Raw genomic sequence first — 288,358 nt, forward strand, 5'->3', positions numbered from 1 at the left:
TACAAACAAGATTTGGATGGGGAAGAGAAAGACCAGGTGGAGGCTTCATATAGATCTCTTCATGTAAGTCTCCATGGAGAAAAACATTGTCAACATCCAACTGATGAATAAACCAATCACTAGCAGTGGCCAAGGTTAAAAGGATGCAGACAATAGTAACAGGAGAGAAAGTTTCGAAATAATCAATCCCTTCGGTTTGAGTAAAATCTTTAGCACCAACCGTGTTTTAAATCTATCGACTGTGCCATCTGGTTTATGTTTGAGTTTGTAAACCCAGCGGCAACCAATTGGCTTGATGTCAGAAGGAGAAAGAACTAAAGTCCAAGTCTGGTTTATGTCAAGAGCATGTAACTCAACATCCATAGTCTGTTTCCAGCAATCATGTTGAGCAGCTTCTTTACAGGGGAAAGGTTCAGCTTGAGCAGACATATTATGAAAAAAAGAAAAGCAGTATGGTCAAAAGAACAATTATCATAAGAAACAAAAGAATGCATTGGATAAGGTGTGGAAAAAGTAGAGCATGAAGTGGAAGCAGCACCACAATAATATTGATCTAAGTATCGAGACCTGTTTTTCACTTTATGAGATGTTCTAAGATCAAGATCAGTAACTTCGGCATTATTAGAAACAATCCTAGTAACAAGGTCCGTAGTAAGGTCAGTGGCATGTGAAACAGGTAAAGTTGAAAAATCATACATGCTAATATCACAATTATGAGAATCATCAATTGAAGCAATAGAGTTATCAGAAGTCAAAGAGGATGAGTAAAGAAAAATATTTTCACGAAAGATAACATTCTTAGTCACAAAAATAGACTTGGAGTGAAGATCATACAAAACATATCCTTTTGTTCCATATTTATAACCAAGAAAAACACATTTTAAGCTTCGAGAATCCAATTTAGTTCTTCCAGTATTAGCAGAACTAGCGTAAGCCAGAGATGATCAAAGCATGGGTTAAGGTGCACAGGATTTGGGGGAGAACTAGAGGATGATGTAGTATTGGCCATGACAGGAAATCAACAAGAAAGGAAAAAAATGTGGAAGGCGATTTAAATCTGATACCATGTTAGATGTGTATAGCCATGAGAGAAAGAAGAAAGGATGCGTACAAAAAACGCACAAGAAAAGTTTGGGTGAAAAACAACTCAAAGAGAGCTTGCTTGCTTATTGATTCATTAAAACCTTTGTTCAATATATAAAGTACAATGTCCTATCATATAGAGGGAAAAGTAAAAACCAAATAAAATAAAATATTTGATAATAATAAAAGAGAATCAAATATATAATATCTCCATCAATATAAATAAAAGCAGGAGATATACTTTATCACTTCTTTCAAATTATCAAATTATCTTTCTTAGACTCAAACATGCTCTCTTTTAATTTGAGTTTAAATGTATGAAAGCATACGTAATTAATAAGTAATACAAATTTAAAATGGTTATCTATTTATAATTTTTAAATAAATTATAATCAATATAATTATTTATAACCAATGTAAATTAAATATTTAAGAAAAAATTTCAAATTAGAATGCACTGATTGCATTCTATAATGTTTTGGGGGGGAAAAATTAAAGTACCACACTAATAGTCTTTGAAATATAAGGTTGCTCTTTGTATAGGTTTTGTTAGTTTCTAGCTTTTTTATTATTTTGTTTCATTTTATTAGTAGTATATTAGCCAAGTAATGCTTTTAGTAGTTTGTAATACTTTTTGAAACATTATTTTTTAAAATAATGTTTATTCAAAAGATGCATCTGATTTCATCTTTATTAACAGATGGCACTATTTATAAGTATTGATTGAATGTATTTACATGATAGATTAGTAGGAGATAAATTAATGTTATAAAATTTAATAACAAGAATTAAATGAACAAAAGCATAGTTGATACCAAAATTTGTTGATATAAGTGGTGTGACATTTATAACTCTTAATTTCCTTTTTGGGTTAAGTTATGGAGCACACGTATTATTTTATCTCAAAATATTAATTCACTAATAAATTTAGATGAGTCATATAAAACAAGAGAACTAAATTATAGGTAACTAAATATGGAGAGAACTACTAATTAATTCTTAGCTAATCCTTAACAACTTGGTTATATCAAATTCTTAGCAAATTAGTTGTACAAAATCCCTAACTAATACCTACCAAAATATTTGTATCAAATTCCTAACTAATTCCTAGTAAAATATTTGTAGCAAATTCCTAGCAACCTAGTTGTAGCAAATTCCTAGCAAACGGTTTACAGTAAATCTCTTACGGAGTCGTAGCAAAATTTATGTAACAAATCTCTAGTTAATCCCTAACAAGATGATTGTAGCAAATCTCTCGTTAATCCCTCACAAAATAATTATAGCAAATTCATTGCTAATCCATGACAAGCTAATCCCTAACTAAACCATAACTAATCTCTCACCAATTATAATATATTTTATCTCCTGGTAATCCCTAATCAAAATTATATGCCAACATATATTTCAGGCTTTTATTATTTTTTATCTTATAAAATGCATTTGATTACCAATATTACGTATTAAAATACATTTAATTGTAGCAAATTGCATTTTTTTTTTGAGAAAAAAAGTTTTGTATCACACAAAAGTCTATCAAATACTTAATTACTTTTTATTCAAAATAAAATATTAAAATATAGAATACAATAACTGCATTTTAATTTTAACATATTTATCTAATATTTAATTTATGTTGAAAATTTTCAAACTTCATAATTTAATTTATTCAAGTGTAATAAATATAACGGGAAATGCGACTAGATTGTCAAATTTAACTGTTCCATACATTTGATGTATAATTAAATATTTGTGTTGTAATAAATTTGTATAAGTATTTTTTTAATATGAAGAAACATTAATTTTGAGAATAATGGAAAAAAATGTAAATGTTCACAAAATAACGATACTTCTTTAATTGCTTTTATCTTCAAACTATTGTATAATTTATAATTGTTAATAATTTAAAACATATTTGTTATTAATAATTAAGTTATCTTATTAAACAATTCCCCACATATTAAATTATTACTGTTTTCTATATTGTTAATTTTTTAAATATATTCTTATTTATAACTATGGATAGTTAATATATATATATATATATATATATTATAAATTAATATTTTTGTTATTTCATATTACTTTATTCTTTAGATTTAGTTAATTGGCACAATGAAATTGTAATGTATAACCAAAATTAAGTTATTTAATTTATTTTAAATTCAATTGAAAATATTATATATATATATATATATATATATATATATATATATATATATATATTATGTAAAATATTAAGAGTAGAATATTCAAATACGAAAGATTATAATAATCGAAAGAAACAAAACAAATAATTCATTAGCAAATAACAATTACAAGGGCTTACATTTTATTCAAAACAAGTTTATAAATTCTTCCAAATAATTTTTTATCTATAAAGTTATAATTTATATAAAATACAGAAGAAACATATGCATTTCTAATATTTTACCATTTCAACTACTTAAAAAAAATAGTTTTATTAAATACCTATAATTTAATATGTTATGTTAACCACTTTTATGTTTTAAACCGGCTTTACTGACTTCAACTAACTTGTTTTAGAGAATTAAGCTTAACGTATGTAAATCCTAAACATGGTTGGTTTAAAAAAATACACGTGTTCCAACTTCAAATTTAGCGAGATAATATTGTTAGCATTAGTGTATTGATCCTAAAAATACAATAATTGAGTGGGTGCATGAAGAAATTGTAAGGGAGCAGAAGTAAAAGCCTTCTTCAACAGTATGGAATTTGGCCTTTGTTCGACTTTTGGGTCCACCAAAGTTTATATTAGGCTACTCCTATTCACACCCCCTATATTTCGACATATATACTCTCTTTTTTTAATTAAAATATCATATTTACCTTCTTTGTAAAGATTTGTAAAGATTTTTAACCCGTTGTAAAGAACTTAATATACATGAAAGAGAAAAAATATATGCTACAAAAATTTAAATGTGCGTAGTATGTAACAAACTAGTATATTGTAACTATAATATATAATATTGTCATACTGAGTTTGATATTTGACTGGTACTTTGATATTTTACTTAACATTATGTAAATTACATAATAATCAATGATTGTGTAGTTTAGAATTTTGATATATTTAAAGTTTAGAATTTGATATGAATATAATCACCAGTGCAGGAAGGGCCTTTGGCAGCGGTTGTTTTTAATATTCTGTACCGGTTCGGGAACCGAAGCATATTGGGGCGAGGCCTAAAACTACTTTTGGCACCGGTTACTGGCTCAACCGAGGCCTATCAGTCAAAGCGAGAATGGCATTTTTGAAATTCTGGGCATCCTTTTTGGCTTCGGGCCTTCTTAACCGAGGCCTATAACAGGCTTTTGGCAGCGGGTTTTTTACAACCGAGGCCTATAACAGGTTTTGGCAGCGGGTGGTTGTTGAACCGAGGCATAAAAGTTGCCTATAATTGCAAAATTGCTACCGCGCCATTATAGGCTTCGGTTCCTGGCCAACCGAGGCCTATAAGGCGAGGTAGAAATCCAATTCTGCACTAGTGAATATATATTACTTAGGGGTTGGAGCAATAAAGTAATGAGATTATATAGAAAATAGAATAAATACATATTAAACACCTTAACATGCTATGAAAGTAAATATGGTAAAATGTTGTGTTAAGATTGAGACTCTTAATTGGGTTAATAGTTTTGATATTATGTCACATCATATAATTAAGCCCATTTAAACGATTTGGCAAAAGTATTAGGAAGGTCCATGCATATAAAAGAAAGGGTTAAATATCTTTTTATCCCTTAAGTTTCAGTTAAATTTGAAATTAGTCGTTCTTTGAAATTTTATACCAATTTAGTTATTTATCTTTAAAAATGCGTGAATTTAGTCTTTTTAACCAAATTTTGTTAAGTTTTTTTGACGTTTCAAACGCATTTCATGATAGTATTTGAATTGTTTATACCGTTTGTCACATTTTCGCTTAAATGTTAACTCAAATATTATCATAAAATGCGTTTAAAATGTCAAATAAATTTAACAAAAATTGGTAAAAAGAACTAAATCCACACATTTCTAAAGATGAAGGACTAAATTGGTATAAAGTTTCGTAAAAAGACTAATTCCAAAATTTACTTAAATTTTAAGGACAAAAACATATTTAACCTTAAAAAAAAACATTTATACATGAACCAAATGGTGCCAACAGAAACCACAATGAAAAAGAAAGAAACTAAATTAACTAGATTGAGTAAGCTATGCAATGAATTGGATTATGATATTTTTGACAATTTTTTTAGTACATATTAAATATATATTTTTAAGTTACATCAAATATCTTTTTCATTTAAAAATATCGTTAAAAATTTCTCAACAAATTTTTTTATTCGAATGAATTATTGCAAGTGCAGGAGATAACCAGCCATATAAATATCAGAGGACTATGAAATGAACAACATCATTAATAATGTTCTGTTCCAAATAGATATTTTAACTTTACTAAATAAAATAACATAAAATAAGAGTTTTTTTTTTCGTGGCTAGTGATTGCCGGGGTGGGTTCATTACTGAAAACGATGACAGTGGTGAAGAGATGAGTCAGGCAGGAATCAAATCAGCAGTAGGGATATGTCGCATCTTTTGAAATAAAAAATATTAAAAAGATATAATAATAATAAAATATGAGTTCAATATGAAAAGTTATTAATACGGATAATCTGGTATCATCTCACTCGACTCATCACGAATTAATGAGTTAATACAACTCAATTCATTTATTAATGAACCAAATAACTTTTAACTCGACTCGATCCATCGCGAGTTGGTGGGTTAAACAAATTAGTTCACGGGTTCACTTAATTAAAAAAATATATTTTTTTATATATTTTGAGTCAAAACTATATTATAATTCTAATTAAAATCTAAATAAACTTTAATACAATCTAAATACAAACTAAACTCACAAAAATATAAATGATCTATGTGTTAGCTAAAAAATACAAGCTAACATGAGCCAAATACAAAGTCCAACTTAACAAAAAAAAATCTTGTGTGACTCTTTATTTATGGGTTGGTGAGCCAACCCGGCTCACTATGGGTTCAATCCAGATGAGCCGAATTCTAGATGAGTCGGGTAAAAAATTAATCCTATTGAAATTCATAAAAAAATTTCAACTCAATCCAGCCCAAACCCGTAGTGAGTTGTGTTGACTCGCGAGTTTCAATTCATTTTGATAATCAATACATATATAAAGAATTAACATAATTTTTAATTCAAAATTTTAAATAATAAATTTAGGTATTTTAATAAAATTTTTAACAAGATAATATACTTTGCTGGAAATTTTTCTTGTTTTTCTGTTTTTCTATTTAAAAAAAATTAATATTATTTTTCTTCACTCTTTGAATTTAGTTCTACCCTTCTAAAAGTTCTTAATCTAATGGATTTTTATTTTCTTTTAAAAGAAAGTAAATATAATTTGTTGTGTACGTTGCAGAAAATGAGAGATGTCGTTGTTATACACGTAAGATCCAGAGATGTGGGTGCCAACCACCTGAGACATCACTCAATGTCCCTAGAAAGAGAATCACGGGATGAGGAGTGCACAAAAAGCTGAAAATATTCTGGTATGATATCAACAAAACAAAATGATTTTATTTAATTATAATAAATTCATATTTTAATTATATTTCCTTTTACTTTTTAATTTAAAATACCAATATATTATAATATTATTACAATGAGTTGTGAAGTAAATATTCTTTTTAAATTGTGTTTTTGTTTTGAAATAAAAGCAAGCTTTGAATTTAATTCAATGGATTTAAATAGTGGTAACTTCGATCCATTATTTTTGGAGTTGTATCGTTTTTTGGTATTTTATTTTTCATTTTCTTTGTTCTATTCTTATTTGCCCTCAATTATTGGTATCCCCGTCAATTCTTGATTTGAAATAAACGAAGGGAGTTGCATTTCTTTATGTGGTAAAATATTAGGTTCCTTGATTTTAATATATATATATATATATATATATATATATATATATATAAGATTTTTTTATTTTAATATATTTAATATATTTGATATCTTTAAATTTTTTATATGTACAGAAAAAATTAACATCCTAAAATATTTTCTGAGGATTCATCACTATCAAGTTGGCGACGGGTTAAAAACTTAGACCATTTTCATTAAATTACTTAACTAACTTTTATAATTTTGTTGTCTTTCATTTTCATTGTATATTTAATCAAAAACGAAATTGATTATATTCAATTAAGAATGACTTTAAAATATTTGTTAGGTATTGTTTAAATCTATTCTGATTTAGAAGGAAAATATCCCTATGTTTGATATGGAGTGATGGAGCTTTAAATTTTACAAAATTTTATATATATATATATATATATATATATATATATATATATATATATATATATATATATATATATATATATATATATGTGGCGTCTTCAAATTTATATAAACCTATAAAAATACAATTTGGCATTTGGCATCCAAAATAATTTTGAAAGATTCATCACACTTGGTATAAGTATAACATTTTTAAAATCTAAGTATAAGAAAGTGATTTGTATGTACATATATGTCTCGTTTTACATATAGTTTTATATATAAAGGTGACAAAATTGGTCAATTTGACTTGTGTTTGCCTATTCCATTCTTAGTTCGTCAAAAAACAGGTTAGACCGAGTAGGTCTACCATTAAAAAATGGAATAGCAACTATAACCTGTCTTGTTATAAGACCGGTGGGTCGTCCGTCATTTTTTTCTTCTTAATTTGAGATTTTTTATTTTTTTCAAAAAATTTAAATATTTATTTATAAAATTTGTTTATATATATATATATATATATATATATATATATATATTTAAAACATATTTAAACATATAAATAACTTTTATTTGATTAATTAATATATTTAATTGAATAAATTAAAATAATTATTATATTTACATGTTAAATTACTCTATTATAATTAATAATTAAAATTTAAATTATAAGTGTCAATAATTTAAATTATAATAATATTGTATATTTACATTTATTAAATATTATCATAGTTATTTATTATTAATTAGGAGATATTTTCTTTGTATTGCAGTGCCATATATCATCCCATCAACTTCTTGTGAAGATACTCCCTCACCAACCACCTCACTTATATCACAATAATATCTCAATAATTTTTTTTTTCATGTCACATAATTTTTCATCGTATCTTTCAACTATTATTTAATGTTTACAAAATTCATTCACATCCCTGAAGTATATCCTTAGGATGTCAAAAAAAATTTGTATCTATAGATATATGTAGATAAAATCCGTAACGAGTAAAAATGAATATTATAAATGGATATCTATAGATAATAGGTACGAGTATTTTTTATACCCACATGTTAATGGAGCAGGTACATGTATTATAGTATTCGTACCCGCTATACTCTAATATAAATTAAAAAAAAAGTAAAAAAACATGATTAAAACATTAACACTTTGATTTTGAATGAGTTATTTTTTATTAATTTTTGTTTTAAAAAAAATCATTTATTTGTAAATTGTCATTTAACACTATTTAAATGGATTATTTACACTATTAAAATTTTCTTTTATAAATATCCACGAATATTAAAAAAATATGTAGATACTAGTATAATGGACATCTACACATATATAGATACAACGAAATATATATTTATTTAGCGGTTATGATAGGAAAAACTAATACCCATATCCTATCCACTTTGTTATCCATGTACATTTCCTCTCATAATGACCTTGATTGTTCAAATGACATTATATTTCACCAAAAATAAAAATCAGTTTCATTACATAAAATAGTTTAATGCACACATTTGATTATTTAATTATATTTTAGTATTTTTATTATTTATTTATTTCACATATATCATATATTTATTATATTTTTAAGAATTATTGTACACTTCTCAATATTAATATATCGTGTATGTATCACGTATCGTATCTTATTATTTTCAAAATAAATATATCAAATACGTGTCATATTCGATGCATGCATCATATACGTGCATCACATGAAATAATTTAATTAATATTAGAAGAGACAAATGTAAATATACTGTTATGGATATGAGATGAAGATAAGACACATCTTTCATAATTATTTAAAGTACACAAAAATTTCATTATTTCCATCCTTATATTTATATAAATGTTTTATAAACTTTTGATTTTTTAATTAATGTATTTAATTAAATTAATTAAAATAATTATTAATTTTATATAATAAATCACTTATTTATTATTAATAGTTAAAAATGAATTTCGTACTAACGATTAACGTTATAATAATTGAATATTTATATTTTTAAATAATATGGTTTAGAAATTTATTTTTTGAGTTATTTTTTATTTTAATTTTTATTGAAAGAAAACATGTTGAGAAATTCAACTTGTCAAATTTGTGGGTGTTGTGCTGTGCCACCTACTGATTATCTAACCTAATGTAATCAAGAAGAAGGAGGTCTCTTTTCATAAGCACACGAGAGAGAATTGAGGGAGAAAACATGGTTATATTATTTAACAAATTAGTGGTACGTGTGGTACTTGAACAGTAATGATGTATTATCATTTCTCTAGAAAGGTAAGATCTCCTTTTCGTAATATATAATATATTAGAGAGAGATGAAAATAAAAAAATATTAATTTATTGATAATAATATTTTAATTTATATTTTTTTATCAATTTTTAATTTATTATATCAATTATCCTTTAATTATCTATTTAACTTTTTCTATTAATATAATATAATAATTAAAAATAATCAAAATAATAAATAAAAAATAAAAAAAAAGAATCAAAATATTATTATCATAATTCAATTCAATCATGTATGGTCCTACAATACGATTTCATTTTCGTTAACATTAAGGAAGAAATTGATTTGTGATTTTGTGAATTGATTTAAAACAAATCTCAGCAAAGATTTGATCTCTTTTTCGTCGAGACCCTTTTATTATATACAAATAAATAAACATATATGCCTTTTTTAATTGATTAAAACAAATCTCAACAAAGATTTGATCTTTTTTGGTTGAGACCCTTTTTCTATATACAGATAAACATATATGAGGAGGTCAATGGTCTGAAAATAATTATTTACGACCATTTACTAGGTTATACCAATGCATGCATATGTATATTTTTGGTATAGCATCATCAGTGAAGGTGGTATTGAGCTTAAGGAGAAACAATAGTTAGGTAACTAATGTTTTTGTCATTGTGGGTCCAAGAGTCTGCGATTGAAGACTATAGCCGCATCCTTATCTCCACGCCCACTACAGTTCACAACCACTTTAGTACCATCGCAGAGTGTGGGAGCCAATTTTTCTAAGATACCCAATGCATGTGCTGCCTCCAGGGATGGAAATATGCCCTCTAATCTGCATACTTTTTCGTAAGCTGCACATTATGTCACTGGATTAGTAATTCGTATAATGTTTTTCATAACTCAAATGGTAACAAATGTTTTTGGCGAAAGTAGTACCATCAAGAGCTTCTTCGTCAGTTGCAGCACAAAATTCAGCTCTCCCACTTTCTTTAAGAAAGCTTAACTCTGGACCAACTCCTGGATATTCCATCCTGCAAGTTCATATCAAATGTGGGTTAGTAAGCTTTTAAGGTTAATGTTTGTGACGTGGGAAAGATATCAAATACTAAATAACCCTAATATTTTAATCACTGACCCAGCGGCAATGGAATGTGGATGGATAATTTGGCCATGTTGGTCCTGTAGTAAATAGCTGATGGCCCCATGGTAGACACCCACTTCTCCTTTGCTCAACGTTGAAGAATGTTTGCCACTCTCAAGTCCCAAACCCCCACCTTCGACTCCAATCAACCTTACATCTTCATCATCAACAAACTCATGAAACAGACCCAAAGCGTTTGACCCTGTCCCCACGCAAGCCACCAGAACATCTGGCTTCCCTCCCCACTTTTCCAACGCCTGCGTCCTCGTTTCTTTCCCTATCACCGACTGAAACTCCCGAACCATGCTCGGGCATGGGTGTGGTCCCACTGCCGAACCCGTCAAATGGTATTTATTTTCCAAATCCCCCACCCAACACCGAAACGCATCCGATGCTGCATCTCTGAACCCTCCATCAACTGCTTCAACCTATGCATCCACAAATCATCCATTACTAATTGCTTCTTTTCAACGCACATGTTTGGTAAAGAACAGAGAAAATGGTTTATACCTGAGCTCCTAGCAGCTTCATCAACCGCACGTTTGAATACTGTCTTTCGATGTCTTTGGCTGCCATGAAAACCGTGCACTCCAAAGCGAGTTTTGCGCATGCTGCTGCCGTTGCAAGGCCATGGTGTCCAGAGCCAGTGGCGGTGACCACGCTTTTGCATCCCATGCGTTTAGCAATCATGGCTTGCGCAAGAGCGTTGTTCATCTTGTGAGAGCCACCGTGGTTGAGATCCTCCCTCTTTAAGTATATATCAGGCCCTGTCCCGTTGTTCCTGCTCTTATAATACTCCGACAATCGTTTGGCGTGATACAGAGGTGTCTCTCTGCCAGCATAGTCTCTTAACGCCTCCGCCAGCTCTGCCTGTGGGGACCCCCATAAAGGTTAAATTAAAGGCTTTCAATTGTTCTATTTATATATAAACATTAAGCTATTAGTATAAGAGTGAATTTGATGAATTTGGGTAATTAATTAACCTGAAAAGCATCGTCGGCCATGGCTTTTTTGAACTCAGCTTCAAGCTGGCTCAAACAGGCTATAATAGTTTCAGGTACAAATTTGCCTCCAAACCTACCGAACTTTCCCGAAGTAGAAATGGGAAGTTCCTTCTTCTGGGGAGTTTGGAAAGGTTTATTGTCCATTGAGGGTGTTGGAGGGGGGACGTAGGTAACGTTCAACTGAGGGAGCTTAGTTTGGTGAGTGACGAGAGCTTGAGCCACCACAGAAGCAGCGCGCTCTTTCTGATCTATGAACTTGCTACTTCTGGAATGGCACCTTATGAGTGTTCCTTGCAGTTTACAAGCCATGAGAATTGTATGGTGTTTCTGTGTGAGTCAGGAATGAGATAGAGAATTGTGTTTGCTTGCAACAATGTCTCTTCACAGGCTATATTTATACTGTGCCTGGGTTTATGTCACCGCGTTCACGTTCTTCAAAACAAAATCTTTGGACCCTTAAATATTTAAAACGTGTTTCGAGACAATAATTGCTTTTTTTTTTTTTTTTTCACATTATTCACTCACGGAAACAGGTTCAAATCTCAGCTCCACCAAACACTTATCCTCATCCACATCCTACGGTTACCGTAAGTTTGTACTAATTAATTGCTATATTTAGCATCTTTTCGCAGAGAACCTCTTTGTGAGGAAAATACATTAACTAAAAAAACATTAAACTTTTTTAATTGCTGAAGAAATAAAAATAAAATAAAATAACGAGTGTAAAGTGATTATAGAAAAGAAAACCATGTAAATTTTATTTTAAGAAAATTATATTTTAACATTGGGATACTAACTAATAATATATATGTAAAAGATACTTTTAATAAAAAATACATGTAAATGAATTCTGAGTAAAATAAGTACTAAAATATTTTTTATTTAAGACTAGTAACGCAATATTTTTTTTCAATAAAAGATTATAGATAAAATTGTTTTGAGTCTCGTAATATAATTACCCTTTATGTTAATTTAATACATTTAACTTTTTCTTCTTTCCGATGATCTTCTGAGACTCAGAATATATGCTCTTTTTATTTGAGTTGAAAAGTATGAAAGCTTACGTAATTAATAATTATTAATAATTAATACAAATTTAAAGTTGTTGTCTATTTATGTTTTTTTTAATAAACTTTTATCTGTATAGAATCCACTGAATGTTAAATATAAATTTAATATTTCATATATGATTATTTAAATTATATTTTAGTATAAAGTGGAGGTGTATTAGGATGAACCAAATCCATTTTTTTAATCAACACCTTTTCATTATGTCTGTACAACATTAATTATGCTTAAAATTTAGTAACATTGTGCAGGTTCTTGTTGTTAACGATCATGATTTACCATCTTCTATTAATCTATGAACTATATGGGTAGGAACCGATTGATTTGATATTCCACGCCATGCTTTTACTTCAATGTCACACTTATGACGCGCCTATTGCCTTTTAAACGTGTGTGTGTGTAAAACTCCGAAGGAAAAAATATAGTTTGGCACGTCTTTTAAAGTGAATAAAAGTCACTTCATTAATAACTTATGTTAATGACATAATATTTCAAGTTATAAAACAAAAAATGTAATTAAAATGATATTATTTTAAATTGGACGTTTTTAATTCTGAAATATTGGCACCAAAAAATAGAAAGGTAGTTAAATTACATGAGAGTGACATTTGGGATGAGAATTGTCTTAAGTGACAACGCTTCTTTCTCGATCTTTCTTTTCTTTATGCATCTTTATATTTTTAAAAACTTTAATTTAATTTTAAATTCTTCAATCTTTCTTTTCTTTATGCATCTTTATAATATTTAAAATTTTTAATTTAATTTTAAATTCTGAAATGTATAATTTATAGATATTTTAAATTGTACAACCTGAAATAGAAATATAAAATAAAAAATACATTTTAAATTAAAAATGGTCTTTTCGTTTGATCTATGAAGGTGAACGAGTAGAAAGAAATTATGGAGGTACAAAAAGAAGAGCCAACCAATGGATTATGTCTTCCACTTCAAGTCCTACCGATTTTTTTTATTTTAAAACAAAGGCCCAAATGTTTTTTCAAGTTTTGATTGGACTTGTTAATTAGATAAACTCATGGCTTTAACTTTCTACGCCCCCATAAAATATCTTCCATCACCTCATCATTTTGGATTTTATTTTTCGAAACGCATTAAATCACTTTCAGAAACATGTTTTCGAAAGATACTCACTCACTTTTCTGGAAAACACTCACTTATTCCTATTCCAATTTTTTTTTTTCAGAAGCTTTAATGGGGTAAAATAAGAAAATTGATAGGGTGCCGAAAGTAACACCCTGAACTGATTTGGTTCGACTGGCCTTATTTTTGTAAACCTTTGGGCCGAATTTGGGTAGTCCAGAGTTTGCCAAAACAGTGTCAGCCATTAGTAGAAAGTATCAAAATAACTTACCAAACCACTATGCTGGTTTTAGATTTTTTTTTTCTTAAATCACAACCAATCATATTTTAGTGTTATTCTACTTTTACAATAACTTATTATTCTTCTCTGTCGAATTTATATATGGTGCTCTAAAAAAAAAAAATAGAAAAGTATGTCCGATCTAAAAGAACCACAAAAATGGCAACACTTTTTACTTTGTCGAAAGAAGATCTTCCACGTCTCTAAATCTATACTTGCAAAATGTTATCAAAAAATTCACATTTTTTTTTCGTTTTATTTTTTTTATTCTCCACCATTTACACAAAAATTCGATATGATTGTAAAAAATATGGAAGATCGTTCCAATAAATTAGAGAAATAAATTTAAAGTGAAAAAACATATTTAAAGGAAATAAGAAAAAGGCACGGTGTTACAATACGCCCAAAAAGATGAGAATATCGACTAGATAACATATTTTATCAATTAACTATATCATTTCATAATTATATCAATACAACATAAAATAAAATCTATTTATAATATACTATATTAAAAAAATTGTATAATTAAAAAATTCAGAGGACAAGGTCCCCCCAGCCCCACCCTATAAACTAGATCCTTCACGGGCTGGACCAATGTGGCTGTTCATCATCATGCTCAACTTCACCTTCAGTGGGCCTTTTACGAATTTACTGTATCTATTGGGTTTGAATTTGGATTTAACTCCCTCTCACTCACTTTCATTCTATTTAATTTTTTTTTATCATTTATATTTCTAATAATATGAGTAGGTTCGGTGGGTTAGGAAAAGAATAGACTAGTAAACGAAGAAGAACACAATTTTTAAACAACTTCTATGAGTTTCATTTGTAGGGATCACGGAACAGAAAACGTGTGTTTTGTTTTTATTAAAATCACTCATTTCAACGACACCTTTAACCTAGCGCTTTTTTCAACATAGGCTCGTTTTCTCTTTCCTACTTAGCTTCAATTCATGTATAATAAGCCCACAATAATATTTGATTTTTCATTCAAGTGAGAGAGAGACATATAATAATCATATGTTTTTGTATGATATCGTGTAACATGTTTTTTTTTATCATATGTATGGAGACATAACATGCTAATGTTATGGAATATTTATTAGATTGCATTTCATACCATAATTTCAATGCTTTAAACGTTTATGTTAGTATCTAATTAATCATTCATTTTGAAAAACAAATAAAATAAAAAAAGACCCGAATAATTAAGAAAGAGGTAGCTTTCATTAATTAATGAAAATTCTATAATACACATTCACAAACAAAAGCTAACCGGTTAGAACAGTGTAATGGAAGATTCATATTCCAGCTCTAATTTTGAGAAGGGTACTTGATGCAGAATCATCATGCTTCATGTACCTTCACTTCTATGGCAGCATTTAAAAATGAACTTCACCCGCCAGAAAGAGAGAGGAAAAAAAAACAGTGAGCACCTAGTTCCTAGCTAACCTAAAAAAGTGAATTAAGTGTTGTGTTTTATGTATTCATAGATTCTGATTCCTTCCTATAGTTCCTTCTTTTGTCTGATGAAATTAATAATAACCCTACGGCTTCTGCCACCTTCAACTACGCCTCTGCATCAGTGTTCTTGAGCAGAAGTCGGTGATGGAGCTCCAAAAATGACGTCGCTCTCTGCTCTTGATTCTTAATTTCCGGCCACAACGATATAAATGAGCAACTGATTTTTTTCTCAGTTTTCCAGTGCTTATCATCTTCCTTCTTATTAACTGCATATACATATAATGCAATTTCATTTGTGCTAGCGCTGCTGCATCATGTATATAGGTATGTACCTTCTGCACATTCTGCAAAACTTTTAATCTACTCTTCCACCAATTAACTGTTACGCCAGACCATTCAATTTCGAACTATAACTGCGCTAAATCCCCACCCAAATCTCCTTCACACTCCATCGGTTCTAATCCATTATACGGTATATATTACTTTTAACAGTATTGTGAAGCAACGTAGTGAATAGGTATGTGGGTAATAATTATTACGTATACGTAATCTTCGCTTCGCTTAGGTATGACAGTATATAATTACGAGGCTCTGTAGTGTACTGTAACCGCAGATTGGCTGCGGCAAGGAGACATACGATAACGAAGACGAAGAAGAAGGTACACGCCGGCCGGTAAGAGGGTAAGAGAGTAAGACATAATTGGTTAGAAAATATCAAAGTTTTTTATAATTAAAGAAGGAAAATAACTAAATAATTAATATAAAGTGGTTATATATATGAGATTGTCATTACTAAAAGATAAATTTTAATTTTAATTTAATTTTATAAAATTGGTTTTTAATAATTTTACAATAATTTATATATTATAAATTAATCTGGTATCCAATTAATAAGAGACTTCTAATCTATTCTCTCATACTTGTAATATTAAACATTAATGATCGATAATATGAGTAAAATAATAAACTCAATATATAAAAAAAAAATTATTTAGACTAAACTATAATTCATGATTATGATAATGATAATGAGTTTTCAATCTAATTCAATTTTAAAAATTTACATTGTAAGATGAAATTTTTACTATGAATTAATCTTATATCTAATTAATATAAGTCTCGGAACAAAATTAAATATAAAGTAATTAATCTATCTTATTAATTGGAAGGGTCAATTTTTGAGTATTGCTGAGAGATTATCTGAATGGAAAATGAGATGGTTTGGTATAATGGAAATATATTAAAATCAAAGTATTAACTTTTTATGTATTGAATTTGTTTGTTTGAACTAAATAATGTTATTTTTTTTGGAAAGCTAAAACTATTATTCATATATATTTTAAAATATAAATATTTTTTTTAAAAATTAATTAAAAAATAAAATGAAGTATTTTTCAACGAATATTATTTATTAATTGACAATAATAATTTAAAAAAAAATAGAAAATGAAATAAATAAATGAAAACAAAATAATCATTCACGCCGTATCCATGAATTCCCAACTTCTCTCAATTTCACACAATGTTTTTGCCTTCAAAATTTCTTCACACATATCTACTAACATCCGTACCAAATACTCAAAATTCTGACCAATGGACTCATCTTTCCTTATGAATATTAAATTTACCATACCAAACACACCATTATAATAGTAATATTTTGTGTATAGTCAATACTTGAAAATATTTTGGGACTACATGTCCAAACCATTCAAAACTATAATGAAAATTTAACATCTGGTAATAAAATATTATATATATATATATATATATATATTTCAAACTAATTAATAAGGCATATTTTTTATAATTTGTTTTATAAACGATAACTAATATATAAATAAAAAGTGAGAACATTAGGAATGTCTATAATATATCAGTAAAGACAAAGAATATCAGAAATTAAAATTTATGAATATTATATCTCATTTTCAACATGCAAAATTCATAAATAACACTTAAACTCTCAGAAGACAAAATATAAATAAAATGCATTTTTGTATAGACCCAAAATATTAAAAAAAAAAATCTAAACATACAATTGTATCGAAGATATAATATATTTGCAAAAGCCTGAAGTCCAATTTATTAAAAGAGTATTGATTAAGATTTTTTCTAATTTATAACATTAGTAAATAAGTATCACTCGTAACCCATTTATAACTAATACTTTTTTATCAATTATAAAAATGCCTTTAAAAAATACTTTATGAAATATATTGTTAAAATGGACGAATTTTATAGTGGTAGGAGTTTGTTTAACCCCCACCAGAACTTTAGGCGTAGAATCATTTTCATGCCCCACACCTCTTTAAAAAAAAGCACCTACTTAAGGACCTCTGAATGCTCTTGTTTATAACAACATTCAATGGTTTCACCAACTCTTGTTCAATTTTTTATGTCTTTACATATTTGGGGTTTTAAGTTTTCTGTTGCACAGTAATTTTGTTCTACCAAACATAGAAAATAAGTTGTCTTATTTTTCTTAGAAAGCATTTTAACTTATTACATAGGGATATTAATGTTTATTATTTATGCCATAAAAATTATAATAATAAATAATACTTTCTTATCATGAAAATTATATTTTATTAAATTTATAATACATACTTTTTTTAAAGTGAAGTATATTTTAAATGCTAAAAGAACAATTTAAATAGTGGAGAGTACAAGTTTTCTTAATTTTATATATATATATATATATATATATATATATATATTAATAATAATTTACTTTTAAAATTATTGCAATATTTGTTTCTGAATAGAGATAGGGGATAGGGGAGTACTGGAAGTGAAAAGTGGTTAATAAATGAAATATAAAGATGACAGTTTGAAATGGTTGAGTGAGAATTTTTTTTAGGTTTGAAATGATGTATGAAATGTAAAACAAAATGAGAAAAGAGAAGAGAAAATAAAATACTGAAAATCTCAAACTTGTAGAAGATAAAATTGGAATCTTTATTTTTCTTATTGAGTATTGCATAGTAACAGAACTAGGGTTCTTATTTTTTTGCATAGCATTTCAAAATTATTTAATATCCAAACTTTCAAACAAATGCAAATATTTTTGAACACGACGACAGCAAGAATTACAATCTTAATATTTTTCTTATATGAAAACATGTTTATGTGGCATTAAGTATGTTATAAAATTTTGTTTAATGCACAGAAGAATAATATATTATAAAGCACTTGTATTTGAAGAACAATTCATAACAAATTACACAAAAGAATATCAATTTAAGGAGCACAAAAAATATCTTAAAAATAAGTTCTATATTTTCCATAAAACAAGATTTACTTACAAATACAGTTTCATTTAATTATGCTTTAATGAATGGATTAATATTAACTTAAAATTCAAATTATATCTAAACAAAAATCTATAAAGTATGATCATTCAAGCAAATTCATATATATATATATATATATATATATATATATATATATATATATATATATATATATATATATATATATATATAACTTGATACGGTGTGAAATTGTGTGAACTACTACACGTACGGTTTCCATATAAACAAGAACTGGTAACATAAATTACAATAACATCTAAATAATTATTAACTTTTAAAATTAATAAACTGTGAAAGAAATTCCTCTAATGTCAAATTATTATTATCTTAGTTTTAATATTAACACGTGGAATTGTAACAATCCACATAATAAATCGAGTGTCCATTTCTTGGTGTCATTTAGTAGTCAACCATTTACCATTTTTGCATCTCACCAAGGCTTAACTTGAAATATATTTAAAAAAAAAAATCAATAGCATCATCAGTAAAATTTGCTAAAAGTAATCAATATTGATAGCCGGTAGAATATTTTATCCCAACTTAATTTATAACCAAAATCAGACTCTTATTTTATACAGTAAATTCAAATATAATAATCTATGACAAAAGAAGTTTAATTTTTTTCCGAATAAATAATTAATTTAGTACCGTGAATTTATTATAGTTAATATATATATATATATATATATATATATATATATATATATATATATATATATATATATATTTTAAGAAGTTGATAATCATGTCTAAATAAATTAAATTTCATTATAACTTATTAGGCGCATTACTGATATTTTTAATCAAATAATTTAGTCATATTAAGTAATATCTTTGAAAAAAACTCATGGTTGAATGGTAACATGATTATTCATATTAATTAAAACATATGATTCATTTTATTGATTTTCATTCATATATATTTTTATACAGATCATTTAATCTTATAACATGTTATTCTTACAAATCATAGTTAAATCAAAGGAATTCTAATTATACAATATCTTGTATAGTTATATAAACCTATAATTTAATTAATAAAATATCTTCATCTCAATAATATAGTCAAAATTTTAAAAAATTTAATCATTTTAATAAATAATGATCAACCTATATTAGTTCCATGATAAAAAAAATACCCCAAAAGAGATCAATCATTTGAGAGAAAAATAGTAGTAATGAAAATCATTATTTTAGAGTTTAATTTTTATATGTTGCTGATATAAAAAAAATTATATTATCAATCAATGAACAATTAATAATAAATATGATTTTAAAAGTAGTTATAAGAATAGACAAAAAAATCAATTTATGTTTATATATATAAAAAAACACTAATAAAAAAAACGTACTAAAAATCACCAGTCAAATTAAAAATCGATCATCACAAAATAGGAGAATAATTCACCCAGAGATATGATTAGAAAACCATTTAATACTATAAAATACGTTTAGTTTGGTTTACGTTAAAATAATTATTTCTAAGGCCATAATATTAGCCCATACCATAAACAACAACAAAAAATCTCAACACAAGAATTATTCAAAGTGATATTGGTTCTTTGAAATTTTTTTCACAACCAATCATACATAATTATAATGTTCAGAAAGGAAATTAAAACTATTTTACTCAAACAATTACACTGGCAAAAAAACTGGTATCCTCTTAAATTCATGACTATAGGTTAGTAGGATATGCAATATAGAGAATTGAGTTATATAAGGTACCAACTATTGCCATCTAACGTTTAATTACCTCAACCGTGAAAGACATTTTACCCTAATTTAGGTAGGGTTCGGAAAATTTCAAGTCAATGAATGCATCATACTTGCAAATAATTATCCACTGAAAGAATTTTCAGATATTGATAGTTTCTTTAATAATTCATGAGAATGTTTTTCATCAACATATCTTAGATGATTCCCTATACCTACCTCATGATTGAAATTTTGAACCATATTGACTAGTTATAATAAGTTTATAGTAGAACGGATAGGGTAAAACTGCGATGATCAACATACACATACTCGGCAACTTTAAAAGAACACTTGAAAAATAGACGAAAATTTGCTTTAGTTTACAATACAATAGAAAAAGCTAACATAACCCACTTCAGCAAAGTTTGCTTAGGCCTACAAATACTGCACTAAAAATAAATAGGGAACATGAAAATTTGCTGTTATTCTAAGTTAAAATCTTAAAAGCTGGATGGAACTATTTTAGTTTTCATCAGTGAAAGTCAATACCCGAACCTAAGATTCTCCAAAGTTCTACCATTGAAGTGATTCTCCGAGGTGCGTTCATTGACTTCTTTCCCTCTTTTGAAAACGAAATAGACACCACTCTGAGCTTGTTACTTTCACCTCTACTACCCTTGTTATAACACTGCAGAAAGGAAAACAGTATTATCAGAAAGGTTTGCTTGTTTTTACTACGCCATTAAGGAAACAAAACCTCTATCTCCTGGAGATTCATTCTGCATAAGCACTTCAATGATTCATGCAAAATCAACATCACCCTTTAAATAGTAAAATTTGATTACCATGTGAAGGTTCTGAGATTAGGTGTTGTCACGTATCACTGCGACCTTGATCCTTTCAACTGTGCACTTAATTAGACTGTTAACAGTTGCCACTGAACCCAAAGATAGTTTTGCTGTTGGGGCTGAATCAACCAAGATCTGGAAGGCAACTGTGAGTAGAGAACCTCCTGATCCAACATCAAGTATTGACCCACCGTTTATTCCAGGTCCATCAGGAAGAATAGCAAAGCCTGAGGGAAGCAAGGCAACATAATCTGGATCCCCTCCACCCAACACTACATTCATAGCTACAATATCCACAGGAGCATAAACTACATATGATCCAGTAGAATCAGTGCAACTCTCTTGAAGTATCAGCATATTACTTTGGCTTGAATTTGTACTCTGCAGCATATACATGAGAAATATTGATAAGTTATATGATATGTATCATGAAATGGATGTTATAGCAGCAACTTACATTGACTCTAAGTAGGGAGACACAGTTGCCAGGATCACGGCCATTTGCTATGTGTGCCAATTCTTGAACTAGACCCCCATTAGAGAGAATGTCCCACTGTGAATGTATTGAATTGAATGTATCAGCTTCAGGTATGAATTGCTGATTTCTTATAAACATGGATATAAAAGATGTAAGTACTGAAATATTATGCACACCTCATTTCTTGAGTTTTCATCGCGTAGGAAATCAAAAACCCTCTTTGGAGGAACTGGGAGCCAGAAAGAAGTGGCAGCACTGAGCACTATACCGGGTGGTCTGCCAGGTTCGTCAGTGCTCTTTCTAGTCATGACCCTTACGTCATCACATCCAGTTGCAGACAGTGTTGTCCAAGCATGTGCAGTAGAAGCACCTACACCAGTGCAGTAGCTAATAACCATTCTCTCTGCCAGCTTCAGCATACTTTTTCTTCCCTCAGCACTGGTTATCACTGCATTTTTTGAGGATATTGGAAACAAGATCACACGCTGCTACTCATCTATTTGAGTATATGCACATCTTATATTAACAAACAAAATTTATAATACTATCTTAAAATTGAAGGAGCTTGAAAAACTAAGTTGATAAACATACCACAGAGGTTCCCAGCTGGTATGTTGTTGGCCATTGAACTGGCAAGACGTTCGCATTGTCTGTCTAATGTAGCCACCCAGCGTTTAGCTCCAAAGGCGAGACCGGAATTGACTAGGGTTTTATATATGCTATGCACCGCCCTATCATCCACTTCTACATGTTCGATCCATGTAACCTGATACATAAGAAGAAGAAGGCACCAACAGATTAAATTATAATTCTGTTTTCTTGGAATGTTGCCTTCATATTATAAACCGTGGAAATGTAAAGCTAGAAAGTGTGTTTTTTTTTTCTACCTTGGAGTAACCATTTGGCAATTCTTGAATTAAACATCCAGAGGGTCTTCTTCGGCTTCTTGAGATCGTACTGGGTCGCAGATTATCCAAAGAAACATCCACCACCGCCCATATCCCATCCGGTTGCTGCTTACAGTACCTTACGAAATAGTTCTCACGAGTAGGAACAAGCGGTGAAGGGACTTGGAACTCTGCAGACATCTGAAACATTAAAGAAAAAACACATTGTTAGAGCAAATGATGGGTACTCCTCGATGGTATCAACAAATCTTGTAAGAGGTTAGAGAAGTAGAAGAAAGATATATGTTTTTTTATGAATCAATGTATGTGCTGCTTCAGGAGAAATAAGGTTGTTTGTCAACTATACAAGTAGATGATACAGAAGAAAGATAGAAAGATGAGTACCACTTGCAAGGCTCCATTGTAGTTTCCTGCTACTCCAGTTGAAAGGACTTCAAGGGTCAATGCTCTCGAGACAATACCGCAAAACATAGTTGACCATTGGTTCTGAAACCGGTAACAATGAATGTCATTCTCAAAATTATAATACATATGACCGTAGCACAGATTGTAAAGAGCTTTGTCTGATTATCACTCACCACATCCATAAGGATATCGATGAGGTTAATGTGATTCATGATGACCACCACAGATTCCCTTGAAGCTTCAGATCTCAAGCCCAGAGGTTTGGGACCTAAACCTCTGCTAGGGAAAGTCCTCAAATAGTCTTCTTCATTCAGAATCTCACAGTGGTGGTTCCCGGGGACCCATAACGAGTCTCCAGCCTGAGCTAGTCTTGTGAGTTCCTCCATCGCTGCAACAGCAAGCTCCACGATCATGGGCTTGTCAGCATCAGCTGGAGCTGGGAGTGACCTGAAAAGGTCACTACCACCATACATTTCTCCTACAGTGCCTGACTGTGCTCCATAGTTCCCGACAGGCATGTGATTGTTGTTGAGTGATGAAAGGTTGGAGTACGAAGATGTCACGGGTTTTCCAACGTACTTGGCCGCAATTCCTGAAATCCTATCAATCTAAAGATTTTTTTTTCCATGCAAAAGAAGCTTGGTTATACGCTGAAGAAGAAAAGAAACATTGAATAATAATCTTTTACACTATATATGCACAGGACCCGACGTACCTCTTCTCTTAACCGAGCGTTCTCAATCCTCAAGTGCTGTTCGTCGAAGGACATTTCGCCAAGGGCAGCTGGTCCTCCACAGTTGGGGCATGTAGCATTGGTTAGGGCCTCCTTGTACCTGTTGTTCTCAGCGCGAAGCTTTTCGTTTTCGGCCTTCAGAATAGAATTTTCATGTCGTTCATGCTGAGTCTACACCGCCAACATAATTTAAGAAGAGTGAATCTCATTTAAAGAAAAAACAAATTAACTATACTGCAGAGGTTCATAAATTTATATATACAACCAATGTAAAGGTATATGTTGTTTAGAGTCTCTCTTTTACTTACCTTCATCTGGGTGCGCTTGTTTTGGAACCAAAACTTGACTTGCAAAGGCTCTAACCCCAAATCCCGGCTCAGTTCTTTTCTTTGCTTGTCGTCTGGGTGAGGACACTGCTTGAAGAAGCTGATGAAAACAAAAACACCAAGTAAGCAAACATATATATATATATATATATGACGTTATCATGAGATATAATAATAAAGAGTCATAAATATAAGGGTGAGTGATTACGCTTCCATTTCTTCTATCTGGCGCTGTGTGTGGCGACGGTAACCCTTCTTTCTGGGTCTTGGGTTGGGGTCTTGGTCGTCGCCGGAAGGAGCGTCCAAGTCAGTGCCAGACTTGGTTTCATATTCATCATCTCTGGGCTTTCCCGGGTCAGCTTCAGAGAAAGTAGTTTTGTGTGGTGACATATCAAGCATGTGAGAGTGAGAATCAAACATGTTTGTGTGAAACATTGAGTTAAATCCTCAAGTTAAGGAGCCACGAGCTTCTTCTGTTCTTCTCTTCTTTTCTGGTCTGTCAACACAGGAATTCAAAAACATTTAACACGAGCAAAGATGCGGAGAGGAAGAAGTAGCACATATATATTGTGTACGCGTGCCCGTAAGAATATATTTTATAAGGTTTAATATGATGAGTACGTTAAAAGTTTAATACATTAAATGTTCATAACTAGGTAAGGTAAATATTTAATATTTTTGGTATAATAAATGAGCAATGCTATTTCTTTCAAAATATAATAAATAAAATATATTAAAAAAATAAAGGCATTAATACCATAAATTAAAAAAATACAAATACCAATTTGTCAGTTGTCCATATATGACACCAAAATTATTAGTAGAGTTAATAACACAAAAATACAAAAATTGTTTATTAATGCTCTTATTTATTTTATATTTTCTTATTATTTTTGAAAGTTTAATGATTATGAAATAAAAATTAAACTATCAATTTATAGAAAAGCCTTATTATTATTTTTTTATAAATATTAACTTATTAGTGACCATTAGGATAAGAGGAAAAAAAACACACACATCATTCAAAATGGATAAACTCAAAAAATGAAGCAATTGTAAATAATTTCTGATTAAACCTGTTCTCTAAAAGATATTTTGCTAACATTTGATCTACTTTCGTTATCCAAAAACGTTCATTAATTAACTGTTAATGGTGGAATTAAAAAAATATTATTCATTGATATTATACAACAAACGGACCAAAGAAAATAAAAAGCCATCGAGATATGTGGTTTAAAAATATTGATAAAAGGGAGTAATAAGTATCTTCATTTGTAATAAAGGACACAATTGTTAACATTTACTATTTTACTTGTTAAAATCTAATAAATTTATTACATTTATATTTTTTAGGTGACCGCAACCATTTAAGTAAATGTTCATTTAATGTTGTTTAAATAAACCAATAAAAAACAGTTTTAACAAAATACGACGTATAAATACGTCTTTAGAAGAAAAAAAAACCCAGCTCAATACGATTTTTGTTACATGGGAGAATTTGAATACTTTATATCGGATCTTAATGTTTATCGAATACAAATACAAGGAATAATTTAAAATTTCTTACAATACCTTCTTAAAAAATTTCATATAGTTGATAAAATGAAAATGTTTTGTATTCCTTTATTTGTTTATTTATTTTAATAAATTTTTATAGTATGACAAATAATTTATGGATTTTGGAATGTCAAACATAATTGAAATGTGAAAGCTTATAGTGATACCAAACATAATTTTATTTGAATAAAATAAAAATGTAGTGACTATTTTGAAATTTAAAAAAAATATAAAATGAATTGAATTTTCTTTTGATGCTTTCATTTAAGTATAGCAGAGCATCACAGTGAATAAGTGCGTAAAAAGAGTTGCTTGTTTTAATTTTAAGCATATTAACATGTTAGATTTAAGCACCTTACATATAATTTAAACCAATACTAGCTTAATTTTAAAGTCTTGTATTTAATCTTACACTATAGTTAAAGCATTTTATCTTTTACTTCCTTATATAAAATAATTTCTAGTTTGATAATATTGTTTAACTTTAAACAACTTTTTCACTAATGAGATAGTCTAAAGCTTTTGTACACGTCAAACTAAAATTCTAGCATATAATTATTAAAAAGAAAACTTATCCTTTCTGTTTGAATTGGTTAATTAGAGTGTAGAACTATAATTTTAAGTTGATATGAAATTCATTTTTACTCATAATGGGTTGGACTATATCAAATTTAAATGAAAATATGTGCTGTTGTTAATAATTATTATAGTAATATAATATTAATGATAATAATAATAATATTATTATTATAATTATAGAAGTGATGCCAATGATAAAAGTAAGAAAATAGTAACTAAGACAATGATAACAAGAGTTCCCAATCACAACACTATTTTAACTATTTTTTTTATAATAAATAATATATATTATTAAGACTCCTTTTTATAACAAGTTTAAGATAGAAGAATGAAGGAGCAACGTAAACGTAAAAAGGGTAGTAACTATGCAATGTATCATTATTATGACTTCATTAAAATTCCAAATTTAAGTGTTATTAGTTCATAGTTTTAATTGCCATGCTAATTTCATAGGTCAATAAAGGCTTTAAAGATTAACGTGGAGAAATTTTGTTTGAAGATACAGCATTACTCAAATTCAATCTACAGTCAAAGACCTACAAAATTACAATAAAGGTTGACAAAGAAGGTACCAATTTGGAAGTGCTAAAAAATTATGGTTAAGGAAGAGAAGTAAAAATAAAAAAGATAAAGATATTAATATCAATAAATAGTGAACTTTTAATAAAAATAATTTGTACGAAGATATAATTGTTATATTTTTTTTAAATAACAATGTTATATCTTCGTACAAATTATTTTTCTTAAAATACTTAATATATATACAATTCATTTAATACTTCCATACAAAAAGAAAGTAGCATTATTTCTAAGAGGGTTAGAATTATTCACTCAAAAGTTAGAAATTTTTTTGTAACACAAAATAAACGAGAATAAGAAAGAGATAATCTTCTCTAACTATTTAGGTGAATGAAAGTAAATAAATAAATAAACAATATACAACTTTTTGCAATAACCACCTTAAATAAAGTTATTTAATTATTTTTAAGAAAATCATGTTACAAAAAATATTTACTTTTAAAAATTAAAAAACGAGGAGTAACGGGTCATTTGAGCCCGGCCCATTTCATGCCAAAGATGGGAGAAGAGTTTTTTATTTTTTCTTCTTCTGACATCACATAAGAAACTTTCTCTCCCATTATATTTCTCACAAATAAATACTAAAAATTGATTTTTTTTATTCAATATCTTCATCCCTTCTACTTAAGTTCATTAAAGCAAAAAATGAGTAATAGAAGGGAATTATAATCCATTAAAAGAATGATAATAAAAATACAACGTATTCATATTTTAACATTACTAATTAACTATTAAGATAAATAAAACCTGAAAATTTCTCTAGGCCGGAATTAAATTCTTCTGACATCAACAATTAATTAATAAAACCTTTTCCCTTAATTTTAACATCACGAAGAATAAGAAAATGTTAAAATTTTCCACTATTCAAATTGCAGTTCAAGTAAAAACATGCAAAATCTATCTAAGTTAGAATTAGTTTTGTCCCCCATAAAGAGTAAGAGAATGTTTTAAGTTTTGAATTTGTTCTTAGTGTTTAACCAGGAGAGAAAATAAGAAATTAAGTGATGACCTGTTGGATTAACCCTGAAGATGATTGCAATGAACGAAGTGTTCCACTCTCTGATAAAAACATTCGTCGTCTAACGCATGTCGCTGTCTCTGCATCACTTCATGCCCCTATCATTTCAGATTAAGATGCAGGATTAGGTGATTCTTATAAGTAAAGGTTGGCACCCAAAATGAAACGAAAATGAAACAGAAAATAGAATAATAATATTGGTAGAGTTGAATGAATAAAGTATTTGAATGTGACTCAGAAGTGAACCTTAGTTTTTGTTATGTGTCGATGAGAACTGAGACGGTTGTGGTTGTGGTTGTAAGAAAAGTGTGTGTGGGAGGAGTGGTGAGTGAGAGGCTGACAATGGCGTTTAAGAGAAATGCTTGTGTGGGCCAAAGTGAAAAGAGAGAGAGAGAGAGAGAAGAAGAAAAAAGAAGAGATGAAATGAATAAATAGAAGGTTAGGGGTTGTGAAAGTGAAGAACAATTGGAGAGGTTTGGCAGCATGGAGTTAATGCAGAGCAGAGTGTGTAAAAGCATTTATGAAGTAGATAGATAGTTGATAGATGGTTAGATATCCATACTCAGAGAGACAAAGTTACTCCTCTCATATCCGCTATCTCAAACCCTAATTCTACCTCCAATAATTTTATGAAGACAAAAATAAAGTAGGAAAATGATTTTTTTATTATTAAATTTTGACAATTTTTTCTTATAATTTTAAGTGTCATTTTTTAAATAATTTTTTATTTTTTTATTTTCAATATTTTAAAACTAATTAGAAAATGACACATTATGTTATAAGAAAAAATTATCAAAATTTACTAATCAAAATATTATTGTTCAATAAAATATTCACGGATAAAATCTATTTCGAATAGTTAGTATTCAAGAAAAAAAAATATTTAATATTTATTTATAAATGAATCAAGTACAAATGTCATATTTTATATATATATATATATATATATATATATATATATATATTATTTGTAAAAATTAAAACTTAATTTATTTTTAAATTAAATTAAATTTAATTAAAGTTAAATTTATTTTATATTTTTTGGTAATTTTATTTTAAAAATGTATAATTTTTTTAAAATATTCACCGGTATTTACGGATGTGCATAAAGTTACACTACAAAAAATTTTAATTTTAGTTAGTAGAAACATGGTTAGGTAACTATAAAGACTGATATAACCATCAATCTGTAAATCTATTTGTGTAACGATAGATTCAAATTAAGGCAGTCATTGTATTCATTACAGCCTACAGGTAAGCTATTCAGAGTATTTTCAAAACTTTTCTTATATATTGTCATTAAATTGTGTGACTAATAGTTATTGAATATAATATGACTGATTATTGAATTAAAGTTAAATATGTTTTTGCTTTTATATTATTTTTAAAAATTATATTCTGGTTTTAAGTTAAAATTATATATTTATTGTGCTTTTGTATTTCATAAAATATAAAATTTATGTAGAACATTATTTCAATAATAAACATCAAAATGTTATATTATAGATATAGTTATTGTAAAACTTCGTTATCATATAAAAAATATTTAACATTTGTTAAGAATGATCTTTTAACATGAATTAAAAAATGAATTTAGAAAATGATTTTAAAAGAAAAGAGAGGTAACATTGAGGAAAAAATATGAGAAATAAAAAATGAGAAAAAAAATTATGAAAGTTTATGAATGATACTATTGATTTAATGGATTAAGAAATATTTTATTATTATTATTTATATACAATAGATCAAGAAAAAAAATTATTATTATTATATTTCCTTCCTTTCCAACTATTTCCACTTGTAACAAAAAAATTTGCATCCCTTTTTTATTTTGTTTTTCGTGATTTTAATCTCATTTTACACATTTTCAGCACTTTTCTATCTTGAAATAAAAAAACAAGGTCAGGTAGCTTTTACAAAATACATGAACATAGCAAATATATAAGTTAATTTAAAAAGGAGATTCAATTCTTTAAAATAGTTTGAAAAATAAAAACTTGTTTAGTCCTTTTAATTATGGTTTTCTCTGGTTGAATTCAGTATCAGGGACGAAAAAGTAGAAGGCTATGGTCATCCAAATTTTGTTTTAACTGTTACATTACATGGTTACGTTTTTATACCATTTTTTCATAAGAGAGTAGCGGAGTAGCGATGCAACGAAAGAGGAGAGACAGAGAGGTTATAACAACGCTGCACACATAACATAAACCTGTCTAATGGAACTGTTCTTAACAATAGCATCTTGTTACAGCACATGACTGAATATAAAAGCTAAAGCGAAAAGCAAAAGTTGGTACGCTAAATCTACAACAACATTAGGTTGGTTTCCACTTTTGAGAGGGATTCGGGTAGGAAGGGAACACTCTTCACCGTTAAAAATGACCTTGGAAGGGAACCCATCTCCTTCTGCAACTTCGATATTTGGTGAATACTTCTTCGTAAAGGAAATAACGGATTGTTGTTTTCCGGGAACATGTGGGTTTGATTTATTGTCCAAACCTATGAGATAGTTTGCTCCTATAAATCCTTGCAAGAAAATAGTATGGTTCAGCGTTGGAATGGTGGTTGCATTAAAAGAATACGCTGCTTGGTAGCCGCGAGGAGTCTTCTTGAATTGGAGCGCGGTGAACCAATTCTCAAACTGGGAATGCATCCAGTTGAACAGAGTGATTCGAGCACTCCACCCACCTTTGTAGTCGGAAACCACGTGCCAGTTTATGCTCACTCCGCAGTTGTCACCACAGGGTAATCTTTTGGGGATCGTAAAATGCTTCATTTTGGCCCAAGCAACCGTCTTTGTAGACCTGTTTTCATGGGGTACAAGGAGAGCTTCCGGAGGGAGAAGCATTGCCGGAGATTTGGGATTGCATTTATGGGTCTTTGTGGTGTCACAGCCACAGGCACATGTGTTGCAAGGGATTACGGAGTCGTTGTAATAAGAGGAGAAAGAAACACAACACCGAGTGCTCCTTTTGGTTGGCTTAGTGATATTGCAGACTATTTGCCAACTTGCGAAGGCAATAACCTCTGCTTCGAGTCCCCTTGAGTCTGGGAATCGAGCAGGCTCCACTCTTCTGGGTAACCCACATTGGTAATTCGGGTTGAGAATGCCCGTTATTTGCCATTTCTCCGGTGGGTAAATTGCCGTTTTGTTTGAATCCGGTGGGATTTTGTACACTAGCATTGTGAAAGCAGCCTTGGATTTGCTGGGGTCCATGAGGACGGGTAAAAGATTTCCGTTTTTGCAACAGTTAGGTATCTTTCCAAGTTCACTGTCGTTGTATTTCTCTGAAGGCAAGTCACTCACTACAGGATTCTTCTGACAGTTAAGCACTTTAGAGAAATCCAAGCCGCCGTAATACTTTCCTGCCTCACCATTGACGCAACCTAGGGACTCTATCTCACGAGTGAATGCACCTTTCATAGAGTATATAAATTCCCCTCTTGTCCACTCCCACGTCAAGTTCCAATGATCCAACCGTCCCAAAAAGTGTTCATTATCTATCACCACCTGAACCATGTAATTAGTGTCAAACACTTGAGTAACGTCATAGGATATCAGAAGATCCCCTTTTTGCCGTGCCATGAATTTTGTCTTCTTAGCAGGTGTTTTCTTCGCTTTAGGGTCCTTTTTGCAGCACGCATACATGGAACTCTCTGTGGACCATCGTATCACTAGTTAGTTAAGTTTTACAACTCAAACATGTCATCTGCTACTGTCGGCAACAGTTTTCAAAACAAACTACTTTCTATAGACAAAAGCTTATTATAAATCATTAAAATTGGAGAATCATGAGCAAGAAGAAGAGTAGTACTACTCACTGTGGGTAGTTGGTTTGGGGCATTTGTAACCATCGTTTACCAACTTGATGGTTTTGGGCATAGGAACCGTAGGGGGTTTTACTCCAAACATGGTACCACTAAGCTCGATGATGGCTTGCATTTGGTTTAAATCTTGAGCTGTGTTGATTGCGCTGTCCAAGTCTGGCTGAGAAGCTCCGACAAAGGTAGTGCCATTTCCTACCGAAGCGGGGAACTCAGTTGCCTCTTCTAGACTGCCTCCACCGACGGAGACTAGAATCTCGTCATGTTGAAACTCTATGAACAACTTCCACGCCTTAACAACTTCTTTGCCTGTGTTCAGAACTGATGCGGTGGAACTGAAGGCCCACGACTGCGCCGTCACATTCTTCACTTTAGGGAATTCCTTGGTTCGAGTCAGAAAGTCATAGGTAATGAAAATCCCGTCACAAGTTTCCCCTGCTGGAGGCAAAGCCTTGGGTTGTTGGGTCTGTCCCTCGCACTCGTGAATTAATATTCCACATGAAACCAACACTAGTACTACTATTGCTGCCACTGATGATAATGATGGTGATAGATATGGCAATGATGTGCTCGCCATGTCCTCTTGTTTGCAACGATTATGGTGAAAGGTGAGAAAAAGGATGCATGGTGGTTGCTAGAGAATATTTGGAAGGTCGAAGAAGAGAAGAGAGATGCATGGGGTGATATAGAGAGTGAGAAGTAGTGTAGTGAAGTGCATGGAAACTCCAAATATGGGTGAAGAATAAGTCAAACGACAACATCAGCCTTAAGTGTGCGATGTATTTGGCGGAGATAACGACTAACTAACGCCCATTTTCAAATCTCTATTTTCGCACTGATTTCAAATCATACTATGCTATAAAAAAAATATTATTCTTTATTATATGTACGCCTAATTTCAAATATTAATTATTTATTTGAAGATAAAAGGAGTTTATTTTATACATATTAATTATTTTATTCTATACATTAGAAAGCCAGTGAAAACTTTGTATAAACAGAATCTCCAAAGCTCTGTTTTATTTGATATTGGCATTAGATACATATAAGCACATAGGCAACATTATTTATAGACCTTCAATGAAGTTGACCCCAGTGTTCTTCAACCAAACATCACCTTGGATGAGGTTTTTTACTGTGAACTGGTTAGCCACGGCTGCAGATTTGATGATGTGGTAACCAGTCCAATTCACTCTTTGACTGGTACCAGCACCTGGTCCTCTGTTCATGTACTCTCCATAATACAGGGTTTCCAAATAGTCTTTATGTTGGTTATCCCATTCGGCCCATCCCTTTGGGTCAATATGCCTGTCCAGATAGGATTGCATAACGACAGTCCTCGAGAAGTTCTTCCACGGGCGGCCCAAAAAGGTTTGGAAAGAGTCTATGACGGGCGTAAGATCCTCACTGGGGGTGAGGTTACACTGTTGAATCGAAGTTCCTGTGTTTTGGTTTGGATCTGTTCGTCCTTGGGCTGTCACCATGTTTTTCTGATTTTTCATGGGCTTTCGGGCCTCTAGCGTACAGTTCTGGAAGACAGCAGCTGCGTTTCCGAAGATGAAGTCAATGGTGCCTGTAACCAAGGTGTCGCGGTAGAACTGTCTGTTGGAATGGGCGTAGAGCGTGTCTTGATATGCGTCCACGCGGCAACGATTTATCACGGATAAATCAGCGCCCACGCGGAGAGCCACTGCCTGGTGCTTTTCTGGGCCTGCTGAATTTTGAAACCAAATGTCTTGGGCTATGAACCCATCCCCAACCGCCGCTGCATACACCCATTATTACCAGGTTAAGTTTCAATAGGCCCAATACGTGTACAAAATTAAAAAAAAAAAAAAAAAAGAGGAAGGCCCTTACCAACAGTAGCAGTCTGGAAAGTGCCCGTTCCGTCGATGTAGTTCAGGCTTCCGGTGATGATGGTTGTATCCATGCTGTCACCCACCAGCATCACGTTCTTCTTTCTCTTACCGATTTCAACTTTCTCTTCATACGTTCCCTTCTTCACATGAATAACATACCTCGTCTTGCTTTTATCGGGTACCGACGCCACAGCTTCGGCAACAGTCGTAAAGTCACCACTCCCGTCCTTAGCCACCACAACGTTCGGCTTGATCTCTCCGGCGGAAGACTCTAACAGCCTCCGATCCTTGCTTCCCACCCACGAGGGAAACTTCCCATTTAGCGGCACGACTTCAAGCTCTGGATTTGGAGGCAAAACAGCAACAAACATGGCTAAAGAGGTTCTTGCTCTCGAGACCAAGTCCTGAAGCTCTGCCTCCATTACCGTTCGAGCTCGCCCCTCCAATCCGTCCAAGCAAGTTACATGATTAGTGAGCACGCTGCTTAGCCAAGTGTGTGCATCTCGCGCCGAATCGGTGGTCCCTTTGGTTAGGCTAACCTTCGAGTCCCAAACTCTGTCCATGGATAACTCCATCAGCTCCACGCAATCCCGCAAGGCAGCTTCTTCTCTTGGATCGTTCATCCTCACCCTCATGGCGTTGGTTGCCCCCATCACTCTCTCAATGTGTGAGGTGGATTTCATTAAAAAGGATTGGAGCAAGCCGAATTTGTGGTTTTGCGTGGCACTAAAGATCGGATCTTGTACCACTTCTAAGACATGTGTTAAGCAGGCTGAAGGATCAACCGCGTGATCACAAACACGGTGAGAGATGGTGTTGTTGAATAAGAGGGTGGGTTTTGTGAGATAAGAAGCAATAAGAGCTGATGAAGTTAGCACAACGGCTACCGAGAAGATGAAGCAGATAGTTTTGGAAACGGATTTTCTAGGGTTGTCTAACAGAGATTGGTGTGTTGCCATGGTTTTCAGTGTGTCGGCTCTTGCTTATCTGTTTTGCTTCACTGTTCTTATATAGTTGGATGAATTCAACCACTCGTTCTGAACGAGGATACCATGTGACTTGCTCTCTGAATTATATATTCTGGATTTAGCTTTACAGTGATGGAAGTATGGACTCTTTTTGTATTTCACTGCAAAGGACATTCACATGCATAATATACGACAATATGAATAAAATTCAAAGTTTTTCTTCTTTTTTTTTTTACTTCACCTTATACATACTTTAGTCGGATTGAAGAGCAAATTGTAATCACATGTTGTGCACAAGAAATCTCACTTGCAGGCCCAGTTTGCAAAATGTCGACAATATCTTACTCTTTTTGTTCACCCAGCTCATTATTTATTTGTTGATGGTAACCATTCGGTCAATAGTTGCTGCAAAGTTCATGATGAGAGGATAACAAAAGATTCGAAGGAAGAAGACACTACAACTACTAAGTGGTAAAATATTAGATTTTTAATCAAATGGGATTAAACAAATTTCAAATTTCAATGCCTTATTAATATTTGTGATGGTAATTTCTGTGACTGAATGATTGTGTTTTTTATGAGATGAACAAAAACTATATATTTTTTTTTATTAGTTTGATTGGTAAAGCAGCATGAAACATATTAGGTGTACAAATCCAAATCTTACGATACTCTTCGTTCAGCCTTTTGTTTTGGACTTTCTCCAACTTTTACCTCAATAATGAATTCTTTTTTAGACAAAATAACTTAAATAAAAACATTTAATCACTAACGTTGTTGAAAATCTTAACTAAAATTTTCTTCCAGGTGTAGACTTTACTGCAGGTTTGCGAGGGGAGATGCATGTGATGCCTTACGAGGAAAACTGCATTATTATTAATTAAGCTTTTAAAAAAAGTTAGACAGCATGTGTTAAAAACATTCATTGACGGGTCCTTCACTTAATTTCACCTTAATTTACCCATCGTACGTTGGGTTCTTCGGTTCTTTCCGATATTCACGGCTTTCTGCCATCATTGTGTCACCACTCATGACCTCACTTGCATCCAATTTCGCAATATATGCACATTTTTCTTTTGTTTCTTGTCGTTTTTAAATTATTGCTCTACATCAAATCAATTTTAAATTATTGCTCTACATTAAATCAACTCATGTTCAAAGTACATTATTTTTTTATTTATGGATTAAAAATTGTTTTTATTTAAAGCTTTAATAAATTTTGGAATTAATTTTTTTTCTAAATTTTATATCAATTTAATTCTTATATTTAGAAATATGTAAATTTAGTCTTTCTTACCAAATTTTATTAAGTTTATTTGATATTTTGAACACATTTTATGATAATATTTGAGTTAACATTAAAGCAAAAATGTGTCAAATGGGATAAACAATTTAAATACTATCATAAAATATACTTGAAACGTTAGATCAACTTAACAAAATTTAGTTACAAGAACTAAATTCATGCATTTTTAAAGATGAATGATTAAATTGATCAAATTTTTTTGAAGAATAACTAATTTCAAATTTAACTAAAACTTGAAAGACCAAAAATATATTTAACCCTTTATTTATTTATAAAGTTTGAATGTCAAATATTTTAAATTGAAATTATCATTGAAAACTGTAGAAACAATTAACAAACTTGTTTCATCTAAATTTTGTATTTATTTCATGTGCACTAACATGTTTAAAATTAAAGACTCAAATTTACCAACAAACTAGGAGAGAAAACTCAACTGCATAAGATGAACTTAGATTTTAATGTAAAGAAGAGTTAAATTTAAAAAAATAATTAGATAAAAATAATAAACATTTTTATACATAAAAAAAAAAAAAACCCCTTTTATTAATCACGGTGTCTAAAAAGCAAAAGTATGGATCCCAGAAAAATTATACAAGAACAAAAGTATAACTTTTTTTTTTAAATAATAAAACTAATTATGAAAAATCGAAAATAATAATAATAATAATAATAATAATAATAATAATAATAATAATAATTATTATTATTATTATTATTATTATTATTATTATTATTATTATTATTATTATTATTGCAGCATGAAAGCTACCTTTGCACTCGTGACTTTGCAAAAAAAAGAAAAAATCTCTATTATTGAACATATGGTAGCTTAGTGGAGCACCATGATTTCAAATCCAGTAAAGTTGAGCACCACTTTAAAAAGATGTGAAAAGCCTTTAAAATGATAAACAATCATATCGGTAAATTTTATTATATATATATATATATATATATATATATATATATATATATATATAATATTATAACATTCTACATTTTATAAATTTTTTTAAATATAATTTTTTTTAAATAATAACTAATTTTAATAACAAAAAATAATAAATTATTATAATAATAAATTTAGACACTAATTTATAAAATAAAAATTATTTATAATTAAAATAACTTTTAATATAAATAATTGGTTTTTGAATTGATAATTAAAATTATTTCTAAATTAATTACTAATAATATTTACAAAACTTTTTACTAATATTAATAAATAATTTAGAAACTGATTCATAATATATTATTTTAATTATCAATTTACGAATCAATTATTCATAATAAAAATTCTTTTAACTACCGATAAAGATTGAATTCATGTTACCTAATTTTATAATTTGTATCTGTCCACTTTGTCTTAGCTTTAATAAGTTTTGATTACTGTCGGTTATAAGTATTTTATCCATGTATAAATACTTTCTTTTTACTTTTGTGCAACAGTAACACAATTAGTAAAGTTTTTCTTCTCGCAGCTTCTTATTGCCTTTTTTTTCCCTATTCTCTGTTTTGCTTCTGTATTCACACATTTCCTCTCCCGAGACATCAATTGTTGATCATTACCATGAAGATGAAATTCTGATATGGTATCAGAGCTCTTCGTAGGAAGAGCTCTGCTGCGCCATCTCTGATTGATTCTTTCTCTTCTGGATTCTTCGTCTTTTTCTTCGATTCTTGCCCTAGATTCTTGTCGAAGAGCTTTGCTTCTCCTTTATCTTCTTTCATCGATGGCAGAAGAAAAGATTCAAGCCACATCTGTGGATAGTTGCTTGTACATTCACGCTAGCGAAAATCCAGCCACTTGTCTCGTTTCTCCAGTTCTTGATGGTAACAATTACCATTCTTGGAGCAGAGCGATGGAGACTGCGTTAAGCGCAAAGAATAAGCTGGAGTTTGTGGACGGGACATTGTCTGAACCAAAAAGGGAAGATAAAGATTATGCTTCTTGGAGAAGATGCAACAAGATGGTGGTTTCTTGGATTATTCACTCGGTTTCTGAACAAATTCGTCAAAGTGTGTTGTGGATGGAAAATGCGGAGGACATCTGGAATGATTTAAGGTCCAGATACTTCCAAGGAAATTTGTTTCGCATCTCTGAATTGAAGGCTAACGCTGCTGCCCTTAAACAGGGCGACCTTACTATCACAGAGTACTTTACCAAGCTACGTATCATGTGGGACGAGTTGGACAATTTTCGCCCCGACCCTGTGTGTTCCTGCAAGGAGAAGTGTCCATGTGGAGTTCTTTCCCTAATTTGTCAACGAAAGAGAGAGGACCAGGCTATGCAGTTTCTGAACGGGTTGAATGATCAATACTCTAATGTGAAGTCTCATGTTCTGTTAATGGAGCCCATACCTACCATAGCCAAGATTTTCTCTTATGTGTTGCAGCAGGAGAGGCAACTCAATGGAGACGCTGTCCAGAATGAGTCCAAAGTTAACAATGTTAGCTCCATAAATTCTGTCAATTCCAATGCTTGTCATTTTTGTGGGCGTCCAGGACACGCAGAGGCTGTATGCTATAGAAAACATGGGTTTCCTGGTCAAGAAAACAAAAATAAGGGCAAGAAGATGTGTGTGCATTGTGGAAGAACAGGTCATACTGTGGATAATTGTTACAGGAAACACGGGTTTCCTCCTGGGTTCAAATCCAATAATTCAAGGGTAGCTGTTGGGAATAGTGCGAATAACATTGAAGCTGTACGAGAAAATGCCAATGAGAATGCAGGAAATGGTTTTGGAGTGCCACACAATTCTGACAGTACTGGTGATCTGAAACTTTCACAACAACAATATCGAACCCTTTTGAAGATGATACAGAAGTCTGAGACTGATGGTAACATTGAACCCACAAATAATCAAGTTAGCTCCATCAACACTTGTGTGAACGGTAAGCTTGGAGGTAAAGTCTTTACGGTTAACAGCTTTAATAGAGATAAAAGTTGTTGGATCCTTGACTCTGGTGCAACAGATCATGTATCCTGTTGCATAGATAATTTTCTGTCTTACTATCCTGTCATTCCTGTCATGGTTAAACTGCCTAATGGAAGGAATGTTAGGGCTACTCACAAAGGAGTTGTTAAAATTAGTGAAAAACTTTTTCTTCAAGATGTTTTATACATTCCAGACTTTAACTACAACCTTATTTCTGTATCACGGTTGGTTTCCAACCACAATTTTGAACTAATTTTCTTTTCAAAATATTGTATAATTCAGGACATAAAGACCAAAGAGAGGATTGGTATAGTTGATGTTGACGCTGGATTATATGTTGTTAGTTTGGAAAATACTGATTCTTGCTGCCTGAATGTTACTTCTCTTCATGATGATGCTGATATATGGCATTTAAGGATGGGACATTTGTCTGCTGGCAGACTTGAAATAATGAAGAGGCAATATCGTTTTATTAGTAGTAGAAATGATTTTGTTTGTAACACTTGCCATCTGGCAAAACAGAGAAAACTTCCCTTTGTTAATAGCAAATCTAGGGCTGAGTGCCAATTTGACTTGATTCATGTGGATATATGGGGACCTTGTCCCAGTGTTTCAATGAATGGAAATAGGTATTTTTTGACCATTGTTGACGACTACACACGTTATACTTGGGTAATTCTCTTGAAAAATAAATCTGAAGCTAGGAATTGCTTGATTAATTTTATCGAACTTGTGATGACTCAATTTGAGAAAGTAGTTAAATGCATAAGATCTGATAACGGTATGGAATTTAAAATGGATAGTTTTTATGCTTCCCGTGGCATCATTCATCAAACCACTTGTGTTGAGACACCCGAGCAAAATGCCATAGCTGAAAGAAAGCATCAACACATTCTTAATGTGGCTAGATCTTTACTCTTTCAAGGAAACTTATGTGAACAGTTTTGGTGTTTTGCTGTGAAACATGCTGTTTATCTCATAAATAGAATTCCCACTCCATATCTTAATAATGTTTCACCTTATGAAAAATTATATGATAAGTTGAGTGACATTTCTGATATTAAAGTGTTTGGTTGTTTATGTTATACCGGTACTCTTACTGCACAGAGGAAGAAACTTGATCCTAGAGCCAGTCCTGGATTGTTTTTGGGATATAAGCCCAACACAAAGGGATATTTAGTTTTTAATTTGAAAAATCACAGTGTCACTATATCCAGAAATGTGCTTTTCTGTGAAACTGTTTTTCCCTATAGGAAACGTGATGATGACAATGAGGATAGACAACAACTTCCCTTACCTATGTACAACAGTTTTGATTACTGTGGTGACAGTGAAGCTCCTTTGTCAGATGGAGACCAATCAGCTGCTGATAAAGATCCAAGCACCAGTTCAGACTTTATTCAGGAAGACACTCACACCACACGGGTTAGAAATCTGCCTTCCTATCTTAAGGATTATGAGGTAACTATCAACTCTGCTAGCAATAAAAACGTTTTAAGTAGCAAGTATCCTATCTCCTCTTTCATGCGTTATGACAAACTGTCTTTGAGTTTTAAAAATGTTGTTAATTCCATTGATGCTGACCGTGAACCAGGAAGCTATAATGAAGCCTGTAAACATTCTTATTGGATAGAAGCCATGCATAATGAGATTAGTGCTTTAGAAAGTAATAATACCTGGACTGTCACTACTTTGCCACAAAGTAAGATTGCTATAGGGTGTAGGTGGGTTTATAAAATCAAAAGGAAGGCTGATGGGAGCATAGATAGATACAAGGCTAGGCTTGTTGCTAAGGGTTATACCCAGTTAGAGGGTCTAGATTTTCTTGACACCTTTTCCCCTGTAGCCAAACTTACCACTATTAGACTTTTACTTTCTATTGCTGCTGTGAATGACTGGCACCTTAAGCAGTTAGATGTGAATAATGCATTCTTGCATGGAGAATTGCATGAGGAAATTTATATGCAGGTTCCACCAGGTATGGACAGCAGTGCTGGACAGGTTTGCAAATTAAATAAGTCTCTTTATGGGCTAAGACAAGCCAGCAGACAATGGTATGAAAAACTGTCTTCTTTCCTTATCTTGCAAGGTTATGCTAGATCTAATGCTGATCACTCATTGTTTCTTAGACGTACTGACAATAGTATAACTATTGCATTAGTTTATGTGGATGACATAATTTTGGCTGGAAATGATGCAGTTGAGATAGAAAAGCTGACACACCTCCTTAATGAAACTTTCAAAATTAAAAACCTTGGAGATTTAACATATTTTCTTGGATTAGAGGTTGCTAGAAATAAAACAGGAATTCATTTGTGTCAATGAAAATATGTTTTAGATCTTCTTGAAGATGCAGGAATGATGAACTGCGCTCCAGCCATCACTCCTATGAATCACAAGCTTGCTGCTGATATGGGAGACATCCTTCCTGATCCTTCTTCTTATAGAAGACTGATAGGGAAGCTTATATACCTGACAAATACACGACCCGATATCACCCATGCTGTCCAACATCTAAGCCAATTTGTTTCTGCACCAACTAGTATACATCAACAAGCTGCCATGAGAATCCTAAGGTATTTGAAGAAAACTCCAGGAAATGGTATCTTCCTTGCTGCCAACAGTGAAGCTCAATTGAAGGGGTATAGTGACTCAGACTGGGCTGGATGTGTAGAGACAAGAAAGTCTGTGACAGGTTACATTATATACTTTGGGAATTCTCCTGTTTCATGGCGTTCAAAGAAGCAGCCTACTGTTTCTAGAAGTTCAACTGAGGCTGAATATAGGGCCCTTGCTGCCACAACTTGTGAGATTCAATGGTTAAAATACCTACTTGATGATATTGGAATTAATCATAGGAGTCCTGCTGTCCTTTACTGCGATAATCAATCGGCTATCCAAATTGCATCTAATCAAGTCATGCACGAGAGAACTAAGCACATAGAAATAGATTTTCATATTGTGAGGGAAAAGATAAACAATGGATTGCTGAAGCTTCTGCCTGTGTCAAGCAAATCACAACTTGCTGACATTCTTACTAAGCCTTTGCCTCCTGTTGATTTCAATAGTATATGTTTCAAGCTGGGAATGTTAAACTTGTACTCCCAGCTTGAGGGGGGCTCTTAGCTTTAATAAGTTTTGATTACTGTCGGTTATAAGTATTTTATCCATGTATAAATACTTTCTTTTTACTTTTGTGCAACAGTAACACAATTAGTAAAGTTTTTCTTCTCGCAGCTTCTCATTGCCTTTTTTTTCCCTATTCTCTGTTTTGCTTCTGTATTCACACATTTCCTCTTCCGAGACATCAATTGTTGATCATTACCATGAAGATGAAATTCTGATACTTTGTTAATTTTTTATAATTTCTTTACAAAAGCTTAAAAAAGATCTCAAATGTAATATATATATATATATATATATATATATATATTAATGAACTAACAAAAGAAATTTGATTTGAAATTATTTTTCATTAGTAAATGTGCTTAAATATTTTTGTTCAAAGTTTTTTTATTCATATAATTTATCTATGTTTTATTAAGTGTAATTTCTTTTATCTTATATTTGATATAGTCTTCATGCTTTGTATTTCAAATGATCGGTGAATATTTTGAATTTTAAAATAGCACAATATTTTTGGACCTTTTATTTTATTTTAAATGACTCTCATATATTTTAAAAATCTATTATTTAAAAGTTTATTATTTAATATTGAATTTTATATGACTTCTTTAATTTTATTTATATTTTATTTTTTGTAATTTAATTATTATTATTTTTTCAAATTTAAAATGTTATGTAATATCCAAATATTAAGTTTAAGACTGTATGGTCTTACATCAACTTATCCTAATTAAAATTTCCCACAAATTCTAGATATTAAATTAAAAAACAAACTCAACAAACCATGTTCAAATAAAGGGGCCAATTACTACAACTTTCATTTGACAGTTCCAAGCCTGACCAGAAAAAAATAAATGTATAACAGAATAACACTTACATATCCAAAAGATAAAACTCCACATTTGTTCTTCAATCATCTAACATTTAAGAGACTTCTCAATTTTGGATTTTTTTTCTTCTTCTGTTTTCACTTGTGAATTATAAAAGTACTATACTGTTTTTACCTTCATGGTTTTTCAAAATAGAAATAGAAAAAAAAAATGGCTTTTCGATATCAATAAATTATATTTTTCATTTTGTTCTTGAAATATTTATTAAATGTTCGTTAAATGCTTTTTATAAGATTGAATTTATTGTATTTTATTTTTATTCTTTCTCTTATTATTTTTACCTTTAAATTACACTTTCTTATTCTTGCCCTTTTATCATATAACACATGGATAATATCCAAGTATTAAGTTTAAGACTTTATGATCTCACATCAACCATTCTAATTAAAAAAAATCATAAACTCTTCTAAGATATCAAATTAAAAAACAAACTCAACCAACCATGTTCTAATAAAGGAACCAATTACTACGACTTTCATTTAACAGTTCCTGTAGCTCCAACTAATAAATGTATAACTGAATGCCACTTACGTCCAAAAGACAAAACTCCACATTTCTAAAGTTCTCATCATCTAAGAGACTTCTAAAGGTTGGCTTGAGAGAATATTTTTATTTTATTTTTTCTCTTCTGTTTTCACATGTTAATTATAGAAGTACTATACTGTTTTTACTTCCATTTTTTAAAAATAGAAATAGAAAATAAAAAAAATGTTTTATTTTCTTATATAAATAATTTAATAAATGAAAAAAATATATAACATATAACATATATAACATATAATATTTATAAATGAAAATAAATCGTGTATGTTAAGATTAACAATAGAATATATAATATTAAAAGTAATAACTAAATTAATAAAATTAAAGAACGTAGAATTAAGTAATATTATAAGTTATGTAAAATACAATAATTAAAAGACATTATATTTATGTTATTTATGTCATCCTGTGTTAATAAGTTGATGTAATAACAAATTATTGGAAATATTTACTATTTAATATTTTTATTTTTATTTATCGGTGATTCTTTGGTGTTCTTCGTTAATTTACCTTCAACCATTTATGTTATGGAGAAGGGAAGGCAAGATAAGGAAAGAGAAGGGAAAGGAAAGGAAAAAAAAGGAAAAAGAAGGAGGGAAGATTAGAGTTCGATATTTATTATTAACAATTTAAAAGGGAGGGATACTATAGATCATGGGTTCAAGTTTTCCCCTAAAAAACTAACAATTAACGGTTGCTGTTAAAAAAATTAAACGTTTACAAAGAAAACAAAAAGTCATCTCATATGAATTAAAAATGAAAAAGTAAAATATTATATAAAAATAAAAACTCATAAATTTATTGTTTTAATGTTTTTGATTAAAAATATTATCCATGTTTTATACATTGAAATCGGATCTCGTTAATATTGTATTTTTCCCTTAAGCCTATCTGTAATTTTTTTTTCATTTTTAAGATGTTGAATTGTGGGGATAAAGATATCCGTAAGAGGATAAACATGCAACAACAAACAAGGAAAGCACAGTGGAAGTCCCAGTGGAAGTCCCAGACAGAGAAGTTTATTTTAGATGAGACATTATGAAACATTACATCACAGGGTGGGTACAAGGCCAAGGCCATACACAGAAACTTCGTACCATCCCAGATGTCTAAACCTTAGCCGTGTCCCATACACTAAAGATTGCATTTTAGAGGCCTTCAATGTAGTTCACCCCAGTGTTCTTCAGCCAAACATTTCCTTGGATAAGCTGTGTTACGGTGAATTTGCTGGCTTCTGCTGCACTTGTGATCACACGGAAACCAGGCCAATTCACTCTCTTGCTGGTTCCAGCACCTGCTCCTTTGTTCATGTACTCTCCATAATACAACGTTTGCAAAAAGTCCTTACTCTGGGCATCCCACTCTGCCCATCCTGTTGGGTCAACATGGCTGTCTATCGTCGACTGCATCACAACAGTTCTCGAGTACTTCTTCCACGGTCGACCCAGATAAGTTTTGATGGAACCCACAACAGGCTTCAGATCCGAACTTGGTATTATGTTACATTGTTGAATCGAAGTTCCTGTGTTCTGGTTTGGATCTTCTCGTCCCTGGGCTGTCACCATGTTCTTCTGGTTACTCATGGGTTTTCGGGCCGCCAGGTTGCACTTTTGAAACACAACGGCTGCGTTTCCGAATATGAAATCAACGGTGCCGGTGACAAAGGAGTCTCTGTAAAACTGTCTGTTGGAGTGGGCATAGAGAGTGTCTTGGTAAGCATCAATCCGGCATCGGTTTATGACCGATCGATCCGCACCTACTCGAAGAGCCACTGCTTGGTGCTTCTGTGGACCTGCACTGTTCTGGAACCATATGTCTTGACCTATAAATCCATCCCCCACAGCAGCTGCAAAACCATGTTACCACAACTAGTTACTTTCGATTCTTACAAGTATTGGAAAATAACAGAGTAATGAGAAAAACATATATAATGAAATGGGAAAGATGCATACCCACAGTGGCAGACTTAAACGTGGTCGTTCCGTCAACATAATTCAAACTCCCGGTAATTACAGTTACATCCTTACCATCTCCGACCAGCATCACGTTCGTCTTCTTACTACTGATTTCGACATTCTCTTTATATATTCCTTTTTTCACGTAAATAACATACCTTGTGTTACCGTTATCAGGTGCAGATGCCACAGCCTGAGCCACAGTCTTAAACTTGCCACTCCCATCCTTGGCCACCACAACATTGGCATTGATGTTCAAAGCACTGGACTCCAAGAGCTTCCTGTCCTTGCTGCTCAACCATGATGGAAACTCCCCGTTCAGTGGTTCATCAATGATCGGTTCAACCCTCTGAGGTAAAACAGCAACGAACATGGCCAGAGTGGTTTTCGCTCTGGATATCAAACCCTCGAGTTCGGCCTTCATAAGGGCTCGAGCTGTCCCCTCTAACCCATCCAAACAAGTTGCATGGTTAGTGAGCACGCTACTTAGCCATGTGTGTGCATCTTGCTGTGACTCAACGGTTTCTTTTGTTAGAGTCACCATTGAGTCCCAGACTCTGTTGATGGATAAGTCCATCAGCTCCACGCAGTCGTTCAAAGCTGCTTCCTCTCTGGGATTGTTAATCCTAAGTTTGATGGAACTGGCTGTGTTCATAGTTCTCTGAATGTTTGAGGTGGATTTCATTAAGAAAGCGTGGAGCAAATTCAGTTTGTAGTCTTCTGTTGTGGCCAAGATGGGATCTTGAACCACTTCTGACACATGTGCTAAGCATGATGCTTTATCAAGTGAATGGCGACAGAGATGTTGAAGAGAGGATTGGTTAAGGAAGGAACTGGATTTGATGAGATAAGAACCGACGAAAGCTGATGAACATATGACAGCAGCTACAGAAAAGACTAAACAGATAGTTTTGAAAACAGAATTTTTAGGGTTCTCTAGCAGAGATTGTTGGATAGCCATACTTCTGAGTATACCACTCTGGCTTGTTTTGGCTATGCATCATTGCCCTTGTATATATAGGCCAAAAGACTTGATGAGATAAAATGTGTGGTTATAAATTGATGCTGTAATTTTTGTAAGATATTTTTAAAAATACTCATTTCAGAATTTAAAACAATAATATTTTTATTGTATTTATTTTACTTTCTAACTTGAAATTATATTATATATTATTATATTTGTTAAATATTTCATGTTGATTAAGTTAAGTTGTAGTGTGCATTAAGTATAAATTATTTAAAGTTTTCATTAACTTAGAATATATTAAAGTAATCGAAGTTAAAGATCGAAAGAAAGAGAGTAATGACATTTTAACACTGTAATAAGTTTATATAATAAAATGATATTCACTATTTTCTTTTACTTTTTCTTTCTTACGACAAAAAAAAAATTATTCTTTTCATCACCTTTAAAAGATTAGGTCTTTCAATAACAAAGCGATGATAGTTTGAAGTACCTTAATTTGTTTTTTATCAACTTAATATTAACATAATTTGGTTAAAATAATTAAAATTTAAAAAATTAAATTGATTTAAAATTTTGAAATAAATTAATTCTAAAATTTGAAAATTAAAAGATAAAAATATATTTAACCTAAAAAGATAATTTACATATTTAAATCTTATTTTCTATACTATTGAAGAGTGCGTGTGGTTCAAAAGTTACATATTTTTAACAGCTTTTGGTACTTTCAATAAAAAAAACTCTCCAAATAATTATTTTAATTAAACATATTTATATTAATTTATTATAAGCGGCCGACAATTCCATGTGCAGTTTGTACTTTTCACCTTACATTATTATGTTACTATTATGTTACTAGGAAAACTATGGGAAGTGCAATCACGTGTATGTATTTCGTTTTCCATTATTTCCACGAGTCATAATTAGAATTGCACCTTAGTTTATGCACTTGTTCATTTGACCCACTTTCGCCGTAACTTTATTATTATCATGATTATTTAAATAAATTTAACTACTGTTTTGTTACATATATTTTGGATTTTTCTATTAAATACATGTTAACACGGAATCACATGTTAATAAAAAAGTTTAATAAGTAGTTTATTCTTTATATTTTTCTTTCTGACTTAATTGACTCTCTCCTAAAACTCTTTGCAGTTAAGGTTACATATAATTTCTAAAAAAGTTTAAATTACTATCATTAACTGTTAAAAAGTCCCACAAAATACTAACAACGCATTTCCTTGCAAATACTTTTTTTATCATTTTTCTTTTCATAAGTTATTTTTTTAAGTAATGCATTTTAATAATTCTAGTCACGACTGGGCCCTGACAAATAGGGTAGTGTCCAAAATTGCAAATAATAAAAGTTGATTAAGGATTAATATAAATATTTAGAAATTAATTTGTAATTTACAAAATGTTAAGAGCTTATAAATCAAATCAATTTTAAATTGACCTTAACCTATTTTATTGGAAAATTTAGGATTTATTTTTTCAATTTGTTAGTTTGATGAGTTAATTAAAAAAATTATTTTGAAAATAAGTTGAAATTGATCCGTGAATTATAAGTCGAATTAACAACTTTAAGTGAGTCATATGTATATGAAAGTATTTAGGATTTCACTGTATAACTTTTTTTTGGAAGACACTGATAATAATTTATTATTGTTAAATATAATTTTGTTTCTTGGTTTCATATGCTTTAAATAATGGTCATCCTCATACACAGTGCCTTCCTTTTCTATTAAGCCCCAAAAGTTGAAAGTGTATCTTATATCTAGCATGATTTCGATCTACTGTGTCTCTTCAGTGATATCATACTAAATAAAATGTTTCTTAATTACTTTATGCATTTAATAAATTCATTTCAAGGATATATGCTTTGCCTTTACCTTGTATGAGTTTCAGGTTTAAGTTTAAGACGAACTTCACATACATCAAGGGAAAATTTTTAAAATAAAAAATTTTCGGTATTTAATTAGTAACCTATTTATTTAAGAAGCGTTAAATATGTTTTTGGTCCCTCAAGTTTCAGTGAATTTTGGAATTAGTCCATCTTTGAAACTTTATACCAATTTAGTCATTCATCTTTAGAAATGCGTGAATTTAGTCATTCTTATTAAATTTTATGAAGTTTATTTGACATTTTAAACGCATTTTATGATAATATTTGAGTTAACATTGGAGCAAAAATGTGTCAAACGGTGTAAATAATTCAAATACTATCATGAAATGCGCTTGAAACGTCAGATAAACTTAACAAAATTTGGTAAAAAAGACTAAATTCACGCATTTTTTAAAGATAAAGGACTAAATTGGTCAAAAATTTTGATGAGGGACTAATTTCAAATTTTGCTGAATCTTGAGGGACCAAAAGATATTTAACCCATTTAAGAATAAGGTGTTTACCTATATGTGATGATGTGAGGACATTCTATGTCCGGTGTTGAAAATTCTTCGTGTTCTCAAACAATTACCTATTTTTTTAGTGAACCAAATGAAAGTATGTCTAATGAAAATTGAATCTGATTTCTACGTTAAGTTTTTTTTATTGTTATTTGCTCAGCATTACAAACATATTATTTTAATACTTTACAACTAATTTTAATATATTTTAAAATTAATAATCATCGCTATATTTTAAAATCATAATAGAAAAATAATAGAAAAAAATCAATAAAAAATTCAAATTCATGAAAATGACCTGAGTTACACTAATACTTTTTTTTATTTTTACAATTATGTTACGATTTTCATGACTTTATTTTTGATTATCTGATATGATTTATTGTAAATTATTGATTAATATATTATTATTTTTCTTTTCTTAAAAAATTAATGATCTAATTCAACTAAACCAGCCAAGGGAATAGAATATGAGAGCAAAAAAATGATTCCAAAGTATAATTTTTCTTCTTTTTTTCGTTTTAGCAGTTTCTTTATTACATTTTTCAAACACGTGTCAGCAGTAGAGAAAACCATGGTAAACATCCTTTTATTTTATTTCCTCCGAAAACCACACTCATGAGAGACATCATGAGAGACAGATAGATGCATAGATATAAACATTTAAAGACCTTCAATGAAGTTGACCCCAGTGTTCCTCAACCAAACATTTCCTTGGATGAGTTGTGTTACTGTGAACTTGCTGGCCTCTGTTGCACTTGTGATGACATGGTAACCAGGCCACTTCACTCTCTTGCTGGTTCCAGCACCTGCTCCACTGTTCATGTACTCTCCGTAATACAACGTTTGCAAAAAGTCCTTGCTCTGGGCATCCCACTCTGCCCATCCCGTTGGGTCAACATGGCTCTCTATCGACGACTGCATCACAACAGTTCTCGAGTACTTCTTCCAAGGTCGACCCAGATAAGTTTTAATGGAACCCACGACAGGCTTCAGATCCGAACTCGGTGTTAGGTTACATTGTTGAATCGAAGTTCCTGTGTTTTGGTTTGGATCCTCTCTTCCTTGAGCCGTCACCATGTTGTTCTGGTTACTCATGGGCTTTCGGGCCACCAAGTTGCACTTTTGGAACACAACAGCGGCATTTCCAAAAATGAAGTCAATGGTGCCAGTGATGACAGAGTCTCTGTAGAATTGCCTGTTCGAGTGTGCGTAGAGAGTGTCTTGAAAGGCATCTATGCGACAACGGTTTATCACAGATTGGTCGGCGCCTACGCGAAGAGCCACCGCTTGGTGTTTCGCCGCCCCCGCTGTGTTCTGAAACCATATGTCTTGACCTATAAACCCATCACCCACAGCAGCTGCAAACCCATATAACTACGTCGTTAATGTTCCAAAAACTTCGAAATGTTTGTGTCATATTGTGTTTCAGATCTTTAACCATTCAATCAAAATGGTAACCTCATTTATTACAGGTAATCAAACGTACCAACGGTGGCGCTGTTGAAGGTTGTCGTTCCGTCGATGAAATTCAAGCTTCCGGTGATTATAGTTGCACCCATTCCGTCACCGACGAGCATGACGTTTGTCTTCTTCTTACCAATTTCAACATGTTCTTTATATGTTCCCTTCTTCACATAAATAACGTACCTTGTCTTGCCGTTGTCCGGTGCGGATGCGACAGCCTCAGTGACGGTCTTAAACTTGCCACTCCCATCCTGAGCCACCACGACATTGGCCTTGACGTCCCCAACCCCACTCTCCAACAGCCTCCGATCCCTGCTGCTAACCCACGACGGAAAGCCCCCATGTAAGGGTTCGTCAGTTATCTGTTCAACCTTTGGAGGCAAAACCGTCTCAACAAGAATGGCAAGAGAGGTTCTTGCCGTAGATTTCAAGTCCTCAAGTTCATCCTCCATAACACTGCGAGCCGCACCCTCTAATCCATCCAAGCAAGTTGCATGATTGGTTAGCACGCTACTTAGCCACGTGTGTGCATCTTGTTGCGACTCAGTGGTTTGTTTTGTGAGTGCTAACATGGAGTTCCAAACTCTGTCCAAGGATAACTCCATCAGATCCACACAATCCTTCAAAGCTGCTTCCTCTCTCGGATTGTTGACCCTGAGTTTCATAGCATTGGTTGTGCCCATGACTTTCTCAATATGTGAGGTGTGTTTTATGAGGAATGATTTGAGCAAATTGAATTCGTGGTGTTTTGTTGTGGCCGACGTGTGAGTTTGGGTTACTTCTGAGATATGTGCTAAGCAGGATGTAGTATCAAGTGCGTGATCACAGACATGGTTAAGGGATGGTTTGAAGACATAAGAAGCAATAAAAGCTGATGAGCTTAATACTGCGATTACAGAAAGGAGTAAGCAGATAGTTTTGGAAACGGGCTTTTTCGGCTTCTCTAACAGAGATTTTTGGGTAGCCATACTTAGATTTGGTGATCCCTTAGTATACCTCCTTCTCCTTTATATAGCCCAAAAATTCTTGCACGAGGATATATTCAATAATAAGAAATTAATATGTTATCGTGATAAAAAGAGTTTGTTTGGTAAAAGTTCTTTTTACCGGTTTGTAAGGGAAGAATCGTACCGGTGGGATAAGAAATTAGTCGGTGACTCGTTACTGAGTGGATCAAAATGTTCAAGAAAGTTTGTTATGATAGATTCTATCTTAATTTTGATATTATGTTAGAAGTGAACTTTAAACCTAATTCAACCCCATAAAACCGGTTTATAAAGTAAAACTTGTACCCACTTATATATTATGAATTGGCCTTATTCTCTAGTCGAGTGGGATTCCAACGATAATCAAATTATATGATGTAATTTTTTTTGTTAAATGAAAACACTTCTGCATTTCAATTTATTCCTCGTGGTAAAATTTATAGGGGTACGATAGAATTAATTTCCTATTTAAGTAGTAACTTTATATTTATTTTTCCAGTGATGGGAATTATTTTTCTTGAAAGGAAGATTCAGAGAAGGGATCTAACTAGGCATAATTTTTTTCAAAATTTTTTGTCTGTAATCACGTCATTATTTATATTACACGTGGTTGTAATTGTATTTTAGCTAAAAATAATGTCACCGGTTCCTTTCTCTTTCTACTCATGCTGGATTCCACAAGGCATTTTTTTTATAAACAATACTCGTTTTAATAATTCTGCAAGGTATAGGAGATGAATCCAAGGATTGAAATTATTTGATTAATGCTTTCCATTAATTTAATGATACTTCTAACTTTCTGAATTGCATAGATAGATATTTTTTAAGATTAATATGAAAATAACATCGCAATTTTATATGTAACTTTGAATAAGCTCCCAATTATGGCATGTGCAATTGCGCTTTCCGCCTTACAATAATATTTTTCAAAAGAAAAGCATGGCAAGTGGAACCACTTGTATATATTTTGTTTTGCTGTTTGCACGAGACATAATAAGCGGCAATGAATGGTTTTGGATAATGAAAAAAAAAATACAGTAGAAGACATTATTGAGCAGAGGGTGATATTTAAATGCATCTTAGTAAGTCCTTGTTCATTGTACCCGACCTTAGGATTATTTGAAACTTTATTTAAACAATCGCAACTCAAATATGTTTGCATAACAAATGTGCAAGAGTCATCCTTAACCCAAAAATAAAATCAAATAATTCAGGTCATTAGAAATAAGTAATTCAATTAAAAATTTTAAGAGAATAATTTTTTTTTCATAGAATTCTTGATTTTTTTTTATTTCTAGTAAATCTCAAACTTAGCATGATGTCACGTGCACAGTCTCTTCCATAAGGCAACAACATTGATTCTGTTTGGCATCTTATCCATTTGTATTGGGTAAAGTGTAATGGTATGTTGGTCATCTTCATTTTCATTCTCATTCATAACCGTGACAAAAGAAAGCCTTGTTTTTCGCTACTTCATCGTGATGGCCATTAATGTACATGATAGATTAATTAAGTGCGTTTTTATAAAACAACTTGCATTATAGTCACCATTCCTTTTCTTTTTTACTATATTAATAAAGCGTCATCAAAGTTACTCAATTCAGTTTACAGAGACACACTCATCATAAGTTAAGTTATAAAATAGTAAGTTCAACTTGATTCACTTTTTGGTAAGTCATAATTTTTGTTACTCAACTCATATTGGTGATTAATGAATTGACTTACTTAAATATTTTATTTCTAAAAATTATTTATACATTTATTATAGTACAATAAAAATGGATTGACTCGATTCATTTTCGTAGTGGAATCAAAGTATTTATCTAATTCTTCATATATTATCATATATTATTATAAGGATGGAAGTTAAAAACTAAAATATCAACGTCTATAACTTGACAAATAATTAAAATAAACATTTAAACTATTCAAATATTATTTAATAATATTTTAGTATTTAAAAGATCAAATTGGGAACCTATAATTAGAAATAGTAAATAATTTTAATAAAAAAATTATAAAAATATAGTGAATAATGTGTATAAAATATAGTTATTATATTCATTGAATGAGTAGTTAGATTTAAAGATTGTTGGAAGTCTTAATAAAATCAATTTATAGTATATAAATAGATGTAAACCTTATCTTATAAACCTTTATAAGGTTGAGTTATGTTTTTTTAACATGACATCAGTTACATGAGGTAGAGTTTATCTTAACAAAATTTGTTATCGGTTAGGACTATTGTTTCATCCGCTATTGGACATAAGGAAGTGTGTTGACAGTTCTACAATGACTAGTTCTGAAGCCAATTTATAACTATATAATCTTAGCTGAGTTTGTTACCTATTGGCTTTATTGTTTCAGTATTATCAGGGGTGAGAAAAGTGTCTTGAAAGTATCATTTAGATCAGTGATAAAATCAATTTATAATATATAAATGGATGATAAATAAATTAAAAGCGGGTTAATGATTTACGCATGAGATTAGGCGGGATGAGAAAACTCCTATATCTAAGCACACCGATGCTCTTTTCTTTTGGGAGTAAGCATTCGCACGCGGGATTTATAGTGATAGAGAGAGTACATATATACTCATTTAAAACCAGAACGGAGGGCCACATAATCATGATATATGAGTATTATATGGATATAATATTACGCGTGGCTAGCATTTGTTGTATAATGATGGTAGATAGTAGTGGAAAAGCTTTAGATCTTATGATGGTGCCAAGCCTTCGTGAGAAATAATGAAGTACGAGGAGAAAGGGCTTTTGAATTAGAAGTTATAGGTTGTCGGTGAAGGTAAATGCAAATTATATGTTTATAAAACCATGAAGATGGTTCATAGATTTTATAGTTGCCCACCGGTGAGTAAGTGTGGATAAAAAATCTAATTTTTGATCCAATCTATTTTTCTTTGATCTAATTTATTTAAATTTCATTTTATTAAAAATCTAATCTATTTTAATGGATTTAGATTTTTATTTAATCTACATTTTATATATTTTATGGATTGAATATTTATTTTCTAAATCAAGATTTTCAAATATGGATAGTTCAAAAAATCCAATCCAAATATTCAATTTAAATTTTTAGTTGGGCCCGACAACCCGAACAAGTCGGGCAGGCCCGATAATCCAAACGGGCCAGATGAGCCCGAAGACCTGGACGGATTGTGTCGGTCTGACGACTCTGATGGGTTGTGCGGGCCCAACGATCCGGATAGGTTGTGCTCCACGACTTGTACAGATTGGGCAAGCCCGATGCCAATGACGAGTTCGACGACTCGGTCGTGTTAGGTCGGGCCAGGACGACGACTTGATCGTGTCGGGCCAACATGACGAGTTAGACAGACCAGATCGACCCGACGACCTAGACAGGTGACTTGGCCTAACTTGAAGACTTGGACAATGTAAAGTTTAATAATATATTTTTCATGTTTAAGAACAAAGTCCATGGACGGGCCTTGACCCACAGGATTTTTGTATGATTTTTTGTCGTGTGGGCTTCTTTAATGGGTTTCTTTTCATGTGGATCAAGGCCTGCGTGGACCAGAACATAGTCTTATGGATTGGGTCAAATTGACAATTCTAACCAAATTAAATTGTGTCGGTCTTAAACACACATATTTTAAAAAATTTAATTTAAATTTATTTTATAAAATAGATTCTGAATTTTGAATTTGATCTAAATATGATTTTAAAAAAATTCAAATTAATTTTACTTAAAAATAAATTTGAATAAAAAATCTAATATAATTATTTAAATTTAAAATGAGTGGAGATCGGATCATTAAAAACCAATCCTATTGATATAAGCATAGGTTGTGCCGAGGCCACAAATAAAGTATACCCGAAAAGAGAAGCAGAGGAGAAAAGAAGTAACCATGTGCAACAGTACGAGGATTTTAGCATACTTCACCAGTAGAAATTTAAGGGAATGTAACATATGTTAATGTCGTATATTCATATTGTGTAAACATTTGTAACAACAGTGGAATAAAACATCATGCTGGTGTAAAAGGACAGGGTAATAGATTGCAGAGACTTAGCCCACTTGCCATTGCAACTTCTCCTACGGCCTAAACTAGGAAAAAATATTATTTAATACCAATAATTAGTGTTTGGAAATGTAAAATGATTCCGACAAAATAAATTTTTATATTTTTGTAAAGAAAAAAATAAAGAAATAAAGATAATATCAAATAAATATTAAAAAATAAAAAATTAAATGTTGTTTTGATTTTTTTAATTTTCAATAAAAACTAAAATTAATCCATCCTTAAAATGTTAGTTCAAATTAATTCTTAATTTAAAAAAAAAATGTGTGATGTTTGATACATCAAAATAATTTAACAAAATTTAATTAAAACATTAAATTTATATATTTCTAAAATTAAAAAGCTAAATTGATTTAAAATTTTGAAAAAAATTCATTAAAAGATAAAAGAACAAAAACATATTCATCCAAAAATAAAAAAATTGTAATGTGAAAATATCATTGTCTCTAATAATATATCTTTTTAAAACAAATAATTTTTACAAATATATTTTATTTTTATTTTTTCAATTCGTGATTATTTAAAAAGATTAAAACAGACTCTTGGTTTAGTAAAAGGTATTAGAATTTCCGGTTTATAATTTAAAATCTGATAAAATTTAAATAAATAGTTTTTTAGGTGAAATTTAAATAACATGACTTTTATAAACTTCAGAAAATAGATATAAAATCTTAAAAAGCAGTATGACGTAATAAAACTAAAAATAAATAAATTAAAATGGTATCCTAACAAACTAAGTCCAATAATACATTCTTTGAAGGAAAAATATCCAAAAACCAGACCGCCAATGCAAGATTTTATATTTCAACGTCATGATTCTAGAAGCTACGCTCTTCCTTACACACGTCGCAGTGTCATTGGCCAAGAGGTAACGCTCTCTTTGTTTTCGTACCCAACTTCATCACCGCCTCATCATGTTTTTCCTATATAACACACCCCAACCCCCTTATCATTTCCATCCCCAATTCAATCTCATATTTTTCGTTTCTGTTCAATCCAATCCTTCAAGGTATGTTTCTCTTCTCCACCTGTTTTTTCAATTCAATATTGTCTCTGGAAAATCTGTTAGGTTTTTAATTTTACGGTAATTGGTGTATGGTTCTGCGAACATGAAGTGTATCAATGTCGTTGTAGGCTTTTCGCTGCTGCCTTTAAAACCTGATAATGAAAATCTTGTGGACGTTCTTGAAATTTCAGGCTTCGATTTTTCAGTTTTGAATGTTTCAATTATTCTGAGTAAGATTCTCAGTTTTGATTTCTTTGTTTGGGGACCATGATTTTTATCTGGAGTTGAACCCTAAATTTGGTCAATTATTCTAATTAAGATTCTTATGTGTTTGTGCGTGTTTATTTGGTTTGATTTCGATTTTGATTCATCTGTTGGTTGGATATGACGGTGCAGATGCAAATCTTCGTCAAGACCTTGACCGGTAAGACCATAACTCTCGAGGTGGAGAGTTCCGACACCATCGACAACGTGAAGGCCAAGATTCAGGACAAGGAAGGGATCCCACCAGACCAGCAGCGTTTGATCTTCGCCGGGAAGCAACTGGAGGATGGTCGCACCCTGGCTGATTACAACATCCAGAAGGAGTCCACCCTCCATCTGGTCCTCCGTCTCCGTGGAGGAATGCAGATATTCGTTAAGACCCTCACCGGAAAGACAATCACCCTTGAGGTGGAGAGCTCAGACACCATTGACAACGTGAAGGCTAAGATTCAGGACAAGGAGGGGATTCCCCCAGACCAGCAGAGGTTGATTTTTGCTGGGAAACAGCTTGAGGATGGTCGCACCCTTGCTGACTACAACATCCAGAAGGAGTCAACCCTTCACCTTGTCCTCCGACTCAGGGGTGGCATGCAGATTTTTGTGAAGACCTTGACTGGGAAGACCATCACTCTGGAGGTTGAGAGTTCTGACACCATTGACAATGTGAAGGCGAAAATTCAGGACAAGGAGGGAATTCCCCCGGACCAGCAGAGGCTGATCTTCGCAGGGAAGCAGTTGGAAGATGGGAGGACCCTTGCTGACTACAATATCCAGAAGGAGTCCACCCTTCACCTTGTCCTGCGTCTTCGTGGTGGTTTGTAAGTGCCATAACTCCTTCTGTGGTGTTGTCTGCAAATTTGAGAACTTGCTGTGTATGGATCTATGTTGGCCCGATCAATAAATTTGGTTTATTTTAATTGCTGTCAACAACTTTGTAATCCATTAATATCAACTTCATCCGCATTGAAATTTATTATTTTTCATGCTTTGCCGCGATGTCACCATTCTGTGCCTTAGCAGTGACCATGGTATTGTAGTGTTTAAAAGAGGGATATAAATTAGATTTGGGATTTTGTCCCTAAACCCTAAACGGAGTAATTTGGTCCTTTATATTTAAGGAATAATCCTCTAAGTGAGTTCATGTTTCAGTTTCACATTTTGGGATTGCTTTGTCCCCCTAATAAGCGAAATTACCCAATTTCTTATACTTTTATTTGGATTAATACGTCCTCGTTTTGAAAGGCGAAATTACTCCCCATGTGCAGCAGCACTACAGGGGTACAAGGCTTTGGGGACCTTTAAATATCAGGCTTGCCGGAATGCTGATTTGGTGATGTTTGTTCCTTTATTTAGTCGAGTAATTTGAAGAGGTGAGGGAGTAGTAATTTGGTACGGTGGAACTTCCATAGAAAGTATAAAATTTATAAAATTTGTTAAGTTTATTTGTTGTTAAATTTATTTTACGTATTAAATATGTTATTTGAGTATGTATTTTCATTTAAATTTGAAATTTATGTATTTTCATTTAAATTTTCTAAAACATGTTTAAAATTTAGAAAAAGGTAACAACATTTTATTCAAATGAATTGGGAGAGTAATTGATTTAAGAATTTTTAATTTTAGTTTTTATTAAATATATTTAACTTCATTAAAAATTGATGTTTTCTTTATAGCTTATATAAGGCTTAATTTTATTTGAGTAAAGATAATTTTACAGTATTTCGATCCATATATAAATCACTTTATCTCGAAATAAATAAGATAAAAATTACTACAAGTCCTGTAGAGGAAGTACAAACACACAGAAAAGAATAATGAATAATAACAAAGAAAGGTAGACAAAAGCACGAATCATGCAAAAAATGAAAATGTGAGAAAGATATAAAAAAATAACGATAATATTGATATTTTCAGTTATTTATTATTTATTTATTACGTATCAAAGAAGATACTATAAGAAAATACTACTAATGTTATATTATTTAGTATTATATTATTTTTTGTTATTTAAAATTTTGGTACAAAAGAATTAAAATTGTTATATTATCCATTTTCTTTTCTTGATATTATCATAAAAATCCTACAAATAATTATATTTTTTGTTATTTTAAAATTTTGGTACAAAATAATTTGAATTCAAATCTTATAAAAGTTAATTTATTTTTATTTTTTCATTTACTTATAATTTTAACTATAATATTAATATTAATTATAAATAATAATAATATTATTATTTATAATAATATTGTTATTTGTAATTATATTAATTATAAATAATAATATTACTTCTAATATTTTTATAAATATAAATAGTTTTAATTATTGATAATATTATTATTATAAATAGTATTTATAATGATAGTATAAAATTATAATAAATATTAATACTATAATAATAATAACATTGTTATTATAATATATTATTATATGTTATTATTATATATTATTATTATTAGTATTATTAAGTAGTAAAGTTATTATTTTTATTATTATTATTATACATTTTTGTTATTAATTACGTCTCAATTTTTATTAGGATATGATAAATTATTTTTTTGTCTTAAACTTAAAAAATAGGTATATATTGATAAATATATGATTAGTTTAAAATTTCATTCCAACATTTCATTAATGATGTTCATATTTATTCAAATATATTGAATTATGTCAATCTTTGATAAAAACAAACAAATTAAAAATATTTTACTTGATTAATTGTTTAATTTATTTTATTTAACTCTTAATGTTTCATTTTCTACAATGAAGATTATTAAAACAAAATTCGGAATAAAATGAAAGATGAATTTCTTGAACATAATATGGTTATTTATATTCAAAAAGGAATAACCGGAGATTTTTATTCCGAATAAATTATTGATGAGTTCAAAACTTTTTACTATAAATTATTTTGGTTCTTCTAAAATTATTGGTCGAGATCCGTCACGAGTTATTATTATTAACTATAATTAATAATCATTACTACTATCAATTATAAATATTATTATTATTGTTTTTATTATTATTGTTAGATACACATTTTACTTTGACTACTATGTAGGAATCATGTTTCAATTATTTATCATTTTTATTTGTTATGTTGTTCATTTATCTTTCCATTTGAACAATTATTTTAATTTAAAAAAATAATTACTAAAATAATAAAAATTAAAAATAGTTTGTTTATTATAAATAATTATTTAAATTTAAAATATAATAACTAAGAGGATAAAATTGATAAAATAAAAAGAACACAAAAAATGTTTATCTCTTTATATACGTAGTTGTATTAATATTAATATTAATATTAATATTATTATTATTATTGTTATCACTACGCGATATTATTTTAGTGTTATTATTATTATCTATTATCTATTATTGTTGTTATTATTATTATTATTGTTAAACACACATTTTACATTTATTTACTATGGGGTCATATATCAATTATTTGTACTTTTTATTTATTTTGTTGTTCATTTTTTTATATCTGTGTAATTATTTGAATTAAAAAAATAGTTACTAAAATTATTAAAATGATAAAATGGACAAATAATTTTTATTATGAGTAATTAATTTAATTTAACAAATAATAATTAAGAGGATAAAATTGTATAAACAACAGAGGACACAACAAATGTATATCTCTTTATTTATGTAGCTATTGTATTATTATTATTTTTATAACTACAAGATATTATTATAATGGTATTATTATTATTATTATTATTATTATTATTATTATTATTATTATTATTATTATTATTATAGTTAGACACACATCTTAAATTAATTTACTATGAGATTGTATTTTAATTATTTGTTATTTTTATTTGTTTTGTTGTTAATGTATATATTTATATATAATTATAGATTATTATAGTTGACATTAACCTTAGTGTTAGCATTAATATTAATATTTATAGCATAAATTTTATTATTATTGGTATCGTTATTATTTTTATTGTTATTATTATTATTCATAATGGTGTTATTATTATAAGTGTGCTTTTTTAATTATAGAAAACGTTATTATACTAAATACTTTTGCTAAATAGAGTTTTAATCTTTTAAAATTTTTATAATTTATAATTTATATTAATATTATTATTAGTATTTTTAATGGTTAAATAAATATAATAACAATTATATTATTATTCTAAAAAAATTAAAATAAAAAAAACAAAAAAAATATTTGCACGAATCATAAACTATTATAATTATTTCTTAAAATCAATTAACTATATTATATTGTGATATCAATTCTATTTATTATATTTAAAACTGAAATTATTATTGCATCACTTAGAATTATTATTTTATTACTTTAATAACAACATTTACAACAATATAACTTAATTTTCATAATATTTTATTACATAATATTCTTATTATTTTATTATTTTAATATATAAAATAAAATAAATGGACCCTTGCGTACGCATCGATCACTATACTAGTTAATCGCTGGAACGTTATACCATAAAGTATAAATTTCAGTTCCATCCATCCTATTATTCTCATTGTGTTGTCCACTAACAATTATTTACCGTAAACACTTACACATACTTTTATGTTGTTTAACCACGCAAATCAAATTTTCATCTTTTCTGTTAATAACGAGTTATGTGTAAAGAGTTAGCTTTAAAAAATAATTGGGATATTTATTTTTATTAACTTTTAAGTAATAAAAATACAGAATAATATACATATATAATAACAAAGGATATTTATAAAGGAGCTACAATTTTGCAGTCCAATCTACTACTAAAGATGGTTTCAATACCTCTGAAAGAAAAGTAATTGGAACAAAAAATTCTCTTGGATCAAATAAGCATTCAATCTGACAGGAAAACAGAACATATGGAATGATAATGAGATACCTTAGTTGCAAGAACAAACGTGTGTTGTTGTCATGAACTTTTTTTATCATAATCTAACATAAACTAAATTTCAAAAGGTGAAAGAATTATATTAAATTCTATTTATAATTTTTATAAGTGTAAAAAATATATTTAATTAAACTTTAGAAATAAAAGTAAATAAACATTTAATATATTTTGAAATTTGATATCTATTTTCTTTATAAATTATTAGTAAATATACACAATATTGAAACTTTGTTGGGCACTGATGTGAGGGAACACATATAACTTCAAGCAATTCCCTTAGATTTCACTATATCAGTGTCCGATTTGTAATCGATGTGTGGAACAGTTCAACTATCATTGTCCATGAATATCTAACTGTTGTGCTATAAATTTCTTATGGTTAATTTCTTTTATTTTCAGTTATAAATTAATTTAATTTATATACATAAAGTTTTTTGTGGGTATTCTGGTCTTATGACCTTTTTAACAGGGTTTTCTTTATTGCGACTAAAACTTGTAGTGTGGGTCAAATGTTTCTAGATATCATTTTAAGTTGTGTGACTCAGCACATACGAACTTAGATGATATAGTGTCCATGTTCATGGTGGATAGGTATCGTTATAACAAAGGTATAAATGTGTGGTTAAAGAGTTGTTTCAGGGTCATGTGGTTGTGAATGTATCTTCCACAATGTTAGATGCAATATAATATATTTTAATTTTAGTTTTTAACCCTTCACCTAAAAAAAACTATTTACATATTTATTTTAAAATCTTAATATACTTGTTTGAATTATTAAGTTTTTTAGAAATTCAATCTTTAAAAGTGTTTTAATTTTTAATTATACCTCCAGTATAATAATTTGTTTTTGGAACTTTTATTACTAAATTTCATTTAGTTATTTCATTTATTTATAATTAAAATAAAAGTATTATTTTAAATATCAATCTATTAAAAATCAAATTCGAATAAGCTGTACATAGTACTTAACCATAAGAATTTCTACGGCTGTATTCTTTTGTAAGATAGATTTGAAATAGACTGGGAAGATAAATTTGTGTAAATTTAAGTAAATGAATATGTTTATTTAATTTTTAGTAGATTTAAAGGATAAGGTCGGTGAATTTGAAAATAAATTTTATAAAGGTTAGTAAGTGATTTGAGTGATGTGATAAATTAAAAAAATGTTTTAATAGATAAAATTTGAAAATTACCAAAATAATCTTGATGATAAAAATAAAATAATTATTAAATGAGATAAAATATTAAAATTTAACAATATTTTAATTATTATACATATTTATATTTATATTTATTATTATTAATTATTACATAAATAATATATATATATATATATATATATATATAAATACAAATTATATATATATATATATATTATGAAATAAATAAGATCAAAATATTAAATTTTAAAATTTTTTATTTAATAAATTTTAATAAAAAATTATATTAATAATAATAATTTAAAAATATAATTAATAATTTATATATTTATTATATATATATATATATTAATTTTATTATTTATTATCATATTTAATTACTATATATCATTCATTATATATATATATATATATATATATTAATAATAATAACAATTATTATACATATATTATTAATTATTATATTATATATATTATTAATAATTATTATAAATACATATTATTAATTTTAATAATTATTATATGTAAATATATTATTATTATTATTTTATTATATATATTCAGTAACCGGTTACATAATTAATATATATATATATATATATATATATATATATATATATAATAAAATAATAATGATTTATATATAAATATATAAAGTACTGTAAAAAGAAAAGAAAATATCTATTATTATAAATATCTGATGCACCATGAGAAAAATAAAAAGTGTAAGGTTAATGAGATTAAATTTGTAAAAGTCTTTTATATTACTGTAAATCTTTGTGAAAGATGAAATTTTAATGCAATTTCGCAAATTTGTTAGCTTATTTATTTTTAAATTGTTAAAAAAGTATATGAAAAGTATGGACAATTTTTTCCTTTTTTAAAAAAAAAAAAAATGAAATCGTCATCACGAAAGTCGGTTTCTGTGAGTGAAAAAGAGAAGTTGTCCTATACAATTTTTGTGGTCATACACGCATGCAGTGTAGTTTGACTAATAAGAGATTACGTGACAATTGGATACACGGGTCTTCGTGAATTTTCTTTGATAAATGATTTTTTCAGTATTAAATTTTCTTTATAAATTTAGGCTTTCCACCCTTAATTCATTCTCATTTTGATTGTTTCCATTCATTGAAACCCTTGAAGCCATGTCTTTCTTGATCAACTTCCTCCATTACTTCCACGCAGCCCTCCTAGGCGTTCATTTTGCAAAGTTTTTCTCATTCATGTACAAGAAATACCGCCATTAGGTTTTTATCAATGTCGCAGGGAGGACCCTCCACCTCCTCCTCCGTCTTCAAATTTAGCAACATGCTGTGTATGGGTCTCTGTTGGGCCCGTAAATAAGTTTGCTTTACTTTTATCACTATCAACTTCATCCGCTTTCAAATTTAATAGTATCTGCTATTTGGTTTATCATGCTTTGCCGGGATCTCACTATTCTTCCTTTGTTACCCTAAATCCATGTTTTATTCCATTTATTTATTGTTAAGGTTATTTTTCTATACAACACGCTATTAGGATCTCACCATTCTTCTTAGTAGTGACCATAGTTGGGATTTTGTCCCTAAACCCTAAATGGAGTAATTTGGTCGTTTATATTTGAAGAACATAATCGGTGAAAATCTAAACGAAAATCTTTTTCTAACACTATATTTAACACTTTACAATCCCTTCTTTAAAGCATTTTGGTTATTAAAAAAAAGTTAACCTTTATATTTATAAAGCAAAATTATAAAAAAAAACATTGTGTTTTTGTAAATATTTACTGGATGTTAAAATGATATTAACCATTCTTAAATATCAATTTGCATAAGGAGTAATCCTCTTTCTGTTTCACATTTTTGGATTACTTTCTCCCTCTAATAAGCGAAACTATCCCATTTCTTTTACTATTGTTTGGATTTCAATCCATACATAAATCACCTTATCTCGTAAAAAATAAGTACATTGGCAAGATAAGTCCTGTAATAACTCATAAATTGAAGTACAAACACAAAGAAAATAACAACGAATAACAAGAAAAGGTAGACAAAAGCATGACAAGAGTAAGAATGTGAGAAAGATGAAGGAGAGAAATAACATTAATATTGATATTTTCAGTTATTAACCACTAGAAATTTGCACCATAAAAATATAAATTTCAATTAATAATTTCAGTTTCATCCGATCATATTCTCCTTATTGTTGTCCACTAACAATTACTTACCGTAAACACTTACATAATACTTTTATGTTATCTAGTCCTTTAAAATTTAGCAAAGCAAATTCTCATCTTTTTCTGTCAATAAGAAAAGTAAAATTCATGAAAATATCTGGATGAAAATAAAATTCAAATATTGTTGGTTCGAAGTCATACTAATATGAATGAGTGACTAATAGAAAAGTACTATCAAATTAAAGTTGAAATTATCACCACAAGTCGGCAGATTTTTTAGGTACATGAGAAACTTTATAAGTTTGTTCAGGAACAGTGTACTAGAAAATTTTACAATTTTCGTAAAAAAATTACACGATAAAGGTTTTCAATTTCATCTAGAAAAAATTATATAAAAATTTGTAATTTATATCAAAAAATTTATATATTTAGTAATAATATTTGTGTTAAATATTTGTAGATACAAATTTTGAGATGCCAAATCACGACAGATAAATTTATTGCATATTTTTATTTATATTTATGTTTTAATTTATGGGTTAGCTTCCACTTGAAGAGAATCTTCCGTGATTTCCAACAATTATAAAATACAAAATAAACTTCACATATCAAACACAGAAATGTAAAGGATATTGGGAGAACACTTTTCTCGTAAAATTATTGTATATTAACTTTTAAGTAATAAAAATATAGAATAATACAAATAAACTTAACGGATTGAACAAACTGAATGAAAAGTAATTGAAACAAAAAAAAAAAAATCTCTTGAATCAAAACAAGCATTCAATATTTGATATATATCTGTCTGGAAAACAAAACATGGAATGAAAATGAGACATCTTTGTCCAAAGTATGACAAACTATATGCACAAGGAAACTCGGTCGGAAAAACACTTGCCATTATCCACAACACAATGGAGGGAAGTCCAAATGATATGTACACTGTGAATGGCATGAGTGTTGATATGCTCACATCCGCGGCCAAACATGACCGTACACATCTTTATTTTTATATTGTCGGTCCCAAGACCAGGGGACATCTGCAGAGGGAATTTTAATATTAATTAGAAGACAAGTTAAACGTTACAACAACAATCAAGTCACTTAAACATGCCAGGAACAGCTGTGATTAACCTTGGGAAGAATAAGGCAGAGGAGGGAGCTCGTAAGGCAAAGGTAAACGGATAATAACATCAGATGGTGAATCCATACTCTCCTTTTTCTGTCCAGTAAGGGTTACTAGTTTTGTTTTCTTCATTTCAGAAGATTCTTGAGCTGGACACTTACCCTGCAATTCTTAGTTTGTTAGCATTAGTCTTCCTCACCACTTGCAGTTAAATCATGCCAATCACAAAGAACATCAAAGATCAAAGATTTGCTACCTCAGGTAGTGCAACATTACAGGTACAGGAAAATACAGATCCTCGTCGTTTGAATGATGATGGTAAAAATAGCACTCCCAGCTAAAACGAAATGAATTTAAATATTTTTTAGTACAACCTCTGGAGAAAAATATGAAATGTATTTTGACTGCAAATGCCAAAGTACAATAACAAACAAATAATCAGATAAAACACTCTTTTTGGAATCTTCAGATCAATGTATGTCATTAGATAAGGTTTGGCTGAGCTAGCCGATTCTTGGGTCTGAGCAGCCAGATAAGAACACCATCGGTCAGATAACATGACATACCTCGTACGAACGAATCATCAACTGAGTGTTATTTTTCTGAAGAGCTCCCCAGGCAGCTTTGCTAAGATTTGCCGAAGTTAACAAGAACCAACTATTTGGAAAGAGGGTATTTCCACAGTTAACTATCCATAGCATGACTTTAGCAGTGCAATGCGTGACCAAAAAATTCAACAAACATAAAAACTAAAGTGCATATAATAGGCCTGACGGAGGTCTTACGCAAGATTCTGATTATTATAACGAGCGAAAGTCTTTATATGGGGCATAGCACGGCTGAAACATAGAACACATAGACATAATTGGTGAGAAAAACTAACATTTGTGCCCAATAAAAATTTGAGGAAAATTTGCATGTAATTTCCAATCAAAATTTGTGACGCATATTCAAAATAGCAAAGGCGAGTGCCAAGTTTTCGCCCACGGAACTCTTAGATAAATCAGACTCCAATGAGGCTAGAAGACGATTATGACGTGATGATAATCCTTTCCCTTCCCAGCGACAAGTTAGGAAAGGGGTGAGATGAGGTAATACTTTCCATGAAGATTATGCCACAAACCGCAAAGAAAAATACCTCATAGAAACAGTCAAATTTCTTTAGTCAAATTCAATCAATGGGCTGCAAAAAATATTGCATGACTGGTATAATTCCAAGAAAACGTGAAAACAGTAAATGCTTAAATTTTAAAATAATCGTTAAACTAAAGGGATAGCATTCATTGTACAATGAGATACACTTACCCGCGGCCAGTATGGTCTGCTTTCCATTTTGTCCAATACTTCTTTAAAAAGGCTTTCTCCACATTCTTCAGAGGACTTGGAACTGCACTTCCAGCCGCATAACCCTACAGAACAAATAGAGGCAAAACTTGTCAACAAAGTTGCACTTAGAAATTCAGTAACGAACAGAATTACACGAAAAAAGAAATAAGATGAAACAAAAAGCTGACACCAACAAGCATGAGAGTAGATTGGAACTAAGGAGAGTAGTCATACTATAAGTTTAAATAATCATTTTAGCCAACGAACTATTTTGATACCCCAGAAACACTTGCAATATTTATGTCAGTTATAACTGTTGAATTGTGTTTGACATAGTCGTAAGTGTTCCATCGAACAATAATCACTAATTCAAGTAAAAAAGGAAAAGCATTGGTCTCAGAACCAACAACTCAAGTACATCATCAATATCAACAAGGGTCTGGACTTTATGTTATACACCCTGGTCATACTCATGCCATACCTATATTCGAATAGACCTTTTATATACAATAATTACTACTCCATCCATTCCTTGTCAAATATCATTTAAGGTTCTTTTGGAGAAATGAAAAATGCAAAAAAATTTCTTGACTCTAACAAAATATTTACAAGATTTTCCATTTTACCCTTTTCTTCTACGTCACAGTAAATGTATATATGCAAACTAGTTAACAATTGGGTGAAAGACAAGGGTATAAATGACAAAATAGCAATTAATGTTGTCTTAAACTTAAAAGATAACAATTTAAATAGAAACAAAAAGATTTAAAAAATGCGAGTGCAAAACGGAGGGAGTATTATTTTAAAAACGTTGTCAATTTCCAATATAGTACCATAATTCCTAATAATGATAACTTTTGAACTCTTCTCTGACTTTTCATGTAAAACGGCAAACTAAAATATTTTCAGTCTTTTAACTTGTATACAAAGGAACTGACTCAACTGAGTAAATGGGACCATGTTTAACTATTCGGGAATTAAACGGGCGAATGATGGGGCTACTACTACTCTTCTACTACATATAACGTGCAGCCTAAGCTCTGGGTAATAGGTACCTGCCCCAATACCTATTGTCATTACTAAGTGAAACAAATATAGAAATGATCCAGACTTATTTTCAAAAGTATAAAAGAGAATTTTTAAGCATGTATCGCAAAATAAAAAATGGCCGCTGAACTGATAAAAATAGACCAGGCACGTGCCATATCAACAGATATTTGATTATGCTCCAAAATAATTTTTAAGTTGAACATTAAATGCAAATCAGAGGCAGTTTTCCTTTTTTATCTCAGAAAGTAAAAAATGCATACCGAACATCTAAATGTTTTACCTCTAAAGAGCATCTGACATCTTCTACAGTAGGCCATACTATTTGGGGCTCCGCCATACCAAGGGGTGTTTTATCTTTAGAGAGGCCTGCTGACATTGATGATGCTAGCTCAGTCATCCATTTTTCATCTAAAGAACCAAGGGAGGAGAACTGCAGTAGATATAAGCCAAGATCATCAAAAAAATAGTAAATGATAGATATTGCAATCTCTAAAATCTGTCATGAAGTGCTACATTATAGTCAAAAACATGAGTTGAAATGAGAGAAAATATAACAATAGTGAAATACTTTAACATTAACTCTTTTCCATATAATACTAGAGTTATAAGATTAACATGAACCAACTGCGCCAAAACAAGAGTATAATGCAACCTAGCCTTGAGCCAAACTGTACCTGATAAACAAGTGGAGATTTCTTAAACTCTTCATCAAAAGTACACTCCTGGAGAAGAGAACGCAGCTTCATATGTCCCCACTTTTTCAAACTAGAACCAGAATGATATCCAGGTACAGATGCGATTAATCTAACCTGATTATAATACAAAGAGCATTATGTATCCTGATGTATAGTGTATCTGACAATGTGACAAATTTTTAAACATTTCAATAAAAGAAAGGACATAATTTAATAACAATAAGTGGAAAAGTACCCTTGCATCACTATAATCAAACTTCCTGAAGAAAGATGGACATATACTGACGCTTCCAAGAGATGGAAGTTTAACTGAGAACTCCGGCCACTGAATCATCAAATAAATAATTTTATGCGTAAGATGCATAGTGCCAATAAAAAATGCCTAATATGGACAGTTATCGTAGCATCACTAATGATAATATCCAGTCAATCAATAACATCAATATCAATATCTGTTGGAAACTATTTAGCCTTCATGGGCCGTATAAGTACTTTGACTAGCAACAAGTTTTTATTATAACATGTTAAAAGCTTTTAACAAGTGAATTTTCTACAATAATCTAACTGTCTAGTAACTTTGGACAGGTTACTTAAACTAGGTTTTTCGATCACTATTCAGCATTAGTTTTATCTAATCAACTTGAGATTGTTTATTCGTCTCTCAATATAAATGAAAATTTTCAATCATTACCTTCAGCATACTGAGATATTCAACCAGGTCATTCTCAAATCCAGATCCATTGCTTGGACTATTTTGATCTTTCCATGGAAAATCTTGCATCCATAAACCTTGGCTTTTATTGTTCCAATCTACATAAATTAAGTTCGCGGTATGCACAATGACTCTCACTCCTTGAGGATATATAAGCAGCATGGCCTTTGAATGGTGTGTCCCGAATGAAATTGGCAATGATGGTTTGTGCAGAATCCACTTCGCAGGTTTGCTTCTCTAACAATCACAGAAGTAGCATAGCAAGTCAATATCTTTCAACCATTTTTACGTAATCAATCTTGCAAATAACTAACCAAATATATCAGATCTGAGACAAACCTTTATGCATTTCACCCTGCCATCACTTTCTCCGTGAATGACTAGCACATGGGGCACTTTTGAAAGTGCAGGACATGCTATCCCAGGGAAATATTGAAAGGGAGAAATAGAATGAGATCAACAATTTGAGAAACTCAATCAAAACTGTTCACGCAAGCACAAATTTCAGAGCACAAGACATGCCAGCAGCCTATGGTTGTGAATAATTGAGAAATAGATGGTCGGGTTGCCCCTTTCGGATATGCAAATATGTAAAGTAATGACTCTATAAGAAAGACATAGTGTGCACTATTTCAGCAGGAGCAAGAGGAGCTGGAAAAAAAATAATTAACATAACAAAAAACAAATGTTCCCAGCAATTTGAAAATATGACAACGAATGTCAGAATAATTTAAAATTAGTACAGAATCTCAGTAGTCCCAAGGACAAAAACGATTGTCAGACTACAAACAGGTAAAATTTTGGGGAGTAGAGAGGCAAAAGCAAGGAGAAACTGGAATATCATAACAAAAGACTCACCGGGAATCAACCAGTCAATGTCTACCATGTAGTTTGATAGAATAGCAACTAGAATATCCCCCTATCAGTGAGAAGAATTAAAATAAAATCAATGAGGAGTTCCATTATTTTCTAGCTAAAATACTTGTGCTGTGCAGCTCGAGTTGTCTTTTGTGCAAAATTATTAAATTTATCCAGTTATTGAAGTAGAAAATATTACTTTTGAGCTTTGTAGGATTGCACGTTTATTCTCGACCATAGTTGAAAATTGAAAACAGTCAATCAAGTGCTACCATGAAGGACAAAAACAGATGCTTCATAGTTCAAAATTACCATTCAAGAGGGCAAGGCAAGAACAAGTTAAAATTGGAATAAAATTATCCCTACTAACCTGAATGACATCACCTATAGAAACACAAGAAGTATTTGCCCACGGTGGTAACCCTTGCACGCGCAAAAGTCGAAAAGTGGAAGGTATTTGGTCATTAGGGACATGGAAATTACGAATGGCCTCCACACTACTGTCTTCACCCGACTGTGAATGCACAAACTTCCTGGCGTCTGCATTCCTACCTTGTTTCTGGCTGCATGTTTCAACTTTATCCTGCAGAGGTACACCCAACGCAACAATTCATTTTACAAACAAAAAAACGAGAAAAATCATCTTAATGCACGCACATTCAAGTGGCTATGACACGAACACAGATGCAAAATGTAGGATCATGACGTAAGCAGTTGAATACCCGTGAAGTCCTGCCTGAAGCTTTATTTCTGAACGATGATTGAGCTTCATTGTTTCTACCACTAGAAGAGTGTATGTCACTCCCCAACACCTGATATTTAAAAAGATGGTGACCGGGAATGAGCTCGATTACGTCACCATTACAAATGGTGGCTTCTTCTTTGTGATTCAGTTTCCTTCTCTTATTCCCGGAATTAACAACGATTGGGTTCACCCCCTCCTAGCATTAACAAAGCGAAACGAAATCACGAATTGAAAAAAAAAAAAAAAAAAAAAAAGAATTCAAGAAAGTGAAGGAGTGAGTCGTAAAGGTCAATACGACGAGCAAATTAGCGAAGCCATCGCGAGAAGCGGTTAACGTGAGGTGCTTGCGGCTTAGCCTCTTGTCCGGAACAGGAATGTTGTTCCGCCCAATAACGTTTGTGCCGTCTGTGATAGGTAACTTCGGAACTGAACCTTCTTCCTCTAAACTTTGGTTCACCGGAATCAGGTATCCCACCTCCGACAAAGACATTTAAATCAATGCCTCGCGACGAAACACACTCACGATCTTTCACAGCCCTCACAAAGGCTTCCTTCTTCTTGCATCTCAAACTCTGAACACCCAAACACAGACCAACAACGTTACGCTGGACCTTCATTCAAAAGCCCAAGGCCTTCCTTCAAAAGCCCAGATTCTTCTGGACGGTTCATGGCCCATTCTTTTCTTAAACGGATTTGGCGAACCCACTCATGGAGGACACTGGTATGGTATCCATGGGTGTTCTCTGTGCAGACCGGTTAAATTTTGAAAAATAAAAAGTCCTTCCAACAGAATGTATAAATAATAATGGAAAATGATACGTTAATAAAGTTTTTTCTTACAAACTTTGAGAAACTACTAATTTGAGTAAAAAAATATTATTTTATTATTTTATTTTAAGTAGAAAATAAAAAAGAATAAAATATTTAATTTTATTTAGGGAAAGTTTGTCGACTTTGTCAAAATATTTTTTGTCAAAAGATTATTTTCCAATAATAATACTCCGATTGATTTTTAATGTAATTGATTTCAATCAAAGCAAATCAAGATTCAATTATTCGATCAGAATCGACTAGAAGGATTGTTCATTTATTTTTAGACAGCTTAGAAAAAGAAATCATAACGAACAAAATAAATTTATACGATCTCAAATCGAATAAGTTGAACCATGATCACTATGTATAACAAAAAGCAATATTATCTCTCAAAACTTCATTTTATTTTCTAACGTGGCATTAAGTTTTTAAAAAATAGTATTGATAAAATATAGTCATAAAAAAGTAAAAATAATAATAATCAAATTGAGTTTATCAAATTTTAATTGCTGTCAACAACTTTGTAATCCATTAATATCAACTTCATCCGCATTGAAATTTATTATTTTTCATGCTTTGCCGCGATGTCACCATTTGACCATGGTATTGTAGTGTTTAAAAGAGGGATATAAATTAGATTTGGGATTTTGTCCCTAAACCCTAAACGGAGTAATTTGGTCGTTTATATTTAAGGAATAATCCTCTAAGTGAGTTCATGTTTCAGTTTCACATTTTGGGATTGCTTTGTCCCCCTAATAAGGGAAATTACCCAATTTCTTATACTTTTATTTGGATTAATACGTCCTCGTTTTGAAAGGCGAAATTACTCCCCATGTGCAGCAGCACTACAGGGGTACAAGGCTTTGGGGACCTTTTAATATCAGGCTTGCCGGAATGCTGATTTGGTGATGTTTGTTCCTTTATTTAGTCGAGTAGTTTGAAGAGGTGAGGGAGTAGTAATTTGGTACGGTGGAACTTCCATAGAAAGTATAAAATTTATAAAATTTGTTAAGTTTATTTGTTATTAAATTGACGTATTAAATATGTTATTTGAGTATGTATTTTCATTTAAATTTGAAATTTATGTATTTTCATTTAAATTTTCTAAAACATGTTTAAAATTTAGAAAAAGGTAACAACATTTTATTCAAATGAATCGGGAGAGTAATTGATTTAAGAATTTTTAATTTTAGTTTTTATTAAATACTAAGAGATAAAAATATATTTAACTTCATTAAAAATTGATGTTTTCTTTATAGCTTATATAAGGCTTAATTTTTATTTGAGTAAAGATAATTTTACAGTATTTCGATCCATATTTAAATCACCTTATCTCGAAATAAATAAGATAAAAATTACTACAAGTCCTGTAGAGGAAGTACAAACACACAGAAAAGAATAATGAATAACAAAGAAAGATAGACAAAAGCACGAATCATGCAAAAAATGAAAATGTGAGAAAGATATAGAAAAATAACGATAATGTTGATATTTTCAGTTATTTATTACTTATTTATTACGTATCAAAGAAGATACTATAAGAAAATACTACTAATGTTATATTATTTAGTATTATATTATTTTTTGTTATTTAAAATTTTGGTACAAAAGAATTAAAATTGTTATATTATCCATTCTCTTTTCTTGATATTATCATAAAAATCCTACAAATAACTATATTTTTTTGTCATTTTAAAATTTTGGTACAAAAGAATCTGAATTCAAATCTTATAAAAGTTAATTTATTTTTATTTTTTCATTTATTTATAATTTTAACTATAATATTAATATTAATTATAAATAATATTATTATTTGTAATAATATTGTTATTTGTAATTATATTAATTAAAAATAATAATATTACTTCTAATATTTTTATAAATATAAATAGTTTTAATTATTGATAATATTATTATTATAAATAGTATTTATAATGATAGTATAAAATTATAATAAATATTAATATTATAATAATAATAATAACATTGTTATTATAATATATTATTATATGTTATTATTATATATTATTATTATTAGTATTATTAAGTAGTAAAGTTATTACTTTTATTATTATTATTATACATTTTTGTTATTAATTACGTCTTAATTTTTATTAGGATATGATAAATTATTTTTTTGTCTTAAACTTAAAAAATAAGTATATATTGATAAATATATGATTAGTTTAAAATTTCATTCTAACATTTCATTAATGATGTTCATATCCATTCAAATATATTGAATTATGTCAATCTTTGATAAAAATAAACAAATTAAAAATATTTTACTTGATTAATTGTTTAATTTGTTTTATTTAACTCTTAATGTTTCATTTTCTACAATGAAGATTATTAAAACAAAATTCAGAATAAAATGAAAGATGAATTTCTTGAACATAATATGGTTATTTATATTCAAAAAGGAATAACCGAAGATTTTTATTCCGAATAAATTATTGATGAGTTCAAAACTTTTTACTATAAATTATTTTGGCTCTTCTAAAATTATTGGTCGAGATCCGTCACGAGTTATTATTATTAACTATAATTAATAATCATTACTACTATCAATTATAAATATTATTATTATTGTTTTTATTATTATTGTTAGATACACATTTTACTTTGACTACTATGTAGGAATTATGTTTCAATTATTTATCATTTTTATTTGTTTTGTTGTTCATTTATCTTTAACAATTATTTTAATTTAAAAAAATAATTACTAAAATTAGTAAAATAATAAAAATTAAAAATAGTTTGTTTATTATAAATAATTATTTAAATTTAAAATATAATAACTAAGAGGATAAAATTGATAAAATAAAAAGAACACAAAAAATGTTTATCTCTTTATATACGTAGTTGTATTAATATTAATATTAATATTAATATTATTATTATTATTGTTATCACTACGCGATATTATTTTAGTGTTATTATTATTATCTATTATCTATTATTGTTGTTATTATTATTATTATTGTTAAACACACATTTTACATTTATTTACTATGGGGTCATATATCAATTATTTGTACTTTTTATTTATTTTGTTGTTCATTTTTTTATATCTGTGTAATTATTTGAATTAAAAAAATAGTTACTAAAATTATTAAAATGATAAAATGGACAAATAATTTTTATTATGAGTAATTAATTTAATTTAACAAATAATAATTAAGAGGATAAAATTGTATAAACAACAGAGGACACAACAAATGTATATCTCTTTATTTATGTAGCTATTGTATTATTATTATTTTTATAACTACAAGATATTATTATAATGGTATTATTATTATTATTATTATTATTATTATTATTATTATTATTATTATTATTATTATTATAGTTAGACACACATCTTAAATTAATTTACTATGAGATTGTATTTTAATTATTTGTTATTTTTATTTGTTTTGTTGTTAATGTATATATTTATATATAATTATAGATTATTATAGTTGACATTAACCTTAGTGTTAGCATTAATATTAATATTTATAGCATAAATTTTATTATTATTGGTATCGTTATTATTTTTATTGTTATTATTATTATTCATAATGGTGTTATTATTATAAGTGTGCTTTTTTAATTATAGAAAACGTTATTATACTAAATACTTTTGCTAAATAGAGTTTTAATCTTTTAAAATTTTTATAATTTATAATTTATATTAATATTATTATTAGTATTTTTAATGGTTAAATAAATATAATAACAATTATATTATTATTCTAAAAAAATTAAAATAAAAAAAACAAAAAAAATATTTGCACGAATCATAAACTATTATAATTATTTCTTAAAATCAATTAACTATATTATATTGTGATATCAATTCTATTTATTATATTTAAAACTGAAATTATTATTGCATCACTTAGAATTATTATTTTATTACTTTAATAACAACATTTACAACAATATAACTTAATTTTCATAATATTTTATTACATAATATTCTTATTATTTTATTATTTTAATATATAAAATAAAATAAATGGACCCTTGCGTACGCATCGATCACTATACTAGTTAATCGCTGGAACGTTATACCATAAAGTATAAATTTCAGTTCCATCCATCCTATTATTCTCATTGTGTTGTCCACTAACAATTATTTACCGTAAACACTTACACATACTTTTATGTTGTTTAACCACGCAAATCAAATTTTCATCTTTTCTGTTAATAACGAGTTATGTGTAAAGAGTTAGCTTTAAAAAATAATTGGGATATTTATTTTTATTAACTTTTAAGTAATAAAAATACAGAATAATATACATATATAATAACAAAGGATATTTATAAAGGAGCTACAATTTTGCAGTCCAATCTACTACTAAAGATGGTTTCAATACCTCTGAAAGAAAAGTAATTGGAACAAAAAATTCTCTTGGATCAAATAAGCATTCAATCTGACAGGAAAACAGAACATATGGAATGATAATGAGATACCTTAGTTGCAAGAACAAACGTGTGTTGTTGTCATGAACTTTTTTTATCATAATCTAACATAAACTAAATTTCAAAAGGTGAAAGAATTATATTAAATTCTATTTATAATTTTTATAAGTGTAAAAAATATATTTAATTAAACTTTAGAAATAAAAGTAAATAAACATTTAATATATTTTGAAATTTGATATCTATTTTCTTTATAAATTATTAGTAAATATACACAATATTGAAACTTTGTTGGGCACTGATGTGAGGGAACACATATAACTTCAAGCAATTCCCTTAGATTTCACTATATCAGTGTCCGATTTGTAATCGATGTGTGGAACAGTTCAACTATCATTGTCCATGAATATCTAACTGTTGTGCTATAAATTTCTTATGGTTAATTTCTTTTATTTTCAGTTATAAATTAATTTAATTTATATACATAAAGTTTTTTGTGGGTATTCTGGTCTTATGACCTTTTTAACAGGGTTTTCTTTATTGCGACTAAAACTTGTAGTGTGGGTCAAATGTTTCTAGATATCATTTTAAGTTGTGTGACTCAGCACATACGAACTTAGATGATATAGTGTCCATGTTCATGGTGGATAGGTATCGTTATAACAAAGGTATAAATGTGTGGTTAAAGAGTTGTTTCAGGGTCATGTGGTTGTGAATGTATCTTCCACAATGTTAGATGCAATATAATATATTTTAATTTTAGTTTTTAACCCTTCACCTAAAAAAAACTATTTACATATTTATTTTAAAATCTTAATATACTTGTTTGAATTATTAAGTTTTTTAGAAATTCAATCTTTAAAAGTGTTTTAATTTTTAATTATACCTCCAGTATAATAATTTGTTTTTGGAACTTTTATTACTAAATTTCATTTAGTTATTTCATTTATTTATAATTAAAATAAAAGTATTATTTTAAATATCAATCTATTAAAAATCAAATTCGAATAAGCTGTACATAGTACTTAACCATAAGAATTTCTACGGCTGTATTCTTTTGTAAGATAGATTTGAAATAGACTGGGAAGATAAATTTGTGTAAATTTAAGTAAATGAATATGTTTATTTAATTTTTAGTAGATTTAAAGGATAAGGTCGGTGAATTTGAAAATAAATTTTATAAAGGTTAGTAAGTGATTTGAGTGATGTGATAAATTAAAAAAATGTTTTAATAGATAAAATTTGAAAATTACCAAAATAATCTTGATGATAAAAATAAAATAATTATTAAATGAGATAAAATATTAAAATTTAACAATATTTTAATTATTATACATATTTATATTTATATTTATTATTATTAATTATTACATAAATAATATATATATATATATATATATATATATAAATACAAATTATATATATATATATATATTATGAAATAAATAAGATCAAAATATTAAATTTTAAAATTTTTTATTTAATAAATTTTAATAAAAAATTATATTAATAATAATAATTTAAAAATATAATTAATAATTTATATATTTATTATATATATATATATATTAATTTTATTATTTATTATCATATTTAATTACTATATATCATTCATTATATATATATATATATATATATATTAATAATAATAACAATTATTATACATATATTATTAATTATTATATTATATATATTATTAATAATTATTATAAATACATATTATTAATTTTAATAATTATTATATGTAAATATATTATTATTATTATTTTATTATATATATTCAGTAACCGGTTACATAATTAATATATATATATATATATATATATATATATAATAAAATAATAATGATTTATATATAAATATATAAAGTACTGTAAAAAGAAAAGAAAATATCTATTATTATAAATATCTGATGCACCATGAGAAAAATAAAAAGTGTAAGGTTAATGAGATTAAATTTGTAAAAGTCTTTTATATTACTGTAAATCTTTGTGAAAGATGAAATTTTAATGCAATTTCGCAAATTTGTTAGCTTATTTATTTTTAAATTGTTAAAAAAGTATATGAAAAGTATGGACAATTTTTTCCTTTTTTAAAAAAAAAAAAAATGAAATCGTCATCACGAAAGTCGGTTTCTGTGAGTGAAAAAGAGAAGTTGTCCTATACAATTTTTGTGGTCATACACGCATGCAGTGTAGTTTGACTAATAAGAGATTACGTGACAATTGGATACACGGGTCTTCGTGAATTTTCTTTGATAAATGATTTTTTCAGTATTAAATTTTCTTTATAAATTTAGGCTTTCCACCCTTAATTCATTCTCATTTTGATTGTTTCCATTCATTGAAACCCTTGAAGCCATGTCTTTCTTGATCAACTTCCTCCATTACTTCCACGCAGCCCTCCTAGGCGTTCATTTTGCAAAGTTTTTCTCATTCATGTACAAGAAATACCGCCATTAGGTTTTTATCAATGTCGCAGGGAGGACCCTCCACCTCCTCCTCCGTCTTCAAATTTAGCAACATGCTGTGTATGGGTCTCTGTTGGGCCCGTAAATAAGTTTGCTTTACTTTTATCACTATCAACTTCATCCGCTTTCAAATTTAATAGTATCTGCTATTTGGTTTATCATGCTTTGCCGGGATCTCACTATTCTTCCTTTGTTACCCTAAATCCATGTTTTATTCCATTTATTTATTGTTAAGGTTATTTTTCTATACAACACGCTATTAGGATCTCACCATTCTTCTTAGTAGTGACCATAGTTGGGATTTTGTCCCTAAACCCTAAATGGAGTAATTTGGTCGTTTATATTTGAAGAACATAATCGGTGAAAATCTAAACGAAAATCTTTTTCTAACACTATATTTAACACTTTACAATCCCTTCTTTAAAGCATTTTGGTTATTAAAAAAAAGTTAACCTTTATATTTATAAAGCAAAATTATAAAAAAAAACATTGTGTTTTTGTAAATATTTACTGGATGTTAAAATGATATTAACCATTCTTAAATATCAATTTGCATAAGGAGTAATCCTCTTTCTGTTTCACATTTTTGGATTACTTTCTCCCTCTAATAAGCGAAACTATCCCATTTCTTTTACTATTGTTTGGATTTCAATCCATACATAAATCACCTTATCTCGTAAAAAATAAGTACATTGGCAAGATAAGTCCTGTAATAACTCATAAATTGAAGTACAAACACAAAGAAAATAACAACGAATAACAAGAAAAGGTAGACAAAAGCATGACAAGAGTAAGAATGTGAGAAAGATGAAGGAGAGAAATAACATTAATATTGATATTTTCAGTTATTAACCACTAGAAATTTGCACCATAAAAATATAAATTTCAATTAATAATTTCAGTTTCATCCGATCATATTCTCCTTATTGTTGTCCACTAACAATTACTTACCCTAAACACTTACATAATACTTTTATGTTATCTAGTCCTTTAAAATTTAGCAAAGCAAATTCTCATCTTTTTCTGTCAATAAGAAAAGTAAAATTCATGAAAATATCTGGATGAAAATAAAATTCAAATATTGTTGGTTCGAAGTCATACTAATATGAATGAGTGACTAATAGAAAAGTACTATCAAATTAAAGTTGAAATTATCACCACAAGTCGGCAGATTTTTTAGGTACATGAGAAACTTTATAAGTTTGTTCAGGAACAGTGTACTAGAAAATTTTACAATTTTCGTAAAAAAATTACACGATAAAGGTTTTCAATTTCATCTAGAAAAAATTATATAAAAATTTGTAATTTATATCAAAAAATTTATATATTTAGTAATAATATTTGTGTTAAATATTTGTAGATACAAATTTTGAGATGCCAAATCACGACAGATAAATTTATTGCATATTTTTATTTATATTTATGTTTTAATTTATGGGTTAGCTTCCACTTGAAGAGAATCTTCCGTGATTTCCAACAATTATAAAATACAAAATAAACTTCACATATCAAACACAGAAATGTAAAGGATATTGGGAGAACACTTTTCTCGTAAAATTATTGTATATTAACTTTTAAGTAATAAAAATATAGAATAATACAAATAAACTTAACGGATTGAACAAACTGAATGAAAAGTAATTGAAACAAAAAAAAAAAAATCTCTTGAATCAAAACAAGCATTCAATATTTGATATATATCTGTCTGGAAAACAAAACATGGAATGAAAATGAGACATCTTTGTCCAAAGTATGACAAACTATATGCACAAGGAAACTCGGTCGGAAAAACACTTGCCATTATCCACAACACAATGGAGGGAAGTCCAAATGATATGTACACTGTGAATGGCATGAGTGTTGATATGCTCACATCCGCGGCCAAACATGACCGTACACATCTTTATTTTTATATTGTCGGTCCCAAGACCAGGGGACATCTGCAGAGGGAATTTTAATATTAATTAGAAGACAAGTTAAACGTTACAACAACAATCAAGTCACTTAAACATGCCAGGAACAGCTGTGATTAACCTTGGGAAGAATAAGGCAGAGGAGGGAGCTCGTAAGGCAAAGGTAAACGGATAATAACATCAGATGGTGAATCCATACTCTCCTTTTTCTGTCCAGTAAGGGTTACTAGTTTTGTTTTCTTCATTTCAGAAGATTCTTGGGCTGGCCACTTACCCTGCAATTCTTAGTTTGTTAGCATGAGTCTTCCTCACCACTTGCAGTTAAATCATTCCAATCACAAAGAACATCAAAGATCAAAGATTTGCTACCTCAGGTAGTGCAACATTACAGGTACAGGAAAACACAGATCCTCGTCGTTTGAATGATGATGGTAAAAATAGCACTCCCAGCTAAAACGAAATGAATTTAAATGTTTTTTAGTGCAACCTCTGGAGAACAACATGAAATGTATTTTGACTGCAAATGCCAAAGTACAATAAGAAACAAATAATCAGATAAAACGCTCTTTTTGGCATCTTCAGATCACTGTATGTCCTTAGATAAGGTTTGGCTGAGCTAGCCAATTCTTGGGTCTGAGCAGTTAGATAAGAACACCATCGGTCAGATAACATGACATACCTCGTAGGAACGAATCATCAACTGAGTGTTATTCTTCTGAAGAGCTCCCCAGGCAGCTTTGCTAAGATTTGCCGAAGTTAACAAGAACCAACTATTTGGAAAGAGGGTATTTCCACAGTTAACTATCTATAGCATGACTTTAGCTGTGCAATACGTGACCAAAAAATTCAACAAACATAAAAACTAAAGTGCATATAATAGGTCTGACGGAGGTCTTACGCAAGATTCTGATTATTATAACGAGCGAAAGTCTTTATATGGGGCATAGCACGGCTGAAACATAGAACACATAGACATAATTGGTGAGAAAAACTAACATTTGTGCCCAATAAAAATTTGAGGAAAATTTGCTTGTAATTTCCAATCAAAATTTGTGACGCATATTCAAAATAGCAAAGGCGAGTGCCAAGTTTTCGCCCACAAAACTCTTTGATAAATCGAACCCGTCTGTGTTGTCTACCATGTCCGGGTTATTCGGCCCGTCTTGGTCGTCAGGCTCATCTTGCTCGTCGGGTCTGTCCTTGTCATCGGGCCCGTCCTGGTCATTGGGCTCGTACGGGTCGTCAAGTCCGTCCGGGTCATCGGGCCCGTTCGGGTCGTTCAACTTAATCTTTGACTCTGGCTTAATGTAGTATTATTTAGGGGGTAACCCACCTTAGCCCTAGCCCTAACCCACTAGAGAGGGGACTTTGGGGGCTGGGGCTTTTTTTTGGCCCCCTCATTTGGGGGCCCCCTAAAAGGGGGCTTTTTGAAGAGTGGGCCAGGGCTGACCCATGGGCTAGGGGCCAAATTGACACCTCTACCAATGAGGCTAGAAGACGATTATGACTTGATGATAATCTTTTCCCTTCCCAGCGACAAGTTAGGAAAGGGGTGAGATGAGGGTGGTCTAAGTAATACTTTCCATGAAGATTATGCCACAAACCGCAAAGAAAAATTCCTCATAGAAACAGTCAAATTTCTTTATTCAAATTCAATCAATGGGCTGCAAAAAATATTGCATGACTGGTATAATTCCAAGAAAACGTGAAAACATTAAATGCTTAAATTTTTAAATAATCGTTAAACTAAAGGGATAGCATTCATTGTACAAAGAGATACACTTACCCGCGGCCAGTATGGTCTGCTTTCCATTTTGCCCAATACTTCTTTAAAAAGGCTTTCTCCACATTCTTCAGAGGACTTGGAACTGCACTTCCAGCCGCATAACCCTATAGAACAAATAGAGGCAAAAGTTGTCAACAAAGTTGAACTTAGAAATTCAGTAACGAACAGAACTACATGAAAAAAGAAATAAGATGAAACAAAAGCTGACACTAACAAGCATGAGAGCAGATTGGAACTAAGGAGAGTAGTCATACTATAAGTTTAAATAATCATTCTAGCCAACGAACTATTTTGATACCCCAGAAACACTTGCAATATTTATGTCAGTTATAACTGTTGAATTGTGTTTGACATAGTCGTAAGTGTTCCATCGAACAATAATCACTAATTCAAGTAAAAAAGGAAAAGCATTGGTCTCAGAACCAACAACTCAAGTACATCATCAAGATATCAACAAGGGCCTGGACTTTATGTTATACACCCTGTTCATACTCATCCCATACCTATATTCGAATAGACCTTTTATATACAATAATTACTACTCCATCCATTCCTTTTCAAATATCATTTAAGGTTCTTTTGGAGAAATAAAAAATGCAATAAAATTTCTTGACTCTAACAAAATATTTACAAGATTTTCCATTTTACCCTTTTTATTTCTACGTCACAATAGCAATTAATGTTGTCTTAAACTTAAAAGATAACAATTTAAATAGAAACAAAAAGATTTAAAAAATGCGAGTGCAAAACGGAGGGAGTATTATTTTAAAAACATTGTCAATTTCCAATATAGTACCATAATTCCTAATAATGATAACTTTTGAACTCTTCTCTATGACTTTTCATGTAAAAAGCCAAACTAAAATATTTTCAGTCTTTTAACTTGTATACAAAGGAACTGACTCAATTGAGTAAATGGGCCCATGTTTAACTATTCAGGAATTAAACGGGCGAATGACGGGGCTACTACTACTCTTCTACTACATATAACGTGCAGCCTAAGCTCTGGGTAATAGGTACCTGCCCCAATACCTATTGTCATTACTAAGTGAAACAAAGATAGAAATGATCCAGACTAATTTTCAAAAGTATAAGAGAGAATTTTTAAGCATGTATCGCAAAATAAAAAATGGTCGCTGACCTGATAAAAATAGACCAGGCACGTGCCATATCCACAGATATTTGATTATGCTCCAAAATAATTTTTAAGTTGAACATGAAATGCAAATCAGAGGCAGTTTTCCTTTTTTATCTCAAAGTAAAAAACACATCCCAAACATCTAAATGTTTTACCTCTAAAGAGCATCTGACATCTTCTACAGTAGGCCATATTATTTGGGGCTCCCCCATACCAAGGGGTGTTTTATCTTTAGAGAGGCCTGCTGACATTGATGATGCTAGCTCAGTCATCCATTTTTCATCTAAAGAACCAAGGGAGGAGAACTGCAGTAGATATAAGCCAAGATCATCAAAAAAATAGTAAATGATAGATATTGCAATCTCTAAAATCTGTTATGAAGTGCTACATTATAGTCAAAAACATGAGTTGAAATGAGAGAAAATATAACAATAGTGAAACTGTGAAATACTTTAACATTAACTCTTTTCCATATAATATTAGAGTTATAAGATTAACATGAACCAACTGCGCCAAAACAAGAGTATAATGCAACCTAGCCTTGAGCCAAACTGTACCTGATAAACAAGTGGAGATTTCTTAAACTCTTCATCAAAAGTACACTCCTGGAGAAGAGAACGCAGCTTCATATGTCCCCACCTTTTCAAACTAGAACCAGAATGATATCCAGGTACAGATGCGATTAATCTAACCTGATTATAATACAAACAGCATTATGTATCCTGATGTACAGTGTATCTGACAATGGGACAAATTTTTAAACATTTCAATAAAAGAAAGGACATAATTTAATAACAATAAGTGGAAACGTACCCTTGCATCACTATAATCAAACTTCCTGAAGAAAGATGGACATATACTGACGCTTCCAAGAGATGGAAGTTTGACTGAGAACTCCGGCCACTGAGTCATCAAATAAATAATTTTATGCGTAAGATGCATAGTGCCAATAAAAAATGCCTAATATGGACAGTTATCATAGCATCACTAATGATAATATCCAGTCAATCAATAACATCAATATCAATATCTGTTGGAAACTATTTAGCCTTCATGGGCCGTATAAGTACTTTGACTAGCAACAAGTTTTTATTATAACATGTTAAAAGCTTTTAACAAGTGAATTTTCTACAATAATCTAACTGTCTAGTAATTTGGGACAGGTTACTTAAACTAGGTTTTTCGATCACTATTCAGCATTAGTTTTATCTAATCAACTTGAGATTGTTTATTCGTCTCTCAATATAAATGAAAATTTTCAATCATTACCTTCAGCATACTGAGATATTCAACCAGGTCATTCTCAAATCCAGATCCATTGCTTGGACTATTTTGATCTTTCCATGGAAAATCTTGCATCCATAAACCTTGGCTTTTATTGTTCCAATCTACATAAATTAAGTTCGCGGTATGCACAATGACTCTCACTCCTTGAGGATATATAAGCAGCATGGCCTTTGAATGGTGTGTCCCGAATGAAATTGGCAATGATGGTTTGTGCAGAATCCACTTCGCAGGTTTGCTTCTCTAACAATCACAGAAGTAGCATAGCAAGTCAATATCTTTCAACCATTTTTACGTAATCAATCTTGCAAATAACTAACCAAATATATCAGATCTGAGACAAACCTTTATGCATTCCACCCTGCCATCACTTTCTCCGTGAATGACTAGCACATGGGGCACTTTTGAAAGTGCAGGACATGCTATCCCAGGGAAATATTGAAAGGGAGAAATACAAATGAGATCAACAATTTGAGAAACTCAATCAAAACTGTTCACGTAAGCACAAATTTCAGAGCACAAGACATGCCAGCAGCCTATGGTTGTGCATAATTGAGAAATAGATGGTCGGGTTGCCCCTTTCGGATATGCAAATATGTAAAGTAATGACTCTATAAGAAAGACATAGTGTGCACTATTTCAGCAGGAGCAAGAGGAGCTGGAAAAAAAATAATTAACATAACAAAAAACAAATGTTCCCAGCAATTTGAAAATATGACAACGAATGTCAGAATAATTTAAAATTAGTACAGAATCTCAGTAGTCTCAAGGACAAAAACGATTGTCAGACTACAAACAGGTAAAATTTTGGGGAGTAGAGAGGCAAAGGCAAGGAGGAACTGGAATATCATAACAAAAGACTCACCGGGAATCAACCAGTCAATGTCTACCATGTAGTTTGATAGAATAGCAACTAGAATATCCCCCTATCAGTGAGAAGAATTAAAATAAAATCAATGAGGAGTTCCATTATTTTCTAGCTAAAATACTTGTGCTGTGCAGCTCGAGTTGTCTTTAGTGCAAATTATTAAATTTAACCAGTTATTGAAGTAGAAAATATTTCTTTTGAGCTTTGTAGGATTGCACATTTATTCTCGACCATAGTTGAAAATTGAAAACAGTCAATCAAGTGCTACCATGAAGGACAAAAACAGATGCTTCATAGTTCAAGGCAAGAACAAATTAAAATTGGAATAAAATTATCCCTACTAACCTGAATGACATCACCTATAGAAACACAAGAAGTATTTGCCCACGGTGGTAACCCTTGCACGCGCAAAAGTCGAAAAGTGGAAGGTATTTGGTCATTAGGGACATGGAAATTACGAATGGCCTCCACACTACTGTCTTCACCCGACTGTGAATGCACAAACTTCCTTGCGTCTGCATTCCTACCTTGTTTCTGGCTGCATGTTTCAACTTTATCCTGCAGAGTTACACCCAACGCAACAATTCATTTTACAAACAAAAAAACGAGAAAAATCATCTTAACGCACGCACATTCAAGTGGCTATGACACGAACACAGATGGAAAATGTAGGATCATGACGTAAGCAGTTGAATACCCGTGAAGACCTGCCTGAAGCTTTATTTCTGAACGATGATTGAGCTTCATTGTTTCTACCACTAGAAGAGCTTATGCCACTCCCCAACACCTGATATTTAAAAAGATGGTGACCGGGAATGAGCTCGATTACGTCACCATTACAAATGGTGGCTTCTTCTTTATGATTCAGTTTCCTTCTCTTATTCCCGGAATTAACAACGATTGGGTTCGCCCCCTCCTAGGATTAACAAAGCGAAATGAAATCACGAAATGAAAAAAGAAAAAAAAAAAAAGAATTCAAGAAAGTGAAGAAGGAGTGAGTCGTAAAGGCCAATACGACGAGCAAATTAGCGGAGCCATCGCGAGAAGCGGTTAAGGTGAGGTGCTTGCGGCTTAGCCTCTTGTCCGAAACAGGAATGCTGTTCCGCCCAATAACGTTTGTGCCGTCTGTGATAGGTAACTTCGGAACTGAACCTTCTTCCTCTAAACTTTGGTTCACCGGAATCAGGTATCCCACCTCCGACAAAGACATTTAAATCAATGCCTCGCGACGAAACACACTCACGATCTTTCACAGCCCTCACAAACGCTTCCTTCTTCTTGCATCTCAAACTCTGAACACCCAAACACAGCCCAACAACGTTACGCTGGACCTTCATTCAAAAGCCCAAGGCCTTCCTTCAAAAGCCCAGATTCTTCTGGACGGTTCATGGCCCATTCTTTTCTTAAACGGATTTGGCGAACCCACTCATGGAGGACACTGGTATGGTATCCATGGGTGTTCTCTGTGCAGACCGGTTAAATTTTGAAAAATAAAAAGTCCTTCCAACAGAATGTATAAATAATAATGGAAAATGATACGTTAATAAAGTTTTTTCTTACAAACTTTGAGAAACTACTAATTTGAGTAAAAAAATATTATTTTATTATTTTATTTTAACTAGAAAATAAAAAAGAATAAAATATTTAATTTTATTTAGGGAAAGTTTGTCGACTTTGTCAAAAGATTATTTTCCAATAATAATACTCCGATTGATTTTTAATGTAATTGATTTCAATCAAAGCAAATCAAGATTCAATTATTCGATCAGAATCGACTAGAAGGATTGTTCATTTATTTTTAGACAGCTTAGAAAAAGAAATCATAACGAACAAAATAAATTTATACGATCTCAAATCGAATAAGTTGAACCATGATCACTATGTATAACAAAAAGCAATATTATCTCTCAAAACTTCATTTTATTTTCTAACGTGGCATTAAGTTTTTAAAAAATAGTATTGATAAAATATAGTCATAAAAAAGTAAAAATAATAATAATCAAATTGAGTTTATCAAATTTTGTATATAAATAAATAATTCATTTATTACTGAGTATCTAACTTGATTTTTTTTCTTTGGGTACACTATAAAAAAGATGTTGTAATTATAAGATTTAGTAGTCGAGACAGTCAAAAATCTTACATTCATTAAAAATAAAATAATTTTATAATATATTAGTGTCCTTATTTTATTATTATTATTAATTAGTTTTATGAAATTGAATTAAATTTAACTTTAATTTCTAATAAAGACTTATCAAATATTTTTAAAAATATATAAAAATAATAATTTATATTAGACGCTATATAATGTTTTTATTTCCATTCTTGGATTCTACATATTATTTTATTTTCATAATTAGAGATTTTGTTGTGTTTGCATGTTATTTATGGTAGGAGTGTTTTGTTGCTCAATTTAGTCTAATTGTTCACAGTTACCTAATTAAGCATAAAAATCAAAGTTTGATTTGGTTTTACTTTAAAATAAAATTCAAATAAGATAAAGCTAATGTTTTGTGGATTTCGTTGGAAAAATTATCGTGATTTATGTTACTTTAAAATTGCAAACATTTTATGGTGAAAAATATCAAATAGATAAACATCTTGTATAATTTTCTTTATTATATTCATAAATTAGTTTTAATTGATTTTAAATTTTTTTTAGGGAAACACTCTACTCTGTAGATTGAAAATGTATTTTTTTGTCAATAATTGATTTGATATTTTAGAAGATTAAATTAAAATATTGAATAATAAAGTGGTAGGGTTGGAATGATTTTTCTAGAGAATAGATTTTTATTGTAAATAGCATGTTTGATGATGTAAATTGACCACACTAATAAGGAAAGAGAGAGGGAAAACAGTGATCGGGGATAATCATTGCCGACTTCTATACATACAAACTTAGATCAATAAACCAATGTACGACATCACTTTTCTTTTTTCCTTTTCTGAATACGACACTCTTATGTTACATCACTATAAATACAAAACAAAATACTCATACAAATACTAATTATTGAAATGAACCAATAACTTTATTTATGTGAAACCAAAAATTGAGGTTCTTGATTTTATTTTTTTAATGTGTGTTATGTTTCAATCGATTTTAACATAAAGACTTGAATACTTTTTTCGTTCTTATTTTTGTAGTGTTTGTTGGGGATGATCCTCATTTTCACCAGATATTTAAAATAGTTTTTATTTTTGTAGTGTTTGTTGCGGATAGTTCTCATTTTTATCAAATGTTTAAAATGGTCCTCATTTTCGCAATTTGTGTTTAATTTAGTCCTTTTTTGTGACGCCGTTTAAATCAGTAATGGAACATTGTACATCTAATTACTACACTTGTACAGTACATATAATACACCCTAGTACAATGTAATACAAAACAGTGTCCACTTGTACAGTGTTTTGTTACTGATTTAAACGGCGTCACAGAAAATGACTAAATTAAACACGAATTGCGAAGATGCGGACCATTTTAAACATTTGATAAAAATGAGGATCATCCGCAACAAATATTATGAAAATGAGAACCATTTTAAACATTTAGTAAAAATGATGATCATCCAAAATAAATACTATAAAAATAAGAACGAAAAAGATATTTAAGTATTAATATAAACTAACTAACAGTAAGCAACTATAATGTGTTTCTTACAGTATATTTCACTCTTTTCTTTTCTTTTGGTAATTACCTATAATATCTATAACTACTGTAAGTAAAAGTAATGTCTAGTATTCTTTTTCCACATTTATTTTATAAGTTTGGCACTTAGCAAAACATCATAATTACATTACTATATTATATTTTAAGTGCATATAAAAAAGTAGCCATCTAACTGCATAAACAGCCCATTTCGAAATAATTGTACAAAATATCATTTCTTATTTAACTTCAATCATTGTTTTGAACATTAACTAATTGAGTTTTTCTCTAGTCACCGATAACTAATTAAATATAATTTGCTGATAAAAGAAAAACTAATTAAATGTAAAAGTATTGATTTTTGAGTGAACAGATGAAATAATCTTTTAATACTCAAATTGATTTTTAAATATCAGCTAATATTCATATCACTTTCTAATTCACAAAATTCACATCGATTTTTTTAGTTAATTTCTAAAAAATAACTTTAAAAGGTTGATTTAAACTAAAGTAAATTGAAGTGGGGTATCTATTATTAATGTTTTATTAGGAGACAAAGGTTCATTGTAGAGTTGTCAAAACAGGTAATCTGATCCGATCTGACTCAATCCATCATAGGTTGATTATTTAGTGAATCAACCCAACTCAATTCACTTATTAGCGAGCCAGAAAAATTTTAACTCGATTCGGTTCATCACGGATTTGTGGGTTAAACAGGTTGACTCACGGGTTCACTTAATTAAAAAAAATACCAATTTTTTTAATTTTTTTGTGAGTCAAAACTAAATTATAATCATAATTAAAATCTAAATAAATTTTAATACAATCTAAATACAAATCAAAATCACAAAAATACAAATTATCTTTGTGTTGGTTAAAAAAATAACATAACATGACCCAAATGCAAAGTTTAACGTAATAAAAAAAAAATACTTATATGACCATTTATTTGTAGGTTGGTGAGACAATCCGGCTCACCATGGGTTCTAGATGAGTCGGTCAAAAACCAACCCGTATTAAAATTTGTAAAAGAATTTTAACCCAACTTGACATTAATCCATAATGAGTCTGTTTGGTTTGTGAATTTTAATCTATTTTAATATCTCTAATTATAGTAGGATCAGTTGGAGGATAAAGATAGGAATAAGATGAGATATAAATATTTATAGGTGGTTAATTCAAATATAATTATTTTGATTAATGTTTTGATCACACATTTTTTTAATGGGTTTATTTTTGTGTTCCGTGAAAGGGATGATTAAGGAAGAAAAGTGAGTGAAAGAATTTGAAATTGAGAGGAAGGAGAAGCACCAACAAAGCACATGAAAGAATCGGAAAAGTGTGTGGCAGAACTCAACATTGCTGAATTATATGTGGTGGGGTATCACACATTCGTTCATATTAAATCTCGAAAGTGAAATCATTGTTATTTAAGGCCTCATAATCATTGAGGACCTGCAAGAGGCCCAATGCTTACGTCACTCCCAAAATCGCCTACTTATTTCATTAGAAAATTAAATTGAATTAACTCGGAAAAGAAATACTTATTATGATTTTAAATAAACTTAAGCTTACAATATTTTACTTTTATTTTATTTTTAAACTCCTAAATATATTCACACAAAGTTTAAAAAGATAATTTAAATATTTCAGCAAATTTTTCTTATAATTCAATTTTGGTCAAACACTTTCGAATTCTTATTCTAGCTCCAATCACTTTATACCACTATTTCCATGCATCGTGAGATTTTTTTAGCCATTTAAAATGAAAAAAAAAACATGTAATTGTTTTTAACTTTCTTTTATCAATGAGGAAGTAATACTTTCAAATTCTTATCTTTTAAGTTAATTTTATAACTTTGAAGTTCTAGTATAGAGAGTTGAAATCACAACATTGTTTCTCTCCCTTCAAACTTTATCACCATTTTATCATTCACTTTTTTTTAACTTAATGTTTGGATTTTATTAATTTTAGTAGTACATGAAATCATAATTAAAGAAATTAACTTATTTCAATAACTCGTGGTAGTATGACTTTTTCTTAATAAATTATTTATCAGAAAAGGTGATAAAACAATGAAAAAACGGTTAAACATTAAAAAAATGAATTTCTTAGATTGCATTAAGGTTTAGAAAAAGAATATGTGGGTATTCATTCAATTAGAATGAAGTTATTTCCTTAAGAGTTTTTTATTTTAAAAAATATTTGACATTTGACTCAACCTTTTCTTTTTGTAAAAGACAAACAAAAACAAATTTAGGTTAATCTTTCTGTTAATGTCATTGAGAGATTAAGAGTCCTTTGTTAAAAGAAAAAAAAAAGTGAGAAAGGAAAGAAAAATGGTCACATGATGGTTTGACAGAAATGAAGGAAGAAAAAATTGTGAAAAACGATATAATAGTGCGTGAATATTCTCTACTCGTAAAATCAAGAAGAAATACACAAAAACAACAAGACGAAATAATCACTCATGTCAAGCCAGGAAAGAAAATATTTATAATCGAATATAGATTTTTTTATGGTTATAATGAATTATGGTTTCTAATATACAATAAACGTATTTTTGTATTACAATAATTAATAATATAATAAATAAATAAATTAACCTTCTTTCTATACTCACCTATTTTAACTAAACCTGTTTTTTCCATCTTGTTTGCATTTTTTTTTTTGTGTGTTTTAGTCTTATTACTTTCTTCTTTTAAAATCTTTAAGAGAAACTCTTAAAAACTAAAAGAAAACAATAAATGAATTTATGTAAGAAAGAAGGCTGATTACTAAATAACTAAAATAAATTTATTTAAAAGGAAAAAATATTTAAATAATGATGGATCACAAGAAATAAACTTGAGATTAATATAGTAGTACGGGTACGGCCTATAATTTTCTCATAATTGAATTCTAATAGTTCCTTTGGATCCTTTGGATCATTATCTGTATTCAATTATTTATTTCATTTTTTTAATTTAATAAAAAATAAACATATTCTCTATTTTTGGTGTATAACAAGGATCAAACTCACAGAACATTTTCTTCTACTTCTCTATTTTCTCAAATGATGGAAAATGTATTCTCGTTCTCGTTTTTTTTTTTCAAAATGTATAAAAAGAAAGTACTCTTCCTACATGTTGTGCATAAAATTGGTTGATTTTATGAAAAATATTTTAGAAATTATATGGATAATATTAAAAAAAAATGTTGAAGAAGGTGGATGGGCACCACATGGTTTGTGCATTTAATTAAGATTGTTGTTCTAATACAAAAATACACATGTCGGTATACATACATACACACACACATATATATATATATATATATATATATATATATATATATATATATATATATATATATAGTCTGGAAGGGTCTTTTGTTGTGGTTGAGAACAGAACCACTTGCACTTTCCAACATCATACACAATCACCATCACAAAACACAACTATTTATCAAACACCAACTTCATTAATCATTCTCATACATACATTCGTATAGTCATAGTTCTGTCCCTTCACTTGAATATAGTTGTGTGAGAAGAATATGAATTCGGGTAGTTATGGCCTATTCTATCAACCATTAATCATTACATATAATAAATAGGGTCTCATATGTGTGGCTATGGATCAAATTCAATACATCAAAACCAAACATACATGATTCTTTGTACTCTTGATTTACTACCACCTCATAGATTTAAAACATTTGATATATATATATATATATATATATATATGTGTGTATGTATGCAAAACTTATATTATGAATCAATGAATATGTTCGTTTTTACCGGTAATTATATGTTTATCTGAGAGGGTACGTAGGGTCTGGATGGAGGGTGGGTCCTGTGGGGAAATATTATTTAAGTTCCCGAGGAAACGTGAGTAACCAATTGCAGTCATGTTTGTGAGGAAGCAAAAGGTGTGGTTTCTCCATAAAAAAAAATGAAACATATACCTGGTCATTGTCGATGGAGATAAAGGTATAGAGGCAGTTATACTGTATGATGAAAAGCGATTAAAAAGATATTTTGATGTTTGGGAGGAGGTGAGGCATGAAGCAATGAACATGCACATGCCCTTGCCTCAAACTCTGTTGTGTGCCGACATGAATTTTGTGTAAATTATTCTGTAATTTTCATGCAATAATATTTTATTATACAAAATTAAAATTACTATAGGATCTTAAGATTTATAATTTTCATATGTTATAATTACACATTCATGTTTATAAATTATAATAGAATACTAACTTTGATTTATGAGAGATTTAATAATAATGCGTTTTTTTATTTTTGTTTTCCAAATTCTTTTTTTCAATCTATGTTTTTGTCTTTGTTATTCCTCTCATACTTTATTTCTTGATGACTTATTGTGAGAGAATATTATGATCAGATAAAGAACCCTAATATCCTTTTATAAGCTAACATCCATCAAGTTGAACTGAACTTTATTTTATTTTATTACGACTTTTCATAATAATCAATAAATCTTTATATTTTATTAAATTATGATTGAACCATCATAATATTTTAAATAAGTCACATAATAAAATTAATTCCTCAGGTAATTCTATCTTGAAAATAGGAGTAGTTCCGAGATGCGCCGTTCTGTCAGTTCATTTTCTTTGCTTAACTTTTACACCCAATCAAAAATCCCGCAAACTCCATTTCAGACAGTAAAAATCAAACACACCGAAATATGAATAGAGTATGGTTCTCATTCCTCCGAGTCTCTCATTTTCCATCTCTATTCTCCTATTACATCAAAGAGAGACAATTCATGATTAAGGAATAGACAAATGGCTTCATTTTCAAACAAATTGACAACATCTAATCATCTATCACACCAGATACACAGGTTATATATAGTAAAAAAAAAAAACACCTAAAAATTATAAAAGATCTAAGCCAAATAGTTAGAGAATAATGAAACACTGTTGACTTCTCATTGATTTTAAAAATCAGTTTGGCTCTGGGAACAAGGTTAACAATAAATAAATAAAAAAGAAAAAAACTGTAAATTACTTTAGCCATAGAATTTAGAAGTGAAATGTTTGCTTATGGCATATACTAAACAAAATTGATTGTTCAAGAAAACTCGAGAAAATGATTTATATATATATATATATATATATATATATATATATATATAAGTAAATACAAAAAAAATGATAGATATAATAAGGGGGTATTTGGGTGGCCCGACCAGATATAAATGTTGTCTATATACTTACAAGATGCAAAAGGTTGAATCGCATAAATTCAACGCTATAACATTGAAGTTGAAACGAAAATTGTAAAACCCAAATGTAGTTTCCGAAAATAGGCTTCCTCTCATCGTGTCAGCCGTGTGTCAACCGTGTGAAAAAGTAATAGGATTGTGTTACCACATGATAAATTTTGAAAGAAAAAGTGATTTTGATTGGTGAGAAAGTGTGATGAAGATGGTGAAATACTGAGAGAGAAAGTTGATAGTGAGTCTTCCTATTCATATATATTTTTAATTTGAAAGAAATCAAAAGCTAAGAAAGTACAAGCTTAAACATTGTGGTTGTTATGAGTAATTTTTAATGATTGACTTTATTTACAGTGAACTCTTTTAATTAGGTAAAATAAGTGTTTTTATCCGGTAATACAGTGATTAACTAACTGTGGTTAAAGGTGTTAAATTTGTTTTTGTGTTTACGCTATTATTTTTTATCCATGCAGAGAGAGTGTAGGTAGAGCTGTCAAAATGGGTAATCTGGCTTGACCTGACTCAATTCACTATGGATTGATGATTTAGTGAGTCAACCTAATCTGGTTCACTTTTTAGCGAGGGAAAAAAATTCGAACCTGATCCGATCACCATGGGTTGACGGGTTAAACGTGTTAGCTCACGGGTTCACTTAATTAAAAAAAATACAATTTTTTTATTTTTGTCAGTCAAAACTAAATTATAATTCTAATTAAAATCTAAAGAAACTTTAATACAATCCAAATACAAATCAAAATAAAAAAAATACAAATTATTTACGTGTAAAGCCCAACTTAATAAAAACACTTATGTAATCCTTTTATTTGTGGATTGGTGAGCTAACTCGGCTCACCACAGGTTCAATCCGGATGATATGGAGTCTAGATGAACCGGATCAAAAATCAACCTATATTAAAATTTGTAAAAAAATTTAATCCAACCCGATCAAAACCCGTGATGAGCAAAGTTGATCGCGAGTTCCGACCCAATGACAGCTCTAAGTGTAAGTTTCCTTTATTTTTACGTGTGAACGTGTTCTGCCCCATTTTTACGAAGTAATAAGGAAATAATGGGTGGGGCAGGGACATGCAGGTCGACCACTTGTGACACAGGATCCATTCAATTCATGAATGTTTCTTTACTTTTTGTGTACTCTTCAAATGAAGTGAGTTCGCATGTTCTCTATTGCTATACTTTAAAAGGAAAAAAAAAAGTAAAAAAAAAAAAAAATGCAGACAGTAGATATATTTTCTCTGATAGAGCCACGAGCCGCGTGGTCTTCTCTTCAGCATAGGCTTTCAATCATCTAAATGTCCTTCACATTAATGTTCACAATAATTGATACACTTGTTGCCTATAAATTATAAGCTCCTCCACCATTTCCAATACCACATTCTTCCTTACACACTGATTCAGAGCTTTATTTACTCTTACGTACCATTCTTCTTCTTCTTCTGTAAGTAACCCTTCCTTTTTCTGTATCTCTTTCCTCTTTTGCTAATTTTCTCTTTGTTTTTTTAAATATTACTCTAAGCAGAGCAAACGAGACGTTCCCAAAATTATTTACATAACAAGTTTCTATGATTCACGTGTTTAAATTCTCGCTCAGCGTTTTAGTGTCAATTTATTTAGTTATTTGTATGACATGAAACTCTAAACGTCGTCATGCATGTGAAAACACTTTTCATCATCGTCGTCATCATTGTTTTCTTCTTAATATTGGGATTAATATATTTTGGGCATTGATAAAGAGTGGTACATGGGTTATCTGGTTTATATGCATAAACAAACCCAATCGGAGTGAGCGATAATTAATATATAATCGAAGGATATAGACATTTGCAATTAGCCAAAAACTTTAACATGTTATGGAAAAATCCGAATCCATTGATTATAAATACAAAGAGTGAGGTTGATGTTACCGTGCCTTGTCCAAGTTTCTTTTTAACGCTTCCATGGAGACGCAAATATTTTATTCCTAGCCACAAGCCACCACACATTAAATATTAGTTTGTTTCGTTGTAGTTGCCTCTTTTGGAAATTGGACCATGCAAATCAGAAAACATACCAAGTTCTTAAAAGGGTTTTTATTTCTTTAATTTAAATTTGTTCGAGAAGTTTTAGGGAAAAATATATGGTCCACTTAATTTTGTCAAACCTAGATATTTTTTTAAAGTGAGAGCCTCGGATATATAACCAACCCCAATAAATAAATAAATAAATAAGTGGGTCTCCGTGGCCTTCCAAAGGAGAGTGTAGATTCTAGGATGAAATCTTAGTTATAAAAATAACTCATTTATATTGAATAATAAAATAAAATCTAACTTAAAGAATTTAATTAAGATCCTTTGGATGATGACGGTAGAACTTTACAATAATTTTTAAATGCAAGGAATCTTGTACCGTCCTAACATCAACAGTTAATTGAGCATATGCTCATTTGAATTGAATATATTCCTAGGGTTTTAAAAAAAAAATGAAAGCAGTTTTAAATACTATAATGTTTTTTTTTTAGTCTGGAGAAAGAGAGATAGAGAAAGCGACATATGCATGCATGAAAAAGATGTGTAAAAGCAATAAAAGAAGAAGAAAAAACGTTCATAAAATAGGGGTTGTTAAAAGAAAATATAAAGCCAGTAAAATAAATATATAAGTTAGAATTTAGCAGTGTGAAAGAGAAGACATAAGAATAAAGGAAGGGAATGGATCTGTCTGAAGAAAAAGACATGAAGGTTTGCTTTGTCTCCAAAGTGTAAAGCGTTTTGATCGAAGGCGAAATAAAGAGAAAAGTAGAAAGCAACAAAAAACGACGTGTCTTTATCTGTTTTTGGTGTTCATCGGAGAAAGCCTCCACTAGTTTACTTTTCCTTTGACATCCCCTCCTCACCATTTTTCTATCAGAATATGGACTCCGTTTCGGACCCACCCTTTCACGAAGCATACAAGATCCTATTTGACAAGACCCGAAACACCATTCAAGAGAATAATGGTTTCGACAGCGATGTCGTGGTGGCCGCCGAGGAATGCGAGCTTCCGGTCATCGATCTCAGCCTCTTAGAGGACCGTGACGAGACTTTGAGGGAAGAGTGCAAGTCCCACATCGCTAGGGCTTCACAGGAGTGGGGTTTCTTCCAGGTGGTGAACCATGGTATTTGCAGCCATATTTTCAGCAGGTTGAGATGTGAGCAAGAGAAAGTGTTCAGACAACCCTTTGAAAAGAAGAGCAAAGAGGAGAAGTTCTTGAACTTCTCCGCCGGAAGCTACCGTTGGGGAGCACCCACTGCCACCTGCATCAGACAGTTATCTTGGTCCGAAGCCTTTCATATTCCTCTTTCTGATATACTAGGATCATCTGGATCAAACTCTCTCAGGTACATTCATCTTATTCTTGCTTCCCTTCTATATCAATGCAAATATGTAAATTTCAGAACTTTCTTCTGTAGATAGAAAAATTAACAAGCTGTTGAGTTGTGTCGTGTGTTGACTTGCTTTTTATTACTGTTATTAATGAGTAGCTGCATGCATTTTTATAATTATGTAGAATGTAAATCCACATGACGCAGACATTGCTTTGTTCCTTGAATTTTGATATATGTGCACATGGTTGCTACTTTTATGGTTCCCTGACCGATGAGGTGTAGCCGAAAACTCTACAGTGATGGAAACGACAGCGAATTTGGATTTTTTTTTGAATTTTTTGTGCTGCACCTCTATCTTGTTTTCGTAATGCACCGATTATCACTCATTTTAATATTTTAAAATATGTTAAAAAAATATTTAAAGTATCAACACAATTTATTTTTAATATTAATGTTGAATAGATAACGGCACCAAAAAATTCAGTCAAAAATCTGGACTCGACGAACAGCGTTGGAACAACAGTAATAAATGAATTTATTTGTGCAGTTGGAGAATTGAAGAGTTTGCGACAAGGGTTTCGAGGCTTGCAGAAACATTAGCCGACATACTGGCGGAGAAAATGGGTGAGAAGTCAAGGTTCTTTAAGGAGAATTGTTTGCCCAACACATGCTATCTCCGACTGAATCGATATCCTCCGTGCCCTACTGCTTTTGGGATTCACGGTCTGATGCCACACACGGATAGTGACTTTCTGACCATACTGTATCAGGATGAGGTTGGGGGTTTGCAATTGGTGAAAGACAAGAAATGGATCGCTGTTAAACCAAACCCCGATGCGCTTATAATCAACATCGGCGACTTGTTCCAGGCATGGAGCAACGGTGTGTACAAGAGCGTTGAGCATCGAGTGATGACCAACCCGAAACTGGAGAGGTTCTCTATGGCGTATTTCTTGTGCCCTTCAAATGACACTGTGATAGAGAGTTGCAGAGAGCCATGTATTTACAGGAAATTCAGCTTTCGTGAGTACAGGAAACAAGTTCGGGATGATGTTCAGAAGTTGGGTTCCAAAATAGGTCTGCCTAGGTTTCTTGCACATTAAGAATGTTTATGAAAGAGAGAGGTTTAAACATCGTAGCTGGTTTCGGTCTGCATGTTTGATGCTGTCTCATTGTGTCTGCTGTGATTTATATATATTACCATTTCCATTTATTTTACGTTCCCATTCCCCTTCATGGAATATTAACTAACCATGTATTTCAATGGAGGGACACACTGAAACTGCAAAATAATAATTAATAGGAAAATGATCTTTTGAGAAAAAGTATTTTGACAAAGTTGACAAACTTTCTTTAAATAGAATTAAAATATATTACTTTTTATTTTTTAACCAAAATAAAGTAATAAAATAATATTTTTTTACTCAAATTAGTAGTTTGTCAAAAAGTTTGTATGAAAAACTTTGTTAAGATATCATTTTCCTAATTAATAATACAATCAAATATAATATACTCAATTAAAAAAATATAAGAGAGTGTTTATTAATAAAAATTAAAAACACTTAATTATATAAAGAACATAAAATTTAATTAAATATTTTGGTCAAGTATGTTTTTAGTCCTTAAACTTTAATCCAAAATTGAAATTCGACCTTATCCGAAACTTCAATACATTTTGATCCCTAAACTTTAAAAATGAATGAATATAGTCCTTTTAACTCAATTATGTTAACTTGTTTTGAGGAGTTGAACGCATTTTTTAGTAGATATTGAATCAATAATGTGTCAAACAGTGTAAAAAACTCCAATATTATCAAGAAAAGCGTTCGACACGTCAAAAAAATGTTAACATAATTGGGTTAAAAAAACTATATTCATTTATTTATAAAGTTTAAAGACCAAAATATATCAAAATTTCATACAGAAACGAATTCCAATTTTAGATTAAAGTTCAAATATTAAAATCATACTTAACCTAAATATTTTGATAACTCTATTTATATATGCAAATTAATACGTGTTATTCGTTGTTTCAATCATTGGGCCTATTAACAAAACTTAGTAATTGCAGATGAATTTTACATATAACCTTTAATGGATTTCTTTTTCTCGATAAAATTACAAGAAAAGATAAGAGTTTAAATTTCACTTATTTAAAATTTATTTATTTAAAATTTTTTAATAAATTAATTCAAACTTTTTACATCTAAAATTCTCAATCTAGATAGAGCATTACAATTTCTATTATTATAAAAATTAAATTTATACTTATAAATTGATTTTCATTGAATACTAAATAGTTTTAAATATATTTAATGTAAGAGAAGAAACATAAATGTGAGAGTATAGGAAAAAAAATTAAGAATTAAAATTATACAATTTAAATAATAAAAATACTCTCACCCTTATTCAAAATTTTAATTTATTCTAAAATTATTTATCAAATAACATATTTCACTATTTTACTCTCTTAAATAGTTCTCATCCTACCACAAGATAAAGTCATCTAATGTAATTTTTTGTTAGAAGTTCCACATTGACTAGAGATAAGGCCAATTCATAATATATAAGTGACCACGAGATAAAGTCATTTAATATTATTTTCTTTTGGAAGTTCCACATCGACTATAGATAAGGCCAATTTATAATATATATATAAGTGAGGTGCAAACCTCACTTTACAAGCCGATTTTGTGGAGTTGAGTTAAGCTTAAAGTCCACTTCTAACATGGTATAGAGCCAAAGCCAAGTTAGAGCCTATCTTAGGTGCAAACCTCACCTTACAAGTCGGTTTTGTGAGATTGAGTTAGGCTTAAATATATTATATATGATTAATCACACTATTAGTTTTGACACTCCATTTGGAGTCTTTACTTTTGTCTTTTAAAATGTTCAAAAGTTGATAAAAAAAAGTGTTATAAAAGGTTTGGTTTAAATTGATTGAACTTGCTCACTAAATTCAAGAAAATATGTTATTTAAAGGAGTGGTCTCCATAACACAAATCAGTATTAAGTAGTTTTCGTATAACATTTGCTATGAAAAGTAAGGTAGTATACTTTAATGACAAGTTTTGTTTTTGATCCTCAATAAGATCTATTTATACATATGTTAAAGAAAAAGGTTAGGATGCAAAGCGTATAAAGGCAAATGCTCTTAAAAGTTTTCGAAATGTACATTCTGGAAATCAATTTTCCCGAGGGTGAAATTGTTATTTGGAAAATTTGCAGGATGGGCGAAGAAATTGAGGGGTGTAGAAAGTAAACGACGTTTTGTTAATAGGTGAGCCCAATAGGTTGATTTTAATACGATTGGCCCAATAACATGATTTTGAGGAGATATGGATGGATTATATAGCCCACAATCCTGTTAGGCCACTTATTTTTGCCAAGTTCACGTTACTTTAACCTTTTGAGTTGCTTATGTAAATAGATAATAATATTTGAATCCATTTTTTTATTCACTTCTAATTTATTATTTCAATTATGATTAGATTATTTATTGGTATTTTTTTTCGTAATGTAATGATTTAATGATGATTGAAATTATGGGTTAAAAATAAATAAAAAGAAGTATGTTAAAGTATCATTATCCTAAAAGATTTAATTAATGGTAGGATATAGAATAAATATGGAGTAATGAAAGATGAGCACAAGCATAAGTGCAAGCTCCACTTATGTCGAAGTACAACGTTGAATGCACTATAGTTCTCCGTTTTCTACCACTCCTTGTGGAGCCATGCGTATTTTACTTGTCATATCAATCTACATCACACGGTGAATATTGACCAGTTTCATAACACTTTGAATCTCTCAGAGTGCTCATTATTCTTTGTTGGGAGATAACACGCACCCCAACTAACAAATGCGCCTTTTCTGGTCATCTACTACTTCCAAATTACAATAATTAGTTTTATGCATTGACGAACAAAAAATAACTAGGATTTTGTTAACATTTGTGTTAGTATTGATTTTAAGCAACTAGAAATATATAAATATAAGAGCCAACCAGAACAGAAAGATAGAGGGGAGCAAGAAATAGTAAAATGTGACTCTATGATCATCCACCAAGCCCTACGATCACGCAACACACAAACTATTAAGAGCCATGTCCTCCATGTGATCGATTGTCTTCCCTTTACATTAAAAAAATCGAAGATTCCTTCACTCGGTCAAGTAAATTATGTCTTTGTATTTATCCTCTGTCTGTAGTTTCAAAAGCAGATTTTAACTGACTTGGCTGAAATTAGGTTAGCTTTTGCTACTCCTGCACTTTTGTGTTCTTCCTTTTTTTAACTCCTAAGTTTTGTCTTTTGTCCTTTCTTTCTTTCCGATTGTTTCCCTGATTAGAGGTATTTTCAGTCACTGCTTCCAATCACCCCCCATATTCATCTGCACTTTGCTTACTGCTGCTGAGAATGAAGTATATCAGCAACATTGTTCCCATGCTAGACCTGCAATTTCAAGCATCCATCAACTGAGCAATTCACGGCAAAAGACAAAGTAGAAGCCAAGGTAATTGATCTGTTAAATAAATATTAAAATAAGGGAGTTGAATCATACAAGGTGGCAAAGAAAAGGAGAACCCTTTTAGGATCAAGGGCCCATGAAGAAGGTCTTCTGAAACTATTTCTCCGAGTTATACTACATTTGTTTTCTGTGGGGTTGCCAATGATGTTGTTGGTTGTCATAGTAATCTGCTGATAAACAAGTGGGTTGATAGAATGATCCATTGATCCTAATGACATCCCCGCTGTCTTTTCGAGCGTGCAAGGCCCAACAAGTGTACCTATACAGATCAATGATAACCACAACCATAATTAGTATAAGGATTTGTTAGCTCCTAAGTTGTTCAAACTTCACATAATGCCAACTCTTGGGGCCCCAAATGTGGGGTACCTATAAACAACAAACATGCCATTGTATTGTACTTGTACCAAATTGATTCCCCCTAACCAATTTCCCTTTCAGTTCTACTAGGATTGACCAAGGACTCCATTTCACACAGTCAAAATGTTCCGTTCCATTACAGTGACAGGTTCACGGAGTGGGTAGCCCTTTGAAATAGGCATTCTGAAAAAAGATAAAAATAAAACCATTCTAACGAATCTTCAACTACCAGTGAACAGCAACCAGGCCAAGCAATTGCAACATCCTCATAAAACTTAATTTACAGTTCCACTTATCACCGTGAGGTCACATTTGTGTTTGAATGTGAGTCCAAAACCTAGTTATAATGACTTAAAGAATAATTATACACATCATAATTCAGCAAAGACTTAACAATCAGGGGACACCCATCTTGTCATGACATAGGTACAGCTAGGTAATGAAATATAATATATCCTTTACGTGGATAAACTAAGGTATGGAGGAGACATTTCAATATGTCACCTGTGTCCTACTTATAAAAAAATCCAGATTCTATACTAATGAGCCACGTCCATAGGGCCAGATAATGGAAACAAACAAACGTGTAGATAATTGTATTAAAATTCTCTTCGACCAAAGATACACAGCAAATGGAAATAAAAACAAATCCTTAGTGATGGGATCATTCAATCTACGTTAATAAAGAATATGGATTTTACTATATCTAAAATTGAGTAAAATAATAAGATGAATAAGAATGTGATTTTTGGAAGAGCAATGTGACCTTTTGGAGAGCATATGGTATCCTTTTCATAAAGTGTGGCACTGCTATTCACCTTCCTGTCACCTAAACGCAGGGATCCCTTCCTGGAAAGACTCCTCTGCAACTTTTTTGAGAGTTCAAACAATAAAATATTAAAATAATCTAAATTTAAAAGTAAAACCATTGCAGAAGTGGTGTTCAGAAGATAGTTCGTTCCATATGCATATTATGCGAGAAATAAAAAAGTAAGTGTCCTTCTTTCCTTTTGGTTACATGGCATGCCAAGATAGAGATTTGAATGAAAGTATTTTAGGTGGGACCCATTGTTTTCATACCATTTATATGGAACTGAATGAGTGAAGAAAGCGTTTTTGGTAATTCTTATTTAATACTGGTTTTTGTTAAAACTATTAAACAACGGACCAAAGATCTTTAGTTAAAAAAATGAAGATATTCTGTTAAAAAAAGTATTTATTCCATGAAGATGTATAGTATGTTTCTTAAATTCTAACTCATGAGGATATTAATTATCTAAATGCAAGAACATATACTAAATTGATTTCTATATTTTAACTTATGATTATTTTTATATTATTTTGAATCGTAATATTTTTTTAAATAAGTCAGTTTTGTTTTTTTATTGGAACACTTCTGATTTAACATACATATTTCTAAATTTTGACATTCAAATTATATTGATATCAATTTAATAAAAAAAAATTAAATTATTAATTAAAATTAAAATATATTATTAATACTTTAAGCGGTAATTTCAATAATTTCAGCATTATTTTTCTAAGAAAATATTTATTAATCTGGTACTTAAACAATATCATTGACTATAAGAAAATAGAAATGGAAAAGGATAAAAATCAAAAATCAAAAAGGAAAAATAGATCAAGAATGTTGAGTTGTTTAGTAAACTAAAAGGAGATGAGAAACAGAAAAAAAATGTTTTAAAATTTTTATATTTAAATTAATTTATTATAAAATAAGAAATAGATAAATAAATAAAAAATATTTTTAAAATTATTTTTTCATCACGTTCCTTCCTATCAAATATCACACATTATTTTTTTATTTCTTAAATAAACTGTCTAGTCAAAACCAGTAACAGGCTAAAAGAAATAAAGAGACCACAACTCTCAAAATTACAAACGTTAGGGATAAGAAGATGCAGTTACCAACTGCATACATCAACATCAAATTCGGAGAAGAAACTTCTCTTCTTTTCAAAATTTTTGATTTTATCCCTTTCCTTTATTAGAGATGATGCAAATAAACGAATCACAGGGCACAATAAAGTGAAAATGGTTAAACTAAACTAGAAGCTAAATAATGGTTGAGAGAGACATTCATCCTATCCTATGGCCGCAAAAGTTTAATGGGTCATTGATAGCGTGTTGTTATTCTTTTTCCCTCTCACTTCAATTGGTAATAATGCCACTGTTTATTCCAAAGTTGCACAACAAATCATCTTTCTGGCTTTAAATTATGCACTATTATAAGTTCCAGCAACAAACAGAACACCCCCTGTTTTGTACCTAAGTTGAAGTTCAAGAAATAAAAGAAGTGTAAATTAAGGTGTTTTTGAGAGATGAGAGATACCGTAATTTTCGAATTTGCATTGGTGGGATCTTTGTGGTTGGCGGAAGAAAAGGCATCCATATCAATCACAAAGCTATCGCTTTTCTCGGCACTGTACTGAAATGCGTTTATGTGATCGGAAGATAAAATCGCGCTTCCTCTGTTCTTTTCTTCCGAAATCAAATCCTGGGAACAAGACGATGACAAATCCTGAGAGAAACGGAATGCAAAGTTAGTAGAATGGAAGTGTTAGAAATGAATAAGATTGAACAGAGAAGAAGTAAACCTATTCTTACCAACTTCGGGATTTCCGCCATCTCCATCAGTTTCCCAAGAGAAGAAAGAAAATTGAAGGAGTAAGTATGTTCTTGCGTAGGGATTGGGAGAGAGCACAGGATATACCTGATTGAAGTCAAAAGTGTATATTATTATTATTAATAAAATAAGAGATAGTACTTAATAAACACCAATTAGAAAATGGCCCCGTGAACCATAACTCTGCACTCGATTAACCCATTCCATTGGTTAGGGAAACGAAAAACCCAATAATTAATTAAGCAAGAAAAGAAAAGCCACTTACAGAGACTAACGTGGCGTGTTCTTCATCTTGAAGAATGGGTCCTCTTTTGTGATGGAAATGAGAAGAACAGAGAAAATGGCAGAGAGAGAGAAAGAAAGAAGAAAGTGTGTGTTGTGCTTAGAAGGATTGGGAAGACAGAAAGAAATGTGTGTATGAGAGACAGAGAGAGAGCATGAGAGCCATGATATTGGGTTTGGTTTGAGGCTTTTTCTGTTCTCTGTTTTTTCAAGTTTTTTCAAGTGTCATGCCATTTAGTCAATTACTAATTTCTTATGGTTTTTCTTAATTTCGTATTAAACTAATCCTAACTTTTAGTTCATGAGTTTAATAACATACAACGTTAATAAACTAAAATGTATTATTTTTTATTTAGCATTTATGACTTAGTAATTATAAAATTATAAAAGATAATTAATTATGATAGACATAAGAATACTGATGACTTGGTCTCTTATACATCTTATCCAAAGAAGAGACAGATAAATTAAATTTGTTTAATTCTCAAATTTAGTCCACCATCATATAGATTTTGTATTTTACATTTTTTTAATTATATATTTTATATAATTGACTATCACTTTCTTTTATTTATAAACATTTAAACTAAATTTTAATATTTTTTTAGAAAAATATAATATTATATTGAAATATGAATTTATAATATAAGAATAAACTTTTCGAGAATGATATGGATGAGGTTAATTGTGTCCCTCAGATAATTAAATACCGTGAAAAATATTTGGAAATATAAATTTTACAAGTATTATACTCAGTGCAATGTGTTTTATTTTATATATTTAAACATGTAACAAAAAGTATTATACATTTAAATCATAATTAACAATGTTTTGAATTAAATTATTTAATTATATTTTATATTTACTAGCATAAACACATGCGCTATCGCGTCTGTGTACGTATTTTTTGAATTATATTAATAATTAATGATATTGTAATGTTATTAAGTTAATAAACAAAATAAAAGTATATTTATAAAAATTAAAGTGAAATGTAAAGTGAAATGTAGGGAGGAAATATGAGAAAAATAACTGTTGATGAATATATGAGAAAAAAGAAGAAGGAGATAAGTAAGTAGTTTTATAAAGACTTGTAGAAGTAACCGTTAATTTTTAAAAATTTAATAAATAATTAAATTGTAAAGGGTAAGGTTGGAATTATGAAATGTAGACACAAATGAGGGAATCCCTTTATATATAGTTATAGATGATTATTGATGATATGAAACAAGTTTTTTCCTTGATAATTTTTAAATATTAAGTTTAATTAAAAATAAAAATAAAAATAGATAAAAACAATCTTTAAAGATATTTTAATCTAAACACAAGTTCATTTTAATTTATATATAAAAAAATTATTTTATAATACACAAAAACATATGTAGTATAGCATTTTATATCAATAAAATTATTCAATAATTAATTGACAAAACAAGCTACAGTACTATAGATCTAAATAGATACCTATTATATAAATCTGATACATATTTATTAAAGATGTCAGTTTATGATGATGCTATTGCATAAATAAATATACTAAAATGTATATACATATAAATTTATAATAACTTGTTAAGTTTACTAGGCAGTAAATTAAAAACAATTGTTAAGGTGTTTGTATATTGTAAGTTGTGTTTTTTCATACTTGTATAGTGTGAAAAAAAAATTATTGTGTTATTTCGGAATGTCACATTAATGTATTTCATTTTTACTTTATATTCAATTATTATGTTATTTATATTATCTGTATTATTATCATAGGAATTTTATATTTTTGTTTACATATTTTTTTAATTTTATTTTTAATAAATAATTATTTTTTTAAATTTTTACTATTTTTCATTGTTTTTTATATTAGTTATTTTTTCAAAATAAAAAAATTATTTATAATTAAAATTAAATAAAAAAATTTATTTATAATAAAATTTATTTATATTTAATTTTATAATTATAATTTTATAAAATTTATTTATATTTAATTTTATAATTATAATTTTATTATTCTTTATTATCATGTATATTATCATTAGCTATAATAATAATTTTAATAAAAATATAGTTCCGCGAATATTTCCTTTATGTCGTTTTGATTAATAACTTCTGGAATGAAAATCAAGTGAGATTCGACCTGTCCATACTTGAAATTTAAAATTATTTAAATAGTTTATTAAAAATATTCTTTTACACTACAAGAAAATAACTTTTTTCTAATTACTATAAAATAAGATTAAAAAAATACAAATTGAATGTTCTTTGTATTTAAGAAAATAATAAAATAAATAAAATGTATTAAGTTTAATAATAAATAATTGTTATAAATTAAAAACCGAAACCAATATACATAAAATATTAACAACAGTTGTGTAAGATTAAGTTTATAATTTTTTTTTATTTTTAAATAATAATAATAATAAATAAATAAATAAATAAATAAACTCTAATTCACAAATCCATAGGTTTCGGATCAATAAAAATTTAGGTTATAAAAAATAGGTTAAACTAACTTGAAATTTTATTAATTAAGTGGAATCTATCTCCACAATTCTATCATAAGTATCATTAATTTATTTTAGTACAAACATATACCTCAAAACTATTTATTTATAATATAAACACATGTTCTAAACAATTTAATTTACTCACTTTTTAAATCTTATACTTAACAAGTAAATAAGGTAAATATATGAAGAAATACAAGTAATTAATCTTGTGTCTTATTACCAATTTATTATAAATAATAAATATAATAATTAATATAGAAATGACAAATAAACTGGATTTTGTGATCATTATATGATATTGTCTTAAACTTTGATAAAAATTTTCAATATTAACTATCTAGGAGTGTAAGTAAAAACAATAAGTACATATCAACCACATCCTCAGACATATTTTAATATTTAATATAATTTAGATTTAATTATATTTATTATGTTTTAAATTTTTGATAAATTTAGAAATTTTTAATTGAGAAAAAAATTTAAAAAAAAAACAACTTTCTTATGCACAATATTAGTATAAATTATTTATCATACAAAATAATGATTAACACTGTCCAACATTTTAAGAGCACCACACAAATACTTTTCCTGTAAAAATAGGAATTGTTTAGCAGCGTGAACCTAAGTGAGAAAAAAAAAATCCTATTAATATATGAAAAATGTGCTAATTATCAATATAATATATATCTAATTATCATCATCCTTATTACATGTTAATCAAGTTATTTTTCATAATTGATCATCAATACTACTTTTGCAATTTTTTCTTTTTATTTCATATTCTTACCTATATTTTTCTCAGGTTTACTATTACACATGGACCTGATATTGTGCAGAGTAATATATCATGCTTCTTGTAAGGTACACTGCCGATAACAATAATCGGAAGTAATCAAAAGATAAAATCAACACAAAACGAGTGTGTTTGGGTTGAAAAATTAATTTTAGAAGAATCGATTATTTGAATAATATTGTTCAAAATCAATTCTAAAATCAAACATAACATTATTTTATGTTGAAAAAATAATTACACGTCAAACGAGGTGAAACCAAACACACTAAACACATTAGACAAAGCTAATAATCTTCTGGTTTGATTTGGACACATTCATCAGACGAAGGGTGTTCAGAACAATTTCTCTGGGACCTATTAGTCATGTTTAAGAAATGCATATATTCTTCCCTCATTCATACTTCAACAGCACATGCCAACCCTTTCACATCCTTTAACTACAATAACCTGCTGCACCATTCACCAATCTAATGAAAATTAACAATCAGACATTTTTCTGAAGGATGTGTGAAGACAAGAGTTTCTACAAATGGATTTTAAAAGTGATGGGCCTGTTAGGCCTTATTGTTCTGTTCTTATGGCTGGCCATAAGACCCAAGAGTCCCTCCTACTCCATTCTGTTCATCTCCGTAGAGCAGCCCTCCAATTCAAATGAAAATGGTACCATCTTCTACAATCTTGAAATAGAAAACTCCAACAAAGACTCAAGCATTTACTATGATGACACAATATTAAGTTTCTTATATGGGGAGCAAGAGGATGAGGTGGGGCAGACAACTATTGATGCTTTCCATCAACAAACTAGCAACACCCGGGATGTATCTAACACTGTTAATGCAAAACCTCGACCATTCAAGCCTCTCTTGAATGCTATCTCAAACGCAACCGCAGAGTTAAAAGTGGCTTTGATGACAAAATATCGATACAGAACATGGGGAATTAAGAGCAAGTTCCACGGGTTACACCTCAAAGGTATTCTACCAATTGAATCCAATGGGAAGCTCTCACGGAAGAAGAAAAAGTACCCACTTCACCGCAATTCCAACAAACTAGGAAAGTCCAAAATTTGGCACTGATCCTACAAGATGCTTGCTTCCACCGCGGGTTTTAGCAGAAACAAGAACAACTTTAGTATCTGATGGGTTTGGGATTGATGTGGTTAAGTAGAAGTAAGGTTTTCTCTAGATCATAGTATCTGTAGTAGTATACTTGAGACAGAAAACAAAGTATTAGGTACTTGTACATGTTTAAATCTCTAGTAATATGTATTCATGTAATGGTGTGTTAATGAAACTACATATTGATTTCAGTATTTATTTTAAGTAACCTTGCAGTTCTCCAAATGAACAAAAATCTATCCGAAATCACAGCACCAAAAGTTCTTCGGGAGGAGAGTATTCAAACTCCACTGACTACCTATCAAAATATCATTTGCCGACTTCAAGGGCTCATCACCCGAGTCTGACATCTACTGGCAACTTGCCTGCGCCATTGGTTAATTGGAACCTGTAAAGCAGCAAAAGAGGTAATTTTTATATATACCGAACAGGAAATAAGCATACCATATTCTAAGCTTCAGAAATGAGTGTTAAATCATTACAGCTGGAAAGCCACCATAGTCCCCAGGTTCTTTGATGTCCTTGGTGACACAACTTGCAGCTGCAAGCCGAACCTGCAAATGCTGCGTGATCAGATATATCTAGCTAATTGATTGAGGATATAATTGGTCTCATAACATACACCTGATGTTCATGTATTCATTCACTAATAAATAATCATAAGCCATCCTCAATGCACCGAGGCTATGAGAGGTTAGCCTTGTAAGATCATGAAACAAATACATACCTTTGATATGATAGATACATGATCTCGCACTGCTACCCTTCCTCCCATAGTCACATAATCTCCTATGCTGAACACACCAGAGTACCAAATTTGTAACTCAGAATAAATTCAAAAGCCTCATGTAGAAATTTAATTCCAATACAAAATTAATTTAACCACAACAAAACCAAAGGGCAAAACAAAAAATGAATGAAGATAACATACGTTGCTGAACCTGCAATCCCAACTTGTCCACAAAGCAAACAATTCTTCCCAATTACTACATTATGGCCAATCTGCAGAACCAATCAGAACAAAAGAGAAATTCTTGTTCGTTCAATTCATAATTAAGAAAAACCTAAATGTTAACCTGAACTAAATTATCTATCTTTGAATTGTCTCCAACAACTGTGTCTCGCCAGCTGCATAAACAAAGAGTGGATAAAATTAGAAATAAAGCAAGTGGAGAAAAAAAAACAGAACACATTTGTCACATGATTAAGCAAAAAATAAAATCGTGAAATCACTAACCTGCCTCTGTCAATGCATGTATTTGAACCAATTTCCACATCGTTCCCTATTATTACATTCAATGTCTGACAGATTTGGCAACAAAAAGCCAAATTAATTATTGTGTCTAGGTCAAACTAAGCAAGGTGAATATTAGATATACAAGAATATAGTTTTAGAAAGCCCTTGTCAACATACAGAATTGAAAATCAATTTACAGTAAGATTGACTTACAACCAACCTGAGGCTTTTTTCTCATATTACCGTCATCATCCACATAAAATCCAAATCCTACATGTCAAATACATCAATATCATCACATATAAACTGATCTAACGAGAGACATGTCCCACATTAAATTAGCTTACTTAAAATATGCATGTATCAGCTATTCAAAAAATTCAGCATCATCCAGGGGAAAAAGGTAAAATATCTCTGAACTAAATATATTATAGCTTATAATTGTTTCATGCAATGCGGTGAGGTTCATACTAGGACTGTTATTCTTTCTCAAAGTGTACAGACAAGGAGGTTAAGAAATCCAGCTTTACCATCTTGACCAATGCAGACGCCATTATGGACTACACACGAATCACCTATACAGCAATTACTAAGTGCGACATTATACCTGGAAAAGTATACAAGTATCAAACCACATCAGTATTACAAATACAAATTGTTTTGCATCAGATATGACCAACATAAGTGTGATTTAAAAATCCATATACAAGTGGTTAAACGTAAGCACGGACATGAACCTCTATAAAGGAAGAGAGCATTTTTCTAATTTTAATTATAAATATATAACCTTTACCAATCATTTCAAATCATGATGTTCCAAGTCAGAACATAATGAAAGCAGTTTATACTTTATAGATCAAACCAACAGTAGCATCATATTAGTACTTTTAACAGTCAACTTCTACCTTCTATAACAACATATTGACATATGCTTCGAGTGTAGAGTGCAAATCTACCAAGTAATAGCTAAACAAGCATCCAAGTCTATTACAAATTAAAGGCTAGAAGCAATATTTAAGAGAAGCAACCAAGCAAATATAGAGGTTAAAGCGAAAATGACTCGATTATCAAACAATGATACTGATGAGACAAAGTTGCATAGGTTTGTGACACAGAAAAAGGAACCTGTACCCTATCTTTGTTGAATGAGCAATGGTAACAGAAGGCCCAACAATAGTTCCAGAACCTATACGAACATTTGGACCAACAACAGATTCTGAATGAACTACAGCGCCAACCTCTACAAGTGCTGTGGAGTCAATGCAAGCTGACTCATGGAAAATGCCACCACCATTATGCCATTTAAGAAATTTATCATCAAAAGAAGCATCCTCTAATCTTGAAACACAAGACAACTGTAAAATATAATCAATTATTGAAAAGAAGAAACAGAAAATACATTAAGGAATATATGTGATGATGATTCACCTGGAGGAGCAGAAAAACCGGAGGAATGTCGAGGAGGAGCGAAAATACGTTGGAAGTTTAGATTTGGATTGAGATGGAGAAAAAGGGGTTGAAGAGGAACAAGCAAAGGCAAGTAACCTCCTTCCAGCCATAGTCATCGCACGAATCACTTGGCTTCGTACTGGACAGCGACCAGAACAAGGATTCATTACAGGTGGATCGGAGCTCCGATCCAATATGGAGGTTAAAAAATGAGGGTGATCCAACTTGGGGACTCAGTGGGCCACCATCATTATTACGGGGGTTTTTCTTCCTGCACCCCCGATGTTTCTTCCTGCACCTCCAAGTTTGATTGTGAAGATCATTATATCCTTCAAAAAATAAAAATAAATTATAAAATAAATATATCTGTACCCCGCACCTCAAGAATGAAATTCGGTACTCCGATTTCTGAAAGTTGATAATACCGGTTTCTGAAAGTCGATAACACTGGATTCTGAAAATCGGTAAATTTATGATTTATGTATCTTAAATTTATGATTCTCCTATGATATTTCTTCTCAATTAAGTTTTACCCAAATTAGTATGAACCCTAGTTATGATTTTAGGAATTCTTTTTTCAAACTGGCATGAACCTTAATTATATTTTTACTCAAATTAGTACAACCTTAAATTGTGAAATTTAAAGGTTGTTGTATTTTCTGCCGAAATGGAAAATTTGATGGATATATCTTGGGTTGCATTACAAATTCTGCTAGACATAATGAATTAGTTAGATAACCTTGATTTGGAATAGAAATTAGAATACCTTTATTGCGTGAATTCAATGATTATGATTAGAAATATTAGAAATTGAAAAGTGCATATGTGAATTACTCTACGAAAATGGTTTAAGTAAAGAAAATGAAGAATTTTTTATTTAACTAAAAAATTGATTTATATATAAAAAAATTAAATTTGACACTCCTAAAATTTTTATTCATGTTTCGTCACTGTTCGTATCTTAAAAATCGATAAAACCGGACTCTGAAAGCCAATAACTTCGATTTCTGAAAACCGGTAACTACAAACCAAAAGGGTAGTAGCAGAATTATAAAAACGTTGGGGTCTAGGAAGAAAAATTGGGGGTGCATGAAGAAAAACTCTTATCACGGCCATTTGGACAGCCTAGTCATTTCATCACCCAACAGGTTTCTTTCGTATTGAAATAATGGTGGAGGAGAAAATGTCTTTAACCGTGCAATAATCATATTTAATATTTAATAGTAAAAATAAATTTTATATATTATATTTTGAATTAAAACAATAATAATTAAAATAATAAATAAAATATTATCAATATATATATATATATATATTAATAAAAAATATTATTTTTTTTTTTATAATGGTTAAATATAACATAATGTATTAAGTTTGAAATATATTAAACAAATAAATGATAAAGTGTAAAAAAAGTTATTAATTATATAATAAAATTTAGACAAATTTATACAATATCATAAAGACGCATTTATTTGTTAATTCTAATAAAATTACAAAATTTGATTTAATGTATAAAATAAACTAAATAAAGTGTTTAATAAATCTTATTAATCTATTTCAAACAAAATACAACAACAACTACTTAATAAATAACTCTAAATAAAAATTAAAAATTAATAAATATTTCATTATCCAGCAATTGAAAAGTTGGGAAAGTTCTAAAATTTAAAATAGATTTAAACTAACATACACAAATACGATATGTGTATTGGATATGATATGTATTCATACCCAACACACCAATACATTTTTTTTAAAATAATAAAATATGATGTGTGATATATGTATATTGAAAATTATATAATAATTTAAAAAATATGATAAATATATTATAGTTATCGCATGTAATCAAATTAAAATCATATGTATTAAAATTGTTTAACATAAAAAATTATAAATGGTTGTCGTTATAAATTATGATTTATTTATAAATCAGATGTTTCATTGATAAATATTGGTAAAATATATTAAAGTATTATATAACGATACGTGTCAAACACAAATATGTAACCTAAATTAAAATATCGGTACTTCATTTAATTATTTTACTTGTGTTTAGTAAATGTTACATGCAATGAATACTAAAAGTTATTAGTTTTAGAATGAGTTGAATTTTGTATATGTATTATAATATTAATTCAAAATCTTTCTTGACTTTAGTGGTCGCTAACCTTTGTTAAAGAAATTGATCGACCCACGGTTTTGAAATCTTGTTTTTCCTCACTAATGTTTGAATCTAAAACTCGAGAAGTATACGTCTAATTCCGTTCATACCAAAAACATGTTGGTTGATGAGTTAAGATTAAGTTATAAAATAAAAAAACAAAAAATATTTTACGATGAGTTGTTTTTAAAAAATATATATTATTTTAGCATACGTTAGAATTGGAAAGAAGAGATTACTCGGTAAGCTTTGTACAAACTGCGAGAAATTATCTTTAGTAACTTGTTCTTTTGATTTTTTATTATAAAATTAAATTATTTATTTTTTAAAATTAAAAAAAAGGTATGACTAGCGTTGTCCTCTACAAATAAAACAGGTTAAATATGTTTTTATCCTTTAAGTTTAAGTGAATTTCGAAATTAGTTTCTTTTCTAAATTTTATACCAATTTAGTCCTTTATATTTAGACATGCGTGTATTTAATATTTCTTACCAAATTTTGTTAAATTTATTTGACATTTTAAACGAATCTTATGATAATATTTGAGTAGAGCGAAAATGTGTCAAACAGCATAAACAATTCAAAATATTATCATGAAATGCACTTGAAACGTCAGATAAACGTAACAAAAGTTGGTTAAAATGACTAAATTCCTAAATTCACGTAATTTTAAAGATAAATGACTAAATTGGTCGAAAATTTTGAAAAAAGACTAATTTTAAATTTCATTGAAACTTGAGATCTGAAAAACTTGAAGATAAAAACATATTTAACCCAATAAAGTAAAATAAAAAGTTACAACTAACAATGTTAAAATTATAATAATGCAAACTATATACAGAAAGCGATGTTTTTCTCTTAATTTATCTATATAATATACTGGTAGGGAAGAAAAGTATGAACACTGTAGAAGCTGGTACTGTTCTATCAAGTGCATTCGGCAACGCCACTACTCTGTTCTTCTGATCTATGTTCTCAAATTTGTTTTCCTCATCTCACTGTCAGTGACATGTTTTTCTGATCTATCATTTGTGAAATCAAATGTTATTTAATTTCGTATAAGCGCGTCATTATCTGACAAATTGGTTGAACCTTATATTGAGGGTCAATAAAAAAAAGTTCTTCAGTTTTCATTTCGTCAACTCTGAAATTTGGATATTACTCAACGTTTCAAACTCAGAATATCTTAATTTCCATGCTGACGTAGAACAATATTCAAACATAAATGCTGCAAGATACAAGCAGAAGTGTTTTCCTGTAATTGTAAATTATATTTTGGTTGAAGTCCAACCTTATGCAATTGCCGATAGTTATTATTTGGTTTTGATCAATTTGAATGAATTACCTTCTGGGGAGCTTCTGAGAAATTGTAACCCCTTTTACTGCATAGGTAATACTGGAAGAACAAGTATTGAAATAGTACTGCCAACTTCTAAAATCGGAAGGGAAAAATTCATTCATTCTCTAATGCATTCCAAACTCATTCAATTGCTGCTTCTCTGCACTTTTTCTTTGTTTTCTGATGTTGTATTTGGCGATCCTCCGTATACAATTTGTTCTTCAAGCGGCAGCTATGTAAATGGCAGTTCCTTTGAAAACAATTTAAACAACCTTCTTTCATCTCTATCCTCCAATGCTTCAGACTCTAAATTCTATAATACTTCTTATGGGATTGCCCCTGACACAGTTTATGGCCTCTACATGTGCCTCGACTATATTTCAAATGATTCTTGCCAGAAATGCATCGCCACAGTAACAGAGGAAATTGTCAAACTGTGTCCTCAAGCAGAAGAAGCAATTGTGTGGGAAGAGTTGTGTCAGTTGCGTTATTCCAACAATAATTTCCTGGGTAGTTTGAATGTCACGGGGAACATTGGCTTAGACAATGTCCAGAATCTTACAGACTCAGAGAAGTTTGAGTCTGCTGTGAATGAGACACTGAGGAATCTTACTAAGGTAGCATCTTTTAAAGTTTCGGCTAACATGTATGCTACTGGAGATGTCCCCTTTGAAGATGAAACAATATTTGCCTTAGTGCAGTGCACCAGAGATTTAACTGCAAATGATTGTAATAGGTGCCTACAAAGTGCCATTGGAGATATACCAAGTTGTTGCTATGCCTCCATCGGGGGAAGAGTTCTGAGCCGTAGCTGTTATTTAAGGTATGAATTTTATGCCTTCTATAATGGTGCAACAGGACCAACAGATTCTTCAAATGGCAACAGAGAAAGCAAAAGTAAGCAATTCAAGTCACTCTATAGTTTTAACAGGTGGTCTTAAGCATATTATAAACTGCAACAATTAAAATCAGCATTGGATTGATTCATTATGCAGATAGGTCCAGCAAAATATGGATGATTGCTGGAATTACAGTTGTGGTAGGCTTGGCCATAGTATTTTTCATTTTCGGACTGTACCTTGTCAGGAATAAAAGACATCCGAATGGTAAGCTGTAATATAAAAGTATGTTAAGCTTGTGAATTCTTTCCTTTTACCAACTTATTTGATTATTTTCTTTAGGTAAAAATGAAATAGAAAATCATAACATCAATCTTGGATCTCTTCGAGTGGCTACCAATAATTTTTCTGATATGAATAAGCTTGGACAAGGTGGCTTTGGCCCTGTTTACAAGGTAAATAGAATTCAAGGTTATACAACATTCATTCCTTTCTGCTTGGATATTAAATTTATCATAGGAAAGTTCAGACAGATCTTATTACATTTTGTTAGGGGAAACTTAGTGATGGCCAAGAAGTAGCAATCAAGAGGTTGTCAACATGGTCCGAACAAGGCTCAGAGGAATTCATAAACGAGGTTCTTCTGATAATGAAGCTCCAGCACAAAAATCTTGTAAAGCTTCTTGGATTTTGTGTAGATGGAGAGGAGAAAATTCTTGTGTATGAATTTTTACCCAATGGTAGTCTCGATGTCGTACTCTTTAGTAAGTATATTTTTTCAAAGCAACAGAGTAAATTCAGCACATAGAAACATAGAAAACAGGTTGATTGTAGCATTCATTTTACTGCATATTTGTATTTTTATTGGATGATTGGAATATGGATAGATCAAAAGCAACGTGCACAACTGGATTGGAGCAAACGCTTGAATATCATAAATGGAATAGCAAGAGGGATACTTTATCTTCACGAGGATTCTCGACTGAAAGTGATTCATAGAGATCTAAAAGCAAGTAATGTATTGTTAGATTATGACATGAATGCAAAGATCTCAGACTTTGGAATGGCAAGGATATTTTCAGGAAACGAAGGGGAAGCTAACACTGCTACAATAGTTGGCACATAGTAAGAAACTTTTTGAAACTTTTTTCAGCATCAATGTTTCTTCTTCATGCATATTCACTTGCTTAACAGTAGTTGTATTCCAAATTGCAGTGGGTACATGGCTCCTGAGTATGCAATGGAGGGATTATATTCCATAAAATCTGATGTGTTTGGGTTTGGTGTACTATTGCTTGAGATCATTACAGGGAAACGTAACGCGGGTTTCTATCACTCTAAAAACAGTCCTAGCCTTCTGTCATATGTATGTGACTGTGTCAGATTCTGAACTTACTAAACGTGTTGTGATGTGATCATCATTCATTGATTTACTTGTTATGAACTTTGCATTGCAGGCATGGAGTCTATGGAATGAGGGAAAGGGGATAGAACTAAGTGATCCCTTGTTGTGCGATTCTTGCCCTGGAGATGAGTTTTTGAGATACATGCAGATTGGACTGCTGTGTGTTCAAGAGGATGCATATGATAGGCCAACCATGTCTTCTGTTGTGATGATGCTGAAGAATGAATCAGCTACGCTTGGCCATCCAGAAAAACCACCTTTCTCTGTAGGGAGATTCAATGCTAATGACCCAGATTCTCAAGAATGTTCACTCAATTTCTTAACCATGTCAGATATATTACCCCAGTAAAACCTCTTTCTTGTGTTTACTGTACTAATGGTTATGTATTTTTTTTAGGAGTTTTTTTTGCATGTAAAATACATATATGTGTTGGTTCCTATTTTTATACAAATACTGTGAACATAGTTATAATACATACATACATAGTTAAGTGTTGTTTTGAGGAAAAGATTAACTCCCGTTGTAGATGTTCAGGGATAGAAATACCAGACAAAACAAGAACAATTAGAGTGGAATTATGGTTTTATTTTATATTTGTGCTTATCAGCAAAATTTCAAACTATTACTTCTTTTTCAATTTACAAAACAGCATGACAAACATTGTTTGGAACTTAGTTTATTAGAGTATAGTCAATAATTAACAAATGACAGGTTGAAAGAGGAGTGAGTTAAACGCCATGTTGTCGTTTTCCAAACTTATGAATATCGTGTTAATTCATAGGAGAGTTGGTCAGAATATAGGGTTTTCAAACAAAAATTCCACAATGGATGGCCTGAAAAATAAGGTAGCTATAAATTCTGTAAATTTCTCAATCTCCGATTATTAAAAAAAAAAAAAGTTGACTTTCGCTATCCATTCAATTATTAAGGATTCAAAAGTAAAAACTGTTTCTTAAAAAGTATAATACTAAGAGTTACTAATTTTCAAGTAGAACAATTAATGTAACAATCGTTAACAACTAGCACACTGTCCCTGTGTTTTTCGTTTTACTTTAAATTTTAATTTACAGTTGGGTTAAATATATTTTTGTCCATTTAACTTTTAGTAAATTTTGAAATTAGTCTATTTCAAAACTTTGGACAAATTTAGTCTTTTATCTTTCGAAATATGTGAATTTAATCATTTTAATCAAATTTTATTAAGTTTATTTGACATTTCAAGCGCGTTTCATAATAGTAGATTCGTATCAGCATTAAAACAAATACCAATTTCAATTTTAATTTTAATATATTATCAAATGGACTTCCAGGTGAAGGTTTAAGAAATGTTCCTAAGGATGGATTATGCCGTCCCTTGAGTGTGACTGAAAATTATTGACCATTTTATTAAATAAGCATGGCATCATGAGGATGAAAAACTAACCATTAATACCGTTTACCAGTTTTGTGGTGGACCAAGCACCCAGTTGCTCCAGCCATTTTATGCTCCATGTATATAAGTCACAACTTTGGTGAGAGGTGAATCTACATCGATCTTAACCAAGTTGCTGTTAACATGTTTGTGTGTTGTCTTCTGTCCAAAAAAGGTGATCCATGACCATGGTCAAACATAGACCTTCTTCATCTGTGCTTTTGTTCTTGTTCATCGTATTTATATTTATGTCGTCTCTCAATCGCGTTTCTGGAGAAGACCCTATTGATATTTACTGTCCCACTGAATTCCCACTGTACAACCTCAATAGTTCATTCCACGACAACCTCAACCTTGTTCTGGGGTTGCTTTCCTCCGACAACGCTTCAAAGGCTGGTTTCTATAACACTTCTATAGGAGAAGAGCCAAACAAAGTGTACGGACAATCACTGTGCAGAGGGGACATCAGCAACTCCACTGTTTGCAAAGAATGCATTGAGAAAGCAAGCCAAGATATAATGAATAGTTGCAGGAGTGAAAATGCAATGATATGGTATAACCTTTGCCAAGTACGCTACTCCTTCCAGAGCTTTGATGTGGTGGCTTACACCGGAAAGTATCCGAAGCAGAATGATGAGGAGAAGAATGTCTCTGATCCTATTCGGTTCAGGGAATACTTGAGTTTTCTAATGAACAATCTCTCAACCGAGGCTGCTTCTGTGAAGAACATGTTTGCGGCTGGTGAAATTGACTATCCTGGGAAGAAGACAATTTATGGGTTGGTCCAATGTACGAGGGACATGTCCCTCGAAAACTGTGGCAGTTGTTTGAGTTCCGCCTTCACGGAAATCACTGCATGCTGCTCCTACAGAGAAGGTGGGATTATTCTTAGTCGTACTTGCAATATGAGGTTCCAAATGTCTCAGTTCTTCAATGCTTCTTCTGCATATCTGTTGGTTTACCCAACTTCCACAGGTATGGTTCTTGAATCTGACAAAAAGTACGTGTGCCCACTTCACAGAAAATTGTTCAATTCTAGTACTCACTTTCATTGCTTTATTATTTGAACGTTCTTTAGAGTTCTTAGAAAACATGATTTCTTGTAATTCCAACAGATTTGGATATGTGATCAATGACATGAGTTTATTCAAAAATAAACACAATTTATGAAAGTGAAAACTGATAAGTTTTTTCAAGATTAAAATTTAAGTTAATTATAATTTCTGGACGGCATGAATAGGAGATTAGATTGTTGCATCGGGTTGAATTCATCTGTGAAACGGGTATTGACAAAAGATTTTTTGTTTTTGAATTCACAAGGAGGGAAATGGAAGTCCTGGATGTTTGTGCTGATTATATGTGGGTCGATTTTTGTATTGGCACTTGTTGTTGGGTTGGGCATTGCATGCTTACGAGGAAAGAACAATAGAGACAGAGGTAACTTCTACAGTGCAATGTGTTAACTATCACAAAACCATTTAAGAATCAGCTTCAAGTTTCTTTGCTTCGTTTTTACTCTTGAATTGTGACTTCGAATGAAACAGATAAAGAAATGAGTGAACGAACGCTATTACAAGAGTTGACCACCCCTAAGCATGTGGCTGTCACAGAAGAAGGTGACTTGATTAGTTCGGATGAAATGTTGTTCATGACTTTAGCTTCCATCAGGGTTGCTACTGATGAGTTTTCTGATACAAATAAGCTGGGACAAGGAGGGTTTGGTGCAGTGTACAAGGTCACATATATTATATATAAACCACTAAAAACTATCTCTGTGGCATGCATGGTTGATAGTGCTCTCATTGTGTTTGATTTTGGAATCTACATTGCAGGGTGTTCTGCCAGATGGTAATGAAGTAGCAGTTAAAAGATTGTCGAGAAAATCTTGGCAAGGCATAGAGGAATTTAAAAATGAAGTTGTGTTGATTGCCAAACTTCAACACAAGAATTTGGTGAGGCTGTTAGGTTGTGCCTTGGAGGGAGAAGAAAAGTTACTCATATATGAATTCATGTCAAACAAAAGCCTTGATCAACTTATCTTTGGTATGTTCTTCTACATTTGTCGCTTATTGGTTTTGTGTTGCAGTAGAAAACATTTCACTGACTCATGTTCTTTTTTATGAAGATCCAGAAAAACGTTCAAAACTTGATTGGAAGACATACAATGGTATTATCAATGGCATAGCGAGAGGACTACTTTATCTCCACGAGGAGTCTCGCCTTAAAATCATTCACAGAGACTTAAAACCCAACAATGTGTTGTTAGACTACGATCTGTCGGCTAAAATATCAGATTTTGGTATGGCCAGGATATTTTCTGAGAATCAGAATGCAGCAAACACCAAAAGAGTCGTGGGAACATAGTAAGCCAATTTCATATATGACCCATCTATATCTTTTTGTGATTGTATTAATATTTTGCAAACTTAATTGAATCGCCACTATTTTAACTGCAAAATTTTAGTTCGGCATTTAAGATTGTAAAAAAATGGTACCAAATCTATGAAAAATTATTACAGAATCAAATTCCCAAAATCATGACATTAAAAATGGTACAAAATCTATATTTTATTGAAGATTGTTTTCCTTGAACTGAACTATGAACCCATACGCGATGTTGATGTTCAAACAATAGTGGATATATGGCTCCAGAGTATGCAATGGAAGGATTGTTCAGTGTGAAATCCGATGTCTTCAGCTTTGGCGTTATCTTGCTTGAAATCATCAGCGGAAAAAGAAACAGTGGTTTTTACCAAACCGAACTTGCCCCGACACTGCTGGCATATGTAAGTGAGACACTTTTGTCGTAACATATATTAGTGATTGGAACAAATAATGTTGTTGGTTCTGTTCTGTTTAACCGTAACTTTGGCAGGCATGGCGAGTGTGGAATGAAGGAAAAGCATTGGACTTTGTGGATCCAGTGTTGTTGGAATCATGCCCTGCATCTGAAGTTGTAAGATGCATGCACATTGGGCTTCTGTGCGTGCAGGAAAATCCGGAACACAGGCCCACCATGTCTACTGTGATGCTTCTCCAGGGAAGTGAATCGGTGGTTCTTCCCCAACCAAAACAACCTGCTTTTTCTTTGAGTAGGGTTCTTCGTCTCGATCCATCTACAAAAACCAATCCTTCAGAAAAGGAGATTATATTCTCTGATATTTTACCTCGATGATCCCTCACTTTTGTATTTATCCCCACAACACGGGGAATTTGATTGGGAAGACTTGGTCTACTTGTCATGCTTCATGTTCTGATGCTTAAGGTCAACAACAGTATTCTTGACTATGAACAAATGTTCCTTTCATGGCTGTCCTGTCCCCACCCATCTTCGCAGAGACTTTGGGTCATCGCTCTTGATCACATTAAATGACACAAATAAATATATTACTTGACTTGCTTCATTGACTTCACTTTACTCATTATTTAAATTTCACTTTTACATTATAATGCTTATTTTCACACGCTGTGTTATTTTTTTAGAACAAAACAAAGTGATAAAATATGTGCAGAAGAATAAATAGGACAAGAAAGAAGATGACGAAAAAAAGGAAAATAATGCTTTTAAAAGAAAAAGAAGGCTATATTATAGTTATAGGTGAGTGGTAAGAGAGATATGGTTACGCACGTATCCATGGCTTCGCTCAAGCTTGTGCTGCTGTTGTTCATTCTCAGCTTCGTCGACTTGAACACTTGCAAAGCACAGGACCAGAACGACGGCCCTGTCTATCTGTACCATAACTGTTCAGGCGGCAATACCACCGCCAACAGTGCCTACCGACTAAACGTCGGCACCCTCTTCAGTTCCCTGTCTTCAAACTCCACAGAATACTCAAACGACACCGTCGGAACATCCTCCTCCGACAGGGTGTACGGACTGTTCATGTGCAGGGGAGACGTTCCCACAGCGCTGTGTCGACAGTGCGTGTTGAACGCAACGCGACGTCTCAGCTCAGAGTGCTCTCTGGCCAAACAGGCGGTGATATGGTACGACGAGTGCACTGTTCGCTACTCCAACCGCTCTTTCTTCTCCACGGTGGACGTTCGGCCGCGTGTCGGACTCCTCAACAGTGCCAACATATCCAACCAAGAAAGCTTCATGAGACTACTTTTCTCAACCATTAACAGTACCGCGGATGAGGCTGCCAATTTTTCCATTGGTGTGAAGAAATACGCGACGAGGCAGGCCAACATTTCTGGGTTTCAGTCACTGTACTGTTTGGCTCAGTGCACACCCGATCTGTCCCCGCAAGACTGCAGAAGGTGTCTCAGTGGTGTGATCGGAGACCTTCCTTGGTGCTGTCAGGGAAAGCAGGGAGGAAGGGTTCTCTATCCTAGCTGCAACGTTAGGTACGAACTCTACCCTTTCTACCGCCAAGTCACACCCGCGCCTTCACCCTCACCGCTCCTACTTCCTCCTCCAGCTTCCGCTAATTCCCAAGGTATAATCGATTGATCTTGTTCTTCTCTGATCAAAATTGAATTGTTATGACAAAAACATAAGTAACTGTATTGAGTTTGTATTGAACTAAATGTAATTGCTTTCGTGGCATTTGTTTTGATGTTTTGGATTGGGATGGATGCAGGAGGCGGTGGTATCTCAACTGGGACCATTGTTGCGATTGTGGTTCCAATTACGGTCGCGGTGCTTCTATTTATAGTGGGAATTTGTTTCTTGAGTAGAAGAGCTAGAAAGAAGCAGAGTTCTGTAAAGGAAGGAAAAAGTAAGGATCCACCAAAAAGATACTCATTTTTTACCTTTTTGAATGAATGAATGATTTTATCTTACGATTTTGTTTTGGGTTTCTAGATGTAGATGACATCACCACTGTGGAATCCTTGCAATTCGGTTTTGGCACGATCGAAGCGGCCACAAACAATTTCTCTGCGGAAAACAAGCTAGGGGAGGGTGGATTTGGTGAGGTTTTCAAGGTAAGATACTGAAGTACTTTTTTTGTTTCTTTGAAAGAAGCAAATGAAATCCATTCTAGGATGTGTGATTCAGTTATGTTTGGAAAAATTCAGGGCACTCTTCCGAGTGGACAAGAAATAGCTGTCAAGAGACTCTCCAAAAGCTCTGGGCAAGGTGGAGAAGAATTTAAGAATGAAGTGGTGGTGGTTGCCAAGCTCCAACATAGAAATTTAGTGACGCTTCTCGGGTTTTGCTTGCAAGGAGAAGAGAAGATTCTTGTATATGAATATATTCCCAACAAAAGTCTCGACTACACTCTCTTCGGTAGGATCAGAAAATCCTTCTGAACTATGTTATACTTCACGTGCTTGGTTTTTTTTCTCTTATAGTTTTTGCCTTTTTGGCATCTTCTGTATGTGCTTACTAGGCCACCACAATAAACGAAACTGTGTATAAAAACTATTTCTGCGATTTGAATGTTTTTGTCCAATTTGTAGACCCTGAAAAGCAAAGGGAGTTGGATTGGAGGAGACGATACAAGATTATTGAAGGGACTGCTCGAGGCATTCAATATCTTCATGAAGATTCTAGGCTTAGAATTATACATCGAGATCTTAAAGCAAGTAACATATTGTTAGACAGGGATTTGAATCCAAAAATCTCAGATTTTGGCATGGCAAGAATATTTGGAGTTGATCAAACTCAAGGAAACACGGACAGAATTGTAGGGACCTAGTAAGTACAGATTTCTATCTTCCTTGTAGCATCTGTATTTGTGGAAGCACAGTTTTCTAATTCTAACATATCGATCAAAATCATTTCAAATGTCTCTGTAGTTTCAAACAAACATACAAAATTTAAACCTAATTTGCATCACTGGATCAGATTTCTGTCTTTTGTTTCCTGTGCTGATTTTTCGATCCATGTTTTATACAGTGGTTATATGGCTCCAGAATATGCAATGCATGGAGAGTTCTCTGTTAAGTCTGACGTGTACAGTTTTGGAGTCCTCCTCATGGAGATTATAAGCGGCAAAAAGAACAGCTCTTTCTATCAAACAGATGGTGCTGAGGATCTCTTGAGCTATGTAAGTAGAGCAGATATTTAGCTTCCTTGGTCTAATTCATCCAAATTTATATGTGGTGCTCACACCGGCAACTACATTTTGCAGGCGTGGCTACTTTGGAAAGATGGAACACCTTTGGAACTGATGGATCCCATATTAAGAGAATCCTACAATCAGAATGAAATCATCAAAAGCATTCATATTGGTCTTCTGTGTGTCCAAGAAGATCCAGAAGACAGACCTACAATGGCAACAATAGTTCTTATGCTAGATAGTAACACTGTTACTCTACCAACTCCTAAGCGGCCTGCATTTTTCATCCACAGTGGAACTGATACAAACATGCCAAAAGAGCAGCAATTTGGTCAGTCTATAACAAAATCATTACCGGTGTCTATCAATGATGCTTCCATTAGCGAAATGGATCCTAGATAAGCTTCATTACTTGGAGAATATGTGTAAAATGTATCATTATATCCATACACCTACTTATTTGTCGTAGTTTCGCATTACTGCATTTGGAAATCTTGAAAATTAAAAAATGTTTAAGTAAAATGGATTTCGACAGAGAGACTAAAATAGACTTTTCTTTTAAATTTCAAGGACTTAAATCTATTTTAACTTTAAAAGACCAACATCATTTTTAAACCTTAAAATAATAATATATTATGCAAGTTTAAAAATTCATAAAAATGAATTACTTAGAGTATAGTTAAGTGATAAGTTTTTCTGACATTTTTTAAAAGGGAAAACCTGATTGACTAAATATAATGATAATATATTTTAAAACTAAAAAAAAGTAGGAAAAATATGTACCTAATTAATTTGATTATAATAGGTATCTAATTTGCTTAAAGGATGAATAATTGGGTTGACTGATTACAATAGTAATATTTAATGGAAAATTAAAAAAGTGTAGTACCAAATTATTTTGAATATAACTAGGAATAAAATATTACTTTTAATTGAGTGGGTATCTAATCTTGTCTTGTCTGAGGTTTTTTAACTCCATGAAGTACAGAGCAACGATTACACAGATCCTAGACATGACTAAATTGAAAGATACAATTAAATTGAAAAATATAATAACACTTAAACATATAAATACCATATTATACTCATTCTAGATAGTCAAATAAACTAAAATATAATTTTATATAAAAAATTGTCTTAGAGTTTTCAACAGAAGTAACAATTCTAATATAAGCTATCTGGATATAATTACTCAAATTTTCTTAGAGTTTTCAACAGAAGTAACGATTCTAATATAAGATATCTAGATATAATTACTCTGCAACATCTTTTCTACCTCCTTAGAACCAGCAACGAAATCTTCGATTGCTCCCACTAATCAGGCGATTATAGAAAAAGAAAAAAAAAATACCACTGTAACAAATAAAAGAAAGATAAACTAATGACTTTTAAAGAATTAATTCAATTCATAAATTAATAACATAAATCATACAAATACAATTATATGAAACTAAGATTCAATTTATCTGAGAATTTTTTTTTGTGTTCACATTTCATAATACATGTTTTACCCTTAATTATTTTAAAAATTAATTATTTTATAAATAATTTACTTTTAATCATTTTTTTACAAATATCTTTTGTCTTAAATCATTATTTAAATATTCTTTTTATATATATTTTTTTTATTTTATATTTAACAACTATTTTAAAAATTACATATTTGTTATTCATCTTAACTTAAATTTTTTGAAAATTAAAAAATGCGAATACACAGACACGACAGTGTCTGTGTGTTCGCTAATAATAATAATATTAATAACAATTGATTAAAAATTAAAAAAAAAATAATTAATGATGTCAGCTAATGAAACTAAACATTTGTGTGTAGCGAGGACAACATGAAAAAGGAGTGACTCATGAGGAAGTTTGACTATCATCTTTGTTTCTGTTAAATCTGAAATTAGACTTAGTGTAGAAACATTGTCTTTCCCTCACCTGATAAAAAATTGGTATAATTAGTCGTATAGTACCCAGTTTGGGGCTAGGGTGTCAAATAGATATCCGATTTGAAAAAAGTGTCAATTGCATATCAACTTTTGAAAAAGTGCTTCAATTAGGTCCCTTTCATACATAGATGACTAACACCGTTAGTCAACGAGCCACGTGTCAGTGTGTGGTTTTTTTGATTTTTTTTTAAATTTTTTTAAATTTTTTTAAATTTTTTTAAATTTTTAATTTTTTTTTAAATTTTTTGGAAAAAAAAATGCCACGTGTCAAGTCCCTGTGTGTGACACATGACATTTTCAGTGCCACGTGGCATTGCAATGCCACGTGTCAGTGTCACTATCAGATGTCATTGTATTGACTTCGATTTAGTCCCCATATATGTCTTTTTGTTTCAATTTAGTACCTAAGTATGTGTATCTGATTCAATTTTGTCCCAATTTTTTTCTTTACACGCACAGGGACTTGATACGTGGCATTTTTTTTTTCAAAACATTTAAAAGAAAATTTAAAAATTTTAGAAAAATTTAAAAAAAATTAAAAAAACCACAGACTGACACGTGGCACGACGTTAGTCAACTCTGTCTGAAAGGTACCTAATTAAAACACTTTTACAAAAATTGGGATGCAATTGACATTTTTTTTAAACCGAGTACCTATTTGACACCATAACCCCAAACTGGATACTATACGACTAATTATACCTAAAAAAATATTATTAAGTTGCTATATTCATCTAAAAATTTAGATTTGGTTTTCCGGACCGACCAATCTTCATATAGAAAAAGTAATTCATCTTTGTTCTTGTTTTTATACTCAATTGTAATAGAACAACTTCTTTTTTTATTATTATTAGCGTTAACAAATACATTACCACGTACATGCTTTAAATATATATATATATATATATATATATATATATATATATATATATATAATATTATATTAATAGATGATTATAGCAATATTAACAATTTAATGTGCAAATTAAAATTATATTTATTAAAAAAAAAATAATTTAAATAGTTAGATGGAGTAATTTGATCTATAAATATAATAAAAAATTATTTTAACATGTATATATACGTTGTAGTTAAGCTTAATTACTAATTTGGTCTCAACTTAGAGAAGACAAAATTGAATAATTTTCAAAAATTGGGAAACTAAATTTAATCAAAATTATAAATAGATTGACTAAATTGAAAACAATCAAAGTTAGTTTGACATGTGACACATGACATGACACATGGCACTTTTTTTTTAATTAAAAAATTAAAATTAATTTTTTTATTAAGTTGACACGTGTCACAACCATAAGATGACACCTGGGAGTTAAATTAAAAAAAATAAAAAAATTACAAAAATTACAAAATTTCACAAAATAACACGTGGCATGTCCAGAGACGGTATTAACTTAACACAGAGACCAAATTGAACATTTTGAAAGAATCAGATAACCAAATTAAATCAAAAAATTAATAAGAGAATCAAAATAAACCAAACCAACAAATTAGGAGACCACGCTAATTAAGCCTAATTTAAACAACACGCACAAAGTAGAAAATAAGTGTAAGTGTAAAGAGAAAAAAGTAGAAATAACTCGAGATTTAAGTGAAAATCAACACTTGAAATGGAAAGTAATTCTGTAACAAAATAAAAATAAAAATAAACTGACAAGAAAAATATTAAAAGAGCACTGTTTTTGATTTATTATTAGTTATAGTTATTAGTATACTTTATGATATGGTGTATAAAAAGGTTCCTCAGTCTGGTTTAATTTGGGAAGAAAGCAGTTGCAGTGAACAAAACCCTCTGCAAGCTCTAATAACAACAACTCAACCCGTTACTTGCTTCCATTGCATTGCTTCTCATTCAGGTCATATCCCTTCTTATCATTTCTCTTCCTTTATGGAACAAGCTTTTGCCTTTTCTCTGTTCAAACTTTCTTTTTTTCTCACTCTTCTTATTCGGTTCATATCTATCAAGATTTATGTTCTTCGTTCTTTCAAATTTTCTGTTGGTCCTCGGGTTTCTTTTCTTTCTCTAGGGTTTCTTTCTCACCGCCCTTCCACTTTTCTCTTAAATTCTTTTTTTAGTTTCTGCTGTAGAAGCATCGGGCGATAATCTGGGTATTCTTTTCTTTTGTTTAGCGTTGAGTTAGTATTGCCTGTGTTTATAATTATTCCGGGACCTTATTCTAAATGATTCTGATCATAGCTTTTGTTGAAATTGAATCTTTCTTTTGACACGGGTTATGGGCTTTGCGTGAAACGTTTGTTCTTTAGTTCTTTATTCCATCTCCCACCCTCCTTCCCCCACAATTTTATGCTATCTGTGTTAAAGATGTTCGTGCATGGTGAATAAATGTTGTTTCCAAGTTAATGTTAAATGGTTTATCCTTTTTTTTTTTTTTCATTTCTTGGAACTCTGGAGCTTTCAGTTTAAATACTGTTTCGTTGCCGTTGATTTGATAGAGGAATTTGTGGTTTATTATTGTATCTTTACATTACTGATAATTGTTCACGTAGTTCTTTAATTATGCTTTTTTGAAAGCAGGGAGTCTGGCCTGGCCATTCGAAGAAGTTACTATTAGGAGTTTCTGAGTAAGTTAAGCATCATGATTAAGCGATCGTCAAGTAGGAACAACAGAACCAGAGGCATCAAGGTAAAGCATACTCTGCAGATTATTCTGTTGCTGGGCGTTTGCTTCTGGTTGATCTATCAGGTTAAGCACTCGCGTGATAAGAAAAGTGAATACGATGAAAATCATAGAAAAGTGGCAGTTGGAACTCAGACTGTGTATCCGACTCCGAAACTTGGTAGAAAAGATCTTCATCCGGGTAAGGATGGAGATAAGCATGACCGCGATGAACATGAAGAAGAAGGAAATGAGCATGAATTTGAAGAAAATGATGATAAGCATGAAGTGAGAGTAGGAGGAGATGAGGAAGAGGAAGGAGAAAGCAAAAGCGATGGGATGGAAGATGAAACGGGTGGAGGAGATGATGAGACAGATGAGAGTGATCAAGAGCAATCAGCAGCGGATACTGATCGTGATGAAGATCTGCCGGACAATGAGGAAGAAAAGGAAGAGGAGAGTGGTGAGAAAGAAAACAGTAGTAAGGAGCAGGAAACAGATGGTTCAGTTGAAAAGCACAACAGTCATGAAGCTCGGGAGCAACATTACAAGGGGGATGATGCATCTAGTGCTGTGACTCACGATACTAGTACAACTAGCACTGAAACTGTGTCACTTTTGGAAAACCATGATGTAAACTCGGATTTTAATAATAAAGAAGCTGAATTGGCGAGTGAGCAGTCTTCCAATGCGAGCTTGTCCAACGCTGTCTATAGCTCACGTCTACACAATGTTACCACGAGTCATTCAGAAGCAGGCACTAATCTGACAATAGTGATTCCTGGAGGTAGCAATAACTTGACAGGAATCAGTGCCAATACTTCATTTGAACTGAATAAAACGGTGATGTTTTCTGAATCATACCAAACTAAAAATGGTACCGTGAACACAACAGTAACCGGGGAAGTAAAAAATGTACTGACTGAAGGAGTAGTGCAGGGTGGCAATAAGGTCTCTGAAGAAAACCAGCTTGGTTCTTACTCGGCAATCCCTGTTGAATTAGAAAAGCGAAATGCAGCTGCAGGTGAATCTTCTAATCTGGAGGGTGGTGTACTACAAAACCCAACAAAATCTGTGGCATCAGATGAAACAGATAATAACACTGAAGTGAGTGAAACTAACAATACTCAGAATATTTCTCATACCAATGAGAATAATGATTCTATTAAGGATGGATTCAAAGGTGATTCATCTGATTCCTACATCCTCAAGAGTGTGGCAGAGGACCGAACTGATCTGGATACGTTGCCACAAATTATAAACGAAGGGGACATTGTTGACGCCATTGCAACAGACTAAAAGCATGGTCTTTCTGTTCTGGAGAAGATCTGGGAGATTAGAGTTTTTGTTTCGACCCATGTTGATATTTGAACACTTTTGCCTGTCAAAAAGATAAATGCTTAGGTAAGACCGTCAAAGGTACAGAGGTAGGCTTGTAGATATTCATATCAAAGTTTGAATATGTAACTAGTTTCATTTTTCCACTGTCTACTGCTATTTCATATTTTGCTGCTAGTTCTGTTACTTGCGTGCAATCTTCTTTTTCCTTTCCCCCATTAGTCTTCTTGTTTCGATCTCTCGTTACAATATCCTATCTATTTCTTTTCTTCTTCTTTTATGCTTTGGTACAGTGGAAAGAAAGGTTAGGGAAATATTTTTCTTAAAAAAATTGAATTCAAGAGAAAATGGAAGGGAGAAATTTTTTAAGGTAACATTTTTGTACACATTTTTTGCAAGCGTTTAATTTCATTAATTAGAAAAATAATTGAACTTACAAAATTATGCATTTTACTCATTAGTTAAAGTTCATCTATTATAAAATTATGAGTAGGATTAATTAAATGCATTTGTCTTTTATGTAATTTTATAATTTCTTATTGATATTAAATTCTATTAAAAGAAACATTTTTGTGTGATCATAATATAATATTAGTGTGGAGTATTTGTTTTTACAGAATTTAAAATGAAATCCTACTAAAAGAATTTGAAATCGTTGGCATTATCAATGTACTAAAAAATATATATGATGAAGTATGTGGTAGCATTTGTGTGTGTATTAGTTTAATATGATGAGTGATGAGTTGGCTAAGTTTGAAATGAGTAATTGGAAGGTAGGGATTAGTTTATACTGTCATCTTTCTCTCTTTGAAGCTTACAGAAAGGATGATTCTTGTGGGCCATGGAAGGGTACATGTCCATTCCAGTTGTCGACAACTACTCTCTGCACCAAAATACAGCAGTTGAGTCATATGGTGAGTCAAGTTGAATTCAAATTGAACCTTTTCGTCCCTTACAAATCACTGCATTGTATAAATACATTAATTTATGGATAATGCTGGTTACTCTTTCATCTTGTTTAGTGGTGCAATTGCAGGCCTCAAGCTGCGGTTAAGCTTCATCACGGTTTACAAGTTTCTCTCTGTCATTCTGCTACCTGTCAATACTACTGTCCTATAGAGTTTACTGTGTATTATTTTACATATATAACTACGACTTCTAATAATTTTTTTTAAAATATGTAAATTAAATTTTGACAAGTAATTTATGAACTTTTTAACTGTTATAGTTTATTTTAAGATTGTTTTAAAATTTAATTTTATAATTAATATAAAGAATTAATTGAAAGAAATAAACAATTAAGGACATAAGATATATGAGAAAAGTTCAAAGATTGTGGTTTGAGAAAGATGTTGAGCGAATTTAAAATTGAAATTAAAGTGAAGTATATTTGAAAGCAGTAAAATTTAGGACTTTGACTTGTTATCCCTGTGGAAAGAGAAAGAAAAGAGATTGGTTAGAAAATGAGGTTGTATGGATGTGAAGATGATAAGGAAAAGAAGTATATTTTAATCTTATAAATGATTAAAATACCTCAAGTGCTATGTTTTCTGCCGATAAAAAGAACAAACACAATGTGAATGATTGTAAACCTTGGTATTGATTATTCAAAAAGAAAAAACTAATCCTTGAAAGCCGTTAGTTTCTGATAGAAACGGAAATTGAAGTGGAGAAGTCTTGGTACTGATTTTGATTTGGTTTGAATTGAAATGTGGCTATAAATTTGGTATATGTTAGTATTTGGAAGTTAAGTGGAAGACAGAGGAAATTTGAAGAAATATTATATTAATGTTTGATGTGGACAAAAGCATTTTTGCTGTCTACAGCCTGGCCTTATGCTTTGCTCCTTCTCATACCACCACACCTCTTTTTCGTACTCCATTACAACATTTTACTTTGGATCTCATCTATTTCAACAAATAGTTTCAAACTTATTTTTCAGAAAATAAAATAATAATAGATGTCAGTACGTGGCTTTCTGCAACAAATGAAAAATCAAACATTATAACTTCATATCAGAGATCACGCACGCATGCAATTTTAATATCACATAGGATTCTGAAGTTCATCATCATCGAACTCTCGTCTTATCTTAATTCCAGCACACCACACATGAATTAAAAACTCTGTACAGAGCAACTCTTCATATAAAAAACGAAGAATAAAAGAATACAAGAACATCGGATCCGTAAGCAAAGCAAAACAAGAATTCAAAACTTTATGTCTGTGCTAGAAAAAATGCCAAATAATTTCCTAACTGTACATCCTCACTCAAACTCAAAACCCAAAAAAAAAAAGAAAAAAAAAAACTGAGTCCTCCTCTCTCCGGTATGGTGACAGAACAGAGCCTTAGTTGCACGCAAAATGACAGAGGAATTCACCTCGAAACGACAAAATCCAGAATCTACTGCCTTAACTCCTTCCGGAGTTTGTGGGAGAACAACTTGCAAGCGTCCATACTCAAATCCAGGGCCGCCGCGAGAGCAACGAAAGCCGCAGCATCCTCCGTGCAACTCACGTGCTGCACCCCAACCTCCACTTCGGGCTTGCTACACTTCCCTTCACCGTCCACAGTCGCTGACATCACAAACCCCTTGTTAAAAAACGAATTTTGTTCAAATCCGAAATCTGAACTGGACCCGGACCCTGACCCGGAACCGAGATCCCAGCTGCCGCGCGGAGTGCTCAACGGGGTGACGCCGGAGGTAGCGTCGATGGTGAATTTCCCGCCGTGTTGGGAGCTGATGGTGGAACCTGCGAGGGTGACTGGGTCAGCGGTGGCGGGGAGGATTTGAAATCGGTAGCCCACGGCGTTGGAGTTGTTGGGCTCGCGCCAGGCCTCGAGGCGGCCCCAGGGCTTCCACGTGCCGTCTCCGTCGGGGCGGATTATGAGCCAGGCCCCGGGGTTGGAGCGGCTGACCCGCTGCGAACCCGGGGAAGGGACGAAGGGCGTGGCCATGGAGGCGGCGGCGACCGGCGAGCCGGAAAGGTCGTGAACGGTGATGGACCATCCTTTCCGCTCGGCGGTGGTATTGTTAGCGTTGGGCGAAGGGAAGTGAGCGGGGTTCTTGTCCCTGAAGCTGAACTTGCAAGTGAAAACGGGTTGCTTGACGTCGCCTTTGATTTGGAAAACCTGGGGGCTACACTCCGGTTCGCCGTCGAAGCGGAAGACGAAGCGCGGGTCCGGGTCGGCCCGGACAGTTAGATGAAGTAACTGGGCCTGGTTGGTGGTTTTGGTGAGGGGGAGCCAACCGTTGTGGAAAGTGCAGGCGCGTGATTCGGCGAGCGTGAGATCGAGGGGAATGGAGATTTTGCCGATTAATTTGGCGGAGGTGAAGATGCAGGAGGGAGTGGCCGCACCCTTGTACACCGATATCTTTATCTGGGCTTTCTTTGACGCTTTCAGGATTTTGGGTTTGGAGAAATCGAATGACGCCGCCAGCGACCGAGGCTGTGGGTCACATTCCGTTATCAGAGGAACACTGCACACGTTGCTGCTTGAAAGGGAATCCTCGCAATCCACTCCCTTCAGTTGAATCTTGCAGAATAAGGAAGAAGTGGAAGGGTGCACTTTGCCGGAGAACGAAGAAGGCTTCGACGACGCCGGAGATTTTACGGCGAGGTTTCCGACGAGAATCCGCACGAAGGGGCACGGATCCATATTGAAAGAAAGAATAATCGAATCGATTAGAATGAATTGAATTAATATGAGAGAGTGGCCAATGGATTTGGGCTTGAATGAAGCAACTGCTCACTCGTATTCATATATTCATTGCTACATTTGACAGGTGACACTGAAAGAGAGAGAAACAAGAAACTGAATGTGACAGCCTGTAACCTGGTGGAGATTCATTATTCTTTCTTCTTTCTCTTCTATCATTAATTACTAATTAATATTTTACTTCCAAATTTTACAAATTAATTCTTTTTTTTTAATATACTCTATTACTTTTATTTACCATAAAAATTTATTCATTTTGTTTTTTATATATACTCTTCCATGTTTATTACCCATTTAGTCAATTTAAATTTTCGTACGTTATTTCTAATTCTGTAAATCAACGATTTCAATTAAAAATAAGGTGATAAGATATCTAAGACTTTTCTATTCCCCACTCTTCTCTTATCTTAAATACACCATAATTAATAATTCCAAAACCTCTCTAGTAAATGCTAAATTAAAAAAATAAATAAAGGAGCATTAATGAATACCTTTCTCCCTTCTAACCAACTCAAAATATACCACATCTTCACTGTTCTATTTACCAAATAAAAAACACCAACCCCACTCTAATCTCAACATCAAAATCACCAAATACGGAAACATTAACAGTGAACACAGTATTAAATGGCTCAATCATTCACTTAATTTCTTTTACTAATAATTTTATTTTATAGGTAATATGAGCCAACAAAATTTAATTAACTTTAATATAAAAGTATACACCCTATCATCTATAACTATTTTTTTCAAATGTAACTAAGACATTTTTCCTTGATAATATTTTATCATTCATATAAATCAAGAATCTCGATTAAAAAGAATTTAAATATAATTTCTTTTACAATAGTGTTAACAATTAATTAGTGACATAATATTAAACTATATCGCATGAGATAATAACTATGACATACATATTAAATAAAATGGAAGAGAAAAGATGGTTTGACACCACTTATTTCTACGTTCATTTGACACTAAATTTTAGTGATAAAATTATTAATATAATAAACAGGGGAATTTGTGGTGTCAAAATATACTTCTTCCCTAATAGTTATATATTAGTATTGAATTAATATCAGGGTTAAATAGGGTTAAATATGTTTTTGGTTCCTCAAGTTTTAACGAAATTTGGAATTAGTCCATCATCAAATATTTTGACTAATTTAGTCATTCATCTTTCAAAATACGTGAATTTAGTCTTTTTAACCAAATTTTGTTAAGTTTATCTGACGTTTCAAGCACATTTCATGATAGTATTTAAATTAACATTGAAGCAAAAATGTGTCAAACAGTATAAATAATTTAAATACTATCATGAAATGCACTTGAAATGACAGATAAACTTAACAAAATTTGGTTAAAAGAACTAAATTCACGTATTTTGAAAAATAAATGACTAAATTTATCAAAAAATTTAATGAGAGACTAAACCCAAATTTCGCTTAAACTTGAGCGATCGAAAACATATTTATCCCTTAATATTATGTATGATTGTGATAAAATGGTGTTATCTGACGTGGCAGGATCGGAGTGATACAGTTGTAACACAAAGGTAACAGAAAAAAGTGATATGAAAATGAGGCAATGAGCTGTAGAGAGAGAGAGAGGGAGAGAGTGGGCACCAGCGAAGCGTGGTTGGGCAAAGGGTGTCGTGTTCAGAGTGTGCACGTACGCCGTCACACTTGCGTACATCTGCGTTTCTCACACCTCTGTCGGGGATCCAACTATCACATACCTGTTCCAAAATATTTAATATTATTATATTTCTAATTTTACTCCTATATTAATCTCTCTAAACAAAGAATTATAATTGAAATAATATAGTCGAATAATGATAACAAGAAATAAAATAAAGATGTTTTTTTATTAATTGTGATTTATTATGAGATTGTTGTAGATCCAACCTATTCTATCTACCTGTAAGTTTATTTGTTGTTCACCAACTATTTATACAAATTTCACTATTTTCACGAATAATTTTACTGTCATAAATAATGATAAATAAAAATCATGCTGACATTGAACAAGGTAAATATTTTGTCTATTTGTGACGCTTGCAAAATATGCTCAAGTTTGAAAGTTTTATTTGTTTATACGTAGTATAAGATAGGTAAATGAGTTGTACCTAACGAAAAACGAAATCATATTCAAACCGCATAAATACAATTACAAAATAAAAACATAATACAAATAAATATATTATTTTCTATTTCTTAAAAAATTATATTTTATTGTATAAATGTTTTTTTTATGTATTATAAGTTATGATGTACTAATACTTTAACTTGGGTATCACATATATATCGTATCCGATATTTTAGGATATTTTAATGATACTTATCAGTGAAGTATTTAATTTATAAAGTAGTAATATATTACAATAAAATATTTGAATAGTGGCCAATTTTAGTGACAAAAAATAATTAATCCCTATATAGTGACCAAAATGACAACTAAAATAGTACCAAAAATTTATAATTGATAATTAAAATAGTTTCAATTATGAATTGGTTTTAAATTGGTCACTACAAGGTTTTGACTACTAAAATAATTAGTCTTTAATTAAAAAAATTAGATTTGGACATTAACAAATATATATTTATTAGGTTTGTAAGAATGATCGTACATTTTTCAATATTCATATATCACGTATCGTATCCTTATTATTTTAAAAATGAAATAAACATATTGACGACATATCGAATATGTGTCGTATCCACACGTATCGTATCTGATACACGTATCGTATCTGTGCATCATAAATTATAATTATCTCACATCTTTATTATTATTAAAAATATTTGAAATATTTATTTTAAAGTATTATTTAAATTACTGGACTTGTTCCCCATTTCAGTTATAATTGAGCTTGATTGCGGTAAATTTGATAATTCTTTACCCAGTTAAATTTAAATTGGTTGAATAAAAGATTATATAAAACTCAACCTAGGTCAGTTATACCTCTATATGAATATTAATAATACCCGAGTTTTACATCATTATTGTATGTAAACTGTAATACATGAACTATATATTTTATATAAGTACTATATTAAATAATAATAATAATAATAATAATAATAAGAATAAGAATAAAAATAAGAAGAAGAAAAATATAATAATATATTATGCACTATATACTAACTAGCAAGCTTACGAAATTTCTTTAAAATGACTTTTCTTAGTAATCGTTTTTGGTCTAAGATAGATTTTAAGTTTAGTATTTAACGTATTTTTACTCGCACTTACATATGACAGGTTTGAAAATGTTTGACATTCTTATTCTACTGCAAATGTACACCTCCTATGACTATTCCTTTGAAAGTTTCTCCTTAAAGCACTGCATACAATTATTTTTATTAGAAAATAGTCAATTAATATTAATGGAGGAAAATGACAATTGTATGCAGGCAATTAATGATATTTTTTGTGTGTGTTGTTACGATCTGCCGTTGATTCTCTCATGTAACATCCACCACTTTGGAATTTAGTACATGTAATAACAAACGCAATAATAAAGAGCCATCTTTTTATATTATTCTAAGATTTTACAACAATTTTATTAGAATGGAAAATAAGGATACGGGTAGCGAGGTACTAGTCTTTAATCAATATGGAAAACTCAAACCGGTGCCATTAGCGTAAATCTCAGCATCATAAGGCCCAAATCGATTGGGCCCGGGCCCGGGCACAGTAACTGTTGGCCCAAGAGTTGTTTGGTCCATCGACATTATTTGAGTAGCGTAATTTGCAACATTGTTCTTCAGTTCCTCCAATGAAAACATCAAATGCTGTAACTCTTGCAATCCAAGTTCATTCACCGGGATTTCCCACCAGAATTGCCTCTCTCTGGTTTTCCACGCTGGATCGATCTCTTCTCCTTGCCTTTTCTCCATCTCTAGCTCGTTAATAATCTGAGTAAGTTGCGTGTTGAGATTACGAATATTAGCGCTGCGATGAGCCTCAACGAGTTGGTGACCACTACCACTGCGATTACACTCAGGTGATGAGTTTGAGTTTGAAGTTACGTAACAATCAATCACGAATTCAACTCGGGGGTGGCCGAACGAAAAGGCCTTGTCCGCGGGAGAGAAAACGATGATCGCAATTTCTACTCCACAGAGTGTGCAGAGCTCACTGGCCTTTTTGAAGAGTCCCGAACGACGCTTTGAAAACGTGACTTGTAGGTGACTTTTTTTGATATTTTCTCGATTGGAATCTTTTGGCGACCTGAACTGCATTTTTTCTTCATCATGGTGAGAATAGAAGTTTGGGGTTTTGGGTTTTGGAGAAGAGTATGGGGTATTTATATTTCAAATTTAAGGTGTGCCAACTCACAAAATTAACTCTCCTATCATAATGTTTTATTACTCTTTATAATAAGTCCAGGATTAGCAAGTTATCAAATCCTAAATCTTAATGCCTCGTTATATGATATTTTTAATCTCTTACTTCGTCTTATTAGAAACATTTTCTGTAAAATTAATTATTTTAAGTCTCTATAAATGGTATATATTTTATCCTAACATTTACTTTCTCCATCAATTTTGTACAATTAACTACTTTAAATTCTAAAACACATTTTTTTTTCTTTAAGAATTATTTGCATGGAGAAAAGAGATTTTGTAAAAACACTAATCTTAGTATTTTTTTTTTCTTTACAGTTGGATATTGATAAGGGGATGAATTTCTTTAAACAATACACGTAAATGATAATTTAATAGCATTTTAAATTGATAATAAAATCATTTTAAGGAAAATATGAGACGTTTTACCTATATTGAATTCTGATTTTCTAGGTTTGTTCTCTTTCATTCCATTTGGGGTTTCTTTGTAGATTTTTTTTTACATTTTATTTTATGCATTACATTAGAGAATTTAATACCCATATGTTATGGGTATAAAAGTTGTTGTACTATTATTAATCAAAAATCATATTTGATATATTTTTTTAATGGTTATTATTAAATTAATAATATTACCATACATACATATATTGTTACTGTTGAATAGCAACATAAATAGTTAAAGCAGAGTGAACAATTGCGCGATGGAATATTTAAAACTAATAGTTTGATCTTTAAACTTTGTTTATTTTTAATTTGTGGATAAAAAATTGTAGTTCAAAAAAAAAACTCAACTTAAAATAATAATTTAAATTTCTTAATACTGATCAATGATAAAGTTAATAAATATTTTACATATATGATGTAAAAAAATGGGTTGAACGATAAATAAAAAAAAAAGATAGAAAATAGTTTATTAAAAAATCAATTATTAGACTCTTAATTGAGTTTTCATTTCAAGGGTAGAGTTAATCAGGAAGTTATAAAATAGTTAATCACCATGATGAATATAAAATAACTTCTTGTGTATAACTTCCTATTCTTGAAAGCTAATGATTAAGTTCTACATTAAATATATATTTAGCACATCTTTTCTATTTGGGTAAGAAATTTTGTAATTTTTAAGATATTTAATTACATTGAAACTAAATTAATTTTATTTTAAATCATTCTATTTTTAAAATATTTTGTGAATAGAAAAAATAAATTTAATGAATTTTAATTATTTTAATTATTATTAAAAACGAAAAAATATTTAAATACTAAAAAGTTATTAAGAATTTAAAAGTATAAAAAAAGTTATTTTTTTGTAGTAGATTTGGGTTGATGTTATTCTTTAGTCAGAATTTGTAAATATTTTCTTAACTGATATTTGAAAAAAAATAATAATATCAATTGATGTTAATCAATAATTTTTTAATTGATGTCAAAAGACATTGATTAGTATTATTTGTATGATCTTTATAATTGACAGTTTTGTTAACTTTTTTTAATTAATGTCAAGTGACAAATTTTTGAACTATTTGGAACTATTGGTAAAAAAAAAAAAACAATTATAACTGATCGTGGCTATTTTCCTTTTTTATGCACAATATAATTTTATTATATATATTTTTTATTTTTTTAATATTTTTTCATAATATAATGATAGTACTACCTATCAAGAACAAGAACTTGTTCAAGAACCCATAATTATATAAAACTAAGTTAATCGATAAAATAAAAAAATATAATAGTTGTCGTTGGTACTAACTAAAATAAAGATAAACATAAAATTAGAAATGAGAAATATATAATAAAGTTGTTGGTGGGTGTGAATTACATTCCACGAGAGGTAGTCCACCTGACACCTCCCTATTCTATACTGAATCCCTCAGTTGAGAAGTAGGCATGGCGATGATGCAGCGATGTCGGACTCTACACTACCCTTCCCTCTCATTCTAAAATATTCCCTCCCTTTCTCTCTCTCTCATTAATACTTCCACACTCTCTCTCTCAATCCTAACTAACTAATTTAGGGCTCAGCTTTTACCCAAATAAATGGCCACCGCCTCTCAGTCCCACCGTTACATAGGCCCGCCCTCCGTCGGACCGGGACCCGGCGATGCTCTCAACCGCATCCTCGCCGACTTATGCACTCGCGGCACTCCCAAGGTAATCACATACAATTCAAATTCAATTCAGTTTCTATCGTATTAATCACTTTACTTCACTCACTCACACACACTCACTCGCTCAGGAGGGTGCTTCCCTTGCACTGAAGAAGCATCTGGAGGAAGAAGCTCGTGACATTAGCGGTGAGGCATTTTCTCGATTTATGGATCAGTTGTATGATAGGATATCCAGCCTTTTGGAGAGCGGCGATGTGGCGGAGAATCTGGGAGCTCTCAGGGCTATTGACGAGTTGATAGATGTGGCGCTTGGGGAGAATGCTTCCAAGGTCTCCAGATTTTCCAGCTACATGCGAATTGTCTTCGACACCAAGCGTGATCCCGAAATCTTGGTTCTTGCTAGTAGGGTTCTTGGTCACCTCGCTAGGGCTGGCGGGGCTATGACCGCCGATGAAGTCGAACGCCAGGTTCTTGCACTGCATTCTTTTATCTTGGTCTCCGACTTCACTTCACTCTGCTGTATTTTTATTTTTCCTTTGCCCATCTTTTTCAGGTTAAAATTGCCCTGGATTGGCTTCGAGGGAATAGAGTGGAGTATCGTCGATTTGCTGCTGTCTTAATCTTGAAAGTAAGTGCCATTACTATTGCTCTTATTTTGATGAAAATTGCTCGATGTTTTGATTCTTGAATTTCATTTTCTAATGGGTGAGTTTTCTTTTATCCTGCCTGTTTCCATCCCTTTGGAATTTATTTATTCACAAATTCTTTCAATGAATTTCGACTGTTTTTTAATGCCATCATAACTTTAGAACCGGTTTGTTCCTAAGAGTATGTGCCGTCGTTTGATTTTGTTCATGCAGGAAATGGCAGAAAATGCTTCCACTGTTTTCAATGTCCACGTGCCAGAGTTTGTCGATGCTATCTGGGTTGCTCTGAGAGATCCAGCGTTGCCAGTTCGTGAGCGGGCCGTGGAGGCATTACGAGCTTGCCTTCGTGTTATCGAGAAGCGCGAGACACGATGGCGTGTGCAGTGGTTAGTTCTTTAATTCTTAGGATGTATAACATTTAAAGCTATAGTAAATATGAAGCTGGTAGGCGGTAGTAATGCTGTTTTGTCGCTAGCCTTTGGTGACGGTTGATGTACTTAGATTAGATGAACTTCAAATAAACTGTCACTGAGAAGTTTGAAAAATCAAATCAAATCAGTAGACTCAATCAATGAATTCACTTTGAAAGCTGATGTTCTCATCCTAACCACGAATGATTATGGCAGTCATTTTATGATAATTTATCTCTTCATGATTATGTTAAAATACAATTTCATTCAACTGACAATGTCAAAGTTGTTTGCTATTTCAAACAAGGAGTTCCTCTGTTTGCTGCCTCAGATAATGCTTGGTTCTGCAGTAATAAATTGCACCAAATTTTTTATTAAGTCATTGAGCTTTTTACTTTATTGTGTTCTCCATGCTGGTAATAAAAATTATGGGCTGGACCAGTAATCAATAAAAGTTTAATATAATCGGCCTGTGAATAACTACAGAAAAAGGGTATATCTTTGGTCATTTGAATACACATTGATGATTATGCTGTTGATATTTGAGGGATCAAGCAGACCAGGGCTTTCTGTGGGGTTTTCATTTGCATAAGTATGCTGTTGTGTTTCTGGAAATCTGAAAGTGAATCCTTCATTTTCTTTTTGATGATAGGTACTACCGAATGTTTGAAGCAACGCAAGATGGGTTGGGTAAAAATGCACCTGTGCACAGCATACATGGTTCACTGCTTGCTGTTGGAGAGCTTTTGAGGTTAATTTCAATACGCATTGTTTGATTTTTTCAATCTAGAATTGTACATAAACAAGTGTCTGTTTTCCCTTTTGTGATCATTATTAATTTATTATATGCTTGTGTATGTGGAGTGCATATGTGAATAAATTTATGTTCGCAACATCTGCAATCTTGGAAATTCTTGCATGGTTTACTTCAGCACTGGTACTAGACATAGTTATCAAGCCTGGTCATTGCTGCGGAGCAGGCTACTCGAACAATCCTATAGTTTGATGGCTGCTACAAAATACTTTGTATGAGATATAAAAGTGTACTATATATAAGCAGCTGGTCAAATGTATAAAAGTACCCAAGATAGAAATTGTAAAGAAGTGGTAGAAGAGAACCTGCTTTGGTAAAAGATGAAACTTGAAATATCTGTTTCAAGAAAGTGGGATCTACTGTGACAGTGGACTGAACAAAGGGTGCAACATGAACATAGGGCTGCAGAAATACTGTTGGAGATGGGTGCATCTGTCTGGACACTAGGGACTGTGATTTGGTAGGAAAATTAGGAAAAAAAGGGTTTTCCCTAAAGATCACAATTGTTAGAAGATGTCAACATGTCCTTTTGAAACTCCTTACACTAGTTCTGCTTTTTGGCCACAACTGGAGCTGCAATGGCCTCTACTGAAAACATGTCTGCGGTTTGGATTTTGAATCTTGTAGTGTCACTATAGTGTGGTATTGGTGACTGTTACCATCACTAGGCAACGTGTGTGGCGCCAAATGTTCTGTCCTTCACGAATCGTGATTTAGACAAAAAAAAAATTATGAATAGCTTATGATGGAGATTAGTATTATCAACCTTATATTGCAGATTTGTGAATAGTTAATTTATATGAGAATGCAGTAAAATCAAGAGTTGGTTTACTGTAATAAATTTATCCTTTTTTTTATATACTTGGATTTTGAAATTTGTGGCAGATACTAGTTATTAATCTTTTCACACTATTTTGTTAGAGAATTGGATAATATTTAGATGAAGTAGAAAAGAAAAATAAATAGGGATTTTATTGATTTTATTCTGTTTTCAAGATCTAAATAAAAGAGATATCACAGGTTCGAGACAGAAGAAAACTGATAGGGCACTGGATAGTGGGCTGGTACAGCAGGAGAAGAAAACGAGTGAAATAAATCAGGATAGGCCCAAAATATGGAATGTGTGTTCTAGAAGAAAGAAAGTGGGGCCAGGGAATGAAAATTAGTTAGAGGAGAGAGAGGACGTAGCTTGAGATTGCTGTTTGTATGGGCATTCAGGTATATGGGGGAGTGTGAGGTAAGGGGAGAGAGTTATGAAGAATATGAGAATTACCTAAGAGGAGAGAGATCTCTCTGGAGGAGTCTGTGACTCTGGAATCCAAATTAAGTATTGTAGAGCACTCTGCTCAATTTAATACGTTCATTTTGATAATAACAATGGGTTGGGGTGTTTTTACCTGATTCTATAAAAAACCAGGAAGTGTACAAAAGGAAACTCAACACTCAGGAAATTTGAGAGTCCTTGTTGTCCTTAACTTTTCTCCACAATTTTCAGTCAATACTCTATTAACCACTGAACACCTATCACATTGTAGTTAAAATCTTCTAAACTTAATGACAGCTTAACCAATCAGTTCTCAAATCATAACCATCCATGCTGTTATGATGACTGTCAAAATATTAACTACCCTGGTCCCTGCATGTTTTCCATTCTTTATAGTAAGAAATCTCTTACCTGGGTATGCTATCATTCATACATCGCTAATTATGGTTGTGCAGGAATACTGGTGAATTTATGATGTCGCGATACCGTGAAGTTGCCGAAATTGTTCTCAGATACCTTGAGCACAGGGATCGACTTGTTCGCCTGAGCATAACTTCATTGTTGCCTCGCATTGCACATTTTCTACGGGATCGTTTTGTCACCAACTACTTAACTGTATGTGAACGTTGCTCTATTACTTTATTATGCTTTCTTAGTCTGGGATGACTTGGAAAATGAAGACTATTGTGGAAGTTTAAAATTTATTTGTTTGAGTGCCCATGGAGATGAAATTCCTTGCAGATATGCATGGATCATATTCTTTCTGTCTTGAAAGCACCACAAGATCGTGATAGTGGGTTCATTGCTCTCGGAGAGATGGCCGGGGCACTGGATGGGGAACTCATCCATTATTTGCCGACAATAACTACTCACTTACGTGAGGCGGTATGTTTCAGTCACTGTTATTGGATGCTAGTTTTGTGCCATAATTTTCCTATCTAGAGAAGTGCTTGGTTATTTCGTCCTATTAAGGATCTGAATTGACAGTTTGGTCATTTTGTTAATGTAGATTGCTCCACGTAGGATCAAACCTTCACTTGAGGCCCTGGCTTGTGTTGGAAGTATTGCTAAAGCAATGGGCTCAGCAATGGAACCTCATGTACGAGGACTTTTGGATATAATGTTTTCTACTGGCCTTTCTACTGTGCTTGTGGAAGCCCTGGAGCAAATAAGTACCAGGTATAGTGTTGGCTTAGAGCAAAGTCTATAACCTTTCTTGTGATTGATTTTGAAAGGCATATTTATCATTGTTTTATTTTTTATGCAGCATTCCGTCTCTGCTGCCAACCATTCAAGACCGGTTACTAGACAGCATATCTATGGTTCTTTCTAAATCCCATTATCATCTGGGGAGGTCTTCACAAAGCGTGGGCAGAGGGACAATAGTAAATACACCTCAGCAAGTCTCAGAGCTTAATGGCTCTGCTCTTATACAACTTGCTTTGCAAACTCTTGCTCGTTTTAACTTTAAGGTTCTGTTGCTTATTTTCTTTAATGACATTCATATTTGTTGAAAATATTTATTTTATTTTATTTACAAGTTGTTGGGAATTACTAGAGGTTTAATTTCATTTTATTCTGTTGATATAGGGCCATGAACTACTTGAGTTTGCTAGAGAATCAGTTGTTGTCTATTTGGATGACGACGATGGGGCTACACGAAAAGATGCAGCCCTATGTTGTTGCAGATTAATCGCCAGTTCTTTCTCTGCTATAGCATGCACACATTTTGGTTCTAGCAGGCTGACTCGTTCAGGGGGCAAGCGCCGGCGCCTTGTGGAGGAGGTTTTGTGATTTAACACATTTTATATCTTTTGTTCAGTTTCATTTTTCAGAAATATTATTACTTGTTCTTTAAGTTTTTATTCTGGGAGAAGCTTCTTTAATTGGTGTTCTGTGCTTGGTTTTGGTCATTTGATTTCTAACTTTGATAGGGTTTTGGTTTGTGAAACTTTTGGATTGTGGTATTATATAGTTTATGGTTAAGTGCAAACCTATTTAAGCTAGCAGAAAGAAGTTAGAAGTTGATACAGTTTTTCTTTGTTACTTTTAAAGGTTTAGCAAGTTAGTGAAAGGAATGACCAAGAAAATGAAGGGAAGTCAAGCAAAGTAAAAACCAGAGAATAATTTCCACAAAGTTGTGTATTTCATATCTGTTGAACCCAATGTTGAGTTATTAGGTCATGTAAGATATGCTGATAAAGTTAGTTCTCAATTAGGATTGGTATCTGTGAAGATATTAATGTTAAAATAATCTGAGAGGGAATACAATTTGATGCAACTGGTTCTGAAGTTAGATGAAGAGTAGAAGAATTGTTGAACCCTAAGTTCAGACCCTGTCATAATATGGGTATGTATAGCACTGGATCTCGGTAGATTACAAAGATGGATACGCTCCCATGTACCCACTAGAAAAGTGTGACGCCCACTTAATTTGCTTTTATTGTTTATCAGAGTTCCTTGTTTAGTAATAACAGTAACATCTGCCAGTTTTCATTCCTCTTATTATATAGATGTTATTATGCCTTGCATACCTCCTGACTCTCCTTTGGTAGACCTGCTTAAGCCTATTAGAATTTATTTCTCTAACGAGAGTCATATGGATAAGAGCAGCTGGCTTATAATCTAAAGAAGTTATTGGTGCATGGTGCCATTTCATAGTTAGATTTGCAAATCCATTTTCTGGATGTTGGATTGTGGAATAGGTTTTTATTCAAAATTTGTTAGGAGTTAGAGAATATATATTCTTTCCCCTATGTATGTGGTGCTGTTGGAAAGAAATGAATTCCCCCAGCGTAGTTCTCTTAATTTTGGGGATGTTCAGATATGTTCCTATATTTAAAATTGTTGTAATTGGATGCCCAGCATAGTCACCAGCATAGTCTTTAAAAATTGTAGTTGGGTTCTAACTCTTCTAGTATTTGAGCTTTATGATAATTTTCTAATTGTAGGCTGGATTCAGTGACCTAATCAGTTTTTTTTTTCAACTATATGGGATTTAAATGCAAGTCATCTGGTGTACAGTTTCAACAACTCCTGATTGGGTTACTGAATCTAACAATGTATAAAAGCGATCTAATGGCAGGGACCTTTTTTGAAAACTTCGAAACTAATGTAACCCAATGGATTCATTTGAACATCCAAAAAATATAGGGGCGTGCAAATTTATTTAACAATATTTTTTCAAAGTAGTTACGTGCCACCAAAGTGCTTATTAATTAGCTTTGTAAAGTGGTTGTTAAGGAAATCACGGGTTTCAAGAATTGGTAGTTTTGTTAAAAGGCATATTCTTAATAAGTTTAATGTTGCTGTCTGGGTATGTTGTATTTTTTTTTATGCTTTTTATTCTTTTATTAGCATTAAATATTTAGAAATGATTGAAGAGACATTTATGTGACACCTATGATGGATGAGATGTTAGAAAATTGGTTAAAGGTGATTTGGACACATGTAAGAAGGCCACTTGAGGCACTGGCGAGGAGAGTAGATTACATGGTTTTTAATCCTTAGAAAAGAAATAAAGGGAGCACAAGAATAAATTTAGAGGAAATCATTAAAAAGGGATCTGGTATAGAATAATATTTCTGAAAATATATACTTTGATTGAGTCCAATGACGTTGTGTGATCCATATGACTGGCCTCACCTAGTGGGATAAGATTATTGTTATTTTGTTGTTTAGTCTTTTTTTTTTCTTGTTATTATTGTTATTTTGTTGCTAACTGATTTTGATTGTCTGAAGCTTGTGGAGAAGCTTCTTATTTCTGCTGTTGCAGATGCTGATGTTACTGTTCGACACTCTATCTTTACTTCTCTGCATGGAGATAGAGGTTTTGATGAGTATTTGGCCCAGGCTGATAACCTGAATGCAGTATTTGCTGCTTTAAATGATGAGGTATTATAACTAACGTACCTTGTATTGGGATGACGCCATTTGGCCTTTAGATTTTTATTTTGTGTTGTTTAATCTTCAGTAGGCTCTATTGGCTGATTTGTGTATGGGCAGTTGCCTTGAATTTTCTTCAAGGGTGGTAATTGGATATTTTGGGAATAACACTTATCTGTTTTTTTTTTTTTTTTACTTCAGAAATGGTGCATGATGAATATGTTGGCACACAGCTTTTAGTGGCCCTCTTGTTGTGTTTGAAGCTGAAACTTTATGTTTCCTTCATTTTTTAAATAATAAGTTTTTGTAATGTGTGCCTATGGGGAGAAACATGGTATGAAAGAAAATATATACTCTTAAATGGTTTAAATCACTAAAAGACACAAACATTTGAATGTTTTTCTTTTTTGGGTAGTAAATATTTTCTTTTTTGAATAAGAACTTTCTATTTTTATCTTCTTATCTTGTACCCATGGGCACACATAGGAGACCCCTGTTTACAATTTCCGCATACTTGGCTTATGAACAAAAATTCGGTGTTCATTCCTTGAAAAAAGTATGCACAGCTTCAATATTATGGCTCCTTTGCGCGCTTGTATTTTGGTTATGATATCATCATATGGTCTGGTATACTTGAATAGGATCTTATTTTCCAGTAGTTAGTTATTGGAGCTCCATTATTTTGCTTTATGTTGATGTTGAAGTATCCAATTCTACAGGATTTTGATGTTAGAGAGTATGCAATATCTGTGGCTGGTAGGTTGTCAGAGAAAAATCCAGCTTATGTTCTTCCAGCTCTTCGTCGCCATCTTATACAGTTGTTAACATACTTAGAGCAGAGGTAATGTTGAAGTATTTACTTTATTGGTAGATAAAGGACATATATGGAAAGATTCATTGTTTTGGAGTTCATTTTTTAGAAGGATGAAGAGCTTTTCTATTACATGTCCATTTTATTCTCTTGTTATGTCAGCAGTGCAGACAGCAAATGCAAAGAAGAAAGTGCAAAATTAATTGGCTGTTTGATAAGGAATTGTGAACGGCTAATACTTCCATACATTGCTCCAATTCATAAGGTTTAATTAGTTCTGGTGTTAAAGATACATTCCTGTTTTATTACATTTGGCATCTTAGTGATTTTCTGATTATATCAGGCACTCGTGGCCAGACTTATTGATGTTAATGCCAATACTGGAACTATTAGTGGAGTCCTTGTAACTGTGGGGGATCTTGCGAGGGTGGTCAGTAAATTTCCCTCTTCTAACATGCTTGTCTTTCATATTTGTTGTTAACTAACTTATTTGGATTTTGGTTGTTTAGGGTGGTTTTGCAATGAGGCAATACATTCCGGAACTTATGCCTTTAATCGTTGAAGCTTTATTAGATGGAGCTGCTGTTGCCAAACGGGAAGTGGCTGTTGCTACACTTGGTCAAGTTGTGCAAAGCACAGGGTATATGCATAGTTATTTTTGTTAATATATAAAAATAACCACTTGTATTTTTGTGTATCATTATCACTTTTTATGAATTTTGCCACTAATAATGTTGAAACTGTTAAAAAAGGTAATAGTCGTGCAAATTTCTGGGTTCAAGATTTTTTTTTTTAGTATTTGATTATATATGTATACACACACATGCATACATACATATATATATATATATATATAGAGAGAGAGAGAGAGAGAGAGAGAGAGAGAGAGAGAGAGAGTTTTGGCTTGTTTATTATGTATTATTTGAGAGTTGAGTTCATATTCATATGAAGAATAAATTAGTGTTTGATTCAGAGTCTGTGTAATATACTCAATTTTTTATGTATTCATGTTCTTATGTCTGTTTTTGTTTTGACAGGTATGTTATAACTCCATATAATGAGTATCCACAGTTACTGGGGTTACTCTTAAAATTACTGAATGGTGAGCTAGTATGGTCCACCAGACGAGAAGTACTGAAGGTGATCATAGGAATTAGAATTAAAGTAGAGAATTCGTTTTAATATAGGCATGTTTACTTAATTAAATTGTACTTGGGTTTTGCCAGGTTCTCGGCATTATGGGTGCTCTGGATCCTCATTTGCATAAACGAAATCAGAAAACCTTGCCAGGACCTCATGGAGACGTTACCCGCCCTGCTAGCGATTCAAGTCAACAGATTCAGTCTATGGACGAATTTCCCATGGACCTTTGGCCTTCTTTTGCTTCTTCGGATGACTACTACTCCACGGTACCTTATGTACATTATTGTTAATATTGTTCTGATTTTTCCCACTTCTTTCAATGTTTATGACTTCGTTTTTGTGATTTAAGGTTGCGATTAATTCTCTAATGCGTATATTGAGGGATCCATCACTTGCTAGTTATCACCTAAAGGTGGTTGGGTCTCTTATGTTCATATTCAAGGTATGCAGCATAAAAGATGCATATAATGCATTCTTTCTTTTTCTTTCTTCCCTCGTTGTTTTTTGTATGGCATTGTTTAAGAAGTATTTATGATCCTCCTGATTTGTACTCTCTGGTTTCTTAATGGATTGTAAGAAGGGGGGAAAAGAGAAGAAAAGGTGTCATATGTGTTCTTTGTAGTTTATCCCTCTGCTCCTATACTTCATAACAATTCACATATTTTGGTGGAGTTACTAGAGGTGGTTGTGGACCTGAAAATTTGAGCGGGCTGAACCTTGAACCTTCTTTGATGAAAACTTGAACAAATGTTTGATACAATATTGAAAATGTTATCTTTCTGAATTCTCACTAGTAAAAATTTTCTTAGTGTCAGATAATGGAGAGTCCATCAACCCTTTTCCATTACTTTCTAAAAAGCCATCTTAGGTCACAAGCAAATAGACATTTTCACTACACCACAATGCACTTTCATTGCAGTGATTACATGTTAAGATTTCTTGTGTATCACTTTGGGCCTTTCATAGCTAAATAATATTGTTTTCTGTTTGATTAGTTGGATGTTGTTGAATAACACGTCAGTTCCATATATTACTGATATTTATTGCCAAAATGATTTTGTTTTTGCTTGAGGTCAGTCGATGGGACTTGGCTGCGTTCCGTACTTGCCAAAGGTTAGCTCTTATTCTTATTCTTACTCTTACCTTCTTATTCTTAAGTTTTATTTTATATCTGACTTGATACATTAAGTACACTCATTTATTGCATCTGAATCCAATTGAATTTGTGTCCATTTTTTTTCATTACTTTTGCACCCTCCTTGTAGGTTTTGCCTGATCTTTTTCATACTGTTCGCACATGTGAAGATAGTTTAAAAGATTTTATAACTTGGAAGCTTGGAACTCTGGTGTCTATTGTGCGCCAGGTAGATTTTATTGTCTTTAAAATATCCAATCTTTTATGATTATTACTGTACTTTGTTTACAAGCTCTAGTGTGATTTGTGGTTGTGCAGCACATTCGGAAATATTTGCAAGATTTGCTATCTCTAATATCTGAGTTTTGGTCAGCATTCACTCTTCCAGCACCTTCTCGTCCTGCTCTTGGCTATCCAGTTAGTGTTGTTTGTTCCCCAGTTTAGTTAAAACAAACAAGGGATATATTTTTGTGGTCTATGATTATTGTTTGTTATTTTCTTTGATGTTGCAGGTTCTTCACCTGGTTGAACAGCTTTGCCTGGCTCTCAATGATGAATTTAGAACATATCTTCCAGTTATTCTGCCAGGTTGTATTCAGGTCCTTAGTGACGCAGAACGGTGCAATGACTACACTTATGTTCTTGATATCCTTCACACTCTAGAAGTGTTTGGTGGTAAGTAACCTTTCCTGTAGAATATTGATTGTATTTTTACTCAAGGGGCATACTCACAAAATACTCCTCCAAATAAATTTTTTTGAAAATCTAAAATCTCTCTTTAGTTGACGCTTAAAATGAGATTTATAGCATAAAATGTGAGACCCATAATTTTTGTGATTTCCATTAAATCTTTGTCAGTAATAGTGTGTCCAAGAGAGTGAGAGTGTGGCTCTAGTTTTCTCTTTATGCAATTGATCAACCACAAGACTCCCTCAACTTGTTTTCATCTGTAACTTACCCTTTTTCTGCTTCCATTTAATGTAATCAGCTTCCTAAACTAAGGTTGTGTTAATTCCAGCATGTGACTATTCGGTATTTCGGTTTCAATTATTGACAGAATGGTGCGTGAATATTTATTGATCTCAGATAGCAGTGCATAGTAGCCATCTCTGAAAATGCTATAGTGGGATGATCACTGTCTTAAATGCTAAAAAATTAACAAAATTATTTATACTGCACATGTAAATACTGAAAAACAAAAGATACAAATTTAAAGCAATTCATGTTGAGTAAGAAGTTATAAATTTACACACAATCATGATCGATCTAGGATCAATAAGAACATAATAATAAAGTGAGAATGAAATATGTTGGTGAAATTAATAAAAAAAGAACGTAAGATGAAAATTGCAGGTGCCACTTCTATTTGAAACAGGTTTTAGACATTCAATTTCATGGGAGGTAATATCATATTAATTTACTGTGCATAATGAAAATTGTGACATAAGTAATTGTCATGGCAAACCATGCACTTTTATTTTTGGTTGTGTAGGTACTTTGGATGAACATATGCATCTGCTTCTCCCAGCTCTAATACGACTATTTAAAGTGGATGCCTCGGTGGACATAAGACGTGCTGCAATTAAAACATTGACAAGCTTGATTCCTCGTGTTCAGGTTTGTTTCTGTGCTTGCTTCTATTCACCCTCAATTTTTTAAAATATACAGTTATACTAGATAATTCATTGTTTATATTTTCCGTGTTTGGTTTGTGATTGTTCAAGTCTATTATTTGATCATCAGGTCACTGGTCATATATCCTCTCTTGTGCATCACTTGAAGTTAGTTTTGGACGGGTGAGTATGCAAATTCTTAAATTTCAAAATATATTAGTAGTTATCAGGTTGTTGCCCCAACCATTCATTCTTGTTATGAAAGTTTATTTGATTATTTGTTTCTGCGTGTGATAAGTGATTATTGACAGATGCAAGTAAAAACACAGGGAACTGTGAAACAAATGTTTGTAAATCCATTAAATCATTACTATTCAATAATAGTATTTTAATCAAGTGGTGGATAATGCCTAAATGAATTGACGATTTAGGTTTTTCTGGTATTATCCTGGATGAATCACGACTTTATATTTTAATCAAGAATAAGTTTCTTTGAGTTATAAATGCAGGTTGCTTGTTCTTGGAGATTTAAGGACATTCGGGAATCCTGAATTAGTCATGCAATCTGTCTTAGGGTTAGCAGCTTGTTTTTGAATGCTGAATGTTGAGAGTTTTGCTATTATTTCCTTCTTGTTTCTTCCTTGATTTTATTTTTTAACACCCGCTTATAATCTTGGTTGACAAAAGCTGTTATTTCTTGATTCTCTTATGTAATTGATACTTGCCATTAAAACAAGTAGAAGGCTATTATAGTTCTTGAATAATTTGATCTGCTCATTTCAATTCTATTATAATCTCTTACATTCTTCCTACGTAATCTGCTGATCTCTATGTATTGAACTTATGTATTACAGGAAAAATGACGAGCTCCGAAAGGATGCTGTTGATGCACTTTGTTGTTTGGCCTATGCACTTGGCGAAGATTTCACAATTTTTATTCCATCAATTCACAAACTTCTACAGAAACATCGCTTGCGGGTCTTGAGTTTTTCCATCTTTATTTTTCTGTTTCTTTCTTTTGAGGTTTCTGTAAGATTAAGTACTTTTTGTATTACAAAATATCTAAGGTAAGATAACATAATATTGCAGCACAAGGAATTTGAGGAAATTGAAGGACGTTTGCAGCGAAGGGAGCCACTTATTCTTGGGATCACAGCTTCACAAAGACTGAATAGAAGGCCTCCTGTTGAGGTCATTAGTGATCCTTTAGATGATGTGGAGATTGATCCTTATGAAGATGGATCCGATGCTCATAAACTCAGAGGCCACCAGGTACCATCTTGTGTGTTGTAAAGTTTTTGTACTTTTGTTTTTGTCTTAGACCATATTATATTATATAAGTGAGTGCAAACTTCATCTTACATGTTGATATTTTAAGATTAAGTTAGATTGAAAGTTCACTTATTAAGAAGATTTTTGAGTTTATCCTATTAGGGTTTGTTAAGCCTATCGTGCTACTTATTATCGGGCTACCCATGGATATTTATCTCATTTTTGAGATGTCCAATCCTTGGCTTGGGAGGATGAGTTGCAGATTTCATATTGATTAGAAATATGATCAAATTATAGTATATAAGTTGGTGTATATCTCATCTTATAAGTCAATTTGGTGAGATAGTTAGACTTAAAGTCTACTTTCAAAGGCTATTGATTATAGAGCGTGGTTTAAGTGACTTACGGGGTTTAAGTGACTTACGGGCCAGTGTTTAAACTTACCATGGAAAGTTTGAATGCTGAAATGCAAATCCCCTGTTCATTACATGTTAGGATAGCAGGAGGTGGTCTGGTCAACTCTAAGCATAATAATTGACATTTTGTAATTTATATATTCAAATTGAAAAGTAATTCAAGAATAGAATGCAGCCATGCAAGAATATCTCTTCAACTAGTTTGAGATTTTATGTGTTTTGAAAATTAGGTAAGACTTTTATAAGGAAATGTAAAACTATGATTTTCAAAGCTAATCGTGAATAAAATTTTCATCACTTCAATTCATTGTCATAATAGCAAAATTATAATGCGTTGGTTACTCCGCAAACCGTATAAGAATGTAACACTCTTTATTCTATTCACAATTTTTCAATGACACTTATATATAACAATTAATATAAAGAGAATTCCTTTTTCTTTAACTAGGTTTTTCTATACTAATCATTTTCTTATTTTAGACTTAATTATATTTTAAAATTCATCTTGGTTCTGGGAACTAACCCTCTGTTATGTATTCCAGTATCCCAATTGTACACAACGAAGAGAATCACAACAAAAATATATGTAGTACGTAGAAAAAGATAACTTTTCCCGTTAACTGACCTTAATACCCCACTAACACACAAAACTCACAATGAAAGAGAACTACGGATGTAAAATTAAATATATAAACAGAATAAGAAAATAAAAATATAATCCTGAGTAATAGAAATGGAAAAGTAGTGCAAATAAATTGCCATATCCAACAAAAAGTGACTTCACACCCTACTACGATGACCTTAAAATTAAAGTTATCCCTATGTAATTGTACTGTAATAATAAATCAGTCACGAGCATTGCTTAGAATCCTGACCAACATGGTAGGACCAAACATAATGAAATTGATAGTCATTCAAAGATAATTTTGACCAAGGCCTAGTGGCTATAGGATTTCAGATTCGGGCAGATTCCTAGTGACTACAACTAAAGGGCTTCATCTGGCAGATTCTGGGATCTTGTAAGCAAGTTGAGAATGATTCATATTCATTGACAAACTTGAGGGAAGTGAAGTAATTAACAGATTATTAGGATAAAAAGGTATTCTCAACATTTTCATAGTGATTAGAAAAAAAAAATGTTGAAAGTCTACCTATTTATTACAGCGTATTTTTATTTCCTTTTTTTAAAGGTTTTGGTTATTTTATAGAGATGACAAGAATATAATTAATATCAATAAAATAATTCTTTAGTTTTGTAAATGCAATCTGGAGATGGGATTTACAGATATACGCTTCCGAAGAGGCTCAGCTCTCTAGTTTTCATTTTTTGTGCTGGTCGCTTGAAAACTGTTGGGAGAAGGAAGAGATCGTATATTATGAATTGAATGAATATTGATTGCACACCATTATGTTCAGAGAAATCTCTTTTTATAATTTAGTTTAGCTAAGTAAGTTGTAACTGTACCAAAGCATTTACACTAACAACTGAAACCTAACCAGAGATAACAAACTACAGCTAACTAACTGACATACAAAGTTGGAGTCACACTCACAAAACATCCATGCAGGTGAATGATGGTCGATTACGGACAGCTGGAGAGGCTTCTCAGCGAAGCACGAAGGAAGATTGGGCTGAATGGATGAGGCATTTTAGTATTCAACTTCTAAAGGAGTCTCCTTCTCCAGCTTTGCGAACCTGTGCCAGGCTTGCACAATTGCAGGTTTCATTCTCTATAGACATTTTCATTGCTTGCACAATTGCAGGTTTCATTCTCTATAGACATTTTCATTGCGGCATTAGTATTTTGCTTCTGATTTTCACCTGTCTCTGAATTTTACAGCCTTTTGTTGGGCGAGAGTTGTTTGCAGCTGGATTTGTCAGTTGTTGGGCACAACTGAATGAGACTAGCCAGAAACAGCTAGTTCGTAATCTAGAGATGGCATTTTCATCTCCAAATATTCCTCCAGAAATTTTGGCTACACTTCTTAATTTGGTATGACTTCTCATCTCGTTGTGTATATTCAGTCTGTGAATATGGGCTTTTAAATCTCATTTATATATGCTTCCTAAGGTTTATTGATTATTTGATACGTCTTTTTTTATATTGAATTTAAAAATGCATGAAGATGGATGAAATTATGACATTTTGATACTCTTTTATTTCCTCTCTTGTTTTCGTTGGCTGAAATTGCAGGCTGAATTCATGGAGCATGATGAGAAACCTCTTCCTATTGACATACGCCTTCTTGGTGCTCTTGCTGAGAAGGTTCTTGTCTTTTCTGTTTTCTTGTGTTTTCGGGAGCATGTGTGCGTATTTCTTCATCATTATGCATGTCTTTGTTCAAATGCATGGTGCTCTTTTAAACAACTTCTTTACTGTTATATTGGATTATTTCTTTGACTTTGCCTTATACCTTTCATGTGTTGTTGCTTTGCTATGGCACACAGTGTCGTGCGTTTGCAAAAGCCTTACACTACAAAGAAATGGAATTTGAAGGAGCACGTTCCAAGAAGATGGATGCTAACCCAGTTGCTGTAGTTGAAGCTCTTATTCACATAAACAACCAATTACACCAACATGAGGTTCAGTTGAAAGAAATGATTTTTTTTATCAAGTTTATCATTTTTGCTGCTGCTTTGGTAGTTTTAACTTTGTTATATGGTATCTCTGCATTTCACTAAAACATTTGTCTTCTGTAGGCTGCGGTTGGAATACTTACCTATGCCCAACAGCATCTAGATTTTCAACTTAAGGAGTCATGGTACTCTTTTACATTTAATTTCTGAGTTCACCATCCCTTATTTTTCTTATACAATTTTAGTTTTTATATTTGGGAAGGTAGAGATTGATAGTAGGTTTCTATTAGGTATGAGAAACTGCAGCGATGGGATGATGCCCTCAAGGCTTATACTGCAAAGGCTTCTCAAGCAACAAGTCCACATCTTGTCTTGGATGCCACTTTAGGTCTGTACTGATGACTTTACCTTCATTTTAACTTGGATGCTACTTAACGAAAGAATATTTCTGTTCTTTTATGTTTGAAATATCCTACTACTATATTACCAGTTTGGAGTTTCAACTTTTTAGGGTTTTTTTTTTCTGTCTTTGGAAGTGATTGAAACTTGCTTTTCAGGTAAAATGAGATGCCTTGCTGCTTTGGCCCAATGGGATGAGTTGAATATCCTATGTAAAGAATTTTGGACCCCAGCTGAGCCAGCTGCCCGTCTTGAAATGGCATCAATGGTTGGTTATACCCCTTTCAAATGTGATTGATATTTTTCCCTGCTTGTGCTAAGTGTTAACGCTCTTTAGGCTGCAAGTGCTGCTTGGAACATGGGAGAATGGGATCAAATGGCAGAATATGTGTCTCGGTTAGATGATGGTGATGAAACAAAACTTCGAGGTTTGGGGAATACTGCTTCCAGTAGTGATGGGAGTAGTAGTGGTACCTTCTTCAGAGCCGTTCTACTTGTTCGAAGAGGAAAGGTATTTTATTGCTAGGAATATCAACCAGGTTTTAATGTTTCTAGTTTTAATTCTCGTGATTGCAATCTGTTGGCAGTATGATGAAGCACGCGAGTATGTAGAAAGAGCTAGAAAATGTCTGGCAACTGAGCTTGCTGCTCTGGTGAGTTTGGTTTATAAACTTTTCTTACTGATTTTATTCTTAGGTATTGATATTTGAATCTTTTTATTGTTTCATTGTATTTGGCATCATCGCTTAGTCATATGGTTCATTATCAATGGATAACAGGAAGTTTAATCTATGCACTGTATAGTACCGTGTTTTAGGAAATGCGATAAGGAAGTTTTACGGCATGCTGTGCCAGTATTTAATCATGTACCAATATTTGTTCTTCATATACATATGCTTACGATAATATAATCACACCTTGAAGTGCATTTAATATTGAGATTTTGGCAAGAATACAATTTTGGTCTCCTACTTTATTAAAAGTGACATTTAGTCTTCCAATTTCTAAAATCAGAGGTTTTAGTCCAATTGTTCAAATTAAGACTGACATCTGAAATATTAATGCCATTTTACACTTGGTACACTCTAACTGTTATCCTTTGATGATTTTGTTTGATTTGCTGTCATCAAAACTAAATGGCAAAATGATTCGACTGTGTGGGAAGTCAATGTTAAAATAGTCTTAATAACTTTGAAATAAGCAAATAATCGTTGTATGACATTAGTTAGAGCGTGTCACATGAGAGTCAACATTAATATCTCATTACTTATTGTCTTTCATTGAATGGTCTGACTAAAGTTGCTAAATTTGAAAATTTGAGACTAAATGTCTTTATTAAAATGAGGTGACCAAAATTGCAGATTGAAAAAAATAGTGGGACCAAAATTGTATTTGAACCCAGTATCTATAACAATTAATAACGTGGATTGTTTTTGATAACTCTTTTTTTTAGGGTTTCTATGACAATTAATAATAATTTATATGTATATATATTTGAACTTTTTTTATTAAAAATCATTAGTTTCATGGAATTATTTTAAAAAAACTTTTAAAACAAAAACATGAGAAGAAAACCAAAAAGGTCCTCCATGTATAGCCCCAAGTGTCTATTCAAGTAGACCAGTTGATTTGAAAAATGGTCCATAAGAAGGTCATGAATTGAAACATCAACATACATAGTCATTACTGTAAGCTCATTTGCTTTCACAGAAGTTTGTTTTATAATTGTTTTCATTTCCAGGTTTTGGAGAGTTATGAGCGTGCCTACAGTAATATGGTTCGCGTCCAGCAACTATCAGAACTAGAAGAGGTTAAGCTCTAATATTACTTTTAGTTCCTGTCCTTTACTCAATTCTATTGTCATAAACATAACTTGAGAAGTCTTCTCTTCTTCCAGGTGATTGATTACCGTACACTTCCTGTTGGAGATCGAGTATCAGATGAGCGGCGGGCTCTCATTCGCAATATGTGGACTCAGCGTATACAAGGAGCCAAAAGCAATGTTGAGGTAGACTGATTTTTCCTACTTAAGATGTATATGTATGCATAAACATTATGATTACTTCATGAATTAAATTTCAGAGGATTGTAATTAGCGTGCCCTGGCCATTATCATTGAGTCTACCGAAAGCCCTAATTATTACTGTTTCACTGGCTTGTATCTCACCCTGTCAATAGTGGTCTTGATTGGTATGATTGCGTATATATGCACAAATTTAATGTAATGGTGCAGAAAGAGGTGCCAGCAAAAACAAACTATTTTGCAATAGTACATACTAATTTTCAGTTCATCAAGTGGCAGAGAAGATTGAGACTATTTTTAATCGAAAATTATTGTTAAGCTATAGTAGTACTTTGATTCTTACATTTTTGTTAGCCTTTGATTAGAACTATCAAATTCACGTGCTTGGCACTACAACGGCTTTGTGCAATTCAACTAATACACGTTAACAGACCATTTCTGTACAATGATTGTACTTAATATTCTTTACCAGGGATGTTCTATTATGTGCTAAGACCATGTAAGTGCAAAATAAGTGCTCAAAACTAAAAAATACTAAAAAATTAATAGTTTTATCATCTGTAGTCCAAAGTCATTGCTTGAACAATAAGTCAGTAATAAACAGAAAGCATAACAAAACAGATGTGGGCTTGGTCAGGGATAGATGAAAGATACCGAGAAACAGGTAGTACAGAGCCCAAGCACAAAACAAGTTGCTATGAAAAAAGGCATGGACATTTGGCAGCTAAAAGCTTGCTGAAACTGATGTAACCTTGGAATTTGCCGCAACATCTCTATGACTTTGATGGTATATTTGACTCTGATAGTCTTCTTCAGAAAGAACAAATGTTGCAAGCCCTAACAAACGGTCTGTGCCATGCCATGGATTTTAAGTGAGGATTAAGCTTTGAAATGGACATTTCATTTAAAAATCAATTCAATTTTTTAAGATTTTCTGCAGGAATAAACCATTATAGTGATTTAAATCTGAAAAGAGATGTTACAGAAATTCTGGAGTGTGAAGGGCTGCTATACTAAGGTCCACTGTGATACTGTGGCTATTTTTTGTGATTTAAAACTTTTGATTTTGATATTGAATATTCAGTTTAAGCCTCATAACGAGAGCTGATGATGAGCTCTTGCAATCTCAGCTTAAGTTTATCCTTGGAATTAACATTTTGCATAACTAGGATTGGTTTTTCTTACTCTAACTTTATTGTGTTTGGTGGCAGGTTTGGCAGGCACTTTTGGCTATTAGAGCACTTGTGCTGCCTCCTGTGGAAGATGTTGAAACCTGGCTCAAATTTGCTTCTCTTTGCAGAAAAAGTGGGCGGATTAGCCAGGCAAAATCTACTTTAGTTAAGCTTCTACAGGTTTGTGCTGTATACCAGATCTAAGTAGTTTGCTATATGTAACTCCTTATTCTTGTGTGCCCAACTCAAGTTATTGTTCATTCTATCAGTATGACCCTGAAAAGTCTCCTGAAAATGTACGATACCATGGCCATCCTCAAGTAATGCTGGCATACTTGAAGTACCAGTGGTCTCTTGGAGAGGATTCAAAGCGCAGAGAAGCATTTATTAGGCTTCAGGTATTATATGTCTTTCTATTGTATTGAGGGAGCTTATCTGAAATTAAATATTTTCCACTGATCATCTGCGTGCATTATGTGACCTAGAATTTATCTATGGAACTTTCAAGTGCACCCAACATTCAACCAGTTACACCATCAAGCTTAACAAGTGGTTTGAATCCCAGTGTTCCTCTCCTTGCTCGTGTATATCTAAATCTTGGTTCCTGGCAGTGGTCACTTTCTCCTGGGCTGGTTGATGAATCCATTAAAGGTTCTTAGTTGTCATAGTTTTGACTTGAAACATTGAATGATGTTGATTATTTTTCTTTTCTAAATTTAGTTTCAATTTTGTAGATATTCTTAATGCGTTCACAAAAGCTACTCAGTATGCAAATAAATGGGGGAAAGCTTGGCATAAATGGGCATTATTCAACACAGCAGTGATGTCTCATTACACTTTAAGAGGTTTCCCTGACGTTGCAGCACAATTTGTTGTTGCAGCAGTAACAGGATACTTTCATTCTATAGCATGTGCAGCAAATTCCAAAGGTGTCGATGGTAGTTTACAGGTAAGCTACAATTTCTTTTATAATATGAAATCATCCACACATGTATCTATGAATTTGGACAATACTGGCAATGATGCAGCAGATTTGGGTTCAGGAATGATTGTATGCACCGACTCATGCAGTGTGATACACTATTAATCAGTGTTTTCAAAAGATTGCTAAAATTCTTATGTTCTCATGTTTGATTCTTTATTATAACTTTCAGCATTGTTTTCTTGACTTAGCTGTAATCTCTGTTCTTAAAATTCCCTTATTGCCCATAAAATTGTGAAGACCTTGAGTGCAAGTAGTTGATGCTTAAAATCTGACAGTTTGCCAAGGCTCATGCCGAATGACTGGTTGTGACATGACTTTCATGTGAATAATGTTTATCTGGCACTATCAGTATGACTTAAGCATCACATTTCTTTGGATCCTTACATGTTTCACATGTAACATTCCAAAGTATATTTTTTTCAAGGTAGACAAAATATTTATCATCTATGACTTTGGATTTAATAAAGAGGAATTTTTTTCATAGTGATGCGATATTCCTTACATTTGTATTTCATATTTGGAAGGGATGACGTTCTGGCATTTTAAGCTGATTTAATCAATTTTTTTGGTTTTATATTATGCAGTTCTCTTGTTTTATCATAGCAAGTTGGCATAGTTAAGATGACTCATTTATTTTATGTTTTTTGAAGTGGAACATACACATTTTTAAGCAAGTTTGTGGCATCTTTTTATTCTTCGTCTATAGTTCAGCCGAACTCTATCGAAAATAATAAAACCGAAATTTATCTTCTACTTGGTTGTGGTTATTATATTTTGCAAACTACTTTTTTCTGACTGCACTTTTGAGATATCTCTGTTGCATGTAATCCAAGTGGAATATGATCATCTTTTTCTTTTGAATCTTTAACTTGCTGTTGCATTGGCTGAGCAGGATATTCTTCGACTTCTGACATTGTGGTTCAACCATGGAGCTACAGCAGAAGTACAAATGGCCTTAAAGAAAGGATTTTCCCTAGTTAATATCAATACTTGGCTAGTAGTTCTACCTCAAATAATTGCCAGGATACACTCTAATAACCATGCTGTGAGAGAGTTGATACAATCACTTTTGGTTCGGATTGGGCAAAATCATCCACAGGTATATATGACTGACATGATGAACTTGGACTTGTTTCCATTTGTGATTTTTTTTGGAAGTATCAGTTTGTAGATTTCACCTTGTCGAGATATTTTAGGAAGCTTTAGATTTTATTCTGTCGAGATATTTTAGGGCTTTTCAAATTTTATTGCTATTGGTTTTATTATTAGCACATCAATCCCACAATCTTAGATATTTGTTTCCTAAATTATCCAATCAGTGTATATGTATATATGTGAGATGTATGAAATGAAAGTGAATAAGAGAGAAATTATTTTCTTCTAATTTTGAGACACCTCTAAACGCTGAAGATATTGTGAACATGTGGAAGCATAGAGTTTTTTATTCTTGGATGAATGTTGCACATTCGGCTTTATTGGTATTGGTTTTAATTCTGTATATTGGCTGTATATTGGTTTTATTACTAGCACATCAATCCCGCAATCTCAGATATTTGTTTCCTAAATTATCCAATCAGTGTATATGTATATATGTGAGATGTATGAAATGAAAGTGAATAAGAGAAATTATTTTCTTCTAATTTTGAGACACCTCTAAACACTGAAGATATTGTGAACATGTGGAAGCATAGAGTTTTTTATGCTTGGATGAATGTTGCACATTCGGCCCCCATGTTTCAATTTTGGCGCTTGGATACCTTAGATGTCATAGATGCGCAATTTTAATCCTTCAAGTTTTTATAGTTGGGTCGCAATGTGCAATTTTAGTCCTTCAGAATGCTACGAGTCTGTCAGGTCAACACATTTTAATTGATTTAGATGCCAACATTGCTTAATTTCTTTTGTAGGCTCTCATGTATCCTTTGCTCGTGGCCTGTAAATCAATAAGCAACTTGCGCAAGGCTGCAGCTCAGGAAGTTGTTGACAAAGTTCGGCAGCACAGTGGTGTACTAGTGGATCAGGCACAGCTTGTATCAAAGGAACTGATCAGAGTTGCTATTCTTTGGCATGAACTGTGGCATGAAGCTCTTGAAGAAGCTAGCCGTTTGTATTTTGGTGAGCATAATATTGAAGGGATGCTTAAGGTGTTGGAGCCTTTGCATGAAATGCTTGAAGAAGGAGCAATGAAAAACAATGTCACCATAAAGGAGAGAATATTTATTGAGGTGTGTTATAATCTTTTTTGTTGTTATAATATATTACTCATTCTGGAAAACGTGCTTGCATTATAATAGTTTTCGACCTTGGTGTTATGACTAATTTTTTTATTGTTATTTCAGGCCTATCGACAGGAGTTGCTAGAGGCTTATGAGTGTTGTATGAATTATAAGAGAACTGGGAAAGATGCTGAACTGACCCAGGTATCAAAATTTGGATTTGTAAAAAATTAGCAGATTACTTGTTATAGGGATTATTTGGAGACATTAATATTGGAGAGATAGAGAGGGATAGAGAGAGATCTAGATGAGTCATGTAGAAGGGTCCGTGTGTCTTAGGTATGCAATGAATGATGTTGTTTGCAAGTGACTTATAGCAGGAAAGCCTACCCAATCTACATTAGGGTCCATAGGACTGCAATAGGTTTGACACCCATGAATCCTATTTTGTCCAAGATGTCCATTGCGTACTTGCTCTTGGAAATTGTATCACCATTCTTGGGTCTTGCCTCTTTTATCCACAATTAGTGTTGAAGTCTGCCAAGATTTTGTTGGAAATTGGCGACGAAGATCCTGTTTTACCAATACACTGGTGATTGATCACTACTTGTATTGTATGATGGTGTTTTCTGTGCACACTACTTGTAAAATACCAAGTGAACATGAGTCACATACCAATAATAACCATTCTGATAAAAATCGGGACTAGAGTTAAATTTACTGTCTGACAATGATAGATAGTTATTGTAACTGTGTAACAATGCAACTGTAGCAAAACTAGATACAAGTTTATCCGCTATGCAGAGAATACCCAGGAAGATTATTTTCCTCCATACTGTATCCTTTAGAAATGTAGAAATGATTGACTTGAAGTTAGTTTTCTAATAATTTCTTTATCAGGCTTGGGATATCTATTATCATGTATTCAGAAAGATAGATAAGCAACTTCAAAGTCTCACAACTTTAGACTTGGAGGTACGAGTAGTACTTATTCACTCATAAATTTGTTTTGTCATTGTTATGGACCTTGAATATTATGCATTTTCTTTGCAGTCTGTTTCTCCAGAATTGCTAGAATGCCGTAATTTGGAGCTTGCTGTTCCGGGGACATACCGTGCTGGTAAATTAGTTTCTTTACTTCCCTGATGCTGGATTAGATTCATTGTTATCAAATGGGGTTGTGGTGGTGCCATAGTGGTAAGGTGTGGCAGTTTTGCTAGTCACTGCCATCCGCTATTTTGAAGGTTATGGCGTCTTCTGCCATTTTCACCTATGTTGGAAGATTGGGCTTTCCTTTATTTGTCTGTTTTTCAAAAACATGATTTTAGGTTTTGCTCAATTTTAAATAACCCAAAGCCTGGAATTAGCTCTCCTTTACAAATATGAACCTTCTTCTTCCGTGACCAAGAACACTAGGCTGTGAAAGCATTAGAGAATTAGTCTTTCTGTTGTCTAGTCTCCTTTGAGTCGTCTATTTCAGTAACTTCTATTTCTTTTTTATTTTCTTTTATCCTCATTGTTTTTTCTCTCCTCTTTTCACATGTTCTTCATCTATTATGGATCATGTTTAAGGTTTTATGTGATGACAATTACGAGAATTTTATAAATTTTATGAAATTAGTTTGTCATCATGCTTTCCTTAATGTATGTCATTTTTGTTCTTTTAGTTTGTATTTGTTTGTGTGTAAATTTTTCTGCCATGACTTTCCGCCATAGGCCACCATACCATCTGTGATATTTATATGGCTGATGTTTTGCTCCACACCGTTGGCTATTATCTACCACTGATAGCTTTTGTTGGATTCGATCCTTTAGTGTACTAACACATCCATATCCTTTTTCCAGATGCACCGGTGGTTACAATTGCATCATTTGCTCGCCAACTTGTTGTCATAACATCTAAGCAACGACCTAGGAAGTTAACCATTCTTGGGAGTGATGGTGATGATTATGCCTTCTTATTGAAGGGTCATGAGGATTTACGCCAGGATGAACGAGTCATGCAGGTATTTCCATTCAGTGGTTGCTTTGGGCATATGCTGTTTGCATATATATATGTCACGTTGTAATTTTTTCTAGGTTTATCATTTTGACAAATTAATAAGCAGTCTACCATTACTTTTGCTAGCTTTTTGGTTTAGTGAATACTCTGCTTGAGAATTCTCCCAAAACAGCAGAGAAAGATCTTTCTATCGAGCGATATGCTGTAATCCCTTTGTCTCCAAACAGTGGTTTAATTGAATGGGTCCCAAATTGTGATACCCTGCATCATCTCATCCGGGAGTATAGAGATGCCAGAAAGGTCTGATAGAATCCCTTTTCTCCTATCCATTTCTCTCCGTAGTTCCTGTTGCATTCGCTTACTAATGATTAGGCATAAATGTAGTTATAGTCAACTCATAAATATGATATTTTCCGGGATTATCCTTGAATTGTCTTATTCTTCTTGTACAGATAACCTTGAATCAGGAACACAAATGCATGCTCAGTTTTGCACCTGATTATGATCATTTGCCTCTTATAGCTAAAGTGGAGGTGTTTGAACATGCTTTGAACAATACAGAAGGAAATGACCTATCAAGGGTGTGTGATGTTTATGCTAATTTTACTTATAAGTTTGCTGTCCCATAATACTTACCCTACGTTTCACAATATTCCAACTCCTAGGTACTTTGGTTGAAAAGCCGGACATCTGAGATATGGCTTGAGAGGAGGACAAATTATACAAGGAGTTTGGCAGTTATGAGCATGGTGTGTTCTTACTACGCATTTGCTGTAATCTTGTATCTTCCTGCCACATTTTTTAAATACTCTGTAATCCACAAGGTGTCATGTACAAGGTTGAAGGCAGAACATATGCTTCTTTGAAGCTTTTATAATTATTGTTGAGAATAAAGAAAATAGGGATTGAGATTAATCTCCCTTGTGTATAAACCACACATAGGGTAATCTATTTATAATAGAGAGAGGTACAAATAAAAAGAGTAACTGAAAATAAAAAGATTAAATAGAAGATATTGTTTGATATTGTAGTTATCAATATCTAACAATATCTTAATAATATCAAACAATATCTAACACTTCCCCTCAAGCTGGAGCATACAAATCGTATGTGCCAAGCTTGTTACAAATATAATCAATTCTAGGCTCTCGTAAAGACTTAGTAAAAATATCTGCTAACTGATCACTTGAGTTAAGTAGATTGTTCTGTGTTGTCCAACCCGTCATTTCGTTTTTCCACAGTTTCCTACCATTGAAATTGATCAGTTTTAAAATTTTGGCACGCTTTTCTTTGGATTTTCTATCTAATTTATACATCCTTCAGCAACCAATGTAATCAGATTGGAAATTCCTATTTCTAGTATCGAATTTTATCCTTTTTATTTCATTTTCATAAGATATTCTGGCTTTCCTGTTCTGAATGAGTTGCCAATATCAGTTATACCTCCCTGTTGTTGTTATTATTTAATATGAGCTAAAATAGTGATTGGATTTTGCTAGGTTGGATACCTTCTTGGTTTAGGCGATCGCCATCCAAGCAATCTTATGCTACATCGGTTTAGGTAGCATTTGATAAAGAAAGTTTGGTATATTGTCACTAGTTAAGTTTTTCTAGCTTCTAATACTTGTGATGTTCTGCAGTGGGAAGATTTTACACATAGATTTCGGAGACTGTTTTGAAGCATCAATGAACCGTGAGAAGTTCCCAGAGAAGGTGCACTCATAAACTATTTGTAACTTGTGATGATGGAGATTATAGATATTTTACTGTATCTTATCTTTTAAGTTACAATTCAGGTCCCCTTTCGCCTGACAAGAATGCTTGTGAAAGCCATGGAAGTTAGTGGTATTGAGGGAAACTTTCGCTCAACTTGCGAAAATGTTATGCAAGTTCTCCGAACAAATAAAGATAGTGTTATGGCCATGATGGAGGTATATATGGCTTCCATCCCTCTGACCTCTCTTTGATTATCTTCAGTTTATGAATTTCTAAATGATGAAACCAGTGTAATGGGATGATTTCAGATTTTACATTGAAATTTGAAACTAATTTTTAAGTTGAGAGTAAATTCTGGTTTAGAAACCCTACATATTCCATTTGCTGAGGAAACATTCTTTTCCCAACTGATGTGGCGGTGCTGATCAGCATTGCCATATCATCAAATTTTATGTGAAGAAATAAAATGTTTTAAAAATATTGAGTTATTTTTTATTATTTAATAAAATCGAATTGGGTACTTGATGGTGCTAATTTGGCAGTCACATCATTTGGTATATGTATATGGAGGTTTAGCACTACTCGATTTGGCTGCTAATGTGGGTAATAGGTATTTTGGTTGAAATTATGTGTATGAAAAATTATACAGGAAAACTGTCAAGAGTTAACGAAGTCTTGATCCTTAATATATTGGTTGATTTCTTCCATAGATACATTTGTGGTTGATAAGCCAAGTATTTTTATTTCTTTTTATAAAAGCAAAGTATATTATAACTTTAGGTCTTTCTATGTTTTTCCTTTCCATGGAATTTCTTTTTAGTTTTGCATAGATATTAGATAATCATAATAGTAAAGACTATATATAAAGGTGAGTAAAGGATTAGCGAAAGATGAACAATTCTTTTTGTTAAAGGTTAAAAAAGATAACCATCACTATGTTGGTCACTAGAAAGAATACTTCTCTAATTAGACATTAAGTTGGATCACATGAGGGTATTATTAACTTTTCATCGTGTTATGTTGCTTGTTGAGAAATAAATAATGGATTATTTCTTCTTCCTGTATTCAGGCCTTTGTACATGATCCTCTCATAAATTGGCGTCTTTTTAATTTCAATGAAGTTCCACAAATGTCTATGCTTACTAGCAATCATGCACCTCCTGTTGTAAATACTGAGGAATCTGCTCAAAATAGAGAGCTTCCCCACCCTCAGCGTGGTGCCCGTGAAAGGGAACTTCTACAGGTATCTTCATTCCGTATTATTTTGTTGCTTGCTTTTTGATTAATGATGCTCATTTTATATACCTTTCAATATAGGCTGTTAACCAGCTTGGTGATGCTAATGAGGTTCTGAACGAGCGAGCTGTGGTTGTCATGGCTCGCATGAGTAATAAGCTTACTGGCCGGGATTTTTCAACTTGCTCTTCAGTCTCAAACAACTCCCTTCAGCATGCTGCAGACCATAGTAGCTTAATTTCTGGAGACACTCGGGAAGTTGATCATGCTTTATCTGTTAAGTTGCAAGTTCAAAAGTTAATTATCCAAGCTTCCTCACATGAAAATCTGTGCCAAAATTATGTAGGGTATGGTCTCTTAACTTAGCAATTTTTTATCCAGGCGAGTTAGAATTATGATATAAAACCATGTGTTATTTCCTAACAGCTTAAGCTTTTAAAATAGATTATTGAAGCTTTATGTCTTCTGCACATTATGACTTTTTTCAGGTGGTGTCCTTTCTGGTAAATGGCGAGGGAGTAGTAAATATTGTATATAATCTGTACATAGTAGAAACTTAGCAGAGATTCATGTCCATTTTGACCCCTTATTCCCCTCCTTTTATCTTTAATGTATGTATATGTACAGTCATTTGTCCCTTGACACTGCAATGAAAAATAGATTGGTCTTGTAGATCAGACCACATTTTAACCCAGTCTTTGTAAATGTGATATTTTCACTGGGAATGTGTCTAGTAATATCTGTCGGTTAATATCATGGAACGAGGTCATAGGCATTCTTAAATAGCTAATTTGTGGATTGAAGTACAAAGCAGCAAAACAACACATGAATGATGATTACACTGCTGCTCCTGCTGCTCATGAATGCGATTTCTGGGTTTCAACTTTGAATTTCTCTCTAAAAGTATTTCAATTTTCTTCCAGTAAATATCATCAACCAAATTCTACGATAATCTAGTGATGTAATCTTACCATTTACTTTAAAGCTTTCAGCACAAGCAGCTTGAATTTAGAGTAGTTATATTAATCTGGAGCGAACGTGTACAAAGAGGCACACTTAAATGCCAACTGAAAAACAATAATTTAGAGCATTTTTTGTCTAACATCAATATTATTATTTAGCTAAACAAATATTATTTTTAGTTAATGTCTAATGGGAACAATCAAAATAGAGGTTGTAGTTTTTTTTTAACTAATATAAATAAGGTTTTTTCTAATGGGGTTATTTTTTTACCTATATAAATATTGGGTATTTTTATTGACACCAATGAAATTTCTTATTCGTTGAAATAACTTAATTTTTTAGTCAATATCAAAACATTATTTCTTATTGTTGAGATTATTTAACTACTAATACAATTTTTCTATGGAAGTTGACCAAATTTTTTAATTGAAGTATTAATTTTCATATTTGGTATTTTTGTATTTATTAGTAACTAAAATAAATATTTATTAAAATATTTTATAATTGGTATTTTTGTATATTTGGTACCTTGTCACCTGTCAACACCCAATTTCGTCCGGGTAAAAAATAAAAAAAATAAATTGTGACCTAAATAATAATTAGGAAGAAAGTAAAAAAATAATACAAAAAATGAATATTTAATTGAGCATAAATATATATTTCTTTTTTTACTTTTTATTTTATTTCAACTTTATTTTCATCTTGTTTTTGTTTTGTTCGTTTTGTTTTTATTTTATGGCTTTTATTTCACTTTATTTTATTTTATTAATGTTATTATTGTTATTATCTTATATTATTTTTATATCCATTTTAACCTTTTTTATTTTATTTTATTTTGTCTTATTTTATTTTATTTGTTTCTTTCTCTTTATTTAGTTTCGTTTTTATTTTGTTGTTTTATTTTATGTTCTTTGAGTTTAATATGTTTTACTGCACTTTTATTTCATATTAGCTTTTTATCTTGTTCCTTTTTATTTAGTCGTTTTCCATTTTTTTATGCATATCCATTTTCATTTTCGTAACAACCTAATTCCTTTTTATGTACCTGCAGCATTCTTTTTCTTTATTTTTACCTTGTTTTCATTAAAAGTGTAACAAGTTTCTATCATGTTCATATCATCTTATTTTTTACACCCACCTTTATTCTCTTTGCACTCTAAGATTCTTCCAATCACACGTTACCACATTGCCACGGGTCCCATGTTTTCTCTCTCAACTTATTTTCTAGACATGCAAAAAAGGCTTCTTTTTTTCTCTGCACCAGCACAACCTACCCGCTGCAACTCTCTCTTACATTGTCGCTTCTCCACGTAGATTTCATGCATTAACCCTCGGTTCCATGCATTAATCTTCATACATCTCTGTTTTAATCAAAAAGTTGTCGTTCTTGTGGTTTCCTCAATGATCAACACGCAACCGTCAACAAGGATTTTTTCTCTCCTATAACACGTTTCCTTTATCTGTCCTGGGAGGCCCAACACTTACTCACACTGAACAACAACCCAAAGTCTACTCTCCTCCACCTACACACGCAACTTCCAAGTATCAGAAAAGCACACACGGTGAGAGCACAAAAAGAGAACAAAAATGAGAGATAAAAAGAAGAAGAACAGAACAGAGGAGGGCGAGAAGAAAGGAACTGTCATAGGCATTGAGGATGTACAAGAGGTACACTTGCATCTTGAACGAACAGACCAAGACCACCACCAGGAGCTTCCGAGAAGTAAGCATCGTTTGTACCTTCAATACTTATGTGTCAACTTGATTAGTTGTTAGTTGTGTGTTGGATTGGTTGTATTTGATCTGTTACTGGTTCACGATTCCAATATGTTTATGTGTGGAGACCGTTGTTGCATTAATGGTTGAAAACGAGACATACACTAAACCCGTCCTCCATTCAACTCACGCTTCACTTTGTCGTCAGAGCCAACCCCTACACTAACACTTTCACTTCCTTCTTCAATACTCTGCATACCCAACACCCTAACATTGACTACGACCCCATTCTACACATTTTCATTCTCCTACAACCTGCACATAACCACAAACTGCACATAACAACATTCATCTCTCTCGCCATCATCAACATCACGCCCTCACCTCCACCAAACAAAATCCCCATACACACTTAATTCATTTTCCAAACTCCAGCACCTTCATTCAAATTCCAACCATCAGCCTCCATCATCATTTTCACATTCACCTGCATAAAAAACCAGAATAAAAAAACAGATTCACTGTCCTCCAATTATCACCACCTTCCCGCCGCACTCAACACAAACAACAATCCTTCCCAAAATCACCATCACCGTCACGCACTCTTCCACCATCAATTAATCTTTTTCTCATCTTTATCATTCACCTGCGCAAAATCAAAGAACAGACCCCCAATTCCAGTGCCAAACAGCCACATCCAATCGGAACAAAGAGATAAAAAAAAACGAATTGAAGCAGTCGCCGGCGGCGAGTCAGGGTTTCTCGTAGAGGACTCGTGTGCAAACTGGTGCTAGGGTTGAGCCGCGTTGACGCGAGAAGGGAACTGGACTAGAATCTCCAGCGGTGTTCCTAGTTCCCAACAGCGGCGCTGCGACGGCGGTCTGGGTCGCGGTGAGCTGAGCATTGTCGGCAGTGGCTTTGGGCGTCGGAGCAGCGGCCGTTCGAGTCGTGCTTGGGAGGAGGGAGAGTGAAGGTCGCGTATCCTGGGCTCTCGTTAAGGTCTGTGGTGGCGTCGCTGTCGCCGTCTTTGGGTGGTTGCAGCGGGGAGACGATATCTCGGGTTGGATGCGTGCGCGAAAGGGAGTCGTTGAGCCGCCGGGAACGAGGGCGACGTCTCCGGCGTCAATAGGCGCCGCGGTGGTGTGGTGATGCAACGGTGAAGGTGGTCGTTGATGGTGGTCGGCGTCGTCGCCGGCGTCCCTGGCCTGCCGGAGTAAGTGAGGTGTTGATGATGATTGTTCATGGTTTTGGTTCCAGGCGCAAGAGGGAGAGAGGGAGGTGACTTGCCTCTTGTTTTTTTTTTCAGCAGCTAGGGTTTAGGTCAATTGGTTTCACTTGCCACGATTTTTTTTTGTTTTTTCGCCTTGCACCCCCATAGTTTCACCTTGCACCTATCATTATTTCGTTTTGGGCTAGAATACTGTTTACGTTCTGCACCCCCTATTTGGATTGTATTAATTGTTTTTTTACACCCTCTTTGCTTTAGGAACCCCTTCGTGTACCCCCGTTTTTAATTCCTGCACCTCCATCTTGTGTTTGCTTAGCACACCCCTTTATTTATTGCACGCACCCCACCTGTTGCTTCATACACCTTCCACATGTGATATTCATGCACCCCATATCTTTGTCTATTGTTTTTGGGCTTGTTGTTGTGTTTACTTTGTGCACCTTTACTAATGACTCATGTACCCCATATTTTATTTTCCACTTTTATTTCTTCTTAAATATTTTCATCCTTTTATTTATTTTATTATTATAAAAAAAAACAAATATATTTGAAAATTATAAAAATTGCAAAAAATAGAAAAATCAAAAAAATAAAAATGTTTTCTTTCGTTTCATTGTGTCTGTCCGGTCGCTCGCACCGTGTGACGCTTATTTTCTAAACATACCAAAAATAGTTTTCTTTCTCTTTCAGTGTCTGTCCGACCGCTCGCGTCGTGTGACACATATTTTCAAGTAATTCAAAAATACAAAAAAAAAATATAAAATTCCAAAATATAAAAAACATCAACATTTTCAAAAATATAATGATGATGACAATCCAGTTCAGAGTCCTCAATTAAGACCTAGATGACACCGAATAAGACCTCCTTGTGGCACAGACTCTCATAAATAACTTTCATGTCCTATTATAAGAAACCAAAATCATCATAAAATTTTTAATTACTTATATGCATTATTATTTAACTAATTAACATGACTAAAAAATATTTAATTTTTATTCGAACTAAAGTCGTTCCAATACGGTACGACTTCTTCATTATCAATATAACACTAAAGTCTCTCCAATATGGGACGACTTCTTCATTAACAATTTAATATTGAATTCTTTCCATATTGGCACGACTTTGTTTTAAATGTTAATTAAAGTCGTCTGAATATGACACGACTTCTTCATAACACAGAAGTCTCTCCATGTGACACGACTTCAGCTTATTTTAATCAAATTCGCCTTAATTTGGCACGACTTCTTCAAGATGAAGTCGTGCCATTTTCTCATGACTTGCCTCTGCCAGGAATTAAAAAAAAAAAAAAACTACACCATTTTAGGAAATTGAAAAAAAAAATTGCACCAGTTTGGGAAAAAAACCCACAAACTAGGTCTAATTATAATAATTCAAATTTATATTATTTTAAATTCATTTAAATAGATTTATCATAAATTCATATCCATATATTTTTGCACTTTAAATTCATATTCATATATTTTTGGACCTTAAGTCCATTAAAATATAGATTTATCATAAATCCATTTTTGGACATATACCAGAAGTGGATAATTTAAGTTGACATATAATTAAAGTGAGACATTTTTCACTTGCGTGTAAAAAGGCCAATAAACCATGCAACACAGAAGAACTTCTATTACTAACAATTTCACAGTTCTAGTATCCTAGTTTATGTGGATTCCTAAACAAATAATGTGATAGAACAGAATGGAGTTATTAATTTCTCTAGGCGGATTCCTTGCCCACCATGTGGCAATTGCATTCAAAGATAAAGCAAAACTCAAGTTACCAACTTGAATTTTGCATAAAAGCCAGCACTAAATTCATGTAAATCAATGGTCATAAAAGAAATAAAATTAAAAAAGAAAATTGACTCAATTGAATATTTGGTTTCCGACCTTAATAAAGTAATGTTACAGTAAGGTTACTTATATAAATATCCGACGATTGCGGCCAAGGGTCCAAGTGTTCATATTTTCATTCCAAATATGGTTATTTACGTCAAGAATGGCAAGAAAGGACAATAAAAATCTTACTACGGAAAGGTTCTCCAATTAAATGCTGTCATGGCTAATTTGTACTGTTAGCTATAGTAGCTTCTCGTTGCTGGCGACGCCTTTCCCTCTGTAACATTAGATCGTGTAAAGAATTAGCCACATAGACAATTAACACATACTATTTCAAAGTCAGCCCCAACCAAAACATTACCAATACATCCATAAGTCATTACAGTGACAGAGCTATCTTCTCTGCCAGTTCATCTACTCTGTTTTTTGCACGTACTAAGCATAGCAATGGCTATCACTATTCACCACATACCACTAGATGGCAATATTTAAGATTTCCTATGAACTAAGATATGATTCCAAAACAGATACATTTGCAGGTTCTAATGTACATCTTCAAAACAGTGGGCAATTAAAAAGAGAAATCTGAGTTGATCCAACATCCAACATAGTAAGAATTAAAAAGGTTCTAATGTACTTATGTTCCACTACTAGTAAAATAGGTCATGAACAAACATCCAACATATCATTAACGTTAATTCAGGATCAAAAGCCGCTGAAAAGAGGAATTAGGGAGGGTTTGAATCTGTGATGTTATGTTAGGTCACAAGGCAACAACCTTATGGTTCACATTAAGGACCACCTTCAAGATCAGAAGCCATTAAGAACAATTTTTTCTACATGATTACAAACGCCAAAAATACCCAATCACGCTAATAATTTCCTCACGTTGCACCATAAGGGGGTATTGTGAGTCATCATAGTCTATAACCAAGTTCAAGAATTAATGAAATTGAGATCTGATCTACAGAATACCAGGACAATAACAACAGTGCTCCAACTTAACTAGGGTAATTTCACATAATTTCATTGACATAACGAACCAGATGATGGAATGCAACAAAGAAATAAAAAAGAAAAAGAAATAGCAAAAATCTCACCCTTCTTTCCCAGTACGGAAGAAAGCAAACAAAATCATAGACTGGAGTAATGGTTGCACACAAAACTGTATTTAGTGCAGTGAACAGCAAGAGTGCTGTCATGGGTCGTGTTCTGTGCGGCATACTGCTTTCTTATGTAGAGACAAAGCCCTGCAATCATATTAATTCAGTTCAAGGTAAAGAGCATTTAACAAGAGATAAATACATATATTCATATTAATATTAAAGTTGGATCAGACAAATTAAACATATCATGCTCATAAAACCCATAAATATAAAAGCCCAAATACAACTTATGTCTTAGGGTCAGTCTACTGAAAAGATAAAACACTTTAACCCTTTTTGTTCAACAAAGATATTTAAAATTTTAAGAATTCAGTCTTCGAGATAACATATGGCACAATATAGACATGAAATCAAGTATAAATTACCTTGCACACAAAAAATACAATTCTACCTAGTACAGTTGGAAGGCCATAATCGTTACCAATTTACCATACAAACAGAACCAAATATTGGTATACATTAATCACCATAAGTCCATAAACACACATTTTATGTTCACAAAATAATCATGAATGAATCCGAAAAAAGCAATCTATCTAATCAATGAGTACAGCATAATAGCAACGAGAAGCATATGAACTTAAAAATTCCAAAAGCACATGTTAGAACAAGTTTTCAGAGTTCAAAATGAAAAGTATTAGGAAAATGATGTGGTCAGGAAAAGATGTGAGTCTTATCTTCATACAGGCTTTTATGAGAAGAGAACAAAACCGAAGAACCTACCTCTTTCAGCACTAAACCGGGATGAAAATTGCAACCCTGTTCCTCGGCTCTTCAAACCCAATTGCTGAAGAATATAGCAGTGGACTTAACATAAAAAGAAAACAAAAAAATAAAAACAGAAGGATTGAATGAATAAGTGTTCCATACTTCACCAAATCCTCCCCTAAAACTCTCAGCAGCAACCAAAAATCAACTCACTAGCAAATCAGAAAGAATACATATTTAATAAATGTTAGATAGGACCATCAACTTATGTGCCCTAAATTTGAAGGAAACAATATGCACTTAAGTTGTGATCGAATGACAACCAACCCCTAAATGGTTTGTTTAACAAGCTAGATTGACTAGTGTTGTCCAGCATGATCTCAGATTTCATTGTTAAAAATAAATAGAAGTATTAAAATACATATATTTAAAACTTTTAGTTTAAAATATAAAAAATCATTTCAAACACATTTCCCAAATTCTTCCACATTTCGCAGATTGTAAAGCCGTGCGCAGAAATTTCCGATCACAGTGGCCCCTTACCTGGACTCGCTCCGAGCTACAAAAAAAACGTGACCCTTTTGCAATACCCTCAAGCACTCTGGCTAAAAAACAGGGAATAAGAATATGTTTTCACAACACATCCCACCCCCAAATCGAAAAAAAAGAGTGAAAAAATGACCTCACCAGATGCAGGCAAGGGTAGGCGTGCACAATGCTCGCTCCAAAAGTGGATTCACGGACATGTTTTTCTCCTACAGTGAGGATTGCAGAGATGAAGATGAAAGGGTGAGAAGCTGTGGCGAGAGAAGGAAGTAAGAAGGGTGAGAAGCTGTGGCGAGAGAAGAAATGGAAAAAATAAACAGCGATCAAAGTCGGCACTAGTGTACTACCACAGCACTCAAAAGCTTAGTGAAAGAAAACTCAGAAATATGTTTTTTTTTTAATGAAAATAAATAAAAGAAAATGCAGTAATCGCTTTTCTTTCCCCCACATAGTCATGAGAAGGAGATAGGATAACACAGTTAAAACATAAAAACTTAACTATTTACTGGATGTACACTGAGATATTGTCAGAACCTAAATCGCAATGAGAAATGACAAACTCGAAAAAAGTCACCAAAACGTCATTTTAACCAACAAAAATGCTTTTGACTACAAAATCTATATGCCATAACCAGGCCTCCACATTAACACTAACACTCCTGAAGCTTTAAAGAAAAATAAACACAAAGGTATGGGCCTGGCCCTTGCACATGACACCAGAGCACATGCAGCCAGATAACAAAACATGCCAATGTAAACACATCCTAAGACCTTTGATTCTTTGTTTTACCTTGAATAATTCGATCCCAACCACAACCAATTAATGCAACTCATAGTCAAATTATAAATCCGAACACAACTCTGGATCAATTATAATCCAATGATTCAAATCTCCAGAACAATTAGTAACTCACTCAATCACAAACCGAAACATCAACACAATACTAACAGTGTTCACTATAGAAATTCGGAATTGTAGAATTGAACGAAGGTAAATCACCAAAAAATCAAGTATATACATTATACATTTGCAAATTTAGTTTTTCGTGATGTTCATACTACTCTAAAAAAAATTCAGTTCGTGGAACTTGAAAATCAAGTTCTGTAGTGTTTAACTATACTCTTGTTTACAAAAGCTATTCCCATTTTTTTGTTGACCATAAGAAATAAACAAGAATTATATATAATTTATTCATTACATCGGATGTCTAAAAAAACAATGATTTTTTAAGCAATATGAGCAAATTGTTAACAGTGATTAAATTATGCCCAATTTAGTCATTACAAACAACTTGATCATACTGCTTAAAAATAATTCTTCGTTTCTTTTTTAACATCTAAGGTAACAAACATGTTATACATTATTCTCTTTTTATGGCCAACAAAAAATGACAACATGGATATGTGCATTTTGTCAGTGCAAGTTTTCCAAAAAGTGAATCTCTGGTATACCACTAGTCATTATTAATCCTGAATATGAAACTCGGAAGGTCCAAGATCAGATGTTACCAGTTTGACTTCAATCTACACTTTCGAAATCTGTTCTTTCTCATGTCCTTGGTGCCAGTCATTTCTATGAAGTTTGGGACAAGATTCATGCATACTGCAGATACTATAAGTCTCTAGCAAGAATTGTACATTCCAATGTGTGTTGTTAGACTGAAATCTAAAACTATGGACTAGTGTAGTACAACTACACTCAAAAGGTTAGTCAAAGAAATCTTAGAAATATGTTTTCTTTTTCAGATGAAAATAAATAAATGAAAATGCAGTAAACGCTTTACTTTTCCCACATAGTGCTGAGAAGGAGATAGGATGATACATAGTTAAAACATAAAAACTTAACTATTTACACAATCTAACACTTGTGATACGTTAAAACAAACAACGAACAACACAGACGTAAAGGCTCTGGCTCCAGATTTCACTATCATAAATATTAGTTTCTCCCAAATAGCTTGCAGAAGTACTTTTACAGAATATGCTACAAATATTCAAGAAATGTAATTCATACTTACAACTTATTCCATTCATAGCTAACCTGGTAATGTAAACGAGCATAATTTTGCAAACCATGAACCAAAAAGGCACAAAGGAGTGTTTTATTCACTCAAAAGTGTTTATTTTGCGATTCTAATTTTATTTTTATTGGAACACTGTCGCTAACTAATTAGACTATAATAAGAGTGAAGAATGAAAGCAAGGTGGCGAAAACCAAAAACTCAAATCATAAAAACTTTGAAACTAGAAGTATTCATATTCAGAGAAAAAATGGTTAATTTACCTGTTCGGTTTCTACTGAGATTAAAATGAAGAAATCTATGTCATACACCAACAGACTTTCTTCAATCTTCAGAAATAACACTACCAAAGAAAGGGAAGACCACCCATATATGAATTTCAAGAAGCGTTAATATGATAAAAACTTGGACAAGAGATAATTAACATCACATACTAGGACCAACGTACATATGATCCTATTTCATATAGGAATGTCTTGCAGATACATCATTCAATGATTAAAAAACGCGAGTCACACCAAACATTTTACTTGAATTGGAATATACTGAACGACGTAGCATTATACATTTGAACCAAAACTGGGAAAATAACAAGAATGGCCTTAGCTGGCCTTAGCTCCTACATATGCCTCCAACATACAAGGTCAAAACAGCTATGAAATTAAACCCTTAAAAATACATTAGAGACCCAAGGTTCCTTCAACAAAATAAAACAGCCTCATCAAATTATCAAATATTTGAACAAATTACACAGCCTCAGAACCAAACAGAGAAACATTAGAACTCAGTTTAAACTAAACCCAATAATTCCCCAAAATTTCAGAATTCAACTCCCCATCAAACCTGCAACATTGTAACATTACTCGTATGAAATACTTAAAACAAAGTAAATTCAAACACACAACAGAGTCCAAAGAATCTATAAGCTTCAAACGGGATCGAAACCATCATAAACCAAACAATCAAAATCAAAATCAAAGAATAAAGAAAACAAACACGACAATTACACTAGCTCAATCAAATACACAATCGAACCTGATAAGAATGATAGAACGGGGGGCAAGTTCTGCCACACGAACCAGACCCCAAAACAATATCAGGCACAAACGCCAACTCAAAGAGATCAAGAACTTCAATGATTCAATCAATTTCAGATGAATGAGGGCCCCAAAACGATAAGGATGAGTGGATACAGATTGTGAAGAGGTCCTCTGTCTCGTGATTGTGTGTGAGAGAGTCAACCAAAAACGTGATCTCTTCTTTTGTGTTAGTGCCGTTTGCCTTGGGAAAAAACAGAAAGTCACGAGTTTTGTTGAGTGAGTGTGGTCTGTTAGGGTCAGGTGTTACCCTCGTGAGTAGGAATTCTGTTGGCCTGGAGCAAGAAAGAGGATGACAAGGGTGTCTAAAGATTGCAGAGGGTTTTTTAGGATGGAGAAATAATAAAACAGGTGTGTAGGTAGCAAATTGGGATTGGCCTCTTCAAAGAAAATCAGGGGTAACAAGAATGCAAATGCTAATATCATTTTTAACAAAAAATGGGCAAAATAATAGGTTCAAAAATGACTTCTTTTTTATTATTTTTAAATTCTAATTAATTTAACCAATTAATTTTCTTTTAAATTTTAAAATTTCTTTTTACATATTTTATTTCAACAATTTTTTGTTTATCTATTATCATTATTTTTAATAACACATTTTATTCAACTATACGAAACCAGGTATTGACAGATACATTAAATGTAGTTCCCATGTTCGGAGTTATCAATCCAACCTAAATTTGATGTCATCTTCAGTCTTTTCAAACAAGTCGACATAGATGGTAAGGTTCCCATAATAAACAAGTTGAGTGAAATTGCATAAAATAATTTTAGGAAAGGGCCGTAGAGAGAGTGAATAATTAAAAATACCTCTGAAAGAGAACACACAATCAAGTAACATGTGTCGCATGATGATGATGGACTAATGTAAGAAAAAAATTTAGTGTAATCCATAAGTTAACGTTTTTCCATCATTGAACAAAACTACTCTGAAGATCAAGTTTCAAATTTAAGGTTATGTTTCTCCAATTTTAAAATAGTAAAATACTGTGTCAGTTGATTCAAGAAATTTTTACTTCGTTGTTAAAGTTCTGTATTATTTCCCTATAATTTAAGTTGATGTTCATACTAACATTTATGGTTCAAGTTGATGATTCACATAGAAATCCTAAAATGCTTAATAATTTCAAGATTTTTCTAAAAATTATAATACTACTACTTTTCCATATTTCTAAAAACATTATATATCTTTGAAACTAAGTGCTACTGCAGATATATAAATTTACAAAAGAAATGCCAGAAATTTGGCCCTAAAAACTGTGTGGATAATTCGAAAGCAATACCTTCAAAATCTAATGCATTTAAATTCATATTACTCAAAAAATCAAGTTGAATATACAATATGGGATGTTATTGAGAGTTTACTTTCTTCAAAATTATTGGGTACTCCTTCTACTTAAAAAGAATACTAGAAAGAAACATTTCAAAGTTTATACACCTAAGAAGATTTGAGACATTCCCAGTAAAGCTATGCATTCACAAACCTAAAATATCATTATATCTTTTCTCATCAAATAAATATATCTTCTTAAATAGTCAAAAAAAGGCATGTTCTAAAGTATTGAGAACAACAATAAATTCTTTCATATAACATTCAAGAATATGAATGATATGTGTATGTTGTAAGCGTTTTTGGAGAAGTGAATATGTGGAATTTCTTTTATCTGATTGCTGCACTTTTATGTTACTGGATATGAAACAAGACACTTACTATTATCCAAAACCAGTTTGCGAAAAGTTAACTGCTAGGCACCATTGTGTACTTCAAAGACCGAAAATACAATTAACTAGATGATGTGACTGGACATAACATTGTTCAAAAACTTTTCAAATTCATCTTTGAATCAAACAATGATGTTAACTTTTCCCAAACTAATTTTAAACTAAATATCTTGTTTCCCATCTTTACCGATAATAACATAAAAAATAATCAGACACAAGAAATATCAAAAGATCCACTTCTCCAACTGCTTGCATTTATTACATGCACGACATTCCCATTCTAGAATTCTATACGACGAAAGATTTCATTTTGTCCCTCTATTTAAGAACATAGACATTTTGACTATTGAATAAATATTTATTTCAAAAGAAAGAAAACAATAATATTTTAAGTTTGCAAATTCATAACTTTAGTGAAAATATCTCAAACTTTCGTAGGCGTATCAACTTTGAAATATTTCTCATTGATAGAAGAAGAAAGTACCTAGTAGTTTTGAAGGTTGTAAACTCCTAAAAGTAACCTGTATGTAAAATATAACTTAACATTTTTAACAATATGACTTAAATGCATCAGATTGTAAAGATTCTTCCAAAGCATTGACATAGTTAACCCAGTGTCTAGTGCCAACACCCTACTATTTCTTGTGTAAATTTGTCCACGATATCATTCTACACTAAAACTTCTTGAAAAGGTATATAATATTTCTTGAATAGATTGTGTTAATCATCAAATTAAACCATACCAGTACTCTTAGACATCAACTCCTAAATCATCGATTTGGTCGCCACGCATTATCCATTTGTCGAGCCACTTTGATTTCCATTATTGATGTATGTAGGACATCACTGAATCTACAAAATTTCTACAGATTTATGTAAACTCATGTACAAAGATCTACAAATTTATCTAAACTCATTAATTAACAACAATCTCCATCCAAAATAACGTAATCGATAACAAAATGAGGTACAACATTTATACTTTTAGAACCCTTTGATAGTAACTTTTGAGGAAAATGTTGAATCTTGAAATCAAAGAAAATTCTAAAACAATTTGAAGAATGTTTGAAATTAACTAAGACATTATGAGCGAATTAAAAATTGAATGTGTAATAACATTGACATTTTAAAAAGTGTCGTAATAAAAAGGGTCCGTATGCACTTGCGATGCGTCCAGAGTCAATGATACATGAGTGCAAACGAATGTGTCATACTAGTTGAAAACTATAATTTAAATTCATCATATTAAGGCATGTATGTATAAAACTTACATTTATTTTAAATGTGTATTTAACGTTTCATATTTATATTATTTTTTATTATATATAAATAACAACTAAATATAATCTAATTATTTTAATATCTCTAAGGTAGAAAAGGTTAAATATTTTAAATAATAATTTAAATTTAAGTTTAAATCATGAAACTGAAAATTTATATTTAATTCAAAAATATAATGTTAAAAGATTAAATCTATAATTTCTTTTTTTTCAAATTCTTCTTCAAAGTGGTGTAAAACCATAACAAAAATTTATTGATTGTATTAATATTTGCTTAAATATTTTAAAGGAGATTTGATTTTTTCTAATTAATAGAAAATTTAAATATATAATATGTATTGAATATAGTAAAATTAAATACATCCAATCGTAAAATGCCACTTCATCTTGGATTTAGGCAGAACATCACAATGTTGGTAAAGTTATTGTTTTTATGACTCTGATTTGTAGTCATATATGCTCAAATATATTTTCCTTTCAATTTTTTGTGATTGTTAGTGATAGTTCTATCTCTTGCCGTCCATATTAAACATTTTTTATCATTAGAAACATGTATATAAATAAAACGAAGGATAGAACCAGAAAACAAAACCACACATAGAAAAAACACACAAAAGTTACTGCAATCAAAAATTACCGGAGAACCAAGCATGTGTTCCAGGAAAAATGTTCACAGCCGTGATGTGTACCGACACAGCAATAATCTGCACAAGTTTTTTTAAACAGCATAAATACCCAGTAAAAGATATTACATATTAATAATAACTGGGAGAGACATAAAACCTAAAGTAAAGAACACGCTTGGGAGTACCAATACTCATCCAAAATAAAGAAACCATAAAAGAACAAGCTGTGGGGAGTGTTGGCTCAGAAAACCCTAAACAATGAAGTTCATCATTCTACTGCCAGTAAATGGCAGCAATCCGGCCTTTTATTCATCATCGCCAGATAAACTAGGAAAGATCCAAACTTTAAACTCTCCACTACTCCTATGTCTTTCCCTCGTTACCATGTTTCAACATTTTTCTAAAAATGACATGAAAATGAAAACAAAATAACGATTACTGGCTCAGAAAACCCTAAACCATAAAGTCCATCAATCTACTGCCAAAGAAGTATACGGCAGCCGTAAGTCCGGCCTTTTCATCGTCATCGCCAGTTAAACTCAGAAAAATTCAAACTTTGTAGTCTAAGATGAAAAAAATTTAAAGTTTACCTGTTCCGTTGTGACTCTGCCGGTTTTGATAACAATGGGACTCACATTCACTTTCTGATTCACAGATCTGAAAGCATCCAAAGCATATCGCGGACAGAGCATGGAAGTATCCAGTCTCAGTTTTTTGTATTTCTAGGGTTTGAGTTCCATGCTGCGAACCAATTTAAATAATCTCCATCCAAGATTATTTTAATATATTATTTATTGTTTGTTTATTATATTTTAACGGTAAAAAAAAAATACATCTTTTATTATATTAAAATAATAATGCGACTCTTTTTTCGGCGAATTTCGTCTGTTTACGATGTGATGTGATGTGATGTGTCTCTCTCTTTTCTTTCACCTTTTCGTATTCTACTCTGCTGTGTAATAAAAAAATAAATTATTGAAGAGCCTTCACCTATCTCACGATTTTAATTTTGTACCATAAATTCATACAAATAATATATTAACTTATTTATATGTTGTATGATATCATGTTTACATAAATAATCATGACATAATTATATATATGACATATTAGTTTAATAAAAAATTAATACAAATATAAAATATGTTTATTTTGCAAAATCAATTGGTTAATTAAATCACATGATTTTAAAATAAAAAATATTTCACTATTTTTATTCTATTTTATAATATATTTTTCGAACAAATTTATTCATGAGTTTTCATTCTCCATCTCAAGATTTAGTCATAGATAGATGCATCGTAGGTTATACTTTGAAGAATTTTGTAAAGTAAAATGAAAAAATTTAAAATTTAGGTTTACCATCCCTTTGTTAGCTTTGCAAAGCCGGTTTCAATCTCTTTCTCTTTGTATAGGAATTTAGTTTAGGAAAATAATTATTTGAATTATTTAATAATTTTTATAAATGTAAAATGGCTTTAACCGAAATTAATTTGTGTATTTAATAAATAGGAATGAGAAATAGTGATATCAAAATTGTATTTTTTTATTTAAGGAATGTCTTAATGAAAAATCATGTTTTCAAAATTGACACCTGGGATAAATGGTTTAACTAGTGAGAACAACATCTTCTCTTCTCGTCATTATTTTATCAAAAAAAAATTGAGACAAAAAACTTCTTTTTTTAATAGTTTTTATTTCTTTTTTCTCTCAAATTCAAAAAATGTCTTTATTAAATAATAGTAGAAGAATGTCACCGTCTAAGAAGTAGTAACTATCAAAATCCTAAATCAAAAAACATAAACAACATCATTAATCAAACAAAACATAAACAAGAAAATTTAGTCTCTTATACAACATATCTTTTTAAGAAACATATATATTTTCCAATATTTCTGATAATAAAATATACTATATTTTAATAATAATATAAAATAAATAATGAAGTCAAAGATAATTTTGTTATAAGGTAGTTTGAATATAGAGAGTGAAAATGAAAAATACATATCAAATATATTATAATTGACTCCCTTCTAAATTTAAGGTACAGATAATGTATAAAGTGAAGGTAAATGTTACAAAATTATTAGTAAGTATATCACATAGTATAAAGTGAACAGGTTAAGATATCATATCCACGTAGATTAATATTGTTTAAATTAATTGGTTAGGAACTGATAAAGTTGAAAATAACAGAACATTTATAATTTAAAAAAATTTAAATTTACTATAAAGCATAAATAAAAATTGACACAATAGAAACAAATAGTTTGATTAAAAAAATATAACAAAAATAGCGTGATATAAATTAACTTAATGACGTTAAATTTTGTAAACTTGTTTGGTATTCTAAATTTATATTTGAGTTGAAATACATTAAGACTGTGTAAATAACTAAAACATCATCCTAAAATGTATTTGACATACATGTTAATAAAATTTAATGTAATTAAATTAAAAATATTATATTCATTTATTTATAAGAAAATTTAATGTAATTGAATTAAAAATATTATATTCATTTATTTATAAGATTTTAAAACAAAAATACAACAGAAATTAAATTAAGATATAATCAGATTTCAATTTCGAATTCAACTTTATAACTCTAAATTGAGTTAGTCTCTCCAATGTGATGTTGGAGCTTTTTTGTAGTTTTAAATGGGTTAATAGTTTGAATATGATGTCACATAATATAATTGAGTATCGTTTTCCTTCTTATTTTTCTTAGTTTATTTCTGTGTGCCTATTAAACACAGCTTAAACGATTTTCCAAAAATATCGGTCCATGCATAGAAAAAAGAAAAAAACATTCAGACAGACACCGAATGGAACAACATAAATTACAATGAAAAATAAATAAACTAAATTGAGTAAGGCATATAAATATCAGAAGCTTTTGTTGGTAACTGATTGGTCGGTCACCATGAAATGAACAACATAATTAATAATGTTAGGTTAGTCAGGCATTAGTCAAATCAATAGAGATGGAATATTTTTGTGGACACTATTTCATTCTTCTTCTTCTATTAACTCTCATATACTATTTTTGTTTTGTTTAAAAATATCATACAAGCTTTTTATTTATCACTATTAGTTTATTATTTCAATAAATTATATGCAATTTTTTATAAATTATAAATACAAACAAAATTTCAAATAAAGTTCAACTTAACATATCTTAATTAAAGACGAGTTAGACTAAAAGACTAAAGTTGATTTTTTTAAGAGGAGTTTTAATTTAAAAGAATTGTCAAGTGATTTTAGTTAACTAAAAATGAATGAAATTTGAACATGGAAAATGAATTATTGACCATTTATGAAACTAATTAGCTGGATTTGATTGAATATACTTTAAAACGATGGTAAAATGGGTGAGTCTTGTCCGTTATTTTTTTTTAATTTCAAATTTAAAAATTTGTTTATTTAAATATAAATATTAGAAATATATTTAATTATATAAGTATTTTAAACTTTTAGTTAATCAATTAAACTCTCTAATCAAATAAAGTACAATAATTATTATAGTTATATATTATGTTATTTTTCATATAATTAGTAATAGTAGTAAATAATTAACATACTAAAAAGATTATATCAAGATTAATTGACAGACAGAAAATTTTAAACTGATGCGTTAAATTTTGAAAGACTCATTATTATCACCAATAATTTTCTAATAGATTAAATTTTTATAGTATATACGAATGAGTGGGTGATGAATAAATAGATTGGTTTAACATATAGTGACAACCATCCGTGTTTTATAATTTTGATGGTGCGTGAATTTGATTTTTTGTTATTACTTAATGAAAGATCACTGTCATTATATTCGACTATATTACCAAAAATGCAACTATCAACACAGATTTGAGAATGAAAATAACTATCAATGCAACTATTAATATAATTGTTCCAACTAAAAGGAGTATCATACATGGAATGATCGTAATCACTCTTAATAACAGTATTCTGATAGCTAGAAAAAAAATTTTCTTGTTCACTTAGAAAAGAATGATTGTTGTTAATCTCCAAAGTTTTATTTTCAATATCTAAATATATGGAATAACTGTTCTTCTTATTATCCCTAACTAAAAAAGTTTTATCAGATAGGAAATCCTCATGATTTATCCTCTTCTATTAATCTATCAACTGTATTATGGGTAGAGATTGATTCATTTGATATTCCACCTTGTAGCTTTTACGTTCAATGTTATATTTATGGTGCTCTATATGTTTTTTAAACGTGTGTATAACTCAATGGATGAAGGAAAATATAGTTTGATATATCTTTTAAAATGAAATTCATTTTATTCATCACATTTTTTTAGTGACATAATATTTTAGTTACAGAGTATAAAATATAATTTAAATGTTTAATTTTTTCTTTTTCAAAATATTGCCAATGAACAAAAGAACGATAGTTAAATTATTAATATGAGAGTGACAATTAAAATGAGATTATGAGTGAGTATGGATGACAAATAACTTGCTTTTGTGAATATAATCTAAACCAATGTAATCAAAATCGAAATTTAGATCATAAAATCGTAATATTCAATGATTTTGCATAGTATTTAAGAGTGAGATTTCACACATAATCGTAATAGTAAGATCCATAAAATCGTAAAATATTGTAAATTATCATTTTTTTCTCACATTTTCTGTTGCACTGCTTATTCATATTTTTTAGTGAATAAATTCAATTTAAATTAAACCTTAAAAATTAATATAAATAAAAATTTACATTGTTGTATGTGGTGTGAGTAACACACTCCCCTCTCACACCTACTCAAATAAAATATTAATGCAGTAAATATTAATTTCTCAATTAAAAATTGATAACACCAAAATTCAGCTCCAATACATCGCAACACTTCCCAAATAAATACAATAATTGATTTTGCAAGCCACAATTTTACATCCATCAAAAGCTTAATAATGTTAAGATTTATTAACTCTAATGTTAGTACTTATTATGAATGTTATTTAAGAAGATCGACAATAAATAACTTCTTTTGATATATTTTTCTCATTTGACAATTATGAATACAATTTATCAAATTTTAATATATCCAAAAATAATAATAAGTTATTATGATATAATTTCTTTATATTATTTTGTTTTAATTATTTTCGTATTCCTATATTTTATTACATAATTATTTTTCATACACGCCATTTAAAATTTTAAAGGATTAAATTGAATTCATTTATACTCTCAGTGAATTCCAATAATTACTTTATTGATAAAACATTGCTTACTTTACTGACACTCACAGACTAAAAACTTTACTATATCATCTTTTGTAAACTTAGTTGATTAAGTATTGAGAAAATGATGGATTTTATATAAATATAGGTACTATGTTTTCATAAAAATGAAATTAATATTTCGTGTTACGATTTTATAATTTACATGGATCATTCATAATTTTAATCATAATATCGATTTTAACTTATCTCATCTCATTCCTACTTTGATAACAAATATTTGTATTGATTAGATATAGGTAAAAAAATCTAAAATACTTGACTTTTTATTTTGACATAGAAACGAGAATAATCTAAATGTACATATATCTTTCTCTATTTAAATTATTAAAATATTCATTATTCATTAAGTAATTTTATACAAACACACTACAAAAATATTTAAAATATTTTCTAATTTAAATAGTTTTTTTGTGTCATATTCTTAAATATTATCAACTACATTTTATTAATCTTTACAGATTTAACAAATATTTGATTCTCGTAAAATTTTATTTAATATTTTAATTTAAAATATATAAAATTATAATTTATTTATAAATGTAAATGTGAAAAAAAATATATATCAAAGTGCATGAAAAAACACCCACCAATGGACCATGCGTTTCAGTTTGATAGGTGCTTCATTGATGTATTCTTTCTGCAATTCCCTGTTTTTCTTCGAGATCGGCTTACCCTAATGATCCTTTCACGTAAAGATTTTCTTCTTTACCTAAATAACTTCAATTTACATATAATAAACCCCATAATAACTTTTAATTTTAGAAATTAATATAAATACCAAATTTTTGATAGTGAAAATCTTAATAATTAATGTTAAAAATTATAAAAACTAATTTATAATCCAGTCATAGCTTTTTATCATAATAAATACTATTTTAAATATCAATAATTTTGAATTAAGTATTTAATATTTAAATTAATTATTATAGTTATTATAATAATTAAACAGTTTGTTTAAATTAATTAATATTTAAAGATTTTCTTAAAGTAAATGTATATAGAAAAAATTAAGGAACCTGGTCCTTTCCCACGTGAAGAAAGGCAACTCACTTCATTTATTTCAAATAAAGAATTAACGCAATAAAAACGATGTTATGTCATTCCAATAATCGAGGACGAATAAGAATAAAATATAGAAAGTAAAAAAACAAAAAAAAAACCGATCCAACACCTAAAAAAATATCCAAATTATCACTCTTTTAAATCCAATTAAATTCAAAGCTTGTTTTTATTTCAAAGCAAAAAATTACATACTCTTTTTTAAATGCTTTGACATCTCTCGAATAATAATATTATAATATATATTAGTATTTTAAATTAAAAAGTAATATGGAATATATTTAAATTATTAAATAAAATCATTTTGATTTTGTTGATATGAAAATATCAAAATATTAAGTTTCACCTTTTTCTCCCTCCTCATCACTTTTGTGTATAACAGCAATATCTCTCCTTTCAAACATACAGACAAATTATTACATTTACTTTCCTTAAAAGGAAATCCATTAGATCAAGAACTTGTTGAAGGGTACAACTAATTTGAAATAGTGAAGAAAAAAACATACTATTTTTTATAATAGGAAAATGAAAAAATTTCCAGCAGATATAACTTGCATAATTTTAGTAAATTTTAAGCATAAACAATGTTCTGCTGACATAACTGAAAATATGTTCATTAAAAATTATGAAAGTTATATTTAACATTCAGTTGATTCTATACATTCTTAAAGTCATGAATGCTGACATTTAACTTAATGAGACACTATATCCACTTCTATTTATTCTTTGTCAAAAAATTAGTTCACGTGTCCGCAAAAATCAGGAACATCAGTACAATTATTTTGTTTTTGGAATTTTCTACAGACTCTTTAAATTCTGAACAAATGTTATTGATGGATTATATTTTCAGGAAAGCTTTAAACAAAACACTCCTGAAGCTTTAAACAAAAATAATCACAAGCACTTGCCACCAGAGCACATGCAGCCAGATAACAAAACATCCTATTCTGAATTCGACCTCTGATTCTTTGTTTTACATTCAATAATTCGATCCCAACCACAACCAATTAGTGCAACTCAGTGAAATTATAAATCCGAACACAACCCTGGATCAATTATAATCCAATGATTAAAATCTCCAGAACAATCACTAACTCATTCAATCACAAACCGAAACATCAACACAATACTAAGAGTGTTCAAACCCCTAACACAAACAATTTAATCCCAAAATTAATGAAACGCACATACAATTATCATCGTCTGGGGTTGGCGCTCGCTGCTGGAGGTCTGGGCGACGACCCACTGGCTGTGCGGTAGGGTTTTGTGGAGGAGAAAGAATTGAGGATGAACGAAACAAAATACTGAAAATGAATCTATGGTATTCCTTTTGTTTGATTGTTCATTTGCCACACTTTATGTTACTACATACTTTTACCCAAAATAAGTTTGGAAAAAATTGAAGGCTAACACCATCGCTTGCTTAGAATGAAACTACAATTATGCAGTGTTTGACTTAAGGGCAACGGGTCGGGTCGGGCACAGATAGTATGATATCCGTACCCGACTCGTTAAAAAAAAATTTGCCTGTTACCCGCCCGTTTACCCGTACCCGCTTAAAAAATACCCGCGGATATTTTTAAAACCCGCGAGTACCCGTGAATACCCAATACCCGCAAATATTTAAAAAAATATGAATTTTATAAATTTTTTAATATAAAATTATAAAAATAAAATATAAATAAAATTAAATTATAATTATAATTATAATTATAATTAAATTTGACATAATAAAATATATTGTTACTTCTAATTATAATTAAATTTGACATAATAAAATATACTGTTACTTCTAATTTTAATTAAATTTAACTTAATAAAATATAAATTAAATATTAATTTTAATTTTTTGCGGGTAACGGGTACCCGCGGGTACGGATAGTATGATAACCGTACCCGACCCGTTTATAACCGGATATTAAAATACCCGTTACCCACTACCCGCAGGTAATAAATACCCGCGGATAGTAACTATCTGTCGCAGATTTTATCTGCAGATATCTGCAGACACGGATATTCTTACCATCCCTAGTTTGACTATACTCTTGTTTCCAAAAGCTATTCTCATTATTTGTTTTTTAAGCAATATGATCAAATTATTTTTAATAATTAAATTAGATATAATTTCTATTTTGTTCTTTTGATCAACCAATAATAGACATATAAAATGAACATATATATAATATATTATATGTTCAAAAGAAAAAAACAAAAATTATTTCCAATTTAATCCTTGCAAACAACTTGATCATACTACTTAAAAATAATTCTTCGTGTTATAATTTCTTTGTGGCATCGAATGTTTAAAAAAACAATGATTTTTTTAAGTAACATGATCAAACTATTTTCAGTGATTAAATCAGACATAGTTTCTATTTTATTCTTTTAACCAACTAAAAATGAATATATTTAAATAAATATATTAAATATGTCCATGTTTTGTTGACCAAAAGAAAAAAACAAAATTATGCCCAATTTAGTCATTGTAAACAACTTGATCATACTACTTAAAATTAATTCTTAGTTTCATTTTTAACATCGAAGGTAATAAACATGTGATACATAATTCCTTTCTTTATGGCACCGAATGTTTAAAAAACATTGATTTTTTTACGTAATATGATCAAACTAGATCAAACTATTTCTAGTGATTAAATTTGACATAATTTCTATTTCATTCTTTGGACAACTAAAATTGAACATATTAAATTGTTCATTTTTTATTGACCAAAAAGAAAAAAACAAAGATTGCAGAGGGTTGTTTAGGGTGGAGAAATAAGAAAAAAAAGGGTGTAAGGAGCAAATAAGGATTGGACTCTTAGAGAAAATCAGGTGGGAACAAGAATAGAATGCTAATGTTAATATCATTTTTAACAAAAATTGGGCAAAAATATAGGCTCAAAATGACTTCTTTTTTATTACTTTTAAATTATAATTATCTTAACCAATTAATTTACTGTTAGTGAGAGTAAATAATTTCCAATACCTCTGAATGAGAACACTCATCAAAGTAAAATGTGTGTCGCATGATGATGGTGATGAACTAATGTATGAATAAAATTTAGTGTAATCCATAAGTTTATGTTTTTCCATCATTGAACAAAAGTACACTAAAGATCAAGTTTCAAATTTAAGGTTATGTATCTCCACTTTTAAAATAGTAAAATATTGCGGCAGTTGATTCAAGAAATTTTCACTTGGGTGATAATTCGGAAGCAATATCTTTAAAATCTAATGCATTTTAATTCATATTGCTCAAAAAATCAAGTTGAATATTCAATATTCAAAAAATCAAGTTGTTATTAGGAGTTTACTTTCATTGAAATTATTAGGTACTTCGTCTATTAAAGAATACCAAATTAATATATTTCAAAGTTTATAAACCTCCGAAGATTTGAAACATTCCACCAAAACTATGCATGCACAAACTTAAAATAACATTATATCTTTTCTCAAGAAATAAATACTTTTTAAATAGATGTGTACCGACACAGCAATAATCTGCACAAGTTTTTTAAACAGCATAAATACACATTAAAAGATACTACATATTAATAATAACTGGGAGAGACATAAAACCTAAAGTAAAGAACACACTTGGGAGTAACAATAATCATCCAAAATAAAGAAACCATAAAAGAACAAGCTGTGGGGAGTGTTGGCTCAGAAAACCCTAAACAATGAAGTTCATCATTCTACTGCCAATAAATGGCAGCAGTCCGGCATTTTATTCATCATCGCCAGATAAACTAGGAAAGATCCAAACTTTAAATTCTCCACTACTCCTATGTTTCTTTCCCTCGTTACCATGTTTCAACATTTTTTCTAAAAATGACATGAAAATGAAAACAAAATAACGATTACTGGCTCAGAAAACCCTAAACCATAAAGTTCATCAATCTAAGAAGTAAACGGCAGCCGTAACTCCGGCCTTTTCATCTTCATCGCCAGTTAAACTCAGAAAAATTCAAACTTTGTAGTCTAAGATGAAAAAATGTAGGATTTAGGGTTTACCAGTAACTCTGCCGGTTTTGATAACAACGCGACTCACATTCACTTTCTGATACACAGATCTGAAAGAATCAAAAGCACATCGCGGTTTTGAAAACAATGCCACTCATATTTACTTTCTGATTCACGGATCTGAAGGAATCAAAAGCATATCGCGGTTTTGATAACAATAGGACTCACATTCACTTTCTGATTCACAGATCTGAACGCATTAAAACCATATGGCGGACAGAGCATGGAAGTATCCACAATCTCAGTTTTTTGTATTTCTAGGGTTTGAGTCCCAGATCCTGCAGCGAACCAATTTAAATAATCTCCATCCAAAATTATTTTAATGTATTATTTATTGTTTGTTTATTATATTTGTAACGGTAAAAAGAAATACATACTTTTATTCTATTATTAAAATAATAATGCGACTCTTCGTCTGTTTACGATGTGATGTGACTGTGTCTCTCTCTTTTCTTTCACCTTTTTGTATTCTACTCTGTGGTACAAAAAAATAAATGAATTATTAACCATTTATGAAACTAATTAGCTGGATTTGATTGAATATACTTTAAAGAATGGTAAAATAGGTGAGTCTTGTCCGTTACCTTTTTTTTAATTTTAAATTTTAAAATTTGTTTATTTAAATATAAATATTAGAAATATAATTAATTAAATAAGTACTTTTTAAAGTTTTAGGTAATCAATTAAACTCTCTAATTAAATAAATTACAATCATTATTATATTTGTATATTATATTATTTTTCATATAATTAGTAATAATAGTTAATAATTAAAATTTAATTTATAAAAGTAATACTTTAAGTTATTATATTATTATACATTTATATCATTAAAATATATAATATAAAATTATTTTGTAAATTATTTTTTAAATTTTTAATCGAAAATAATCTAACAGATCAACTTTTACTTATCTCTTACCTACTAATTTAACATACTAAAAAAAAATTATACCAAAATTAGTTCAGAGATTTAAAACTTGAAACTGATGCGTTAAATTTTGAAAGACCTATTATTGTAGCACGCTTTACCACCACCCAGTCACACACCAGAGTTCTTATACTATTGAGAAAGTTTTCGTCGACAAACTTTTCATAAATAATATTTTTAATAAAAAAACCCTAAAATTTTATTATTTTATTATCTTAACTTCCGCTAAGAAATAAAAAAGTTATGGTAACTTTGTCAACTTTATCACCAAAATTTTTGTCAAAAATTATTTTATTTTTCTAATTAATTAAATTTTTATAGTACATATGAATGAGTAGGTGATGAATAAACAGATGGGTTTAACATATACTAAGAACCAAATGACGAATTTTCGTCTAACAATATTATTGTGATTAATTTAATAAAAATAATACATAATTTAATACATTTATAATTATAAAAAAATTACATCTATAAAAATATATTTATCATTTTTTCATATTATTAAACTCATAATAATTTGAATCATAATTAAACTTTTCGGTCAATTTTATTTATATAAATAACTATATTATCTGTAACATTTTTATCTTTCATTTTATTTATGTACATTTAATCCAAAAAAGTCTTTACTAACTTTTATTTTATTGCTACGTAATGAGCAACTATATTATAATATTTTCATCTCATCGTCTTTACCAATTTTTAAAAACTTTTTTTTATTTTTTGTTCATCTTCCTATTAAAGAATATCTTTTACGTAATATTAAATGGTCTCCCATTGTTAAAATATATATTTTTAAAATAAATTTACAATATTTGTTTCTTCTACCATCAGTTTATACTAGTTACTTATTTTTTTTAATTACAGTATTATACTCACAACTAGGTCTCTTAATTAAAAAATATCAGATTAAATCATTCAAGAGTTCCCTATTTTTGTAACCAAATCTCAAGTTGGTCCTCAATCCCCAATTTTTATTTGACTCAATTGAGTCCCTATTTTGGAAAATTCGTTGCACAGTAACGATGTTAATTATGTGCCATATGTCAGCATGTGTTTTTTTTTTATTTTTTTTTAATTTTTAATTTTTTTTTAATTTTTCTTTTTTTAAACATTAAAAAAATATTAAAATTGTCACGAATCAATCTGACATTATGCCACGTGGCATAATGTAGCTGTGACAGTGCCACGTGTCACTATTGTATGTGAAAAGTATCAATGTACTCCCTGTATTTGTTATTTTGTCTCAATTTGGTCACAATTTTTTAAAAATGGGATCAATTTCATCCCTATATCAAATTTATTTTTTATTTAAATTTTACAATTGTATTTTTATTATAGTTGATATTTTTAACAAAATTAAGTTTATTTAAATGTATATTTTGTATTGATATTTATTTAAATTTTGTTTTAAATATTTATATATCTATAATTTATAGATAAATGGTAGAATTGCTTTAAAAATAAAAACATTATAAATTTAAATATAAATTTTTTTAAAATTTTATAACAATTCTAACATTTATCTATAAATAATTGGTATATAAATATTTAAAACAATACTTAAATAAAGTTCAATACAAAATATATTTTTAAATGAACTTAATTTTGTTAAAATTATCAATTATAATAAAAATATAATTGTAAATTTGTATAAAAATTAAATTTGGTATAGGGATGCAATTGATTTAGTTTTAAAAAAATTGGGACCAAATTGAGACAAAATAACAAATTCAGGGACTACATTGAGAATTTTCACATCCAATAATGACACGTGGCACTATCACAACAACATCATATTATCCCTACCACGTGGCAAAATGTCAGATTGATACCTGACAATTTTAATTTTTAAACACAAAAATTATAAAAAAAAAATTAACTTTTTAAAAAAATTAAAAAAAAATTAAAAAAATTAAAAAAACCACGTGCTCACATAAGGCACATAATTAACATCGTTACTGTGCAACGAAAAGAAACTGATTGCAACGAATTTTTCGAAATAGAGACTCAATCGAGTGAAATAAAAATGAGAGACCAAATTGAGATTTCGCTACAAAATTGAAAACTTCTTGAATGATTTGAAGTGTTTGGTGATGATGAGATTTGAAGTTGATTCTGTGTATATCCGGAGAGAAAAATATGAAAAAAAAAATAAAAAATTAATTGTTGTGTTGAAACACGTTTAAAATATTTATGTGTCCAAATATTTTGTTTTCAAGAACAATAGTAATTCCACTTTCAATATTTTATGTTGCACTGCTTATTCATATTTTTTAGTGAATAAATTTAACTTAAATTAAATCTTAAAAATTAACATAAAGAAAAATTTACATTATTATATGTGTTCTCAATAAAACACTCTCACACCTACTTGACTAAAATATTAATGCAGTAAATATTAGTTTCTCAATTAAAAATTAATAACACTAAAATTCAGCTGTAATACACCACAACACTTTCCGATTAAATTTTAATACAATATTTGATTTTGCGGCCACAATTTTACATTCATCAAAAGCTTAATAATGTTAAAATTTATTAATGCAGTAAATATTAGTTAGTACTCATTAATTATCCTATAAAATAACTTAATGACATTATTCTTTTTTATTTACTCTATAAAAAAAAATATATTAATTTTATTCATGAAGATTGACGACAAATAACTTCTTTTGATATATTCTTCTAATTACAGTTTTCGATAATTATGAATACAATTTATTAAATTTTAATATATTAAGTTATTACGATTTATTTTCCTTATATTATTTTGTTTTAATCATTTTCGTATTCCTATATTTTATTACATTAATTATTTTTCATACACGCTATTTAAAATTCCGATTTTAATTTATCCCAACTCGTTCCTCTTTTGATAACAAATTCATAATAAGATATAGGTACGACAATCTAAAATACTTTTTAAATTTGATGTGGAAACAAGAATGTGAATATACATAAAATCCACTATATTTCTATTTAAATTATTAAAAAATTCATGATTCATTAAATAATCTTATACATACACACTACAAAAACATTTAAAATATTTTTTAATTTAAATATTTGTTTTTTTTTCATATTCTTAAATATTATCAACTAGATTTTGTTAATCTTTAGAAAATCAATAAATATCTGATTCTCATAAAATTTTATTTAATATTTTAATATAAAATTGAATATTTATATATATATATATATATATCAAAATCCATGAAGAAACGGCCACCAATGAACCATACTTTTCAGTCTGATATGTTCTACCCGTACTTCATCGATGTATTCTATCTGCAATACCCTGTTCTTCGAGATCGGCTAACCTGATGATCCTTTCACGTAAGGAATTTTTCTTTAACTAATTAATTTCAAGTTATATATAATAAACCCCCTTATAAATTTCAATTTTAGAAATTAATACTCAAACACAAAATTTTTCATAGTTAAAATTTTAATAACTAATGATAAAAATCATAAAAATTAATTTATAATCCAATTACAACCTTTTACCATAATACATAATATTTTTAATATTAATAATTTTGAATTGATAATTAATAATTAAATAAATCACTGTAGTTTTTATAATAATTAAATATTTTTCATTTTTAAAATGAATTAATCATTAAAGATTTTATTAAAGTATATGTATATAGAAAAATTAAGTAACCTGTTCATTTATTTCAAATAAAGAATTGATGGGATAAAACGATGTTATGTAATTCCAATAATCGAGGACGAATAAGAATAAAATATAGAAACTATAAAAACATAAAAAAAAAACTATACAACACCAAAAAAATAATAATCCAAATTATCACTATTTAAATCCAATTAAATTAAATTCAAGGCTTGTTTTTTATTTCAAAACAAAAAATTTACATACAAATACTTTAAATGATTTGACATTTCCGGGATAAAAATATACTTATGTGTATAACAGCGATATCTCTCCTTCGTTCAAACATACACAACAAATTATTACATTTACTTTCCTTAAAAGGAAATCCATCAGATCAAGAACATGTTGAAGGGTACAACTAAGTTAACTTGCAAAATTTTACTAAATTTTAAGCTTAATCAATAATCTGAAGACATAACTTATTCTAATACACCTCAATCTTATTCTAAAGTACAATTTAAATAATTATATACAGACAAAACATGAAAGTTATATTTAACATTCAGTTGATTCTATTTATTGTTAAAGTCATGAATGCTGACATTCGTATTTATGAGACACTATATCCACTTCTATTTATTCATTGTCCAAAAATAATTTCACTTCTCCAGCAAGGATTAGGAAGCTGAGTACAACTATTATTATTTTTTTTGGAATTTTCTACAGACTCTTAAAATTGTGAAATGTTATCGGTGAATTATATTTTCAGGAAAGTTTAGTACTTTCAAAGACTAACATGATACAGTTTCATATTTTCAGGTACATTTTTGCAATACATCACACAAGATTCAAAATTCATTTATTTTCTCAGAAAATATAAAACTGGATTACTTTGATAAAGATTCACAGAAGATGTTGGACAATCTAACAAGTTTTCTTTGTCACAATTCACAAGTGAACCACAGCATAGTTTTATGCAAAATAATTTGAATGTAAACACATCCTAATTTGAATTCCACCTCTGATTCTTTGTTTTACCTTCAATAATTCCATCCCAACCATAACCAAACATTAATGCGCATAAAAAAAAATTATTTTTCATAGTTTGAATGTATACAAGCATTCGAGAAATATAAACACATTAATAAAAAACAAAAACGAGATATAATCACAATAAGCATAGCACAGATTACGATCTAAACATAAATGCATGCAAATGAAAATAGCGGAGGCACAAAATTATAAATCCGAACACCACTCTAGATCAATTACCTCTATCACAATACTAAGAGTGTTCAAATCAAAAAAAGAATGGAGGATGAATGAAACAAGATACTGAAAATGAAACTGAATCAAGTATATACGTTTTTCATTTGCAAATTTAGTTTTTTTTTGTGTTGCTCACACTCTGAAAGAAAGTCAGTTTGGGGAACTTGAAAATCTAAATGCTGTAGTGTTTGACTATACTCTGCTTTACAAAGGCTATTCTCATCTTTTTTACAAAATCACATCTCTAGATAATTGTATCTTTTGCCTTTGAATTAAAAAAAGATATTAACCGTCAAATTTTCCCAAAAATGGTTCCAGACTAATAGTAAATATCTTGTTTCTCATCTTCACTGATAATAACATATACAGTTGTTGCTTGTATTGAAAAACAATTAGACACAAGAAATATCACAAGATCCACATCTCCAATGCTTGGGTTGATTACATGCACAACATTTCTACTCTTGAATTCTTATATGAAACAATTCATTTCGACTATTTATGAAATATTTATTTGTCCTAAATCTTTACAGCTGTATCAACTTTAAAATATTTCTCATTGGTACAAGAAGAGGAGTACCTAATAATTCCTAGAAACAACCCATTACACATCAAATTTGAATCCTAGAGAAAACCATAGATAGTCTAACCAACGAAGTGAAAACTTGTTGAATCAAGTGACACAAAATTTTATTCTATTAAGAGAAAAAAAAAAAATTAACCTTAAGTCCAGAAATAATGTTTTGTACTTCTGACCTCAATGCTAAACTCTTGAAATTGGCATTTAATAAGCTGAAAGAAAGAAAATTACAGTCACATTCTCACTTTTACAACGACAATTAAAAAAGGGAAACTACACGAGATAGGAACTAAAGTCGCATGATATAAAATTCATGAATATAGATGTATGTGCATGTTGTGAGGGCAAGTTTTTGGAGAAGTGAATAACTGGTATTTCTGTTGTCTAATTGTTCATTTGCCGCACTTTTATGTTACTAAAATTAAAACAAAATACATACTATCATCCAAAACTAGTTTGGAAAACGTTGGCGACTAGCATTGTTGCTTATTTTAAAAAGCCAAATATATAATTAACTAGATGTGGTTGTACTTAACACCAAAGCAAATTAAGTTATGTCATTGCTCTTGTTCAGTTTGGGATTGTCAAACTAAAAGTAAACCAACAAAAAATAAAGCAAAAGGGTAAAGTAAAAACCCATTTGTAAATTTGGTTTTTCGTGATACTATTCTAAAAATCATTCTGTTAGAGGACTATAAAAAATCTTCTGTAATGCTTGACTACAATTTTTTTTTTAACAAAAACTATTCCCATCTTTTGTATAAGAAAAAAAATAAGAATTATGTATAATTTATTCATTACAATCGATGTTTAAAAAGAATGAATTTGTTTTAAACGGTATGATCAAATTATTTGCAATCACTAACTTGTATGCATTAATATGTTCATTTTTTTTTACAAAAAAAACCAGATACTATACCTAAGTTAATCACCGAAAACAACTTGATCATACCATTTAATTTTTTTTCTTAAACATACAAGATATAATAAACACATTATACGCAATAACTAATTTGTTCTTATGGCAAACAAAATATGGGAATAGTTTTTGTAAAAAAAAAATTGTTTATACTTAATTTTTTGGTGATTCAACTTCATTCAATTCTACAATTCCGAATTCTCACATAAACAAAAGCAATTACATTGTTGAAGAACTTTTGACATTAATCATCATTATCAACATCATTTTCTTCAAATTAAAGTTTAAACTTTAAAAGCCCAAATATCTACATCTAAGAATATTATGCACCGCAAAATCTCTAATAACCGTATTTTTCATCTTTAAATCAAGCAAGAATGTTAGCCATCAACTTCTCCCCAAGCACAAGGAGAAATAACAAAAGATAAACTTCTCCAACTGATTGCGTTGATTACATGCACAACAACATTCGTATTCTTCAATTCTATATCAAAGAATCCATTTTCCCCTTCTTAAGAAATATTTATTTAAAAAGAAATAAAACAAATATTTTATGTTTGTGCATCATACATGATAATTTTGAACTTTGCATCAACTTGTAGATGTATCAACTTTGTCCATTCATACCAAATAATTTTGAACCTAATAATTTTGAAGAAAATAAACTCCGAAAAACAACCCTTATAAAAAATGGAACCCGAATTTTTTAGCAGCAAATCTACGCTAAAACTTCTTTCAAAGGTATATAATAATATTTCATGGCATATGAAAAAGGTTGTATGAATTTCTACTGAGAACTTTAAAACTAATCTTGAAACACCCTCATCAAATTATCAAAGTATTTCAACTGATTACACAACCTCATCAATACCAGCTCAGAACCAAACAGATAAACATTCAAACTCAGTTTAAACTAAACCCAATCAATCCCCAAAATTTCATAAATCAACTTCCCATCCAACCTGCAACATTATAACATTAATCATACCAAATACTTAAAACAAAGAAAATTCAAACACACAACAGAGAGTTCAAAGAACTATAAGCTTTTTCCATAAGTTTATGTTTTTCCATCATTGAATAAAAGTACACCGAAGATCAAGTTTCAAATTTAAGGTTATGTTTCTCCACTTTTCAAATAATAAAATATTGTGTCAAATTCATGAAATTTTCACTTCGTTGTTAAGGTTGTGTATAATTTCCCTATAATTTAAGTTGATGTTTATTAGTACATGATGGTTCAAGTTGATGATTCATATAGAATCTCTATGATGCTTACAAATTTCTAGATTTTTCTAATAATTATAATACTACTACCTTTTATATATCTTCCAAACTAAGTTTTACTGCAGTAAAATAAATTTAAACAACAAATACCAGAAATTTGGCACTAAAAACTGTGATGACAATTCGGAAGCAATATCTCCAAAATCTAATGCATTTAAATTGATATTGCTCAAAAAATCAAGTTGAATATTCAATATGGGTTATTATTAGGAGTTTACTTTCTTCAAAATCATTAGGTACTTTGTCTAATTAAAGAAGACTAGAAAGAAATATTTCAAATTTTATACACCTACAATGAGACATTCTTTCAAAATTTAATAATGACAAAATAAATTCTTTCATATAAAACTCAAGAATATGGATGATATATGTATGTTGTAAGTGTTTTTGGAGAAGTGAATATCTGAAATTTCTTTTGCTTGATTGTTCATTTGCCACACTTTTATGTTATAGGAAAATGAAACAGGATACTTACTATTATCCAAAACCAGTTTGGGAAAAGTTGACGACCAATACCATTGCCTACTTCAAAAACCGAAGATACAATTAACTAGATGATGTGACTGAATATAACACACTCCTAGTGGTAGACCATTTGGATTTTCAAATCTTAAACTTCAACAATGTCATTGTTTTTGTTTACTATAAGAGTTCGAATGTGTAGAACTGAACAAAAGAAAACCACCAAGAAATAAAGTATAAACATTATCCATTTATAAATTAGATTTTCATAAATGCTCATACTATTCTAAAAGAAATTGAGTTCGAATAACCTAAAAATTTAAATGTTGTAGTGTTTGTCTACACATTTGTTTGCATAATTTGTTTTCATCTATTGTTAGCCAAAAGAAAAAAACAAGAATTATGTATTAAATATTCATTATATCAATTGTTTAAATGATGGAATTTTTTTATGTAGTATGATCAAGTTGTTTGTTTGTGATGACTAAATTATGCAGAATTCTTGTTTTCTTTTCTTGTCAATAGAAAATGAAAATATTTATAATCATTTTTTTATTGACCAAAATAAAAAAGCATAAACATGTCTAATTTAGTCATCACAAACAACTTAGCATACAATATAAAAAAAAAAATCATTAATTTTTTTAACATCTAATGTAATAAACATAATATACACAATTCCTTATTTTTTCTTATGGCCAACAAAGAAGGGGAATAGTTATTTGTAAATAAAAGTGTAGTCAAACACTAAAGAACTTTTATTTTTCAGGCTCTTCTAACCAAATTTCTAAGACATCACCAAAAATTAAATTTAAATGTAAATAACATTTTATACTTGATTTTCTAGTAATTCATCTTCGTTCAGTTTTACAATTTTGAGTCCTATAGTCAGCAAAAAGAATAACATTGTTGAGAAACTTTTCAAATTTATCATCTTTAACGTTATTTTCTTTAGGTTAAAGTAGGGATGGCAACGGAGCGGGGCGGGTACGGGTATCATGATTCCATCCCCATAATAAAAATTCATCCCCATCCCCATCCCCAAACCTAACGGGTATACAACTTTTGACTCATCCCCATCCCCACCGGGTAACGGATATTTTCTTATACCCATACCCATTTTTTTATTGTTCCATATATCAATTAAATATTTTTTATAAAAAAATTTAAAAATCACACCAACGGAATCATGATACTATCAAAAGATTCAATATTAAAATAACATACTCTTTTTGATTTTCATGATGTCAAATATTAAGAAAAATATTATAATAGTATAAATCTCAAATTAAAGTATCAAATAACAACTAAATAAAATTCAAATAATTATATAAAAGCTAAAAAATTACACATTACTAAAATTTTATAATAACCAAAATATTTATTAATTTTACAAATGATCAGTGGTTTCATTTGCATTCGATCCACCTACACATAGAAAAAAAATGAAAAATTAGATATGATATAATAATTGAAATTGAAAATTTTAATTACTAGAATATAATGTACCTTCTTCATCAGATTCATTTTCACTCATGAGAACATCTTTTCCTTTTAATTTTTTAACACCTACAAACACCAAATGTAGAATATTAGATGAGAATTCACAAAAAATACTAACAAAAAATATTAATAAATTTGAGTAACTTACCTAGATGGTTTGAGTTCCATATCCAACTTCTTGTACACATCAAAGCCTCTATAGTAATATGATGAAGTCGACTACGGTGAGAAGTTAATATCTGACCACCAGTACTAAAAGCAGATTCAGAAGCTACAGTTGTTATTGGAATAGCTAAAACATCCCTTGCAATTGCTTGAAGGGTTGGAAACTTTAACCCATTTGTTTTCCACCATGATAGGATATCAAATTCTTGTGTAACCGGCAAATTATCTTCTTCCAAGTAATAATCCAACTCTGTTTTCATAACTGTAGTTCTAGATTTTTTCTTTTTTGCCATAAACTCTAAAAATTCATTCGCATCATTATCAACATCCTTTCCCAACTCCAATGATGTAGCTCTATAAGAAGAAGTTTCATTCTTTTTTGATTGATATTCCAAAACCAAATCATAGCACATTTGACGAATCCTACTAAGTTTCAGATCAAAATCATTACCATACAATTTATAAAAATAATATTCTAACATGTCCATCTTGTACCTTGGATCTAAAACTGAAGCAATTGCCAATATATCATATAACAAAAAACAAAGAGAATGAGAAATATGTTATATATATATATATATATATATATTATATTATATTATATTATATTATATTATATATTATATTACTATGTATATATATATTATATGTGTGGATATCTTATGTTTATATATATATATATATATATATATAATTATTTATATATATTATATTATATTATATATTATATTATTATTACTATGTATATATATTATATGTGTGGATATCTTATGTTTATATATATATATATATATATATATATATATATATATATTTTATAGATATATATTTATTTTAAGTATATATTATATTATATTATATAATAATATAAATATAATAATATATATTATATTATTATGTATATATATTATATGTATATGCGTAGATATTTTATGCTTTTATTTATATATATATATATATATTTCTTTTAAATTTTTATAAATTTGTAATGTTATAAATTTGATTATAAAAGATCTCACTAGTTAAATGATTAATTTGTTTTATACGTATATATTATATATATTATATTATATTATTATGTATATATATTATATGTATATTATATTATATTATATTATATTACATGTATATGTGTAAATATATATATATATATATATATATATATAAAAGTATATTTTATTTATATGTATATATACTATATTATATTATATTATATTATATTATATTTTATGTGTAAATATATTATTTATTTATATATATTTTTTAGATTATTTAATAAATTATAAATAGTTTAGTAATTTAAGCGGGGACGGGTATTTGGGCGGGTATATATATATCCCCATCCCCATCCCCATCCCCAGTTAAAAATTTCGGGTATTACCCATACCCATACCCATACCCAGTCAAAGCGGGGATTCCCCGTCAAAACGGGGACGGGTTCGGGTGATACCCACGGACACGGGTTTATTTGCCATCTCTATTCGTGAATACTTTGTAAAAGTTAACAAAAACTTTATCAAAGTATCGAAATCCCGAAATTTATAGCTTCCTTGAAATGTTTAAATAAAATCATTCAATGAATATTTAAATTGGTATTATCAAATAGATAATTCATTCAAATTTTCATGTGTAAACGAATTATTGAAAAAAAAATCTACTAACATATAAGTCCACTAATATTAATTAAAATATATATATATATATATATATATATATATATATTTGGTCCTTTAACTTTGACTGAATTTTGGAATTAGTTCATTTCAAAACTTTAGACCAATTTAGTCCTTATTTTTTGAAATACGTAGATTTAGTCCTTTTAATAAAATTTTGTTAAGTTTATTTGATGTTTCATACGTATTTCAAGATTGTATTTGAATTGTTTATAGTGTTTGATACATTTTTGCTTTAATATTAATACTATTATGAAATGCGTTTGAAATATCAAAAAAACTTAACAAAATTTGATTAAAAGGACTAAATACACGTATTTCGAAAGATGAATGACTAAATTGATCCAAAGTTTTGAAATAGACTAATTTTAAAATTCACTGAAAATTAAGGGACCAAAAATATATTTAATCCAAAAAAAAATGTATCTATGTATTATATATCAAATATTTATAAAGAACTTATATATAAAAAAAAATCAACAACCTATTTGGATAAAAAAAATTGAATAAGATAAATCAATAGATCAATTTCAATCTTTATTCTAAAACTATTTGTTTAATCTTCAACAAATTAAAATTATGGTCAATTTTAAAATAATAATATCCTTACTATATCCTTTTTCAAGTTGATTCCTTATTTACTTACCACGTCCAATAATAATTCATAACAATATTCCTTTCCATAATAATAAAAAAAATGCCAACTGAAAAACAATAATTTAGAGCATTTTTTGTCTAACATCAATATTATTATTTAGCTAAACAAATATTATTTTTAGTTAATGTCTAATGGGAACAATCAAAATAGAGGTTGTAGTTTTTTTTTTAACTAATATAAATAAGGTTTTTTCTAATGGGGTTATTTTTTTACCTATATAAATATTGGGTATTTTTATTGACACCAATGAAATTTCTTATTCGTTGAAATAACTTAATTTTTTAGTCAATATCAAAACATTATTTCTTATTGTTGAGATTATTTAACTACTAATACAATTTTTCTATGGAAGTCGACCAAATTTTTTAATTGAAGTATTAATTTTCATATTTGGTATTTTTGTATTTATTAGTAACTAAAATAAATATTTATTAAAATATTTTATAATTGGTATTTTTGGTACCTTGTCACCGAATCACAATCTTAGTAAAAAAGGCTTAAATACATTTTTCGTCCTCTTTTTTTTAGTATTTGTTGCAGATGATTCTCATTTTTATCAAATGTTTAAAATGATCCTCATTTTCGCAATTTGTGTTTAATTTACTTCTTTTATGTGATGTTGTTTAAATCAGTAACGGATCACTGTACAGGTGGCACTATTTGTATTACATTGTAGTGGGGATGTATTACGTATATTGTACAAGTATAGTAATTAGATACTTGAGGATAGATAGGTGAGCTACGGTTTTGGAAATTAATTGTTGGGCAGTTGGTCAGTTGCTGCAATCTTTTTCCTCCATTCTCAATTCGTATTGTTGCAATCTTCTTCTTCGTGCAATCCCATGTCACGGTCTCAATCTTCTTCCTCCACCTCTGGTTGTAATCGTTGGAGACAACAGTGTTGTAGCAATTCGTGCAATGTTGGTGGTTCAACGAGAAATGGGGGATTAACCCTGATTTGTAATTGTGAAAACAAACCTCAAAACAAAATTACGAAAACCGTAACCCCAATTGATCTAAATGTGCAAAATTTATCACAATTCCGAAAACCCTAAATCCACGAGCAAAGCACTTACCTCGTTGATGATGATTAACTGAAAAATTGAAATCAAACGAACAAATCGCCACGTCCAATTGCTGCTTCCTCTGCAAATCGGAGATGAAGAAATCGACTTTACTCGTCAATGCCTAATTGCAGCTTAACCTAATTGGAAAATTGTCCCAAATTAATAAGTTAACGTTAATAATCCACATGTACAGTACATGTAATAATACATCCCAATATAATGTAATACAAATATAGTGTCACATGTACAGTGCTCCGTTACTGATCTAAACGGCGTCACAAAAAATGACTAAATTAAACACTGAATTGTAAAAATGAATATCATTTTACACAGTTAGTCAAAATGATGACCATCCACAATAAACATTACGAAAATGACGAAAAGGGTATTTAAGAAAAAAAATATTAAGAATCAGAAACGAGTAACATATGCTCTTAAAAGTAGGTTCAAGCAAAACGGTTTTTTTGAGGCCTAAGTGTGAGAGCTTAGTTTCCAGAAGAGGCTGTTTCTTCCTTCTTCTTCCTGCACCTTTCTCTCCATTTTACTCCTCTTTCAAAATTTAATAAAACCCTAAAACGTAACAACCCTGAAAACCTAGTTACCCTTCTTACTTCCTTCTCTCGCCACAGCTTCTCACCCTTTCATCTTCATCTCTGCAATCCTCACTGTAGGAGAAAAACCTGTCCGTGAATCCACTTTTGGAGCGAGCATTGTGCACGCCTACCCTTGCCTGCATCTGGTGAGGTCATTTTTTCACTCTTTTTTTTCGATTTGGGGGTGGGATGTGTTGTGAAAACATATTCTTATTCCCTGTTTTTTAGCCAGAGTGCTTGAGGGTATTGCAAAAGGATCACGTTTTTTTTGTAGCTCGGAGCGAGTCCAGGTAAGGGGCCACTGTGATCGGAAATTTCTGCGCACGGCTTTACAATCTGCGAAATGTGGAAGAATTTGGGAAATGTGTTTGAAATGATTTTTTATATTTTAAACTAAAAGTTTTAAATATATGTATTTTAATACTTCTATTTATTTTTAACAATGAAATCTGAGATCATGCTGGACAACACTAGTCAATCTAGCTTGTTAAACAAACCATTTAGGGGTTGGTTGTCATTCGATCACAACTTAAGTGCATATTGTTTCCTTCAAATTTAGGGCACCTAAGTTGATGGTCCTATCTAACATTTATTAAATATGTATTCTTTCTGATTTGCTAGTGAGTTGATTTTTGGTTGCTGCTGAGAGTTTTAGAGTTTTAGGGGAGGATTTGGTGAAGTATGGAACACTTATTCATTCAATCCTTCTGTTTTTATTTTTTTGTTTTCTTTTTATGTTAAGTCCACTGCTATATTCTTCAGCAATTGGGTTTGAAGAGCCGAGGAACAGGGTTGCAATTTTCATCCCGGTTTAGTGCTGAAAGAGGTAGGTTCTTCGGTTTTGTTCTCTTCTCATAAAAGCCTGTATGAAGATAAGACTCACATCTTTTTCTGACCACATCATTTTCCTAATACTTTTCATTTTGAACTCTGAAAACTTGTTCTAACATGTGCTTTTGGAATTTTTAAGTTCATATGCTTCTCGTTGCTATTATGCTGTACTAATTGATTAGATACATTGCTTTTTTCGGATTCATTCATGATTATTTTGTGAACATAAAATGTGTGTTTATGGACTTATGGTGATCAATGTATACCAATATTTGGTTCTGTTTGTATGGTAAATTGGTAACGATTATGGCCTTCTAACTGTACTAGGTAGAATTGTATTTTTTGTGTGCAAGGTAATTTATACTTGATTTCATGTCTATATTGTGCCATATGTTATCTCGAAGACTGAATTCTTAAAATTTTAAATATCTTTGTTGAACAAAAAGGGTTAAAGTGTTTTATCTTTTCAGTAGACTGACCCTAAGACATAAGTTGTATTTGGGCTTTTATATTTATGGGTTTTATGAGCATGATATGTTTAATTTGTCTGATCCAACTTTAATATTAATATGAATATATGTATTTATCTCTTGTTAAATGCTCTTTACCTTGAACTGAATTAATATGATTGCAGGGCTTTGTCTCTACATAAGAAAGCAGTATGCCGCACAGAACACGACCCATGACAGCACTCTTGCTGTTCACTGCACTAAATACAGTTTTGTGTGCAACCATTACTCCAGTCTATGATTTTGTTTGCTTTCTTCCGTACTGGGAAAGAAGGGTGAGATTTTTGCTATTTCTTTTTCTTTTTTATTTCTTTGTTGCATTCCATCATCTGGTTCGTTATGTCAATGAAATTATGTGAAATTACCCTAGTTAAGTTGGAGCACTGTTGTTATTGTCCTGGTATTCTGTAGATCAGATCTCAATTTCATTAATTCTTGAACTTGGTTATAGACTATGATGACTCACAATACCCCCTTATGGTGCAACGTGAGGAAATTATTAGCGTGATTGGGTATTTTTGGCGTTTGTAATCATGTAGAAAAAATTGTTCTTAATGGCTTCTAATCTTGAAGGTGGTCCTTAATGTGAACCATAAGGTTGTTGCCTTGTGACCTAACATAACATCACAGATTCAAACCCTCCCTAATTCCTCTTTTCAGCGGCTTTTGATCCTGAATTAACGTTAATGATATGTTGGATGTTTGTTCATGACCTATTTTACTAGTAGTGGAACATAAGTACATTAGAACCTTTTTAATTCTTATTATGTTGGATGTTGGATCAACTCAGATTTCTCTTTTTAATTGCCCACTGTTTTGAAGATGTACATTAGAACCTGCAAATGTATCTGTTTTGGAATCATATCTTAGTTCATAGGAAATCTTAAATATTGCCATCTAGTGGTATGTGGTGAATAGTGATAGCCATTGCTATGCTTAGTACGTGCAAAAAACAGAGTAGATGAACTGGCAGAGAAGATAGCTCTGTCACTGTAATGACTTATGGATGTATTGGTAATGTTTTGGTTGGGGCTGACTTTGAAATAGTATGTGTTAATTGTCTATGTGGCTAATTCTTTACACGATCTAATGTTACAGAGGGAAAGGCGTCGCCAGCAACGAGAAGCTACTATAGCTAACAGTACAAATTAGCCATGACAGCATTTAATTGGAGAACCTTTCCGTAGTAAGATTTTTATTGTCCTTTCTTGCCATTCTTGACGTAAATAACCATATTTGGAATGAAAATATGAACACTTGGATCCTTGGCCGCAATCGTCGGATATTTATATAAGTAACCTTACTGTAACATTACTTTATTAAGGTCGGAAACCAAATATTCAATTGAGTCAATTTTCTTTTTTAATTTTATTTCTTTTATGACCATTGATTTACATGAATTTAGTGCTGGCTTTTATGCAAAATTCAAGTTGGTAACTTGAGTTTTGCTTTATCTTTGAATGCAATTGCCACATGGTGGGCAAGGAATCCGCCTAGAGAAATTAATAACTCCATTCTGTTCTATCACATTATTTGTTTAGGAATCCACATAAACTAGGATACTAGAACTGTGAAATTCTTAGTAATAGAAGCTCTTCTGTGTTGCATGGTTTATTGGCCTTTTTACACGCAAGTGAAAAATGTCTCACTTTAATTATATGTCAAATTAAATTATCCACTTCTGGTATATGTCCAAAAATGGATTTATGATAAATCTATATTTTAATGGACTTAAGGTCCAAAAATATATGAATATGAATTTAAAGTGCAAAAATATATGGATATGAATTTATGATAAATCTATTTAAATGAATTTAAAATAATATAAATTTGAATTATTATAGTTAGACCTAGTTTGTGGGTTTTTTTTCCAAACTGGTGCAATTTTTTTTTTCAATTTCCTAAAATGGTGTAGTTTTTTTTTTTAATTCCCGGCAGAGGCAAGTCATGAGAAAATTGCACGACTTCATCTTGAAGAAGTCGTGCCAAATTAAGGCGAATTTGATTAAAATAAGCTGAAGTCGTGTCACATGGAGCACCGATTGTAGGTAGGAAAACTTTTGCTAGAAGGAATCCATAACAACCCCAATTAACTAAGAACTTCAACGTGGAAGAAGAACATGCATTTCAATGTCGCCATGGTATATAAGGGAAACCCTAGAATTACAATGGCAGATGGCACCAACTTGCTGTCATGTTAATGAACCGTTGGTGGTTGTTCATGAACAATCATCATCGTCTCTTTCGTGCAGCTAATAAACATCCCAAATGTAACTTTTTCTTTTTCGTCTGAGGGAAATGGTAAAACCAGAAAGAGGAACTACATCGAAATTTTTGTGTGAAGAACAATTCAATGCTTTCACATGGAAAAGGAAAAATTGGTAGCAATGGAATGCTTTACCACCAGCACTTACAAAAGTAGTTTGCTTAGTTATTTTCGCCTTTTTCTTCCTGTTGCTGTTTCTTTCAACTGCACGGACCTCCAACAATTATACTCGTGCCAAATTAAGGCGAATTTGATTAAAATAAGCTGAAGTCGTGTCACATGGAGAGACTTCTGTGTTATGAAGAAGTTGTGTCATATTCAAATGACTTTAATTAACATTTTAAGCAAAGTCGTTCCAATATGGGACGACTTCATTCTTCATTAAGAATTTAATACTGAAGTCTTTCCATATTGGCACGACTTTGCTTAAAATGTTAATTAAAGTCATTTGAATATGACACAACTTCTTCATAACACAGAAGTCTCTCCATGTGACACGACTTCAGCTTATTTTAATCAAATTCGCCTTAATTTGGCACGACTTCTTCAAGATGAAGTCGTGCCATTTTCTCATGACTTGCCTCTGCCGGGAATTAAAAAAAAAAAACTACACCATTTTAGGAAATTGAAAAAAAAATTGCACCAGTTTGGGAAAAAAAACCCACAAACTAGGTCTAACTATAATAATTCAAATTTATATTATTTTAAATTCATTTAAATAGATTTATCATAAATTCATATCCATATATTTTTGCACTTTAAATTCATATTCATATATTTTTGGACCTTAAGTCCATTAAAATATAGATTTATCATAAATCCATTTTTGGACATATACCAGAAGTGGATAATTTAAGTTGACATATAATTAAAGTGAGACATTTTTCACTTGCGTGTAAAAAGGCCAATAAACCATGCAACACAAAAGAGCTTCTATTACTAAGAATTTCACAGTTCTAGTATCCTAGTTTATGTGGATTCCTAAACAAATAATGTGATAGAACAGAATGGAGTTATTAATTTCTCTAGGCGGATTCCTTGCCCACCATGTGGCAATTGCATTCAAAGATAAAGCAAAACTCAAGTTACCAACTTGAATTTTGCATAAAAGCCAGCACTAAATTCATGTAAATCAATGGTCATAAAAGAAATAAAATTAAAAAAGAAAATTGACTCAATTGAATATTTGGTTTCCGACCTTAATAAAGTAATGTTACAATAAGGTTACTTATATAAATATCCGACGATTGCGGCCAAGGGTCCAAGTGTTCATATTTTCATTCCAAATATGGTTATTTACGTCAAGAATGGCAAGAAAGGACAATAAAAATCTTACTACGGAAAGGTTCTCCAATTAAATGCTGTCATGGCTAATTTGTACTGTTAGCTATAGTAGCTTCTCGTTGCTGGCGACGCCTTTCCCTCTGTAACATTAGATCGTGTAAAGAATTAGCCACATAGACAATTAACACATACTATTTCAAAGTCAGCCCCAACCAAAACATTACCAATACATCCATAAGTCATTACAGTGACAGAGCTATCTTCTCTGCCAGTTCATCTACTCTGTTTTTTGCACGTACTAAGCATAGCAATGGCTATCACTATTCACCACATACCACTAGATGGCAATATTTAAGATTTCCTATGAACTAAGATATGATTCCAAAACAGATACATTTGCAGGTTCTAATGTACATCTTCAAAACAGTGGGCAATTAAAAAGAGAAATCTGAGTTGATCCAACATCCAACATAATAAGAATTAAAAAGGTTCTAATGTACTTATGTTCCACTACTAGTAAAATAGGTCATGAACAAACATCCAACATATCATTAACGTTAATTCAGGATCAAAAGCCGCTGAAAAGAGGAATTAGGGAGGGTTTGAATCTGTGATGTTATGTTAGGTCACAAGGCAACAACCTTATGGTTCACATTAAGGACCACCTTCAAGATTAGAAGCCATTAAGAACAATTTTTTCTACATGATTACAAACGCCAAAAATACCCAATCACGCTAATAATTTCCTCACGTTGCACCATAAGGGGGTATTGTGAGTCATCATAGTCTATAACCAAGTTCAAGAATTAATGAAATTGAGATCTGATCTACAGAATACCAGGACAATAACAACAGTGCTCCAACTTAACTAGGGTAATTTCACATAATTTCATTGACATAACGAACCAGATGATGGAATGCAACAAAGAAATAAAAAAGAAAAAGAAATAGCAAAAATCTCACCCTTCTTTCCCAGTACGGAAGAAAGCAAACAAAATCATAGACTGGAGTAATGGTTGCACACAAAACTGTATTTAGTGCAGTGAACAGCAAGAGTGCTGTCATGGGTCGTGTTCTGTGCGGCATACTGCTTTCTTATGTAGAGACAAAGCCCTGCAATCATATTAATTCAGTTCAAGGTAAAGAGCATTTAACAAGAGATAAATACATATATTCATATTAATATTAAAGTTGGATCAGACAAATTAAACATATCATGCTCATAAAACCCATAAATATAAAAGCCCAAATACAACTTATGTCTTAGGGTCAGTCTACTGAAAAGATAAAACACTTTAACCCTTTTTGTTCAACAAAGATATTTAAAATTTTAAGAATTCAGTCTTCGAGATAACATATGGCACAATATAGACATGAAATCAAGTATAAATTACCTTGCACACAAAAAATACAATTCTACCTAGTACAGTTAGAAGGCCATAATCGTTACCAATTTACCATACAAACAGAACCAAATATTGGTATACATTGATCACCATAAGTCCATAAACACACATTTTATGTTCACAAAATAATCATGAATGAATCCGAAAAAAGCAATGTATCTAATCAATTAGTACAGCATAATAGCAACGAGAAGCATATGAACTTAAAAATTCCAAAAGCACATGTTAGAACAAGTTTTCAGAGTTCAAAATGAAAAGTATTAGGAAAATGATGTGGTCAGAAAAAGATGTGAGTCTTATCTTCATACAGGCTTTTATGAGAAGAGAACAAAACCGAAGAACCTACCTCTTTCAGCACTAAACCGGGATGAAAATTGCAACCCTGTTCCTCGGCTCTTCAAACCCAATTGCTGAAGAATATAGCAGTGGACTTAACATAAAAAGAAAACAAAAAAATAAAAACAGAAGGATTGAATGAATAAGTGTTCCATACTTCACCAAATCCTCCCCTAAAACTCTCAGCAGCAACCAAAAATCAACTCACTAGCAAATCAGAAAGAATACATATTTAATAAATGTTAGATAGGACCATCAACTTAGGTGCCCTAAATTTGAAGGAAACAATATGCACTTAAGTTGTGATCGAATGACAACCAACCCCTAAATGGTTTGTTTAACAAGCTAGATTGACTAGTGTTGTCCAGCATGATCTCAGATTTCATTGTTAAAAATAAATAGAAGTATTAAAATACATATATTTAAAACTTTTAGTTTAAAATATAAAAAATCATTTCAAACACATTTCCCAAATTCTTCCACATTTCGCAGATTGTAAAGCCGTGCGCAGAAATTTCCGATCACAGTGGCCCCTTACCTGGACTCGCTCCGAGCTACAAAAAAAACGTGACCCTTTTGCAATACCCTCAAGCACTCTGGCTAAAAAACAGGGAATAAGAATATGTTTTCACAACACATCCCACCCCCAAATCGAAAAAAAAGAGTGAAAAAATGACCTCACCAGATGCAGGCAAGGGTAGGCGTGCACAATGCTCGCTCCAAAAGTGGATTCACGGACAGGTTTTTCTCCTACAGTGAGGATTGCAGAGATGAAGATGAAAGGGTGAGAAGCTGTGGCGAGAGAAGGAAGTAAGAAGGGTAACTAGGTTTTCAGGGTTGTTACGTTTTAGGGTTTTATTAAATTTTGAAAGAGGAGTAAAATGGAGAGAAAGGTGCAGGAAGAAGAAGGAAGAAACAGCCTCTTCTGGAAACTAAGCTCTCACACTTAGGCCTCAAAAAAACCGCTTTGCTTGAACCTACTTTTAAGAGCATATGTTACTCGTTTCTGATTCTTAATTTTTTTTTCTTAAATACCCTTTTCGTCATTTTCGTAATGTTTATTGTGGATGGTCATCATTTTGACTAACTGTGTAAAATGATATTCATTTTTACAATTCAGTGTTTAATTTAGTCATTTTTTGTGACGCCGTTTAGATCAGTAACGGAGCACTGTACATGTGACACTATATTTGTATTACATTATATTGGGATGTATTATTACATGTACTGTACATGTGGATTATTAACATTAACTTATTAATTTGGGACAATTTTCCAATTAGGTTAAGCTGCAATTAGGCATTGACGAGTAAAGTCGATTTCTTCATCTCCGATTTGCAGAGGAAGCAGCAATTGGACGTGGCGATTTGTTCGTTTGATTTCAATTTTTCAGTTAATCATCATCAACGAGGTAAGTGCTTTGCTCGTGGATTTAGGGTTTTCCGAATTGTGATAAATTTTGCACATTTAGATCAGTTGGGGTTACGGTTTTCGTAATTTTGTTTTGAGGTTTGTTTTCACAATTACAAATCAGGGTTAATCCCCCATTTCTCGTTGAACCACCAACATTGCACGAATTGCTACAACACTGTTGCCTCCAACGATTACAATCAGAGGTAGAGGAAGAAGATTGAGACCGTGACATGGGATTGCACGAAGAAGAAGATTGCAACAATACAAATTGTGAATGGAGGAAAAAGATTGCAGCAACTGACCAACTGTCCAACAATTAATTTCCAAAACCGTAGCTCACCTATCTATCCTCAAGTATCTAATTACTATACTTGTACAATATACGTAATACATCCCCACTACAATGTAATACAAACAGTGCCACCTGTACAGTGATCCGTTACTGATTTAAACAACATCACATAAAAGAAGTAAATTAAACACAAATTGCGAAAATGAGGATCATTTTAAACATTTGATAAAAATGAGAATCATCTGCAACAAATACTAAAAAAAAGAGGACGAAAAATGTATTTAAGCCTTTTTTACTAAGATTGTGATTCGGTGACAAGGTACCAAATATACAAAAATACCAATTATAAAATATTTTAATAAATATTTATTTTAGTTACTAATAAATACAAAAATACCAAATATGAAAATTAATACTTCAATTAAAAAATTTGGTCGACTTCCATAGAAAAATTGTATTAGTAGTTAAATAATCTCAACAATAAGAAATAATGTTTTGATATTGACTAAAAAATTAAGTTATTTCAACGAATAAGAAATTTCATTGGTGTCAATAAAAATACCCAATATTTATATAGGTAAAAAAATAACCCCATTAGAAAAAACCTTATTTATATTAGTTAAAAAAAAAACTACAACCTCTATTTTGATTGTTCCCATTAGACATTAACTAAAAATAATATTTGTTTAGCTAAATAATAATATTGATGTTAGACAAAAAATGCTCTAAATTATTGTTTTTCAGTTGGCATTTTTTTTATTATTATGGTTATTATGGAAAGGAATATTGTTATGAATTATTATTGGACGTGGTAAGTAAATAAGGAATCAACTTGAAAAAAGGATATAGTAAGGATATTATTATTTTAAAATTGACCATAATTTTAATTTGTTGAAGATTAAACAAATAGTTTTAGAATAAAGATTGAAATTGATCTATTGATTTATCTTATTCAATTTTTTTTATCCAAATAGGTTGTTGATTTTTTTTTATATATAAGTTCTTTATAAATATTTGATATATAATACATAGATACATTTTTTTTTGGATTAAATATATTTTTGGTCCCTTAATTTTCAGTGAATTTTAAAATTAGTCTATTTCAAAACTTTGGATCAATTTACTCATTCATCTTTCGAAATACGTGTATTTAGTCCTTTTAATCAAATTTTGTTAAGTTTTTTTGATATTTCAAACGCATTTCATAATAGTATTAATATTAAAGCAAAAATGTATCAAACACTATAAACAATTCAAATACAATCTTGAAATACGTATGAAACATCAAATAAACTTAACAAAATTTTATTAAAAGGACTAAATCTACGTATTTCAAAAAATAAGGACTAAATTGGTCTAAAGTTTTGAAATGAACTAATTCCAAAATTCAGTCAAAGTTAAAGGACCAAATATATATATATATATATATATATATATATATATATATATATTTTAATTAATATTAGTGGACTTATATGTTAGTAGATTTTTTTTTCAATAATTCGTTTACACATGAAAATTTGAATGAATTATCTATTTGATAATACCAATTTAAATATTCATTGAATGATTTTATTTAAACATTTCAAGGAAGCTATAAATTTCGGGATTTCGATACTTTGATAAAGATTTTGTTAACTTTTACAAAGTATTCACGAATAGAGATGGCAAATAAACCCGTGCCAGTGGGTATCACCCGAACCCGTCCCCGTTTTGACGGGGAATCCCCGCTTTGACTGGGTATGAATATGGGTAATACCCGAAATTTTCAACTGGGGATAGGGATGGGGATATATATATACCCGCCCAAATACCCGTCCCCGCTTAAATTACTAAACTATTTATAATTTATTAAATAATCTAAAAAATATATATAAATAAATAATATATTTACACATAAAATAAAATAAAATATAATATAATATAATATAATATATATATATATAAATAAAATATACTTATTTATATATATATATATATATATATATATATATATATATATATATATATATATATATATATATTTACACATATACATGTAATGTAATATAATATAATATAATATAATATAATATAATATACATATAATATACATATAATATATATACATAATAATATAATATAATATATATAATATATACGTATAAAACAAATTAATCATTTAACTAGTGAGATCTTTTATAAACAAATTTATAACATTACAAATTTATAAAAATTTAAAAGAAATATATATATATATATATATATATATATATATATATATATATATATATATATATATATATATATATATATAAAAGCATAAAATATCTACGCATATACATAAAATATATATACATAATAATATAATATATATTATTATATATATATATATTATTATATAATATAATATAATATATACTTAAAATAAATATATATCTATAAAAATATATATATATATATATATATATATAAACATAAGATATCCACACATATAATATATATACATAGTAATAATAATATAATATATAATATAATATATATAAATAATTATATATATATAAACATAAGATATCCACACATATAATATATATATACATAGTAATATAATATATAATATAATATAATATAATATATATATATATATAACATATTTCTCATTCTCTTTGTTTTTTGTTATATAACATATTGGCAATTGTTTCAGTTTTAGATGCAAGGTACAAGATGGACATAATAGAATATTATTTTTATAAATTGTATAGTAATGATTTTGATCTGAAACTTAGTAGGATTCGTCAAATGTGCTATGATTTGGTTTTGGAATATCAATCAAAAAAGAATGAAACTTCTTATAGAGCTACATCATTGGAGTTGGGAAAGGATGTTGATAATGATGCGAATGAATTTTTAGAGTTTATGGCAAAAAAGAAAAAATCTAGAACTACAGTTATGAAAACATAGTTGGATTATTACTTGGAAGAAGATAATTTGCCGGTTACACAAGAATTTGATATCCTATCATGGTGGAAAACAAATGGGTTAAAGTTTCCAACCCTTCAAGCAATTGCAAGGGATGTTTTAGCTATTCCAATAACAACTGTAGCTTCTGAATCTGCTTTTAGTACTGGTGGTCAGATATTAACTTCTCACCGTAGTCGACTTCATCATATTACTATAGAGGCTTTGATGTGTACAAGAAGTTGGATATGGAACTCAAACCATCTAGGTAAGTTACTCAAATTTATTAATATTTTTTGTTAGTATTTTTTGTGAATTCTCATCTAATATTCTACATTTGGTGTTTGTAGGTGTTAAAAAATTAAAAGGAAAAGATGTTCTCATGAGTGAAAATGAATCTGATGAAAAAGGTACATTATATTCTAGTAATTAAAATTTTCAATTTCAATTATTATATCATATCTAATTTTTCATTTTTTTTCTATGTATAGATGGATCGAATGCAAATGAAACCACTGATCATTTGTAAAATTAATAAATATTTTGGTTATTATAAAATTTTAGTAATGTGTAATTTTTTAGCTTTTATATAATTATTTGAATTTTATTTAGTTGTTATTTGATACTTTAATTTGAGATTTATACTATTATAATATTTTTCTTAATATTTGACATCATGAAAATCAAAAAGAGTATGTTATTTTAATATTGAATATTTTGATAGTATCATCATTCCGTTGGTGTGATTTTTAAATTTTTTTTATAAAAAATATTTAATTGATATATGGAACAATAAAAAAATGGGTATGGATATGGATATAAGAAAATACCCGTTACCCTGGGGATGGGGATGGGTCAAAAGTTGTATACCCATTGGATTTGGAGATGAATTTTTATTATGGGGATGAAATCATGATACCCGTACCCACCCCGTCGCCCCGTTGCCATCCGTATGGTTAAGGTTATTGTTTTTATGACTCTGATTTGTAGTCATATATGCTCAAATATATTTTCCTGTCAATTTTTTGTGATTGTTGGTGATAGTTCTATCTCTTGCCGTCCATATTAAACATTTTTTATCCTTAAAAACATGTATATAAATAAAACGAAGGACAGAACCAGAAAACAAAATCACACATAGAAAAAACACACAAAAGTTACTACAATCAAAAATTACCGGAGAACCAGGGATGTGTTTGAGGAAAAAATGTTCACAGCAGTGATGTATTACGACACAGCAATAATCTGCACGAATTTTTTAAACAGGATAAATATTAAATACATATTAAATACACAGTAACAGATATTACATGTTAATAATAACCGGCAGAGACATAAAACCTAAAGTAAAGAACACACTTGAGAGTAACAGTACTCCTCCAAAATAAAGAAACCATAAGGTAAGAATGAAAAAGTTAACTTGTAAACAAAAAATTGAAAATTTTCTTCTTTATCGGGCTTCAAACTTTCATCTTCTCCTATGTTTTCCCTCATTTCCCTATTTCACCCTTGTTTTAAAAAGGAAATGAAAATGAAAACAAAAGACGGAGAGTGCTGGCTCAGAAAACCCTAAACAATGAAGTTCATCATTCTACAGCCAATAAATGACAACAGTCCGACCTTTTAATCATCATCATCGCCAGATAAACTCGGAAAGATCCGAACTTTGAACTCTCCTCTCCTACTATGTCTAAAACTCGGAAAGATACGAACTTTAAACTCTCCTCTCCTACTATGTCTTTCCCTCGTTTCCCTGTTTCAACATTGTTCTACATATGAAAATGAAAACAAAAATTCGTGTACTGGCTCAGAAAACCCTAAACCATAAAATCCATCAATCTACTGCCAAATAAGTAAATGACAGCCGTAAGTTCGGCCTTTTCATCATCATCGCCAGTAAAACTCAGAAAGATTCAAACTTTGTACTCTAAGATGAAAAAATGTAAGATTTAGGGTTTACCTCCGTTGTAACTATGCCAGTTTTGATAACAATGCGACTCACATTCACTCCCTGATTCACAGATCTGAAAGAATCAAAAGCATAGCGCACTTTTGATAACAGGACTAACATATCACAGATCTGAAAGCATCAAAAGCATCTCGCGGTTTTGATAACAATGCGACCCACGTTCACTTGCTGATTCACAGATCTAAAAGCATCAAAAGCATATCGCGGACAGAGCATGAAAGTATCCACAATCTCAGTTTTTGGTATTTCTAGGGTTTGAGTCCCAGATCCTACTGCGAACCCATTTAAATAATCTCCATCCAAACTTAATTTAATGTATAATTTATTGTTTGTTTATTATATTTGTAATGGTAAAAAAAAATACATACTTTTATTATATTAAAATAATAATGCCACTCTTTTTTGGGCGAATTTCGTCTGTTTACGATGTGACTGTGTGTCTATCTTTTCTTTCACCTTTTTGTATTCTACTCTGTGAAATAAAAAAATAAATTATTGAAGAGCCTTCACCTATCTCATGATTTTAATTTTGTAACATAAATTCATACAAATAATATATTAATTTATTTATATGTTGTATGATAACTGGTTTACATAAATAATCATGACATAATTATATATATATATATATATATATATGATATATTAATTTAATAAAAAATTAATACAAATATAGAATATGTTTATTTTACAAATCAATTGGTTAATCAAATCACATGATTTTAAAATAAAAAATATTTGACTGTTTTTATTCTATTCAATAATATATTTTTCAAACAAATTTATTAACGAGTTTTCATTCTCCATCTCAGGATTTAGTTATGGATAGATGCATCATAAATTAAATTTGAAAGGATTCTATTTTTGTGGAGGAAAATGAAGAAATTTAGAATTGAGGTTTACGATTCTCTTGTTAGCTTTGTAAAGTGGGTTTCAATCCCTTTCTCTTTGCATTGAAAATTTTGTTCATGAAAAAAGTTATTTGAATTATTTAATAATTTTTATAAAAGTAAAATGGCTTTAACATAAATTAATTGGTGTATTTAATAAATAGTAACGAGGAGTATAAAATACTGATATCAAAATATCAGTATTTTTTTTATTTAAGGAATGTCGTAATGAAATATTATGTTTTCAAAATTGACACCTAGAATAAATGGTTCAACTAGTGAGAACAACATATTCTCTTTTCGTTATTGTTTTATTAAGAAAATGAGACAAATAACTTATCTTTTAATGGTTCTTATTTTTTTTTCTCTCAAATTTAAAAAATCTCTATACTGAACAATAGTAGAAGAATGTCACTCTTTAAAGAGTATTAACTATCAACATCCTAAAACAAAAAACATAAACAACATCATTAATCAAACAAAAACAAGAAAAACTAATCTCTTATACAACATATATTTGTAAGAAACATATATATTTTCCAACATTTTTAATAATAAATTATAACATATTTTAATAATAATATAAAATAAATGATGAAGTCAAAGATAAATTTTAGTAAGATAGTTTGAATATAGATAGTGAAAATGAAAAATATATTTCAAACATATCACAATTCACTCCCTTATAAATTTGGGGTACAAATAATGCATAAAGCAAATGTAAATGTTACAAAATTATTGATAAGTGTATCAAATCGTAAAGTAATAAGATGAATGGGTTTAGATATCGTATCCACATGGATTAACATAGTCTAAATTAATTGGTTAGATACCGATAAAGGTTGAAAATAACAAAATATTTGTAGTTTAAAGAAAAAAAAGTTTAGAATTTACTATAAAGCAAAAACAGAAATCAACATAATGAAAACAAATAACTTGATTAGAAAAATATGAGAAAAATAGCTTGAAATATTTTGATTCCTATACTCTAAATATTAATGGATATGTCCTTTTAACTAATAACGTTAATTTTTATGAACTTGTTCGATATTTTTAGTTGACATTTGAGTTGAAATATATCAAGATTATGTAAATAATTAAAACACCATCCTATAACGTTTTGATAACATATTAACAATATTTAATACAATTAAATTAAAAACACTATATTCATTTATTTATAAAATTTTAAAACAAAAATTAAGATGAAATCAGATTTCAATTTCGAATTCTTTATAACTCTAAATCGAGTTAGACTCTCCAATGTAATGTTGGAGTTTTTTTTACTTTTAAATGGGTTAATAGTTTGAATATGATGTCACATAATATAATTGAGCATCGTTTTCCTTTTTATTTCCCTTAGTTTATTTTTGTGTGTCTATTAAACACAGCTTAAACGATTTTCCAAAAATATCGGTTCCACGCATAGAAAAAAAAATAAAAATCAGACAGACACCGAATGGAGCAACATAAATTACAATGAAAAATAAATAAACTAAATTGAGTAAACCATATAAATATCAGAAGCTTTTGTTGGTAACTGGTTGGTCACCATGAAATGAACAACATAATTATTAATGTTAGGTTAGTCAGGCATGAGTCAAATCAATAGAGATGGAATATTTTTGTGGACACTATTTCATTCTTCTTCTTCTGTTAACTCTCATATACTATTTTTGTTTTGTTTAAAAATATCATACCAGCTTTTTATTTATGACTATTAGTTTATTATTTCAATAAATTATATGCAGTTTTTTTATAAATTATAAATATAAATAAACTTTCAAATAAAGTTCAACCTAACATATCTTAATTAAAGACGAGTTAGACTAAAAGACTAAAGTTACATTTTTTAAGAGGAGTTTTAATTTAAAAGAATTGTCGAGTGAATTTAGTTAACTAAGAATGAATAAAATTTGAACATGGTAAATGAATTATTAACCATTTACGAAACTAATTAGCTGGAATTGATTGAATATACTTTAAGACGATGGTAAAATGGGTGAGTCTTGTCCGTTATTTTTTTTAATTTCAAAATTTAATTATTTATTTATTTAAATATAAATATTATAAATATATTTAATTATATAAGTACTTTTTAAAGTTTTAGTTAATCAATTAAACTCTCTAATTAAATAAATTACAATCATTATTATATTTGTGTATTATATTATTTTTCATATAATTAGTAATAATTTATATCAATATATAAAGAGATTTTTTTTGTGTCCACTTTTCATAATGTCAATTTTACCATTTACAATATAATTATTTATTACATTTTTTAAAATTAACGATTATTTTTCTTATTTTCAATAAAATTGTTCATCTTTTTTTCTTTTTTTTTATTTATCAACAATTAATTTTTCTATTCATTTCACTTTATTTTCAATAAATATAAATTTATTTTATATATCTATGACAAGAATTTTCTTTTTTTGTGTTCACATTTTTAAATACCAATTTTACCCTTTACATATAATTATTTATTGAATTTTTGAAAATTGAACGTTACTTTTATAAATTTTTTTATAAAATCGTGTATATCTACTATTCTCTTTTGCTTCATTTATTGGATAGTGATAGAGCTAATTGAAACAACAACAATTGGAACAAGAAACAACAATTAGCTCCATCGCTATCGATTACTTTTTTATTCTCTCATGTTTTTTTGTATATTTTACTTTATTTTTAATAAATATGATTTTATTTTACATATTCACTTAATAACAATACATTATCATCACCTATTAACATAATATCACCCGTATATTTAACAAATGCGTACACACAGGCGCGACAGTGCCTGTGTACATTAGTGGTTAATAATTAAACTTTAATTTATAAAAGTAATACTTTAAGTTATAATATTATTATACATTTATATTATTAAAATATACAATATAAAATTATTTTGTAAATTATTTTTTTAATTTTTAATCAAAAATAATCTAACAGGTCAACTTTTACTTGTCTCTTACCTACTAATTTAACATACTAAAAAGATTATACCAAAATTAATTGACAGACTTAAAATTTGAAACAGATGCGCTTAAATTTTGAAAGACTTATTATTGTGGCACGCTTTACCACCCACTAATACATTTTGTAATTAATTAAATTTTCATAGTATATATGAATGAGTGGGTGGGTGATGAATAAACAGATGAGTTTAACATACAGCAAGAATCAACGACGGATTTTTATGAAAGAAGGAAGAGAAAAAATAATATACGCAAAATTTATATATTTTATATTGCTATGATTAATTTAAAAAATAATATATAATTTAATATATTTATAATCATCGGAGAAATTAAATATATATAAAAAAATGTCTATCATTATTTATATTATTTATATTGTTGAACTTATAATAATTGAATCATCATTAAATTTATCAATTAATTTTTTTAATATAAATAATTATATTATTCGTAAAATATTTATTTTTTACCTTATTAATATATATTTGATTTAGAAAGTTTTGACAGACTTTCAATTTATTTTTATATAATGAGCAACATATTATATTATAATGTTTTCATCTTCGTCGCTTTTTATTAATTTTAAAAATAAATTTGTTTTTATTTTTCGTCAATATATCTGTTAAAAAATATCTTTTACATGTTATTAAATGGGATCCCATTGTTAATTTTAAAACAATTTACATGGTTTGTTTTTTCCATAATCAGTTTACACTCGTTATTTATTTTTTAATTACAGTATTATTCTCAAAAGAGGTCTCTTACTTAAAAAAAGATAATTTTCATTCAAATTAAAAGGAGTGGTACAAATTTAGGGTAAGTAGGATGTGAATGAGGATAAGTGTTTGGTGGGGTTGAGATTTGAACTTTCTCTGTATCCCCGGATAGAAAAATATGAAAAAATAAAATGAAAAAAGCAATTATCGTGTTGAAACACGTTTAAAATATTTATGTGTCCAAATATTTTGTTTTCAAGAAAAATAGTAATTCCACTTTCAATATTTAAAGTCCGTGTTGAAATTATAATGTTAAAAAGTGAACGCGGTGACATGACCCATGCACACTATAAATATAGCCTGTGAAGAGCCATTGTTGCAATTGCAAGCAAACACAATTCTCTATCTTCTTCCTCACTCACACAGAAACACCATACAATTCTTATGGCTTGTAAACTGCAAGGAACACTCATCAGGTGCCATTCCAGAAGTAGCAAGTTCATAGATCAGAAAGAGCGCGCTGCTTCTGTGGTGGCTCAAGCTCTCGTCACTCACCAAACTAAGCTCCCTCAGTTGAGCGTTACCTACGTCCCCCCTCCAACACCCTCAATGGACAAAAACCCTTTCGAAACTGCCCAGAAGAAGGAACTTCCCATTTCTACTTCGGGAAAGTTCGGTAGGTTTGGAGGCAAATTTGTACCTGAAACGATTGTAGCCTGTTTGAGCCAGCTTGAAGCTGAGTTCAAAAAAGTCATGGCCGACGATGCTTTTCAGGTTAATTAATTACCCGAATTCATCAAATTCACTCTTATACTATAATAGCTTAATGTTTATCTTAGATTGAGTTGTTCTGTTTTATCTTAATAATCACAAATTTTGTGATTCATCATTCCAAATTGCCGTTTTTCTAGTTGACCACCTGAAAGATGATATATATGGATAAAAATGAAATTTTAATGTTAAGTTTTGACATTTTCTAACTCAAGAATAAAAATAGCGGCAAACCAAAAATGTAGACAGAGATATCTTGTGAACGAAAACACAGTTGAGATAAATTAGACTTTAATTTTTATGAGTACAAATTATAGTTAATGATAGAGTAGCAATCAACTTTAGCTTGCTGATGCTAATGATAGTGTTTGGGAAAATAAAATTATATTGCAAGTTTTAACTTCTGAGGATGATGCATTCAATCATGACTTGGGTGTTTCACGTTGTTTACGAGATTTTCTTTTCTTCTTATTTTTGTTTTTTCTCTTTTGGTTGTTCTGTGGTTTCTTCTCAAGTTATCTTACATGGTGAGTAACATGCCATCGCCCTATTATTCTAAGTTCTCATTCATTTTTGACCATCCAATCCAAAGATGCAAATATTTACAAGTCAAACGTGTGATAGCATCAGCAGTCGGTGTTTGTTTTAATGACTTTTTTTTTTCAAAAGTTAAATCACACTTGTGCATTAAACTAAAACATGTTACATAAATTATTCTTCAAATAATGGTTTTACCACAGAATGATGCAATGAAAACTAAAACTCATTCCAGCTTGGTAAGAGTGAAACCATTAAAAGTCGCATGTTTACGTTTTCATACCAAAAAACGATTAAAAAAATTTCACTCAAATTTGTCAGACTTTTTTTTCAGTAAAAATTAGTCAGCAATCATATTTCTCACTTATAACATTTAAAAGAAATGCAATTTGTTAATGATAATTATCTTGGTATTTTCTAACTTTTGAATATTACTTTTAATACAAAGCACCTTTCAACAATTGTATTCATAGTAATGATTATGCAGATAAGAGTTTTGAAAGTAAAGGGTATATACGCGCTAAACTAAAATGGCACTTCATCCATTACATTTAGAAGCAACTTTATATATATATATATATATATATATATATATATATATATATATATATATATATATATATATATATATATATATTTGTGATATAAAGTCTACTGTGGTTTTGGATTTTTACACTTGGCAGCACTTTCTGCATCATTGTCTCCCATAATTCATGAGGGTAATAGTTAGCATGCCAAAATGTCAACATTGTCGGTTTGTCAGCAATTATGACCAGAAATGTAGCACTAGGAATCATTATAAGTATCCTAGTTTACTAGTTGTCTGTAGCAACTCGATGAAATGTGTTGCTTGAATGTCTTTGGAAGTTGAAACCCAAGTTGGCAAGAAAAAAGTGTAGAAAGTTTCATGGTCTTAAATTCGCCTAGGATATTTGTATCTTTGTTCACACATATTAATTAGTTAATTGTAACTCTTCAGGGAATAGAGTTAATGTTCTTTATTTGATTTCTTTTGTTCTTCAGAAGAAGGTGAGTTTCAGTCCAGTAGAACATGAGGAAATTCACGAGGAATCAGCAGCACCTCAAAAGTCACTTGTCTATACTAGCCCTTCCAGATAGTCATTTATGCAGAAGCAAGCCATTATTTGTATGTTAAATGCTTCTGCTTCTGTAACAATTTAGTTTTGTTCTAAAATCTGTAGCCTATATACATAGACATGTCTATACATTTATAGATTAACAGTGCTAATATCAGATGTAATTTTCCCCCCACTGTAGTCAAATCTGGAAATGTATTTTCTAGAGACATGTGCTTCTTTAAATGTTTTCCTTGAAATTTTGGTCTCTACCTTCTTAAATTTACGAATTTGATCCCTCCACTATGTTGATTATGTAATGTTAGACCATTTATTAATAATGTTTCATTTAAAATATTAAAATTTATTTTAACAGATGAACTAAAGTTTCACAATTAAAATAATAGGAGATCAAATTCGAAAAAATATGGAGAAGAAAATTTGTAAAATCGAGAAACTAAGAAATCAAAAGTGAAATTAAGTATTTCTTAACCCACAGAATCAAAAGTTAAAGTGCCAATAATCATACCCAAAGCTTTCTTGCAAAGTTATATAACATCAAACAGCAGAAGAAACATTAGACTGCATCATTCGTAACAAGTGTAAGTATTCCAAACTTCAAACAAGAAATAACGAGTTATTCAATCTCATTTCAGCTTGATATGATCGATTGGTCTGATGCAATCATTGACATTATTCCGTGTCAAATAGTCACAAAGTTCAAACAGATAGTTATTTAGACATCCTACAGTCAAACTTATTTCTAATGGCCTCCCAGAAAGCAGGAATAGCGATGTCATCAGGAACTTCCTTAAATGATGGGAGATAGTTTACATCCACAATTACATGGTCATGAGTACCTTCCTGAATCACAACATCAAAACCAAAGATGGTAAGATGAAGCCTTCTCCTAAGCCAATTTGCAGCATCTGTAACCAACTTAAGGTCAATAGACTCATTACTTGTGATACTGTCAGCAGTGGGCATAGATTTTAAGCTATCAAACAGAAGAGGTTTGTGCTCATCACCATTAGATGATTTCATCAAAATATCGAAATTTGGTATTGACTTCTTGACAGCATAGAAAATCTTTTCACCCAAGACATAAAATTTGTACAAAGTGGATGAATGATCCACATATTCCTGAATAATAGCCGGAAGAGGAACACTTAAATTCTTAAAATCATCAACCCTGAAAACAATTGCCATCTTATGTGCATCACTGACACCACAAGCAACTTTAGGTTTCACTATGCATGGAAGAGACAATCTAGCTTCAGATAGTCCAGTTGCAAAATCAAATTCATCAAAGTTATCAACCTTACTAAAATGAGCCCCTCTGATGAGACATTTGCCTTCAGTGTTCAGTTCTACCAAGCCAAGTAGAACTTGTTGAATTTCTAGCCTATCCAACAATGGATAGATGTAACTCAGTGGATCAATCACACAGATATCCTGGTGCTGATCCAAATATTTCTGCAATGCTCGCATGTTCTGTGTAAAAGTAGGTTTATCGTCTTCAATAGATAATATTTCATCAGTAGCTTTGTGGAGAACTATGTCAACATACTTCAGCTGAGATGATAGAGACAAATTGGATGTGAGAGGCACGAACATCAACCCCTGTTGAGTAGGACACAAAGGAAATGCACCCCTCTTTGCAAAATCTTCCACACGCGAAGGCTTCATTGTGTAACCCACAGTCACAGCATTGGTTCCGATTAATTTCTTATTTATGCGGCATATGGTCAATGGCAACTCTTCTAAGCTCTCAATCTGATGTATATTAGGATCGTGACATGAACTTTCGCCTCCAACATTCAGAACAACAATAAGCCAATTATAGCGGTTTAACTTAGGTGAGAACTCCTTATTAGAAATCAGATAAATAACACTGCCTTCATCGGTGTTACTCCATCCAGGCTTAGCCTCACTTGCAGAGTCATTTAAGGCAAAGCAATCAAGTGAGTACAGATCAGCAGTTCTTTTAAGAATACTCACCTTGTCGTCCAGAAGACCCGAGTCATAAGCAATTCCGCAATGGATTTTGGACAGGAAGAGTATGCGGGTGAGAGACTCAGTTCCTGGTCGTAGAGTGGATGCAGTTTGATCATCACCACTTTCAGCCAAGAGTACTGATTCATCCAATATCACCCCCCTCACAACACCCATCTGAAAGTGGTTGCAGAACTACCAAAACAAAAAAACAAACTATAGTTATTACAAGGTTAAAAACATAGAAAGTGAAAAAGTGTGACGTAGTTATTTCACCAAATAAGCAATGTACAAATATATGTAAATTTTTGAATCAATCTATTGAATTAGCTTCACAAAGATGAACACCATCAAACCACCCTAACTTCCATGTTTAATATAACCAATTTCCTATAAATGCAAAGTTAATGTCAAGTACAGCCACATCTCACTCAGTTTCCTTTTCATCAGAAAATGAGGAAACATCCTGCTTACTGATAGATTACTATTAGGGAATTAAACACAAATTGCAAAAATGAGGATCATTTTAAATATTTGATAAAAATGAGAATCATCTGCAACAAATACTAAAAAAAAGAGGACGAAAAATGTATTTAAGCCTTTTTTACTAAGATTGTGATTCGGTGACAAGGTACCAAATATACAAAAATACCAATTATAAAATATTTTAATAAATATTTATTTTAGTTACTAATAAATACAAAAATACCAAATATGAAAATTAATACTTCAATTAAAAAATTTGGTCGACTTCCATAGAAAAATTGTATTAGTAGTTAAATAATCTCAACAATAAGAAATAATGTTTTGATATTGACTAAAAAATTAAGTTATTTCAACGAATAAGAAATTTCATTGGTGTCAATAAAAATACCCAATATTTATATAGGTAAAAAAATAACCCCATTAGAAAAAACCTTATTTATATTAGTTAAAAAAAAACTACAACCTCTATTTTGATTGTTCCCATTAGACATTAACTAAAAATAATATTTGTTTAGCTAAATAATAATATTGATGTTAGACAAAAAATGCTCTAAATTATTGTTTTTCAGTTGGCATTATTTTTATTATTATGGTTATTATGGAAAGGAATATTGTGATGAATTATTATTGGACGTGGTAAGTAAATAAGGAATCAACTTGAAAAAAGGATATAGTAAGGATATTATTATTTTAAAATTGACCATAATTTTAATTTGTTGAAGATTAAACAAATAGTTTTAGAATAAAGATTGAAATTGATCTATTGATTTATCTTATTCAATTTTTTTTATCCAAATAGGTTGTTGATTTTTTTTTATATATAAGTTCTTTATAAATATTTGATATATAATACATAGATACATTTTTTTTTGGATTAAATATATTTTTGGTCCCTTAATTTTCAGTGAATTTTAAAATTAGTCTATTTCAAAACTTTAGATCAATTTATTCATTCATCTTTCGAAATACGTGTATTTAGTCCTTTTAATCAAATTTTGTTAAGTTTTTTTGATATTTCAAACGCATTTCATAATAGTATTAATATTAAAGCAAAAATGTATCAAACACTATAAACAATTCAAATACAATCTTGAAATACATATGAAACATCAAATAAACTTAACAAAATTTTATTAAAAGGACTAAATTCACGTATTTCAAAAAATAAGGACTAAATTGGTCTAAAGTTTTGAAATGAACTAATTCCAAAATTCAGTCAAAGTTAAAGGACCAAATATATATATATATATATATATATATATATATATATATATATATATATATATATATATATATATATATATATATATATTAATTAATATTAGTGGACTTATATGTTAGTAGATTTTTTTTTCAATAATTCGTTTACACATGAAAATTTGAATGAATTATCTATTTGATAATACCAATTTAAATATTCATTGAATGATTTTATTTAAACATTTCAAGGAAGCTATAAATTTCGGGATTTCGATACTTTGATAAAGTTTTTGTTAACTTTTACAAAGTATTCACGAATAGAGATGACAAATAAACCCGTGCCCGTGAGTATCACCCGAACTCGTCCCCGTTTTGACAGGAAATCCCCGCTTTGACTGGGTACGGGTATGGGTAATACCCAAAATTTTCAACTGAGGATGGGAATGGGGATATATATATATATACCCACCCAAATACCCGTCCCCGCTTAAATTACTAAACTATTTATAATTTATTAAATAATCTAAAAAATATATATAAATAAATAATATATTTACACATAAAATATAATATAATATAATATAATATAGTATATATACATATAAATAAAATATACTTTTATATATATATATATATATATATATATATATATATATATATATATATATATATATATATATATATTTACACATATACATATAATATAATATAATATAATATAATATATATACATAATAATATAATATAATATATATAATATATACGTATAAAACAAATTAATCATTTAACTAGATCTTTTATAAACAAATTTATAACATTACAAATTTATAAAAATTTAAAAGAAATATATATATACATATATATAAAAGCATAAAATATCTACGCATATACATAAAATATATATACATAATAATATAATATATATTATTATATTTATATTATTATATAATATAATATAATATATACTTAAAATAAATATATATCTATAAAAATATATATAAATATATATATATATATATAAACATAAAATATCCACACATATAATATATATACATAGTAATAATAATATAATATATAATATAATATATATAAATAATTATATATATATATAAACATAAGATATCCACACATATAATATATATATATATACATAGTAATATAATATATAATATAATATAATATAATATATTTATAAATATATATATATATATATATATATATAACATATTTCTCATTCTCTTTGTTTCTTTGTTTTTTGTTATATAACATATTAGCAATTGCTTCAGTTTTAGATCCAAGGTACAAGATGGACATGTTAGAATATTATTTTTATAAATTGTATAGTAATGATTTTCATTTTTTTTCTATGTATAAATGGATCGAATGCAAATGAAACCACTGATCATTTGTAAAATTAATAAATATTTTGGTTATTATAAAATTTTAGTAATGTGTAATTTTTTAGCTTTTATATAATTATTTGAATTTTATTTAGTTGTTATTTGATACTTTAATTTGAGATTTATACTATTATAATATTTTTCTTAATATTTGACATCATAAAAATCAAAAAGAGTATGTTATTTTAATATTGAATATTTTGATAGTATCATCATTCCGTTGGTGTGCTTTTTAAATTTTTTTTATAAAAAATATTTAATTGATATATGGAACAATAAAAAAATGGGTATAGATATGGATAAAAGAAAATACCCGTTACCCTGGGGATGGGGATGGGTCAAAAGTTGTATACCCATTGGATTTGGAGATGAATTTTTATTATGGGGATGGAATCATGATACCCGTACCCACCCCGTCGCCCCGTTGCCATCCGTATGGTTAAGGTTATTGTTTTTATGACTCTGATTTGTAGTCATATATGCTCAAATATATTTTCCTGTCAATTTTTTGTGATTGTTAGTGATAGTTCTATCTCTTGCCGTCCATATTAAACATTTTTTATCCTTAAAAACATGTATATAAATAAAACGAAGGACAGAACCAGAAAACAAAATCACACATAGAAAAAACACACAAAAGTTACTGCAATCAAAAATTACCGGAGAACCAGGGATGTGTTTGAGGAAAAAATGTTCACAGCAGTGATGTATTACGACACAGCAATAATCTGCACGAATTTTTTAAACAGGATAAATATTAAATACATATTAAATACACAGTAACAGATATTACATGTTAATAATAACCGGCAGAGACATAAAACCTAAAGTAAAGAACACACTTGAGAGTAACAGTACTCCTCCAAAATAAAGAAACCATAAGGTAAGAATGAAAAAGTTAACTTGTAAACAAAAAATTGAAAATTTTCTTCTTTATCGGGCTTCAAACTTTCATCTTCTCCTATGTTTTCCCTCATTTCCCTATTTCACCCTTGTTTTAAAAAGGAAATGAAAATGAAAACAAAAGACGGAGAGTGCTGGCTCAGAAAACCCTAAACAATGAAGTTCATCATTCTACAGCCAATAAATGACAACAGTCCGACCTTTTAATCATCATCATCGCCAGATAAACTCGGAAAGATCCGAACTTTGAACTCTCCTCTCCTACTATGTCTAAAACTCGGAAAGATACGAACTTTAAACTCTCCTCTCCTACTATGTCTTTCCCTCGTTTCCCTGTTTCAACATTGTTCTACATATGAAAATGAAAACAAAAATTCGTGTACTGGCTCAGAAAACCCTAAACCATAAAATCCATCAATCTACTGCCAAATAAGTAAATGACAGCCGTAAGTTCGGCCTTTTCATCATCATCGCCAGTAAAACTCAGAAAGATTCAAACTTTGTACTCTAAGATGAAAAAATGTAAGATTTAGGGTTTACCTCCGTTGTAACTATGCCAGTTTTGATAACAATGCGACTCACATTCACTCCCTGATTCACAGATCTGAAAGAATCAAAAGCATAGCGCACTTTTGATAACAGGACTAACATATCACAGATCTGAAAGCATCAAAAGCATCTCGCGGTTTTGATAACAATGCGACCCACGTTCACTTGCTGATTCACAGATCTAAAAGCATCAAAAGCATATCGCGGACAGAGCATGAAAGTATCCACAATCTCAGTTTTTGGTATTTCTAGGGTTTGAGTCCCAGATCCTGCTGCGAACCCATTTAAATAATCTCCATCCAAACTTAATTTAATGTATAATTTATTGTTTGTTTATTATATTTGTAATGGTAAAAAAAAATACATACTTTTATTATATTAAAATAATAATGCCACTCTTTTTTGGGCGAATTTCGTCTGTTTACGATGTGACTGTGTGTCTATCTTTTCTTTCACCTTTTTGTATTCTACTCTGTGAAATAAAAAAATAAATTATTGAAGAGCCTTCACCTATCTCACGATTTTAATTTTGTAACATAAATTCATACAAATAATATATTAATTTATTTATATGTTGTATGATAACTGGTTTACATAAATAATCATGACATAATTATATATATATATATGATATATTAATTTAATAAAAAATTAATACAAATATAGAATATGTTTATTTTACAAATCAATTGGTTAATCAAATCACATGATTTTAAAATAAAAAATATTTGACTGTTTTTATTCTATTCAATAATATATTTTTCAAACAAATTTATTAACGAGTTTTCATTCTCCATCTCAGGATTTAGTTATGGATAGATGCATCATAAATTAAATTTGAAAGGATTCTATTTTTGTGGAGGAAAATGAAGAAATTTAGAATTGAGGTTTACGATTCTCTTGTTAGCTTTGTAAAGTGGGTTTCAATCCCTTTCTCTTTGCATTGAAAATTTTGTTCATGAAAAAAGTTATTTGAATTATTTAATAATTTTTATAAAAGTAAAATGGCTTTAACATAAATTAATTGGTGTATTTAATAAATAGTAACGAGGAGTATAAAATACTGATATCAAAATATCAGTATTTTTTTTATTTAAGGAATGTCGTAATGAAATATTATGTTTTCAAAATTGACACCTAGAATAAATGGTTCAACTAGTGAGAACAACATATTCTCTTTTCGTTATTGTTTTATTAAGAAAATGAGACAAATAACTTATCTTTTAATGGTTCTTATTTTTTTTTCTCTCAAATTTAAAAAATCTCTATACTGAACAATAGTAGAAGAATGTCACTCTTTAAAGAGTATTAACTATCAACATCCTAAAACAAAAAACATAAACAACATCATTAATCAAACAAAAACAAGAAAAACTAATCTCTTATACAACATATATTTGTAAGAAACATATATATTTTCCAACATTTTTAATAATAAATTATAACATATTTTAATAATAATATAAAATAAATGATGAAGTCAAAGATAAATTTTAGTAAGATAGTTTGAATATAGATAGTGAAAATGAAAAATATATTTCAAACATATCACAATTCACTCCCTTATAAATTTGGGGTACAAATAATGCATAAAGCAAATGTAAATGTTACAAAATTATTGATAAGTGTATCAAATCGTAAAGTAATAAGATGAATGGGTTTAGATATCGTATCCACATGGATTAACATAGTCTAAATTAATTGGTTAGATACCGATAAAGGTTGAAAATAACAAAATATTTGTAGTTTAAAGAAAAAAAAGTTTAGAATTTACTATAAAGCAAAAACAGAAATCAACATAATGAAAACAAATAACTTGATTAGAAAAATATGAGAAAAATAGCTTGAAATATTTTGATTCCTATACTCTAAATATTAATGGATATGTCCTTTTAACTAATAACGTTAATTTTTATGAACTTGTTCGATATTTTTAGTTGACATTTGAGTTGAAATATATCAAGATTATGTAAATAATTAAAACACCATCCTATAACGTTTTGATAACATATTAACAATATTTAATACAATTAAATTAAAAACACTATATTCATTTATTTATAAAATTTTAAAACAAAAATTAAGATGAAATCAGATTTCAATTTCGAATTCTTTATAACTCTAAATCGAGTTAGACTCTCCAATGTAATGTTGGAGTTTTTTTTACTTTTAAATGGGTTAATAGTTTGAATATGATGTCACATAATATAATTGAGCATCGTTTTCCTTTTTATTTCCCTTAGTTTATTTTTGTGTGTCTATTAAACACAGCTTAAACGATTTTCCAAAAATATCGGTTCCACGCATAGAAAAAAAAATAAAAATCAGACAGACACCGAATGGAGCAACATAAATTACAATGAAAAATAAATAAACTAAATTGAGTAAACCATATAAATATCAGAAGCTTTTGTTGGTAACTGGTTGGTCACCATGAAATGAACAACATAATTATTAATGTTAGGTTAGTCAGGCATGAGTCAAATCAATAGAGATGGAATATTTTTGTGGACACTATTTCATTCTTCTTCTTCTGTTAACTCTCATATACTATTTTTGTTTTGTTTAAAAATATCATACCAGCTTTTTATTTATGACTATTAGTTTATTATTTCAATAAATTATATGCAGTTTTTTTATAAATTATAAATATAAATAAACTTTCAAATAAAGTTCAACCTAACATATCTTAATTAAAGACGAGTTAGACTAAAAGACTAAAGTTACATTTTTTAAGAGGAGTTTTAATTTAAAAGAATTGTCGAGTGAATTTAGTTAACTAAGAATGAATAAAATTTGAACATGGTAAATGAATTATTAACCATTTACGAAACTAATTAGCTGGAATTGATTGAATATACTTTAAGACGATGGTAAAATGGGTGAGTCTTGTCCGTTATTTTTTTTAATTTCAAAATTTAATTATTTATTTATTTAAATATAAATATTATAAATATATTTAATTATATAAGTACTTTTTAAAGTTTTAGTTAATCAATTAAACTCTCTAATTAAATAAATTACAATCATTATTATATTTGTGTATTATATTATTTTTCATATAATTAGTAATAATTTATATCAATATATAAAGAGATTTTTTTTGTGTCCACTTTTCATAATGTCAATTTTACCATTTACAATATAATTATTTATTACATTTTTTAAAATTAACGATTATTTTTCTTATTTTCAATAAAATTGTTCATCTTTTTTTCTTTTTTTTTATTTATCAACAATTAATTTTTCTATTCATTTCACTTTATTTTCAATAAATATAAATTTATTTTATATATCTATGACAAGAATTTTCTTTTTTTGTGTTCACATTTTTAAATACCAATTTTACCCTTTACATATAATTATTTATTGAATTTTTGAAAATTGAACGTTACTTTTATAAATTTTTTTATAAAATCGTGTATATCTACTATTCTCTTTTGCTTCATTTATTGGATAGTGATAGAGCTAATTGAAACAACAACAATTGGAACAAGAAACAACAATTAGCTCCATCGCTATCGATTACTTTTTTATTCTCTCATGTTTTTTTGTATATTTTACTTTATTTTTAATAAATATGATTTTATTTTACATATTCACTTAATAACAATACATTATCATCACCTATTAACATAATATCACCCGTATATTTAACAAATGCGTACACACAGGCGCGACAGTGCCTGTGTACATTAGTGGTTAATAATTAAACTTTAATTTATAAAAGTAATACTTTAAGTTATAATATTATTATACATTTATATTATTAAAATATACAATATAAAATTATTTTGTAAATTATTTTTTTAATTTTTAATCAAAAATAATCTAACAGGTCAACTTTTACTTGTCTCTTACCTACTAATTTAACATACTAAAAAGATTATACCAAAATTAATTGACAGACTTAAAATTTGAAACAGATGCGCTTAAATTTTGAAAGACTTATTATTGTGGCACGCTTTACCACCCACTAATACATTTTGTAATTAATTAAATTTTCATAGTATATATGAATGAGTGGGTGGGTGATGAATAAACAGATGAGTTTAACATACAGCAAGAATCAACGACGGATTTTTATGAAAGAAGGAAGAGAAAAAATAATATACGCAAAATTTATATATTTTATATTGCTATGATTAATTTAAAAAATAATATATAATTTAATATATTTATAATCATCGGAGAAATTAAATATATATAAAAAAATGTCTATCATTATTTATATTATTTATATTGTTGAACTTATAATAATTGAATCATCATTAAATTTATCAATTAATTTTTTTAATATAAATAATTATATTATTCGTAAAATATTTATTTTTTACCTTATTAATATATATTTGATTTAGAAAGTTTTGACAGACTTTCAATTTATTTTTATATAATGAGCAACATATTATATTATAATGTTTTCATCTTCGTCGCTTTTTATTAATTTTAAAAATAAATTTGTTTTTATTTTTCGTCAATATATCTGTTAAAAAATATCTTTTACATGTTATTAAATGGGATCCCATTGTTAATTTTAAAACAATTTACATTGTTTGTTTTTTCCATAATCAGTTTACACTCGTTATTTATTTTTTAATTACAGTATTATTCTCAAAAGAGGTCTCTTACTTAAAAAAAGATAATTTTCATTCAAATTAAAGGGAGTGGTACAAATTTAGAGTAAGTAGGATGTGAATGAGGATAAGTGTTTCGTGGAGTTGAGATTTGAACTTTCTCTGTATTCCCGGATAGAAAAATATGAAAAAATAAAATGAAAAAAGCAATTATCGTGTTGAAACACGTTTAAAATATTTATGTGTCCAAATATTTTGTTTTCAAGAAAAATAGTAATTCCACTTTCAATATTTAAAGTCCGTGTTGAAATTGTAATGTTAAAAAGTGAACGCGGTGACATGACCCATGCACACTATAAATATAGCCTGTGAAGAGCCATTGTTGCAATTGCAAGCAAACAGAATTCTCTATCTTCCTCCTCACTCACACAGAAACACCATACAATTCTTATGGCTTGTAAACTGCAAGGAACACTCATCAGGTGCCATTCCAGAAGTAGCAAGTTCATAGATCAGAAAGAGCGCGCTGCTTCTGTGGTGGCTCAAGCTCTCGTCACTCACCAAACTAAGCTCCCTCAGTTGAGCGTTACCTACGTCCCCCCTCCAACACCCTCAATGGACAAAAACCCTTTCGAAACTGCCCAGAAGAAGGAACTTCCCATTTCTACTTCGGGAAAGTTCGGTAGGTTTGGAGGCAAATTTGTACCTGAAACGATTGTAGCCTGTTTGAGCCAGCTTGAAGCTGAGTTCAAAAAAGTCATGGCCGACGATGCTTTTCAGGTTAATTAATTACCCGAATTCATCAAATTCACTCTTATACTATAATAGCTTAATGTTTATATATATATAGAACAATTGAAAGCCTTTAATTTAACCTTTAATGGTTGCTCCCACAGGCAGAGCTGGCGGAGGCGTTAAGAGACTATGCTGGCAGAGAGACACCTCTGTATCACGCCAAACGATTGTCGGAGTATTATAAGAGCAGAAACAATGGGACGGGGCCTGATATATACTTAAAGAGAGAGGATCTCAACCACGGTGGCTCTCACAAGATGAACAACGCTCTTGCGCAAGCCATGATTGCTAAACGCATGGGATGCAAAAGCGTGGTCACCGCCACTGGTTCTGGACACCATGGCCTTGCCACAGCAGCAGCATGCGCAAAACTTGCTTTGGAGTGCACTGTTTTCATGGCAGCCAAAGACATCGAAAGACAGTATTCAAACGTGCGGTTGATGAAGCTGCTAGGAGCTCAGGTATAAACCATTTTCTCTGTTTTTTACCAAACACGAGCGTGTGAAAAGAAGCAATTAGTAATCAGTTTGTGGATGCGTAGGTTGAAGCAGTTGATGGAGGGTTCAGAGATGCAGCATCGGATGCGTTTCGGTGTTGGGTGGGGGATTTGGAAAATAAATACCATTTGACGGGTTCGGCGGTGGGACCACACCCATGCCCGAGCATGGTTCGGGAGTTTCAGTCGGTGATAGGGAAAGAAACGAGGACGCAGGCATTGGAAAAGTGGGGAGGGAAGCCAGATGTTCTGGTGGCTTGCGTGGGGACAGGGTCAAACGCTTTGGGTCTGTTTCATGAGTTTGTTGATGATGAAGATGTAAGGTTGATTGGAGTTGAAGGTGGAGGTCTGGGACTTGAGAGTGGTAAACATTCTTCAACGTTGAGCAAAGGAGAAGTGGGTGTGTATCATGGGGCCATCAGCTATTTACTACAGGACGAACATGGCCAAATTATCCATCCACATTCCATTGCCGCTGGGTCAGTGATTAAAATATTAGGGTTATTTAGTATTTGATATCTTTCCCACGTCACAAACATTAACCTTAAAAGCTTACTAACCCACATATTTGATACGAACTTGCAGAATGGAATATCCAGGAGTTGGTCCAGAGTTGAGCTTTCTTAAAGAAAGTGGGAGAGCTGAATTTTGTGCTGCAACTGACGAAGAAGCTCTTGATGGTACTACTTTGGCCAAAAACATTTGTTACCATTTGAGTTATGAAAAACATTATACGAATTACTAATCCACTGACATAATGTGCAGCTTACCAAAAACTATGCAAATTAGAGGGCATATTTCCATCCCTGGAGGCAGCACATGCATTGGGTATCTTAGAAAAATTGGCTCCCACACTCAGCGATGGTACTAAAGTGGTTGTGAACTGTAGTGGGCGTGGAGATAAGGATGCGGCTATAGTCTTCAATCGTCGACTCTTGGACCCACAATGACAAAAACAGTAGTGGAGACCTGAATTACTTAACTATTGTTTCTACTTAAGCTCAATACCACCTTTGCTAATGATATACCAAAAATATACATATGCATACATTGGTATAGCCTAGTGTAGGATATGGTCATCAATAATTATTTTCAGACCATTGACCTCATCATATATGTTTATCTGTATATAGAAAAAGGGTCTCAACCAAAAAAGAGATCAAATCTTTGCTGAGATTTGTTTTAATCAATTAAAAAAGTCATAGATCCATTTCTTCCTTAGAAATGAATAATGACAATAATTGTATTCTAGGACCCGACATGATTGTCGATTTGTGAAATAAATTAATAGAAATTGGTTGTATATTGTTTTCTTCTTCTCGTCTCTCTCTAAAATATAATTTGAAAAGGAGATCTTATCTTTGTAAAGAAATGATAATACATCATTACTCTTCAGGGACCAGAACCACTAAATTTGTTAAATAAGGATAGTTCATTCTATGATTCTATCAGTATGACCCTGAAAAGTCTCCTGAAAATGGCCATCTTCAAGTAATGCTGGCATACTTGAAGTACCAGTGGTCTCTTGGAGAGGATTCAAAGCGCAGAGAAGCATTTATTAGGCTTCAGGTATTATATGTCTTTATTAAGCTACTCGGTAAGCAAATAAATGGGGGAAAGCTTGGCATAAATGGGCATTATTCAACACAGCAATGATGTCTCAGTACACTTTAAGAGGTTTCACTGATGTTGCAGCACAATTTGTTGTTGCTGCTGCAACAGGATACTTTCATTCTATAGCATGTGCAGCAAATTCCAAAGGTGTCGATGGTAGTTTACAGGTAAGTTACAACTTCTGTTATAATATGAAATCATCCACACATGTATCTATGAATTTGGACAATACTGGCAATGACAAGTATTTCAAAGGCTATAGCATGTGCAGCAAATTCCAAAGGTGTCGATGGTAGTTTACAGGTAAGTTACAACTTCTGTTATAATATGAAATCATCCACACATGTATCTATGAATTTGGACAATACTGGCAATGACAGCGCAGCAGCTTCCTGTGTTCTTTATTCTCTGCCAAATAAGAATTGCAGCAATGTAAGCTTCCAGTACCAGTGTAAAGTTTTCTCTAGTCTTAATCGTGACTTGTTTGTTCATGTCAAAATGAGTAAATTGAACTGTTCAAGTCACGGGCTGTGCACCATTATTCCAAGCATTGCGCATATCTAGTTGATCCATTTTTTGGTGTCGGCTTTGTTGCAAAAAGCTAACACCAGACCATATCCCACGGATTAATAAGATGCTTACAAACACTACACTTCCAAGCGTGCATAACACCTGCGTTGAATTATACATCAGTACCAAAATGTTTAAGGGATACTGCAAAGGCAAAAGCTTGAGAGTTCACAACGAGAATGCATCTATTTTTCACTTTCTGGTCCATGCCAAATATCAAATGGAAAAATCATCACCCTTATATTGTAAGGAAGTTTAATTACTTATTCAACATTTTTTATGTTTTAATCTACACACTTACAAATTACTCGCTTTACTCCTTAACCATACACTTCTTTTAGCTCGTTTTAGTCTTTACACAGTCCAAAAAAGATTAAAAACATGTGTATGAATTAAAATTAGTAGTTTTAGATGTTGAAATTTAAACAAAGATTATGCAAGTAAATGGATCAAACAACTGCATACATAACCTACATTTTGACATCAATTTTGCAGATATATCTGAACCATAGGTGTCCCACCTACGCGCCTAGTCATTTTCCCTAGAAAGAAATCTGTTCCAAAACAGGACATGGTTCATTTGACTCCAGTCATTTGCAAAGAGTGGTCTTGTCACTTTAAGACCATGTCATTGGTTTTAATCACAGAAACACCCTTTCCCCAGGGGCAAAAGGCTGCACAAGACCCTACCTAGACGAACCCCGTGAACTAGGACAACCCCTCTGTACCTGGATCCCATCATTAGTGAGTTCTCATGTTCTATGCTGCTTTGCATAGCAGTAACCTAACAAAAAACTTAGCTAAACAGATTGAAATCACTAAATGGTATCGTATAGAATGTCAAAATCCCATATCTAAAAGAATGCAGTTGTCCACAATCATCGTTAAATACCCAAAAAGTTAGAAGACAACAAAATTCTAGAAATGGGATTCAGTAATGATCTTAACAATGTTAATGCCCATTATAAATAAACGAAAACGGTACCTGAAGAAACGCCTTCAAAATCCACAGGAAGGTCAGAAACAGTGTCCCATTCACAGAAAATCCGACCTGTACTAAAAAAGAGGTTAAATTTCATCCCCGATAAAAAATCCGGAGTTGCAGAATCGCGATAGAATTGGCAGAAGAAGAAATTAAGCAGCCTAACCAAATGGGTGGAGATGGGGAAAGGGAGAACGGATCGAACTGCTTTCCTTGCTCTCTTTGACACCTTCTTGAAGACATTCTGAACGAACCTCACCAGTAGATCCAGACTCCGATCCTCATCGTTTTCATCGTCCTCGTCGTCGCTTACTGGATGCATCCACTTGCGAGGATCATGGACCAAAGTCCTGCGACTCTGAAACAAATTGGACTGTAATCACAAAAGAACAGAACGAAAAGGGAAATGGAATTGATGAAAAATGAACCTTAAATAGAGAGAAGTTGGAGACGCGTTGACCAGGAATGAAAGCATGGTGAGTGCAGAGGACAATCGGGTATGCAGGAAGGTCAGAATTAAGGGTAAGAGAACCAAATAACGGGAGACCACCAGATTTAACCGTCACTGCAGAGAATGACATAATTAACTTCACCCTTAACACTATCGTGATTGTCCTTCTATTTATATATGAGTGAGTATGTTTAAAGTAAAGAATTTCTTGTACAAAACTTTCTTCTTACACCTGGGCTGGTGTCATCAACTATATTCTTGTATCATACTTTATTATTATTATTCAAACAAAATTTAATCTTTCATCAATGTAACAAGAAGATGATGTTTGGGAGCTCGTGATTTGCAATTCAAAGTTTAAATGGCAGCTATAATTACAATTAGCCATCTTGAATTCTTGATTATGATTACATGACAAAGAAACACAGTTCTATCTTGTGGAGAATATGTTAAACGAAAATCACACTACATAATTTCGTATACCTACATACAATTATTACATTTATATGTCACCCCTGAAAAATGGACCACTGAGGAATGAAGAGGAGAATGTGCCTCCGCCATTGGGGAAAAGTGTGAGGAAACAGATGAGGCCAAGGATGATGCCCCAAGCGTATCTGCTTTCCCCTAGAGGGGTGATCTCGTCTTTGGCGGGTATTTCCTCTCCACCCCGAAAAAATGTTGCAAACAATCCCCATGCCAGGCACAGAACACTACCACTGAGGCCACCAATACCGAGTAACAGTGAAGTTGCAAAAGATAAGAGAGTAGCAGTGTTTCTGCCAAACATGGCTTGAGCAATGCGTCCTCCTTCTAGCCTCCCACATGGCAACAAGTTCAAAGAAGTCACCACCATCCCTGCATAATCATCAAATTCAAATTTCTATCCATTGATTCAACCAAAACAATCCAATTTACCATATTCATGACCTCAAGTAATTTTAACAAATGCCACTTGGCCTGGACATTATATAAATTTTAGATCTTAGGTTGCAAAGAATGTAGAGTTGCACTGTTTATTGTCAAAAAGGAGGTATAAAGGCAGAAATCTCAACAAACCCACCTAAAAGCCCAGCAAATGCAAGCGGATCAACAGGAACTCCAACACCTTCCACGGCATAAGGTAATACATTTCCAAGATCGTCTGTGTAAGGTCCAATAACGTATTGGATGAAAGAAAGTAAAGGGTTGTTATAGAAAAATTGAGGCCGTATGTACCTGAAAATAAACAGTAAGCAATAATAATGAGAAGTAATGTCGCCAAGCATGTTAGCTGTACTGTAATGCATGGAACTTACATGGCGAATATCAGACAAGGATTTCTGTTGTTTGTTCTTGCTCCCCATATTATTATTGTTGTAAATTTTAATGTATAGTACTTAATGCATGTTAGGCTTATTGCGTAGATCATAAGTTTATGGTTCTGGCAAATTATGTTCACTTAAATTTAAGTTTCCTTTCCTTTTCTTATTGACCAAAGAAAAAGCATTAATAGGAAAGAGATAGCTGCGCTTCTAGAGAAGGTAACATGTGCAGCACTCACAATGCATTATCACCCCCATTAAAGCTTCCATCAGCCACAAACGCAGCAATAGCAAGCAGTAGTGAAGTTAAATATGCACTAGCAGTACGAGCTACAGGAATGTCAAAAAGAGCTTTCTTGTTTGGGAGGAGAGATTCATAATTGTTCATCACTCCCAAGCAGCCTGTCCAATTCGATGGCACCAGGAAGGAAGGGCTAAGCTTAACACCATAACGGGCTGCGGTTACCCTGGTAGTTATCTGCATAATGAAAAGAATACACCAATGTATCAGTCAGGTGTTGGAGATTGTCTGTTTAGTTTAACTCATGAAATCATCAAAATGAGGAAACTAATGAGCTACTGTCACAATGTCTCTTGCAGATAATGCTTTCCATCCAGTAAACAACAACGCCATGTGGCAATAAAACTATTTCAAATTTTCTTTAGGCTTTATTCGTGAGTTTCTTGCTTGTAAAAAGATAAGCAAGCTACTTATTAGTTAGAGGATTATCAGTAAGGGAATAGTAAGTCGTAATCAGAACATGATAAAATGTGGAATAAACTACCACGTTTGGTGGAAATTCTGAAATATAACATACCTCTGAAACTCCCAGAATAAATAAGAAGCCACCAAATAGAGGCACAACATTAGCCAGATAGTCATCGACTGTGGCATCAGGTTTAAGGAAGAAGCCACTCATCAGAGCAACTGTTCCAAAGGTAGTAACAGCTAATAAAATTGCACTGAAATAGCCCAAAGGAGTACTCAGCTTAGTTGACTCAAATTGGAGATCCATTTCTGCTTTGGGTTGCACCACACAAGCCTGAAACAACACCGTGACTTTTACCAATTGGCCATCTAGCAAAGTATCTTTACAGCATTTTCTTTATGATCCGAGCAAGTGAAAAAAAAAAAAAAAACATGCAAAGCCAGAACGATGATGATAGTAAAGGTAGTAAAGGAGCATAGATTGTCACATCAATGCATGGAATGAATCGATTTGTTTGTGACATGAGCGGATGATGTGCGCAATTAACTGAAATAAGTGCCAAACTGTTAATGATTCAGAGCAGTGAGAGGTCCAAGTATTTTCCTCCGAAGTTTCTTTCATTGCTTAATTCACAAGACTGAAGTGATCCATCGAGTACTTTAGCAATTAAAGCATGTCTAACACCATGTAACAGTGACGGTCCACGCTCTAGAATGCAAAACTCGAAAAAGAAACCAAGAATTTAAAAACATTGAAATAAACGATGGGATAGTACTTACTTGTTTGGTAATGTCATTTGCTCTTTCTTCCATGAACCAGACCACGACATCTCGTCCTGCTGCATCAGAGAGCTTTTTCTCCAACTTGGGAATGACCTCATCGATGGGTTTCCTCAAATTGCCAATGAAAATGCCTCCATCTCCAAATCTTCGAACATCGGTTGCAAAGAAGGTGTCAAACCCAAAGCAACTCTTTAACTGCATAAAACCGAATTAAACTAAATTTAATTAGTAGGTACTCATCTTTCATGTACAGGTAGAGTAGCATAACATAGTACTATCGAAAAAGAATACAACAAATGAAATGGATACGAATTAGTGAGTGATGAGGTGACCTGGTTAAGATCAAGAGCCTTGAAAGTTTCCTCAGCCTTTTGCAGCCTCTCCTTTTCCCTGAGCAAGTTGTCACGAACCAAGGTGTTGAAAAGGCCCAAAAGGGGGTTAGAGTTGGTGGTTTCCCTGTCAAGTTGCTTGAGCTTTCTATCAGCCCTCTTCTTCTCAAGCTTTATGGCGGCCTCGATGGAGGGGTTGCCCATGAACTTCTTAGACTCCTCGTCGGCCTTCCAGTCCATTTCCTGTTGGGTGTCAGAATCGGAATCAGAATCAGACAGAGAACCAGAATCATGGTCCACGTCGTTTTCGGGAGCAACGGAAACAGTGGTAGTAGTGGAGGATTCAGTTTGTTGGTCGTCTTTGACGGAGGAGCCGGTGCAGGTGAGGGAAGTGCGTTTGGAGCAGAAAGAAAAAGAGAGACGGGTGTGGATGTTGGAATGCAGTGGAAAAGTGCAGATGGTCCTGCTGCCGGTGTTCGTGCTTGTGTTGGCGTTGAGAAGAACAGTGGAGGAAAGAGCAGAAAGTGTTGCCATTGGCACTGCCATTGGAAAGGAAGAGACGAAGAATGCTCTGTGTTTCCGTGTTTCTGTGTTTCTGTGTTTGTGTGATGATGGGTATGTATGAGTAGAACTGTTTGTGATTGTGAACGATGCCGAAGTTCATTCCAGAAGTCTGCAGAAGCTAAGTGAGTAATCGAAAGCGAAAGACACGACGACCCCACACTTCACTTCCCGCATGCTCTGTTCTCTTCTTTGGATTTTGTGGGACACGACATCACGCGCTGTCCTCGTATTATTTATTTATTTATGGTTACGGATAACATTCTCCTTCTTACGCTGCCACCTGGTGCCTCCTCTTGTCATTTTCCCCCTTCTACCTTACAAATGTACCATTCAAATTTTCAATTATGATAGTGAATGACAGTTTACCGTTTATCCAATTAATCATATGCTATTTTTGGGAGTTTTAGGAAAAACAATAAATGATTTTCTAATCTTCTCGTAAATAAGAGTTAACAAGAACAATCTATTTATGTTTGTTTGTCTTTTAATGTTTTGTATGTGTCAATTTCTTATTCCACTCAGGTTTTATTAGTGATGTGTTTCCTTCCGTATCAGTGATGTATTTCCTTCTATATTAATGTTGACCCATCAAATATTCGTAATTTGAACTAAATTCTGCAACGTGAATTTACCGCAACAGCAAGTAGATTCAAGAGTGATGCTAAAACTAAACCAAGCAAAGTACAGTTCCAGTGAACATGTTACATGGGCATGGCCTGCTTAAAATAAATCGATTATTTCGCTTACAATGTCGTCCGTGATTGAATCTCCTATCTCCATGCATATCTCCAAATTTACGATTTGGAAGCTTTTCCACTCTTCTGATATCACACAGGACTCTGCATGCAGCAGGTGCCTGATCTTTTTGCCTTCTCTGTATTGTTTCTCCAACACGTTAAAATGCTCATGTATGATATTCTGCAACCCCTCAGCTTCTGAAACTGCTTTGCTTGACACACTTTTACCTTCATTTTTATGAAACCCTTTGTCTTTTTCTACATGGTCAAACCGTAGCTGCTCCCTCTTTTCCAGGCTCCTTCTGTTTCTTCCGCACAAAGAAGCCGTCTCGACCATATCCTGTAGTTTGTCTTTTTTTGCACGTCTCAATTTCAAAATATTTGAGCTCGCCGCTAGCTTTCTTACATAGTCTCTAACAAGTTTCTGAGACAAAGTTGCAACAGCTGTTACCTGCTCCTCTGAACTTTTTAAGTGACACACTGTTCCATCACAACCCAAATAATGCAAGTTAAAAATTAAAATCAATGCATACGTGCTAGTACTTTTTTCTCCCCTTCTGGTTTTAGTGAAAGTGTCCAACCTGCATTGGGTAACGGTGCTTTCCATTTTGGTCCTCTACTATTCTCCTTTGAGCTCATCCAATATGGTTTGGTTCCTGCGTCAACCTGTTAAGCTTAATGAGTGAGTTTGCTTAAAGACGGTAATGGAATTGTGGTTGCATGTATACAATTATTATATACTAACAATAAGGTGATGAGAGCATGAATTTCCCTTGCTTACCTCTGATCTTTTTAATTGGGGGAGTGTGAATGTCTGAAACATATTCGCGGGCAAAACCTTGTGGGGAGGAGCATCATTGTTTGTAAAATGATGAGACATGGCCAATGTTTTCAGTGAACTTGTTTGTTGAGTTGCCTGAGTGTGTGCTGTTAAATATTCATGCACATAATACAGATCACTGTTGTCCTCTTCTTTCCAGTTTGAGAACTCCTGGTTGTCTTCTGTGGGGATGAAGTTGTGTAGTAGTGATCTTAGTATCCCTGTAGCATGCAGTAGCCGTTTCCTTATCTTGTGTAAATCATACTTGATGGACCATTTCAGATTCTTGGCTGAATAAAGGTGGTGAATGTTGGTACTCTCAGAGCTGCTGAAGTTCTTGAACATGTAACTTCTCTCGATGAGGTAGCTCTGCAACGAAAAAGGCTCTTGGTGGTGTTGGAGGTGTTCTCTTAGCTGTTTTGTGGATTGTTGGTCGGAAGTGTCCATTGAAAGGAGTGGTGAGTAGGAAATATGAATGATAGAAGGTAATTGAAGGTGGTTGTATTTGACAATGGAGGGAGGAGCGGTAGTGGGAGAGTAAAGCAAGAGGTTGGTGGAGTGGGGAAGAGGAATATAAGCATAGGAAATAGTTTATTTGACCGGGGAACCAGAAAGCTAAAGCTTGGTAACATAGCAATCAATTGGTGGTGCCAACATGTTTAGTGTGTGCAATCTCTTGATTGCTTTGCTTTCTTGAGGCTTATGTGTTGCACAGGATGTTATGTCAATCTTTATGAGTTTGGTTTCGTATATGAGGAAGGCTCTATCATTCTGTCATGTCCCTGTCTATTTCCTTTTGTGAATCAGAATATTTTTGGACTATTATATAAAATTGAGCATGTGGGTGGGTCTTGCATTTGGTAATGGCCATATTACTTTATTCCTTTGGCCAAAGCAAAGCATGAGTGAGATAAGTTAATGAGAGGTTTAGGCCTCCAACACATTGTTTTCTGACTTGTTAAAGGAGAATTTAGCCTTCAAAGGAGGGCAAAGTGGGTGTGTCCATTGTACAATAGCTCACGTCCTTTTAAAATGGGCTTTGGTAATCCTTCTTTTCTGGTTGAGGTACAAATTTTGCGTTGTCCTTAAGAAAATGAGTGTCCTTTTGTGTAGGGTGCCTGATATCTGAAGCTCAACCCCCTCATGTTTTCTCATAAAAAAACGATAACCACCATCTTTTTGTCTTCATCATTTCAGTTAACACACATGTTGGTGCAGGAGCAATGATTCATCACCACTGCGTACAAGTTCTTGTAACAATGTAGTAATGAAAATACTGAACTTTGACATGATAATTAATGATGGTGAGATTGAGTGCATTAATCGTTGGGTTCTTGCACGCGTTTCTTTTCGAATCTCTATTATCTAATTCATTCTTACCATTACTCTACTTTTTGTCCAAACCTGATTCTTTACAGCAATGAATGTGTCTGAAATCCAGATTCATAATCATAAAGAAAAATGCCAGCAGTCACAGGAATTGGAAAATGTGATTATGAGATGATAAAAACTATATAAATGAAGAAAATAATTTACCATTTGGCTTTGCTTGCAGTGTCTGATAAAAACACACAACAGGCCAAATGAGATGCAGACAAAAAACCAGAGAAGCTCTGAATTAAGTACAAGGAGCCGTATCATATGTAACCTGTTTTTTTATTTTATTATTTTATAATCTCACTCACTTTATTGAATTTTTTTTAACAAACTTAAGGTTGTAATTTTAGACAAACTTGAAACCATTATTATATGGAGATGCTATAATAGATTAAAAAAAGTCAATGTGAAATGTGTCACCCTCTTTCTTAAAAGATTATGTTTAAATTAACTATTTTTGTAAAATGTTCATGATAACTATGTAAGTTTATTTTTAAAAGATTTTATGTTACCTTTTCTATAAATTAAAAGCTAATGCCATAAAGACACTTTCATTTAACCTAAAGAATCATACCCTGATTTATCATTTTTAAATGGTAAAGGAACTTCTTTTTTGTGTGGTTAGCTACTGAGTTCAAAATTGAAGATAGGGAATAATGTCTGATCAATGGGGTTAGTAATAATGAGGATGGAGAGAAATAAGATAAGATACCAAATAATTGGTGAAGCTAGAGTTAGATTCCACTACAGATGGAAAAGAAAATAAAAAATAGAAGAGCTTCTTCACCTTTAATTTTTTATTAGAAATGAAAAGGTTACGGAGGTTTAGATTGAGAAGAAGAAAGTTTAAAAAAAAAAATAATAATAAACAACTTATAATAAATTTAATTACCTTATAATAAAAAAATTAAATTAATCTAGTAATATAATAAAAACTACAATAATATTTTTAGTTGAATTAAAATTAAAGTTAATTAATTTATACAACTAAACACAATATTTAAATTTATTTTATGAATAATATTTCATAAATTTACAGAAAAAAAAAGAAGATTTAATGCAATTTTATATTTTTTTTATAGAACCTTTTTCAATTCTTATTTATTCATCATCTTTTGAATGGATTAACATATTAATTTTAATTTGGGTGTTATCTTGGATGAGTAATTTAAAATGATTGATTTTGAAAGTAGGGTTAAATAGGCGGGAGGAGATTTGGGGAAAATGGTGAGAAGAGAGAGAGAGATGGCAAAGAGAGAGAAAGAGGAGGAAAAAGAGAAGAAGCAGAGGTATCTCTTGAAAACGGAACCGTCGGAGTGGTCGTGGGAGGACCAGGCGGCGAACGGAGGCATAAGCAATTGGGATGGGGTAAAGAACAAGCAGGCCCAGAAATATCTGAAGTCCATGTCCATCGGCGACCTCTGCTTCTTCTACCACTCTGGTTCCAAGGCCCGCCGTATCGTCGGCGTTGTCTCGGTGGTCCGCGAGTGGGACGGCGATGCAGTGGACGTGAAGGCCGTTGGAGAGATGAGGAGGCCGGTGGACTTGAAGGAGATGAAGCATTTCAAGGATTTTGCTCTCCTCAGACAACCTCGGCTTTCTGTTGTCCCTGTTCCCGACCTCATTTGGGACCAAATCTGTCTGTTGGGAGGCGGCTACCACGGCGACTCCCACGGTGACTCTTCTCCCTGATTTCACGACTCTCACATTGTATGTAAACTAACTTCTTTTTTGCTTTCTGCTTTCCGTTAAGTAACTACTTTTCTTTACCGTTCTCCTTTCCCCTGTAAATTTCTACCTCAGTTTCTACTTACCATCATTCAACTAAATTAGGTAATTGCAACCCTAACCCTAATCTTCACCGCCACCACCGTCACTGGGTAAAGTGTCTTTTCGTCTCCTCAATCTCAGAGATGAGACGTGTGGGCTTCTGCCTATTCATGTTGGGCCTCTCTACCTGTATCTGGGCCATTGTCCTTCAAGAAACGATCATCCTTTTTTTAAAAAAAAAAATATGTATTTCAACCTAAAAAATATAGGTTGATAAAGTATTTTATTGAACTGTAATATCCTAACTTAATTTATATAATAATTTTAATATTAAAATACCTATAAAATATGAGTACGATGACTGATCAAATTTATATAACTATAGTATATAAATGTAATTATAAAAAGGAAATGTTTATAACTAATTTTCTTAATTAGCACAGAAGTTAATTACTTTTAATATTGGAGTGTCAAAGACTAAAATGTATTATGCTTTAATGGAGTGTCAAATAACATCTAAAAACATTTTAAGGTAACAAAAAAAAAAATCTTTCTAGCTATATATAAGAATATCATAGAAGCATGACTAGATTGTTCTTAACTTCTAGTAACACTTTTTTTTTACACTATTCTTTATTTACAAAATAATTGAGCCATTATTCAAGATTTCTACTCTTTAAAACTAAATTAACTGTTGGTGGCATTTTTTTTTTCTCTTTAGATTCAGTTGTCGGCCTAATAGTGATTCTAACAGTGACAAATACTAGAAAAAAACATATAAATAATTATAAAAATTTGTTGAAGAGTGATTCTAACAGTGACAAATACAGAAAAAAACTTATAAATAATTCTAAAAATAATTGTAAACTAACATTAAGGTTGGTGACAATAATATCATCTACCTGCTCATCTTTAAAAATAATATTTTTTCACTGAAGCCAAATTGATCGTACTTGATCAACATTTTTCTGTATTTCATTATTGTTAGATAATTACGTTCTAACAATTTGATTAGTAAACAACTTGTCAAAACCAGTCAACGATGCACATTGTTATATTAAATTTCATATACTTGTGTTGGATTGGATTAAATCAACCTGCTCATTTTTGTGTCATTAATTAAAAAAGTTTTGACATGACATGTTTTTTTACAATTCTACTCGTTATATCGAATTTAATATAAAATATTCCTTTGAAATAAATTATAGCAAAAGTCCACTATAGTACACACGTTAAAATAAATTCAATGGTTATATTTTATTATTACACTATGATTTACTTACCAATACAGATATAAATACTTTCTTCTTCTTTTTTCATCTATTTTTGGGTTGATCCTAATAGGTTTAAGTAATGTAAAAAGGAGTTAAGAAATCGATTTTTAGAAGTCTATTTCATGTGACATTCAAAAGAAAAAGAAAAAGAAAAACAAAACAAAACTTTGAACTTTGAATAGATTTTCGGACTTAATAGCAATTTGGTATTGCTATTATTCCCATAACAATATCGGGCAGTTTTTTCCAGAACTTCCAGAAAATTCTTTCAGTATCTATAAATTTTTATATTTACTTCTATATTTTTGAATGCTGTAATCTAAAATATATATTTTATATTTTGTATTTGAGAATATATAATTTCAAATACAAATTTTCATAATCTAGAAATTATTATCCCAAATATATTTTATATTTTACAATTATATAATTTAAAATATTTTATATTTTATATTTTAAAATGTATAATTTAAAATATAAGAAATTGTATTTCTAATTATATATTTCGAAATAAAAAATTGATAGAAATTATAGAAGTAAAGGAAGAAATGGCCACAGTATCAATGGATTCAATATTTTACAGTTGGGCCATGATTGTTGTTAGGACCAATTGACTGAGTCACGTATGTCCTATCCAAATATCTAATTGCCTTTACTATTTCCACACCCTGTCTTACCGTTACCATGCATAACTATTGGATTTGTAATTATTTATTTTATTTGTTTCTAACATTTCAATCTCAATGAATAGATAACGAAATCGAAGGATCTGTCATTTTATATTTAAATATTGTTAGAAGTATTAAATAATGTTTAAATAAATTAGATTAAAAACCTATAAATATAAATAGCACTAGTTATAAGACTTATCAATTATATTTTAAAGTAAAACATATTTTATACTTATCACAGTCACTTTTGAAAATAAACTAAGAATTTCAATATTAAGTCTCACTAAAATCTTGTCATGATCACTATAATACTATATTCTAGTTGTTGAATAAATAAAAGAAATATTTATTTATATAACTAAATGAATAAATATTTGTATGTATGAAATATTTTATAATTTAAACTTATAATCAATAAATATTTACAAACAATAGAATTACATTTTAAATTTATGATAAACAATTTATATTTTTTTGTAACGATATTATTAACTAATAACTTTTTTTTAAAAAAAGGTCAATTTTAACTATTTTAATGATATTTTAACCTTTGAGAACTTATGTGATGTGTTAGGCTATTTTAATGATATTTGAACCTTTGAGAACTTTATGTTATGTGTTGGGCTGGAATAGATTAATGAGAGGAGAAATAAGAGAATTGATGGAGAAGATAAAATTTTGTTAATTTTGAAGTCTAATTTGGTCTTAAAAAATCAGCTTATAACATAAATTTTATAATTATTTTGTTAGAAGTTTCACCTTGACTATAAATAAGATAATTTTGTAGTATATAAGTAAGGTGCAAACTTCACATTACAAGTTAGTTTTGTGGGGTTGAATTAGATTTAAAGACTACTTCCTAACATGGTATCAGCGAGATTTTCTGGACATGCTTGGTGTTTCACCCACTATCTGGCCAATGACGGACCACCAATTTCTAAACCCATTTACGAGATGTATATATCTCGACATGAGGGATGTGCATTAAAAAGTGGATTACAAATCTTACTTTACAAGCCAAAGTTTACTTCCTAACATATTTAAATATTATAAAATCGTTTTATATTTTAGTAACATGGATCGAGTTAAGAAATAAGGTGTGAAAATGAAAACGGAATGGTTTGAGTATTAAAAATGTTTTCTACTATTAACTCAACAAAGAGGTGTAAAAAGAAAGGTTTAATTAATCGTAAGGTACCCAGTTTGGTACTAGAGTGTCAAATTGGTACCCGCTTTTAAAAAAGTGTCAATTACATCCCAACTTTTGAAAATTGCTCCAATTAGGTCCCTTTCAGACAGAGTTGACTAACGCCGTTAGTCAACGTACCACGTGTCAATTTGTGGTTTTTTTGATTTTTTTTTAAAAAATTTTAATTTTTTTTTTTTAATTTTTAATTTTTTTTTAAAAATTTTTTTAAAAAAAAATTAAAAATGCCACGTGTCAAGTCCCTGTGTGTGCCACGTGGCATTGTAATGCCACGTGTCAGTGTCACTATTAGATGTCATTGTGTTGATTTCGATTTGGTCCCCACATATGTCTTTTTGTTTCAATTTAGTACCTAAGTATGTGTATCTGATTCAATTTTGACCCAATTTTTTTTTAATAATTAAAATATTTTTGTAATCCATTTTTTATAAGATTAAAAATAATTAAGTATAAATATTTTTACAAAATTAAGTACTAATATTTATAATGTTTCTCTCAATTTCAGACCAAATTTATTATTTGTATGAATGTTATGCTATTTATAAGTACTAAAATGACTTTTACCACTAAATTTTAATATAAATATCAAATACTTAATTTTTTTTAAACTTTTATACTTAATTAATTTTAATTTTATTAAAAAATATTTTAATTATTAAAAATTATTAGGTCAAAATTGAATCAAATACACATAAGTAGGTACTAAATTGAAACGAAAAAAACATAAATGGGGACTAAATCGAAATCATCACAATGGCATCTGATAGTAACACTGACACGTGGCATTACAATGCCACGTGACACTGACAATGCCATGTGGCACACACAGGGACTTGACACGTGGCATTTTTATTTTTATTTTTTTAAATTTTTTAAAAAAAATTAAAAATTAAAAAAAAATCAAAAAAACTACAGATTGACACGTGGCACGTTGACTAACGGCGTTAGTCAACTCTGTCTGAAAGGGACCTAATTGAAGCAATTTTCAAAAGTTGGGATGCAATTGACACTTTTTTAAAAGCGGGTACCAATTTGACACTCTAGTACCAAACTAGGTACCTTACGATTAATTAAACCAAAAAAGAAAAGCACGCAATTCCTTTCTATATACCATATCAAATTTCTTCCAGCACCTATCATTCCGAATTTCATTTTCCAGAACAGAATAAACCAAATCTGGAAAATTTTTTTCGAAAGACAATCACCCCACTCTTATTACAGAAATAATTTTCCGGAAGCGAGCGAGGAATTTGATAGGGTGCAATAGCAAAAAAAAAGTAATAGAATATGGTGTTAAAAAGGCTTGGACTATTAGTCCAACATGCAAATGGAATGAAAAAGAAAAAATTGTAGTGTGAATAATAAAATAGACTTGAACTATTAGCCCAACATACAAATACAGTTAAGAAAAAAAAATAGATGAAAGAATTAAAATGTGGATTGAACACTATATTTTTTCTTTTTCACTCCTTTTGTAATTTTTTCTTCTTTGTCTTCTCTTACTTAGTCTTGCTATAATTTTTTTTTATGATATTACTTTTAAAATATAAATTTTATATTTTCAATTCATTTATTACTTTTTGTTTTATCTCTTTTTTATTTATTATCTACTTTTAAAATTTTTAAAAAATAAATTTTGTTTATTCAAATGAAATTTTACATATATATATATATATATATATATATATATATATATATATATATATATATATATATAAACATATTTAATCACGCTGAGCTATCTAAACTTCTTTGAAATAATCAGTCTCTTTTTTATGTAATTTATTTTGCCTATTCGAGATTTGAACAGTGACAAAAGCCTTTATCTTTAAGGGCCTCTTTACTTTCTCTCTTTCTCTTTGAAGAAAGACAAAGTCTTTTTTATATACTCAAATTTTAGTCTAGTTTGCTATAAGGGATGAAAGCTTCGACCGACTTATTAAGTAAAAAAATCTCTCGTTGCACACTTTATTGATAACTCTTTCAGGTCTTCTTTATTGGCTACATGCTATAGGAGCAATGTGTACACCACTGCGTCGAAACTATCTTCCTACCATTATTGTCCACTTCTATTTCATTCAAATTTAATTTTGGACCAACCACCCTAAGCCTAACCCTTAAACACACATATAGTAAAGTAAATCTAACAAATTGGGATCTTATTTCAAAACATTCATTCCTTTCATTCCACTTAGAACATAATTTACTAAAAAGATTTCTAGATATCTTCGTAGATTCCTTCAATAGTGTAAACCACTCAAAACACGTTCCTTGAATAAATAACTTATCCTCTATAGTTAACTACTTATTGATAAAGCCAACATATTTGTTTCACGGGATTGCCTCAAATGTATCTGCAAAAGTCAATGAACAACTTTAGTAATGACACTTATACAATTCTCAAACACAAATCAAATGTATGGTAACAAACATGCATACCTTACTATCAATGGAGCAATTACCATCTTCGATGTCCTTACTCATTGTAGATAACCTAAAACACTAACCAATTAACACAAAACAGAAACTAAGTACACCAAAAAAAAAAGGAAAATACTTTTAACAAAGTAGAAGCCAACACTTTCACTAAATTAGAAGCCAAAACAAAATACCAATCCACACATAGTATACAAACCTATGACCCAAAGTAATAGTATAGAAAAACATGGCATATATGGCACAACAAAAATGAATCTACAAAACAAATCAAACCAAGGGCTACAACAAGTGCTAAAACCGTGGCAAATATTAAACACCAAACACATACTACTTATGTGGCAAACACAATGCAACTTTTTTCATAAATAGAATAATTGACTTACAAAATACATTCAAACATCAGCAAAACAAATCAAATGAGGGGCTGCAACAACTGCTAAAATAGTGGCAAACTATTAAATACCAAACACAGACAACTTATGTGGCAAACACAATGCAACTTTTGACTTTACAAATAGATTCAAACATCAACATTTATCCAATAAGTTGGTATACATTTCTTCATGCAAAACCCACTCACAATGATAATAAATAAAGCTTTCATAACTACTCATAAAACCCTACCAACATTATCCTCATCCTCATCCACAATCCACAACACAACAATCAATTCCAAAGTCGCAACCAAACCCCACACCCAACGACTCTATCCCATCCACCAAATCAGAACATGAACCCTAATTTGCGGAGGAAGCCCAAATCGAACAAAAAGAAGTGGGTACTTTCTCCCAAACGCGGAACAAGTTGAAAAAAGAACGGAAAGAGAAGATGCACGCCTGATTTAATTTTTAAACTGGGACCTTTCAAGATGGAACGCAAAACTCAAGGCTGAAGTTTTGGAAGACAATATTGTTGTTCTCGTCAAAGAAAATGCAGTAGAACAATGAAACAAAAAATGATGCCCTTGCGGAAGAGAACGAAGAACAAGAGTGGAAGACAATTGTGGAACGAAAAAGAAGAGTAGAAGAAGAAAAGGGAACCATGTTGAAGAGTAGAGGAAGAGTGAAAAGTGTTGGTGAAATTACTTCCACACCCGTCTACTCTCTTTATTCATAAATAAAGATCGATTTTACCTATGTGACACTATGAGTTTGTCAACTTTGTCAAATTTTTCTTTGTTAGAAAATTTTTTCCTATCGCTTATTATAGGTTTATACCTAAAGAAAAATGAGTTTTTGATAAAAAATATTTTAATAAATTTGACAAACTTTCTATAAATAGGATTATAGTAGATTAACTTTTATCTTTTAATCAGTGGCAGATCTTGACGAAAATTGTTGGGGGAGCCAAAATAATACATCAAAAGTTTATACATTTAATTATTGTCACTGATAAAATAAAAATAAATACATAATTTAGTATAATAATAACTAAAAAAGAAATCACACATATCTAAAAAATTGTTAACAGAAAATTCAAAGATAATCAAACCACGCTTAAAATCCAGTTATAAAAAACATACAGTACAATACTTTTTTTTTCTATGTTCATAAAGTAAAAAATTAATATACAAGAGGCTAATTGAATAAACGATTAAACTAATATTTTACTATCAAGTGAGACAAGAGGGAATTACCTTCTTCTTTATTTCTTCGAGAATGGAAGAAAACCACAGAGAGATGAAAGCAAAAATAATATATCTTTTTATCTTAAAAAACAAAAGAAAATAGGTAAGAACAATTTGTGAGAAACTCAAGACATATAATAGAACCACAATTAAAATTTCTTTATAAAAAAATACATAGTATAATATTTTTTTTCTTCTATAATCATAAAAAAAAATAATATAAAACAAGCTCATTAAATAAATTATTAAACTAATATTTCACTATCAATTGAGACAAAAGAATTACCTTCTTTTTTTCTCCCTCGAGAATGGAAGAGAACAGAGGAGAAATAAGAGCAAAAGTAATAGAACCACAATTAGATATGGGAACAATTTTTGAGAAACTCAAGACATATAATAGAACCACAATTAAAATTTGGTTATAAAAAAACACTAGTACAATATTTTTTCTTCTATATTCATGAAATAAACAATTAATATAAAAGAGGATCATTAAATAAATTATTAAACTAATATTTCACTATCAATTGAGACTAAAAAATTACCTTCTTTTTTTTCTCCCATGAGAATGGAAGAGGACAAAGGAGAAATAAGAGCAAAAAAATAAGATTTTTTTTCTTCAAAAACAAGAAAAAATAGGTGAGAATGAAATATGAGAATAATTTGTGAGAAACTCAAACCATAATAAATAAAAAAATAAAAAATATCTTGATAAATATTTTTATTCTTTATTTTTTATTATGTCTAATTTTATATTTTATTATGTTTATAAAAAAATAAAATATTTAATTTAATATATATAATAAAAAAATTAAAATACCTAATATCTATAATAAAAAGAATTAAAATACCTATTATAAAAAAAATTCAAAATTTTTGGGACCATAATCCCCTGCCACCATTCTCCTTTGCCACTGCTTTTGATGAAAATAAAGTAATAAAAGTAGTACGTTTTTATCTTATTTAGTCGTTTGTCAAATTTTGTTAAGAAAAACTTTATTAAATGTATCATTTTTCATACCTAAAAGAGAAAAGAAAAACTAACAATTATTTTTCTAATATGTCATTTTTATTTAAAGATTTTTTTAATAGAACACGTTTATTGTAATACAATTATCTATTACATCTATTACATGTTAAGAAAAGAAGATACCACCAAAATTACTACAATACCCATTTTCTTTTATTGACACGTGTAATAGAAATTAGTTTTTTCGTCATTTTAAAACTCTAATACAAAAGGACACGGATTCAAATCCTACAAAAGTCAATTTATTTTTATTTTTTTTCATTTATTTATGATTTCAACTATAATATTAATTATAAATAATATTATTATTTGTATTATTTTTATAAGTATTAGTATTTCTAATTATTAATAATATATTATTATAATATTATTTATAGTGATAGTAGTAACTTATTATAATATTATTTATAGTGATAGTAGTAAAATTATAACAAATATTAGTATTATTATTATATGTTACTATTATATATTATTACTATTAGTATTATTAACATTATAAGTAGTAAAGTTATTATTCTTATTTGTAATATATAATATTATTATTATTATATATTTTTGTTAGTAATTACATCTCAATTTATATTAGATTATGATAAATTATTTTTTTGTCTTAAACTTAAAAAAAGGTATATTGATAAATATATGATTAGTTTAAAATTTTACTCCAATATTTCATTGTTGATGTTCATACCCATTCAAATTTGAAGGATTTGTCGACCATTATTGAATTATGTCAATCTTTGACAAAAACAAACAAATTAAAGATATTTTACTTGATTAATTGTCTGATTTATTTTATTTAACTCTTAATGTTTCATTTTCTACAACAAATATTATCAAAACAAAAATTGGAATAAGATGAAAGATGAATTTCTTGAATGCAATATGGTTATTTACATTCAAAAACCAATAACCGGAGATTTTTATTTCGAATAAATTATTGATGAGTTCAAAGTTTTTTACTATATAATTTTAACTATAATATTAATTATAAATATATTATTATTTGTATTATTTTTTATAAGTATTAATATTTCTAATTATTAATAATATATTATTATAAATATTATTTATAGTGATAGTAGTAAAATTATAACAAATATTAATATTATAATAATAATAATAGTTATTATTATTATATGTTACTATTATATATTATAACTATTAGTATTATTAACATTATTAGTAGTAAAGTTATTATTCTTATTTGTAATATGTAATATTATTACTATTATATATTTTTGTTAGTAATTACATATCAATTTTTATTAGATTATGATAAATTATTTTTTTCTCTTAAACTTAAAAAAAAATAGGTATATTGATAAATATATAATTAGTTTAAAATTTCACTCCAATATTTCAATGTTGATATTCATACCCATTCAAATTTGAAGGATTTGTCAACCATTATTGAATTATGTCAATCTTTAACAAAAACAAACGAATTAAAGATATTTTACTTGATTGATTGTCTATTTTATTTAACTCTTAATGTCTCATTTTCTACATAAAAGATTATCAAAACAAAATTTGGAGTAAGATGAAAGATGAATTTCTTGAACGCAATATGATTATTTACATTCAAAAAGGAATAACTGGAGATTTTTATTCCAAATAAATTATTGATGGGTTCAAAATTTTTTACAATATGATTTCAACTATAATATTAATTAAAAATAATATTATTATTTGTATTATTTTTATAAGTATTAGTATTTCTAATTATTAATAATATATTATTATAAATATTATTTATAGTGATAATAGTAAAATTATAACAAATATTAGTATTATAATAATAATAATAGTAATTGTTGTTGTTATTATTGTTATATGTTACTATTATATATTATTACTATTAGTATTATAAACATTAGTAGTAGTAAAGTTGTTATTCTTATTTGTAATATATAATATTATTACTATTTTTGTTAGTAATTACATCTCAATTTATATTAGATTATGATAAATTATTTTTTTTTGTCTTAAAATTGAAAAAAGGTATATTGATAAATATGTGATTAGTTTAAAATTTTACTCCAATATTTCATTGTTGATGTTCATACCCATTCAAATTTGAAGGATTTGTCGACCATTATTGAATTATGTCAATCTTTGACAAAAACAAACAAATTAAAGATATTTTACTTGATTAATTGTCTGATTTATTTTATTTAATTCTTAATGTTTCATTTTCTACAACGAAGATTATCAAAACAAAAATTGGAATAAGATGAAAGATGAATTTCTTGAATGCAATATGGTTATTTACATTCAAAAACCAATAATCGGAGATTTTTATTTCGAATAAATTATTGATGAGTTCAAAATTTTTTACTATATAATTTTAACTATAATATTAATTATAAATATATTATTATTTGTATTATTTTTATAAGTATTAATATTTCTAATTATTAATCATATATTATTATAAATATTATTTATAGTGACAGTAGTAAAATTATAACAAATATTAATATTATAATAATAATAATAATAATAGTTATTATTATTATATGTTACTATTATATATTATTAGTATTAGTATTATTAACATTATTAGTAGTAAAGTTATTTCTCTTATTTGTAATATGTAATATTATTACTATTATATATTTTTGTTAGTAATTACATCTCAATTTTTATTAGATTATGATAAATTATTTTTTTGTCTTAAATTTAAAAAAAATAGGTATATTGATAAATATATGATTAGTTTAAAATTTCACTCCAATATTTCAATGTTGATATTCATACCCATTCAAATTTGAAGGATTTGTTGACCATTATTGAATTATGTCAATCTTTGACAAAAACAAACAAATTAAAGATTTTTTACTTGATTGATTTTCTAATTCATTTTATTTAACTCTTAATGTTTCATTTTCTACGACGAAGATTATCAAAACAAAATTCGGAATAAGATGAAAGTTGAATTTCTTGAATGCAATATGGTTATTTATATTCAAAAAGGAATAACTGGAGATTTTTATTTCGAATAAATTATTGATGAGTTCAAAATTTTTTACTGTGTGATTTCAACTATAATATTAATTATAAATAATATTATTATTTGTATTATTTTTATAAGTATTAGTATTTCTAATTATTAATAATATATTATTATAAATATTATTTATAGTGATAGTAGTAAAATTATAACAAATATTAGTATTATAATAATAATAATAATAATAATAATAATAATTGTTATTATTATTATTATATGTTACTATTATATATTATTACTATTAGTATTATTAACATTCTTAGTAGTAAAGTTATTACTCTTATTTGTAATATATAATATTATTACTATTATATATTTTTGTTAGTAATTACATCTCAATTTTTATTAGATTATGATAAATTATTTTTTTGTCTTAAACTTAAAAAAAAGGTATATTGATAAATATATGATTAGTTTAAAATTTCCCTCCAATATTTCATTGTTGATGTTCATACTCATTTAAATTTGAAGGATTTGTCGACCATTATTGAATTATGTCAGTCTTTGACAAAAACAAACAAATTAAAGATATTTTACTTGATTGATTTTCTAATTCATTTTATTTAACTCTTAATGTTTCATTTTCTAAGATGAAGGTTATCAAAACAAAATTCAGAATAAGATGAAAGATTAATTTCTTGAATGCAATATGGTTATTTACATTAAAAAAAGAATAACTGGAGATTTTTATTCCGAATAAATTATTGATGAGTTCAAAATTTTTTACTATCAATTATTTTGGCTCCTCCAAAATTACTGGTCAAGATCCGTCACGAGTTATTATTATCAACTATAATTAATAATCATTATTACTATCAACGATAAATATTATTATCATTATTATTAATTATAATTATTTCTATTATTATAGTACTAATATTATTATATTACTATTATTATTATTATTAAGAATTATAATTATTATAATAGTTATTATTATTATTATTGTTTTTATTATTATTGTTAGATACACATTTTTAGGGATGTCAACAAGGCGGGTAGGGTACGAGTAGTAGTTCCCCCATACCCTACCTGCTGGATAAATATCTGTCCTATTTCCGTACCCATATCTGTCGGGTACCCGCCTATTTTTTTCATATCCGCATGTATCGACGGGTACTTACGGATATTTACAAAATTATTTAAGAAACAAATATTTAATCATAAATTTAAATAAAATAAAATAAAATACATCATTGTCATAAATTTTAAATAAAGTTCAAATAAACTCAAGTTCATACAAGTCCAAATAATTATAAAAATAAATATAAAATGACGTTCAACACAATGAAAATTTTTTAATTAGTGCTTTGATCAATAAACTCACTTTCTCCGATTGATTCCTGAAAAATAAACAAAATAAACAAATAATAAAACTCGACTGCCACGTGTTAAATATTTTTATTTTGATTCCACCATTTGACAACAAACATACCATAAATGTCACTGTCTATATAGAGTTTGATGTATGTACCCAATTTAAAAGAAAGAAAAGAGAATAATGTCAAGGGGTGTACCTAAAAGAGAACAATGTACCAATACTTGAAGACAAAAGAGAAGACAAGATGTGCAGCTTAGAAAAAATTAGGTCAGAATGTTTTTTACTAATATATATATATATATATATATATATATATATATATATATATATATATATATATATATATATATATATATATATATATGGGTATTTTTATGAATTAAAGTTTAGATAGTACGGGTATCCACGGTACGGATACTATGATATCCGTACCCGTCATGTTAACATGCGAGTATCAAATATATTCGTACCCGTGGATATCCATTTTTAATATTCGTTTCCTACCGTTGTGGATACCTGCGAGTACATATTTTGTTGACATCCCTACACATTTTACTTTTACTTACTATGTAAGGATCATGTTTCAATTACTTATCATTTTTATTTGTTTTGTTGTTTATTTATCTTTCCATTTGAACAATTATTTCAATTTAAAAAAATAGTTACTAAAATTAGTAAAATAATAAAACTGAAAAATAATTTTTTATTATAAATAATTATTTAAATTTAAAATATAATAATTAAGAGGATAAAATTGATAAAATAAAAAGGACACCAAAGATGTTTATCTCTTTATATATGTAGTTGTATTAATATTAATATTATTATTATTAGTAGTAGTAGTATTAATATTTTTTTTATCACTACGCGATATTATTATAGTGGTATTATTATTATTATTATACTTAGTCACATATTTTACTTTTATTTACTACGAGATCATATTACAATTACTTGCTCTTTGTATTTGTTTTGTTATTCATTTTATTTCTATGTCTTGGTATTTTTTGAACTGAAAAAGAAATAGTTACTAAAATTAGTAGAATAATAAAACTGAAAAATAATTTTTTATTATGAATAATTATTTAAATTTAATAAATAATAATTAAGAGGTAAAAATGTAAAAATAAAAAAAGGACATAAAAAATGTGTATCTCTTTACATATTTAGTTAGTGTATTATTATTATTATTATTATTATTATTATTATTATTATCACTACGGGATATTATTATAATGGTATTATTATTATTATTATTATTATTATTATTATTATTATCACTACAAGATATTATTATTATAATGACATTATTATTATTATTATTATAATAGTTAGACACACATCTTAATTTAATTTACTACGAGATCATATCTCAATTAGTTGTCATTCTTAATTGTTTGGTTGCTGTTGTATATATCCTTATATGTAATTATAGATTATTAGTATGTCAACATTAACCTTGGTATTTGCATTGACATTAATATTTATAACATAAACATTATCATTATTATTATCATTTGTTTGTTATTATTAGTATCATTATTATTTTTATTATTAATATTATTACTATTCATAGTGATGTTATTAGTATAAGTGCTTTTTTTAATTATAAAAAATGTTATTATACTAAATACTTTTGCTAAATAGATTTTTAATCTTTTAAAATTTTTATAATTTATAATTTATATTTATATTATTATTATTATTATTATTTTAATGATTAAATAAATATAATAACAATTATATTATTATTCTAAACGTATTTGCAATAAATAAAAAAATGTGCATACAGGCACGGGTCATATACTATTATAATTATTTTATAAAATCAATTAACGACACCATATTATGATATTAATTTTATTTATTATATTTAAAAATGAATTTACAAATTCATTTAATTGATAATAATATTTACAACAATATAACCTAATTTTCATGATATTTATTATTTTATTTTTATATTATTGTTATTATTATCAATTATAATTCTAATTATAGTTATTATTATTATTATTATTATTATTATCAGCTCTAATTATAATAATAATTAATTATTATTATTAACTATAATTATTATGATTAGTATTACTACCAACTATAAGTATTATTATTATTATTATTAACTACAATTATTTCTATTATTATATTACTCTTATTATTATAACTAGCGTACACACAGGTGTTGTCGTGCCTGTGTGTACGCATTCTTCAAATATATGTGATATTATAGTAAGTGATGATAATGTAATGTTATTAAGTTATAATATATAAAATAAAATTATATTTTTTAAAAATAAAGTGAAATATATCAGAAAAGATGAGGGAATAACGGTTGATAATTAGAGAAAATGAGAAGAGGAGGGATAGACGATTTTATAAAAAAGTTTGTAAAAGTAACGGTCAATTTTCAAAATTTTTATAAATAATTATATTTTAAAGGGTAAAATTAGTATTTGAAATGTGGACACAAAAGAGAAAATCTTCTTTATATATTGTTATAGATTATTATTATTATTACTATTATTATTAATTAGAACTATAATTATTATAATAGTTTTTATTATTATGTTTACATACACATTTTACTTTTACTTACTATCTATGAATCATCTTTTAGTTACTTGACCATTTTATTTGTTTTGTTGTTTATTTATTTATCTCTTTATATATGTAGTTGTATTATTATTATTATTTTTATCATTACGCTATATTATTTTAGGGTTATTATTATTATCTATTATTATTATTATTGTTACTATTATTATTATTATTATTATTATTATTATTATAGTTAAACACACATTTTACATTTATTTACTACAGGATCATATCTCAATTACTTGCACTTTTTATTTGTTTTGTTGTTTATTTTTATATTTGTGTAATTATTTGAATTATAAAAATAGTTACTAAAATTATTAAAATGATAAAATATACAAATAATTTTTATTATGAATAATTATTTTAATTTAACAAATAATAATTAAGAGGATAAAATTATATAAACAAAAGAGGACACAACAAATGTATATATCTTTATATATATGTAGTTATTGTATTATTATTATTTTTATCACTACGAGATATTATTATAATGATATTATTGTTATTATTACTATTATTAGTATTATTATTATTATTATTATAGTTAGACACACATCTTAAATTAATTTACTACGGAATCTCAATTACTTGTCATTTTTATTTGTTTTGTTGTTAATGTATATCTTTGTATATAATTATAAATTATTATAGTTGACATTAGCCTTAGTGTTAGCATTAATATTAATATTAATATTTATAGCATAAATATTATTATTATTATTGGTATCATTATTATTATTACTATTCATAATGGTGTTATTATTATAAATGTGTTTTTTTCAATTATAGAAAATGTTGTTATACTAAATACTTTTGTGAAATAGAGTTTTAATCTTTTAAATGTTTATAATTTATAATTTATATTAATATTAATATTAGTATTTTTAATGGTTAAATAAATATAATAGCAATTATATTATTATTCTAAAAAAATTTAAAATAAAAAAAAGTAAAAAAATGTTCGCTCAATTAACTATATTATATTGTGATATCAATTCTATTTATTATATTTAAAACTGAAATTATTATTGCATCACTTAGATTTACTATTTCATTAGTTGAATAACAACATTTACAATAATATAACTTAATTTTCATAATATTTCATTACATAATACTTTCACTATTTTATTATTTAATATACAAAATAAAACAAATACGTCTCGTGCGTACACACGGGTCAGAATACTAGTTTATTTGAAAAGAGATACTACAGCTGTTGGTTAGATTAGGTCAAACCAATAAAATATTATCTTAAATGATTTGACCTGTTGGTTATGGGCAGAGCTATCCAGGAGCGGGCAGGGTCACGGCTGTTAACATTTTCAGCTTTTTCAAAATTATATGTATTTAAAATTTTTTAAATTATGTTTAGTTTTAAATTTTTTAAATTATTTGTATTGTTTTAAATTATATAGTAGTATATTAAAAATTAATGAAAATTAAATTAAATATTTTTTTATTTTTTTATAAAGTACAATGTTAATAAATAGTACAATATAAAATTAAATATAATAAAAAAAATTGTTAAAATAATTTTAATTTTTTCTTTTCATTGTTTTTTGAATTTTTCAGGTATTATACTCATCTTTCATCCTTATTTGATCTCTTTTGTTATTGAAAAATAAAATTAAACAGAAACTCATTATTTTTGTCATCATTTTTTCATATCTTCTCTTCTATTTTTAAAGGAAAAAAAAGTAATGTTCTCTTGTCTCATTTGGTAATGAAATACTTGTTTAATATTTAGTCATATTTTTTTTTATCTCATTATCTTTTTGTATATTCATTTTATAGAGGGTTTTTAATTGTGACTTGATTATCATAATTTTTTTGTAATTATGTCTCTCAATTTTTGATTAGATTATGATAAATTATTTTTTAGTTTTAAACTTGTTTGGTAGATAGGTATATTGATAAAAAAAACAAAAGAATAAATTCATATATATTTTGAAATTGATAAAGAAGAAGGGAAGATGAAAACAAGATGATGAGGTTGCTCATCGCATAAGCATAATGATGATGAAATGAAAGCTTGTGATGACTTTTGAATCAATATATGCACATTAGTAAAATGAAAAATAAATATTTTGGTTATTTACATTGGAAAAAAATATCTAAAAATTTTAATTATGATTCAATTATTTGATAAGTTCAAAAATATGAAAAAACAAATGACAATTATTTAGATTTGTGTAATTTCTTTTATAGTTATAGTTATACTAAATTATGTATTAAATTTCACTGAATTAGTGACAAAAATATTAAATATATTATTATGACTCCTCCAAACATTTTGGTCAAGATCCGTTACAGTTGGGAATATAAATAAGTTGAAGGTGCTGTGCTATATATTATAACAGTGTAGGCCGTAAACTAAATACTCACACTCTTTCTTCGCAACGGTTACAATGGTTGTTGTCCAATGTGACCTAAACCTTAACCTTAACATTCCCCCAATCCAAGACCAAACCCAACGCTGCCTTGAACGGAACCAACATCCTCAAACAGATGCCACCACATCTTTCCTCAACACTTGTTTCAATGGGCTCAATACTTTGTCAGGTATTTATTTCTCTTCTTCTCACTCACTATATTCTGTATATCATAACCTCATTCAATTTTATTTTTCTGCCCTCCTCTCCGTTTCGCATACATGCATGCAGATTTGGTTTTTTGTAATTTTTTTCGAGTTTACCGTTTTCTTAATGGAACTCAACCTGTTACACACACATATATACATATATTACCAGAACCAGAAATTTTGACGATTCATAGTCTCGTTTTACCAGAATAATGAGGGAATGAACACCAGGATGTCTTCCTGACCGTTGTCCAGAAAGACAAAGTGACTATATTTATGTAGGACTGGCCAAATTATACTTAACTGTAGTAAACCATTAAAAATTGAATTAAACTAAAAAATGGTTCACTTAAGTTGTATTAGACTGAGAAACAGTTCAGAAAAAACTGAACTGAACTGTATTTTATTCTAACAAACTGAATTGAACTGAATTGTAATATGAACTGAAATGTGAACTAAATTTTTTTTCAAACTGCATTATTTTTGAATTGAATTGCACTCCTTTTTAACTAAATTACACTGTTTTTGAACTTAATTACTTTTTTTTGAACTGAAGTATACTATTTTTTACTATTTTTTAATCAAATTACATTAATTTTGAACCGGACCGTAATATTCTTGAACCAAACTAGTTATGTACTATTTTTGAATTGTTTAACTATATTATTCAACTAACATTGCATTTCAATTAAAAACTATAAAAGGTAGTATTTACCCACTTCATTCGTAATATAAGTTTCTCATCAACTAAAAAAACAACATAAAACTAAGTAGATAAAAAAGATTTGTCTCTACTCAAAAATACATCTTCAAATATAAGTTGTTTTTTATTACTTTATCATTTGTATAGTCTAAAAATAAAAAATAAATCATAAAATAAAAAGTTGTTTTTTGTTTTCAAGTATAATCTAAAATTAAACATTTTAAAAAGTAATAGAATAAATTTTAATTATATAATTTTAAAACCAAAATAACCCACTGTTGTTTGTGATTTGCTTGGATGAGTGCACATATAAACGAATAAAGAATTAGTGAATTAATTGATTGAGATCGAAAATAAGGTACAACAAAAAAATAAATTGGATTATAAAATTCTATAATACATAAATTACTTTTTTCTTTTTATTATACAATTTAAAAGATATTTATAATTTTATAATTATGTCTGAAAGTAAAAAATAAATAACTTTCTAGTTATATGATTTAATTTTTTTTCTAATTATATAATTTAATATTTTTTCTAAATTATACAATTCTAAATATCATTTAACTTTTATATTATATATTTGAGAAAGGAAAAATCATAAGTTTTATATTTATGAGAAATATAGAGGTCTCACAAGAATTAGCCCATGAAATCTAGTTAGAAGAAAATATTTTTATTTTTATACAGATCAAACAAAAGTGTCAGTTTCTCTGTAAAAGAGAAAGGAAAAAATAAAAGAGAAGTTCAGTTCGGTTAATAATTAACTAATATAAGTTCAATTATTTAAAACTGCAGCTTAAAACAGTACAGTTAAGTACCATTATTATTTCAAATGATTCGGTTTATTTTAATTTATTATAATCTAATTAACTATAATTTAGTATAATAAGGTTAATTTTGTCCGGCCCTATATTTAGGTTATAATTTATTGATTAGTCCTTAATTAGATGGTTTAGAAGGAAAGCACCTGTTGTCCGTTGGATTATTTGTCAACCTTTTTTTTTTTCTGTAATAAAATGAGATCACGAAAAGATTCATATCCAATCCCATTGGACATAAGTGGAAGGTAAAATCCTGGCGGACTTTCCCTGTTTGAATTACGTTCGCATGCACAACTTAACACAATGTTTGGTAGATTGATATAAAAGTTCTTTTCATTGAATACAAATATTTAATTTAAAAATAATAATTTTATTGGTTATATTATTATTATTATTATTATTATATAAAAAAGTGGGAATGATAAAGTGATGAGAGTGGAGAGTTGCTTAGATTAACTACTCTTGTATTTTCAAAAATTTCTTTGTACTTTTACTATGTTAAAATGTTATATTTTATTGCTTTTATCGTATGATGTACCGATATTTCAACTTGGATAACGTATCCGTGTCCGACACGTATCCGTATCTGATATTTTAGGATACTTTATCGACGACACGTATCCGTATCTGATATTTTAGGATACTTTATCGATATCTTATTAATGAAGTATCTAATTTACAAAGTCATAGTATAATATAAGAAAATCTTTGAATAATGATCAATTTTAGTAACAAAAATAATTAGTCACTATATAGTGACCAATTTAAGTATCAACTTAAAAACTAAAAATTATTGGTAACTAAAATAGTTCCAAAAAATTATAATTAGTCTCTAAATTGATAATTAAAATACTTTTTATTATGAATTGATTTCTAAATTGGTCACTAACATTAACTACCAAAATAATTGGTCTCTAAATTGGTCACTAACATTAACTACCAAGGTTTTGGCTACCAAAATAATTAATCTATAAACTGGTCTCTAACATATTTTTAATTACTAAAATTAGTCATTGTTTAAGAGTTTTCTTATAGTGATACTTTTATAATGACAATAATTTATATTTTTTATGTTGATAACTTTAGTACATATAGTTTTAATTTGGATTAACACAATAACAGTTATACATTTATTATGTTTTTAAGAATTATTGTACCAATTTTTCAATATTCATATATCGTGTATCTATCACGTATCGTATCCTATTATTTCCAAAATAAACGTATCGACGTATTGGATATGTGTCGTATCTGATACATGTATCGTATTCGTGCATCATAAATGACAATTATTTATATTTTTTATGTTGATAAATTTAGTAAATATAGTTTTAATTTGGATTAACACAATAACAATCATATATTTATTATGTTTTTAAGAATTATTGTACAAATTTTTTAATATTCATATATCGCGTATCTATCACGTATAGTGTTCTATTATTTTCAAAATAAATATATTAACGTATCGGATATGTGTCGTACCGATATACGTATCGTATTCGTGCATCATAGCTTTTACCTTTTATTTTCTGTCGTCCTCTACTTTTAGTAACAAAAAATAGACGTTGTGGGTAGGAAAGGAAACATAGGAAATTGAGTAAAAAGATTGAAAAAATTAACTTAAAAGAAAAATGAACAAAAAGAAAAAAGTAAATGAAAGAAATTATAATCAATATTGTTGGGTATTGGGCTCCCTTCCTATGTGGAGAAAAGACCCAAAATTTGAGAAGCCCATGTCTCACTTAAACCTAGTGGAGAGGAGGCTATAAAATAAAGAGAGAGGCAGAACAATAGAGTAAGAACACACTGAAAGCCCTAACACATAGAGGGAGAGGTAGAGGGAAAATTCTGTTCACGTTTTTCATAGAGCTGTCGCAGTAAATTCGGCGCTGCGGATTCGTTCACCGTTGGATCGGGCTGAAATTTTTACAGCAGGTTCGGAACTCATTGCTCTTCATTCTGACCGGTCGGATCTTTGATACGAGGTCTGAGTTGGGAGATATTAATTTCGCACTGCAGCAGTGATTTGTAGAGGTTTTCCTCTCTTGTTCTTCTCTATTTGAAAGCTTTGTTGCTTTGTTATTTGGTTGGGTGTTGGCACTAATTTGTGCTATTGATTGAGACTCTTTTGTACTCTTGTTGATCATAGTGAAGCTATTTCTTTGGTCTGGACGACTCGTGGTTTTTACCCTTGATTTGAGGGGTTTTCCACGTTAAAAATCTTGGTGCCTTTATTTGTGCTTTTGGTGATTTATTATTGCTGCTCTTTGATTATTGCTCCTCATAGATTCTTGCAAGTTAGGGGAAATTATATCCGCTGCATTCTCTGGTATATTGTTTGTTGTTGTTTTCCCCATCAGAGTGGCATCAGAGCTCTTGGTTGGGCTATATTTACTTGCTTGAATGATGGAGGCAAATGCAAAGATGATTACTTTGAATGGTACAAATTATCATTTGTGGAAGGGCAAGATGAAAGATTTATTATTTGTCAAGAAATTGCATCTTCCGGTCTTTGCTACACAGAAGCCAGATTCTATGTCTGAAGAAGAATGGGACTTTGAGCACCAACAGGTATGTGGTTTTATTCGGCAATATGTTGAAGATAATGTTTATAATCATATTGCTAATGAGACACATGCCAGAGCTTTGTGGGAGAAGATTGAGTCTTTGTATGCTTCTAAGTCGGGCAATAATAAATTGTATTTGTTAAATTGCTTGATGAATTTGAGGTACATGGAGAATTCTTCTATTTCTGATCACTTAAATGAGTTTCAAGGGCTCCTAGATCAATTGTCAGGAATGAGCATAAAGTTTGATGACGAAGTTATGGGATTATGGTTGCTTAATACTCTACCAGAGTCTTGGGAGGTATTTCGGGTTTCAATTACAAACTCTGCCTCGAATGGTGTTGTTTCTTTTCAGATGGCAAAGAGCGGTGCTCTTAATGAAGAGATGAGAAGGAAGGCACATGGTTCTTCATCTCAGTCTGAGATGCTTGTTACAGAAGCTAGGGGGAGAAGTCAGAAAAAGGAACATAAAGGTGGTAGAGAGAAGAGTAGGAGCAAGTCCAAGTCAAGATACAAGAATTTAGAGTGTCATTTTTGTCATAAAACTGGGCACATTCAGAAATATTGTTTTAAGTGGAAAAAGGAGAACAAAGACAAGAAGGGCAAACAGAGAGAGAATGATCATGATGATGATGATCGTGTCACTACTGCTACAGATGGTGATCTTGTTCTTCTTTGTAACTTTGAGTCTGTTAATCTTGTATCTGATGAGAGCATGTGGATTATTGATAGTGGTGCTACACTGCATGTTACACCTAGGAAGGAGTTCTTCACATCTTACACTTCTGGTGATTTTGGAGTGTTGAAGATGGGTAATGATGGTGAGTCTAAAGTGATTGGTGTTGGTGATGTTTGCCTGCAAACCAACATGGGAGTGCAGTTGTTGCTTAAAGGAGTCAAACATGCTCCAGATGTTCGTTTTAATTTAATCTCTGTGCAGTTGCTTGATGATTGTGGTTATGACAATCACTTTGGTTCTAGTAAATGGAAGCTCACTAAAGGTAACTTGGTTATGGCCAGAGGGGAGAGACAATCTAAATTGTATTGGACTAAAGCTTTGGTTGCTAAAGACAGTGTGAATGCTATGTATATGGAGGCATCTTTGTGGCACCGGAGGCTTGGTCATATAAGTGAGAAAGGGCTTAACTGCTTAGCTAAAAAGGATGTGCTTATGGGATTGAGAAATGCAGAATTGGAGAAATGTTCTCATTGCATGGCTGGTAAACAAACCAGAGTATCTTTTAAGAAGCATCCTCCCTCAAGGAAGTCAGAATTGCTTGAATTGGTGCATTCTGACGTTTGTGGCCCATTAAAGGTAAAGTCATTTAGTGGTGCACTTTACTTTGTTACTTTTATTGATGATTGTTCCAGGAAGCTATGGGTCTATGCTCTTCAGCGGAAAGGTCAAGTACTTGAAAAGTTCAAGGAATTTCATGCTATGGTTGAGAGGCAATCAGGTAAGAAGCTGAAATGCATCCGTAGTGATAATGGTGGTGAGTACCGTGGACCTTTTGATGTTTATTGCAGGCAGCATGGTATTAGACACGAGAAGACTCCTCCTAAAACTCCTCAGTTGAATGGTCTAGCGGAGAGGATGAACAGGACCTTGGCTGAAAGGGTTACATGTATGCTTTCAGAAGCAAAGTTGCCTAAGCACTTTTGGGGAGAGGCATTGCTTGCAGCTGTGCATGTTATTAATCTCAGTCCCGCAGTTGCTTTGAATACTGAGGTGCCAGACAAAATTTGGTTTGGTAAGAATGTTAGCTATGATCATTTGCGTGTCTTTGGTTGCAGGGCATTTGTTCATGTTCCTAAGGATGAAAGATCCAAGTTAGATAAAAAGACAAGGCAATGTATCTTTATTGGCTATGGTGAGGATGAATTTGGCTACAGGTTTTATGATCCTGTTGAGAAGAAGCTTGTTAGAAGTCGTGATGTACAATTCATGGAAGACCAGACCATTGAAGACATTGATAAGGTGGAGAAGACCACACCCGAGAAAGATAGTAATCTCACTGATGGTAATCCGATGAGGTTGCCCGCTCACAATTTGGAGAATGTTGAAACGGAAGCTCAAGACAATGAGCAACATGGTGATGTTGATGATCAACAGTTTGGAAGTGGAGTAGAGGTTCCAATTGATGATGCTCAAGAGGAACATGATGATGATGACGATCTTGGTGATATACCTGAATCACCTCAAGTCCAACTCAGGAGGTCTAATAGACAAAAACAACCTTCTACAAGGTATTCCTGTGATGAGTACATAACCTTGACTGACGGTGGAGAACCTGAGTGTTTTGAAGAGGCTTTGGATAGTGAAGAGAAGAAACAGTGGCTGGATGCAATGCAAGATGAGATGAAATCTTTGCATGATAATCACACTTACGACTTGGTGAAATTGCCTAAGGGCAAAAGGGCATTGGAAACTAGGTGGATTTTCAGGGTGAAACAAGATTCAAATTCTACGCTTCCAAGGTACAAGGCCAGATTAGTGGTGAAAGGTTTCAGACAGAAAAAGGGTGTTGATTTCAATGAGATTTTCTCACCTGTGGTGAAAATGTCATCCATCAGAACTGTGCTAAGTTTAGCTGCTACTCTTGATTTGGAGGTTGAGCAGATGGATGTGAAGACAGCTTTCCTTCATGGTAATTTGGAGGAAGAGATATACATGAAGCAACCTGATGGTTTTCTTGTTAAAGGCAAGGAAGATTATGTGTGTAGACTAAGAAAGAGTCTATACGGTTTGAAGCAGGCTCCAAGGCAGTGGTATAAGAAGTTTGAGTCTTTTATGTGTGAGCAGGGTTACATGAAGACTACTTCTGATCATTGTGTCTTTGTTAAAAGGTTTTCTAATGATGACTTTATTATCCTGTTATTATATGTTGATGACATGCTTATTGTTGGGAAAGATATTTCCAGAATTGACAGGTTAAAGAAGACACTTGGCGAGTCTTTTGCCATGAAAGACTTGGGAGCTGCTAAAAGGATTCTTGGCATACATATCTCACGTGATAGGAGAGAAAAGAAGATTTATCTATCACAAGAGCAATACATTAGGAAGGTGTTGCAGAGATTCCAGATGGAAAATGCTAAAGCTGTGAGTACTCCTCTTGCTACTCATTTTAAACTGAGTGTTAAACAGAGTCCTTCAAATGAAGTTGAGAAGACCAATATGAGTAGAGTTCCTTATGCATCTGCGGTGGGCAGTTTGATGTATGCGATGGTGTGTACAAGACCAGATATTGCACATGCTGTTGGTACAGTTAGTCGATTTTTGTCAAACCCAGGTAGAGAGCATTGGAATGCTGTGAAATGGATTTTGAGGTATCTTCATGGTACAGTTGATATGAAGCTTTGTTTTGGAGGTGATCAACCTACTTTGATGGGTTACTCAGACTCAGATATGGCTGGGGATATTGATTCCAGAAAGTCCACTTCTGGCTATTTGATAAAGTTTGCAGGAGGAGCTGTGGCTTGGCAATCAAGACTACAAAGGTGTGTAGCGTTGTCTACTACAGAGGCAGAGTTCATTGCTATTACTGAAGCATGCAAGGAGGTGTTATGGTTGAAGAAATTCTTGCAGGAGCTTGGTTTTAGGCAAGATAACTATTCATTGTTTGTTGATAGCCAAAGTGCTATCCATCTTGGTAAGAATCCAACTTTTCATTCTAGATCCAAACATATTGATGTGAGGTATCATTGGATACGTGATGCTTTGGATGCTAAGTTGTTGGAGTTGGAAAAAGTTCATACAGATGATAATGGTGCTGATATGATGACTAAAGCATTGCCAAGAGGAAAGTTTGAAGTTTGTTGTGAGATCGCCGGTTTGGCGGTTATCTCCACATAGTTGTGAGGGGGAGATTTGTTGGGTATTGGGCTCCCTTCCTATGTGGAGAAAAGGCCCAAAATTTGAGAAGCCCATGTCTCACTTAAACCTAGTGGAGAGGAGGCTATAAAATAAAGAGAGAGGCAGAACAATAGAGTAAGAACACACTGAAAGCCCTAACACATAGAGGGAGAGGTAGAGGGAAAATTCTGTTCACGTTTTTCATAGAGCTGTCGCAGTAAATTCGGCGCTGCGGATTCGTTCACCGTTGGATCGGGCTGAAATTTTTACAGCAGGTTCGGAACTCATTGCTCTTCATTCTGACCGGTCGGATCTTTGATACGAGGTCTGAGTTGGGAGATATTAATTTCGCACTGCAGCAGTGATTTGTAGAGGTTTTCCTCTCTTGTTCTTCTCTATTTGAAAGCTTTGTTGCTTTGTTATTTGGTTGGGTGTTGGCACTAATTTGTGCTATTGATTGAGACTCTTTTGTACTCTTGTTGATCATAGTGAAGCTATTTCTTTGGTCTGGACGACTCGTGGTTTTTACCCTTGATTTGAGGGGTTTTCCACGTTAAAAATCTTGGTGCCTTTATTTGTGCTTTTGGTGATTTATTATTGCTGCTCTTTGATTATTGCTCCTCATAGATTCTTGCAAGTTAGGGGAAATTATATCCGCTGCATTCTCTGGTATATTGTTTGTTGTTGTTTTCCCCATCAAATATAAAGGAAGAAAGTAGAATACTAACGACATTAGTCTTGCTTATAAATGTGTTTCTTATTACAACAAGTTTCTCTCAACTTAGCTTCTTGCTTCCACTCATTCCATCCATTATGCAACCACATAAGGAGCAAGCTCAAATGGAAAACTATCACTAAAGTCCTTTACAACCAACATTTCCTTATACCTTAGTTTGAGTTATTCTTTTCCAATTTCAATTTAGACATTGATTTATTTCTCAATACTTTTCACCAATTCAAAGGTATGAATCTTGTGTAAGGATTTTATTTCCTTTTGCATGATTTTTTACCCCTTGTCTTTTTCTTAATGCGACATAGTTTCTTTATAACTTCCAGGCTCTCCTTGCCAACAAAACAAACTCACTAGGGATGTATTTTGTGAAGGATGTCTCTCTCTAGTTGATATTCTCAAAAGAGACTCCATAGGTGGTTTAGGAAAAACTAGTTTTATTGGTTCATTAACTTGATTCTCAGGCAAATCAACTACATTTTTCAAATCTGAATTCACATCTCCCATGGTCATTAGCAACTATGGCAAGAGGTTCTAAGTCAACATCATTGCACCCATGAGTAACCTATTTTAAATTCTCTTTCTTGTTAATATCTTCAATGGTTTGATTTCCAAGAAAAAAATAACATCTCCCCTTCTAACAATTTTCTTATAACTCAGATCCCAAAATTTGTAACTAAAATCATCATGACCATAATCTAGGAATGCACTGTTTAGACTTACCAGCAAACTATTAGATCAATCTCTAGGGATATGAATAAATGTTTTACAACCAAACACTCTCAAATGACTATAGGAAACATTTTTCCCCTTTCACAGTCGCTTAAGGACGCCACCCTCAAGAGGAATAGAATGAGAAAAGTTAATCAAGTTTATTACAGTTCTCAATTCCTCACCCTAGAAAGCTCACTACGAGAAAATCGTTCGATAACAAGTAATTTAGAGAGAAAAAATAATTAGTCATTATGGACTAAGTTAGACACTTTTTTATAAACTATAAGTCCTTGGTATATTCTCTATTATTAATAAAAAATTATAATTGATTTGTTAATCAGAGTTTAAATATTGGTCTCTAACGTTAGCTATCAATATTTTAGCTATTTATTATATTGGATTATAAAATAATATCTAATTAATAATAGATACTAATAATAGTTAGTAGCCAAAACATTAGTAACTAATATTAAAGATCAATTTCAACTTTGATTTAAAAATCAATTATCAATTTTATTTTTTGATACTAATAATTTTGAGTTTATAAAATAATGTCTAAGGCAATATAATTGGAGTTGTCAATTTCGCCAACTCCAAGGGCTTGTTCCTGACTCATGTGGCTTGGGTCAAAAAAGCCCACAAGATCAAATCCACTCCATTGTAAAGGCTCACAGGGCCAAAATACTCTTAAAAGCCTTGTGGATTAATGCCAAGCCAAGCCATGGACTTTCTTTTTTAAACGTAACAAAATATTAATTTTTTAAAATATATTATTAAACCTTTAGTTTAGGATGACCCGTCTTGACTTTCAGTCTAAATAGGCTTGTCTCAACCTACAACAAAATTGGATAGGGTCGACCTTTTTTCTCGGGTCGACCCATCTTGACCTTTGGCCTAGGCCGACACGTCTCGAACTTTAGCCCTAGTCGACCTTAGGCCTAAGTCAGGCCGACTAGTCTCAAACTTAAGCTCAGGTTGCACTAGTCTTGAACTTCTACTCGGGCCAACGGTTTCGACCTTCAATTTGGGCCAGCTTGTCTTGACCTTCGACTCGGATTGACCAATCTCAATCTTTGGTTTGGATCGACCTCTCTCGACTTTCAGCTCAGACTAGCCCATCTCATCCTTCGATTCGGGTCGACTCATCTCGACTATTGACTCAATTCGGTCTGTTCAACCTTTGACTAATGGAAGTGTTGAATTTAGATTAAGGATGATTCGACCGAATTCAGTCAAATATAAATCGGGATCAACTTAGTTGAATTTAACCTAATTTCGATTAAGATTGAACTTGATCGACTTGGTTGAGTTTGACTCTCTTGACTATAAATTTGTGAAGGACAATGGAGTGGTCCACTCTATTGACTATAACTTTCCAAAAGAAAAAAAAGGTATTGTTTCACATGGGATGCATATTCCTTAAAGAGTTAAAAGACAAGTTGGTGATGAGAAAGTTTTCTCTGTTTTATTTATAATTCCCAATTTTTTTTAATTGATTCCAATCCCTGAATATTTATATCTCTTCAATTTGGAATCATATCATTTGATATTCATAGTAAAATTTCGAACGGTTGTCCATTCGTTGCAATTTATTTTTTACTGTTCACGTATTATTTTTTTCCACGATGTTTCGTATTGTTTTGCCCTATTTTGCACATAAACGTTTTTGTGACCTTTTGAACAATGAAAACAACTTCAAATTTTTATGTATTTATTAGACCAATTCTGAGAGCAAATTCAATCCATTCCAAATTCAAACTTCTTACGTAGAAAAATATCAACACCCTCTCTCATCAACCATTGTATGTGATTTTGTTAAGAATGTCAAAACAACTTTCCTCCAATCCTTCTTTCGTACCTACCTTAATGGACTTAAGAGATATCCCACTTCAACTTATTGAAATAATTTGTTTCTGTTATATGTATAAACATAATCCAAGGCTAATGTTTTGTGTGCGATTTTGGTTTAATTTCCAGGCGTGGGCATACTCTCAGTTCCGTACGCTCTTGCATCAGGAGGCTGGTTAAGCTTGGCTCTTCTGTTTTCTATTGCCGCTGCTGCATTTTACACGGGTCTTCTGATTAAAAGATGCATGGATATGAATACGAATATCAAAACCTACCCTGATATAGGTAAACTTGCATTTGGAAAGACAGGGAGACTAATAGTGTCAGTATCCATGTACACGGAACTATATCTTGTTTCAATAGGATTCTTGATTCTAGAAGGTGATAACTTGAGTAACATGTTTCCCAACGCCAAGGTTTCGATAGCTGCCTTAACAATTGCAGGGAAACAATTCTTTGTGATATTGGTTGCCCTTATCATTCTGCCCACAGTTTGGTTGGATAACTTGAGTCTACTCTCTTATGTATCTGCAAGTGGAGTTTTTGCTTCTCTTCTCATCATCCTTTCAATAACATGGACTGCAACATTTGATGGAGTTGGTTTTCATCATAAAGGAACTCTTGTGCATTGGAATGGTCTCCCCACAGCTGTTAGCTTGTACGCCTTCTGTTATTGTGCACATCCTGTCTTTCCCACATTGTACAATTCGATGGAAAACAAACATCAGTTCTCTAACGTAAGTACTCATGTTTGATTTGAATTGAAGTGGTCTATATTGTCCTATATTCAAGTAAAGAGTGTATCTTTCACTTTCTTGCTTTTTCCATGTAATTAATGAATTTTAGTTTTCTGAACATTGCAGGTCCTAATTGTATGTTTTGTCCTAACCACTGTGGGTTATGCATCGATGGCTATAGTGGGTTATTTAATGTTTGGTGACGGGGCTGAATCACAAATAACATTGAACCTGCCTCTGGACAAAGTTAGCTCAAAGTTAGCAATATACACAACCTTGGTGAATCCCATATCCAAGTTTGCTTTGATGGCAACACCTATTACGAATGCTTTGAAAGACTTGCTTCCGAAAACGTACAAGAATAGGGTGACGAGCATCTTACTAAGCACAGTGTTGGTAATGAGCACCACCGTTGTTGCTCTTACTGTCCCTTTCTTTGGGTCTCTCATGTCCCTGGTTGGAGCCTTTCTAAGTGTCACAGCTTCTATTCTGCTTCCATGCTTGTGCTACTTGAAGATTTCGGGCACTTACTAGAAATTTGGGTATGAGACGGTAGCCATAGTGATAATAATAATTGCAGCTATTGTAATGGAAATTTCTGGGACCTACATCTCTCTCGTGGAAATAGTCCAAAATTTGTGAAGGACAATGCAGTGATCCGCTCTCACTACAAGAAAAAGTATCTATAGTGATACTAATATTCATCACTAAAAATTATAAATATGTCACTAATATCATCTTGTGACAATAATTAAGATGTCACTAATAACTTTATCACTATTGTACTTGTGACAATATTTTTATATATCACTAAAATTAAAGTATATCGTGACAAAAATAATTATCACTAATAATTTTTTATAATAGTGACAAAAGTACACTATCACTAAAATTAAAGTATATTGTGACAAAAATCATTATCACTAATAATTTTTTATAATAGTGACAAAAATACACTATCACTAAAATTAAACTATATTGTGGTAAAAATAATTGTCATTATAGTAATTTAATGTAATAGTGACAAAAAGACACTATCACACATATACGATCAATCAGTAGTCACTAATATATATTTTATATATAATAAAAATATCAATTAATTGTCACTCTTAATACTCTAATTACTATTATATTTGTGACAATATTTTAAAATTATGTTATTAATTCAAATATTTTAGGATAATTATGAATTATTTTTATAATTATTAATTATTTTTTATAATTATCATTAGAAATTATGTTAATATTTAATTGTCACATTCCTTCCATATCATAATAAATAGACAAATAATTGAAAAGTGTTAAAATAAATAACAAAAGAAAATAAATGTACATCAAATATAAATATTAAAATATAAATTATTAATTACATTTTAAATGATAAAAAAACACTATAAATATATACTAATGAATCCAAATATAATACATATGACCATTTATAACTCTATTTCTAAATTAAGTGTTCTTTTTTGTGCATCTTCATCTTGACTTCGAACAAATTGTTTCGCCACACCCTTTGAATGATTCAATTGTATTCTAACACAGAATCAAAGTGTTTTCCTCAAAGGACAAGTTATTTTTCAATTTCTTCTCTGTGCACCTCAATCTCCTTCATCAAATTGTCCTGTAAAATATTGAAATAGAATAATTAACATCATGAATATATCTACAATGCCAAACAATAGCAAAACAATTTTAATCAATTGTATTCTAACACAGAATTAAAGTGTTTTCCTCAAAGGACAAGTTATTTTTCAATTTCTTCTTCGTGCACCTCAATCCCCTTTATCAAATTGTCCTGTAAAATATTGAAATAGAATAATTAACATCATGAATATATCTACAATGTCAAACAATAGCAAAACAATTTTAATCAACTTTAAACTCACCTACAAGGTAATACGACATAAAGATTCAAGATTGGTGTACTTGTAAGTAAATATGAAAACAATGAATTAGGATGACATTAAAGCAAAATATTAACATCTAATGGAAAGAAAATGAAACTGCATATTTAACTTGTTTTATCAATTACCATGAAAAAGAAACAAATAGATTCTATAGTCTCACCATGAGAAAGGAACAATTAGATTCTTGAGTCTCACGTGAAACAGGAACAATAGGTATTTCATAGACATGACATAAACAATTATATAGCGTTACAAATAATTGAAAAAAGAGAAAGAGAAAAGTTAATACCGTAGATAGACAAATTAGGTTCTTCCCTCATGGACATTTGATTAAGAATTTGAGTTGGAACTTCAATATATTTCTTTGTGTGTTCTGGCGTAAGCTTATGAATTAAAAACTGATGTTTTTAAAGGAGGTGAGAACTATGGAAAGAGAAACTGCATACAGTTATACCACAAAAATCTCACAATTTTTGAAAACTAACTCCCTAAATATCTGACTAAAAATCTAATATTACATTAATATTTCAAATTTTAATAAAACTACCTGTCAATTTTCTAATAGCGCCAAATAAAAATTTCTAATAGCGCCAAATAAGAGCGCTTATAATTTTTGTTTAGTAACCGAACTTTCATAATAAAATCCTCATATATTAAACAAACAATTTTATATTTAATTTTTTTTAAACTGTTTGATTTTATATAATAAAAAGTTTAATATTTAATCAAACAAAATTTATAATTATATATTTTTATATTAATATAACTTAATAATGATCATGTAATAATATATCCTAATAACGCTAGCAAACAAATTTTATAATCTTTTTAAAACAAATCAATTATATATATATATATATATATATATATATATATATATATATATATATATATATATATATATATCATAAATAAGAATCAATTTTATTTTTAGAGATATAAAATTAAAGATAAGGTTTAATAAAATATATAAAAAAATAAATTTAGTTCATACTTTATAATTAATTTATTAATTTAATTTTTAATTTATTAAAATATTATTTGGTATATTTAATTAAATTTAATAATTTAATATATTCAAGTATGTAAAATATTGGGTATCTATTGATATTTGAGATATATGCAGATCATAAATTATATGATTTTGAAAATTATTTTAATGTTAAAGACTAAGCTTTTTATTCCTTGAGTAGCAAGAAAAATAAAAGAACAAATTCTTTATCATGCATTCAACTTAGGGTTTTGACACCTAATTCAAACAAAAAGGTTTCTATATATTGTGTTGGTAGAAGAAAATAGAAAACAAATTTTTATCCATTCATTTATGTGTTGACATAATCATGCATAATGTACATATTATTCATCAAATTCAAAAAGGAAAAGAAAAAAATAATTTCTACCTTTCGTATTGAAACTCTCTTCAGTCATACCAATGATTATCAAATCCTTTCTTCAGAAAATGAAAAAAAAAATGTTTAGTTGGCTCTTTAGGTTAATGATCCTCTTCATTCATATGAAATGACCTATATACCAACCTCAAATTCTTTAAAAAAATATGGTTTCTTTACATACGACCCTCTTTATATGAATTGTCACTAATTTCATTTTGTTCCATTTACATTGAGAACACCCTCTGTGTGGGAATGGTAATCGATTTGCTTGTATCAGGACCCTCTCCAAAGAAATAGTAATTGATCTCTTTATGTTTCATTTAATTCAAGGTCTCTTCTGTTGGAATG

General features: G+C 30.4%; 25 protein-coding genes, 8 non-coding genes and 5 pseudogenes across 107 annotated transcripts; 12 read left to right on the forward strand and 26 right to left on the reverse strand.

The window, feature by feature from the left end:
- Positions 1 to 10,018: 10,018 nt before the first annotated feature.
- LOC114171220 (tryptophan synthase beta chain 1-like) lies at positions 10,019 to 12,175 on the reverse strand. Its single transcript, XM_028056393.2, has 5 exons — positions 11,778 to 12,175; positions 11,305 to 11,664; positions 10,789 to 11,222; positions 10,590 to 10,684; positions 10,019 to 10,504 (listed from the first exon to the last, which is right to left on the reverse strand). Exons 1-5 carry the CDS (start codon positions 12,105 to 12,107, stop codon positions 10,320 to 10,322), a joined length of 1,404 nt encoding a protein of 467 aa, XP_027912194.2. The 5' UTR covers positions 12,108 to 12,175; the 3' UTR covers positions 10,019 to 10,319.
- An 8,878-nt stretch (positions 12,176 to 21,053) lies between these two features.
- LOC114173287 (homeobox-leucine zipper protein PROTODERMAL FACTOR 2-like) lies at positions 21,054 to 28,562 on the reverse strand. Its single transcript, XM_028057576.2, has 13 exons — positions 28,404 to 28,562; positions 28,149 to 28,255; positions 24,633 to 24,920; positions 24,407 to 24,524; positions 24,081 to 24,269; positions 23,539 to 23,973; positions 23,345 to 23,446; positions 22,940 to 23,140; positions 22,644 to 22,818; positions 22,229 to 22,500; positions 22,032 to 22,127; positions 21,572 to 21,955; positions 21,054 to 21,414 (listed from the first exon to the last, which is right to left on the reverse strand). Exons 3-12 carry the CDS (start codon positions 24,857 to 24,859, stop codon positions 21,590 to 21,592), a joined length of 2,181 nt encoding a protein of 726 aa, XP_027913377.1. The 5' UTR covers positions 24,860 to 24,920; positions 28,149 to 28,255; positions 28,404 to 28,562; the 3' UTR covers positions 21,054 to 21,414; positions 21,572 to 21,589.
- A 1,840-nt stretch (positions 28,563 to 30,402) lies between these two features.
- Positions 30,403 to 32,858, reverse strand: LOC114174652 (COBRA-like protein 10 pseudogene; annotated as a pseudogene).
- A 112-nt stretch (positions 32,859 to 32,970) lies between these two features.
- Positions 32,971 to 34,958, reverse strand: LOC114173401 (pectinesterase-like). Its single transcript, XM_028057769.2, has 2 exons — positions 33,840 to 34,958; positions 32,971 to 33,747 (listed from the first exon to the last, which is right to left on the reverse strand). The coding sequence occupies exons 1-2, from the start codon at positions 34,798 to 34,800 to the stop codon at positions 33,050 to 33,052; spliced, it is 1,659 nt and encodes a 552-aa protein (XP_027913570.2). The 5' UTR covers positions 34,801 to 34,958; the 3' UTR covers positions 32,971 to 33,049.
- Positions 34,959 to 44,601: 9,643 nt separating this feature from the next.
- Positions 44,602 to 46,559, reverse strand: LOC114173679 (pectinesterase-like). Its single transcript, XM_028058200.2, has 2 exons — positions 45,563 to 46,559; positions 44,602 to 45,456 (listed from the first exon to the last, which is right to left on the reverse strand). The coding sequence occupies exons 1-2, from the start codon at positions 46,524 to 46,526 to the stop codon at positions 44,759 to 44,761; spliced, it is 1,662 nt and encodes a 553-aa protein (XP_027914001.2). The 5' UTR covers positions 46,527 to 46,559; the 3' UTR covers positions 44,602 to 44,758.
- A 2,954-nt stretch (positions 46,560 to 49,513) lies between these two features.
- LOC114173798 (pectinesterase-like) lies at positions 49,514 to 51,394 on the reverse strand. Its single transcript, XM_028058407.2, has 2 exons — positions 50,428 to 51,394; positions 49,514 to 50,299 (listed from the first exon to the last, which is right to left on the reverse strand). Exons 1-2 carry the CDS (start codon positions 51,371 to 51,373, stop codon positions 49,602 to 49,604), a joined length of 1,644 nt encoding a protein of 547 aa, XP_027914208.2. The 5' UTR covers positions 51,374 to 51,394; the 3' UTR covers positions 49,514 to 49,601.
- Positions 51,395 to 56,327: 4,933 nt separating this feature from the next.
- On the forward strand, positions 56,328 to 57,641 carry LOC114173495 (polyubiquitin 11). The gene is made up of 2 exons (XM_028057944.2): positions 56,328 to 56,463; positions 56,857 to 57,641. The coding sequence occupies exon 2, from the start codon at positions 56,857 to 56,859 to the stop codon at positions 57,544 to 57,546; it is 690 nt and encodes a 229-aa protein (XP_027913745.1). The 5' UTR covers positions 56,328 to 56,463; the 3' UTR covers positions 57,547 to 57,641.
- Positions 57,642 to 65,699: 8,058 nt separating this feature from the next.
- LOC146888535 (tyrosyl-DNA phosphodiesterase 1-like) lies at positions 65,700 to 72,210 on the reverse strand. 2 transcript variants are annotated; one of them, XM_085669577.1, is made up of 15 exons: positions 71,742 to 72,208; positions 71,424 to 71,642; positions 71,072 to 71,284; positions 70,702 to 70,762; positions 70,183 to 70,259; positions 69,823 to 70,080; positions 69,367 to 69,456; positions 69,111 to 69,245; positions 68,717 to 68,866; positions 67,366 to 67,469; positions 66,846 to 66,899; positions 66,627 to 66,717; positions 66,317 to 66,397; positions 66,069 to 66,222; positions 65,700 to 65,974 (listed from the first exon to the last, which is right to left on the reverse strand). In XM_085669577.1, exons 1-15 carry the CDS (start codon positions 71,934 to 71,936, stop codon positions 65,904 to 65,906), a joined length of 1,953 nt encoding a protein of 650 aa, XP_085525703.1. In that variant the 5' UTR covers positions 71,937 to 72,208; the 3' UTR covers positions 65,700 to 65,903. The 2 variants fall into 2 exon arrangements, 1 of the variants encoding a protein (XP_085525703.1); XR_014990429.1 differs by lacking the exon at positions 66,627 to 66,717 and having other exon boundaries at positions 71,742 to 72,210.
- Positions 72,211 to 80,810: 8,600 nt separating this feature from the next.
- On the reverse strand, positions 80,811 to 87,573 carry LOC114174244 (tyrosyl-DNA phosphodiesterase 1). Of its 2 annotated transcripts, none has more exons than XM_028059042.2 (15): positions 87,150 to 87,573; positions 86,832 to 87,050; positions 86,480 to 86,692; positions 86,132 to 86,192; positions 85,612 to 85,688; positions 85,252 to 85,509; positions 84,796 to 84,885; positions 84,540 to 84,674; positions 84,138 to 84,287; positions 82,845 to 82,948; positions 81,957 to 82,010; positions 81,738 to 81,828; positions 81,428 to 81,508; positions 81,180 to 81,333; positions 80,811 to 81,085 (listed from the first exon to the last, which is right to left on the reverse strand). In XM_028059042.2, exons 1-15 carry the CDS (start codon positions 87,342 to 87,344, stop codon positions 81,015 to 81,017), a joined length of 1,953 nt encoding a protein of 650 aa, XP_027914843.2. In that variant the 5' UTR covers positions 87,345 to 87,573; the 3' UTR covers positions 80,811 to 81,014. The 2 variants fall into 2 exon arrangements, with proteins under 2 accessions (XP_027914843.2, XP_027914844.1); XM_028059043.2 differs by having other exon boundaries at positions 86,846 to 87,050; positions 87,150 to 87,425.
- Positions 87,574 to 96,473: 8,900 nt separating this feature from the next.
- Positions 96,474 to 99,596, forward strand: LOC114166434 (gibberellin 2-beta-dioxygenase 8-like). The gene is made up of 2 exons (XM_028051172.2): positions 96,474 to 98,389; positions 98,925 to 99,596. The coding sequence occupies exons 1-2, from the start codon at positions 97,923 to 97,925 to the stop codon at positions 99,478 to 99,480; spliced, it is 1,023 nt and encodes a 340-aa protein (XP_027906973.1). The 5' UTR covers positions 96,474 to 97,922; the 3' UTR covers positions 99,481 to 99,596.
- Positions 99,597 to 102,272: 2,676 nt separating this feature from the next.
- On the reverse strand, positions 102,273 to 106,412 carry LOC114173056 (uncharacterized; annotated as a pseudogene). The gene is made up of 6 exons (XR_014992602.1): positions 106,177 to 106,412; positions 105,893 to 105,998; positions 105,618 to 105,806; positions 104,031 to 104,133; positions 102,938 to 103,163; positions 102,273 to 102,828 (listed from the first exon to the last, which is right to left on the reverse strand). The product of XR_014992602.1 is annotated as an uncharacterized LOC114173056 (transcript).
- Positions 106,413 to 109,824: 3,412 nt separating this feature from the next.
- On the forward strand, positions 109,825 to 110,430 carry LOC146888536 (uncharacterized; annotated as a pseudogene).
- Positions 110,431 to 110,731: 301 nt separating this feature from the next.
- On the reverse strand, positions 110,732 to 113,461 carry LOC114169221 (putative UDP-3-O-acylglucosamine N-acyltransferase 2, mitochondrial). The gene is made up of 10 exons (XM_028054275.2): positions 113,271 to 113,461; positions 112,974 to 113,180; positions 112,373 to 112,449; positions 112,063 to 112,112; positions 111,843 to 111,907; positions 111,682 to 111,733; positions 111,537 to 111,607; positions 111,333 to 111,399; positions 111,088 to 111,159; positions 110,732 to 110,993 (listed from the first exon to the last, which is right to left on the reverse strand). Exons 1-10 carry the CDS (start codon positions 113,456 to 113,458, stop codon positions 110,928 to 110,930), a joined length of 915 nt encoding a protein of 304 aa, XP_027910076.1. The 5' UTR covers positions 113,459 to 113,461; the 3' UTR covers positions 110,732 to 110,927.
- A 3,272-nt stretch (positions 113,462 to 116,733) lies between these two features.
- LOC114173023 (cysteine-rich receptor-like protein kinase 10) lies at positions 116,734 to 119,443 on the forward strand. The gene is made up of 7 exons (XM_028057216.2): positions 116,734 to 117,694; positions 117,793 to 117,903; positions 117,979 to 118,091; positions 118,190 to 118,400; positions 118,524 to 118,761; positions 118,852 to 119,002; positions 119,094 to 119,443. Exons 1-7 carry the CDS (start codon positions 116,926 to 116,928, stop codon positions 119,388 to 119,390), a joined length of 1,890 nt encoding a protein of 629 aa, XP_027913017.1. The 5' UTR covers positions 116,734 to 116,925; the 3' UTR covers positions 119,391 to 119,443.
- Positions 119,444 to 120,503: 1,060 nt separating this feature from the next.
- LOC114173511 (cysteine-rich receptor-like protein kinase 15) lies at positions 120,504 to 123,866 on the forward strand. Of its 2 annotated transcripts, none has more exons than XM_028057968.2 (7): positions 120,504 to 121,428; positions 121,774 to 121,890; positions 121,998 to 122,188; positions 122,286 to 122,496; positions 122,585 to 122,816; positions 123,089 to 123,239; positions 123,329 to 123,866. In XM_028057968.2, the coding sequence occupies exons 1-7, from the start codon at positions 120,636 to 120,638 to the stop codon at positions 123,626 to 123,628; spliced, it is 1,995 nt and encodes a 664-aa protein (XP_027913769.1). In that variant the 5' UTR covers positions 120,504 to 120,635; the 3' UTR covers positions 123,629 to 123,866. The 2 variants fall into 2 exon arrangements, with proteins under 2 accessions (XP_027913769.1, XP_027913768.1); XM_028057967.2 differs by having other exon boundaries at positions 120,507 to 121,428; positions 122,579 to 122,816.
- Positions 123,867 to 123,927: 61 nt separating this feature from the next.
- LOC146888537 (cysteine-rich receptor-like protein kinase 10) lies at positions 123,928 to 126,932 on the forward strand. The gene is made up of 7 exons (XM_028057966.2): positions 123,928 to 124,895; positions 125,040 to 125,177; positions 125,264 to 125,385; positions 125,479 to 125,689; positions 125,863 to 126,100; positions 126,302 to 126,452; positions 126,537 to 126,932. The coding sequence occupies exons 1-7, from the start codon at positions 124,070 to 124,072 to the stop codon at positions 126,864 to 126,866; spliced, it is 2,016 nt and encodes a 671-aa protein (XP_027913767.2). The 5' UTR covers positions 123,928 to 124,069; the 3' UTR covers positions 126,867 to 126,932.
- Positions 126,933 to 130,174: 3,242 nt separating this feature from the next.
- On the forward strand, positions 130,175 to 132,605 carry LOC114173104 (uncharacterized). 2 transcript variants are annotated; one of them, XM_028057328.2, is made up of 2 exons: positions 130,175 to 130,287; positions 130,968 to 132,605. In XM_028057328.2, the coding sequence occupies exon 2, from the start codon at positions 131,029 to 131,031 to the stop codon at positions 132,346 to 132,348; it is 1,320 nt and encodes a 439-aa protein (XP_027913129.1). In that variant the 5' UTR covers positions 130,175 to 130,287; positions 130,968 to 131,028; the 3' UTR covers positions 132,349 to 132,605. The 2 variants fall into 2 exon arrangements, with proteins under 2 accessions (XP_027913129.1, XP_027913130.1); XM_028057329.2 differs by lacking the exon at positions 130,175 to 130,287 and adding an exon at positions 130,318 to 130,540.
- Positions 132,606 to 134,500: 1,895 nt separating this feature from the next.
- LOC114174328 (uncharacterized) lies at positions 134,501 to 136,201 on the reverse strand. Its single transcript, XM_028059162.2, has one exon. It carries the CDS (start codon positions 136,046 to 136,048, stop codon positions 134,792 to 134,794), a length of 1,257 nt encoding a protein of 418 aa, XP_027914963.2. The 5' UTR covers positions 136,049 to 136,201; the 3' UTR covers positions 134,501 to 134,791.
- Positions 136,202 to 139,640: 3,439 nt separating this feature from the next.
- On the reverse strand, positions 139,641 to 140,675 carry LOC146888538 (agamous-like MADS-box protein AGL61; annotated as a pseudogene).
- A 1,603-nt stretch (positions 140,676 to 142,278) lies between these two features.
- TOR (target of rapamycin) lies at positions 142,279 to 171,195 on the forward strand. 2 transcript variants are annotated; one of them, XM_028057512.1, is made up of 56 exons: positions 142,279 to 142,611; positions 142,697 to 143,035; positions 143,122 to 143,196; positions 143,429 to 143,601; positions 144,278 to 144,376; positions 146,159 to 146,318; positions 146,445 to 146,588; positions 146,713 to 146,882; positions 146,971 to 147,175; positions 147,294 to 147,488; positions 149,445 to 149,597; positions 150,308 to 150,429; positions 150,562 to 150,664; positions 150,743 to 150,829; positions 150,909 to 151,039; positions 151,437 to 151,539; positions 151,626 to 151,808; positions 151,892 to 151,984; positions 152,620 to 152,655; positions 152,808 to 152,906; positions 152,996 to 153,094; positions 153,190 to 153,352; positions 154,170 to 154,294; positions 154,421 to 154,473; positions 155,145 to 155,268; positions 155,380 to 155,562; positions 157,547 to 157,699; positions 157,820 to 157,972; positions 158,174 to 158,245; positions 158,428 to 158,562; positions 158,680 to 158,741; positions 158,847 to 158,944; positions 159,114 to 159,223; positions 159,293 to 159,466; positions 159,543 to 159,608; positions 160,697 to 160,765; positions 160,853 to 160,963; positions 162,190 to 162,330; positions 162,420 to 162,548; positions 162,636 to 162,801; positions 162,885 to 163,099; positions 164,028 to 164,234; positions 165,043 to 165,360; positions 165,475 to 165,555; positions 166,252 to 166,326; positions 166,405 to 166,471; positions 167,197 to 167,357; positions 167,480 to 167,653; positions 167,806 to 167,934; positions 168,019 to 168,102; positions 168,853 to 168,914; positions 168,994 to 169,066; positions 169,150 to 169,284; positions 170,139 to 170,312; positions 170,387 to 170,652; positions 170,794 to 171,195. In XM_028057512.1, exons 1-56 carry the CDS (start codon positions 142,498 to 142,500, stop codon positions 170,810 to 170,812), a joined length of 7,410 nt encoding a protein of 2,469 aa, XP_027913313.1. In that variant the 5' UTR covers positions 142,279 to 142,497; the 3' UTR covers positions 170,813 to 171,195. The 2 variants fall into 2 exon arrangements, with proteins under 2 accessions (XP_027913313.1, XP_027913314.1); XM_028057513.2 differs by having other exon boundaries at positions 150,565 to 150,664.
- Positions 171,196 to 176,072: 4,877 nt separating this feature from the next.
- Positions 176,073 to 185,993, reverse strand: LOC114173793 (uncharacterized). 50 transcript variants are annotated; one of them, XR_014986496.1, is made up of 11 exons: positions 185,820 to 185,993; positions 185,241 to 185,307; positions 184,067 to 184,175; positions 181,540 to 183,844; positions 180,768 to 181,347; positions 178,625 to 178,734; positions 178,481 to 178,538; positions 178,100 to 178,149; positions 177,953 to 178,016; positions 177,164 to 177,313; positions 176,073 to 176,340 (listed from the first exon to the last, which is right to left on the reverse strand). XR_014986496.1 is itself a non-coding variant. In XM_085668860.1 (10 exons), the coding sequence occupies exons 9-10, from the start codon at positions 177,284 to 177,286 to the stop codon at positions 176,287 to 176,289; spliced, it is 177 nt and encodes a 58-aa protein (XP_085524986.1). In that variant the 5' UTR covers positions 177,287 to 177,313; positions 177,953 to 178,036; positions 178,481 to 178,542; positions 178,625 to 178,734; positions 180,768 to 181,347; positions 181,540 to 183,844; positions 184,067 to 184,175; positions 185,241 to 185,307; positions 185,820 to 185,992; the 3' UTR covers positions 176,073 to 176,286. The 50 variants fall into 50 exon arrangements, 21 of the variants coding, with proteins under 21 accessions (XP_085524986.1, XP_085525004.1, XP_085524991.1 ...); XR_014986491.1 differs by having other exon boundaries at positions 178,481 to 178,542; XR_014986486.1 differs by lacking the exon at positions 178,100 to 178,149 and having other exon boundaries at positions 177,953 to 178,036; positions 178,481 to 178,542; positions 178,625 to 178,692.
- LOC114174782 (small nucleolar RNA snoR113) lies at positions 185,466 to 185,550 on the reverse strand. The gene has a single exon (XR_003602743.1). It is a non-coding gene; the product is annotated as a small nucleolar RNA snoR113 (small nucleolar RNA).
- Positions 185,668 to 185,761, reverse strand: LOC114174777 (small nucleolar RNA snoR113). The gene has a single exon (XR_003602739.1). It is a non-coding gene; the product is annotated as a small nucleolar RNA snoR113 (small nucleolar RNA).
- Positions 185,994 to 195,223: 9,230 nt separating the features above from the next.
- On the reverse strand, positions 195,224 to 195,308 carry LOC114174781 (small nucleolar RNA snoR113). The gene has a single exon (XR_003602742.1). It is a non-coding gene; the product is annotated as a small nucleolar RNA snoR113 (small nucleolar RNA).
- Positions 195,309 to 195,428: 120 nt separating this feature from the next.
- LOC114174780 (small nucleolar RNA snoR113) lies at positions 195,429 to 195,515 on the reverse strand. The gene has a single exon (XR_003602741.1). It is a non-coding gene; the product is annotated as a small nucleolar RNA snoR113 (small nucleolar RNA).
- A 14,393-nt stretch (positions 195,516 to 209,908) lies between these two features.
- On the forward strand, positions 209,909 to 213,026 carry LOC114173796 (uncharacterized). 6 transcript variants are annotated; one of them, XM_085668969.1, is made up of 4 exons: positions 209,909 to 210,466; positions 211,083 to 211,146; positions 211,786 to 211,935; positions 212,759 to 213,026. In XM_085668969.1, the coding sequence occupies exons 3-4, from the start codon at positions 211,813 to 211,815 to the stop codon at positions 212,810 to 212,812; spliced, it is 177 nt and encodes a 58-aa protein (XP_085525095.1). In that variant the 5' UTR covers positions 209,909 to 210,466; positions 211,083 to 211,146; positions 211,786 to 211,812; the 3' UTR covers positions 212,813 to 213,026. The 6 variants fall into 6 exon arrangements, with proteins under 6 accessions (XP_085525095.1, XP_085525093.1, XP_085525094.1 ...); XM_085668967.1 differs by having other exon boundaries at positions 209,914 to 210,466; positions 211,063 to 211,146; XM_085668968.1 differs by lacking the exon at positions 209,909 to 210,466 and adding an exon at positions 210,592 to 210,610 and having other exon boundaries at positions 211,063 to 211,146.
- A 2,056-nt stretch (positions 213,027 to 215,082) lies between these two features.
- Positions 215,083 to 223,856, reverse strand: LOC146888539 (uncharacterized). 13 transcript variants are annotated; one of them, XM_085668953.1, is made up of 8 exons: positions 223,555 to 223,856; positions 222,772 to 222,839; positions 217,635 to 217,702; positions 217,491 to 217,552; positions 217,110 to 217,159; positions 216,963 to 217,026; positions 216,174 to 216,323; positions 215,083 to 215,350 (listed from the first exon to the last, which is right to left on the reverse strand). In XM_085668953.1, exons 7-8 carry the CDS (start codon positions 216,294 to 216,296, stop codon positions 215,297 to 215,299), a joined length of 177 nt encoding a protein of 58 aa, XP_085525079.1. In that variant the 5' UTR covers positions 216,297 to 216,323; positions 216,963 to 217,026; positions 217,110 to 217,159; positions 217,491 to 217,552; positions 217,635 to 217,702; positions 222,772 to 222,839; positions 223,555 to 223,856; the 3' UTR covers positions 215,083 to 215,296. The 13 variants fall into 13 exon arrangements, with proteins under 13 accessions (XP_085525079.1, XP_085525085.1, XP_085525083.1 ...); XM_085668959.1 differs by lacking the exon at positions 217,110 to 217,159 and having other exon boundaries at positions 217,491 to 217,548; XM_085668957.1 differs by lacking the exon at positions 217,110 to 217,159.
- On the reverse strand, positions 223,149 to 223,236 carry LOC114174783 (small nucleolar RNA snoR113). Its single transcript, XR_003602744.1, has one exon. It is a non-coding gene; the product is annotated as a small nucleolar RNA snoR113 (small nucleolar RNA).
- LOC114174775 (small nucleolar RNA snoR113) lies at positions 223,397 to 223,490 on the reverse strand. The gene has a single exon (XR_003602737.1). It is a non-coding gene; the product is annotated as a small nucleolar RNA snoR113 (small nucleolar RNA).
- A 7,301-nt stretch (positions 223,857 to 231,157) lies between the features above and the next one.
- Positions 231,158 to 237,375, reverse strand: LOC114173993 (inositol 1,3,4-trisphosphate 5/6-kinase 4 pseudogene; annotated as a pseudogene). Of its 2 annotated transcripts, XR_014986532.1 has the most exons (4): positions 237,065 to 237,375; positions 236,282 to 236,349; positions 235,935 to 236,118; positions 231,158 to 232,730 (listed from the first exon to the last, which is right to left on the reverse strand). The product of XR_014986532.1 is annotated as an inositol 1,3,4-trisphosphate 5/6-kinase 4 pseudogene, transcript variant X2 (transcript). The 2 variants fall into 2 exon arrangements; XR_014986531.1 differs by lacking the exon at positions 235,935 to 236,118 and having other exon boundaries at positions 237,065 to 237,374.
- On the reverse strand, positions 236,659 to 236,746 carry LOC114174784 (small nucleolar RNA snoR113). The gene has a single exon (XR_003602745.1). It is a non-coding gene; the product is annotated as a small nucleolar RNA snoR113 (small nucleolar RNA).
- Positions 236,907 to 237,000, reverse strand: LOC114174776 (small nucleolar RNA snoR113). Its single transcript, XR_003602738.1, has one exon. It is a non-coding gene; the product is annotated as a small nucleolar RNA snoR113 (small nucleolar RNA).
- Positions 237,376 to 242,040: 4,665 nt separating the features above from the next.
- LOC114174653 (tryptophan synthase beta chain 1-like) lies at positions 242,041 to 244,244 on the forward strand. Its single transcript, XM_028059481.2, has 5 exons — positions 242,041 to 242,430; positions 242,547 to 242,906; positions 242,987 to 243,420; positions 243,527 to 243,621; positions 243,707 to 244,244. The coding sequence occupies exons 1-5, from the start codon at positions 242,101 to 242,103 to the stop codon at positions 243,889 to 243,891; spliced, it is 1,404 nt and encodes a 467-aa protein (XP_027915282.2). The 5' UTR covers positions 242,041 to 242,100; the 3' UTR covers positions 243,892 to 244,244.
- Positions 244,245 to 244,610: 366 nt separating this feature from the next.
- On the reverse strand, positions 244,611 to 246,831 carry LOC114174306 (ATP phosphoribosyltransferase regulatory subunit). The gene is made up of 4 exons (XM_028059131.2): positions 246,536 to 246,831; positions 246,274 to 246,465; positions 246,111 to 246,176; positions 244,611 to 245,227 (listed from the first exon to the last, which is right to left on the reverse strand). Exons 1-4 carry the CDS (start codon positions 246,686 to 246,688, stop codon positions 245,072 to 245,074), a joined length of 567 nt encoding a protein of 188 aa, XP_027914932.1. The 5' UTR covers positions 246,689 to 246,831; the 3' UTR covers positions 244,611 to 245,071.
- Positions 246,832 to 246,869: 38 nt separating this feature from the next.
- EGY3 (ethylene-dependent gravitropism-deficient and yellow-green-like 3) lies at positions 246,870 to 250,399 on the reverse strand. The gene is made up of 6 exons (XM_028059130.2): positions 249,687 to 250,399; positions 249,352 to 249,549; positions 248,681 to 248,905; positions 248,102 to 248,340; positions 247,622 to 247,776; positions 246,870 to 247,416 (listed from the first exon to the last, which is right to left on the reverse strand). Exons 1-6 carry the CDS (start codon positions 250,227 to 250,229, stop codon positions 247,061 to 247,063), a joined length of 1,716 nt encoding a protein of 571 aa, XP_027914931.2. The 5' UTR covers positions 250,230 to 250,399; the 3' UTR covers positions 246,870 to 247,060.
- Positions 250,400 to 250,851: 452 nt separating this feature from the next.
- On the reverse strand, positions 250,852 to 252,480 carry LOC114174700 (uncharacterized). Its single transcript, XM_028059526.2, has 3 exons — positions 251,766 to 252,480; positions 251,566 to 251,650; positions 250,852 to 251,464 (listed from the first exon to the last, which is right to left on the reverse strand). The coding sequence occupies exons 1-3, from the start codon at positions 252,249 to 252,251 to the stop codon at positions 250,968 to 250,970; spliced, it is 1,068 nt and encodes a 355-aa protein (XP_027915327.1). The 5' UTR covers positions 252,252 to 252,480; the 3' UTR covers positions 250,852 to 250,967.
- A 1,885-nt stretch (positions 252,481 to 254,365) lies between these two features.
- Positions 254,366 to 255,242, forward strand: LOC114174009 (thymocyte nuclear-like protein). The gene is made up of 2 exons (XM_028058731.2): positions 254,366 to 254,891; positions 255,015 to 255,242. Exon 1 carries the CDS (start codon positions 254,406 to 254,408, stop codon positions 254,871 to 254,873), a length of 468 nt encoding a protein of 155 aa, XP_027914532.1. The 5' UTR covers positions 254,366 to 254,405; the 3' UTR covers positions 254,874 to 254,891; positions 255,015 to 255,242.
- A 28,948-nt stretch (positions 255,243 to 284,190) lies between these two features.
- On the forward strand, positions 284,191 to 285,255 carry LOC114173208 (amino acid transporter AVT1I-like). The gene is made up of 2 exons (XM_028057470.2): positions 284,191 to 284,706; positions 284,833 to 285,255. Exons 1-2 carry the CDS (start codon positions 284,215 to 284,217, stop codon positions 285,238 to 285,240), a joined length of 900 nt encoding a protein of 299 aa, XP_027913271.2. The 5' UTR covers positions 284,191 to 284,214; the 3' UTR covers positions 285,241 to 285,255.
- The last annotated feature ends 3,103 nt before the right edge of the window (positions 285,256 to 288,358 follow it).

The sequence above is a fragment of the Vigna unguiculata genome, chromosome 2 (genome assembly GCF_037176805.1).
Source record: "Vigna unguiculata cultivar grain cowpea cultivar isolate G323 ecotype 2 chromosome 2, ASM3717680v1, whole genome shotgun sequence".
Classification (NCBI taxonomy): Eukaryota; Viridiplantae; Streptophyta; class Magnoliopsida; order Fabales; family Fabaceae; genus Vigna; species Vigna unguiculata.

Excerpts from the sequence above, each read along its gene's own strand:
- LOC114171220 (XM_028056393.2), bottom strand. The coding sequence starts at position 12,107 with ATGGCTTGTAAACTGCAAGGAACACTCATAAGGTGCCATTCCAGAAGT. Across the intron at positions 11,665-11,777 it reads TGGCCGACGATGCTTTTCAG|GCAGAGCTGGCGGAGGCGTT; the intron begins GTTAATTAATTA and ends GGGTCCCCACAG. Across the intron at positions 10,505-10,589 it reads TGACGAAGAAGCTCTTGATG|CTTACGAAAAAGTATGCAGA; the intron begins GTACTACTTTCG and ends CATAATGTGCAG.
- LOC146888537 (XM_028057966.2), top strand. The coding sequence starts at position 124,070 with ATGGTTACGCACGTATCCATGGCTTCGCTCAAGCTTGTGCTGCTGTTG. Across the intron at positions 125,178-125,263 it reads TTCTGTAAAGGAAGGAAAAA|ATGTAGATGACATCACCACT; the intron begins GTAAGGATCCAC and ends TTGGGTTTCTAG. Across the intron at positions 126,101-126,301 it reads GACAGAATTGTAGGGACCTA|TGGTTATATGGCTCCAGAAT; the intron begins GTAAGTACAGAT and ends TGTTTTATACAG.
- LOC114169221 (XM_028054275.2), bottom strand. The coding sequence starts at position 113,458 with ATGAATCCTTGTTCTGGTCGCTGTCCAGTACGAAGCCAAGTGATTCGT. Across the intron at positions 111,734-111,842 it reads ACATGCATTGACAGAGGCAG|CTGGCGAGACACAGTTGTTG; the intron begins GTTAGTGATTTC and ends TTGTTTATGCAG. Across the intron at positions 111,400-111,536 it reads GGGATTGCAGGTTCAGCAAC|CATAGGAGATTATGTGACTA; the intron begins GTATGTTATCTT and ends TGGTGTGTTCAG.
- TOR (XM_028057512.1), top strand. The coding sequence starts at position 142,498 with ATGGCCACCGCCTCTCAGTCCCACCGTTACATAGGCCCGCCCTCCGTC. Across the intron at positions 150,665-150,742 it reads ACATTGCTCCAATTCATAAG|GCACTCGTGGCCAGACTTAT; the intron begins GTTTAATTAGTT and ends TGATTATATCAG. Across the intron at positions 155,563-157,546 it reads ATAAACTCAGAGGCCACCAG|GTGAATGATGGTCGATTACG; the intron begins GTACCATCTTGT and ends ACATCCATGCAG.
- LOC114173287 (XM_028057576.2), bottom strand. The coding sequence starts at position 24,859 with ATGTTTCACACAAACATGTTTGATTCTCACTCTCACATGCTTGATATG. Across the intron at positions 23,447-23,538 it reads TCGATATCCTTATGGATGTG|AACCAATGGTCAACTATGTT; the intron begins GTGAGTGATAAT and ends TACCGGTTTCAG. Across the intron at positions 23,141-23,344 it reads ACAATGGAGCCTTGCAAGTG|ATGTCTGCAGAGTTCCAAGT; the intron begins GTACTCATCTTT and ends TTAATGTTTCAG.
- LOC114173401 (XM_028057769.2), bottom strand. The coding sequence starts at position 34,800 with ATGGCAACACACCAATCTCTGTTAGACAACCCTAGAAAATCCGTTTCC. Across the intron at positions 33,748-33,839 it reads TTTCCAGACTGCTACTGTTG|CGGCGGTTGGGGATGGGTTC; the intron begins GTAAGGGCCTTC and ends GGGTGTATGCAG.
- LOC114173511 (XM_028057967.2), top strand. The coding sequence starts at position 120,636 with ATGACCATGGTCAAACATAGACCTTCTTCATCTGTGCTTTTGTTCTTG. Across the intron at positions 122,497-122,578 it reads CCTTGATCAACTTATCTTTG|ATCCAGAAAAACGTTCAAAA; the intron begins GTATGTTCTTCT and ends TTTTTTATGAAG. Across the intron at positions 123,240-123,328 it reads CCCCGACACTGCTGGCATAT|GCATGGCGAGTGTGGAATGA; the intron begins GTAAGTGAGACA and ends TAACTTTGGCAG.
- LOC114173023 (XM_028057216.2), top strand. The coding sequence starts at position 116,926 with ATGCATTCCAAACTCATTCAATTGCTGCTTCTCTGCACTTTTTCTTTG. Across the intron at positions 117,904-117,978 it reads GAATAAAAGACATCCGAATG|GTAAAAATGAAATAGAAAAT; the intron begins GTAAGCTGTAAT and ends TATTTTCTTTAG. Across the intron at positions 118,762-118,851 it reads GCTACAATAGTTGGCACATA|TGGGTACATGGCTCCTGAGT; the intron begins GTAAGAAACTTT and ends TCCAAATTGCAG.
- LOC114173793 (XM_085668835.1), bottom strand. Across the intron at positions 178,017-178,624 it reads CCTACCCTTGCCTGCATCTG|CAATTGGGTTTGAAGAGCCG; the intron begins GTGAGGTCATTT and ends TATATTCTTCAG. Across the intron at positions 177,314-177,952 it reads CCGGTTTAGTGCTGAAAGAG|GGCTTTGTCTCTACATAAGA; the intron begins GTAGGTTCTTCG and ends ATATGATTGCAG.
- LOC114166434 (XM_028051172.2), top strand. The coding sequence starts at position 97,923 with ATGGACTCCGTTTCGGACCCACCCTTTCACGAAGCATACAAGATCCTA. Across the intron at positions 98,390-98,924 it reads TCTGGATCAAACTCTCTCAG|TTGGAGAATTGAAGAGTTTG; the intron begins GTACATTCATCT and ends TTATTTGTGCAG.
- LOC114173104 (XM_028057328.2), top strand. The coding sequence starts at position 131,029 with ATGATTAAGCGATCGTCAAGTAGGAACAACAGAACCAGAGGCATCAAG.
- LOC114174700 (XM_028059526.2), bottom strand. The coding sequence starts at position 252,251 with ATGGACACTTCCGACCAACAATCCACAAAACAGCTAAGAGAACACCTC. Across the intron at positions 251,651-251,765 it reads CCCAATTAAAAAGATCAGAG|GTTGACGCAGGAACCAAACC; the intron begins GTAAGCAAGGGA and ends TAAGCTTAACAG. Across the intron at positions 251,465-251,565 it reads AGCACCGTTACCCAATGCAG|TGTGTCACTTAAAAAGTTCA; the intron begins GTTGGACACTTT and ends GTGATGGAACAG.
- LOC114173798 (XM_028058407.2), bottom strand. The coding sequence starts at position 51,373 with ATGGCTACCCAAAAATCTCTGTTAGAGAAGCCGAAAAAGCCCGTTTCC. Across the intron at positions 50,300-50,427 it reads CTTCAACAGCGCCACCGTTG|CTGCTGTGGGTGATGGGTTT; the intron begins GTACGTTTGATT and ends ATGGGTTTGCAG.
- LOC114174306 (XM_028059131.2), bottom strand. The coding sequence starts at position 246,688 with ATGTCATTCTCTGCAGTGACGGTTAAATCTGGTGGTCTCCCGTTATTT. Across the intron at positions 246,466-246,535 it reads CCAACTTCTCTCTATTTAAG|AGTCGCAGGACTTTGGTCCA; the intron begins GTTCATTTTTCA and ends AATTTGTTTCAG. Across the intron at positions 246,177-246,273 it reads TCCCCATCTCCACCCATTTG|GTCGGATTTTCTGTGAATGG; the intron begins GTTAGGCTGCTT and ends TTTTTAGTACAG.
- LOC114174244 (XM_028059042.2), bottom strand. The coding sequence starts at position 87,344 with ATGTCTTTGTCGGAGGTGGGATACCTGATTCCGGTGAACCAAAGTTTA. Across the intron at positions 86,193-86,479 it reads CTATAGGTGATGTCATTCAG|GGGGATATTCTAGTTGCTAT; the intron begins GTTAGTAGGGAT and ends TCTCACTGATAG. Across the intron at positions 82,949-84,137 it reads ATGTCAGATGCTCTTTAGAG|GGTTATGCGGCTGGAAGTGC; the intron begins GTAAAACATTTA and ends TTTGTTCTATAG.
- LOC114174653 (XM_028059481.2), top strand. The coding sequence starts at position 242,101 with ATGGCTTGTAAACTGCAAGGAACACTCATCAGGTGCCATTCCAGAAGT. Across the intron at positions 242,431-242,546 it reads TGGCCGACGATGCTTTTCAG|GCAGAGCTGGCGGAGGCGTT; the intron begins GTTAATTAATTA and ends TTGCTCCCACAG. Across the intron at positions 243,622-243,706 it reads TGACGAAGAAGCTCTTGATG|CTTACCAAAAACTATGCAAA; the intron begins GTACTACTTTGG and ends CATAATGTGCAG.
- LOC114173495 (XM_028057944.2), top strand. The coding sequence starts at position 56,857 with ATGCAAATCTTCGTCAAGACCTTGACCGGTAAGACCATAACTCTCGAG.
- LOC114174328 (XM_028059162.2), bottom strand. The coding sequence starts at position 136,048 with ATGGATCCGTGCCCCTTCGTGCGGATTCTCGTCGGAAACCTCGCCGTA.
- LOC114173679 (XM_028058200.2), bottom strand. The coding sequence starts at position 46,526 with ATGGCTATCCAACAATCTCTGCTAGAGAACCCTAAAAATTCTGTTTTC. Across the intron at positions 45,457-45,562 it reads GTTTAAGTCTGCCACTGTGG|CTGCTGTGGGGGATGGATTT; the intron begins GTATGCATCTTT and ends ATGGTTTTGCAG.
- LOC146888539 (XM_085668959.1), bottom strand. The coding sequence starts at position 216,296 with ATGCCGCACAGAACACGACCCATGACAGCACTCTTGCTGTTCACTGCA. Across the intron at positions 215,351-216,173 it reads TTCCGTACTGGGAAAGAAGG|AGGGAAAGGCGTCGCCAGCA; the intron begins GTGAGATTTTTG and ends CTAATGTTACAG.
- EGY3 (XM_028059130.2), bottom strand. The coding sequence starts at position 250,229 with ATGGCAGTGCCAATGGCAACACTTTCTGCTCTTTCCTCCACTGTTCTT. Across the intron at positions 249,550-249,686 it reads AGGCTCTTGATCTTAACCAG|TTAAAGAGTTGCTTTGGGTT; the intron begins GTCACCTCATCA and ends GGTTTTATGCAG. Across the intron at positions 248,906-249,351 it reads CAAATGACATTACCAAACAA|GCTTGTGTGGTGCAACCCAA; the intron begins GTAAGTACTATC and ends GTGTTGTTTCAG.
- LOC146888535 (XM_085669577.1), bottom strand. The coding sequence starts at position 71,936 with ATGTCTTTGTCGGAGGTGGGATACCTGATTCCGGTGAACCAAAGTTTA. Across the intron at positions 70,763-71,071 it reads CTATAGGTGATGTCATTCAG|GGGGATATTCTAGTTGCTAT; the intron begins GTTAGTAGGGAT and ends TCTCACTGATAG. Across the intron at positions 69,246-69,366 it reads TTGATTATAGTGATGCAAGG|GTTAGATTAATCGCATCTGT; the intron begins GTACTTTTCCAC and ends TATTATAATCAG.
- LOC114174009 (XM_028058731.2), top strand. The coding sequence starts at position 254,406 with ATGGTGAGAAGAGAGAGAGAGATGGCAAAGAGAGAGAAAGAGGAGGAA.
- LOC114173208 (XM_028057470.2), top strand. The coding sequence starts at position 284,215 with ATGGATATGAATACGAATATCAAAACCTACCCTGATATAGGTAAACTT. Across the intron at positions 284,707-284,832 it reads ACAAACATCAGTTCTCTAAC|GTCCTAATTGTATGTTTTGT; the intron begins GTAAGTACTCAT and ends TGAACATTGCAG.
- LOC114173796 (XM_085668969.1), top strand. The coding sequence starts at position 211,813 with ATGCCGCACAGAACACGACCCATGACAGCACTCTTGCTGTTCACTGCA. Across the intron at positions 211,936-212,758 it reads TTCCGTACTGGGAAAGAAGG|AGGGAAAGGCGTCGCCAGCA; the intron begins GTGAGATTTTTG and ends CTAATGTTACAG.